This window comes from Passer montanus, unplaced genomic scaffold, assembly GCF_014805655.1.
Source record: "Passer montanus isolate IOZ18808 unplaced genomic scaffold, ASM1480565v1 scaffold58, whole genome shotgun sequence".
Classification (NCBI taxonomy): domain Eukaryota; kingdom Metazoa; phylum Chordata; class Aves; order Passeriformes; family Passeridae; genus Passer; species Passer montanus.
This window is the reverse complement of record NW_024370816.1, coordinates 1,555,374-1,832,682: the sequence shown is the minus strand read 5'-3', so window position 1 is coordinate 1,832,682 and position 277,309 is coordinate 1,555,374. Positions and strand designations below refer to the sequence as shown.

The 277,309-nt window shown below is 39.7% G+C and overlaps 2 protein-coding genes and 1 long non-coding RNA gene across 6 annotated transcripts; 1 reads left to right on the top strand and 2 right to left on the bottom strand.

The window, feature by feature from the left end:
• Positions 1 to 36,453: 36,453 nt before the first annotated feature.
• Positions 36,454 to 112,287, bottom strand: LOC120510481. Its single transcript, XR_005629509.1, has 5 exons — positions 112,137 to 112,287; positions 59,799 to 59,882; positions 43,343 to 43,469; positions 41,830 to 42,139; positions 36,454 to 36,586 (listed from the first exon to the last, which is right to left on the bottom strand). It is a non-coding gene; the product is annotated as an uncharacterized LOC120510481 (long non-coding RNA).
• NR5A2 (nuclear receptor subfamily 5 group A member 2) lies at positions 110,899 to 198,161 on the top strand. 4 transcript variants are annotated; one of them, XM_039726370.1, is made up of 8 exons: positions 110,899 to 111,196; positions 121,099 to 121,236; positions 123,608 to 123,726; positions 124,928 to 125,069; positions 127,777 to 128,423; positions 159,994 to 160,113; positions 171,014 to 171,161; positions 194,960 to 198,161. In XM_039726370.1, exons 1-8 carry the CDS (start codon positions 111,133 to 111,135, stop codon positions 195,205 to 195,207), a joined length of 1,626 nt encoding a protein of 541 aa, XP_039582304.1. In that variant the 5' UTR covers positions 110,899 to 111,132; the 3' UTR covers positions 195,208 to 198,161. The 4 variants fall into 4 exon arrangements, with proteins under 4 accessions (XP_039582304.1, XP_039582307.1, XP_039582305.1 ...); XM_039726371.1 differs by lacking the exon at positions 110,899 to 111,196 and adding an exon at positions 120,124 to 120,412; XM_039726372.1 differs by lacking the exon at positions 110,899 to 111,196 and adding an exon at positions 120,520 to 120,595.
• A 70,058-nt stretch (positions 198,162 to 268,219) lies between these two features.
• On the bottom strand, positions 268,220 to 273,982 carry ZNF281 (zinc finger protein 281). The gene has a single exon (XM_039726387.1). It carries the CDS (start codon positions 273,887 to 273,889, stop codon positions 271,274 to 271,276), a length of 2,616 nt encoding a protein of 871 aa, XP_039582321.1. The 5' UTR covers positions 273,890 to 273,982; the 3' UTR covers positions 268,220 to 271,273.
• Positions 273,983 to 277,309: the final 3,327 nt, after the last annotated feature.

Below are 277,309 nucleotides of genomic sequence, written 5' to 3'. Positions count from 1 at the left end.
GGCTTCTCAACATGCTTTATCTTTTGCTGACAAATTGGTGTCAAGGCCAGAACTTAATGAAGTCTTCAGAGAAAATTTTTCAGCAATTCTGGGGATCTCAAAGGTGTGGACCTGCAGTAAAACCAGAGTAACACAATTTATCTACTTTTGCTTGTCTTTTGAAAGGCTGAAAATTCAGCTTTGCAGAAAATTGTAAAATCACCTTTCTAGCTGCACCCACTTCATTATTTTTCAGGTTTCCTTCCATTCTAAAAAACGAGCCCAGGTCACTTGCTTGGAATAATTTGAAGTTAATCTCCCACTGATGCCTTCAAGCTTGAAAGCTTCATGAGCATCTCTGCTCCACCCCTCAAGAAAATTACCTGAACAAAGCTGTCCAGACATGGATTGTCTGTGATTCAACTTCCCTCTGCACTGTGGAGTGTCACCAGGTAGGTGCCACTCTTTTTCCAGAAGGACAGTAACAAAGTTTGCTCCCCTGTGTGTTGAAGAAACTCAGGAGACAAGATGTCTTCCCAAAGCACTCCATTTCCAGTGCTGGACTCATGTTCCTGTCACCACAGAGGGCTTCCAATGCTTGGGTAGGAACTTTTATGGGATTGGCTCATGTACCACAGAACTGGCTTGCTTCCCTCATTCAGATGTAGCAGGAAAAGCAAATGGGCAGCACCTTACAGGGCTGTTGAAGATTGGGACAATAGTTGTAGAAATGGGGCTTTCTAAGGTAAGTTAGTTTTCCTGACCATTAGCAATTTTGAGGGAAAATATAAACAATGTCTTGACTCTGGAGATATTAATGTAAACTTGCCAAATTTGCTTCTTTCTACTGAAAAATATGTGGGTAGAAACATTTTTCTTAATTGTAGGAGTTAAGGGGTTTTTCTCCATATGAAAACAGATAAGGTTTTCAAAGGAATTGGTAGTACTAATCTCCTGGTAGAAAAACACCCACTTACTAAAATCAGAGGCCCATTGGCCATCTCAGTCCACAGACCAGGAACTGACAACACAACTGAAATCAGCAATGTGCTGTCTGATAGAATTATATACATATGGAAACAGAAGTTCCATATGCTGCTGCTGCTGCTGAGCAGGAGCTGGGGAGCACTGCCTTCCAGCACCCCAGAAATCAGGCTTCTGGCTCTGAAGGACAGACCTCAGCTGGCCACAATCAGCAGGAGGTGCAGATTCACTCGCATAAACACAGGCAGTGATCTTTGAAAACTGCTGCTCTCAACTGCCTCATTTGCACCAGCAGTAAAACAAGGCAATGGAGTTAGTCCTGGCTGGTGAGGAGACAGGTCCTACATGTAAGTCCAGCTCTGCTACTGAAGAAGTGTTACTTGCTCAGATGTGACGGGAGGAGGGCTTAATTCCTGCTCACACCTCTTGTTTAACTTGCATAAATGCACAGTGGGTCTTTGTAAATCACCTTTACTAGGTGTATTTTCTCCCTTAAAATTTCATGTTGTAATGAATAGTAAGAAAGCCAGATGTGCTGTTACAATGAGAGCATTTTAAAGAGGCAGATGTTCTGGTACGCTCTCAGGTCAGGACATTTCTGGTTTTTTGGTATTGTTTCATTACTTAATGTCAAGGAACTTGATTTTCTCAACATCATCAGGAATTTTTTATTAAACAGGCAGTTGGATGCAAGTAAATGCTAATCTGCAGCACCAATTCCTTTCTTCTGATTCCTATTCTGCTTTTATACATAGGACCTGTGCAATTAGACTTTTACATTAAACAGATTCTTTCTTTGAAAGCTTACTTAGCTTTCAAATTTAGATTTTAAGAAAACATAGAAAGAATGAAATTAAATGTTTCTTTTGGATAGCACACTGACAAACAAAAGGAAATCCCTTGCTGCAGGATATTGCAGTCACAGGTCACAAATGTTTAAGCAGGAGTTACTGCCATCCAGAGGAGAAAAGCCATACAAAAAGTCGTATTTCATGATTCTTTAAGCATAGAAAGATGGACCTAAATGGTTGGTTCAGTTTATTTCAGATTAAGGAATCAAAGAATACAAAAATATTATAGATGTGCCCAGAGGTATCTGTGACAGAAAGCACCCAGGACCCCCAGGAGCTGCTAAATCAGGGACTGGGAGATGCTGTGGGCTGAAGGGATTTCTCACAGCTCTTAATAACCGAAGTAGCAAGAACAGTGTGTCCAGCTCCGGAAAAATGGTCCCTCCCTCTTCAACCCTCCTGTCCCCCAGAAACTGACAAAAGCACAGCAGGAAACAAAGAAATAAGTCATTTGGGGAAATAGAAAAGGGGAGAATGGGAAGATCAGCACGTTTTGAAACTGAACAAAAATAGAAGTTCTTAGCTGAAGGAGGAAAAAAAATCTGAGGGGAAAAATATATTTGAATTTAGTGTCTTTTTTGGGCAGCCCGTGGCCAGTCACGAACTGTAGAAAACCCAAGAAGGGCAGTTCATTTTGGGCAAAAATCAATAATGAAAATCTTCCTAGGACAGGTCTTTTTGAATATCTTATAGAAATTGTAGCTCGGGATCCTTCTAAGCTTTATTTCTTCAATACCTTTTCTTCATCGGGAGCTAACGTCCAGGTGCTCGTGTCTCTCCACGCTGGATGAGAGAAGGGGCCGCGGCCGTTCCCCATTCCCTTCCTGAGGGGCCGAGCCGGGGCGCGCGGGCCGGCAGCGCCCCCTGCCGGCCGCAGCGCTCCCAGCCCCGCCTGCGCTCCCGCAGCGGGACGGGAAGGGATGGGAAGGGAAGGGATGGAGCCGGCCCGGCCCGGCCCCGCCCCGCGGGAGCCGCGCTGCGCCGCAGGGACCGGGCCAGCTCGAGCGGCCCGAATGCAGCGGATGGAAGGGGCCGCTGGGCCAGGGCGGGTGTGCTCCCCGTACCTGCGCAGAGCTGGGGAAGCGCGGCTTTGGCCGGAGCCGTGGCGTCACGGCGGAGGCGGGAGATGCTGAATTCCCGATGTAAAGCTGCAGCACCTATGGCTGCTTTGCCGTTGTGCTGCTGAGCACCAGGGTGTGCTGGCCCTCCAAAAGATCATCACAAGGAAGGGGCGCTTTAGGAGGGAAAGTTTCCCCATCGGAGGTAAATTCTCTTGAATGTTACACCGTGTATTAAGACACCTACTTAGCTTTCCCCGTCTAATTTGGCCCACAAAGGTAGCAGACATCTACCCCAGGGAGCAGAGCAGAGCCCAGATCCTCTGTGAATGCAACCATCTATTAGCAGAGGCTTCCTCATGCTTCGTCTGCAAACAGTGCCAAGCCCCGATAAACAAATTAATTCTTTCCTCAAGGGGCTCTGCTTAATGGAGGGACTTTCAGAAGACCCCCAGCAATATGCTCGCCCTGCCCCAGATTTATTTGTTGAGGTAAGAGGGAGGTCAAAAGCACTGAGCCTTCCATTTCAGTAAGTTATGTGCCCAATGACCTGCTGTAGGAAGAACTATTGATCTCTGCTTATAACTCCTGGTAAGAGTCCTGTACATATCGACAGTCCTGGAATGCCCCACGTTTAAATACTAGAAGTGCCAAAGACAACCAAGCAAGTATTTTAGCTTGCTGTCTGCAAACTTTCCTTCTGACAAAATATTTCTGGTTCAATTGTTTCCAATGACATGTAAGAAAGCTGAAGTTTTATTAGTTTTATTAGGTTTTATTAGTTTTTATTAGTAGGCCATGCTACCTACTCCTCCTGTATAATGCTGAAACTTGAGGTGAAGGAGGAGCCTTTCCATTACTAAATAGTTTGTTGTCAATAACATCCATAGTTTATTAAAAAGTCCATCAGAATACCCTGTTGATTTCACTCAAATTCCAGCCCACAGAAATTTAATGAAGTTGGGTGAGACAGGACAAGCCCCATGGTTTTTGCCGCTGTGCCAGTTACCTTCGGTATAGCATCGTGCCATCTCCAGCTCCATCACAAGATGATTTATGTCAATAGCATGTGAGGAGCAATTGCCCTGAGAGGCAACAGATAAACACAGAACAGCAGCATCCAAGAAAAGCAGAGCACAAATCACTAACTATTGTTTCCAATTAGGGAAAAAAATGCATCATGAAGAGCCACATTTTACAGAGCTAAAATGATTTTGCATTTAATGTGGTCTATTTTTTAAACATTATAATCCAAATAAAACAGAATTTAGAAATCTGTTTTAAAAGCTGAAAGAAGCACTGCTGAGATTTAAAGAGGTGTATGGGCAATATTGGATATAATTTTCCACCACGTTCATCGAACCAAATCCATGTAAACTTTGAATAAGTTTGGCAAGAGCCATAGTGGTTTTGGTTTTACTGCCATATAATGGAAGAAGTTCCTTGTGCATTGGCTATCCCTTTGTAATGGGCAATATCACTGTGGTAAAATGTGTTTATGTGTCTTAAGACAATCAGGAATCAAGGGAATTCTTTGAAGACAATTTATGGTAATTTCATGACTGTTTGTTATGCTGCCTGGTCTGCATAGCTGCCTACATGGGGAGGTGCCAATGAAAGCAGGCAGTATTAGGTGCTGCCAAATGAAATCATCACCTGCCTTCGTGCCCCTTCCCAAAGCCTGCTGCTCACAGGCAGCCTTCGGCACATAAACAAACGGATAAATCATCTTGCCAGCTCAGAGGGTGACAGTGAAATTAGAGTCCTTCTCTGCTCAATGCAACAGTTTAGTCATTTGAGACAGGAAATCACTTTGTGTTGGGAAGCGGTACTGGGTAAATCTCAAGCAGTTTCCAGAGCAGTCAAGGGCTCAGGTTGCAGAAGGAACAATGTGATTATGACAGCCAGGAAGCAGAACAGGACGAGTTCCAGCAAAAACTCCACAGAATGTAATAGCAAATGTTGCTCTTGGTGTAGCTCTTTAATTGGTCATTCAAAAAAATATACCAAGAGTCATTCTACAAATACAATAAACTCCTGAAGCTGTTTCTATAGGATTCTATTCAGTGTGGTAGGATTTTCCTATACAAATACTTGTCTGTGCCCTGCATCACCCTGAGCACAGTTCTACAGAAGTTTCTGCACAAATAATTATGTCAAGGAGAAGATACAGAGAAGTTCATTTTCTCTCCCACCATCATCAGCTGCAGTATCTCGCTATCAGTGAAAGCTGGCAGAGGGATCAGTGACAAGCTGCCAAGAGATAAGGAAGACACAGACTGCTCAGGAGAACTTTGAGAAGTATCTCCTGTGAAGGATCTGCTCCAGAGCTGACTTAGATTCCTCTTTGTCAAGGCAGAGGCTAAACTTTGGAGTGGTGTCAAGTCTATTTTTATGATACTAAGATCTCCCTGGTAATTTATGAGACTCTCTCTTTGGATTTAAATTATCTCTTCAGGAAGTGTGGGTTATAGATCAGTCATTTTAAGCCAGCTGACCTCAGTCACCTTCAGTGACAGGTAAACTCAGCTTAAAGTGAAAGGATCCCTAGGGTCAGTGGTTTCTGAAGGGGGTGGGGATGTGCACTATCAGAATACTCAAATAAGAAAACATGATGCAAAGTGAGGGCATTCCCTTGCAGCAGTGCTGCAGACAAAAACCACTAAACTAATGAAAGAACCATTGACATTTCATTCCAGAACCATTAATGCTTCCCAAATGGTCCAGAATTAAGTGGAATTAAATTCAATAGTGAATCCCACTTTATATGATTATACAAGGCATTAATAGAAATTACCTACCTTGTGAAAAAGCAGCTAAGCAGTATCTGAGACATTTGAGTTACTCACAGCAGACTTTTAACAATTGCCTGAAAAGGTGCTGCCTTTTGTACAGGTCATTTGTAGAGTTTCATACATTTTATATCTGTTTTACATGGAAGAATTCCATGTCAAGCTAAAATGCTTGCTTCAAATATTCAGGGTGAGTTCATTAAATTCACAACAGCAGTCAGGGGTGAAAAAGCCACTTGTCAAGCTCAGTCTGCTCATCAATCCACCTGCTGCTCTCCTGTGTGTCTGCTGGGCAAGGAAGTGTTCCAGTGTTTCCTGTGGCTTTGAAGGCTATAGTGAGGCAGCAAAGTGCCAGGAATGCTAGAGAGATTGTGGAAGGCAGTAAACCACACAGTGCATTTCTGGAGTGAGTTTTCTAAGTAGTTTATGGTTTTAAAACTTGAGGCTCCATCCACATTGCAATTTAAGCATTTGTAGCTATTCTGAACAAGGGAGAAATTAGGAGATGCTGGATTCTATTACAGGAGAGTTCTTTGATGCCCTTTTCAAACACTATCCAGATACTCCATCTGAAGCTTTCATTTAGAATAAATACTACAAAGGATTAGCTATTTGAAAGAAATTAAAAGGATGGAACATTTTCTTGGCTGTTAGACATCTGAGAAATCCAGAAGCGGATGATGCCAGACTATCTGTCATATGTGTACTTCCTGTAGCCTTACTCTCCTGAATGAAATGTGGTTACCACAAGAGATATTTGCAATTGAGAAGGAGAGATCAACTAGATTTGGCTTTCCTAAATATGGTCTGTCTCTTAGAAAGTGTTTTACAGTTTCTGTTACAAATTTGAAGGAAAGGTTTTCTCATTAACAATTGTCAGGTTACATTTTCAGCACAGAAGAATTAAGGATATTGGGGTAAGTTTCAAGCCCCCATTTTAGAGTTTTAGGCAAGCACTTTCATCAACTGATTGGAATGACGCCACAGGCACCCAAGATACTTATGGGACCATTTACAAATGTGCTTCTATTTAATCAATCCCTGAAGTAAAAAAAAAAAAAAAAAAAAAAAAAATCAAAGTGCATTTGCATACCCAATTACGAAATATATGTTTAATACATGTTTTAGAAGCTATTATAAATAGTAAATATGTCATTCAAATATTTAAAAATAAGACCAAAATTGCATTTCTTTAAAACTTAATAACAGTATGGGAAACCTTTGTGATTTCTTTAGGTCAATTTTAGATAATTTAGGTTGAAAAAAACTTCTCTGGGTGGTCCGATCCCCTTCTGAACACAGGTGTCATTACTTTAAGTTGCTCATGCTGTGACCAGTCCAGTTGAACCCTCCAAAGATGGAAATTCTGCAAGTTCTGCTTAGTGCTGATTGCTGCAATGTATTGGTAAGAAAGCAATCCAGGCAAAATGTTCTCCACTTTTCTGAACACAATAGGAAATGTTCCACTTTCTATCCAAGGACGTTCTCACTGAACTTTTTGGGTTGCATATAATACCTTTCAGGAGTCAGGCAACACAGCTTGTATCTGGGGGATCTAACAGATGTCTAGAGGTGCCTCCTCCATTTAGGCTTGCATGAGCCCACTGTGGAAGGGATTACTTAAGTAGCTTAGGATTCAAAAGTTAGCACAGTAAGTAAAATCTTTCCATTACTTTGTGATTTATGGCTGGTTTGTTCGCTTGTTTACAAAATTAATTGGGGTTTTTTTTCAGTTAAATCTCTTGTAGGCTTATTGGGGAGGCAACAAAAATCTGAGAATTGTCACTATCACCAGTATTTTAAAATGGTCCCTTAAAAAGTGTGCAGTGATTTGACTCATATGTTTTAATAAATTCTGGAAGCTCTAACATCACTACTAGAATTACTGGTAGACCTTCTGAGTGTGCACATCCTCTGTGAGTTCACAGCCCCTGTGCAGACCTCTGCAGAACTGGGGAGCAGAGCTTTGCCTCCTCCCTCCTGACCTGTCCTGCCTCCTTCAGCTTCCATCACTCTTCCATGCAGAGCTCAGGCCAGGAGAGCCAAGGAAGCACTTGTGAATATTTGTGTGGCAAAATGCTGCTTTCAGAAACATCCATCAGTGACACAGATGATCCTTTCTGTTTTGGTCCCAGTTACTTGCAGAAGAGAGGTCTGGATCCAGACAAGTGCTGGGAGCCTCTTCTTCCACCTTCCTGGGATACCAGGGCAGCACCAGGTCAGATCTCCTGCCAGAAGTGAACATGGGGCGTTTTGTTTAAGCTGGGAAGCTGATAGTGTTGAACCCATCTATTTGAATAAACCAGCTGGCTGTCTTCTTGCCATCTCTGATGTAAATCTATATGGTATTGTGAAACTTTATTTATTTTAAGCTTGCAATATTTACCAAAGCAAACCAAAAGGGTTCTTTCTAACTTCCATAGCATTTTTTCTACTGAGGTATTTTTTTGAAAGATATGTTCATGTATAATTAAATGTGGCTTGCTTAAACCTTTGCAGTTGGTAGCTTAATATATGTTTTGTTGTGCTTTGAGTACAAAGGCTATATTATGCTTTTGTTGGCATCCTTGCTGGTTAGAATGCCAACTGCATAATTTTGTTCTCTGCTCTATGTCAGAATTCAAGTGCCGAGGGCTCAACAGGTGGTGCTGGGATAAAGTTCTGGCAAATCAAATAGGTAATGTGGTTATTTCTTTTGTCAAATTATAATTGAAAACAGAGACAAGTAAAATGAGACTCACATTTTCCTAGTGCAAAAGAGAGACTAGAATTAAACTCAAATCAGTTTCCATGACAAATACACATTACTACTGGAGCTTGGTCTGTAAATAAACATGCAACACCTTAGTTTTGATGTAGAATGATTTTTTTCTATGTAAATTTAAGCCTTAAACATCAGTGTTTAAACAATAACAGAAGACCAGAGTCCTCCATGAATCCTCTGTCTTGCTTATACATATTTAGGAGAAAATAAACCAAAAGCTTCAGAAAAACTTTGAAAATATTTAAGTCTGAAAAGTCAGAGAATTTGAGACAATCTGTAATACATAACTCAAATGTTTAACATCAAGAGTTTCCTGCCATATTGTTTTCTAATCATTGCTATATCCATGCTCCCAGAAGAAAATGATAAATACACTGGAAATTCCAGTGAATGTGCTGAATGAGGTGCTGCTCATTTTATGCTTGACTTGGAAAATGTTTATTAATCCTAAAATCATAAAAACTGGATAAAACCTTCTATAACAAAAATGCAACAAATCATATATGCAAGGCTTGGTTTTCCAAAATTGCACATAAAAAAGGCCAATACACTTCCAGGACTGTCCACTTTGCTATTGTGGCTGATCTTTTTTACACCAAGATGTTTTTGTTTTCCTCTGAGGACCTATCCAAATCTAATATAAGTAATGTACAGTTCCTGTGATTATCATGGTTTTATTTAGTTTTCCATTCCTCCTCATTTGAAGACATTTCTCCTAAACTATACATTTCTCAGCTCAAAGTTTTGTTTTATCAGCTCTGAACCCATAATTCACTGGACCAGCTTCCTGCAGTGGCCTCCAGTTCCTTAGGCTGTCACAAAATTCCTCATGTCCCTTTCAAGCTCTTATTTAACTCTCTTGCATTCTCTTCTTTCAGTAAGTCATTCCATAAGTGGTCAGGAACTAAGCAGCATTGAAAAGGGGTATCCCATCAATGTAGAAACATTGGTATTTTCACCTTTTGCATACCATGGTGATCTGGTTTAGTCCTAGCAGAATGCACACGTTTCTCTCCCAGGCTGTGGCTGTGCCACTGAGTGCCAGAGCTGTGGTCAGGGGATGGGACACACCTCACAGAGCATGGCCTGGGAAACTCCTGTATATGGCATCAGAAATTGCTGGAGGTGACAGATCACAGGGTAAGAAGCTGACAAATGTACACATGGTGCTGTGAGAAACTCCCAGGTGGTTATGGAGGAGTTTTGTGAGAAACAGATGAATTACAGAGAAAGGTAGGGCTCTGTGTTGGGGTTGTTTTGGGATTTGGGATAGTGCAAGGCCAACAGTGCTGGGTATCAGCTTACCCATACACAGCTGAGATCACCTTGAAATGGTATCAACAATACCAAAATTAAAATTCAACACCTACAGAAGTTGAAGATATAAAAGAGAGTCACTAGATTCATAGCAAAATAATAAATCCATTACTTTTATCTGTTCCCTTTTGGCTAGTAATCAATTTGATTTCTTCACACTTTTCAGTATGAAGATACCTGGGAACAAGAAGATCTTTAGAGAATAAAGATCCCAGGTCAATATGACACTCTTCACAATCCCACACTTGGACTGACCCTGTTCCAGCTTGGTTAACCCGGGAAAGCTGCCCCCAGTTGTCTTAGGAGTTAATCTGTAGCTTCGCTGCGAGGGACTGGCTCAGAAGGTAAAAATTATATTACAGCCAAAGTATTATTAAGTTCTTTTCCCCTTTAAAAGTCCTTTTCCTGCACTACTGCATTTCTAGACTGACCTGAGACACACCATGAGCACAGATCCCCAGTGTCTATGATTTTTCATAAACGTTCAATACATCAGAAAAAAGTGTTCTGGCTTTACTATTTTTTTTCTTTTAAATAACCATCTTGAATATTTATCTTATAGATCAGGTAGCTTTTTGGAAAAGAAACAGCTGAGAAGCAGATAATGTGCCCTTTTCATTGACAAGATTTATGTCTTGCCTGGAAGGACTTGATACTTCGAGGGCTCACAGCTGACATAGTCAAACACAAGCAGCATGCAGTCCAGTGTTTATCCAGGGCAACCAAGACTGCTGCTCCCACACTTCTTTTGAGTGAAATTAAATCAGCCACTTTGAAATTGGCAAAGATTTAAAAACATGATAAAAGTTCTATTAAGAGGGGGAGAGAGAGGCTCAGAAGCATTTTGAATCAATGAATACTGTGCAGAAATAAGTTGGGTGTGCATGACCACTTCTGGTGACCTTCTGTAGGAACCATCTGTGTCCTTGCCAGGCACCCTCTCCCCACAGGAGCAGGTGAGGAGTGCAGCCACAGGGCTGGCCACCCTTCCCCCACAGCTGCCACAACCACTGCAGTTTGGCTCTAGCATTTGTATCACTGAATTCTGTGCTGAGCCACAAGGAGAAGGGAAAGAGAACGAAAGGAGTTCTTAGGTGCCTCTTTGCCATGGACTGTGTGTAGCTCGGGGTCACTCACTGCTCAGAGAAAAGGGAATTCAACACAACTTTTTAGTCAATGTATTTAAAAAAACCAAAATAAACCACTAGGGTTTTGGTTTGGTTTTTTTTCTTTATGCAGGGGTTGATAAAGGTAGACTAAAATAGTAAAATTCTGCTTTTCCCAGGAGATCCTTAATTTTCTCCAAGGATAATATGACAGTTTCCATCAGCTTTGCCACAGCTCAAATGAAGCAGAAGGAATAAATGGCTTTTAGTGTGTGGTGCTTGTACTCAGATGAGCTTCCACGGGAGGCCAGAAGAAGGGCAAGGGATTGGGTGTACCTCCATTTCCTGAAGTGAGCAGGTAAACCTGTGGGTTTTCCCCCCTGCCCCTCATCCTCCTGCCAGTCCAGACAGATCAACCCATGGAAGTGCTACCGATGGCAGCATAAATTGAGTATTGTAAAGCACAGGCAGAATTTGCCCCAGAGGGAATTAACCATGAACTGGCTTTAAAAAACACCTCCTATCTAATATAAATAATGCTAATATCTTCAGAAGTATTACTGTTATCCTGCAACTGAGAAAAGAAAAAAATTGAATAGTCAGGAAATTCATTTTCTTGTGTGCTGGAAAGCCTAGAGGTTAATGCACATGAGATGGCCACAGACCGGGGGGCCATTTCTTCTTTAGACAGTATTCTGCACTGCACCAGGAAGTCACCATGTTTCTTTTTCAATAATTTCATCCATAAAATGAGAAGGAACCTGCATGACTCTCATTCCAGTGAGAATGGTAGAGGTCATCTGACTTGGTTATGAAATGAGACTGCTCAGATAGAAACAAGCTCCTGAAATTCAAATTATTCATATTACTTCATGCTGTTTCATTACAGAAAAATGGCAGATTCTTCTGTGGTACTTAGGAACATAGAAACAGCCATTTTTTCTGGTTTTTCTTTTACATTGTTACAAATCTGAATAGGATCTACATTTTGCCCTTTCACATACAGCATTTGATTAATTGTTATGTAATATCTGTTGTATATTGATCTCTTAGAAAGAGTCTATATTATGTTTAATTTTTTTTAAAGAACAAAAAAGGTTTCTTTCTGTGTAGCGGTTTGCTGTTGTTTTCTGTGAGAGCAGCACATCTGTGCTGAGAGAAACATATTTGGAGAAATATGGGAGCAGGGGCATAGTATGTGTATGTGTGTGTGAAGTGTTTAAACCTGCAACCAGATTTCAACTTTTTCTTGAGTTTGCATACAAAAAAAAAAAAAGTAAATATTTAAACTGAAAATAACATCTGTCTTATTAAAAAATAGGAGGGCAAAAATAAAGTCCTCCAGAACAGGAGTATAGTAGGCATTATTTCTCCTCTCTCCCAGCACTGTTACCAGAAGCCCAGAAATACTTAGAGTTATATTTTCATCTCAGTTCAATGTAACAGATTTTAGCGACTCAAATCCCTTTTTCCATTAGTGTGAGTTAAGCTGCTCAGGCTTTGTTCATGGATGTTGCCCTACTTTTGTCACTGTCTCTATGAACCTTCAGTTCAGTTCCCCTTCTCTGGACTGCCAGGTAGCTGAACCTCACAGGGCTCTGGCTGGCTGGAGCATCACTCCCAGGCTAAAGCAACACCTGCTGTGCCTCTCCAACCTGTGGCACATTTAACACTTCCTTTTCCCCTCCAGGTCAGGACAACTTCTGGGATCACAGCCCTGACCAGGGCTGCTGAGTGCAGCCAGCCCAGGCCAGCAGTGCCCTGTTGCTGGAGCACATCTGCCCCTGTTACTCAGATCCAGAGATTAGCAGGGGAAGAGGCTGGGAACCACTCTGGGCTCGGAGCTGTGTGCATTCTGCCAGCCCAGCCCGGCACAGAGATTCACCTTTTCTTCTTGTTGTTCTTGAGTACAAGGCATTATGTTTTTTGAATACCTGTTCACTTGTCCCTCTGAACCATCCTCTCTATTGTCCTTTCAGTTATTTCATCTTAGTTTCCTTTTACTACAAGTAGTCTAAGGAGAGAGGACTTGATCCTTATCTTATCATTATGCAACCTAAAATGGCAATGCTTACCCTGAAGTGTCTGGTTTCCAGTGACAGTCACAGGGAGAGGCATTGCCTTGTACCACATGCCTAAATTTCAAAACGTCGCAAGAGAAGGGCATGATACCTTGCTGAAATCTATTTCAGCCTTTTTATGCTTTTATTGTGATTAATGGATGAAACACAACCATTTGTAGTGCGTTTATTATCACAAACAATATTGAAAGTAATTTGACCCCTACAGTACTTTCTTTTTTTAATAATACTCTACAGTGGCAAAAAGGCTATGAAATCCTGTGCAGAGATCTTTATCTTAGTTGAACTGGTTGAAATACAGACAATGGAAATTCTCTGGGTTGACACTGGTATAATAGGAAGCAGCATATGACCTGCTTTTCTGAGCAATGTGCTGTCACCACAAACTACATCCCCATACATACCCAAGATATAAAAAGTTTATTTGTCAGCCTGCTCCTGTGAGCTCTTTATTTATGGCTACTTTATCATCTGAAATAAGCCATGTTTTTCATTATTAGAAACATAACACTGTGGCAAAATCTGAAGTTGTATAGGAGAATGGGAATGCTTTTATTATGAAGTCATTTTGCTGTAAGCACTGAAGAAATCAGATAATGCCACACTGTGTTACTCAAGTAGCAGGTCAGGTGTGATAGAAAAGCATGGAGTTCAGAAAACCCTCTCCTGGCATAGTGTGGTTCACCAAAGGACTAAATTACTGTTTCTCCCAGGACTTGAAAAGTGGGGAACTAAGGTAATATTTTTGTCTGCAGCTTCTTCAGCCAGAGACTGTGCCCTTGTGCACAGCCCTTCCATGGCCCTGGGCTGTTCCTTGGAGGGTTCTCTCACAGCTGCCAGAGAAGAGGATGGCATTGTGTGCCACTTACTACAGTGTGTACCAACCATTTATCTCTGCAGAGGTGCTCTAAGAGCTCCCCTGAGGAGTCAGAGCTGAGGTAAGGCACTGACCTACCTGAATGCCAGGGCCTCTTACTGGTCCTGTACGTTCAGCAGAGCTAAGTTGCCAACTGTCTAAGTGTAAGGAAAAGAAGTATGTCCTGACATTGTCATTCTCCAATTCAAATCCTCACAGGTGGTTTAAAGTAAAAAAATACCAGGCTTGGCAGAAATTTACCTTAAAATTACAAAGTTAAGTAAAAAAAAGCCCCACAGCTAGCACAATCCATGTGGAGTCTGCTTAAAGGCACAATAAAGGTCCAGTTTAAATGTATACCATTAAATATTCTCTTCAAATATCAAATATAGTTACCATGTCTAAAGAGCAGAGAACACAGTTATCAGGAGAAAAAAGTCATCCTTCAAAAAGTAAGTCCTATTCTATGGAGAAAAGTAGATATGAGAGTTGACTTGGAGAAGTTAACTGAAACCACTGTAAATAGGCCCACAGCAGTGTGAAGAGTGACGGGCTAAACATACAAACCTAATAACTGCATTCACTTACTTCAGCCTAGAAGGTAATTGGTAAGCTGACGGTGCCAACACATGACAGAGGTGCAACAGGAGCCATTTCTCTGGAAGAGAAAGCCATTGCAGGAAACCCAAATATGCCATTTGCGTCAATAATCAGTAAGGGAGGACACTGAGGTTCCTATATGAGACCAAAAGTATCTGCAGGACTGCATCAGATCAAAGTGTCAAAAAAATGTTCACTTGGAACAGACAGGATTCCCTCAAATATGAAATAACCAGTAATAGCTCAGTATAATCAATTATTTGCACTGACCTCACTACCAGAGGCAAGGAAAAAGATGAAAATATGTGAGGAAGGCTCAGAGGTGACACTGCGACCTTGGGACCAGTAAACCAGAAGTGCTGCAGCAAACAAACTGGTAGAAGTTATAGAAAGAATCAAGTTAATGTGGGGAAAAATATGTTCCTCAGAGGGGTTGACCTGACTGTTGTAGAAGAAATCATGCCCCCATACCTGCTAGAGCCCCATGGAGGGATTAGCATGTTCATTTTTATGAGGAAACCCCAGCAGCCCAGTTCACTTTGCACCGTCCAAGGCACAACTGTGTCCTGCCTGCCTTAGACAGGTGTTAGAGCCATCAAAATCTACTGCACCTATAACTAATATTACAGAACTTTGCTTTTCTTGTTGGATGGTACAAAATTCTCTGCACTTCTGATTCTTTTGAAGGCTGCAAGCCAAACCTCATATGTATCAATTAGACTGTGAAAATGTACTGCTGGAGTTGCCTATGGATTCTAATGTAATGAAAAATTGCTTTCATGCTGTAGAGAGACATAACAGAATGTTACTGCCGTTGTTCATCCTTTGGAATTTGGTCTGAGAGTCTGAGCTTGTTAATCAGCAGTTCGTCCTGCTTGTACTTGCGAGTGCTCAGTGCCAAGAGTGAACTTCCTCTCTGTGCTTTTGCACTGGAAGCTTTGCCAAAGGTCTTTTGTTCCCGATGTCAGTCAGCTGTGCTCTGGCCTTAATTGTGCCAGTAACTCATGTCTGGAGATTATTCATTCTGCTCTGGTGCAACAAGCAGCATGTCAGCCTGAGCTGATGGAGACACGGTCTTGTGTACACCCAGTTCAGGTCTGGGGACACCAAATGTGATTCTGGACCTTTTTCCAAGTGCCCAGCAGCCCTGAACTAGGGGATTTTAAAGGTGTGCTAAGACCGTAAAAATGCTAATTTCTGTCTACAAAGTATCAAGTATGCAACCACTTATGTTGTCTGAGTGCTCCTGTTGTGCAAGATTTGATCTCATGAGATTTGTACAGAGGTTTGAGATCATTACCAAGAAACTATAAAATTACTGTCAGGGAAATTATTCTGAATAATATCTACTACAAAACAGTAGTTCTGGCAAAACTAATGGCAACTTCTAACACAAGTATTATATCTTGATGTGTCTGGGGGTGTTAGATTATAGTTGTACATAACATTTCATATCATGGGCTAATTCTTTTAAAGAAAATATCAGCTGAAAGTTATCAGATATTCTTGGCCAGATTGACTATCTTGTTTTAACCCCTTTCTCAGGAAAATAATAGAAAAAGCATGAAAGAAAACTCAGATAAGGCAAAATTCCCAGAATTTAAGAGAAAAGAAATTAAACCATAAAATCACAGAACGGTCTGGGTTGGAAAGTAGCCTGAAGGGACATCTTCAGTTGTATCAGGCTGCTCAGAGTCCTGTCCATCCTGGCCTGGAATGGATCCAGATCTCCAGGTACGTGTTTGAAATACTGCTCACCCTTCCTATGTTCGCCTAGCTCACCACAAAGTCCTGCAAATAAAAAAATAAGTAGAGATCCCCAAAAAGATAGACACAGGCTGATGCCTTCATCTCCTAAAGGATTTTGATGTCCTGTCCCAATATAGGTTTAAAGCAAAGATAAGGTTGTTTTCATTAGCTGTTGAAAGTTTGGATGAAAACATTGTGGTACTTCATTTTTCTTGAGGTTTTGTTTTGTTTTGTTTCCCACAAAGCTACTTCTGAAATAGTCTTTTGTTGGCATGCATGCAGTTCCAACTTTTGTCTTTGATAAAAACTACAATATCTAAGGGGCAAACCTTACAAAGTAGCTCATGAGTAAATGGAATTTAATGGGGTCAATTATCCCCACATGCTTGTGTGCAGGTTTCATTAATATTAATAAGTCGTAGCCATGCTATTGAGCTGAAGAATAGGCTGTCACTGGCCTCTACATGCTGTTTTGGGTGTGCTGATTTAGGATTATTCAAGAGAACATATTCATTTCCAAATATCTAACATGTCAGTGGCAGAAAACCCCACATTTTCCCATTATACCTGCAAGATACAGAAAGATTGGAAAAAATAGGTTAAATGACTGAAACAGCACAGATTCCGTTTGTGCTTTTTCCATAATGCAGAATCACATTACATGCATGTCTCACCATAAATATTTAATGAAGTGGAAATGAATATGTAGCAGGCTGGGTTCTTCCCTCTAAGGGTTAAGTTCCATTTCTGCAAATTGGTTTGTGCCCTATTTCTGTTCCTGTGTCTCTGTGCATCTAGACATTTTCTTGGCATCTCTAACTCTTCTGAGGTTTCAGGAGATCTTTGGAGATTTGCTAGTAATTGACCTGTTTGGATTGCCCATGACTGGCATTTGCTAAGAGATAATACAGTCCTGCATTTTGTTGTTAAGTGCTGGTTGTGTTATTAACTTGTGGCCAAACCAGAAGAAAGGCTCAGGAGACATCATTTCCCTCAGACAACTTCATTTGGTTCTTACCGTAATCTCCATTAAAATGAAGCACTTTGGTCTCAGCTGAGGGGCGTCACATATTCCTTAACTTGTCAGCTGTGTTTGGCCAGTAATGAATACACCCACTTTGCTTTGGTTTTTTTAAGATATTACTGTACACTAAGGATAAACAATCAACATCACATCAAAGTCAGATGATTTAACCTTCTGCCACTTCTTTAACCACTAAAGAGTTCCTGCCAGGGCTAGCTGGGTATTGGAACACGTGCAGATGTTTTCTGAGAAAACAGAATTATCAAGTGGAGGAAACCTGATGTTTTCTCCTTAGAAAAAAGGAATAATTAATAAGATTAGATCTACCATATCCCAAAGGAGTCTGAATGAACCCTCTTTGTTTTATTTTTTTTATATAACAGGAACAAATCTTGCCACCAGTTACAATAACATAGTTCTGGAGGAACCTTCAAGTTTAGTTCTGCGTAATTTAAACTGGTACTGTCTCAGTGTAATACATCTGCTTTCAGCAAAGTTCCTCATCTCTAGCACCATCTTTAACAGCCAAGAAGAAAATGAAGAATAGAGTCTGGAAACAATGAATTAACACTAGCCAGATAAGCATAGGGAATCTACTTTGTGTAACACAAGAATTAAATACTTGCTGATCTTTGCAAGTAGCAATGACAACTCAAATATAATGCCATGGGGCCTGCAATAACCTGGAGGCTAATTAACTGCAGAAAGGGCTTTTTATATTACACTTTGTATTAAATAAATTCAGCACAAATCCATAGAGACCAATAAGCGTTTTTAGGCAGTCTAGCTAAATTTTACCCCAAAAGTGATCATGCTACATAGAATTCTGGCTTGTGCCTTGTCTGATTAATGTATTGTCCTCCAATAATTCAGGTGCTTAAGATGAAAAGAGATGGAGATAGAGGAAGTCTTCTGTCGGTATGATGTTCATGCTTTTTTTTATATCTTTAAACATAGTTCTAAATAGAAATATATATAAAATTACTTTATTTATTTATTTACTGCAGGGTTTTTAAACACTGCCCTAAAATGTGTCATTTTAAAACCAGAAGCTGATGTGATCAAGTGGGTAAAAAAGGAAAAGAGAGGAGGCGCAGCTTAATTTCAAGGCTCATCCAAGTTCCCACTCTCTCAGTGTCTCCCAGTTACCCCTGGAGAAAGACTCCAGCAGGGTACAAGCACAGTGCTGCAAGGCCCAGCAGGGATATCAGCAGGTTACCTCTGGGGGAAAATAAAGTCCCGCTTTTTTCATAAAACATCTGATCACAGTCATCAACCGGGATGCCTCCAGATTTGTGTGCAGTAAATAGGGCATCAACTAAGCCACTTAAAAGATACACACTAGGAGTAAATGATTTCTGTTTGGGTCTCAAGGAAATATTCCCCTTCTCTTTGTAGATGTCTTTGTCTTGTTCTCATCCTCTCCCCCCACACATTCAAGACTAGAGGCAGAAACAAGGCAGAAACCATATCTAATTTCCATAATTGGCTTAAAAATAAGACATTGCTCATTTTTTATTTCCAAGCTAGCAGGTATGTGAATCAGACCTGGTGAACTAAGTTTTAAATTATTATAGGTGAACTAGGTATCCTTTTTGAACATTTCGCATGCAGTTGTAATACACTGAACACAGCAAGAAGTGGAAACAAGTAGAATGTGGCTTGAATCTTTTTATAACCTTCAGGTTAAAGAAGTTTCCCAGTACTTCTCTCCATTGAAACAGTAAAATTCCTTAAAAAGAAAATCTGTCTCCTTCCAGAGGAGGTGTCAGGTATGTCCAGCACTATATGGTGCAGTCTCTGTCTTGAGAGATCTGAAATATCAATAGGAGTACCTCAAGCACACCAGCATAATCTTTGCAAGACAAAACAGGATAAAGCAAAAAGAAAACCATATTATCTGATGTCCTTATCCCAAATTTGAAAGAAAAGGAGTAGACACTGGTGGAGTTCACAAAATTATAAAATTAAGTAAGCCTGTCCCTCATATAGAATCTTCCACAGAAACACTGGAACTCCTTTTTGGAAAAATGAAACTTAGCCACCAATACAAGTTTGCATTTAGGACCTTCACAGAATAACTGCAGAAATTTATGCTGGGAGTAGTAGAGAATGCTTATCTCTCCTCAAGTTACAGCCCCACTAATAAACAACTTGTCAACCTGCATCAGGAGGGCTTCACCCACGAATTAACACATGAGCTGTTTGCCATCAGCCAGCCTCAGCTGCTCACAAGTGGAGGCAGGCTGCTTTCACCCTTCATTCTCCTAGGATTTCTGAGATAATTATGGCTGAGGCAAAGTTGTCATGTTTTAATTGCCATACAGTACCAGAAAAGTGACAAGGATTTATACTTGGCTCCCCTTTTCAACCATTGGTACTTGAGGGTTTTTTTAAGATTTGTAGAAGTTTCTCAGAGTCAGGGTTAAGATAAATGCACTGGTCCCTGAATTCCTGTGTTGAGCACTGTTTGCACTGTTGCTCTGTCTTGGCAGAGAGGTCATCATGGCATCTCCCTGCTGACAGCATCCTGCATGTCACCTCTGGCAAGGTTTTGGCTGAGGCTGCTGGACACAAACCAACTGATAAAACCATGATTTCAAAGTTTGGTTGGTTTTAGTTTTTCTTTTTTAAAGAAGATCTGAATCTCATTAATAAATTTATGGCTTTCAAAAAAAATTTAAAAATAAAAAAATTAAAAATGAGGAGAGTTTCTCCTGTAGTCAAGAACCTTCCTTAATGAGATCCAGACAGATTTACATTTTCTAAAAGCACAAGACTTGGGGTTTTTTCCATTTAAATCGTCAAGTCCTGCATAAATTACATTTGTAAGACCCATTGGCTCAAATTAAAGGGTATTTAAGAGTCTGTCTGGCTGAGTTATGAAAGGAATAGGTAAGAGGAAGTGGAAAAAAGGGCAAGCTATAGGATATCCATTAGTAAGATGACTAATATTAAAACAAACCTGATTTCCCTTTTCTTTGGTCTCTTTCATGGAGATTTAAAGATAATTGTAGCAAGCATTCAGGAAGAAAAACTAAAAGAGAGACAAATCCTGCAAAGAGAAGTCATATTTACAAATACTCAATATTTTTTCTGGCTTGTTGTAAATGATTTATGAGGTGCTTTTCATTATTAAAGTTCTTCATTAGTTCATTGGACACATGGTCAAGATTAGTAATGAACTAATTGTCATAGAAAAGAATTTATGGCTTACAGTCTCCAAAAAATCAGTAGTTTGGCTTCTGTGGGTAAAAATGAGGTAATGTAACAAAGTCCTCCTATGAGGAAATAGTTTTTTAAATCGCAGACAAATAAGATTAATGCTACATCCCATGCTGTGCTGAAAGGGATATCTTGCATGGTTAAAAATATATATTTAAAAACCATCTAATTTCCTTGGGTTTTCCTATGTTTTACCTTTTCTTTTTTTACATAAATGTTTCCTGTTCCAATAATATAACTTTTTCCTTGTCACATAGCTTGCATTTTCCTCAGCTTCAGTAATGAAAATAAATTAATTAAATTCTCTTTTCTAAAAGCCAACGCTCATTCAGATTTCCACTCAGCTAGCAGTAACACTAAACTCAGGGCTGGAAATCAGGACATTCAGGACAATATTGTATAAGTTTTTTTCTTCTAATTGATGGAAATATTTCTAGTGCTTTTTTGTTTCTCGAAATCTTGCTAAATTTCATCCTTGAATTGATCTGGCAGATTGGTTCAAAATGAACTTGTAGGAAAACAGGAGCTCTTTCAAGGCAGTGTTTCATTTCAATACATTTTCACATCGTTTTGCTGGTTTGGACAAATAATCATAATTTAAGGCAGTTAATAACAGATCTGTAGTCAAGGCAGATGGATCTTTGTAAAGCAAGAACTCCCCTCACTGGTTGCTGTACCTTTCCTTCAGCTTTTGAAAAGCTTTTACAGCAATTTTCAGCCCAAAATCCAGATCCAAAGCAAATACCAAAAGGCTTAATTAATCACTTTGGTTTGTTTTGTATGTGTGTTCTGTTTTAAGCTGGTTGTTTTCCATCTGGTCACAAGCACCAGGGCCTTTTTCAAGTAGTGAACACTGGGAAATCTGCAGAAAGTAAAACTGTATATCCAGTTTGAATTTTTCATATTGTTTTATCTGTAATTCCAGACCCAGAAGGTTTAAATAACCTCACAAAAGCACGAGTGCCCCAGCTTTTTTCTGTGGTTCACCCATCCTGGACATCAGAGAGCACCTAAGTCAAGAGGTTCAGACAGAAAATACTAATGGATGAGTTGTTATAAATGAGACTGCACAGTGACATATTGGAGAATCATATGTTGTAAACTGGAAAGAGTAGGAGGGAATTCAGCACATGGCAGAAAAATGCATACTTATGTGAAGAGAAACTCCAAAGCTTTTCAAGTTAGTTTTGCTTTATCTGTACATGCCAAGAAACACCAGGCCAGGCAATCTACACTTACTAATTATCACCCTATTAAAGAAAAGAGAAGGAAAGGAAAAAAGGCCCTACAGTTTTCTCTGGCAGCCTATAGCACTGTAGGAAACATTTTTATACAGATGTAAGATGCTGTTCATGAATAACTATTTCAATTTTAACAGGAGGAGCTCCTTTGGTAACCTCCTGCTAGAGCTTTCCTGTTTCCTCTCAGACACGAAGCAGTGGTGCTGTGCCACAGCTGGGCTGCACCCAGGGTGACACTGGCTCTCAAACACTCCTCGTCTGCTCCTGCTTGCTTCCAGAGCAGTTCAGCCTAATGGCACCAGTTTTTGTAATCAGAGACATCTTTTTTGGTTACTTAAAGGAGAATTTCATCCCCAAAGCCCCGCCCCGATGTCGTCTGTACCTCCACAGCTGTCATGCCACCAGCTCCACTTCAGGGCAGTGACTGCTGATGCAACAAGCAGGCAATTCCTACAGCCCCACAGAGTGACCAGGAAAGACCTCTTGACTATTTTACCTTGTGGCAAATTCAGAGACTCTAACCCTCTCTCATGTTCACAAGACCTAACTACTTCCCCATAAATGTCACAACCTCTTTAGCATTTGGAGAAAATTAAACTAAATGTAACATGCCAACATCAAATACTCAAAAGACAACTTTTATTTTAATTACTGTATGCATAGAAAAAGGAGTTCTTTAAGGAAGTCTGTCAACTAAGAGCTATATATAATTCTTGAGGAATTCCTTAGTGATTTTCCTAAACAGATTTCCTTTAAAATACACTTGTTTGCTGCACAGGGTAGAACTATTGTAAAATCGAAGGGTTATTTTTCAAAAGTCTGATCTGACATGTGGTGATAACAGAGCAGATAGTAAATACACATCCCTTAGTTTGTCATATTGATCTGAGAAACATGACTGGGCATTGCAGAGCCAATTTTTGTTCTACTGAGAAAAGGGCCAGGATGAAGTGTTAACTGCTGGAGTTAAAGCTCTTTCAATGATTTCAGTAAGCATTTTTCCAGATCCAAAGCCTTTCTATTAAGTTCAGTGCTCTTTCAGTCAGGGCTGTGATATCCATTGAAGCCAAAGAACAGCAAAGCTTGTCTGATCTTTTTGAGCCTCTGGTTTCAGTTAAATAACCCAGTGGACCCTTCTCTGAATTAGCATTGCAGAATATGTGCCAGCAGAGAGGGAACTACTCAGCTGAGAGTTATCTGAGAGTGCTCCAGATCAAGGAACCCAACAGACCATGCAAGCTGCATGCAGCCTTACGTTTGAGCTATTACAAAGTAAAGCAACTTTCCAATCTTTCATTTCTTTCCAGACTTGGATCAAATTATTTCTTCTTAGATTTAAATACCCATTATTTCTGAGTTTCTATATTAAAATGAACAAAACGTTACCTCATTTAATGCCTAATTTTTTTAAGACTGGCATTACTTTTATTGAATGACAACTCCAATCTGCACTTTTGTGAGCATTAGCAGAGGATCTGGGAAGAGACATTCAGAGGGATGAATTCAGAGGTGATAGTGTAACATAAACTGAGGAAAAGGTCCCACACAAACTCTGTGTTAAGATAAAAAGAAGGAGCAGAAAAGTAGTTAAGTGAATGGTATGTAACACCTAATCTAAAGTACATTTATCTTTCCTTCAGCACACACAAAACTTTTGCTAGTTCCTTTTACAGTTACTGAATACCCACATTATCTGAAGTTAAAATTTACTGTGCAGGGCTTTAAAACCTTACTAAGATGTTAAAAATATGCTTCATAATAAAAATATTTAATAATTTGCAACCTACACCAACTCTTACTCCTACTACATTCATCACATTTTCTACCATGAAGAATATCATGAATGTATGTCAGCCACAGAAATACATTTGATGTACTTATACCAGAATAACAGTGCTTAACTACCTTCTTACTGCTTTGGCTCTGTTTCCCATACATGGGTATGTTTGCTCAGCAAGTCAGCTTCTGAAACACAAATAAATTCACTCATTTCTACAGCTGTGAAAAGATTTCTGAAATATGGAAAATTTCAAAAGCTCCTTCATTCAATCACTTACTTAAAAAAAAATCTCAGGATTAAAGAAATCCAGGGAAAAAGAAAAGATTAACCTAGAAAAGGCAAACAGGCAAGTAAATAAATCTGAGCTTCACTATCACTTCCCACTTCAAGAGAGGATTCCTACAAGGGCCTGGCCACGGTGCTTGAGCTCTCACAGGTAGGACAGGGGTCGGCAGGGGTCCCTGGCATGCACAGCAGCCCCTGTGACATTAGTCAGGGCCACGGTGCAGTGCTTCCAGGGAGGAGGGATACAGAAGCGCATTTTTCTCCCCGCTTTCCTGCAGTTACCACACGGAGCGCAGGAGTCAGGGCTGCCATGGCCCCGTAATGGAAACAAACGAGTCGGCAGAGCCGGCAGCGGGAGGTGGGAGCGGGCAGCATCCTCATCCCAGCCCCAGCGGCCGCGTAAATCTGTCCCTGTCAGGGGGCTCCGGGAGGTGCTCGGCACCCGCCGCTCCCCGGGAGTCAGTGAGAGTTCAGGTGCTCACTGTGTCATCAGGCCTGACCTTCAGATGCGACATGGCCAGCACGTTTGTTTTCCCACAGCAGTGATTGCTTCAGTCAATTATTATTGCCCATCCTGGAGTGCAAACACATAAGGACTTGATTTACAGTGCAAAATATACATCCTGAATTTACTTCCTCTTTTGTTTTTGGTCTGCCATAGCATCTCTAGTTTAAAGGGATGACAGCAAATTACTTCATAGGTAAATATATCTACATATGGGGAAGGATAAATATCACTCATTCAGGGCATCCTGAGATGAACCATTATAGCATTGGATGTGCTGTGTCAGATGTGGCAATATATTTAAAGGGTTTTGCATTTTGTTTTAAAAGTGTTCTTTTTTTCTGCTCCTACCTGAAAAAAAATCATTAGCAAATTTGTTGATTTGGCAATCTAACCATTAAATCCAGTTTAGCCCAGATTTAAGATTGTACATTCAGTTCTTTAAGCAATGTTTAGGTATTACCAATATACTGAAAGATAGATGAGACAGCCTCATGGTAATACAGCTTTTAACCTTTCCTCTCCTCTACCATGACGGGGGAGAATTACAGTAAATGATGGTTACCTTGTCTGCAGTATGGACAATTGATTTGACCTCACTGCATCTGATGCTCTAATGGACTTCGTGGCTGAATCCCTGGAGATATAAAATATGTCCAAGTGAATTGGGGCAGGTTAAAGAACGGACCTGCTTTTCATGGCTGGCTCAAGCTGTAATAGATCTCCTGGTTGTTCTGAGAAGAAGATTAAAAATGATCAATATCCAAATCATTAAAAGAAAAGTGGTGGCTTCTGTAAATCTACCTTAGCTATATTTTTTTTCCCTGCTGAATGCTGTGGGGGGAGTCTTTGTTGGTGACATGCATTTCTATAACAAATGTTTGCTTCTGTTCACTTTCTTGTAGCATGGTCCCTGTTATATTAAGAATCAGACACTCAGGTGGCTTGAATCGGCATTGCTTTCCTGAAGTCATGCTTGTTTACACCATGAGGAATCTGGTTTTATGTTTAGTTAATATAGATAAAATGCCAATACTATTATATTTCTAGGTCCAAAAAATAAAGCCAAGGACAGATTTCAGAGAATGATGGCAACTATGATAAGTGAATATCCTTACAGCTCTGCTAGCCACAAATAAAAAGCCAAAAATAAAGATCTTGTTTAGGGAGAGGAAAACAAACAGTATAATTCAACATCTTGTTTATCCCTGCCTACCATCTCCCTTAACAAGTATGTTTGTGCTCTTTTCCCAGCAGCCTTACAAGAGTTTGTAACATCCCCCAGCTCAGAGACCTTCCTCTCTGCTCACAATGTGCCAGGTAACTTCAGTGGGATTATATACACCCGCATTTCCTTCACTTCCTGGAAAAGCCAAGCCTTAGGAAGACAGCAGTACCACAGTTCAATACCAGGCACACATACATTAGATAATTATTTACCACACTTGGAATCCAAGAGAGCCCCAGTCTTTAACCAGCAAAGTCTGACACTGTTGGGATCTGATATTTCTATTTTTTAATGACAGGTAATCCCTAGGTCTGTATTTGAAGATGCAGTCTATTTTCCTATTTTTGAGAAATTTAAGGGTACAAGAATTGGACTGACCTAGCTAGCTCCCTTCCATTAAATTGAGTGAATGTGAAAAATATTCTATTATGAAGAAATAGGTTTCAAAAAATTGAAAAAAAGTTTCATTTTTTAATCTAGTTGTTTAACATGTTAAATGTTTACCTTTCGTTTTTCACACATTGTGTTTAAAACTAAGGATGTGTAGCGCCAGCATCTGTAAGGAGTGTTTGTTTATCTACATGTATTGTCCTGCATGAAGAAAAGCAAAGACACTTTACAAGCTCTTTGCTTCTTTCTGGGCTTGTCAGTGTGCTGGGCTGAGCTGAATGCTTCACATCCACGAGGAGAAGAGGGAACAACTGCTGACCCTTGGATCCAGCTATTCTTGTAGCTGGAAACATTGTCAGCGGCTGCAAGCATCAAGCTGTCTGAAAGGCCAAAGTTGAGCACTACATTATTGGAGTAGATGACATTTTATTCTTATTCTGCAACAATTCTAACAACTTCGAGTCCCTGCTGTCCCTTTATGAACACAGGTGTCATTTTGATGGGGGGATAGCCAAAATGACAAGAAGGTGACCTGCCAGTGAACTCTGGAGCAGGTGAGGCCTGTCAGCTTCTAATTTGAAACTGGTGTCAGTCCTGAGGAATGGCTGGTATAATCACATTTGTAACTGATCCCCTATAAACTCTGCAAACATTCACAGTGTGCCTGTTATGAGTAATATGAAATTAACAATTCATGTTTATGACACCAGACACCAAGAGAATCAAGGAGATTTCAGTAACAGGATCGGCTCCATCGTTCTTCCAGAGCACAACACCAAACTGCCCCACTCACAGCCAGATGACTCTGTACTTATGTTACAATAGGCATTGTATTTCTTTTGAAGACAAACTTTTGTAACTAGGTGTAAAGTGAGGACCTAAGAACTAACTTGTAGTTGAAATTATTCCTCTTAAAATTTCTCTCATTCAAGTCCAGCCCTAAAGATATTTATGATTTTTATGTTGAAGTGTGGGACCTGACAAATCACATACATACTTGAATCTCAAATTTTCTGTATAACTGAAGGGAACGCTCTGTGTAAATCTTATCTGTCAGACACATAAATTACCAGCTGCATGAATACTGCCATTAAGACATGCAGACAAGTGTAAGGGGTGGGGACAGGCAGGATGCCCGAAAGAGGTGGAGTCACAGAGAAAATAAGACATTTGTTCACTGTGTAATTTAGCTATGCAAGAATGAACACCACAAGTTAGGCTGTCAGGCTCCCTCACTTCTCTGGCATCAGGAAACTTTTTTCTCTGCAAACTAGACCTTTTCTTCCTGTTTTTTTGTTACATTATCTGTAATTTTTTTTATTAGAAAAAGTAAAAATTGCAGAATGCAAGGTTAGATTTGAATTAAAATCAAATTCAAGTACAAACTTGAACCCCAACCAAATTAACAAAAGAGGTACATCTGCAAGTAGTCCTTCTGGGGACAATGACAACCCCAAACCCAAGAGGAAGACTAGGGTGGAAACTCACATTAATTTTGAGTGTATGAGAAAACATAGGAGCACTTTGTATTGCTGTTACCTGAAGCTCAAGAGCTCGTCCTGTGCAGCTTCAAAATGCACTAGAAATGGCTGATAACAATTCTGAATCTTGAAACCTTACCAGCCATTCTCTGCCACCCAAAAACACACTCCAGAGCTTCAGCCTTGAATCCTGAGGCAGGGACTACAAGCTGTGCACGCTGCCATTGATGCAGTCACTTCTGGACACGTAATAAAACAGCTCACTTTAAATCTGATGTACAACACAATTTTTTGGGTATCTGGATAGGGCACAGAAAACCTTGATAAAAATGCCATCCATTCAAAGCTTTCCTAGAACTCAGTGAAATATGTTTTTGTTTTCCTCCTACTTAAGTGGTTATAATTCAACATGTGGTTTAAATAGAGGAAATGAGGACAGTTTGGGCTCTTTGGTGTTTAGGAGTTTTTTTTAAACCAGTCAGAATTTCTGTACACTAACTTCAGAGAGTTTTCCACAGTGATCAGAAAACCAAGTGGGGAGAAGGAAAAGAAAAAACCAAACAAACTAGGTTCCCTTCTGAAAGGAAAGGTAGAAAGTAGAAGAACAGGACAAAAACCTTTGCTGAGCTGTTCAGAGTAGACCCTGATCTTGAGCCCATTCCCCACACACAGAAAGGAGCTGCAGAGCACATCTGTTTTCATGACGTAGCTGATGGTATTTTGAGCACTCAGGTCCTGCACTTTCCCCTGACCTCACAGCACTACTTTCTGTTAACACAATTACTTTCAGGCCATCCTTGGTTCCCACCAGCTTCAGTTTTGAAATTAAACAAAATTAGTCCGTTCAATGCACAGGAAAGCACAGGAACATTTAAAAGCAGGCGATACAGAGGTAGGGAAAAATGAGATTATAAATAGATATCCCCATTTTTAAGTCTATTCATCTGTGTTACATTGGGGTAGAAAAAAACAAGGAAGGCTGCATCAAAAAAAAAAAAAAAGAGTTGAGGCCTTTGAGTTTGCCTCTATGTCATGCTGAACAAAGAGTAGCATCACCCTTTGGCTCATTGCATGGGAGATATCTGTGCACAGGTCATTCCTGTGTCTGGCTTGGATGTGTGACTGGTCTTATCTCACCCAGCTGTTCTAAATGCTGGCCTAGGAGGTTTTCTCCTTGACCCATTGATTGGCAGAGTACACTGACACCACAACCCAAAGACAGAAACTACTCTGCAAAGTAGGGCCAAACTGTTGCCCTGCTTGATTCCCTCTCAGGCTCAGTGACTATTTTCACAACTCACTGCACTTTGCTGGCTACAGGGCACCCACACACAAATGCCCCAGTCATGGAAAAATCCCTTTTTTGCTATATACAGAAATACCACCCCATCTGGTAAACTTTCCCCTCAAAATCAATCCATTTAAATTGTAAGTTTAAGTTTTTGTGACTCAGTGTTTTCTTTAAAAAAAGAAAAAGCATCTTTCAGTCAAAAACCTGTAATCAACTCGACCTGAAATAGCAAGGTTTCCCTTCCCTTTGGCTGCGTGGCAACGTGTGTGCAGCCCCAGGGAACGCATCAGCACCAATGCAGTGACCCAGTGAAAATCCTGGAAGCAGGCAGACAGTATGAAAGTCATGCATTAAGAAATGTTTGTGTACACTGCTGAGGCAAATTACAGAACTCCCCAGAAGTATTTGCAATGTGATGGCCTAGGAAAGCCATGTGGGAATTGTACCTTGGACAGGGGGTACTATGCCAGTAACAGAACTATTGACTTTTTCTGTATCTCACCCCCTGGAGCTCTTCTTAAATCACCCCCTTCTCTTCTTAAATCCCCAAGAGCCAGAGTTGCTGAGCCAGATGCCCTTGGCACCCAGCCTTTCCTGTTTCCTCTCAGTGGCAAGAGTCTGCAGAATGATGACACAGATTTGCTCGAAGGAGGCAGTGTGGAAGCAGCTCTGGACACATGTAACAGAGCTGGAGGCATCTCACTGTAATTAATCAGTAGTGAAACAAGTAGTTATCTATGTTGCACATCTAATGAACAAGAATTAGTCATGGTCCTGATTCTTGGGCAACCATTTGTGCAGCTTATCTAATATTTGAAAGGAAACGACACAATGTTTTCTAATTCAAAGAGGCTGGGTGAAACAAGAACTGACTTCTACCTTTGACTAAACATTAGAAAACTAGTTTCCATGTATTTTTCCATATTCTTTCTTTGAGTTTTCCTGACTTTAGTCAGGAGGTGAAATGCCAGAAATACCCAGAGACACCCTACCAAATCAGACAGCTCCCCTGCAGGCATTGCAGCCCGATGGGTGTTTTTCCAAACCAGCCCTGAACTCTGAACCTTCAAATCACTTACAGATCCCTTCCAAGTAGAAATAAAACCACATCCCTGCCTGACTTTTGCAAGCAGAAGTGTGGTGGAGAGCCTGGATCAGCAGAGCTCCTCTGCACAGTCCAGCTGCTTTGCAAATGCAGCTCAAGTGACTCAAGGCTGCTGCGGTTTCAGTTGCCTTCTGGAGCTGGGAACGGAGGAGTTGTCAGACTCTGTTTGTGCTGGGTGCTGTTAATGACTGTGGAGCTAAGCATAAGCTGGGCACCCATTAGTTCTGCAATTGCCCAAAGGAAACCTTCTCCTTGTTTACTCAGGGTACAGCCTGACCGAAGCTTAACTAGCCAAAGAACTAGGAGACACTAAATTCCCAATTACAAGCACTGTCTGGTTTGATGGCATTTTTAAAAGAAACTAAAGCTGCCTGTCCGTGGCGATAAGCTGGTTTTTAGTATGAAATATAACAGTTGTATTGTACGTGACTGCTCTGTACAGCACAATTTACAGAGCTGCTCTGGTGACTGCTGTCCCTGACAGGGTGCCCTTTATAACGGGACTTTGTAGCACATCAACATTTTCATGATTCTAAGAGAGTGGAGAAAGAAATACTTCCATAGCAGAAAATTCCTGTTAGGTAACTATTGTTGAAGTGTGTATGAGATTGGATGTCAAAACATTTTTATTGTTAGCTGGTAGGAATTACACTGACTGACAGCAGCAGTTTAACAACTGAGATGCAGCAGATGTAGTTTGCTATTTTACTTGTTTTTCTATTAACATTTCGAAGCAATAAAGCCTGTTCTTAGAAATGCACGCAGGGTTCCCTGCCTCACACTTTTAGTACCTTTCTGAGGTCGGGATGAGAGCAACGAGTGACAAAAGAGATTAAGAAATAATGCTTTACCTTAGTCTTACCTGATTTGGTGTCAAAGTATCCTGGTCTATTAAAGCATGCCCAACGTGCCCACATTGTTAAAATGAAGTTAACAGGGGATTCAACTCGCCGTTGGCACGAAGAGGAGCCGCAGTTCGGGGCGCTCTCCGTGACTCGGGCCCCGCTGTGGTTCTGTGGTCGCGGTCGATGGCTGCGGCCGCCGGCCGCAGTTCCGGCGCTGGCCGCGAGGTGGCGGCCGAGGCGGCGCCATGGCCCGTGCCCGCGGGCCGCGCTGCGGGGAGTGATCCATCCCTGCTGCCCGGAGTGATCCATCCCTGCTGCCGCCCCGCCGTGTGCTGCTGCTGCTGCTGAGCGCCTTCCAGAGCTGCCAACAGCCCTACCGACCCTGCAGCCTCTGCTCTAGGGCAGGGGAAAACCATTCCCTCAGAATTTACCGCGAGTTCCTTATCCTCACTTGGAAACATTACCTGCTGTCACACACCTGCGCCCGCTCAAGTCTCTCATATGCCCTACTCAAGGGGGAGGCTGCGACACCCCCTGCCTTGGGCTGTGATGGCATCCCCAGCCACATTTAGGTTTTCCACATTTATTTTTCCTCTGTTCTTTGTTTAAATCCCGCTAAATTATTTCTTCATTGTTTTTGCAGCTTGCTTCAGCATAGAGACTGCAGCTCTAAACCAGAGTGTTGGAAAGGTACAGAAGCATTTAGGACAGGAACCTTCCCCTGAGCTGGATGTGTTTGTCAGACTGTCAGTGTGCACAGGGCTTTGCCAAGGAAGTGATGGGAACTACACTGTTGACACGGCATTAATGTGTCTTGCTTCCTGTCTGTTCACATTATTAAGCCACATAGCTGTGTAACACATGTGTGCAAAAGTCACAAAAAGAGGCTTAAAGGGCTGTCAGAGGTGCTGAGGTGGTCGAGGCCATCTCAATTTGTGTTTCCACAGAAGCCTGCTGTCGTGGGACTCCCACTTTTCAGAACAGAAGCATGCTTTTTACCCCAGCTCCAACATCCAACATGTTCTTAATGGTCTTACAGATCAGGTCTCAGTTGTCATACTAAAATAACAGTCTAAATTTGGACCTGTTTGGGTCAAAATGGTTTAAGGATAACATTGTGCAGGTTACAGGCTTCTGCCTGTGGCTCTGGCACCACAAAAAGCAGTGACAGTGCTTAGTGTCAAGATGCACTGGCAATGAGAGCAGCTCAGAACTGAAGTAAACCCTGAATTCAGAATATCAAAGCATTGAACAGCATTATAAAATACTAGCAGAGAAAGTGGGCAGATGAAAAGGAAAGGAAATATAAAAAATAAGAGGAGAAGATATGGAGAAACAAAAATAGTTGAGAATTTATAGGGGAGTTAAAAGGTACTGATCTGTATTTTTGGAGCCTATTCATGTGTGTGTACAAGGGCATGCATGTGCATGTTACCCCAGCACATGCCCATAGGAACTGCTGCTGGACAACAAATAAGAAAAGGAAATGTGGGAGGAGATGAGGAATAGAAGAGGAAAGTGGTTTATAATAAGGAAGCCTGGTATTTTTTGTCTTTGAAGACTGGACTTGCATGAAATCTTACACATGGAAGAATTGATTGTTTTGAAAATAAATGCAAAGATTCACTCCTGGGTAGAACTATTTCAAAGCAGTAAAACAGCGGGTTCTAAAAATGCTTTTGAACAGTTACAGTGAAAAACTCTTAATGGCAGCACAAATAAGGTAGTGTTAATGAATTCAGTCCTTGCTGGTAAAATACTGCCGTGCTTTTTAAGTCAAAATTTCAAACTGTTCTTGTTTGTTTGCTAGGAGTTCATCTCCCTTTTTTACTTGCTTTTAATCGAATGGGATTTTGGTTCTGCCTGTCATTTTGAAGAAGCCTGGAAAAGAGGGAAGAGCCCCTGTGAGAAATTAATTTAACAACCAAATGCTGTCCCTGAGAAACCAGAGCAGTTCCTCTGTGCCAGGGGGGACCAGAACAGAATGAAGGGAGTGAGAAGGGAGTGAGAAGGGAGGGTCTGTATGCTCAGCTCTTGCCCAGCTCCCTTTTGGTCTTTATAGGTCATTGGCAAAACTTTTGTAAAATGTTCTGAAATTTTAGAGATTTGAAAGAGGCTTGTCCACAAGTGTCATGAGGAGCTCAGGGTAGTGGAAGCTTTTAGCTGTCCCTTATTTCACTTACGTGCCTAAGGAAAAGCTGTCACTTTGTAAAAATCTGGCATCAGTGCCAAGCAGTCAGGTTCTGGTTTATCTCCTATGTTCCATCCAGGTTTCCCCTTAGAAAAATGGAAACAAAATCCTATACTTGGAGTATTGTTCCCACACATGAAGTTTCAGTTTGAAGTGAATTAAAATCACCAGTGGATCTGTTCAACACTAGTAAGGCTCTGCCTCAGTTGCCAGAAGCCTTTTTTTATGCTGGGGGAAAATTTGTGATACCTTTTATTGGTTTCTCTAGTAAAAAGATTTTCTCCTAAACCCAGTCTCCAGGAGTACAAAAGTCACCCTGTCTGCTCCCAAGGATGAACCCTACAGAAAAAGGCCACTCATTCAGACATCTGTTTAATCCACATCCAGCAGATTGTTTCCTTACCAGGAGATACCAGTTTTGGAAGAATTTGATTTCAGGATTCAAAGCAGTTCTGAAGACCACTTGGGCTTGACCTTCAAATGCCTTAGATAGATACAAGCCTTGAAAATGACCCTCTGTGCCCTGGGAACTTTGGTAGGGAAAAAAAATAACCACCCGGGGGGTACAGTCTTAAATACGCTGCTGAGTCAATGAATTGCAGTGCTCTAAATCAGCTGAAGATTCAGTTAACCATGAATAAGTTTCCTTAAGGTAGGAAAATATAATAGTACTAAGGCTTATAGTTAGTGAAGCTGATGTTAAATATATGCACGTGCCTGTACAATGGGAAAGGAAAAGAGAAGGAAGACATTATTTGTAATCCAGTGTCTGCCGCATGGGAGTAGCAAGGAGCTGAGGAGACACATTCAGGAGCAGAACATGGATTCTGCAGCATTGCTCAGAATCCCAGCACCACCATGCACCCAGTGCCACATGAACATGCCAGTGCACCCCATGAGGCTGCCAGGAACCTGATGGGGAAAACAGCTGGAGCAGCTAGAAAGCTCATCCAGCTCTCATTGGCAGCATTTTCAGCATTGCAAACGATTGTAACCTGAACTTGCACCATTGATGCTTCAATGGAAAATGTCCAGAAACATAGAGAGACTTTGCAAGACCTTCCCGGCAGCACTGGGGTAGAATATGTATCTAGAATATAGATAAGTGTGATTTTTGTCCCACCTACAGCTGATCCCAACATCATGCAGGCAAACATCCTTAATGAGAGATAAGGACAATAAATTTTGTGCCTTTGTGTAGGCAGTGGCATTTTGGTATTGGGGGCAAAATGCTTCACAGAAGTCAAGACGCTCTTTTATCTTTTCATACGTCTTCACAATTTCATTTCAAAATATGGAATTTTTGTGAGCTGTCTGTGTTTCCCACTGCAAACCTGAACAGTTACTGTGGCTCATGTATCATGTATATGCTTGCAGATCACACCGTGTTCTGAGATCTGCTTTCACAGCATTCAGAATGTGCAGCTGCAAATGGAAATGTAGGAGGGGTCAGCACTGAGGGGTTTGCATTTAGCATCAACTACTGGGATCCCAAAACTAGAAATGAGCCAGAGGAAACCAGCAGTGCTCTGCTTTGCATATGCTTATGGCCCAGGAGCAATTCCAAGGACCCAGGTCTGATTTCCCAATTCTGCACACACACTCCTGCAATTTTTTTCAATATTGGCACCAAGAAATATGTAGGCATCTGAGGGCTGGGTTCAGATCTGAAATTAATATTTACTTCTGTCAATTAGGAGTAGACAAGTGCTCTGTGATCATCACCTTAAAAAAAACCCAGAGCTTTATCTGTAGCGTCGAAAAATTGTGTTTGAACAGAACAGTCACGAGATCTGCAAGTATATTCAAGTTTCTCCAAATCTCACTGTTTTCAGTACAGGCACATACCTTGAAGCAAAATATGTAAATCTCATCCCTGTTGTTTTATGTCAGTGACAGAATTTTACTCCTGCTAAGATTACTTCTACTGTGACATGAAACTGTGTGACAAAGTAAATTAATATAGCAAGAAAGTCAAAAGTGTCCATGCAAAATGTGTTGACATACCTGCTCTGTCTTCTTAGCCTTTTCTTTCTGTCTTTGCTTATTTGTTGTGTTTCTTCCTGTGACCTGTTTTGGTCACTCTCAAATAAAAAACTGCATTTACAATAGGGTTTTTTTTTTCAAATTTATGCCAACTAATAATTTCAGGCAGAAATTGAACCTTGTCAGGACTGGCTGATTCTTGCAGCTTGTTGGACTTGAGTTCCAGACACAAATACAAGGAAAATATTTAACAGTACTTAGAAAATTGTTTTAGTAGTAGGTACATGAATTGGAGACTAACACAGTGAAGTTATGTAAAGCCCACAGTAACTTCATGATCATGAGTATTTACACAAGCTGACTAATCCAGAGAGCTTTCACCAGCCAGCCACAGAAACACACAGCTGCTGTGGCTGGTTCCTGCAGGGTTTGTCTTGTGAACTTGGAATCTTTGCCACACTCTTGTAATCACTCCAGCAGTAATTTCAGACAAACTGCTCATGAGGTGACAGCTTCAAAGCACAAAAGAAGCTTCAATCCTTGAGTCAAAAAAGCATTTTCTTTCTTTTCTCTAAGGGCTAAGTACTCTGCAAGTTCTTGACTATGAATAGCTCACCATGCCTTCTAACCCAGGCTCTGCAGTGCCTGTGGGCTGGCCCCATGAAACCATCCCCACACTGTTCTGCCACTCACTCACTGACCCTACTGCTATTCTCAGTGGGGTGCTGTTAGCCCAGGCCTGGTCATATATTGGACAAATCCCTCTTATTTTTGTGTATGTGTGAATGTATTCACAAATATATTCTCTGTTATTTAGTTAAAGAACAGCAGAATATGTTTATGTGAATATAACTGTCTGTGTGATATCTGAATATCTCAGTGCTCTTTGAGATCATACTTAGGCCAGTTTGTCAAAATTTGGGGGAAATCTCTCCCTTTGCATCATTTCAGCAATTAAATGCTTCATCCTTGTATTTGTTTTCTTTTGGGAGTGTAACATAAACTTGGGTGCAATTGAGCCTCTGTGAGGTCCTGCTTTACACATGGAAACCAAATTAAATGGATCTATGAGCCAGCATTTATCCACTTGGGACAGATTAGACTACAGGGTAACTGCTGTGTACAGCCCATATAATGTGTTCATCTGCACAGAAGTCTCCCAAATTGTTTAAAGCTCCTACACCAGCTGTATTTTGAGATCCAGCTGAGAAGCCTCAATTTAGTGTCTATCAGGAACTGAATCCAAACTTGCATTTCATATCAAAGCATGTCACCCTATAACACTTCTGTCATTCATTCAAGTCTTGCAAATTTCTGTTTCCCCAGATAAAAATAAATATAATATTCTTGTATTTGTAAAACTACACAAATAAAAAATAAAAAAGAAGCAAACCAAAAAACCAACCAATTAAACAAACAAAATAGCCTAAACTCCTACTTTACCTTGATTGGAAAAAGTGATCTTAAGACTGGGCTTGTAAATGTTCTTGATATTTTTGTAGGGTTGCATGGTAGCATATGGGGCTTAGAATTCCAGTCTCAGGATCCATCAGTGCTTAACATTTAACAAGAAGCTGACATTTGTCAGTCACATCTATTGTAAGTTTACACAGTGTATTACCCCCAGCTATCTATGTGAAGAGGATGGACACTGTATTAACAGCTCTCCATGTCTCCAGGTACTTTGAATCCCTTTCCTCCCACTCCATTCTCCTATCAGGCAATGAGCTCAGGTCAGACTCACCTCAGTGTTCCAGTCTGGCAGTCTGCGTTTAGAGGCAGAAAATCTGAATCTTCTCACTGCTGACCTTATTGTTTCACAGACTATTGATTGCAAGTCATCAGGTTTCAGCAGTTCAAAGGGATCAGCCTCTGGAAAAGAAAAGCAGAAAGAAGGAATGAACCCATACACAGGACCAGAGCTCAATTGGAACTGAACTGACAAACATGTGACTGATGTAATGTAATGTGGAGATATAGAAGTGAAAAGAGTCTCTCTTATCTCTCATGTGCAGCCAGAAGTTTGCAGCACACCAGTGAGCCCACGTGGCCTGCAGGGAAGGGAATGCTGGCAAGGACCACAGCAAAGGCTGAGCAGGACAGGTGTCCACCTCCAAGGGCTCCAAACGGAGCACAAGTTCTGTGCTTCTCCCTGTGGACCCATGTTCACCTTATGCTTTGGTGCAGAGAGAACAAGAGGCACCCCCTGAAGCAGAGCCAGGGAGGAGAATGCTGTGAGTGTGTGTGAACACATCCTCCACATCCTCAGCCAGAGCCATCCCTTTTCTCATCTCACAATCAGGTAAGTCCCTGCAGACATCCAGCAAAGAACTCACTTCACCTCACCAGCACCCTTCAGCTCTCCCTAGAAAACTTTTCATATCCACAAAAGGGTAAATGAAGCTAAATTTCTAAATTTATGTATAACTTATGAAGGTTTAGACTAACATTCATAGTTTTGAGAAGTATACCTTGCTGGATTTATTAACAACTGCTTTTCTTCTACTAATCTTAATAATTTGTGATATTGATGCAGTAAGAAGAACTTGGAGACATCAGTGATGGTACTTGGATTCAAATCTAATATCATTTGATATTAGACTCACCAGGGCTTTAGAACTCGAGTTAGGCTGTGAATTTCAAGTGTATTTTTTGATAAACTATTTGCAAAAGAGTTGTATTCCAAATGTTTGCTCATTTAATTAGAACATAAAAGATTTTTCTCTCTGACTGGAGCTTGCATCTGACCCTTCTTGCCTGTGTGTGGTTGGTATTGTTCTTGGCTAATGAGATAAAGGATATGTACTAAACATTTACACATTAAAGGCATCCTTCATTCAGCATGAAGGTGTTGATACATCAAGGATACCTCAAACATGCTGAGATTCCAACAACTTGTCAGACAAATTAGCACCTTACCAATTGGGGGTAAAATTGAGTTTCACATTTCTCCCTGGTGGGAAGAAAAAAATCAAAAATCACTGTAGTTTAATACTTTCTTTGCAAATAGGAACACAAAAGACTTTATCACCTCTGTAGTGTAAATTATAGCCCTCACCAACTATCTGATTTTTAATTCATTGGTTTTAAATGATCCCAGGCAGCTCAGAGCAAATCCATTGTGTTATTCCTCTCTTAGAGCAGACATCTTCCCTCTTTTAAGTCCATATCTTTCACAATTATTTAAAATTTACACTTCTATATTACAATGGAAGAAATTAAGGTCTCAAATCTGTATGTTTCACTAGCATATAGCTGCCAGTGGGGGGTTAACCCAAATTCTAAGGAGTGTGTGGAATTATGGGACTATGTACAGCAGTGAAACTAAAAAGGTCAAATTTTTAATTTCTTTTTTTCACCTTACTAGTGCTTACAATTAGTGCTCGGAGCTTCAGATTGCTGGCACTCTGCATGAGACATTCAGCCCCAGAAAAACCCACTGTCAGATGATCCAGCCTAAGCAGGTATCCCAAAGGAATAAGTGGGCTGGGAGTAGGTGCTGTAGACATTACAACAGGATCCAATTACTATTCTTTATCTCTAAGCTGCAACTCATTTATATCCAGGGAAGATCGTGGCATAAATTCCTGCCTGCACAAGATTTGGGAAGAGGGGCTTACTGCCATAAACCTCTAAAACAGGAATTATTTAAGCATTACAAGGGCTTGCTTTAACTTACATACCTGACCATGACCCAATCACAAACATGTATTTTCTAAGATTATGAGGTCAGCCAAACAAAATAGAATCAAAGCAAGACAGAGCCTAAAGTTTTATAGAGATAGTTACAAAACAAAGTTTCCCTTCAGCAATGTCTTCATTCTCAAAAATCTCAAATTTAACAGATTTTTTTCTATATATACACAGGATAGACATTTGAGGAGGATTTGCCTGGTTAAAGCTGCTTTTAACTCCATTCAGAAGGAAGCTGCATGACAAGAATTTTATTATCAGCCCTTCTAATTTGTCATTAAACCCTAATACCTAAACAAGACACACATACATCTCTGCCCACACCTGGTTATCTGCTCCATGGGACTCTTATCCTGTGGCCACAGTTTCTCCTTTATTGGGTCAGGACACGTTAACTGGTGTTCTGTGTGCAATCATCATTGTTCAAAGATTCAGAATCATATTAAACTCATTATGGAATAACTGCCTGGGAAAAGACTGTTACCAGAAGCAAGTGTTTAATTCTGAGCTGCCCCTTCCTTCTCTGCAGGTATGTTTTTCAGAGTTCACAGCACAAAAAGCAAGTAGAGCTGTTAGTGCTCAGCGTCCATAACCCGGCAGACAAGAGCTGCTGAAGCACAGAAATGGGATTGAATGCTGACAGTTTGGGCATTGCACAGGTATGTCGGATTTGTAAACCAGATTCTTATACAAAGAACTTCCTATAAATATCTGGAGAAAACCAGAGTTCATGTTCGTGTGGAACATAGAGCAGTGCCCCTGCTCAATAACACATATCAATACACAAATAACTCATATCAGATACATTAAAAAACTTGCACAGTTTTTTGTCTTGAGGTGAAAAAGTTTCCCAAACAAAAAGATGCAGAATCTTCAAATCCTTAAAAGTGACATTTTTCCCATACATATAGTGACATGATTTATAAATATGTAATTAAAAGGATCATAAATCTGTAGATAAGTGTTGGTATTTGACTGAAACACTAATGGCAAGCATTAACTGCATGTGGTCTGTTGTGTGGCTACTGGAATCAAGTAGTGAAGAGGATCACAGTTCCTTATTAGTTAGGACCACCTAGAGTGATGGAAAGCTTGAATGATCAAAGAGAAGACAGTTTTATGCTGCAAATGCTGATATACTCCTGGCTTTCTAACTAATTTTAAGGTCCAGTGTGAACATTTGACATGTTAACTACTGAGCAGGGAAATGAGTTTAATAGTAGATTACAAAAGTTTTGTTTGCTTCAAAGATAAGTGAATAATATTGTGTTATATTCCTGTCCCTATTGGATCACAAAATAGTTTTGTATTACTACCAGAGTTCAACAGCTTATTTTTGCCTACCTTAAGCAAGACTAAATTAGCCTTTCTTGCTAATAACAGCACATGAAAGAATCTATCCTGCTTTGTCTGAATATTCACAGTGATCACTGCTTAATTAGAGTAAAAAAATTTCATTACTTAATTTATTTGTAGAAACCAGACGAATCCAGAGTGATTGTTCACTTTTCATAACTTAGTCATGCAGTCCCAAGGAACTGTTTCTGTCTTGTTTGAATGGCTGAAATGTTTCAGAGAGAAGGAATGTGTCTTTGCAGTATTGTTGGTCATGAAAACCTGCACCTCATGAAGGTATAGTTCTTCCTTGAAACACATTTGTGAACAAAAGCCTTTTCCCATGAGTGTAAATGCTAACAAAAAAACATGACTGAAACAAGCTCTGCTTTGGAACTAATGCAACACTGAAGAGTGAGAATTGTCTTGCAGAATTCAAGTGGCTCTAAATTCTGTAAGCACAGCTTCAATTTATTCACATATATCAGAAATTATGTTGTTTGTTGCTGTTTAGACTCCAGCCCTGAGGCTGTTCAGATTATGGCTTTTGATTCTGGGATTCATCAAATAAAATCTCCTCTGGATATAGAAAAGCCTTCTCATTCAAGCGACAGGTGCTGGAAAGTAGTGTCTGTTAAGAAACCTGAACACTGATTTTAAATTCTATCTCAGAAAAAAACCCTTAACTTCTGATTGAATAAGAGTAGTGATCTCCTATGAGAGAGTTTTCACTTACCATAACTGAAGGATACAAGCAGGAGACACATGCAGTAAAATAACAACCTGATGCTTGCTCTGAGGATGAGTTTTAAGAAAAAGTTTTACCCTCCTCATATATCAAAGCTCTTCATAACTCTTGACCAGATAACCTTTAAATTCTCTAAAATCACCAGAGTTTTAAGGTGTCAAGCACCTTGGTATAGCAGGTACAATTGTTTTAATATTTAATACGTTTATGTTTGTTATTTATACAACATATAAATACTTACTATTAATTAACCATGGAATATATTTAATGTTTTCTCACTAAATAAACAACATACACCAGCTGGAAAAAATATTCCCAGATATTATATTTGCTTTCTTTGAGGCCTGCAACCAAGTAGATAGTTCTCAAAATAAAATGGACAAGTGCCTAATCAGAAAAGTTGCCCCTCCCTCCTTGCCAGTATCTAAAATCTATTTTCTCACTCCGAAAATGTCAGGACGGCTCCGTTGCAACATCTTGACAGAAGTTGCAGAGACCAGAGCTGTCTGCATGGTCATGTGCTCCTCTACAAAGTCAGTATCACTTCACAAAATCCTTGAGCTTGGTGTAAAGATGCCCCAATCTCACTGGAGTTTGCTTTTTCAGACCACTTAATCCAGTACAAAACTACTAGAGAATCAGGAACAACACCCAAATTCTGCACTTTTGAAGGCACAGTGATCGGTTTGAAATTGTTGAATTTCAATGAAAAGAATGAAAAGAAAATACGAGAATCAGGAACAACACCCAAATTCTGCACTTTTGAAGGCACAGTGATCGGTTTGAAATTCAACTAGAAAAGAAAATATCCATGTTCAGATTTGAGGAATTAATTTAACCTTTTTGAAGAAATAGGAGGCTGGGGCTGTCAACTTTGAACCATCCCCATGTTTAAGGTTCAGACCTCATTAGTTTTGGCTAGGAATACTCTCTAATTACTAAGAGAGTTTCCTCAAGTTGCACTTTAGAAATTCATCTTTTTTGTAAGCTGTAAAGTATTCATAAAAAGCTAAAAACTGTGGGAAAATTAGCATTGATGGATGTTTTCTTACCCTCCATCAGGAAATGATGTACTTGAAACTCATTACAGATCTTCACAGCAACTCTGCTGAATGTGCCTTGGGCTTTGTGCTGATCAGCACACAGAATTTGCTGCATAATTCATCTCTCTTGTGTCACATTTAATGTATAACATGTATTTCCTGTTAATTATGAAAATAAGAAGGCGTCCTTTCTTTTGGAAACATAATCATGAAATTACTACAGAAATTAAGAAACGTGGAGTTCTATATTACCTCCTGCACAGAAATAGGAGGAAAGCACTGCATTGAGAACTCACCAGATATTATTTTCTTCTTGATGCACCAGGCACAGCCTCTCCCTGTGGCCACACAAGGAGAGATGCATGGATGGAATCCCTGTTGTCCTGCCAGGGTCACCATTCTCACTGGAGCTGTGGTTTTGCATGTGGTCCCCTTAACTTTCGTCCACTGAGAGAGGTTTGGATGTTTTCATATCTCTTTTCATGGATGTCAATGAAACATTAGGCATCCTGTATCTCATTTTCCTCATTCAAGGTTGAAGATTATTCAGTAATATTCTACTTCACTTCACCCATCCATCTCTACGTGTCTGTTCAGCTTCCCTTACTAAAAGAATGAAGAAACAAAAATCCCATCTCAGCATCATATCCACACCAATACATCTTATAGATTATGTATCATCTGCCATCAGGGTAGGAGAGGGAAAGAGTGAAGTGATGGAGCAGGAGAAGGAAAGGAGCAACACCATAAATCTGAAAACATACCATTATTATTTGGAATAAGAAGGGGGCTCATCTGTACTCAATGGTACATTTGGCCTACACATTTTCATTGACACATTGATTATTTCCCTTTGGAGAAACAATCTGGTGCTGGGATTATTTGCTCAGGAAAGTTTGATGGGGCCCTTGGAGACCACATATTATCTCTCACTTATGGGGCAGTCCCATAATGCTCCATTTTCAGAAACTTTCAGATGATATTCCCTTTTGTCTCCTGCCCACATGAAAATCTTCATTCATAATTGTTAGGATCAGTAGAGCTGACAAGCTGCCTAGAGCAATATAAAGTTGTGGTATCAGTAATAGTGCTGGTGATCTCTAGAGAGACAAATGAGTCTGGATAAAAAGACATATTATCAGTATTAGCTTTCAGGAACCAGGATAAATTTCCATTTCCCCACCTGAAGAGATACTTGGGGCAGAACCCCACTAAAACAACCCTGCAGGACAAGAGTACAGCTTTGGTAGCTTCTTCTCCAGAAAATCTTAACTTCACTGCTCTTTATACAGGTATGAATAATTTTACTGCCAGAGTTGGTGGTTAAAGTGATCTGGCTGTTAAAAAAAAAATGGCCTGAGGGGAGATTTCATTCTGACACAGCTGATCTCTCTAAGAAACAAAAACAGCCTTGGCAGGAAGAATTTAGGTGTTTTCAACCTTCTCCTTCAGGGTGGCATTTAAAATCATGTGAGAAAACAGTACGCTTAGCACTAGTTATTGCAGTATCTGAATTTCTCATGGCATACTTAAACATCAATTCCTAGAGTCACATGGCTGTAAAATCAGCCAGTGCTAATTTTTTTTAAATACTCTATTCATGACTGTGGGAAAAATTTAGGAAATTACTTCTAAAACAACAAAGCCAAGAAGACTAGACATACCAAATTTACTCACCAAACTAGAAAATCATGGCTTTGAAGTCAATCTCATGATTTCTAGACACTTAAAACATATTTTATTGAAGTTTGGGATTGCAGTGCTGCAATTTTTGGGACATAACTTTTACTACTTCAAACCCAAACATACCTCTTACAAATCAGTGGTATAAGCAGTCACTTCTGCCTTCCCAGAGGGCTGGACAATGCCTCTTCAGCCAATTTAGAAGGTGAAGATGCAAAATGTTTCAGAATAATGTAGGCAAACATGAAACAACCTGTAAAGAGAAAATATAATGAAATATTCTTTTATAAAATGCAGGGGTATAATATCATCATCTTACAATAGAAGCTGTTCCCATCACCTTAGCATTTCACCTCAGGGCAAGTTCATAGATTTCTCTTTTTTTCAAGGTATTGATTCTTTTGTGTATCCGAATTGAGATTTAATTTTTTTTTTTTTTCACTTTTACCTCTCAGGTTAGGAGCCTTACTTCAGAACAGCACATTTTATCATTACATACTGAATTATTTTACATTTTTTGGATTCTTAACAATATTTGGCCATGAAAGTTTATTTTGTAAATTTTATCTATTGAAAGTTGGTTTAAAACATTAGAAAAAAAACCCTATAGAGTTATTAAGACACATGCCATGCTATAGGTCCATATGCTCAAAATGTTCACAGTTTTTCCTTCCAAACCCACATATTTCACTAAGCCTTGTCTTGTTCTATTTCTCACCCTTGGGTTTCTTTCACTCTTCACTGGCATAAACAGAGAGACTGATATTCTTTGAAAATATATCTGTGCAGATCATTTGTTCTTGAGGTACAATATCTTATTTACAAGAACATTTTATATAAGAACTGAATTATTGATAGACAGCCTTAACATAACATCTAGGGCAAAATATTGTTGCTATGTTAAACTGTATTGTATTACTTTCAGGTCAAGTGATGGAATAGTTTGATCTTTGTAGCTTTGATCACAGATTCAGAAAATGCGACAAATCAAATTGAATCTGTCAGATCAAAATGTGCATCTTCTTAGTTTTGCTGAAGAAAGACTCCACCAAGTTCTAAACTTAAGAGGGGAAAAAAAGAGTCTGTTCTCTCTGTAGAAATAAGGCAGCTCTTTATGCCCCAGTCTTTTAAAGCTGGGAACTCCTGGCCAATAGAATTATATTGCTCTAAAAGCACATAACAAAGTTCCTACATAATGAATGCAGAAGGGAATTTTAAATACCATTTGTATGAAGGCTTCTCAAAAATAAAATTTTTTTAACATTCTCCAAAATTTCTGACAGTACACTTAACAGCCTTATTGCAGACAGACACACTCAGAAGGTACACAACCTCAAAGAATACCAAACAGCATTTCCCAGATGTGTTATCCCAGGTCTCCTAAGCCCCCATGCTCCCTCCTGGCTCTAATTTAAAATTTCCATTGATAATCGCTATTGAGAAGAATTAAGCCCATGGCCTGATTCTGAAGCCATGCAAGGTTTAAGTCTGGCCTTTTATCTGGAACAAATATCCATAAGTTTAATGGTGCTGGGTCAGACCACAGAGCCATGTCCTGGATCCAACAGTAACAGTTCAACACCATGGAAATACCTATGGAAAGGACCTTTCTTATGTCAGCTGAGGATGAGTCAAAACTATCCCTAGCACCCAGTGCTGTAATTTGCCTTAGCCACTCATAAAGCATTGCTAAGATTATTCACACAATTTTCTCCTCAAATTATTTGTCAGGCTATTAAAAACAATAAACCACTATAAAGAATTGAATTTTGCCAGATTTTCTCAACTCATCAAAGGGCACTTCTCCTGAATGTACAACTAGGCTTTATATGATGGAGTTTTGGCACAATTGTTTCATAGAACTTATAGTAAAGCAAATCTTCCACATCCTCAACATCTCACCTTGACTCTAGAGACTCCTCAAACCAAAGCTCCTCCTAAGTTAATTTAGTTGTTTTCACTCCATATCACACTTCATTGCCTTTATGCTTCTCTAAAGAATGACAAAATGATGTGGAGGAAGCCAATTGCTGATACCTGAAAAGGCTGCCTCAGTAGGGGTGGGATTTATTTCCATAACAAACAGAGAACCACTGAGCAACTATTTCAGCATCCTTTACTCAAAGGAGGAATACTACCAGAGGGTTGGATAAGAGGGAATCCCAATTTCAGTATCAAAATATTTAACCATAAATTAATGTCTCCTGTGCCAGACTTGTCCTTTCTCTCAGAACTGCACATCACTGTGCATCATGGAAATGAAACAGCAGATGTTTCCAAATATAGAGGCAGAGCCATTGTGCTTTCAGCTGTCTTCCTGGACTGCAGACATACATTATAACTGTAGGCAGAAAACCTTCTAAAATATCTGACAAAATTGGGGAGGAGGTCTAAAATGTTAAATAATGAGCATATTCAAAATATTTATAGCTGATATGTGAAAGATGCGAAGCAGGGAAGGTGGAACTGTTAGTAACATCATTCCTGCAGCACGCCCTTTTAGATAAATGCCTGTAGAGAGTCCAGCTGGACGTCTGCAGAGGAATTTGACACTGACATCCCTGGTAGTCATTCAGTGGGTGCTGGCTGATGAAAGATACTGAGTGCTTAGAGTAAGAATCCTGTTGAAAACCCATGGCAGCTTTAAAAACAAAACCAGGTAGTGGTTTCCAAAAAGGAACCAAATATATTGTGAACTTGATACTCCTCTCAATTTATAGTCCATCTTTAATCTGTGAACCCACCCACAAAACAATTGCTAGTTGATTTTCATTCTATGTCTTGCTGAAAGAGAAAAGGCAATTGGTGATATGATGCACTTTTACTGTTAGAAATATCTGTGCCATTTGGAAGTGATGGAGGGATGGTATGAGCTGGTTGTTTAGAACTGTCACTCTTCAACATACACCATATTAAGATTAATTTTTAGTTAGAAGAATTTGTTATAAAAGATACATTATGTTTACCCATTTTGTTTGGAATGTACATGACAAAGAATAAGTTCTCTAAGATCCATGATGACAGTAACTAAAAAGAAAAGTATTAGAATTGAAAATGCACCCAACCTCAGAATTTGCATGGATACAAAACTCAACATCCCCAGGATTTCTAAAACATCTCTGGATGTCTCTGGAGTTCCCTGAGCTGTTATTTTCACCAAGTTTTGAAGTCAGATGACAATCTCATTATTCCAATCCAATTAGTGTAATCTCCTCACTTTCCAGTAGGACAACAGCCACTAGGAGATACCTTTTACTGTATCCCAGAGCATATTGAGAAACAGTGAATATTAAATAAACTCCAGGATGGTCTTGTGTAGGGACTGAAAAGACAAGTTCAGAGTAATTGTAACTGCAAAATGTCAATATCTTATTGATGTTAGATAATTATGCAGACATGGTATACGGAAAAAAAAATCTGTGGAATGCTCAGGATTGTTGTTTCACTTAAGCGAGAAGACAATACCACCATGGTGTGGAGGATCATAATCTCTTGCCATTTATGCATACATCTGCTTATTTATCAAAATTAGATATATTTCCTCTCATTTATAATTTGTTTATCTTATTTGGAATTTCAGAAACAGGAAAGCCTTTTGCTCTTCTTGGGTTTGTTGTGCTCATTTCACAATGAAGATTTAGTTTTTATTTAAACTGGATGGCCCAATATATTCAGTTCAGCTGCTAGATTGACTGTCACTGAGTTGTCAAATGCCTGTTATGAATAGTATACAGAAGGAGAGCAAGTTGACCTTGAACTTGCTAAATGCTTTATGAATACTACCCATTTCCAGAAAAATGTGAATCTGTTTTCCAGATTTGCTCTTTTTGCTTTCCTTAAGGCTGTTCTCAGTAACAAATGCCTTTCATCTTAGTGAGCTGCTTGTAACATGGAAGGTTTGGGAAGGGGAAAACAACATTCTAATGATGAATTTAATACTTGGGGATTGTAGAGGATTGATTATATTTCAAAATGAATTCCTGGACTTAGCCAAAGGCTATTAAGAATATTGTGGCTATAATGCCAGCCTTGCTTCCTAAAACCTGTCAAATTTTGGGTTATAGTTTTTCATTGCTAGCCTGATTTGGTCTTGGTGACTTTTAATTGCTATTTTCATTGCTAAGCAAAGTCAGAGTGGATTTTGCTATTTGAATACAATAAATAAAAACAATCATGTTTTGATCTGTCCACAAGCCCATGCCTTGTTTCCAAAGCTAAGAACGGGACCTTAGCGCCTCCAGCTGGCGTTGGAAACACGGAATCCTTGTGTATACACCAAAGAACACAACAGGAAAGGGGGGCACTTGGTGCTGTGGGATCCAGGTTGTAACCAGCAGAGAAGCACTCTAAATAGAATTAATTTAAGACACTATGTTCAGTACTGGATTTTGATCAAATACTTCAAAAGTAAAAAAATAGCAGCTAATTTACTCTGCCATGAAATACATTGGTTCCTTTTCAAAAGCTACTTTCAGCTCTTTCAGAATTTGTGGGCAAAGTGGTTTCTAGCTAATACATAGTTTTAAATGCTGTTTTGAAAGCCTCTTGCATGATAGAGTTCATAGCAACAGCTTCTGCTACTGCTTTAAGAGCACAATAAGGTTTAATAAGAAGGATGCACTTCAGTTCATAGATTGCTTGTTTTCTGCTTTACTTTAGTCATCATAATCTTTACCCACGCTTAGTTAAAAAAAAAAAGAAATCTGAAATAAAAAAGGCAGCTACCAGTATTGATCTTCTCTACTCCACAGCAGGTTCCCTTGATCTGGATCGAACCTGTCTCTGTCAGTAACAGCTTTTTCAGGAGACAGTTCTATTTAAAATGTTTCACAGGGCATCTAGTTATTTGTTCATTTGTTAGGAATGGTGGAAGAGACTATAATAGACAAGCAGCCTCAGCTGGCTGCTGGATGTAAGACTAGATCCGGTCATACCACAAAGACAGAATAAGTATATATTTTCTGTGCTCTGTGGAAAATAGATTTATGATACATCTTGACCTAAAACTTATTAAAAAACCCATTATCAATATTAATTGAAATGTAAAATTTCCTTAGGAATTTCATTGCAAACATTTTTCCTCTAATATTGTTTTTGATGTTAAGAATGAGAGGTGAGTGGCATGGGCTGCAGTATGGTACACATGGCAGCTATCAATTCCGTGCTGCAAGATCTGCTTTCCAGCTGAATGTAAACGGAAATGCTTTCCTGCAGAGCATGTGCCCCATCACCTGTACCACCCACCCATGCAAAGCTGGGAAAAGGACAGTCTCTTCTGATAATCTTGTTTATCAAATGAAAACTATCTTGATCTTCGTGGTTTTCAAAGAGCTTCATCTGAAGGAGAGCTCCAATGAACACTGGAATACACAATATGCATTCAGTGTCACTGAATGTGAGGTACAAGTGTAGTCCAGACCATCCAGTGTCATTTGCAATATCAAAGACCACTGATGTCACTTAGAGAGGCAGTTGGAGTGCCCATCCTACATTAGACATGGTGAGAAGAAACCTGAGACCTGTTCCTTTTCTTCTGACACACTTACAAGACAAACACATGCTCCATTAAAAATAACACAACTCAGCTCTGATATGTTTCCCTCCCATGTGTCTGACTTAAAAATATGCCTCAGTTCAGAGTGTTATGCTTATTAAGATATAATATTACTGCTCTGCAATGAGCCACTTCAGAGAACACAGCAGGGAAGCTGGCTCCCATTGTGCTAAAGAGGGCAGCCCCTTCAAACTCAGCGCTGGAGCAAAACATTCTCTGCTTGCAACCCTCTCTCTTCTTGCATCCAGAGTTTATTTTTGTTTATTTTTTTCTTTTCTTCTTATTTTCTTGAGTCATGTGGTTCCATCTCTGAAAAGCTGTAGTGACATAATTGACACTAGAGCAGCTGAGGCTGAGAGCACTAGGAAGCAGCATATTACATTTTCTTTGCACAGGTCACTGAGCATCCAGTATGATTTTAGCACATCTTGTTGTGGAGAGCTTTTAATGCTAATTTGTTGCTATTATTTAAGAATAGTCTGCTGACGGGGACACTACCAGCATGCTGTCTAAACATTAGATATTATTTTGACCTTGCTTTATTCCTGCAGTAAAACCTGATCGCAGGTGGGAAATGCAGGCTGTTATTCATACATTAACCAACAATAGGGGCAGCCCAGATCATAACTGAACATGGAGGGTGAGCATATGGAAATGATGGAGGGTTTTTTCCTTCTTTTTTTTTGGTCTGTGTAAAGGAACTTAGGTAGCACTAATTTTTTGTATTAAAAATGATACATCAAATATTAGGTATAAATAATGCAGAATGTTACTGCACCTATGAAGTACATACAATGCTTCCAGATGAAACAATGAAAATATTGAAGCAATTAGCAAGATGTTCCCAAAAGAATTAATTTATAAAATTATTCAGCTCTGCATTTAGCAGTAAAGACACTTTAGCTGGATTTGTGGCACAGATTTTTGAATGAACAAGTATATCCTGCTTTAGGAGTGGTGGGTCACCAGTTTTCCCCCATTCAGCAGGTTCACTGTCCCAGAGATTCCTCACACTGGAATTACCAGTGAGCAGCCTGACCCCAGGGACAGGATCACTGTCATGTGGCAGTGGCCGGGAATTTTCCACATGTTTAGATGCATACAGCAGCTCTGCTTAATTGTTTTTCCTTCAGAATTTCTGCAGAAGAGCAATTCAATGAGGCTGGGTAAAGTGTTACAAGTTTTAGGGGTTCTTTGGGGTTTTATAAAGACTGTGTGCTTCTCCAAATTTAAGTATCAGTATAAACTTTTTTTTTTTCAGAGCAGAAAGTTTGTCACAAATTGATTCTCTTTATAAACTTCCTCCTTTAATATAGTTTGATCAACACAATAATTTTTGCTCACAGCCTCAATTACTTTTGCCATCAAGAGCTTCTGTTTGGGCTAATGATCATTTATGAATGATCTCCCATTATGGGAATGAGCTTCCATTATGAATTAGAGCAGCTGAAGATTTGTCATGGGTATTTATTCACTTCTTCCCAAATACAATTCCCCATCTCAGCTGAGCAGAGGCTTCAGTTTCAGCCTCTGCTTGAGCCACATTTTTGAGCTGGAGCTTTTTCAAAAAATGCTGTCCATGTTACCACTGGTAACATGATGCACATCTCACACATCTGTTTCTCTCAAAAAAACTGCAGTCCTCTAGCCTCACACCAATATATTGATGCTTCATATCAGATATTGCAAAACTTACCGCAAATTTACATCTAGTCTCCATCTAGTCCTTTAGTCTTAGACATACAAATACAGGGTTCTTTGGGCTGCTGCTGTAAGAATCCACACAAGGAGTCTTCACATGAACTCATACTGGGGCAAAGTACTTCATACCTGGCCTGATTCACCGCATGTATATCAAAAGACCTCATTCTCAGAATAAAAATAACAATTAGCTGAAGAGATGTTGACAATTGTTCAACTCTGCTAACACAACATTGAGTCTGGAGACTAGACCAAAGTAAACAAGCAAAAAGGGAAGTCTTTCCCCAGGATCAGAAGGGAGTCTGAAACAAGAGACATCCTTCATCCACACACAGCTGAGACCTACAGAACTACCTCATAGCACTGCTCTGGGCTCTGCCAGCATGTCACTGATCTACCAAATAAACTGGTGGTCTTTGCTAGTCTACCTGACAGAACATCCCAAAATATTGCCTGGTAAGCCAAGAGGGAAAGGAAAGTTTTTGGGCAAGATTTAAGAACACAAACTACAAGGAGAAAGTGTCTTCTTGGAATACCAAGAGAAGAGGCTGTGACATGGACAGCACAGACTGTGCAAGCAGATGGGAGATCTGGAAAATTGTGATGAAAGTGAAAAGGTGTTTCAGTGCATTAAAAAAACCCAAAAGGTTGAAATACTTATTTTAAATACATTAAAAGAGAGGAGATGCAGAATAATAATGTGAGACTGAGAAAATAGGAAACCTCTGCAGGCTGATGTAAAATACTTAAATTTAGGAAGTCCAAAGGGGTGTGATTTTGTCTGCCATGAAAGGAAGTAGTAAGAACATGACTGGAAACTTGAAGAAAGACAAGAGTTAAGCATAAGCAAAAATCCCAGTGGTACCTGGGAGATACTCATGTGCAGGTGTTTGACAAACCCATTTTAGATCATCTGTATGAAGCTCACAATGGCTAAGTGAGATAAGCAGCATCTAAATATTGTCGCTTTTTTCACAAGGACCACAATGCTTTAGAACCACTTTAAAATTTAGTTTTTCAAATTAATTTACTAACATAAAGGTTAAATCATTGATAGTGAATATTTGTACAACCAGGCAACCTTTTTCTCTGAAAAGGCTGAAAGTGCTACGCAAGGCCTTAATTTTTTTTTCTCCTGTAAATCATCTTAGATATTTAGTCAGAAGGCTTGATCTGTAATGAACTTTTCCAAAGCTCTCAAAATCCTGGCAGAGTCTTTGTTTTAAGCTCTATTTCCTTTTGCATAGAAATGAACGTGGAACACTGGTCCAGAATAAAATAATTATTTATATCATAAATAGATATCTGATTTTTATCTTGAAATTGAAATAATCAGTTTTTGAAAATCTGTTTTAATAAAGAATAAAAATGTCCCTAAGATTCATTAGCATATGCTCATTTATTTATTTTATTTCAGGGTGAAAAAGTAGCTATATACCAGATACCCATTATATGAGTGTGCACAGACCTGAGAGTGTGGAACTGCTCTTCCTGTGTAAAAGAATAATTCCAAGAGTTTGTAATTGTACTTCATTTGCCTGTGCCTAGAGAAGCTGAAAATTAGAAACTGTAAAAGATGGAACAAAGTCTAGAGAATTGGAGGGATAAGGCAGGGCAGAGGGTGGGGGGAAAAAAAAGTTATTTTCTATTTCTCAGTTGTAAAAGTCCTGATAAGGTGGATGTTTGTTTACATTCCTCAGACATGCCCTCTGTCTAACATTGTGAGTCTTCAGAAAACACAAGCACGGATATGACAAGCATCCATTCAGCTTTCTAATTATGGAAGTACAAATACCCGCCATTTGGATTTTGGCAATTTCAAATAGTAAAAATTAATATGATAAAGGGAATAGGTGAATTTTTATGCTGCAATTCTCTCAGGAGACAGGGAAGGAGAATTAAGCAGAAGTGTTTGTGATCTTCAAGGCAAATTGGATGACATTTTTAAAGATATCTATAAAACAAAGATAGTGATTGGTAGAGATGGCAGTAAATTTTTTGTCAGAGTAATTAAGTCTTCAGGTTTTTTTGGTTTTTTCTCTCATTTGTTTACCTATCATTCAAATCTTTGAATCTTATTTTATTTCTTCAATAAGAAAAACTTCATATGAAAGATTTTGCTTTCATATCACTGAAAGGAGTGATATGAAAGATTTTGCTTTCCTATCACTGAAAGGAGGGCCCGAGACAGCTTCTAGATCAGATTCATCAGCACAAAAAGAGAATTTTCCAGTCAAAACTAAAGCAAAAGAAAATCAGCATCATAGTGTGTCCTCTTCCCCGTCATGCTGATGGTTACTTGGCACACTGATATATGTTTACCCACGGCCGCCTATCCCAGTTTGCCCACAATGGCTGCCTTGACACGAAGATTCACTTGGCAGATGTTTACTTGCATCACCTTCAGGACCCCAGTGAGTTACCTTGACTGAAAGTCAAGCCAAAAAGATTCAGTGTTTGCCCCTTTCGGGTCCCATTCTGTCTCCTCAGCAGCAAACTACTCCATTCAAAAATCAATTTAGTCGCAAGGTCATATGGAAATAGCTCACAGTATGAAAAGCTTGACTCTGTCTTAGCAAAGGCCTTTGGATTAAGCAGGCAATTGACCACCTAAAAGCTTTGGCCATACTTCACATGCAGAGAACTTTGTGTCCATCTCCTGCACAGCCAGAGCATAAAACTTCGAAAACTCCACGTCACAATCAATCAAGCTCAGAGGACACAGCCACAGCTCTTGGCACTCCAGCTGGTTGTGCTCCCACTGCATTTGCTGCATACTGGCAAAGTATGACAACTCACGTGAGAAAAATGCTGACTATAAAGCTATCTTTGCATATACACAGAACAGTTTCTATGATGCTATGAGTAAGGGAAAAGACAGTTTAGGTTTTTGGAGGTTTCTTCATTTGCATTTCTTACATTGGTTGGAAGCTTGGTTTGGAGGTCAGGTGCTGTCCCTTAAATTGGCCAGTTGTTTTACTTTGTGTTTATTCCATGTATTTCCCAAATAACTTATGAATAATTGTGAAGCTGATCTAAAGTGATGATTTGTCAAAACATAATCACATAACACAACACAGGCCAGGATTTAATTGTGCTTTAACTGGAGCCCTTGCAGCCTTAAAAAAATAAAGCAGAGATTTTTTCACTTGCAACCACGAGCTACAGACATAAGTGGCCCTGTGATGATCTATCAGTGAAGGCCCACCAGATGGGAGGAACAGAGCAGAAATTTTGTTTATTTCTGCAATCAAGCCAAAGTGAGCTGAAAATCCTGAATGAAAAACTTTCCACAGAATTTTTACACAAAGATCAGAGACTTTTTCTTGGGATGTACCACTTGGGAATTTGTGATCCTTGTTCCTACCTCAGTTGTATAATTTTAACATCCCACAGAGCTGACAGACTTTGACACTAACAACTGTGCAGGGAGTAAAACAGATTTACAAGTGGCAGTGACCTTTTCATCAAGGGAAGTAAAGTAGACTCAAATCCACCGTACCCCCGACTCACAGTCCTGACAACATCATTCAACATACAGTAGGAAAAGCACTTCAGCAAAAGTTTATGAAAGTGACATTGACACAGCACAGGACATTAAATTGATCCCACCAACATGCTGGGAGTTTTAAGTAGCACCTCTTTCTTTTTTTTTTATTGAGATTTGATGTATTTTCTGCTTTAATAGTTTAGTGTTACTCAGCCAATTAAAATATACTAGCACCTTTTTAATGACGAACATATACATGTTTTGAACATCCTTATAGTAAAAAGACTGGTAAATAAAAATTAAACTAATCCATAATTGAACGTTCCTACCAGCATTTCTTTGCATTCATCTCAGACACCCATAACACCATGCTGCCTGGACAGGACTTATTCACTGTCTTGGATCTTGTTACCCTAGCAACTAATAGCCAAGCTAGCTTCAAAAAATGTAATAGAGGTGGCCTCTCTGATTTTTAAAGGAAATTGGCTACTTTAAACCCAGTGAATGCATGTTTTAATTGTGCTCTTCATGGCTGAGAATCTCTCCCTCAGCGTTTCTTCACAGTTAATAGCAGTTTTATTCATCTATGTGGTTCAATGTGTAGATACAGTAAAGCAAAACTCCCCCTGACAGACATTTAAAGCATAGTTGATTCATTTTTAGGCACCTAAAAACCAAAACTTCTATCTGCATTTGTTTATGCAGAATCTCTGCAATTTCATTATGATTTAAAATAAGGCTATTATTTTAAATTTATCTGAAAGTAAAAATAGTTTACTAAGGAACATTACACAAGCCCAGTTAAGAAAGGTACTCCATCTTCAGAAGAAAGGAAATTGTTGGACAAATTTATGGTAAAACAAATTTTTCCTATCGATCAAGCCCTCAAGGGGCATTAACAACACTTAAGGGACCAAAGTGCAGAAGATGGCAGAGCTGACACAGAGAGAGAAGTCGGCAAGAGAGCTGAGAAGGGTGGAAGGAAATGGAACACTTTAACATTACATCCTGGTCATACCAAGGTCCATTGACCCTCTACGCATTCCAGATAATTAATTTACAACACATTAAACCTGTGTGTGAAGAAGGATGTTATGCATCAATTGCATAGGAGTAAGAAGTGTTATTGATTTAAGATTTCTATTGTATCATGCACTGACAGAAAGAAACAATCTAGTGGTATTTTAAAGACAAAAAAAACCTTTTCTGAAGGACAAGTTTGCTAAATAAGTGCACTTTACACTACATTTAACTGAAGTATTGTTGACACCCGAAAATAAATGCTGTTAGGAAAGAAACCCTCAGCATAATTAGGAGAATATGGCGTCACTGGATAATATTGGCATTCACTCTTGGAAACAAATACTTTGAGGTGATAATGCTCTCTTTTACAGTAAGAGTTTAAAATAGAAAAACACATTGACAAATATTATTTAATGAATAAAATATGAGTGAACCAGTTCCATTAATACAGGATGATGTCTAATGAGATTCAAGCTCATTTTCCTCATAGAATTATTTTGCACTTCACATGTAAAAGAAGGAGACTTGCAAAATAGCAAAGTTAGATTCATGAACATCAGAACAAGTTTCATTTACAGGGGTTTTATTTACTTTAAGTTACAATTTTCAGATGACTGCTCAGAAAATTCAGAAGTTCTGATGAAAGTTCTGTACTGCTTAGCATTTCTTACTGCAGTTTAACTTCCCAGGAACACAGGATGGAAAGAAAATCTGCCCTGTGTCACTCACATCTTTCAGCAACTATTTGATTTTCATTTAAGACTTGCAGTGGTTAGAAGGAGATATAAATCAGGCTACATGTAAAATACTCCCATGCAAAGAAAAAAAGAAAACCCAAGAAACTCAATTTCAAGCAAGCAATAGAAAAGGAGAGAGAAATCACAGAGAAGCCTTTAACTGATCTGAACTGCAATAAACCTCACAATATGAAGGGAAGGGTTAGCTTCCTGGTAGAAAGCTGGATGGTTCTTTGGATTTGGTATAAAACACTCAGAGTGTATCAAAACACTTGGAAAGAGCGCATCAAAGATCTAAAATAAAGCCTGGGATTTTGCAAGCAAGCAAACTACTCCAGCCAAATTGAAAACAATATGGGAGCATCCCAAACATAGCAGAGAAGTCAAAGCATCACAGGACTCAAATAGAAAAGTGTGAAGAATCTGAGCTACAAAAGCAGGAGAGTGCCCAAATAACTGCAGATGAACTTGGGCACAGTGGCCAATAGTATGTAATATGAAAATTTGTGTTTATGTTTAAGAATAACAGTTTACATTTCTCTGCAAGAGCTTCTGGACAGCTGCAAGTATACACAGTAGTGGCAAAGTGGATGGCAGTGGCAATATTAGATCCAGAACCCCTTTGTAAACCAAGCCACACAGCCCCAAGACACAAAGAAATGATAGCTTGAAAGCCAGCCATGAACACAAATATGACGGCAGCAACACAGAGATGATGCAAGAAAGGCTGCAGTTGTCAGGAGGTAACGAACTGAGCAAAGAATTAATTCATTGAAAAGAAAGATAAACTTTTATTCAGCATTAAACTTGTCTATTTAGGTACTTCTGCAAGAAATATGCAGTAGTTTCTCTCAATACTACTGTCAAAACTGAAGTCAAGTGCATTATTCATCACGGGTACTAATAAAAAATTTAATGTCAGTGCTCTTAAAGAGTGAAGAAAACCTTTGGCCTTAGTCTACATGTAAAAAGTTATGTATCTGATTTATGGAAAGTTTATGTTAACTGAAACTAGCTATAAAATACTTACTGACATTCCCAAAAGGAATCTGATAAGCACCATTATCTCAAACTCTCTTGAAACTGCACAGATTATTTCTCAAATACAAATAATTTATTTTAAAAATCTAAATAAAATTTGCTGCTTCAGATGCATATAATGGATCCTGTGATGGAAGCCCAGTAGAGCAGTGTCCCTTATCCCTTAAATTACACTTGTATCCATCCATCTATTCCTTCTTCAACCATTTCTAGTCACAGACAAGGGTCTCAAATATCAGACTAAAATCAATGTATGACCTTAGGTTGCTGTGCTCCTCACTTTCTTGAGGTGCCCCACATGAGCACCCTTCAGCTGGCCTGCAGGCACCTGCTGGTGCCTTTTCATTGGTGCCAGTGACCAGCTCTGCAACACTTCACATGTGACTGCTGGCCAGAGACTTTCCACAACACACTGTGCTCTTCTCCAGGCTTAGCATTTAGAACAACAGCAACCACAAGACAGCCTTGGCAACTCCCTGATGAAAAGAATTATTTCCTAATACCCGTGCCAAGGTCAGCTGTATACATACTAATAGAATGCAAACTGTCAATTACAGGAATAAAGGAAATATTACAGGCTCAACTTCTCTCTGATCTACCTGAATTTTCTTAAATTATAATATGTTTCCGGGAGTGGCACACACTAAAGGGGAGAAAGCTCCATTTTTGCACCTCCAATAGGTCCAGTCTCAACTCTAAGCAATACAGTCCCAAATGACTTGCTGATCCATCATAGAAATTTCTCAAGTAGGTGCATCACATTTTCCTTTCTGCACACATTGAGACATCACCAGGATTTATATGATATAACAACCAAACTATTATTCGTCCAGAGTAACTAAACATTCACAGTGCAGAAGATAAAAATTTATTTTAAAAATTAATTATTTTAGCTAGATATTTTATAGAAATTTTACTGAAATCACTTACTTTTCATTTAAAATAAATTCTTTGACATTAGAAGTTGAAACATAACAATCAGTTATAATTATTATTACTAGAAAAGTAATTCAAATGAAATTTAAAATATCTCATGTCTATCCTTAAAAAATGAAATGAAGGCCAGGTCTACTGCTGTTGTAGAATCAGAAGGGAAAAAAGTCTCATACCATCTAAGAACTCATCAGACCTTATAAATATGCTACAATATTACGAACTTCAGTATCTAAAGTGATATTTCACTATTTTCCTGGAGCAAATAATAACATAATTTTTTATTGGGGAATGGGGGGAGGAAGGAGAGAGAGCATAACCAAAATAAAGCACAAAACAAAACACCAACACTCTTCCTTTTCATTTTACAGTGAAAAAATATTAAAAAGAAAAGCACATTCAGCTTGAGCACAAACCTTAACTGTCTGCAGCTCAAATGGACAAATGATGAAGGACTGTAAGGAAAAGCAAAATAAACTGATTTCCTAGGGGTATGTGATGCACCCTCTGATGGGTAACAGCAAGAGAAGACATTTCCTCATAATTTACATGTTCAATGACATTGTTTCCCCAATCTGTATCAGAGCTATTATGTTACTTAGTAGCCTATTCAATGATGAGATGGCCTTAATAAATAACCTGGGTGTATTCACCCATCACTAAATTATAATCAACAGTTGATTCCAATTTTTCATTTGTTTTTCTCTGCCTGTATGGCAACAATGAAGACCTCACATTTCACAGTGAGGTCCATTATCCATCCACACTTGTATGGATAATCACACTACTGTTAACTCCTATTGTCACAATCAGGGAAATGTTCTCTTTTTCTCCTTGCCACAACCAGGGAAATGTTCTTTTTCTCCTTGACCTACAAGGCATGACCCAGTCTCATGAAACATTCTTGCACTATTTAATTTAATTTTTTTTTAAATAACGCTGGTTCTGTCAGTCTGATGAGGATTTTGAGATTTCCCTTGGCAAACATGACAGTGTGTCAAGGAAGGCTGCTACACCAAGGCACAGGCTGCCTACCCACTTCTCGTGCTCCTTTGCCCACCGTGTGCACAGCCCACAATAAACACTTGCACCACAGGTACATGGCTCCATGTGCCTCGTAGGAAACACACATCAGCCAAGGAACCCACCCAGAGCAGCAAACAGAATGAGAGGCCCAAGCTCTTAATCAGGTGAAACAAGGCAACCATGGGAAAATATGACATTTAATGATGGCCAAATACACTCTGAAAAAAAGTTGTAAGCTCTGTTAAATATATTTTTGCTTATTTCATGAATTAATATTTTTTCACTCAGAAGAAAAAAACCTATACTACAATATTAGCATTTTTATGGGATTGAATTTCAGCTTTCCTGTCCTTTACTGAGTGTTTCATGCCATGCAAATTGCCATAGATCCTGAGCACCTGACTGATCAGACTCGCACCCTGCATGTCAGTGGTGTACAGCTGATGCACAGATGGTCACATTTGTTATAATGGACTCAAATGAACACCCACTTGTGAATCCATCATATACTACTCACTGACTCCTTGAAACCTAGCTGGTGGCAAAATTCCATTTAAAGTGTGGCGGCACAGTGTTTATCCTGGAATTGCTGAGATAGCTCAGAGGTTTGGGCTGGTTTTTGGTTCCAGTGATTATTATGAGCAAATGATTTACTGCACAACAGAGGGTTTCTCTACTCAGATTTTATTAAATAATTGCAAAGTGATTATTTGCAATTGCAAAGAGATGAGCCAGATCCCCATTAGGTGTACATTGTTAGAGTTCTATGATGTTTATTTATCCTATAAATATATATTTTATATGTGAACTGTGTACATTGGAAAGACTAGCTGTCTGCTGTATCAATCAGGGCATCACACACATACATCTAAGTGTGGGGTTATTTTTAAATGCTGTTAATTTCATGGAAATACATATCTTGCAGTCCCTTCTAAAAATGCCTTCCTAATGGAGTATTATGTTTTGTAATAACTGCAGCATCAGGCTCAAATAGTAACTCAGACTTTCAAACTAGATGAAAGAATGCAAAGTGCAGGCAGATAATAGGGTTTTTTTAAAATATTCACACATACTTACTGTGTGCCTCTTCAGAGTTCATGGGTCATTATTCTTTGTAGCTCTTTTTTCTTCAGAGTAAGACTGGGGAATGAAGTCCACATTCTGAAATTACATACAAATATGTTAGAAAAATGGGGTGTTTGAAATCAATTCTAATGTTACATGCAAAGGACATTCTGGGCTCATTAAGTAAAAATATCTCATTTAATGAGCAGGAAAGCACTGGAGCACACTGAACCCTGACACAAAGCAAATTATTTAAGTGATAAATTATATTTTATGGGGAATGTAAAAGTTAATAATACTCAGGGGTAGGGTAATAAATGCAGAGGTGTAACTAACTTCATTGACTGCTTTACTTACAAACATGCCATATGTACCTGGTTACTTGAAATAGTAATAAAAGGAATTGGCAGAAACTCCAGGAACCAAAGATTCACACAGAGACCTTTGTAGCATTCTTTTCCACAAACCAGCCTATGTTTTATTCCTTTCAAACTCATTATTCTCCTCCCTCTTTCACTTTAGAATATATACGTCCGGTCTTTGCTTTTCACTTTTTGTCAAATATTTGATCTTGCAGTCATTAAAACTGAAACCTCCTTATCTACCAGAGAGACTAATAAACACAGTGCTCATTTACCTGCAATGATGCCCCAGAAGTGACCTAAAACTTTACTTGAAAAGACTCAATATATGCTGAAGGAAAACAGTGGATCAGCTTTTAATCCACTGCCCTTTTAGTGCGTGCAAGTGGCACTGAAGCTCCTGATATTTTTTTGTCCTCAGAGATCCATGCAACAGACCAGGCCACAAGGATACAGCTCCCAAGTACACCTCTGCACATTAACATAGGGGTTGTTACCATGAATTTACCTGTCTGCATTACAACCCTTTTTTTACATTTCAGTGGTGTAAAGGAAACAATTCACACATTTCTAATAGAAATCAGCAGAGGAGGAGTCTGCTCAACCACAACTATTTCCAGTGACTATTTCCTTAATCTGAAAATGGAATGTGCATTACCAATATGGTCCTTTTTTTTTTCCCAATTTTCTTTTCCCTTTATGTTTACAGGTCAGCAGATAGTGCTTTATTCCCACTGGATGTTATCCTGAATTGGTACAGTTTGCACATGAATGAGACATTCACACAGCATGAGTATCACATTTGTCAGAGTCCTCAGCAGAGTTGTTGTACAGAAACAACCAAATGAATTATGAAATAATATAAAGTTTATTCACTGCATTGAAAATTACCCACTTATGTACAATTGTTTTTTAGGAACAAGTGTTTACATTCAATTCTAAGTTAAATCAACCTAACTTTGGCCTGCTTTTCAGTTTGCAGTCCTGCGATGGCGATCATTGATCTAACAACACCATATAAGTGAGCTCAAGCCACCACTTTGAATCTAGAAAGTAAAAAACAACAACAAAAAACTACAAAAAATACCGGGGGCGGGGGGGCACAAAAAAAATCAGAAAAAGCAAAGTGTTCCTTCAAAAAAACCCACTATGCTCAGCCAAATTCTTCATTTATGGTTGAACTCAATGATCTAAAAGGTCTTTTCCAATCCAAATAATTCTATGATTCTAGTAAGTAACAATAAAGATGACATATATTTTCCAGCAGAAGAAGCACACCTTTCACAGGTAGCATTACTAGAAATATAGGCTGTGAGGACCTACATTAACTATATTGCATGATTTGTGAAATTGTATGTCTGGTATGTCTGTAAGCCTGCAAAAGAAAATAGAAGTCTCATTCAGATGCATTATAAACTTTCAAATAACTGTTTATCCAAATTATTCTCTCCTTCTAAATATACAGATAACTTACTATTGTTATGTTTCAGCTTTTTGAGTCAGTCATGAAAGGTCCAGACTTACCAGGTAGTTTTGAGGTTCCAGAAAGTCTGTATTTCAAACAGAAGCTGAAATTTTGAATTAATCCAATGACCTCAGGAACAGGGATTTTCAGGAAAAACTTTGATAATTGTACTCAGTGTGAGTTGCAAAAACAAAGAATTTCAGCAGACTTTTGTATGTCTGCATGTGGGTGCATATATGTACGTGTATGTATATTCTGTATACATCAGAGAAAAAAAATTACGGATTTGAGAACAGTAATAAAAGAAATATGCTAAACCACTTCTAAAATAATTTTCACTTTAATTTAGTGGTTAGGTTTTCTTTAGGTGAGAGTTGAAGTTTTAGGTAGCTAAGACATTAAAAATCCTCACACCAATTTGTATCTATCCAGAAGACAGAATCAGAATTCTGATTCACAACTGAGTCCCTAATATCTTGCATGAGCAGCAAGTACTTTTATAAAGAGATAAAGAGCAATTCCCCTTTTCAAAGCATGACTGTGCTGCCTAAAGAAGTATTTTCGTAGGGTTCCTAGCCTAGATTCTCTTGGGAGACAGATGAATATTTAGTTTTCCTTACAAAGTAAATAATACTATTTTCTCTGAAATATCTTTTTTAAAAAGAAAAAAGCATTGCACTTCCTTTTGCAGAACCTCAGAATGGTGCTGGGTGTAAGAGATATATAAAGTTGGAAAGCTGAGGGACAGAAGGGCTCAGCGTGTTCTCCACTGAACTTCCCCATGAACTTGCAGCACACTTGATAACCAAAAACATGTCATCTGCATCTCCTGAACCAGCAGATGCTGCTATCTCTACTTCTCCAAATACTGAATTTATGTTTTCAGTTACATGTAGAATAACTAATGCACTGGTGCCAGTCAGATACTTTATATCACCAAACCCCCACAAGCAAATTTGTTTTACACAGCAGTTGAATGAAAAACATTCTGTAGAGAGTGCAAACGCAAGGGAATGAGAACAGAAAACAGCACTAGCAACATGATTTCAATTAAGTGAACATTAATACCTCCAAGACATTGCATTATTGCTTCTCACACTTAGTGGGAAAAGCCGTAATTTACATGTATAATGTTTTTAACATCATCTAGTAATAAGATGTGTATAGTTACTCTGTTCAATTGATACTGGAAAGAAAAGACTTATTTGAGAACATATGCTGCAATAATTAAAATGCTATTATGCTGACTGTGCCTTTCTTTGAGGAACTCGTAATGTCTGTATTGGCTGTGATAAGCATTGATTATCTGGAGCAATATAAATATTTGGGGAGCTAATAACAATCAGGTAGGATTTCAGTGCATGCTATAGGCAGCCCAGATAAATCACAGGAAGCCTAGATCAAAGCTGGTTTGTGAATAAGTTTGTTTTTGTATTTAACGACTCTACATAAAGCACACACACAGAAAACTCTTCAGAGATTTAAAGCACACGGAAATGCCATGAAGAAACATCCCATCCTGTGCAGCATTTCTGTACATCTGTAGAATCTCCCTATGCAGCAAGAAGGATGTCAGCACACAAAGAGGAGAATGAATTCAATCCATCGAGTATTTACCATGCACATTCACTAACAGTAGACATTTCTTTGAATTATTAAAACTTTTTTTAAAGCAGGAAAAAAACCAAAACCACAACAACATGGAACTTTGATTCCTTCCCCTTGAGGAGGGTAATTTAGTGGTGCCATAGGGTCAACTGCAATATAGTTCTCATTCAGGCTGGGTCAGCTGCCTCTTGGTTCCACCTCAGGTATTTAGTTATTCTGAATTACTTTCATTAAATTGCTGTAGACTGTAATAAGGGTTTACATCACCTGCTCTGGTCCTTTCTAGGTGCATTTTTCTCTTCCCCACTCTGATGTCCCACTATATAAACCTCTGCTTTCTTGGTCCTGGCCTTAACATCCCAAAGGCTCTCTGGATTTCCAGAAGTGATGCAGGCTTCAAAAAGTCCTGATGAGATTCAAGACAACCTCAACTTCAATGAGGTTGAAAGCGCATGACTGAAAGCAGGATCTGCTCTGTATATTCAGAGGACTTGAATGAATCAGGACTTTATTGCTAACATTTCCTCCTTTGCACATAAGACAGAAGCTCATTCCTGTCAGTGAAGGGGAGCCCCAGAAGCAGCTCAGGAAGGTGCAGAGCCCCGGCTGAGATCCAGCCACAGGTCCTGGCTGCAGCACTCTGCTGCTCCTGCAGCAACCGGCGCTGGCAATGCAGCTGGAGCCTGCTGCGGTAGAGGCATCTTGGCCCCACTGATAAAATGGGAGCTTTCTGCTGACAATTATGCAGCCAAGTTTGTACCCCGAGTGACTGAATCCCAACATTTGTCTGATTTCAAGTGAGTGAGAAGCCCTATTGCCTACCCATCCCCACAGGACTTCTCACATACCTGTGATCAGGAGAGAAGCTCAGTTTATGTAAACCTTTGCCCATGAGTCAGGGTTGAGTAAACAAAGACTTTTCCATATTTTCTGCAAGCATTCCACTGTTAATACACAGCATGCAACATTTGTTCCTTATTAAGCTGTATTTTCATTTCTTTGCTTTAGTAATTTAGCTCTTTCTAACACTCTTTGTTCCCTTTTTTAAGCATTGCATTAACTTGCCTTCCTGTAACCTCTGTACAGCTTTCTCTGTGATTGTTGTAACAATTTGTCCTATTCCAAAGCACAGGGATTAATTGTGTCTCTAGTTATTATCTTGTCCTTGTTTCTTTCAGACTAGTGGCCTCTGAATTATATTTTTTTTCAAAACAGATGGAAGACTAAAAAGACATAATCTTCACAGTAGCATAAAGTAATGTTCTGTAGACACAACAATGGCTGTTTATTGCACCTTGCATAAACTGCTTTCATTACCTTCAGATTACTGGTGTTATTCAAAAACATTCATTTACAGCAAAGACTGTCCATGGACAGTTACTGAAACTTTTATACACAACATTTTGTCCTAGATTGCAGGAAAATGTATTCTACTCTTTGTCTATTCAAAAATTGATTTATTCAAAAGAAGCTTCAGTTATTTATACAGTTTTGATTATCCTAATACTATGATGGCTTTTGTTAATCTAAATTAAATAAACTTAAAGCAATGTACGTGAAATGAATCTTGCAACTTACTAGTGCAATAGCAGTGTCACCACAAACATATTGCCACATCTAAGTGTGCATTTTTGCTCAAAATACATGAAAATTCACACTCTGTTGGCCACACAGTGTAGTTTGCACGAAAGCCAAGAGGATCCATGTAATTTTCCACAGGAAAAATGACTGCAGTAGGGCCATGGCAGCACGATAGTAACATTACATGGGAGGATAGGTAGCCTAGAAGAATATTTTAAATGTCTGGTTTCTGTTGGTTTGGGGGTTTATTTTCCCCTCTATTTTTCTCAAATGCTTCTGCAACAATAACGTTGCTGGACTTGCAGAGGGCCCAAGACAAAGTAAAGAGATGAATATTGGCTATTTGTTGCAGTGTTACACAGAGATACAGCTGAGCTGGGGCCTCACTGGAGGTGATGCTGGGAGGGGGAAAGGCTCCCAGTGAGTGCTGTCTGGCCACTTAAAAAACACCAGCTGAGAAAGCAGAACACAGAGGTAAAATGTAGAAATCCAGTATGTCCTGATTTTTGTATACTTCACAACAGAGCTATGAAATATATTTCTAGAATGATACTAGTGCCACTATTGACTGTTAGTTTCTAAACTAGTTTCTCTGCACATTGTATTTTTCAGGAAATTTTCATTTATTTTTCCATTAGCATAAATAGTGTAAGATTGGTTAATTCTGCATATCAATTCTGATAATCATATTTTAAATACATAGGTGCTGCTACATCTCATGCAGCTTCCCATTACAAGACAAGAAAGGTTCCCTCTTCAGATTCTCCATCCACGTAATGAATTTTCTCAACAGTGTGGAAAGTAATTCCATTTGCATGTTATAGGCGCATGGAAATTCACATTTGGGTAGATACCTCTAATTTCCATCTTGTACAGTTACAAGGTGCACTGAAGTATTCCCAGGTTTGTTTTTTTTTTCCATATGCTGGATAACTCCTATGTGTTCCTGGTATGTTAATGATTGCTATAATTTGAGACTGCTTTTCTAAGTACCAAAGATGTCTGAATGCATTTGTTTCCAAACAAGAGAGAGTCTGTGACAAACACATACTGAATAGCAAAAGGAGGCAGAGAGGCTAGGGGATTGGAAACTAAAAAAGGGGGAAAAAAGAAAAATAAACAAAACACAGAGAACAGCCTATGTGAATGACCTTGATACATAATCTGCTATTTAACTATATACAGGGCTTCAGCTATTCATTCTATTTTACTTCTTTTGGATGATGCCACCTCTGCAAAAGAAAGAAAGAAAGAAATTTGGGTGGAAATAATTAGATTTTGTCTGAAAGAAAAAAGTGACTTAACAGTGGCAGTATAAAATCTCATGTGTCTCCTGTGCTAAAGAAAGGATTTGTATACAACCATAAATTTTTTATGTTTCTATCTAACATTGATAATAAAGGTTTTAATATTTATAGTTACCCTTGGCCAAACTGAGAGTTCCCTCTCCAGCAGGGTACACTCACAGAGGTACACATTGCCTTTGGGTACCACTGATTGGGACAGTAAGTACATGGTGGATTTCCCTTTGGAATATAGCACTGATATCCAGCTCTTCTTAATCTTCTTAATATTCAGTTTTACGCATTCCTCTGTAATCAGCTCTATCCTGAATTCTAATCAGTTCTGGTTTTACACTGGGAGCTGTGTCTTTTAACAATCAATGTTATTAAAATGACCCTTGATAGCACATGATTCCACAGTGGGGATTTTCAAAGCTATGTACAAAAATACATTTCATTACCACTTTAATACAGAAGTTTAAAATCAGAACTTCTCTCTGCCTTGTTCAAAGCAATTTCTCTAGCTTTGAACAGCTGCTTGGCACACCACAGCGACTACAGCAAGATTTCAGCTCTCCTTCCATGGTGGCCCAGGATCTCAGAGCAAAAGAGGAAATGCAGTGCTGGAGATTGGATAGCTGATAGATTTATGGTGGCTGGTCTGAACGCAGCCCAGGAAAAGACTGATTAAAGGGCTCCATGATGCAAGGTGCTCTGTGTTGGTTAGATTTTTTATTGCATTGTTATAACTTCATGGGAGTTATTTAATGATCTTTTAACTAGTTTTATTGCTTACTGTATATAAGAACTACCAAACTGCTGGCATAGATAAAATATGTAAGGAAATGAGTTTCATCTCACTTGCCTTTTTATTGAACAAGTGAATCTCTCTCAAGTTTCTATCACACAGCAAATATACCCAATACAAAGCAGGAGATTACACATCCCCTTGTCACAAGCATCTGAACTGAGTACTGGTTTCTAGATGGAGCCTTGCTGGGACTCTGGGCAGGCTCCAGTTTGCAGGGCCAGCAGTGCTGTGTCCCACCGAACAAAACTGCAACATGCAGGTCTCTGATCCAGCAGCTCTTACTAAGGAAGGGAAAACACACTGCTTAACTTTTCATAAAGCTGAAATCAAGCTACTAAAAACTGTGCTTTGAGATAGGCAGAGAGGATAAATAAAAATTAAACAGGCATAAGGGAAGTTTTCATTTGTCTGCCAAGGCACATAGCAGAAGAAATCTGCTATTTTTGGGGGGGTTTTGTTGTTTGGTTGGTTTGCTTTAAACATAGTAGTAGAGACAATTGGCAGCTGCTGTGCAGATAAGTATGAGTTTAGAAGCCTGCTACCAATAAAAAGACTGTTTAGAATGAGCAGAAAGGGTACTTCACAGTATAAAATGGAGTAGGGTAAATATAGACCCCTGAAAATCAAATAAGGAAACCTTGAAACTCCTTCCCCGCCCTGTGGTTTCAGCTCTAATTTGTTCCGTCACAAAGCAGAGTTCAAATATTTAAAAAAGTCTAATGTAAAACAGAAATCCCAAGCATCCCGTGTTCAACAGCAGTTTCCTTTTCTCCTAAACGTCATGAAAGGAAAACCAAAGAAATCAAAAGATTGTTTCAAAAACAAAGGAAAAGAATGCTCATTCCAGAAGAACATGGTGCCTGCTCAGTGTGAAAAGCATTTCCCCTTTGACTTATTTCCATTATTAAGAGCAAATAACCAAACTAATCCCAACGGTAGATTTAAAGTAAGCAAGGCAAAAACAGCAACACTTCACTTGAAAAGATTTACTAAACAGAACTAAACAAATCCTAAGTGGAATTTTTGAGCTTGCAGTATTATTTAGGTAGAAACATGTTTATCTGGATGACAACAGGAGATCCTTAACATGGAATTGTATCACAAAGGCACACTGATAAAAGAATGAAGCCTACAAATAAAACTTGCAGCACAAAGTATCAAGAGAACTTTGTCCACGCAATTTTATTACTGTTGTCCTTTTGTGCTTATGTCATTTTACTCTACCCCACCTCTTAAGCAGGCTGCCACTCTGTAAGGAGCCAACTCTTACCCAAAGACACAGGTTGGATTGGCATGGGCCCCACCTTTGCCCATGCCCATGTTTCTGCAAGCTCCAGGGCCTGGGCTGAAAAGAGCCACAATGTGCACTCCCAGGTGTGGGCTGAAAGTGCTCTGGACACAAACTGAGAGCTGGGGCACCCAGAGCCAGCCTAGGACAGCTACAGCCCCAAGCTTCTCAACTTCCCCCAGCTCCTGTGGTGTGGACTCAAAAGTTGGAGGAATTTTTAGGACACCCTCTTTCAGACAGAAATGCAGACATTCAGCACACCACAGAACAGAACCTCTTGGTCTCATCCTTTAATAGGCTAAAAGATAGCTTTGAGTTCATGTCCTGAATAAGGAGGAAGGCCTGTAAGCCATTTGAAACTTAAATTCACCTGGGGGGCTTAGCAATCTGTAAAACAAGTCTGGAGAACACTGATGCTTTCCCCCTAACACTCAAATCTGTGTAAATTTGTGGCCTTAAACCTACTTTATACCAGTGTTACAAACATGAACAGAACTCTGTGTCCTTGCCTGAACTAAAGTGGCATTTCTCAATCACTCTGCCCTTCACCCAAGAATATCTGTAGTTTAAGTACTCCCCAGCAAGTTTCTCTCTCATTATAAATACACCTAAACATGTGTGATGAGTTTTCCTTTAGATATGTGTTTTAGAAAGAAATATGACAAGCTAAAATGTCATTATTAAGGAAAACCTTATATTAGTGATTGTTTGGAACTCTCTGTAGAGAAAGAGCATTACACATTCTTGAAGACAGTATTCTGTAGGTTCATCCATAACAAACTCTCTCCTTTCCCTTGGCAATTCCTTTCTAAAATGGAAAAAATTACTGGCAAATATCTTAAATACTATGATGCTCATCAGTCCAGCACTCTATTACTGAAATTCAAGCTTCAATATATCCTCTTGACATTAACTTCCTAGTTGAAGTAATAGATATAATTTTTATGTTCAGGAAATTATAAAGAGGTGGTATTTACTACCACTTCAGGTGACTGCAGAATGGTTGATTTACAGCCAGTATAAAAACTGAAAAACATCTGTCATTGCCTCATTGATAAGTATTGAAATCCATGGAAACAAGAAAGAGTGTGGATATCAGCACTTAATATCCTATAATATCAAGTACTTCATCTTTCTAAATGTCTGTAAAATAATTATGGTTAGTCCTTTTGTTTATTCTTAGGGAACAAATCAGGCCATGGGAGATTTTGCTACAGTAGTGGCAACTTCAGAAATATATTCAATAATCTGTAATAACTTGCGAAGTGAAAAATCCCTGAGTAAACTTCACATCTGTAAAGCTGTAAAAAGAAACTAGTCATATACATTAAATGTCCTTTTACAAAGCCTAACCTGTTTTATTCAGTTTATTCTAGGAGAAAAAGGGGAACAATTTTTTTAATGAAAAATCTATGATCTTGGAAGTCTGGATGCAAAATCACTGAATTAAACAGTTAATAGTGTTGATGAGATTATTTATTTGGTATAAAGGCTGACAAAGATCATGAAAAAAATGCTAAATTTAATCTCTGATTCCTTAAAGGTTTACTTGAGGCTGTATTGTATTTCTTGTTTTCCTGATTAACAAATCATCACTGGTCAAAGCAACACAGGTGGTCAGTCCCCTTGGACTCACATCAAAGGGGCCACCACGAAGCTTTAGATGTTATTCAAAAGCAGTCTGAAACTTGTCTCTCACTGTTTGTCCCATCTATTGTACTCCACAGGGTCATCTTTAAAGGACTGTCAAGTTTGCAGAAAAGAAACCAACAAAAAACCCCACCTTGTAAATGATGTTTCTAAAATCTGTTTCATAACTGTTGACTGGTTCACAAATGTTTTATTTTCAGAATACTTGCATCATCAATTATGTAATTTTAAAACTCTGGTTTTACATGCAGCACTGTTTGCCAGCCTTAGACAGAGGAAGATATTGGGCTTTGCTAAGGGATAATTATATGACCGTGTATATAGCAATACATATATATATATAACCATTTCTATAACTCATGGCAGCCATTGTGTATACAGGAGATTTAGGGGGGAAAAAAAGGCAGAGGAAAAGACAAACGTATTTTTAAAATTTTTGGATTTCAGAATAGCTCATCCTTCTCTTAGCTCTTGCAACAAATTCCTGACCATATTCTTATAAAATAGCAGAAAGAAATCAAATCAGTTTGTGTGTTCATTGGATCCAAATATGTTAGAGGGTTCAGATATATTCTTAGAAACACGGCACATGAAATAACATTTCAGTGTATACCCCACAGTCATGGAGGTTTTTTTTTCCCTGTATGAGGGGTTATTAGTTTTTGGTTTTTTATGTTAACACTTTGAAGAGTACTGACATTGTACCTTATATGCGAACTACTTGAAAAGATCAAAGTCTTATTAAGTCCCCAGCTCTTCCATCAATACCAACAGGATGTTTATAAACCATGATTCATGTTGGCTATACCAAGAAGAAAACACAGACTCACAGTTCTCTGTAATAAACAAAGCCAACAACATTTTTCAGCTATGGAAAACTGATTAAAGAGTTATGGGCAAGCTGTCAAAGGAAGGAAAACCCAACAGGGCTTCCCACTTTTAATAGACATGCAGGAAGCTGACTGCAGAACACTTTCTGGGTTTCTAACTTTACCTATGCACTCTAAAATGATCTGATATACTCTCTAGAGAGAATTCACTTAAATCCATAATTATTCACACGGAGTTGAGGGATTTTTCAGCAAATAAAGCATTCATCAAATGTGGTTTTTGGCAAAGACCTATTCAGTTATTGCCAAAGTTAGTTTCACCTCAAAATAACCAAGGACTAAAATTTAAAAAAAAAAAAATTTAAAAGCACAAGCAGTCTCTCTCTGTGGCCAGCAGGACCCCAGAGGTGAGAGCACTTCCCCCCAGAAAACAGTGTTTGAATTCCTCTTCTGCTCAAGGGCCCTTGATCCACATCCCCTCTCTGCTCAGAACATGTCCAAAACAGTAAGCTGAAGGACAGTCTCACTGGCTCCTGAGACACACAAAACACTGAACTATTTGCTGAAACAAAGGGTTCAGTGGTCCTACAGTTCACATTATCTCTTGGGAAGTAAACTCCAGCTGAGCTAGGACGTTTTAGATAAGGGGAGAATTTCACTACTGGTTTTATTTCCTGATGACATGCTAACATTATAAACTGGAGACCTTAAGACCAATGGTTAAAAGCCAGTGCAAGGCAGCCCAACAAACATCCTTTCATTTTTAGGCCACTTAAACTTGCTGGGATTTTTTCTTTTGTGGGCTTTGCTGGGTATTTGCTAGGAAAATGTTCACTGATGGAAAATGTAAAATTAAATAAATAAAATAAAACTATTTCATTAGGAAATACCAAAATGAAATTTCCCAGTTTCCAAACTTTTTACTTGAGAACAAGGGGTGGAAGGTCTGCAGCTCTGGAAGCACTGCAACACCCATCCAAAGTCTACAATGAAGTCATCAATTTCTCATGGAAGTCTGCACCTTGTAAGCATAAACAGCTTAAATATCTTTTTCACGTAGTTTTAAAAATGCATATGTCTAAGTTACATGGTGAAGGCAGCACATTCCTGCAGAAATGTCTTACATAAAAATGTGAAGGGCAGCTCTGACTCTGGGAAAAATATTGCATCACTCCTACACTGCAAAATACTATAAATATATAAGTACTGTTGTGGAGACATATGCAAATTATATTAATGAGCTTTTGGTTTGTACTCAAAAATTATATTCTAATGCACATTGTAGGATTTCATCATTTCAATATTTAAATGTCTTATTTAATCATAAAATTTCATTTTGATAAATCTGTCTGCTTCCCTTGAAATAAAGATTTTTCTTTTTATAATGCTGTTAGGGAAGTGACCATCTCTAAACAGAAAATTACTAATTTAAGAATCATATTAGAATCAAGGATAGGTATTCATAAAAATGGGTAGTGAAACAATAGCCTGAAACAATTTTACTTAACCAAGAGTCTGTGTGTGGTCAATGCTTATAAACCAAACAGCAGAGAAGTGTGTTCTTACATTTACTGTAGTGCCTGGAGCAGTTAAATTGACCTCTTAGGAGGGTAAACATTGTGTCTATCCAGTTGACTGTGCTGTCAATACCAACAGGAGCAAAGGGGGCTTTTTCCAAACTAGGAAAGCAACTCCTCAGTGAGACTAATTAATTTCTCTGGAAATATCCAGGTTATTGATTTGAGATTTGAAAACATTGCTGATGTACAGTAGTCAGCTACACATGAATGAGAGTGATCTTTGATGGAACTTTAAAGAAGTGGAGCAAACAGTATTTTACAGTCTGGCTTCTGCTGTTACATAGCAGACAGCTCAACTAAACAGTTGAGAAACTGAAATTTTTTACAAACAACTTCAACTTAATTATTGCTCAGAAAGCCCCATGATTTTCTGCAATCTTAATCAGCCTGGTTATTGAGACATGCACTGAAGAATTTACGATATATTAGAAAACATAAAAGTATCTGAATGATCTTGTTTCCTACCCTGACAAGGCCAGCTTGTTCTGCACAGTGATCAGTGCAGAACCAAGGTTTGTCTGATATGCAGGAGGTGTGATGCCCCTACAATGACTGTGCTTAAAGCACAAAGGTGTGGTAGTTTCAACAGCCAAGGTTTACTTTGCTAACAAACTATCTGAACACTCCTGAGTTGTATTCTGCCTTAGACACACATACTACAAGCATCTGTTTAAATCATTAGCAATAAAACATTTCTTGCTGTATCAAAATATATTGGTCTTAAGACACAAAATTCAGCTTTTTGCAGAGGATGTGATTATTCATATTCAAAATGCTCGAGGAGGGGATTGCAGAGATGCCCCTTCCACACCAGTGCAGTTGCTGAGTTTAGTGCAGGGTTTAAGATGGGCTCAGCCCCTGCACCCCTGCAATGGGGACACTAGGCTGGGCCAGCCCAGCACCCCTTTGGGATTCTGTGCATCACCTTCTGCTCCCTGACCTGGGGCAGAACTAGGTCCTCATCCACAGACACTGCAGCTGCCCTAGAAGCTTTCATCAGAATCTCAGTCCAGACAATACAGGATCTTTGCATATAGAATCTGTCCCATGCCCTGGACAGTGCCAAGGTTCTTTGGGAGAATTTTGAAGACAAAAAATCACACAGCCCAACAAAGGTTAATAACACAGAGAAGTCAAACATGGCACAAGAATTGGAAGCAGGACAGGAGGTATGGACTTCCTTGTACAGCAGGGGGTAGACAGTGGGGGTCAGCCAGGAAAGGGGGATAAAGAGCTCTGGTTTGGCAGCTGCTGACAGTGGGGGCACTTTGCAGAAGGTACGAGACTGTATGTACCTCTAAGAACATGACTTACTTCTTTTCAAGCTATAAAACATCTTAATAGAATTAATTTTGAGAATCTAGTTTGAGCAGCCCTTTTATCAAATGCAGCCTGAATGTATTTTTATGTGTGTTGGAGTTTCCTGTTAAATTATAGGGGTTTTTAATGGAAATGCTGACAGGACCTTAACCATTGCAGTGTGAACAAATGAATAACAATATACATATTCTTCTTGCTAATAAAGTTTTATAGCCTTGAAATTCAGCGTAGAATTAGTCCATCGATTCTAGAGAGAATTTTTGAAAGAAAGGCTTCATGGTACTTTCCTCCTTCCATGATGCGAAAAACAAATCATTCCAGTGTTTTAATTTATTATCAGGCTTTCACAGATACCTTTAGGTTTTTCCCCTACTGTTTTTTTTTTTTTTGTGGTCTGTTTATGACAGTATTAAAGACATAAGCACCATTTCAAAAGGATGTAATGTCTTTTTCTGACTTGAGGAACAAAATATCCAATCTTTTATTCATTTAACTAGAATCATTGCTTACATCTCAAGTTCATATTTTTCTTTGATTTTAGACTACATTTCCCAAAAGGTTTCCCCATTAATATTAACATATTTATGAATCTCATTATTCTGATTTATGTATTTTCAATATATTTAAGGCTATGTCAATATTAAGCTATTTGTCCCTTGTGAGCACCTTCTACAGAGTTAGGATTAGAAATATTTTAAACTTAACATACTGAGAAGCACCACTCTGGGCTCAGAGGTAATATTCTTATATAACCAAACTGTTTCTCAATTTGTTTAGTTTAGTTACTGAGTCTACTTTAAAAAAGAAATAACTCCAGTGATGGGACAAATCACTTTTAATCAAAGCTAGAAATCAAAGCATGTATATTTAACTAAAACAATTATATTCAATGACATCCATGATGCTGTAAAGGTATCATACCATGGGATATACCATGTACATTACCCTCTCCAAGAGTCTGAAGCTCCCTTACAGCTCAGTGGCCCTGCCTGGACCCTGGCACTGTGCTGATGAGCTTGACTCCACCTGCCCACACTACTGCCAGCTGAATTCCCAGTCCTGAAGTGACAGTAACTGCATGGGATGGAGGATGCAGCCCCACCACTGCCAGGAGCAGGCTAGCAGCAGGAGCCTGCAAAGGCACTTGCTGGAACACCTTACATGTGAAATCTAAACCTGAGAATACCATTTCTTTATTTTTTTTTAAAAGGGGGCTCATTCTCAGCATGAACTTCAGATGCAGATTCCAGTAGAAAAAGCTAGAACTTGGCCTATCCCTATCAATGGCTTGCTTATATATAACAAATGTTTATTGATATATTATTGATTTCATATAGGCAGATTGTAAACACAGTATGAATTCCCAGACTTTCTTAAATGGGTCCTAATGACCAGGCTACATGAAGAAATAAGACAGCAAAAAGCAAAGAATCCATGATGTGTGAACAGAACAGTCTTTTTCTTTGCAGAAAATCTGCATAGCACTGGAATTGATTGCTTTGTTAATTACTGTGCTTGCCTCTCTTCTGTTACTGTGTCAATAACAAAGAGCTAGTGTTGAAATTTTGCTGTAACTGTCATTTTTGTTAAAATCTGGTTTATAATATTCCTCTTGCAAACCCTTCTATGTGCATACTGAATATAATCAGAAAATATGTTGAAAGTAACTCCAATGTACAATGGCAATCAATGCTTGGGAAAGAACATGCCTCCATGGACACACACTAGTGAAGCTACCAGAAAGTGATTAATGCAAATTGCTTATTAGAGAAACACATGGACATAATTTCATCTCTTGTTAAATGAGTTGCAGTTTTGCACTTCTGCTTTCCACTCTGACCTCCCGCTGACTAGCCTCTAATTCTCAGGGATTAGCCCTGTTGACTTTTTAAAACAAATAAACAAAAATCACACTGAAGACAGTTTCTTCCAGGAGTTCCTGTTTGTTACTGGATGATGAAACAAAGACAATACAAAGATTTGGCCCAGTGGAGATTTTTCCTAACATTTTTCTTCAAATTTTAGTCATACGAAATATGAATTTATCTGTTTCTCTGACTCCATCATTATATTGCTACTAGGCAGAGATAGAAAAGACCTCACCATTCTAAGAGTGGCAGAATGTATTTTAAAGGGACTAAACCTACCTCTTACTACAATTAAAAAAACCCATGCCAACAGTCAGGAAAAGCGCCTCCTAAATTTAAAGTTCAAATAGGAACAAATTACATCAGGTTCCTAGGGAAGATTGCAAGCAAACTTTTTAACTCCATGAAACCTGGACTTCCATTGCTTTAAAAGAACTGAAGATCTGTTAGTCTATGCTGATTTTTCTGTGCCTTTCTAGGTTGCATGTTTCTAAGACAGACATCAACAGGGCACAGAGTTCCATTTTAAAAAGAAGTTTACCAAGTCATAATCCAATATTGGTATTCTCTATATCTTCTAATTAGCAATAATGTCTTGTGGATATATTTTTCTAATACATTACTTTAAACAGTGGTACACATTTCAATGCACATGGATAAAATAAGCAACACCAATCACATCACACCTGCCACTGCTCTGTGTTTGGCACATGCTGAACGTGGGGCCTAAGCTTTCAAATGTCCCTGTGTGCACAGATCCTGGGACATCAGAGATGTTTGGCTGTGGAGGTACTAATCAGAATGAAGGAATAAAGTATACCCTTGCCTTTTTTTTCTTCTTAAATTTCATTGGCTATAATCCAAATTCCAGTTCACATGCAGTCTCATTAAGAGACACCATCTGTCTAGAGGGATCCTTCCATCATTTCTCAGAGCAAAACCCATCTTACCCTTAGCTGTGAAAGTTCCTACTGGGTAGAACTCCCTCAATCCTCCTGAATTTAACTCCTCTCCTTCTCATGATATTAGAAAATGGCTCACATTACTTAAAAAGATGATCACTGACAGCCTCTCCACAGCCATCCTCCTTCATTGCTTATCCTTTGAATGCACAGCTTCCAAAACGTTAAAGCTAGAGCAAAGCATGAACACCCAAGGCTGCCCTTCCACACAGAGTCTCTTCAGATAACATCCAACAACTCCCACACCTTGCTGAACTACAGCACTCATTCTCCTCCTGCATTCATGTTAAAGGTTTTCTGAATATCCAACAGGGAAAAATATCTGTGTATTAATTTTTTTTATTAATAATGTCAGTTTGAAACTGGCACTTTCTAAATAAACATACTATTTATTATCTACTGCTATTTCTGTAGCAAGTTGAAATCCATCTAGTTTGTCTCAGAATGAGGACAACTATAACCTGGTAGCTAGAATCAGTTGTGTGGCTCCTGACAGCAGAGTGGGAGCCTCTAAACCAAGACCTTGGTGCAGAGTAGAGGGGGAGCAGCAAAAGTGGGAATCCTCAACTTTACAGCACATTGGCTGCCACCACAGAGTAAGGAAGTAGCAGTGGGGGGTTGAGCTTCCTGAAGGAAAAGCTGCTCCCAAGACATCCTCTGGCAGTGCCCAGGGTTTGTTGCACTCTGCAGGGCAAGAAAGAGCGAGCAGAGGAGCCCAGCCCCAATAAATGCTGTACTCCAAAGTGCTGTATCTCTTGGAATGCTTTGAATTCAATCGCTCTGCTTCATGCTCCTCGTGCCAGCCAAGAAGGTTCCAAGGAGAGAAGCAACACAGAGGCAGCCCTCACAAGCTGCAGAAATCTGCCTGTCCCTGCCAAAGCCTGTCCTGGGCTGTGGGAGGGAAGGTGAAAGCCAAGAACCACGGCCAGAGGGCTGAGAGAGGCACTGGCAGTGAGGACAGCAGGAGCCCAGCAACCCCAGAAGCACAAGCCTTGCTCTGCACCTCCAGCTCCTGGAAGAGGGTCAAGGGAGTCAAAACCAGAATGATTGATGGATAGCTCTGGGAAAAATAAAAAAAAGTCAATAACCATGCAGGAAGCACAGATTTCCAAATTCCACTTGATCTGTAGAAAACTAATGATGTCTAATAAAAGAACTTGTCAGATTCCTCTAGAAAGGTAATGGTGGCTAAAATTCTGCTTTCAGACAATGTGAAAAATTGTTCTACACTGTTTAAAACAGTGCTCTGGATAATCATCTCGCTCTGCCTTGAATAATCTCTCACCAAAAGCTTTATTTCAACTGCAATTTGGACAGATTCAGGTACTGAAACTCAGCTGGTCTTAACTCAGTCCTTATCTGAGCATGGACACTGCTATTGGCAGCAAGAGGATTTTTAGACATTTCTGCTCCAGAAACGTAAGACTGGATTTTGTGCAGCACAGGCTGAGCTCAGGCTACAAAAAACCCCAGATATTTAGTTATATATATTACCCCTGAAGAACAATTATAAAAAGCCAAACTGGCAGACTGGTTACTCATATTTATAATTTTAACACTGATCAAATTATTTGTACCAGGAATGATGGCACGGGATACTAACAAATGGAAATTATTCTTGAGAAACAGAAAAATATTCTGTAATTATACAAAAACAGACTGCTAACATCCAGATTCACTTCAGCGATTTGCGAATCAGACATTTCAAGCTATCAGCCAAATTCTTTTGCCTGTTGCTAAAAAGAATCCTGTGTCTCAATGATTCATCCCACCTATCTTGGTGAATGACCGAATTACTGTAATTCATTTACTGAAGGTGCCTCTTTCTCCATTGACTAGAGGGAGTGTGGGTGCCAAGGACACACCACATGCTCGACTTTAGACTACTCAAGTCACAAAAAAGAAATCTGTGTCCTTTAACCTACTGAATTATCTATGGAGCAAGCAAGAAAATGTTTTCCAGGTCTTACATTCCCTGCTGTGAAGAAAGCCAAAATATTATCAAAATGGGAATTAAGTTCATCTACAAAGTATTGTAAGTAATTGCACTTAGCCTGATGAGCAGTAAAAAGCAGCATAGATGCTTCAGAACATGCAAAACTTAGTGTTGGCAGTGAATACTAAACAAGTACTTCATAACATTGCAATTCCAACCATAGTGGAATTGCAATGTCCAGTAACAAAAAATGAAGTTTGTCTCATTGTCAGCCAGAGAAAACCATGCTACTAATTCTGTCACATCTTCTCCCTTGCTGTGCCGGAGATTAATATTTTCCTTTCCACCAGTCCAGCAGAAAAAATAAAAAGAAAAAGAAAAAGTTTGTTTTCAACTTTCTGGTATCAGTAGGGAAACAAAGCCACGATAAAAAGGACAAACAGGAACTCCACACCTGACAACAATGAAGAATCTTGCTTTCAAACATCACACAATTGGCTGACACTATTTTTTTTATGGGCTAGCAGCTGCGTGACTCATTTATGTATGTTTTGCCTGCCTTAGCACTAAGTGGACTGATGTAAATAGGAAGTGATGAGGAAAATCAATTCAGGGCAAACACATTTTTTTTCAAGGCTGTAACAGGAAGAGATAGGAAGCCCAGGAAGATACTTGATAGATATTCAACTCTGTAGAAAAGAGGAAGCAGCATGTTGAAGCACTAAGCTGGTTATTTTGAGTCGTTGAACGGAAACGGGATACAGTGCAGAAAGGATGCAGATAGGATGCATTTTGTTGCATAGCAACCCAGGGAACAGAAGCTCCTGCATATAACTGGAGACCATCTGCTAGTATGAGAGGGAGAGAAAAAACACGTGTTTGAAAAGGGGAAAAAAAGTGCAATACCAAAGAAGGAAGTTTAACTACACTACGTGAAACCTGGCCAAACCACCCCTGGTAAAAGTTTAAGGGATAGAACTTAAGCAGAAGTCATTGTTTGCAGCTTCCTACTACAGTATATTTGTGTTGAGATTGTTCTTATAGAACCAGACTAGGCTTTGGTGTAAAACTGACAAACTGCCAATGAAGATGCTGCCAGTTAATTCACTTCCACCAAAAGCAGATTGCAGCTTCTTTTATTTTCTCAATAATGTTTACAGTAAAACTGCACCAGCTTTTAACACCAGTATTTTCCACAGTGTTGTAGAATACTGCCTATCCCCGGAGCACCACTCAGTCATCAGGCTGCATGGGAATATTATTCAGGATAACAACTCCAGCTCTCGGCACACCACAAATATGGTTTTCCTCACGTTATTAAATGTGATCTATAAATAAAATATTTATATATTCAAATTAAAAATATTCTTAACTGATTTCATAAGATTCCTGGGTCAAAACTGATCCCTATGTGACTTTATAGAGCACCCTGGCATGTAGCTCTCTGATACTTCAGGAGAAGGCAAAATACAAATATTCTCCTTATTTTTCTCATTTTGATTTTCCCCTTTTAAAAAATATTTTATTATAAAGACATGTCAGATGAGGCCACTATCATTTTCAGAGTCATTCAGTGTGTAATTGTTGAGGAGAAAACTGTTATAACCTTCATATGAAATTTATGGCCATGTACTGTGCTGCACTGAATAGCTTCTGGTAACATTATGGTGTTCCCTGGACTGTGTTTTTCCTTATCTAGCAATCATTCACATGGGACTCACAGTGATCTTTCATTAAACGTAGGTTCTCGTCTGCTTCTCATACACACCACCCTGAAACTTTAATATGTTCTCTGACCTGCTGGAAGTTTCTAATTCTTCAGCTAAGGCAGATTTCTCTGTGCTACAGGAAAACCTCCCCTTTTTTCTGCCAGGTGACTGTAACGTGCAAGAGATCTAGGCCAGCACCCAGCCCAGCACAAGGAGGCAGCAGAAGACCTAAGTGGCACTGAACTGGTGTCAGGCAGCCCGTGCTGCTCTTTGCTGCATTAGAAATTCAAAGCATTTGACTCTATTTCCCACCTCACTCTTGGCCTAACTTTCTGATTCTCCCAAGCAGGGGTGATTTCCCATCAAGTTTCAGCCATGCTTTGTATGTCTCTCCATGCCTATGATGCCTCAGATCTACTTTTATCAAGGATAGGAGATTATGTATCAGCACACGTCCTGGTTGAAGCACTTCTGCTTATGCCACCAGCTGAGTTCATCCCTGAGGTTGCACAAGCTGATTATTGTATGCAGGTGGCAGCATAAGCATCTACTTTTGAACACATCAGCACATATAAATAAAAACCAAAATTATCAGGTAATAGCAATTAGAAGAGGTTGGAATGAAAGCAAGTATTTAAATTTAACACCAAAGCTTACATTGATTTTCCTTTTAAAATTCTCTTTTCAATACATATGCCTCAGAATACACATAATGGTGTAAAACGGGTTTAGTGATTTATTTCAGGAAAAAAAATTGTCAGTGTCCTATAGGTGCTTGAAAGGAAGGACATACAAGCTTTCACTAGTTTACTGGATTCCCCTTCAGACTGTAACTTGAGTTGTTTTACCTCACAAAGGCTTTACCAATACAGATAAGACAGCAGAAGTCATATGGTGCTTACAGAGGCAGGACAATTTTTCATCTCCTACCATCCTCTGAAATGCCACGTGCCTCCCGAGTAAACTCAACCAAGGCTGCAGTCAGGCTCCCCACAGCTGTACAGCCTGCATGTGTGCAAGCTGATCCCCAAACATGTAGCTGCCAGCAGAGAAAAGTACAAAAGCTGTGACGTGTTTCTATACCAACCTCACATTTGAATTCATATTTCCAGGAAAAAAGCTTTCCCAAGCTCATTCTTTCACTCATTTTTTATTATTGCTTTTGCATTATTGGTCAATTTATAAAATACCTGCACACTGCACAGCTTGGCTGCTAAGCACAGCCACATGGGTGTGAAGCTGAGCTAGCAAACAAAAAGTTATAGGAAAATCCTTGCACTGAATAAACCAGAGTAAGAGATAAATTTATGAGCCTTTCCAAAGACATGCAGAAAAGAGCTGGCAATACTTTAAGTTTTAAAATAACTGGGACTTGTCCACCTACAAGTGGTTTTGTCCAGCAGTGTTACACAAGAGCACTTACAAAAACCTGCTGGCAGGTCCTCAAGAAACATCTACACCCAGCAAGCCTGAGCACTGTTTCACCATGTGCCTTCCCCTCTCCTCTCCCCCACCAAAAAGTATTGTATAACTTTAGAAAATCATGATAATCCTGATGATGCTCCCAGAATTCTTATTCAGTTGAAAAAATATTGCTACAGCTCAGTAATGACTCTGCAATGCTCAGCTGCCCTGGGGCAGTAAAATAATTCCTAGCTTCTTCTTCTGTACATTAATTCTGTAATATCAGTATATATTTTTCATCTCTAGCACACCAGAGTGCAGATTATTCTGATGTGACTGATGGTAGCAGTCACCCTCTTGGCCAGGAGCATATGCAAATCTCCAGTAGCCCTCAGGAAAATCTTTACCTTAAGGAGTAGAAACCAGGAACTAGCCAAGGTAGAGTCGTGCACTCCTTTGGGGAGCAGCAGGTATTGACCACAGCCTGAGAGAGAGGCACTGGCCCAGACTGAAGGCTGATCCAACAGCTCCTATATCAGCTACTCATTCTCATGGAGAGGGAAAACCACAAGCCACCAGCAACACTGAAGGAAAGCGTGCTCCTGTGCTTGGCATTTCAAAAATGTGGGAGGTAGAGCAGAGACATGACCAAGGCATGACAGACACAGCCTGTGATGGGCAGTCTCCCCTGACACCTGATGAGAGGGGTGGTAAGGAAGCTGATCTGAAACAGCAGTAAAGAAAGCCATCAGTCCTTTGGCAACTTACTGGCCCTACAGGAAAAATAAAGTCTGTCTTGCAAGGAAAATGTTTTTTTCTCCTTCAGAGCTCACATGGGATACACAGAACAGGCACTCAAGATTTTTCAGTATGCACCATGGTAGTATGGTAGTCCCCATACTACCAACACCTGTGTATTTTTACTCACCAGTGGAGGCATTCAGCTCTTTCGTGGAGGACTGGAAAACCCTGATCCAAGAACTGTCAGACAAAATTAATCTTATAAGTCATGCCAACAATAGTGCCAAAGCATTACACTGGCACAATGTTTTGATTGATTTTAATTGTTTTGAATTTAAAACATGGGCTCCCTATACTTAGGACTCCTTGTGACTTTTAAGGTTCAGCACAAACTTAGGTATTTTACTGTATCAGTCATTACAGAGACATGGATAAAGGTAACTTTCCCTATTAGAAACCATGTCACATGACTAAAGCAGCCACAGGAAAAAGTGTGACCTAAAGCTACACTTCCTTGCTAGATAAGTATTACCCCAAACTTGTGCCAGGACCATCCAAATAGGACACATTTCTAAACAGAAGAGATGGTGTTTCAGGGATGAACTGAAAAAAAATTCCCCAAGAACTGCATTAAAATGAGACGTAGCATACTCATGTAGACAGTATGTAAGCACATTTTGAAGGGCTGTCAGAGTTTAAGGCTGAATTCTCATCTTCAGTAATCTCAAGGCACATCAGGGAAACCATGTGTAATTGCTTTTGTAGTATAAACACACTAAATATGTATGTTTCCACAATGGGAATGGACTTGGAAATTTTGTGATCATTAACAAACTCTTCTACAGTACCAGCAAAACAGAACCTTAGCAGAACCCAAGTTCTAAGTTCTGCCATCAGCTTTTGTCTCTCTTGTGTCAGGTCTGATTAAATACTAATAATTTCTGAAACTGATAGAGACAGTTCAATTTTGTAAGAGTGTCCATAGTTCATTTTGCTCCTAATGGGCAATGATTTGACATTTAACCTGATTAGGGCAAGTGTCCTAATCCTCCAAAACATTTATCTACCTAAAGAACATGCCTTTGTATGCCACAGGTGTGCGTTACGCTTTCCAAAACATGGGAGAATATTTCATATGTTGAGGGAATACAGCTGCAAAATTATTGCTACTTCTGGCTTAATGAGCAAATGCATTAAACTCTATTATCTGCCTAAAGTGCAGTTGCATGGAAAAATCTAAGAAGAGAAGTAGCATTCACAAAAGAAACAGGGTCTATTGAATGACTGATGTTCCACAGATGATATTACTTTTCCGTGTGTGCAGAATACATAGGAAAAAATGTAACCAGCAATATGATAGTTTGAAATATTTTCTTGCAAGTATAAATCAATCTTAACTGCACTCAAAGTATTTGAATTTCCAGTCAGTTTTTGTTAAAAGTTCTCTTGTAAGGAATTGCTGTGAAGAGTTGGATCCGTTACTCCATGAAGGAGCACCGAGTCACATCACAGAGAATAAAGTTCATAGTACAAGTTTAGGTTGTTTTCGACTGAAAACTGAAGTTCTGCTAATGAAAAAGAACTTATTGCATCACAGGATAGGAACTTTGGCATCCTGTTCTGTGCTTCTCTAAGGCAAAGTCTGAGCTAATTGTCATGTACATCCATTTGATATTTGAGAACCACACTGGTGGATGCCAGTGGGAATGTTCCAGGATTATTTTTTTCTTTAGTTTCATATATTTCCATAATATTACACTTCATCTGAAAAGGAAAAATCTACATTGCACATTTCTCCAACATAATTAAAAATGTAACAGGGGAGAACACTTAAAATGTATGAATATTAATCAAAAATGCAAAAAAAGCCCCAAAAAATATTCTCTTACATTTTCTTATGTATTTACTGGATTAAAACAAATTGGTTCTGTGTTCCATGTCAAACTGCAGTTTTCTGGTACTGTTTTCTGTTGTCAGGTATGTGTTCTCCTACTTCTTGCAAAAATCTCTACCTAAAATTGAATTATTTCATTTAGTTATTGCATGGATCCTTTGTTTCCAAACCTCTTTTGTCTCAAAAAATAACTACCAAGAGCAAGCAGCTATAGCATTTTTACATTGTTGTACATATTTGCATATCCATACACATGTTTACATATATCAGTACTAAACTTTATATATATTAAATTCATTTTCATATCTATACAAACATATACAGAGCAATTACTGTTATGCATTTGGATTTAGTGTATATATTTAACACAAAATTTGGTTAATAAAATTCTCTTTCCAAAGTTCCGTGGCTATAAGACAATTGGCAAAAGTGAAACAAGTAAACAGCTTAATAAGTAAAAACAAATTCCTGAGTTAAGACTTGACCTAAAGCACATTTCCAAGACTTACTGAATGAGTTATAGAGGGATTAGGAACAGGTCCTAAGCTTCTTTATAAATGGCTTTGTATAGCTACAGTTACTGTATATTTATACACCACAGAAAACCTTATTAAAATATATGGGAAGAAATATGTTTCTCTCAGTTTGGGGAGATAAATCACATACCTTCATTTTATTAGAACTTATCAAATGACTAAGAACAAGCTCAGGTTGCTTCATTAAAACTGCCAGCAGTGCCGATATCCCTTTAAGACAACAGGTGGCAGAGAGTTTGTTGGCTGCAATCATTTCTCTTATGTAAGTTTACTTGCATGGCTGGGTTTTGGATTTGCTCTTGAAAATAAGTTTGTGTGAATGGTTCTCTTTGGGATTGTCCAGCTTCCTTCCACTTCCTTCTCAATGGCCCCTCCTGCAGCAGGACATCCTGCATTTTAGGAATTTCAGTTTCTTATCTCAACAGCTTTAAAAGCATTGTCTGAGTCAGGAGTTTTCTTTATGTCTTAAGTGTCTGGTATGCAGCTGGCATCTAACCTCATACATGTGTACTCTTAGATCTGTCTTTTTCAAGTTGGTCTTCAACACGGAAGGAGTATGCATGGGAAGTCAAACAGGACAGTGCTTCATGACAACCAGAATGTCTAGGACACTCTGACTTATTCTTTTTCCTTCCTTCTCAAAATTCCCTAATTCTCATACTGCTAAAAAGACCCCACAAAGAACCATCACCAACCCTCACAAAAGTGTTATTAATGCACAAATATTCTGTGCATTAATACAGACAAATATATATGAATAAATATATTTACACAGATTAATTTCACACTTTTCTTCTTCTTTGATAGTTTGTTACCCAGAGTTATCTTGGTAAGCCAACACCACAGGCTTCATTGCCTCGAGATGGTCAGTTATAAGTGCTGGAGATCTATCTGAAATGTCTTAAAGGCCAGTTCCAGATCTGTGGCAGAGCTCAGGCACCACACCAGGGTCAGTCAATCCCATACTATTCGATGCAGTTTGGTCCAGAAGTTTGTACCACAGGCTGTGTGCTGGGGGATCACATCTCTTTTGCTTCAGTCAGCATTCCCTCTAGTTGCTCTGGATACCGAACACTGTTCCTCTCTGAAAACTTTTCCACAAATACCCAAAGTGCTATCAGTGTAGGCTAACAGCTTTGTACCAAAATGAACTTGGAACTGAGGCTAAAAATGGATATAAGAGAGACACTGCCTGGCAATGACACTTTTTTGTCCTTATATATGTTGTCAAAACTCTGTACATCTCCCATGTTTAATAAAGGCATTTTATTTCCTTATTGAGACTACAGAAATGTTTCTAGGATAGGTCACAGGACCAGGAGCCAGTACTTGAGGGGGGTTTTGGTTGTGTCATAGGGTCACTTCACCATCTTAAACAAGTCATTGGAGCACTTCACACCCTGTTGCACTAGAGTTTGTGACATGACAGTAACATGTGGGCTCTCTATAATAACTGTTCCTGTTCTATGTGGCTTAGCAGAACCAACAATGAAGCAAAGTTATTTTTCTAACTTATTTCAGCCATTAGAAATATTTCCTCCCCTTTTTGAATGAATGTTAATTCCTAACAGTGTAAGGTTTACAAGTTACAATCTTCAGCTACTCATTCATGAGTCTTAAACCTGCATTAAATCTTGCCTTATATATGATTTGACATGAAAATTTTAATTTCCTAAGGCTGCAAGTGGCAGGGGGACAGGGTTTTATTGACAAAATTTATTTTAGCCTTCATAGTCCCAATTAGAGTAGCCAGCAAGCATTCAAGTGTAATGTGGTCTTCACAGATGCTAAAAGAGTTGAATATATTTCCTCAAAAAAGCATTATAGTAAATGCTTTAACTTAACACCTCTTTCATATTACTTATTGTCCATCACTGTTTGCCTCTACAACAATCAGAGAGAGTTCTTATAGAAAGAAGAAATGCCTAGTTCACTATTAAATGCCTGCTTAGAGTTAATTAATAATTTTTTATTTATACAAATCCAGGCTTCTCTTTTATGCATTTACTTTGGTTATAACTCACCACATAAAACCCCAGTAAAGAGTTCAATGAATCAAGAATTTTGTGTTACAAACTACAGCTCCTAAAGATGCTCAACATCACATCACTCCAATAATTAAAACTTTTTAGCACTAAAGTGTCACCAAAAAAAAAAAAAAAAGAGACTAACAGAACATTCAGCAGCATTTGTACCCCACTTCAATGGTTTGAGATAAACTCAATGTTATCACGTTAATGCCAGTGTCATGGCACCAGCAACAATGACATTGGAAGTTTGGTAGTAAGGTTTAATATCCTTTCCCCTGAGGAATACTTGTTCCTTATATGGAATGGCATTAAGATGAAAATTATTTTAGGTAGGTTATTTAGTTAATAGTTCATTAAAATGAGTTAGCCATGAAAAAGTTTATTCCGATCTACTGAAAATGTTTTCTGCAAAGTAGAATAGCAGTACAGCAAACTATCTGTGGTGGAAACTTGTCTTCTTTTTGTTCATAAAGCTCTAGGATGGCTTAAGAACAAATAAAGCTTCAATTTCTGTACTCAAACATACATTACATTGCATATCTGTCAACCAACCACCCGTGAATAGCTACTGCTGTCTAAGTTGATATCTGACTGCTCACAAACCTTTCTGTTAAAACAAAACCCTAAAAAAATGTTATAGGGATGCTATATACATACACACCTCAATAAACAGGGAGATTATTTAAACACAAAAATCATACTTGATAGTGGACCACATAAAGTGGATTTGACTAATAATTTGCCAGGTCCTTTGCCATTATATGGCTCTAGTACTATTGTACTAACCAAGCCATAAAGGCAGGGTGAAAAAAAAACCTGACTCAGAGTTCACAGTAATAACTACACAAAAAGCGTATTTTCAAAAACATATTGTCACAAGAAAATCCTGTTAATGCTGTTTTTGAAAGCTGTCAGCCCCCTTGGCCTTAGTGAGCACCTTATGTGTTGAGATACATTTTCTGTTAATTTGGTTTGCCCCATGCCATCATGGTCACCTGTACATGCTCTGCAACATGGTCCAAAATTGATGTGCAGCTAAAAACCAGCAGATTATCATTAAGCCACTTTTGCTTATGTCCTCTCAAACCAGAGGTGCTACAAAGTGTGACAGCAAAAGTAATCCATAAACTACAGATTTCCATTGAAGGAAACTAAACCCCATTAAGTAGCAGCTTAAGAGATGCAGGAAGGAACAGTGATTTGATTGTTGAAAGCCAAGCCTTCAGCAAGAATGTCACGTGCTAGGAAACAAGGTTGGAAACATATCTGTTCTTGAAAAACTGATCCCTAAGCTAGATACTTGAGGTTTGCCACACTATTCTGGTTAAAATTTGGCTGCCATCCTGAATAGGCACATCTCATCATACCAATGACCCATACAGCAAATCTCTCCACACCCTTCTGGTGATCGCTGTAGCTGTGTCACATCCAAGTGCAGAGCTCCCAAACTCCAGATAACAGAGGTAGTATTGCCAGCATTGTTCCTTGCTGTCCTTTATTTTGGAGTAATTATTGCATTTATCTACATAGCCCCAAAATAAGACTCCTCTAGTTACTTTCTGCCTGACCTTCCATTCATGTAACATAACAAACGAGGGGAAAATGGAAAATTAGAAAATGCAATTTTACAACACAGAGCAACCTTATATAAAAAGCTCTATCCCAATACAGCTCTTGTACTGTGGGGTCCTAAGCCCAGGGATACCGAGTCTGAGACAGCAGGAGGAAATACTAGCTCATGTGTTAAAGTGCAAATGTTTTGAAGAGGAAGCATGTGGCATTTCTGATAGAGTCAGCTTTGGGGAATGAGGATGCTGTTCCTCTCCCCTACCCTGACTGGCCACACTCTGCTGCAAATGTATTTGATCAGAGCCAAGCACTGTAAAACTGCAATCTGTTTATTTTGTTAAGAAAGACTGAATATTATCAGTCTTTCTTAACAAAATATCAGAAATATGTTATCTTCTAATAAGAATGTCTTGGTTAGGAAGGATGCTTTGGAGCTGAATCAAGCTGAGCACATGGGGATCAGAGTGACCATAATGAACAACAGAAGGGCATCAGAATAGTTTTGTCCACTGGTAGATTAAAGACAAAACACTAGTTTACAAACAGGGAGATAAGATTTGTTCATTGTGATGCCTCCTCTGCATAGCATTGAGGAACATGTAGTTCTCATCTTTTTACAATGTAATTTCCCTCAAGGATACAGTTAAACCAGCATTTCTTTTTGACTGTAAGCTACAACCTAAGTCTCCGCTGCTTCACTTGTAATGTCTTAGCTTTATCTTATCAGTGTAGGCAAGTCTCAGACTGATTTAAAGAGAACTTGATCACATCTCCCTGATGCCCAAATACATTTCTTCCCTAACCACCTACCCTAGAGATTTTGACAGCTTTCACCTCAATTGCCTCACTGGTGACTGAGTGTTCTACACTGCCATCACACGGCAGAGTTCTTGCTCTGTGCAGACTTCAATGAGTTCACATGAATCACTAAAACCTTCCAGATAAATGAAGGTGGAGATAAGAACAGATTCCCAAGGGTGCAGCCTCCCTACCCATTCACCTCTGGAAAGACAGCCCACTTAGGCTCCCAACCCTTTTGCATGCATCTGACAAGTCCTCTGGAGGACCCAGATCCCCTGGGCCACTCCAAAAGTTCCCGTACCTAATCCTCTGAAATAAAAACACTAAATCATTCCAACTGGAAGGAATCTCAGAGCATCTCTGTCCAACCTCCCACTCAGACCTCCACTTCAGCTTCAGCACTGAATCCAGAGCAGGTTTCTCAGGGCTTTTCCAATGCCAGAAAATCTCCAGGACTGATTGCACTTGTTCCATTGCTTCATTAAGCTCCTAGTGACTTCTTTTTCCCCACACCAAACATCCAGCCTCAATTTCTGACCAGTCTTTTGATTTCTTGCCATGAGGTTCAGTGGGTCCATATTCTGCTGTTGGGTTTCTTCCTGCTTCCATCCTGCCCAGGCTGAGCACGTCTTGCGTATTCAGCCTTTCCTCATAGGGCCACTGCTCCAGCACCCAGGAAGCTTGATGGCCTCCACTGAACTCAGCCCAGTTCAATCCCTTCTTTCCTGTACTGGGCAGGACACAAAACTAGATGAAATAATGAGGTGCTCATAAACATAGTCATAGCTGCTATTTCTTTGCACTGAGTTATAGTAAAGATTTTAAACACTTCAGAATCAATGAAACAGGTCGAAGTGTTTTAGCTGAATATTTTGTGATGCTTAATGGACAGTGGCTCAAGACTCCATTGTGCTTATGTTTCTGCAGAGCTTTAGATCAACAAAAGGGGAGTACAGGCTGCCTGTTAAGGGCTGGCATTTTGACTTAGTTGTATTTTCACATCCTCCTGTTGTAAATGACTCTACAAGGTGATGGTCAATAGCAATTCAGGCCGAGCATCACTATTGCTTTAGAAGCATCTTCTGTTCATCGCACTTGATGGCATCCAGTCTGAATGCTCTCAAAATATGTACAAATTTAATCAAAGCCTTGATCGACAGCTTTAAAAGAAATATTGGCTTTGTGTTTGTGGCTTGGTTGTGAAAACATTACTCAGTGACAAATATTCTAAAAGTCCCATAAAAAACAATCCTCTAGTATAAATCAAAGAGGGTAAACCTTGCAAAGCAATATCACTGATGTCTATTACCCAGATATGATTGATTAGCTGCTTGCCCCAGCCTCATCTAAGTGCCAATCTATGGTACCCAATATAATCACATTTGTTCCTAAAATTAGCAAGAAAATTTGCCCAGATAAAACCTGCCATCTTTGTCCTAGTAACACTTCACATCTGAGTCAGGAGTTCTTAAAAAAATAATAGGATAAAAAGAACACTAACAACAGCTATGACTCCCGTCAGGAACAATAAAAAAGATGCAAGGAAAATGCATTGCAATTTAGAATTTGCTTAATAAATAGGAGCAAAACAACAATGGGGGTGTTCCAGACACCATTCGATAGTTTCTGTACTACCAGGACATTAAGAAATCAGAACACTTAACACATTCTCATTTTATCTGCTGACATAAAAGCAGACTTCTGACTGGAAGTTTCACAGATAATTAATACTATCAACATCGATATATTGGAAAGGAAGGATTATCCACACATTTGATAATAATCTAGAGTCCCTATAGTTCTGGACCTGGATTGTACACCAAAGTTATGCATACTCCCATTCACTCTTGTCCTATCACTACATGACCTTGTAAATATAGGCTTAATGGAAGGAAAAACCCAAACCAGAATATATAATATAGTAAATAAACATAATGGTAAAGGCTTTTCTGGAAGTCTGACCTTAGTCAATAATATATATATATATATATATGCACACATATACATAAATAACAAAAAACATGTCTGAGCACAGATTCACAAAATTTTATATGAAATTTTCAAGCCAAATTTAAATAAAGTATATCTGATCTATACTGGTGACAGAACTTTCTCATTCTTTTAAAAGTAAAAGTATGGGGGAGAAAAAAAATCAAACTATCAGTATAAAAATCACTTTCAACATTCTCAGGAAAGAGTGAGATGAAAATATTGCTATCTCATGATAAGTTTAGGGAACCTTTTTTCCAGAGTTGCTCTGTTGACTCCTCAAAAGAGTCAACAGAACTCTTGAAAAAGAGCCTAATCTTTTTAGAGCATGAAAACCTCAGTTATCAAGTGGTGAGACTTCAGCTAAGTGCCTCTAGTCCAGCCTCATCCTCCAGAGTGGTAAAATCTGACAGGGCACTTTGGTACAGAATTACAGCAGAGTTTAGCACTGCCATGTAGTCAACAGTGCATCAATCAACAGAATTTCTATTTAAAAAATAATTATGCTAAAGTAATCTCCTTAATAAAAGTGGTATTATCAAAGTGTATTTAAAAAGTTCATATTTTAAATTCCTATTTTACCTTCTACATGATTTTTTTATCTTAATGCCTTCATAATGCCTGTAAAGTGTACAGTACTTTACCAGCTTTGATACACTAAAGTGCCCTCATAAATTGTATTAAAATGGGTTTGTTAAGCATTCCTAGTACCATATAATGCTGGTAATGCCAAATGATAAGTGATAGCCGGAATCATAAATGCTTTTCTAAACACGTTAGAATTGGTTTTTAGCATTGGATGTTCTGGTCTGATAAGACACTCCTACACTAAGGCAATCAGTGGAAATTAGCAATTGGCATGAAAATTACTGTACAAGAAATTGCATTGGGTTTTTCTCCCTGCACTCTCATTATGCCTTTGTGAACTCTATAAAAACAGATTAAAGTGAAAATTCACAACTAGGACTGATGAAACAGTAGGAAAATATTTTCCGGTATTAACCAGAAGGATTTTAATTTTTGAGATAGGTTTGATACCTAAGAATAATAACATGAAAAGAATTCTTGTCAATCTTGTATTTCCAAACATTTTCAGCTGTTATTCCATGCAAGTCACATGAACTCATTGAACATACCCTTTGCAATGGATTCAATCTCTACCAACCTCACTCATGGCTCTCAACCTGCCTTTTTTTATTAATAAGACACATGCAAATCTATTTCCATATGGGATAAGGCAGAATAAGTGAGGGTGAGCTAAGAATGAAAGTTTGGGGATTGTTTCTTTTTTTTTAACCAAAACCACTTTGGTCCTGTTACTTGCAAACAATGAAACCACATACCCCAAAAGTGAGTTCCGAGACACTTAGTACTGCTAACGCCACTCTGAATTTATATTATTTATTGTTTCAAACTCCCTGGGAGGTAAGTTTCACACATATGTTCTGTATCACTACAAGACATACAGGCTGCTGAAGGCATCTCTACTAAGATACAGTTGTGAATTGAACTATTGATGCCAAATCTAAAAGGTATTTAATTTTTAATGGCCAAAATAAACTCTTTCTCCCTTGTTTTCTTTCTTAGAACAGATGCACAGTGAACTTACTCTGCATGCTGACAGGTTTTTGGCTGCTTGTAAATCCTGAAAATATTGATCAGTTAAAAATATTCGGACGCTTGCATCCCTCAATTCTGCTTACCACAGCCTTTCTTCCTGGTCAGCTAGGAGAGCACCAGCAATTTTGTTATAATGATAAATGACCCTCATAGACAGGTCACTCTTTTTTACCTAAAGCCACAATTTTCTCCTTCCTTTAGGTCACAACCTGATTTTTCAGGGTGACAGATTTATTACTTTCTTTGTGTGCTAAAAAACAAATCACCAACAATTGCTCAAAATACAGTCCTGTCACAATAACTTTGAGCACTTCCCAGCCAGAATGATGCAACACGAGGTTTTTTCCTGTTTTCAAAGCAGCAAAATCCACTTGTGCATTTACCACAGCTATTGTGAAGACCCATTTGGCTCATTTCATAATATGCAACATGTCCAGGCTGCTTGCCAAAAAATAAAGTATTAAAAGCATTATTAAAAGCACCAGTAAGCCTTTCATAATAAGAGATGGCACTTTTTTTTTTAAGTGAGGATCATGAAAGAGTAGCTGGCCTGACTTTTGGGTGCAAGTAGTGAAACAATATTTGCCACAAAACAAGTGAGCTTAAAGGATATTTCTATCACACCCCAAATATCTGGACCACAGGGGCAACTCAGGATTATTATCCAGTAAAACTTGTCTTTCTAGTTTTCCTGTGTTTCCAGGAAGACTTTTTTCCAATGGGTTTGGATAACACAAGGGTCTTGGGATGCCAGTCCCGTGCAACGTCAAAGATACCAAGACCTCTTTTGGATATAAGAAAAAAACCAAATCCTCAGTCCCCCAAACCTTGGCCCAGCTGCAGTTACCCAAACAGCAAACTCAATCTGACTGGAATAAGGAAAGAACAGAGCACTGCAGCAGAACTGCACGAGGTTTGGGGCTCACTTCCCACACTACATGCTGAGGAACACGACACTGGAAGATACCACAGCTGGCAACTCATGGACAGCCACAAGCAGCCCCGGACCAGAGAGTCTGACCAGAGCCTATGAACAAATTTTTATTTGCCAATAAATGAGAGACATTCAGGATGCACACTACTCTAATGCAGAATCCATCAATGTCCTCTGTGCACAGTGTAGCCATCACACTGACAGCATTTAATTTCTTATCTTTACTCTCAAAATATTAATTCTTGCAATGTGAATATTATGGGGTATATACTTTATAGGAATACAGGAATGGCCAGGAAGCAAGCCAGTATTTGGCCAAAACTAGGTTTGTGTCATATATACCTGGTACCAGGTATACTAGCTGTGACAAAAAACGATGTTCGTGACAAAATTTAATGTTGTCTAGCAAGAATCTTATTTAAAAGGCAAAAAAATACCTCAGCTACAAAGCAGTGTGCCCTTTGTTATGAAGATGAAAACATAGGACCATAATCAAAAAAACTATCAGCTTCCCATCTCATATGGTCTTGGTAAATTACTTAATCACTTTGTACCTAGACCTATCCAAAACCAGCAATACAGCCCTTGCTTTTACCTTTGTGTCCTAGGATCACAAAAACCTCAGAGAAAATACTAATATTCCCCTTACATACTAATAGCTATCAGAACAGGGAGAGAATGGCTTGTGTGACCAAAGTTCTGTGTGACCAAAACCAACAGAGGACACCAGAGGCAGACATACATCTCTATTTCCTGATGCAGCTTGCAAATAAATGCATTCTTTTCTTATGAACATCCTCTTATGTATCTGATATAAAGAACAGTTTAGTTGTATTTCTCAGAGGTTTGTAACATTCAGACATATAAGTGTCATCATCTGTTCCAGCACCCCTTTATTGTGATGGTGGTAGAGGGGCTTGCTTCAAAAAGGACCAAAATATTCTTCAAACATCAACAGTTATAAAAATGTTTAAATCATTCCAGAATACATAATTTGGCACAGGTAAAATTCCATAGTGCTGCCCCTGAGCCCCAGCCCTACCATCCTCACACTGGTAAAGCTCCTGCAGAGCTCAGGTGCTTCCTCTCCTAGAGACGGGGGAAACAATCTGCACTGAGTACTTTTATAGTCTGTAAACTCCCAGAACTGGTCTATCCAAACTCCTCATTTCACATAGGGTTTCAAACCCTGATTAGTTCTGGTTTTCACCTCATAACAATATGCTTTTTACTAAGCTGCTGTCCTTATACTGTGCAGTATTTGTAGTAACATGCCATTAAATATGCACAGTGTAAACATATAGTGCTGGTTAATGCATAATTTAATAGAACAACTTTTGATAACCCGTGTGTAGTACTGTAGAGTTCATAAGGTAACAGATATGAGCACAAGGAAAGAAAATAAAGCAGAATTATTTCATTTAGAAACCAGTACATCCTTTGGAATATCTCCAAATAAGGTCACTGGAATTAATAGCATAGCCGAAACGTATGTAAAAAGATACTCTGACAGAGCAAGTGATAAAATGAGGAAAGCAAGCACTGAGAAGTCCAGAGTGAAAGCAATTAAGTGAGACTAAGAAAGAAAATATTCTTGGGCTAAAAGACCTGCTTCTGTGTGTCAATTCAAATATCATTAGAAGTGCAAATAGCTAGAGAAAACACAATTTTTGCTGGATAATTAACATTATACCTCAGTCTCTGGGGCACAAATTGAGACGTTGTGGTCCTGTATGGCTTTTTTCTATTTAAATGTGCTTATGCACATGAGGATCCCAAGGTGTCTCATGAGAGCTCAATATAATGCTTACTTTGTCCTGCTACTTACTTTTAATGAAGATGTTTGCAAACATGATTCTTTTTTGCCATTCCACAATGTCTTCCCTGCTCCTGAACTTTACTTTACACTATTTGCAATAAATGCAAGCACCATCTAGTTGCTTTTTAAGGAATTTTGATTGCACTCCCAGCTGCAATCTTGTACATACATATGGCTGCCTCCAGCTGGCAACTCTCCATTTCAGAAGAGCCACATAATCAAACAAGTTATTTCCATTTCCCCCCGATGGTTCTAATGAGTTAATCTCTGAGATGTCTTCAATTAAAACCCAAAAATATATATAACAATAAATAAAATCACACAGTCCTTAGACATGCACAACTTCCACTGATTTCCAGCCTAAGTTCTGTGTAAGAGTATGGCTTGAGATACAGATTCCCAGGAACAGTAAGCATCAAGCAAGTTACACACACACACCATACCTGTACTCCTTACAGGAAAATACAGCCTGAAAAAGGCTGCTTATCTTTCCTGATATGTAATGAAGACTATTTTCTTTATGAAGCTTTCTGCATTGTCAAAAGAAATTACTACCTTTTCAAGCCTATCCCCTGAAAGAGTTGGTGATCATTAGCCAGCTTTATTCTATTTACTGAGATAAGGTTTATAGCTCTGATACAAGACAAAATTCTCTCAAGCAGCTCACACTAAACTTTTAGCACAGAACTATCAAGACATTAAAAGATCCAGTCTTATTATGACAGCTGCTGTAGGATAGAAGGGCTTACTTACTACAAGGTAGAGAGACTGACTAAATAAGCACAAAGTAACTGAGCTGTGACACTGTTGTGTCAGTTTATTGTCACTGGGTCACAATACTCGTCTTTGCAGACAATTGTTTTGCAAGCTATAGCAAGGCACGAAGTTAAAACTGCTGCTTTCATTTAACTTGTCTTGTCCATATTTGCACAGCTCACATTCTGTGACTAAATTGCTCTTTTTTCCCCTCATACCTGAGAAGTGGCAAAAAACAACCAGTTTATTAAATTAGATTTCTCCCTTCCTTCCCATCAGGGTAACACGTGAAACTATACAAGGTGCTTTAAACTGGTAAGTAAACAAACCTTCCCACCTGGAGTCATCAGGAGAAAAATCTTAAGACCTGCAAGCTAGTTTAAACACACAAAACTGGAGGGGGAGCTTCTCACCAGAGTTGTTCACAAGCATCTCAAAAGCTCATCTGCCAGGCCCTCTCATGATTATGAGCCGGAACGTGCCCATTAGAGCAAAATAAAAATCATACTGTTGTACCAATACAGTGGGAAATGCTAAATTTCCTTGCATGGGTGCCAGCCAGCACAGCTGCTAGAACAAAAGTTAATGTTCAGAACAAAATCACCGTGCTGTGACCTCATTCAGAACGTGGCCCTTTCCACATTGAAGGAATAGACAGACAAAAAAAAAGTCAAGAGTAGCCATAGGGGCCTGCCCTGCTCCCACCTTTGCTCTGGGTGAAGCAAAACTGTGCCTGCTAATCCAGGTTAAAGAAATCAATGCCACTAAACATATGGACAAACTTGAAAACAGATTTTCCTCAGCTAAACTTATTCCTATAGAATTTCAATAATAACTATTGCAAGAAGAAATAATCCTCAAACCGCATATACACTGGCTTTTACCAGTTTAACTTACTTATAGAGAAACATGGGGAATACCAGCATGAGAGAAAAGTGCAACTACAGAAACTTAGGGGCAAGAACAATTCTGTTGGCAGGGTTGTATTTTTATTCGCTCACAGTAAGTTTTCCCCAATATTTCTGGGTTTTCCCTTTGACTCTAATTGAGATCACTTCCTTGTAAGAGTGACTTGGTGCCCCTTTGTCTTCAGGAATCAAAAAAAGACAAGGAAGTCCCTGGATAGAGAAGTCTGGCAGTTAAAATCATGGGCTTCCTTCCCCAGCTTGTCTTATACATCACTTAATGTTTGACAGTCTTTTTCACTGCTTCCCTTCCTATTACGAAGTTTTCAGTGATTTAATTAAGTGTTCACCAAGCTGTTTACAATGTTCACATCAAGGCCCAAAGATGTCAGTTAACAACTCTTAATGGTCAGGGTTGACAAGGATTTGTTTCATCTTGCCTCTTTCAATAAAAAACTAAATCAGTGACAAGACAGGTACATTTCCACTCACCTTGCTTCCACTATATTGAAATAAGGATCATATGCATAAATACCATTTATGCATATGATCCTTATTTATGATCTGATATGTATATGAAACATTTCCAGAGCATGTTTCTAACTGCAGATTTTAGTGAATCTTAGGTAAAACAAGCAAATTCTGCATTTCTGCAAAAGCCTCAAATCAGTGTGAGGGATTTTCACTCAGATTCTGTTCTGACTGTATGCACAGGGTTGTCTAATGCTTGTTCCACGCTCTAACAACAGCTCAGGTGCAATGAGCCACAGACATTTGCACCTATGAATATCAGCTGCTACTTTTAGCCAGAGCACACATTTCTGCCACAGTCAATCACCCGGACCCAGCAGGAACACACTTGGATTGCACAAGACACCTGCACATGCCCTGTGGAGCCAGAATGGTGAAATCCCAGCAGACAGAGATAACCACCGAATGGAAACAGTAGCACATTTAAAGCCCTGCCTGCGTACGATGAGGCAGTTTTATCAGGGAAAACTGAGCTTTTGCCAGGACATCCCAGAACACAGCACTTCCCACCCCCTCATTCCCCAGTTTAACTTCTGCATGCCTACCCTTTAAGGATCTCAGTCAAAGATCACTGATGCCAATAAATTAGAAACAGAGAATTACTTTTCCATGAAGGATCAAATCACATCACATATTGAACCACCACAGGTTTGCTGTTGGCTTTGTGCACACATGAGTCGCTTACCATAGATCAGCTGTTATAGTTTGCTTGTTCCTGGGGTTATGGAGTCATACATGTCAGAAATCAGAGTTTTGGCTTTCATTTAATAGTCTAAAACACAAATTCTGCACAGTGAACTTAAGCTCCTGAGATGCAGTCCGCATAAATCAAGCAAAATAGCTCAGCTCTTTCCATACCTAAAGCATTATTCTGACACTGGCTCCTTCCACTTGGACTCTTTCTAGCTTTCACTGTCTCCTCACATGTTACTCAAGAGCCAGTTTTCCTTTTCCCAGACAGCACAAGCAGGCAATGTTTACCCCTCATCAGTGTAACTTGCTCAGTGTGTAGAGACTAGGAAATACAGCAAGCAAACCTCATCGGAATAACCACACAGATAACTCACAAGTTATTTAACAAACAAAACATCTAAGGAAAGCTTGTCCATACCTTTAATGGCACTAGTCATTCAGACCATTACATGATATTAGCCTTTATTCCTGGGCCTTTGAACTCCTTCCCACCCTGTATATTGGATCAGTAAGCACTAAAAACCATCATATTGGGTAGCCCTTTTTTTTAATTTTTACCTCCTTAAATCTTCAGTTCTCATCTCTTGGTAAAATCCATTTAAACAGAGCCCACGAGTTAATGGTTAAACTTGTTGTTTGTAGTACCATTAATATAGGTCAAGCAGCACAATAGTTACAACTGCTGAGGGGGAAGGTACATAAAGACACAGTAAGCAGTTCAGGACCTTATTACAACATGTCTATCAAATGCACAGTTACAAACAATGTGCCTGATTCATCAAAAAGATAACTTCTGCTGACAGTACACACTGTTCCCTGGAGTCTCTTACACATGGCTCAAAAATTAAAATTGGAAATGTAAACTACACAGACACATTCTTGCAAATGTGAGTATGTTTCAGCACAGTGAGGGCTTCTATGCAAAATAACAGATACAGGCAGTGGAATGAATTCAGCCCTCATTTGCATCACCGAGTACTGGAGAAATCAGCAGCAGCTATGACTTTACTCTGCATTTTCTTTCAGGTAACCAAGGGAAGAATTTGTCCCACCAGATCCAAGGACACACATTTTTCACCGTGGGATGCACATGCATAATGCCTACAAGAGGCATTACCTTATGCTTTATTCAAGAATATTCAAAAGGACAGACCTCTATGTCCCAAAAAGTTAGTATTTCAGCAGTACTGACATTAAGTACTGTTTCAAAACTAATGGCACTTTAAAGTTTCACAACATAGATTACTTAAGCTCAACATCAGCCATTCAATCTCTGCCAGTTTAAACAGACATCATTCCTGATTTGGGTCCCAAGACCCCTGGCCAAAGTTCCCAAATTAAATTCCCAGGTACTTCGCTGGGGCAGAAGCAGACAGAATATCCAAGCTTCAAGACTAGCAGAACTCACCATGGGTGGCACTGAGACACCTCCCTCTTCTCAATGATTAGTGTCATGAGAGCATGTAAAGGGATCAATCCAATTTACAACATGAGGTTATTTTCCCCCAGGAAAACCAAACACGAAAAAACCAGCTTTTCTGACCAGGCATTTGGAAAGTACAAACAGCATTTCAAAGAGTTTCTCACTTTTCAACTGAAATACTTCTAATGATTAGACTGAGGCAAAAGGATTTTAAAAACCTGTATTTAAGCCCCAAATCTAATAACTGTAATTCCAAGAGGACAATTTTTTCTATTGTTAATATAGAAACCAGATTAAATTTAAACAGGATAATTTACTGTGTATAACAAATTACAGAACTGATACCAGACAAACAGAAGTCATTGCAAATTGATGATGTACATTGTATTTTCTTTCAGACTACTGTGTTTCACGTTGGTAAAAATTGAAGACAATTTTCTTCCATTTATCTCACTGATAGAATACTTTGCATTTTTTGTAATACCTGCTACCCCTTATTTCAATGTACTTTATGAACCTTGGACTAGATCGTCAGCAAGTGTGAATCACCATAGCCCAATACTGAATTTCATGAAAGTGTTTTAAGTCATGCTACCTATAGAGTGATTAAGTGATGTTGCACCATCCTGTAGACAGAAAAGGGACATAGCATGACATTAGAGCAGCAGATCTCAGGCATGAGGTTACGAATAGTTTATAAACACATCCTGTTGAATTGCAATTTGAAAGCTTAAAACTTTAAAAGTTTTAACATTTTAAACTTAAATCTTTTAGAACTTTAAAACTGATTAAAGTTCACCAGACCCATTTAACAATTTTGTGGATTTTAGAGACTACATGTCTCATCTGGGGTGTTTTCCATTAAACAAAATCATGTCACAGTTAAAAATCCACTTTTGGCACTTTTCAGATTAACTCCACTGCATTTTATAGATACACTACATAATAAATACAGACCAACAAACTACTCTGCCTTCTCATTGTGTTCATGCTGGTAGGGCAGCCCAGGTTATAAAATTGTTTGCTTTAATACAAATTCCAGCACAATAAAGGGATTTTTCATCTGGCCATCTTTTCTATTCCATATTATAGGTTCTCTCTAATAGCTTCATATGTTGCACTTCCCTCAGTGGGAAGAGATGTGCTCCACTTTAGCACAGATGTACAGGAAGCCTGCTGCAGAATAGTTCCTATTAACAGAGCTGAATCCTTTTTGTATAGAAATTGTTTATATTAATGAAAACACCACTGCCTCACACTATTGTCTTTCCTGAACATCAGTAAAGACTTGATTGAATTCATTTGCTAATTTTAAAAAAAGGAGAAATAAAGTAATGTAAGGTAAAAAGAAAGTTCCCACAAAGTTAAGAATAAGAAATGTAAGAGTCCAGAGAATGCAATGTAACTGCCTGTAAAAACACACAACACTGTAGGAATATGACTGCTTCCTTAGGTACTCAAGGGATCTCTGCCCAGTCAGCCAGGAAGCACAAGGCAGTTGTGCCCTGCTGCTGTTCAGATTTCTAAGGGAAGAAGGAAGGGGCTTTATCTTCTCCCACACACCACCACAACTTCACCCTAAGCAGATATCTGCTGAATTTCAGCTAACATTTTATTCCATTTAAAATGGGGAAATAAGGCACTCATAAATCCCGCAGAAACAAAGTTAGATAGACCCATTCTATTAGCCTCTTAAAACATTGTTCTGATCATAAAGATCTGTGTTATATATTTCAGTGAATTTCCCCTTCTGTTGTAGTAACTGTCCTGTTTTATTGCAACCTTAGGATGGATACAACTTAAGCTGATGATGTTGCTGAATCATTTGGTAAAAGTTGACAAACCAGTACAATTCCACAATAAGACTTCCAATTCGGTTAGCTGGGAGGACAACAATTCACTACAGCCCTAATTTAACACCACACTTCTGTGAAACTGGTGTTAAACTCTGAAGACCATTAAACCTGAATAACACCATTAAACAAAACCTAGTTTCTTATTAATGAATACATGTACCCACTTCTGAAGCAGGCAGCCAGCCCTGGAAATGAGCCACTTGGCTGTGAGGAAATGCAGCGTGTACTGGTGCTGCCTTACCCAAAGGCACATGCACATTGTGTGGAGAGGGTCCTGAGGAGGCTGCACCTTGAAGTCACAGAGTTTAGTAAGGATTGTCCTCTTGGCTAGCATGCTTGAAATGTGAGAAACCATTCCAAAACTGTGAGTAGCAAGCTCTCCTTTACAACACTTCAGTAACATGGTAGGACAATAGGGCCTTTGTGGTTCAGAGTGACTCTAGGGCTGAATCATATCATCACAGTGGTTCAAAATTCTCTAAATGGCTTCTCAGAACAATTAAATGGCTTCTAAGAACAATGGCATAACACCATTTGAGGCTTAAGGAGAAGCACAAAGTACCACACTCTGCAGATGACTTTCAACATTGTGAGCAATGAAATCAAATAAGATAAAGTGAGGATCACCTCTTCACTAGCCAGCCACCTGGGTCTGTCTGCTTTAAGGATGGCTCTTTTCACCTTCCACAAGCAGAAAGCTGCAGGCTTTCAGGTCCAACCTGTGAAACTCTGCCAGGTCTCAGAGCTGCCCTGTATATTCAGAGGTCTTGCATGGGAGAATGCGTTTTCTTGAAGGTTTCATTGTAACATGTGTAACTTGTATTTTCTAATTAGCTCATCTCAAAGATGATTTGGCAGACTCAAAAAACAGCTGTGGTATCTCTAGGGTGCTTAGATTTTGCACAGGTTGCTCAATAAAGGCCATTAGATGTATTGACATGGTTGTCTGAGTTGAAGACTTTCTCAACAACCTTTTGCTAAAGGATCGGGATTAGTTTCAAATCCCATAACAATCTATTGTAAAATCCCCAGAGCTAAAGCTTTCTAGTATTGCTGTGGAGTTTGAGGTTTTTACCAACCAAAAAAATTATTGGTTATCTGCTTAAATAGCCCAGACCAGGAATGGGGTCCCAATACCCTCAGCATCCAGAGTAGTCATGGGGACTTGAAAACCAAAACATTGTGGATTTCATCTTTCTAGTGGAACCTGCAGAACCAAATGTCATACTGCAACAAAGGCAATCACAGGAGGTAACGGAATAGACTATAAATGCAAAGGTTAAAAACTATCCTCATTTTTCCAGACTACAGTGCAAGAGCTCAGACTTAGACTGCTAGTACTGCCTATTGTAGTATTGCATATATAGATTATTTACTGTACCTTTTTTTATATAATCATTTCTAGTAACTGCAGCAGTGCTATTACTGCAAGCAGCAAAAATTCTAACACAGAAAATCCTCAACATCTGTAGAGCAGAAGGTTTTCTGTGCAGGTACCAAGATTTCAGACATATGGGAAGCAGCAGCCAGAGCAAAGCTGTCCACAAGCAGAGATAGTGACAAGCCAGGCAAAGAGAGAAAAATAACATCTACAGCCAAAAGGGAGGGGGAACAAAATCAAACAGCAACAGAATAAAAACGCAAAGGATTAAAATGTTTGTGTTTGAAGTAACAACCTGTGCCTTTTATTCATGCTGTGGAAACATTGTTAGCTAAAACGATTTCATTTGAATTCTGCTAGTTTCTTAAGTTTGCTGATACTACAGGAGAAATTATATAAGCATTCCTCTTAACTTGCTGCCAAAATCCTAGGATCCATTGCAAAACTACAAAAATTTTGCAAACTTTTGAAATTTCAAAACAATATCTCATCTCTTCTCAACATTTTATACAATCATACTGCCAGTGACTTGACTAAAACAGATCTTACCAGGATAAGTTAGGAATGGATTCTAGGTCAATATTTCTTCTAATAAAGAAAACCAGAGAGCTTGTTGAACTCTCCACCAAATGAAGCCAGTGTCTCTCTGTACTTGCCTAAACACTGATCTCAAATCAGAAAGAGCTTCCACTCTATTCCATCCCTCTTCTGTTATTCGTTGTTTACCATTTCCCTCAGTGTGCTTTGGTTAAATAATTGATAAACATTTATTATTTTAAGCTTAACAGATGCTTGCTCCAAGACAAAAACCAGCAGAAACATACATATAGTCTGATGCCTTAAGGAGAGAATCCTATACAAGGAAAGGGTCCAGGGAAGGCAAGGAGACTCCTCTTACAGGCAAACAGGAATGTCTACACTAGCATCCTACCCTCACTATCAGCCTCAGAGCTCGCCATGCCGTTAATATGAAATGAAAAATCAATAGCTATTGTTCAGCCACTATCTCCCATCAACTGATGCCCGAGTGTCAGACATGGCAGTGGGTTAATGGTAAAACAAGGCATACAGGTTGCTTTTCAGAAGTATGATTGAGCTGCACATTACAAATGTCCTGGCCCTAGTTTCTCACCTATCAAGTGTTCTGTCCCCTCTTGGGACACTAGTGAGCAGCTAGGACGGGCTATGTATCCACACAGCAGCCACCTGGCTTGGAGCTACTACAGGCTTTTCATAGGCAAGATCTTGTGAGGGTCAGTAATAGTCCTGCCCAGGCTTCTTAACTGCCTCTCATTGTGAGCTATTAGAGCAAAAACTCCCCCCCCTTAGAAAAGGGAAACAATGAATTAAAGAGAAAAAACCCCACATAACTATATATCTATAGGAAGAAGCCTAAGACAATCCAGCTGCTCTGAAAAGCCTCCACATTCTAACTGAAAAGCACTTCAAGGCCCCAACAAATCTCTGTGCTTCCTTATAGAAGTACTTATTGCCATTTTGTAGGAAGAGATGACGAGAGCACCTACAAAAAGTTTCAGGGGAAAGCAGGAGGCAGTTACACCCTAAGAGGAGGCAAACTTAGAGCTAAAGGCAGCAAGAACATAGACTGGGTAGGGAACTCACCAGTGGAGCAGTCCCACAGCAGGAGAGCCAGACAAGCAGAGCAGCACCAAGTCCTGTTGGTGCTCCCGTGGTCACTGTGCAGAAGCAGTAAAAGCAGCCAAGGTCTGAAGTCACACCAGAAAATCCACAAAACAATTTTGAGACCCTGGCCCCAGCGAGCACAGCTCAGGGAAAGGGCAATGCTCCCAGCTAGAGCTTAAATGAGCAGGTGGCCCAGTGGGCAGGAGCTGTGAGGGGGACCCAGGTGAATGTGATCAAGGTCATTAAGGCTCATTAGTGACCTGGGACCCTGACAAAATCTTCTCTTTTTTTTTGTTACCCTACTGTTACTTTAGTAAAGATCTCTCAAGTGCATTCACATCTTGTAGAACAGTATTTTCCAGAGGTCTTGAACTGTTCTCCCTCTTAGCTGTACACGTTGTTGTCTGGGCCACTGAAAAGCATTTCAGTGTCATTGGACTGTTGGCAGAGGTGACCAGAGTAACAATTTTAGGATGAGAATAGTGTAAGTAATTGTAAAGTAATTTTTTTTAGTAAGAATAACTGAACATCTCTTCACTTTTCTTTCTGAGGTAGAAGTACTCAGAAGCCCCACTCTGAGACACAGAACTTAGTGTAGGCACTGTACAAACAAGATTTGCATGCCATTGCAAGTGCATTAACAGTCTAATTTAAAGCTGGTTTCTGAAAGTCAGGACTTCCTCAGAAGTCCCAGGTGCTACTGCTTTCCCCAGGATTATATGTACTCCAATTCCAGGACCATCTGCATTTTTTTACTGTGATCTAAGCACATGAAATAAGTATACTGTCTAACAAACTGTAGGCACATTGTAAAAAAGATACAAAAATATTAATTAATGTTATACTAATATATTATTCATATAACTGCACTAGGGAGACAGTGTTTGTGAAGGAATTAGTATTTATCAGATCTTGGGTCCACTTGGTCTGTTTTTCAAGAAGTGCAATATTTACCAAGAGTGGTGCCTCAATGACTTGGAAGACAATGAAAAAAAATGTGTTATTTCAGTGCTATATATGCTCCTGAAATATATCCAATGGACAGAATATATACAGCCTTCTGTTATGAAGTTTACATGTAAAGTAGTTTTTGTTCAGATTTCAACACATGCCTCCAGAAACCACCCACCTCAAGTTTCAAATTTCCAAGAGACAGACTAGTGTTCTGTTTAATTATTAGTGCCATAAACCAGAACAATATTTACCTGCCTATAACAGAGCTTAGGAAAATCCACTTATCTCTCCTGCCAGTTGCTACATTTCTCACAGTTATTAATAAAATGATCAGAAATCCTTATTTCTGAATAACCTTTACCCTACTTTTCTCTCCTGCCCAGTGTCCTTCCTGATGAAAATCAGCTTGGAAATTGGAACAAATTCTGCATGTGCTCACTGGGAAGAGAGAAAGTGGGAGTGCTCCTGTACACCAGATCTGAGCAGCCACTCAAGCCTTCATTTCTCCTCCCTCAGGCTGGAATGTGGCCTGTCAAGTGTGTTACATGTGGTTCTGCAGTTCATCAGCCTCCTGACATCCTTCTGTTCCTGGTGCAATAAATGAGTTCAGTAAGGAGAACCCCTCTGCTTAGACATGAAATGCCACTGAACTGCTCTCTTCTGCCAGTCTTTCACCTTTCAGTAGCATTCAGCTTGCACTTACTTCATGGTCTCAAGCAAAGCCAGTCTGTGTGGTGTGGCACACATGCAGCTTCCTTCAGGAGCAGAAATTAATCAGAAACTCATCAGAGCACTCAGGGTCTTTCATAAATTAGTTTCCTGATGTAACACTTAGTATTTCCAGCCTGCCTCCAATTAAGATTTGGGAAGGTTTTTGAGGTGGGATATAGTTATCCCTATATCCTATGTATGTAACTTAAAAAAAAAAAAATCTAGATACCAAGTTTAGAAGGTTTCAAGTTCCACTTCAGATTCACTTTAAGACTCCCTATCACCTCCTTCTCCTCTCCTCCTTTCAAAGTAATAAATTCCTGATATTTTAGTAATAATGTTCTAAGAAGAAACTGTTGTCTGTTCCTGAGTGCTGTGTGAGATGATGGATGAGTTCACAACACCTGTTCCTGCTACATACGTGCAAGTCATTTCCCCCTGCCTGTTTCACTGAAATCTGTTCTTTTCTCACAAACACTCTGCTCCCATTACCACTAAATATCTCCTAGATAAGCTTTGTAAAGGTCCATAACTCTTTCATAACTTTCTCTTTGTACACCAATAAGATAGATTAGTGGAAAAAGAAAAAAGAAGGTGTACAAGAAATTTAAATTGAAGTTACTTACACAGACAGACAGACAGACCAGCAGATGAAACTCGTCATGCCATGAAAAAGTTTTATCTTTCAGTGCAGAGAGTTTGCACTAAATGTGGGTCCAAACAAAGCTCATGCTATTCCTATAATTAGGGCTAAAAGAGAAATTTTGTGATCTACAACTGTATGCTTCCATCTGCACAGAATTGAGTTTTCCTTTTAAGCAATCCTAGAGGTTACCTGATTGCTCAATTAACCTAAAAAAAAGTGTTTACAAATGTCTGTACTTACCTCCTCCTCTAGACATTAATTTATCATCAGAAATATTGACTGAAATAATTGTTGTAATTAGTAAGGAAAAATCACAGGAAGCAATTTTATAATTCCTACATTTCATTATTCATCTCCAAATATGGTTTATATTAAATTGTATTCATTTAAACAAAGAACAGAAACATGAGAGACTAATATATTCTGATAAATGTAATCAAGGAAAGAAGTTCATATTTGGACACCCATAAAGAAGGCACCATGCAGCAGCTTCTGCTCTCCACAGTTCCTTTCCAATAAGCTGAAAATCCTGAGTAAAGGAGTAGCAGACACTGAAATGTATTTAATGCAATTGCATTCTACTGAGCTGATAAACATAATGTGTAAAATACATACAAGTACAAAACAAAACTAACAAGAAATTTTAATAGTGCACTTGTACCGTAAGACCATACAGGAATTAAGGATCAACTGCTGGAAATTCCTTAAAAAATTAAACCTTCTATTTCAGTACTGTCATCACTGAAAAATCCAAAGGGTAAAGATCATCAGATATATCAGATTCTCCCAATTTCTTTTACAGAACTACTAAGGAAAAGGCATAAAACTGTATTTTAATGACTTGGTTTTGCATATATGAAATAAAATTCACGAAGGTGGAGAAAATACCCTGAAGCATCCAAAAGAATTTTATATGTCTGTGATAGATCAGGAGGAACATTGGAATGACTGAAATAGAGAAAACTTTTAAAAGAGTGATTTCTAGATCAAAGAACAGAGCTTGCAAATCTCTTCCCACCTATGCAAAGCTCCAGCTGAAACCAACTGGACTACACTCAGGACCAGAGCGCTCATGCCTGGGGGCACCATGCCAACATCAGTGCCACGTTTGCCCTGAGCTTTCAGTAGAATGAGAATCATGTCCCTCGTTTGATGTGTGCTGTGCTGAGCACATATCTTTTCTGAGTTGTATGGATAATAAAAACAATAATACATCGAGATGGCATAGGAAAATGAAAAGGAACATGCTGAATTCAGATAAGCAATATCCAAAATGTTACAGGAAAATTACGAAACCATGACTGAGCTCACTAAATTTACACCAAGATATACAACTCAGGGTTTAAAGCTCTTTGAAAAGGTAATTTTTAATGTCAGTCAGTCCATTTTTGAGGCTTATTTCTTAATAGTTTTATGTGCCCAAATGAAATGCCACCTATGGAAATGCCCTCAAGAGGAGAAACTCCTTTTGACTCCATTTTTGTGGTAAATGGTTGCAAAATAATTTGATGTGCAAGAGTCAAAGAAGGGATTGTTGCCAAGCTTTTGAAATCAGGAACACTTTCTTTGAGGGACATTTGTCAGAGGGACAAACAAGGGACAATTTCATCACACAAGAATTGGTTAAACAAAAAAGAAACTAAAAGTTTATCAGTTCATCATATTCCTGAAAGATCTAAGACAGAAAAGCATGTTTGAAAAAACAAAATTAACTCATCTCACCTTCTCAGGATGTAGACAAGGGAAGGAAAGAAAGGCAGAGGGAGTACTGAAAAACAGAGAAATACAAGGTGAGTCTGTGATGCTCCAACCACAGCTAGGAAAAGCTGTTCTGGGTGAGCTTGGTGGCTGCCTCAGCAGGGACTTACTCGTGAAAAGTTACAGTTCCAAATTCCTGATCAAGCAAAGTAATGAGCCGTGAACTCAGGTACTTCAGTGGCACAACTCGTAAGCCTCATTATGGATTCGTTTCACTTGGACTCCAAATGGATCACTGCTAAACACATCGAGCTGCTGGATCACAGGCTGATATAGGCTGTCCTGGAGTTTCCCTAGGACTTTATTTTCCCCTACTGGACTAGCTATAAAGAAAGGCAAAGAAAGTCTGTCTGGTTATGCACCTGGCATACATTCCTCTGTCCGTGGAGACAAAGTATCAGAAAGGGAAAAATAGAACATTTTTCAGTGACCCTGACATTTGATACTGATGCAAAAAAGGAAAGGAATTACAGTGTTTGAAGCCAAAAGCATGAAGTTTCTCTATATTTCCTATGATTTAATATCTCTCTCCCCCACATACGGCGGATTCCTTTATAGAAGCTCTTGAAGATGGGCCAACAGTGCTCCAGCAATGTGTCTGATGATACAATGGAAAGTTTCTAACCACAGTATCATGTGCAGCAATTCTCATTTATTTTATCCCCAGTCCCCAAAGACATGCCTTTTCTGATGGAATAAATGTTTCTTTCCACTTTTTATGAATACAATTGAAAATCTATTTGATAACCAAATGAATTAAAAGAGACAGAGTCCAGTTATTTTAGGTTTATATGGAATCAGTTTTGAAAGCTGGCTTCCAGCTTTCACTCAGTCTAAACAGATAAAAAATATCAGTGACCCTTAAAAAATACAGTACCAGTTTAAGCAGATTTGTAAATTCATTTTTTTCCAGTGGCAAATGTGAAGATAAGAATTTGGGAAATCAGACCTTCCCTATACAGCCTGTCCTCCTTACTAACAGGGTCTCTACAGGAGGACAGTACTGCACAGGCCAAGTGATAATTCAGGGTTCCTGGCTGTAAGGCCCAGTCACTGCTTGGTTTGCCACACCAGCCCTGTTTTCAGACCAGCTCTCAAGTTCTCATCCTAGCCAAGAGAAGCAGTTCAGTTTGTGCATGAGCTAATCTGTTTGCCACTGTGTCACCAAAATTTAACCACCATGACAAAGTATATAAAAAGGCACATGCTGCTTTACAGCCCTCCGCAAGTTTAAAGAGAAAAAAACTCTCACTGACTTCAAGAGGCTTCAGATCTAGCCCACAGTGGAACAGCTTCACTCTATTTTTCAAGAGAAATTAAATATAAAATATCATCTGATTATTCAGGCTTGAGTCTGATCTCACAAAGTGTATGCAGACTTGATCTATTGGGCTGGAGCTGCAGAGGCTGTCGGTGGCACTGCAGAGCAAGGCACACTGTGCTCAGGCTGGGAGTTGACATGCCCCTGCCCTTCCCCTGCACAGGCGGAAAGCAGAACCTGACCCTCTCCCAGCTGAGCTGAAACATCACCCAGTCATCTGCACAGCTGCCCACTTTCATGAAAATTGTTTAAAGCCAAACACTTGACAGCCATTGGACATGCTGTGGGTAGGGTTTGTGCCTCACAGCCTTAGAGGTGAACGCAATACTCTACACATCATAATCCGGGGATATCAATGTTTAACCATGCTGTAAAGCTCTTTAGTGAGAAAGTAGTACATGCTTTCAACTAAATGGCTTCAACCTGGAGCTACTCTCCAGCCTGAGGACTGGGGCAATAAAATGGTTTTGTGTGACAAACTATCAGGAGAGATTTGCTGGTGCTGTTAGTCTGAGTGTAGAATCCCCAGTGCATTCAGAAGCCTCCCTTAAGGAATTAATGCTCGATTGTTTTGCCATCCAAAGAGTGTTTACAGAAGCCAAAACAACCATGCTTGCTGTCCACTGTGCAAAGAGGTGATGACATCAAGAAGACAGGTCACAAGTCTGAGTTTATAGACATTACACTCATGTTGGTATGGCTTTTCATCCACTCAGTATGATCTTATGACCCCACAACTTTACAACCTTCCCCTCTCTGGGCTTCATAGCACCTCTCCACTCCAGGTTAATCATTTCTCTGCCATTATCTGCCAACAGTTCTTATCTCTTTGGCTGTCACTTTATAACAGGGTCTCTTATCAAGCTGTACTAAATCACGTGATGGTACCAAACCTATCACAAGTTGCAATTCTTCTGATTAGAGACTATCATGAAATGGGATACATGGTTTACAGCAGGTCACTAATGCTGGAAAAAGTACAGAGTCCACTCAAAGACATGCTTGTTACTTTCTGAATTCTTGGATATTTTTTTTTTGTTGTTGTTCATCACGCCGACTTTCACTGAAGGCTATCATAGCCTGGGTCTCAAGGCCAGAAAAGTTTACAGGCTGCACCTCTCCTGTACTCAATGCTGTACCCCTTGTACCCAAGGGTACGGTATATTTACACCTAACAATGTCTTCTGGTTCTCACGCAGCCATCATACAGGAATCTATAAAACATGGACTTACATCAGCTGGTAAGTAACAGTTTTCTAACTGTTTTGAAGATTCTGTGTAAATATATTAATTTCTGGGTATCCAAACTGAAAAAATCACTACAATTGAGTGAGCCTATGATTAATTTGCACATATACTTAAGCAAGAGAGAATTTTACAATACCATGTAAAAATATAAGAAAACAGATGATGATCCATAGAGTAACAATTTTCTCTAGAAATAATACAATTATCAAATATATATCACTGGATTATTAACAGTATTTTAATTTATTATAATTGATAATAACTGTGAAATTGTGTGTGTGCGTGTAGAAACATTTGCAAAAAATTACATTTCAATTGTTTCTGGCCTGATAATTTATATTGAAGAAAACCACAGGAATGGTTTTGTCTTTTCAGTAATACTGTGGTTTCTGTCAAATGCAAATTCTTTCTTACAACTGAAAATTAAGATGTGTCATTCAGTGGGAGTGGGCTGGATAATAGAAGTCAGTTAGGCCTTCAGAGCAGCAAAGTGAATACTTTCAGTAGCATATGGAAACAGTACCCACTCCCTGTCATCAGGCACAGAAAGCCATCAGGCACAGGTTGCTCTGGCTTGCAGGCACAAGGGGCATTGCACAGCCAGATGTCCCAGGCTGTGGTGGCTGTGGCCAAGCCCCAGTGGGTGCACAGAAAGCCATCAGGCACAGGTTGCTCTGGCTTGCAGGCACAAGGGGCATTGCACAGCCAGATGTCCCAGGCTGTCTCAGGCTGTGGTGGCTGTGGCCGAGCCCCAGTGGGTGCACGTTCCCACCACCTCCCTGCCCTTCTCCACACATTTCCTGTCTCAGGCCATTCTGTCTCTCACCACACACCTGGAGTGAGGTGTCTTTCCTTCGCCAGGGCGAACACTCCCTGTCCCACCAGGCTGTGCCCATGCTGAAACTGGGGCACAGAAGGCTGCAGAAGGCTTACCGGGGAAAACTCTCCTTCGTGGAGCAGAAGGCACTTCACAAGCCAGCCTAGCAGTGCTGCAGGTTCCACAGCCCAGGGTTTTGCAAGGTTGTGCCTCAGCACAGCATTTCCTGGCAGGGATGAAAGAAGGGATCTTTGGCCCCAAGCGGAATCAGGGCACACTTTCCTCCTCTTGCCCCAAAGTGCGTCATCACATGGCAGGTGAGGAGTTCACCCTGATGCTGGGTGTGATGTGGGCACCTTGCCATCAAGGGAAGCTTTGGGAACGTGGGGATGGAGGGCACAGCAACAGCTGCAGGAAATAGCCTCAAACGTAACTGATCTTTATCTTCTGGGTAGAGCTGCTGCTTCTCCCAGAGAAGGGCTCCCACCTTGGACCCAACTGTGTTTCAGCCAGATGTCCCCTCAGAGTCCCTGTGCTTCCCTACAGGTGTGGGCTACTCCTCTGCACAGCTCTGTCCCCAGAAACACATGGAAAAGGTGGCAAGTCCAGCTTCCCCTCCAGGCCTTTCTCTAACTGTTCCTCTTTCTGGATACCATGAAGGGACCCTCTGGTTCTCTTTCCTGAGAAATAGTAAAATAATTATACATCTCATTTATCTAAAGAGTGGTCATTCAGATAAGGTTTCTTAAGGTGAAAGGATAAAACCCTAGAAGGGAAAATAACACACTCACCTGTGATACTTAGACCAATTAAATGCTATTTTCAAGGTTTCCAGAAGACTGGAAGGTCTCAGTTCCCAAAATCAAGTGGATATGAGAAAACAGATTGCTACAGGGAGTAGCAGAGACTCTTGTCACCATACCACCTATACATGTGCTGTGTCACCAATATACCAGGACAGATTCACAAAGCATGGCCCAGAAATAAGCAGGCCTAAATCTTGTCAAAGTTTCCAGAATCCTGTGTACTCTGAGTCAGGGGAAGGATTTTGTCCTTCCATGACACTGCTGAGCCAGAAACCATGGTAGCATCCCTGGAAAGCTCACCTAACTCAGCCTTGTGAACTGATCACCATGTACCTGTAAGAGTTAAATTGAACCCACACCGACCTGAGAGCCTCTGCTTGGAGCTGGGGGAACCAAATAGAAAGTAGCCAGATTCTGTTCTTATTTGCACTGGAGAGTAATTCTTTAGGAGAAAAAGCTGTCCTCCCAGGTTAGAAGTACAATCAGCAGCAGGGTTATATACTCGTAAGAGTAAATCCTATCCCTGAGTAATTCTTTAGGAGAAAAAGCTGTCCTCCCAGGTTAGAAGTACAATCAGCAGCATATACTCGTAAGAGTAAATCCTATCCCGAGACTTTTGCTTTCGTCCCGTCCCTCCGGAATTCTCCTTCACCTTTTCCTTTCTCACCAAGGCAGAGTGGGTGGGTTTGTGAGAGGCTGTCACAGCCTCTGCACCCCTGTCCCACCAGCCCCTCAGGGCAGGGACACTTGCTGCTTCCCATCACAGAGGCTGAGTTGCCCTTGTCAGGGAGCATTTTGTGCATTCCCCCATCTGGTGATAAGTTAGTTTTTGTTATAAACCACTGACATGTCACAGCTTCCTCCCAGCATGGAGAGCATCTTCCAGCTCCCATGAATGGAAATCAGACTCCATGATATAAATAGCAGTGGACCTCTCCCTTGGAGAGCAAACACAACCAGCCTGGAGCTGGAGTGTGAGTGGGCACTGTTGGTTGTTGACACCTGCTTTTAGGTTTATAGTCATACGATCAAAGAGGCAACCAGAATTCACAAAATCTTAATAGTACATCCTATCTTCCAGATGACAAACACCATATGGACTTATAAATGTTTTTATGGAAGTGCCATGATTTTTTTCTTCTACCAGATTCTGAAGCAGTACAAAGATACTTGACTAGTTTTATTTTTCCTCTAATCAGCCTCTTGTCTTAGTGTCATCAGGGCCACTATGCAATTTTTATAAGCATTAGCTATGATTCTTTAACAGAAATAACTGTTTCATTTACTTTTTAAAAAATGGTTATATAAGAGGAAAACTAATCTCCTTGTAGTTTCCAACTGTGATATTTTTCAGCTTGTAGAATACTTCTGCCATCTTCATTTTAATGTATGTCCTTAGGCAATTAATACTATTAAAATTAGGGCTCATGAGTTTGGCAAGTTAGTTTTTATGTTTAGCAGTGATAGGAATAGTATCATTGTCATATGATTAACAAAGACAGCATATACTATCTTTAAAAGTTTGGAACAGGATTTTGGCCAGCATTTATGCAGGCAAAACTTTCACAGAAGTGAACAGTCTGAACTGTGTGAGGACTGTAAGATATGCTGTAGGTTATTTTCTTATATCATTGGATTTTGCTGTTACTCTTTTATCAGTTTTCTTCCCATTTTTCCTGTCCTCATTTGCTTATACTGCAGATGAGCTATCTACAAAAGGGGCAGTATTTACATTTACATCTGATTTTTTTGTTAGTCTGATTTTAAATACCACAACACCTGAGGCAAAGATGATGCCTGTGGTCTTCTGAGGGATCTCCAGTACTGACAAAATGCCTCAAGCTACTTGTCTGTGAGGGTAATTTAAAGGTCAGCTCTCAAACTTGTCTTATATATATGGTGAAAATGAAGAAGGGTCCGCAGGAGGATTTGTGTGCATCTGTCTTGTGGGGAATCCGTTAAAACTTCTCATGACAGATCATTATTAATGCTTAGAGTTTACTCACATATTACATGAGTATATATATATATTACATAGATATGTAACCTTATATATTAATATATATTAATACATTCTTATGTGCAATGAACAGACATGGAAATGTACACAATCCTTATCAAGATTTCTCAATGTAAACTATGCCTAGTTTATCTTCATAGTTATTATTTTACATCATGTGTGGGTAAATCTTGAGACAGATAGCTATGTATGAGCTCAAACTTTTTTCATTATAAAGATCAAGTGTAAAAATTATTTTTAAATAAAGTTTTCCAAGATTTGAAACATGGAGGGAGGGGGACAGAAGAAGCAGACTTAAACCATCTCTTTTTTCCACCAGCAGATCAAGGTCAATTGCCTCAGCAAGAGAAATTTCATTTTTAAGCCTGTCTGTGCAGGATAGAAATCAATTATCTCTTATGGTACAGAGACCGGCGCTCAGCCCTGACGGGAGCCTTGCGGTATATACAAATATATGTGGAGTGCTATTCCCAGACTAAGCTCTAGCTTTTTAACTAGAGGTTCCACACTCGGCTCCAAAAGGGCAGCACAGACAGAACCAAAATCGCCTCATCAGAATAGTAACGATCAGTGCTGGGAAAGGGCGATGGGATGGCGGCGGAGGGGAGCGTCGGGATGGTCGGGGCAGTCCCTCGGCCGCCGCGGGGCAGCGGCTCCGCTCCTGGGTGCGGAAAGGAGCCCCGCTGATGGATTCCCTCCCCGCCTCCGGCTGCGGGGAATCCGCCCCCGCGGCACACAGCAGCGATCGGCGAGCGCGTTTCCCCGTCGCACCATTAGCAGCAACAGGTCCAGGCAGTGCGGAACTAGAAGGCGTTTTCCATACAGAATTCATGCAATTTGGGGGCGGGAAGGGGAGGAGGGAATTTCTATTAGAGTCCCTGCTTGCAAAACTGGATCTTTAAGAGTTGAGTGAAAGAGACCTGATGATGGGATCGATGCAGGGATGCCGTGCCGCCAGCCCCGGGCACGGCTCACCCCGTCCCCGAGGGCGCCCGAGCATGCCTTAGCCCTTCCACGCCTTCCAGTTAGCGCAGCAGAATGTCGGTCGGGAAGCTGCAACAAGTGCCCGGTCCCTGTCCCCGGCGTGCGGGCCGCCCCGGGAGGGAGCGCGCCCCGGGCGGGCGATGCTCACGGGGCACGGCGGGACGCCGGCGGGACGCGGGGAAGTGTTACGACACCTCACTGATGACTCACTTACCAATAAAAGAAAGGCAATCAGAGCGATGCTTTACCACCCTCTTGGCCCCTCTCACTCCTCTCCGAAGTCTCCTGTCATTCTGCATCACGCTGCTGCCAGGTGCTCATAAGAGCAGTGCATTCCGGCGGGCAGCAGGAGCTTGGCCGAGCTTGAAAAATAGCTTTTCGGTCAATAATTGACCGTTTGGAAATGGCTCTTTGTGCCGGACCAGAGAGGAACGACGTCTCCGTAAAGCAAAAATGAATGATTAGTTGTAGGGGAAAAAAAAAAAAAGGCAACAGGGCACAGACGTGATTCTCTGTGGTGTGCGTTTTACTACAAAAGTGTTTCAGTCTGAGGCATCCACTCTGTTTTGCTGAGAGTGGATCAAAACCAAACCAAACCAAAATAACCAAAAAATATTTTTAAAAATAAGAAAAAGAAAAAAATATGGGAAGTGGGAAGAGTGGTTTTGTGTTTGGAGTGGGTTGATTTTGTAAGTTAGGGATTTTTGTTCTGGGTTATTTGTTGGGTTTTTTTCTAGAAGGGACAGTTTCTTTCCCAAAGCCTGAGTTGGAGGCTCTAGCAATCTCCATTTAATGAATCACTAGGAAATGAATGCAATATCGCCTCGGCAAAATGATGAAAGGAGACCGTTGGCTATGGGGTTTGGAAGGTTTCGAGGTAGTCTGCTCTATCTACTGTAGGGATGATCTGCTTAAGGAGAGGAGAGGAGAGGAGAGGAGAGGAGAGGAGAGGAGAGGGACTATACCGGCCATGCCTTTCCTGGTGAAATAGTCTCGTAAAGTTGGGCGTGACAGGTGTGTGAGGTCAAGCAGCAAAATCGCGTTCTGAACTTTCCCAGCTGCACAGGGATCCCGTGCCGGCCGCGCTGCCGCACGCTGCCTTGGCCGGGCACTTCTCGAGGCAGCGCCACTGCGTGCCCGTGGCAGTGACAGCCTGTGCCCGAGGCTGCGTCCCTGTGCCGAGCACAGGATGCGTGATCCCTCCCCGAGCCTGGCTGAAATCACTGTTTTCACTGAGTGATGGCTCAGAGCGGCTCTGCGCTGGTGGCAAACGGGAATGTACAGCGGGAGAGAAAGGGAGACAGGATGAGGATTTCCCTCCTTAAATACTTCCCTTTAAGTCTTTTTGATCGGTTTTGGATTTAGACTTTCCAGCGGAAGAGTTTTAGTCCTCCGCTTATTTATTTATTTCATTTGTTTCCTGAAAGTTTTTCTTGAACATCTATCCCCCCCACCTTCCCCGCTCATCCCACTCACAAATGCTCTCTTTCGCCACTTTGCTGGGAAGGTAAATTAAACCTTCTCTGGGACATGTCCCGACACAAAGCTCGAAGAGAGCAGGCTACTTGCTTCTCATCGAGAAGACCACTCCAAGTTGGAAATGTCTCTGCTTAGGGGAAAAGACTTTGAAATTTGCTCAGGTTTTGTGCCCCCTTAGAAGCTGTAAGCAATCGTAGCTTGCCTTGAAATATCATCACACAGAAGCCTCTACCTTGGAAACAAAGAGGTGGAAAAGCTTCAGATTATTTAACATTAGAGAGTGGGTTGTTTGTTTTTTTTTTTTAATGTAAATGTACATACATTTAAATAGGGAAGTATAAAGTATTCCAGGTCTTGCTCCTTGTACTAATCAAGGCTGCTGGAAGCTCCCCGAGCCATCATCTTTTATAATTATAATTACACGCGTCAATCAAGACCTTCAGGCAAAGTCAGAACAAGGCAGGCAAACTCAGGAGAGAAATCGCATTAAAAAAAAAAGTTTGGAGAACTTGGTAAGGAATGGAGAAGAGATTAGAAGAAAGGGTAATTAAGGTTGCTCAAGGCAATCGTGAGAGCTAGAACTCCATGTCAAATTAAATGTAGCCACAAGGGACCAGGTATCATTTATAATATGTACTGCCCTAAACTGTTACTTCGGAGAAATGTGGATGTGTAATAACCACTCCAAAGTACTTTCATCCATAGTGATAGCTCGCAGAGTCACTTTGCCATGTACAGTTGGAACTCCCTCCAAACAATTCCCTGGCAGAATGACATGAAGCCCCTGAGTAGGAGGGAAGAGCCCGGGGACCGGTGCTAGGGCCGAGCCCGCGGGGGAGTGCTGTCCGGGGAGTGCTGTCCGGGGAGTGCTGTCTGGGCAGTGCTGTCCGGGGAGTGCTGTCCGGGGAGTGCTGTCCGGGGAGTGCTGTCCGGGCAGTGCTGTCTGGGCAGTGCTGTCCGGGGAGTGCTGTCCGGGCGGTGCTGTCCGGGCAGTGCTGTCCAGGCAGTGCTGTCCGGGCCACCCGCCCGCTGGGGCGCTCAGCCGCGGTGCCCGCGGGGGCCGCAGCCCGCCCGACCCCGGCAGCACTCGGGCTGGTTTCGCCTGCCCTGTCCGGATGCGGCGTTTCCTTTCCCGGCTTTTCCCTAAAATGCAGCCGCCTTCCCGGAGCAGCAGTAACGAGAGCGGCAGCACGGAGCGCCCCGTCGGGAAATCGTCAGGCGGCGTGACCCGGCCGGCGGCAGGCGAGAGCGAGGGGACTGGCTGTCCCCGATGGAGCCCGGCGGGCTGCAGGACCCGGGTCCGCAGGTGTTCCGATGGCCTGCTGTAAACGCGCTTGGAGCTGTGCCCTGAGGACTCTCCTGCGGGGAAGGGCTGCGAGGAGGTGCCGCTCCCCTGTGAGCCGCCCCCGGAGAGCTCTGGCCGCCCGTCGGGCCCAGGCGGCCCGGCCGCAGGCTCGGAAGGCCCGAGGGCCGCGGCCCCGCCGCCAAGCCGAGACCCCGACCCGCAGCCCTCTCGGCGGGAGCCCGAGGGAGGGAGCGGAATCGGCGCTGCGCTGCTGTCGCCGCCAGTGCTGAGCCGGCCGGGGTCGGCGCAAGGCGATGCTACACGGTGGCGCCTGACAGAGGGAATGTTTGTAACTAATGCACCTAGGAGTAACTTCCCAAGGGCCGAGACAGGGTCTCAACCCGAGCTACTTCTGCCTAGAAACTTGGTCATTCTCTCTAGATTGTTTTCAGCCAACCCGTCTTAGCCATCGCACTGCTCGGTACCGCATCTCGCCATATTGCTGTCCTAAAACTTATTCGCAGACGACCTGTTTAATTGTGAAATTATAACCTGAGAAATAACGTGTTGGTATCATTCGCCCGCTTGCATCCCACCCGAAGGAGAATGGCGAAAGGTGAGAGTGGAAGGAGACAGAGAGGGCCTCTCTGAGCGTTGGATCCATCCCCCAAATATCAAACGCTGCACAGAGAAGGGAAAAAAGGCTTCTTCTACTCCGGTGGTGCTGGTGTTGGGTTGCCTAGGAATCTGCGTTGAGTTAGCAAAGGTGTCCCAGCTGCTGGTTGCAAAAAGAGCACAGCCGAGTCCGCTCTCTGTACGTGGAGCGCTTGTCCCAGCGCGGGTTCACCCAGCGATCAGCACTACTGAACAAGTTACAACCGCAGGTTTCACTATCGCTCTCCCAGCCGATGGGAAATGCCATACTCCGCGATGGAGACACTTCCGCGCCTCACTTTCCATCGGAAGCAGTTTTCACCGCCAAACATTTTCAGCTCCTCCAACACTTTATACAGATTAAAGAGTCAGAGGAGAACGGGCAACCGAGCGCTCGGATGAGGGGCTCGGATGCTTTCCAAGGTGCAAATATCGCTCATCCTACACCATCAAACCTATGCGGCGCAGTAGGAACGGCGAGGAACCCCCCGGGCCCTCCCGGAGAGAGGGGCGGAAAGGCCAACGAGGGCAGGCAGACCTCCGGCCCGGCGAGCCGGGCGGTCGGCACCCAGTTGCCCCCGGAGCCCCCGCAACGCCGCGCCGCGGGACCGCTCGGCTCTCGCCGCTGAGGCTCACACTTGCGAGAAACGAGTTCTTTAGGACAACTTGGAAAATAGTGCCGTTTGCTGCACTGTGAGCCGGGGAAGAGGGGGCTCAAGTGATGGCTCTGCCAGGGTTTTGGCTTCTGTGCAAAGGACGAGACTGGCACTGACCGATTTCGCAAGACGCTTAGGGAAGGGAGACACAAAAAGCCTGAATAGGTACAGCGAGCTCCAACGCGGTTCCCGCTTGCTTGTTTCAGACTCCAGGGCTGCGCGGCGGCAACGTGTCCGCAAGGGCAGCGGTTTCCGCTGTCCACCCCCGCCCGCCCAGAGGAAAGGTGAGCGCCGGGGTCTTCGCAGCCGGCGCTGGCCGGGCGGAGGCATTGCCCCACCGAACCCAAGAGAGATTGAGCGTGGCTGCCCACTGGCAATGAGGCACGGCGCTGAAGGCAGTGCAGGCGCAGCCCGGGTTAGCGTGGCTGGTGGCCCGTCGGGCTCCGCTGGGACTGGGAGGAGTGGCAACAGCCCAGACCCTCGCACCGCAGCCCCGTTTAAGAACCGGGTAGGGGTGACTGCACTGGGCCACAGTGTGTGCTCTGTGCGTGTGTGTGCGCTGGGGGTGTTGCTCATCCCGCCTCTGCCTTATTGGCTGCAGCGGCGGTGTCGGGGCCCCCCTCCGCCGGAGTCCTCGCTCCCCGCAGCCCCCGGGCTCCCGGAGCGCCTCCCCGCGGGCCCGGGGCTAGAGGTCCCGACTCGGCACCTCCGCACTTGTACCGGGGGGAAAAGGGGGAGGAGGAGGGGGAGGGGAAGGAGGAGGAGGAGGGAGGGAGGAAGGGAGGGGGACGGGGGTGGGAACCCTGTCCAGCAGCACCAGCGGCGGCAGAGTGCTCCTGTGCACTGTGCCGCTCCGCATGGATCGGGGCGCCGGGCTGCCGCCGTGCTGAGCCCCGGGCGGAGCTGCTGCGGGCTCCCGGGGTTCCTCCTTCCTCCCCAGCACCCCCGGTCTTCCTCCTCCTCCTCCTTCTCTCTCCTCCGCCCCCCGCCGCCTGCAGCTCGACTACCACTCCGCGGCTCCTCTAGCCGCGGGCACCCGGCGGCTCCTCCCGGCGGCCGGGGCCGCTCGGTGCTCCCGCTGCAACTGGGCAAGGGCTGGCGTGGAGCAGAGGGAGGGAAAAACAGGAAGAGGGGGAAGAGGCAGCAGCCGCCGAGCGCCCCTTGCTCCAGCTAAATCTGTGCTGCCGTGTCCAGGTGCTGGTGTCGCGGACGGACACGGAGCCCCCAGCCCGGCCCGCAGCCGCCTTGTCATGCTACCCAAAGTGGAAACGGAGGCCCTGGGACTCGCCCGGTCGAATGGGGAACAGGGGCAGATGCCGGAAAACATGCAAGGTAAGGGGGGAGACGCAGGGCGCTCCCCCTCCGCGCACGCTCGGGTTTCCCTCGGCAAAGCGCCCCTTCGTCCTGCCAAAAAAGTTTGCGGCAGTTGCTTGAGAGCTGCCCCGTCACCGCCCGCTCCGAGCCCCTGCCTTCGCGGGCCAGCTTTCAGGGTGGCTCGAGCGAGTACCGGGGACCGGGGTGCCAGGGCCGAGGCGACGACAAATCCCTGCTCAGAAGGTGCAAACGGGGCCGAGAAACTGCTCAGCATCTAGCCGGCGGGAGCCTACCCTAGGGTGCAGGCGTCCCGTCGGACGCTGCCCGGCCCCGCTGCAGATCCAGGGGATCTCGGTCTAATCCCCGTTCCGCGCAAAACTGCCTCGAAGTTTATGGCAGGTGGAGGTACGCGTGGAAGTTCTGGCGAGCACCCCGTGTGTCACACACCGTCCCGAAACGGGACACGGGGGCTCTGTCTCGCGGGTGCGGCGCCCACAGGTACCGTGCAGGTGGCAGCGGCGGTGTCGCGAAACTTCGCAGGAGAGAGCTCCGTGGCGGATTTGCGGGGTACCCAGGAAGACAGAGGGATGCCCGAGCTGGGATGGCGCTGTAAATGTCTATGTCGGGTGGCGGGACCAGGCTGTTCCCGGGGCTGTACTCGGGGCCGGAGCGGTGCGCGGAGGGAGGCGGCGCAGACCCCGCCGAGGGTCGGCTCCCTGCCTTGGAACCGGCAGCCCGGTATGGCCGCCCCGCCCCGCGCGACTCTGCCGGGGCAGAAACTCCCGTCCCGGCTGCTCTTTAGTAACTGTCCCCTCTCTTCTTGGGAGCCTGCTGGGAAGTAGAGGCAGAGTGAGCCGAGGGTTTCGGAGGTGCTGGGAGCGACCCGACCGCCCCTTTTCTCTCCTGTGGAGGATGCTCCGTGCAAGGGCGCGGCGCTCGGAAAACCCCTGCTTTCCCACTTTTTCCTACGGGGACGGCAACTTTGTCCCAGAGCCGGACCCTGGAGCCGCGACCGCGGGAGCAGAGGGGAGGGCCGGGCCCTCCTCCTCCTCCGCCTGCGGCCGCCCTGTGTCCGCCCCACGCCGCTGACAGGCGGCGATCCCCGGCCGTGCCGAGGTGGCTCAGGAAACGTTTTGCCGGCAGTGTGGCGGCGGGATAATGCTGCCGCTCTCCCCGGGAGCTCCCTCGAGCGCCGGGTGCAGCCCCCTTGCTTTGGCAAGCCGGGCGGCCGGGCCGGGGGCTTCGGGCGGAGTCTGACCGCCCCGCTGCCCCCGAACTGTGGCAGCCGCAGAGTTAAAGACAAAGAGGCGACATCCTAAGCAGTCCAGCGGCGATGCCCAGCGCCTTTCGCCGTGTTCAGGAGTCCTCCGCTGCCACGGTGCTTGCCGAACAGGTCGGAGGTTTAGAGGCAGGGAAGGGGAAGGAAACCGGCCCTGCGCTGAGCAGCAGGGTTTCTTCTTAGAAGTAACCGGAGCGGCTGACTGGGCTCCCTTGTGAGGGTAGCCCAGCTCGAGTGGGCACGCTCCGGGCTTTCATTCCGCATATTTTAGCTCCCCGTTCCCTCCTGACCGCCGGCTTCTCCCCTCCTTCTCCCGGAGCGGCAGAAACTTCAGGCGGCGCCGGCGTGCAGGTTCCACGCCAGCCCCCGGTAGCGGGGGACGCCCGGTCCGCCGGCCGGGCAGACCCCGAGCGCATCCCCCGAGCACGGCGGTCCCGGCTCGTGTCTCTCTGCCCACACGTGAACAGCTAAAAAGCGTCTCCCCCGTGGCCGCGGACCCGCTGGGTGCGACAGCCGGGGGGGCCGGCTCGCAGCGCTTGCCCTGGCCCGCAGGGGTGGCGGTCACCCCGAGACCACGGGCTTGGGAGGCGCGGGGGACGTCGTTTTAAACTGGTTTTGCGAGTAACTAACTTGGATTTCACACGGTGCAAAAGTGCTGGGTCTGTGAGATACAGCTTTAGTCTAGCTAAAAATTTGCGGGCTGATGTTGAAAGAAAACTTTAACGGAAAATAATTACTTTCAATATACAAGTGACCATCTTTTCGTTCTGCTTTTTTAAAGCTTGCCCCTGATCATTTGCGGATTTAAATGAATTCTTTCAGTTTGTGTTTCCATAAAATAAGGACTAGGCTAAAGGCACTCTAAATATTTAGAATATAAAACTTAGAAGCTGATGCATTTTATTACACTTGCTAAGTACCATGCAGATTTGCTGATGATGGGAAGTTGCATGTCTCCGTGCAATTTGTTTTCTAAAATAAAACTTTTTTCTCCCTATTTTCAGTGGTGTGCTCCTTTAAGTAAGCTTTATCTCCAGATAAGAAAGTTGCAGAATATTTGATTTAGTAATGTAAATTCTAATTGAATATGCTATTTCTCCTTTCCCCCAGTGTCTCAGTTTAAAATGGTGAATTACTCTTATGATGAAGACCTGGAAGAGCTGTGTCCAGTCTGTGGAGACAAAGTGTCTGGGTACCATTATGGACTTCTCACCTGTGAAAGCTGCAAGGTTCTGTACTAATCAGTCCATAAAAACACAAGTATAGCAAAAATGTTTCAAATACAAGCAGAAAAAAAGGATAATCAATAAAACAGATGTATAATATTTTGGGTTATTTTTATATGTTTCTTAATATATTCACATAAAATAATTAACCACCAAAAAGCTTTAGGATGTAAAAGTCTCTTTGAGAGAGACATCTGCACAAATGCAAACAACTTGGACTGTTTTGCATTGTAGTTTTGTCACTGTTTTTTAGTGTTTTGCTGTCGTGATGTAGTTCTAGAACAATTTTCATTGCTAACTGTGCTAAATACTGGTTTTAGTTGATTTATATTTCTTTTTCTGGAGGATAAAGTAGGAAGATTATCTTTCATGCAGATCAGCTTTGCAAAATCTAATGCACCTTTCTTAAGATTTTTATTTTCATTCCTCAATATTGCAATGTAGATCTCTGCGATTATAATGACCATGCACTTTTTCATGCAAACTCTGTCACTTTGACACACAAAGTCAAGTAACCAATTAATATATAGAAAGATGAATATACCTGTGTTGGTCTATTGTGCTATAAGGTTTAAATAATTGTGAAGTTATGTCAGATTTTTCATGTAAAATTTTTTCAAGGGTTTTTACAGTTATTTAAGTGAAACTCCTTTGCCAGAACAATGCAATTGAAAACACTTAGTTGCATGGAAAAATTAACTAAGCCCACTATATTTTCACCAAAAAAAAAAAAATCAATGAAAAGTGAATGACAAGCACTTACTATGTCTCCTCCAGCATGTCCCACTAGGATGTAAAATAGCCAGAGGTACTCCGTACTGCTCTTATCTTTGCAACTACTTATTTCATGTAAAACTACTTGAAAAGGAAGACTTTAATAATTCTGCAATGATATAAGAATACAAAAGGAAGCGGTCAGTGTCACTATTTCTGCCACCTGTGTTAGAAGCACAGAAGGCTACAGCCTCCTTAATGTCAAAGCTTGGTGAGAATTTAAGTCTATAAAACATAGCACTAGCACAAGAAAACCTCCTCTGGAATCCACTGGCTATCTCCTGGGTTCTGCTGGCTAATTTAAAATAAACTATGTAACTTTGTAAGTGCTTGAACGGCATCTGAAAATTATCTTACAATGATTTCCATAAAATGCTGAATGAAACACACGTTCAAGCAAAACAGGCTAATTTTTGTGTCTATCATACAGGGGTTCTTTAAGCGAACAGTCCAGAATAACAAAAGGTACACATGTATAGAAAATCAGAATTGCCAGATTGACAAAACACAGCGAAAACGATGTCCTTACTGTCGATTTCAAAAATGTCTAAGTGTTGGAATGAAATTGGAAGGTAAGAGCTATAGTCTTGGTGATATTTTCAACTATACTATAAAATTGTAGGATAAGATGTTAATGCATTGTATTTTATATTAAAAAGTTATATAGTTATGGCTTTGAAGTGTTAATAAAAGGTTACTTTGTATGGTCAGTGAAATTGTTGCTTTATTTTAAAAAAATCTAATAAGTAAATGGTAGATCACTACCATTTAGGAAGCAGTGAAAACCATAATCCATTTTGTCATATAAGTGTATAGTTTGATATTTCAGGCTTTTAAAGTTTCTGAATTCATGAATGTAGATGGAATAGTTTTGCAGCTTTTAAAAAAGACTTAATTTAGATTAAATATAAAACAACTGTCCAGATTAGAAAAAAAAAAATTATTCATTTGCTATGGAGAGTGATCTGATTTTATTTGTATTTTATCTGCGGTTGGGTGGTTTTGGTTTTTTTACATATGTTCTTCTGACAACAAGGCAGAACACAAAGAAACAGATAAAATAAGGGTTTTTTCTCACACTGACATGCCTTTGAGATTAAGGAACCAAATAATCTCTAAAGTTGTGTCCTATATTTTTGTGATGCTACACCTGCAAGGCTATTGTGATTAAAAGAGGATAAGGCATTTTGAAGTACACTTTTTGACTTCATTTTGCTTTCTCATCTACAGAGAACAATGAAAAGTGTACCCTTTGAGATAACCGAATGCAAAAATATAATCAACTTCAATTTGTGAACCATGCATGGCTCATTCTAACTTTGATATATAAAATGTTAAAATTCAGATTTCACAGCAGATGACATTTTTCCTTGGCCAAGGACAATCTCTTAAATTCCTTACTGCTACAAGTGTATGTAATGACATTCACCCTAGACGATTAACCAGAAAAAAAACAGGCCAAGGAGGAAAACTGTAAGACATGAAGGGAACCAGAAAGGACAAGAGGCATTCACCAGGCTCTGGCAAAGGGAAGCTGTTGATATAACTGAAGATAAACAGAAAAATCACCCTCCTGCAGTCTGATTGATTCAATAGTGTTGTATTTGCCCACAAGACTGAGCTAGCACTGATACACTGCACTAAACATCCTGAATCATTGCATGTGCTTCCAAATTCAAATAGTACAATTACAGCACATGTAGAATCCTTTTGTCATTGCTGACATTAAGAAGAAGGATAAAATACATTTGTCTACTCCTACTTTTAACACCTCTCACTTGCTGACAATGATACAAGACTAAACTTTGTCTTTTGTCATTGCAAAAACTTCACCTTAAATTTAAGTGATATGTATACAAAAACACTTGCTAATCCAATTTGGCTCACAGTTTTTAATTGCAGAGTACCAGTGAGGATACTGTGTATACAGATTTTAAATTAATTACATTTACTAGTGATAATTTAATGTATTTTGTTAAAAGTCAGCATTCAGCAGTAATATTGGCATCATTTTTCCCACAAATTCAAGCAAAACATCTGTAGTTTTAAAGATACTACAGAAAATGTACTTTAGCTTTCTTATCTACACATCCATACAACTTCTTTTCCGCTGTTTAGAAAATTAGAATAACATGTGTTCTCTTAATTGTAAATACTTGTGACATTTATATGTGTATTTCCTTGATAGTGATATATATAGCCTTAAAAGTCGAGTTCATAAATTACCATGGACCAAAAAAATCATTAAACGTTAAAGTCCTTACGTGATAAGGTACAGTATTATGCGTATCTAGCATTCATAATAAATTTTTAATGTCCTACTAATCCCTAAGATAAAAAGCTCAAGAACTTAACCTCCAGCAATCTCAGCAGTCTCAACATGTCACCAGGCTGTCAAAGGTTCCTCTTTCAATCTAATTGCCGTTGGGCAAGGTGGGCTTGGTGAAAGCTCCTCACTAGTCCATCACATATATCCCATGGTGACAGACGCTGCCGTGACAGAGACCACCAGTATGACTCCCAAGGCAGCTGTTGAGTAGGATTTGTTTTAATTATTTCTAATTCCAGAGATATTATAAGCCAGAACAGTGTCAATAGTTTCTGTTTCACTTCTGTCTTCCACGTAGAAGGCAGCAAGCTGACAGCTTTCTCTCTGCACATTCCAACTGCAGCTAAACATTTTCATAGAGCTCAGCTAACTAGAAATCTCAAAGTTTTACACCAACTTGGACAGAACCATCAAAAGGAAATGTTTCCTTTTTGCCAAGAGAAATGTATTCCTCTTTGTGACTACTGAACATTTCACAATTTACATTTCAGATGTTTTGCTGCGGTGGAAGGCAGTAATGGAATGATTATAATGAGACAATGTGGTCTGCTGGATACGTCTCAGACAAATTCTGGACTTCAGCCCTTGTTTCTTAATGACATAGTAGCTTGATAGAAACCCAAATGTACATTGAGATTTCCACATGATCCCATAGCAGGTGTGAAATTCCTGTAGCCATCCATTGTGTTTGTCCCTGTGTCCTAATCAATGTACAGAGGAATCCTTTGTTAGTAATAAATGCATGTGACATTTAAATCACTAGAAAAAAGTGACATTTGTTAAGTCAAAAGAAATCCTTTTCCTTAGGAATAAAAGTGCAAAACTGAATTTGGAAAAATAAAAAAAAAATAGTCAAATTTTTACATTTCTGCTCCTTCCTAATATATGTTTGATTACAAATGTCGACTCCAAGTGTTAGTAATGATTTACTTCCTCCTTTCCCCTGGCAGCTGTGCGAGCTGACCGAATGCGTGGTGGTCGAAACAAGTTTGGACCAATGTACAAGAGAGACAGGGCATTGAAGCAGCAGAAGAAAGCTCTTATCCGAGCAAATGGACTGAAACTGGAAGCCATGACTCAGGTGATCCAAGCAATGCCAACCGACCTGACAATATCCTCTGCAATCCAGAACATCCATTCAGCTTCTAAAGGCCTACCTCTGAACCATACTGCCTTGCCTCCTACAGACTATGACAGGAGTCCCTTTGTGACCTCTCCGATCAGCATGACAATGCCACCCCATGGCAGTTTGCAAGGCTACCAAACCTATGGCCATTTTCCAAGCCGTGCTATCAAGTCCGAGTACCCTGACCCTTACACTAGCTCACCAGAGTCAATAATGGGCTACTCATACATGGATAGTTATCAAACAAGCTCACCAGCAAGTATCCCACATCTGATATTGGAACTCCTGAAATGTGAGCCTGATGAGCCACAAGTCCAAGCTAAAATCATGGCATATCTGCAGCAAGAGCAAGCCAACAGAAGCAAACATGAGAAGCTCAACACTTTCGGGCTTATGTGTAAAATGGCTGACCAAACCCTCTTCTCCATTGTTGAGTGGGCGAGGAGTAGCATCTTCTTTAGAGAACTTAAGGTAGGTAATAAGTTTACATTATATTATCATTCAGTCAAGAAAAAAATACTATTTCTTACAATCTTGTACTTCAAGCAGGAAAGAATGGGTTTTGTTTTCTCCCCCCCCCAAGCATCTCATTCTTTATTTATTTGGCTTGAAGTAGGCAGACTATTAGAATGGGAAACTTGCTGCTGACTTCCACCTGAGCCTGTAATTAGCTGTAGCAAAGAGATTCAATATTCAGTTCAGCTTTTCTGTACTTCAGTATTTATCACAACTATTGTTAACATCCATAGGGCCTCACATAAGATTACTCCTTCCCTGTCAGCATCACTCACCGTCTGGCTTGTTCTCAGGGTTGTAAGCACACCTGTTCCACCATTCCACATTCATTTATGTAATTATTTCATTGCCTTATTTAACATATGGGGGAATGCCATTTCTGTCCACCTCTATTCGCACTTTATATAAGTTCATATTTGGAATATTCAGTTTCTCAATGGGATATTATTTTATGCATTCCCATGTGTCTAATTAACCATGCAGGCTGAAACCTAAGCAGGATATACACGGAACAGAAAGCAATGAGGAAATAGATACCTCAAGGACTCCTTTTGGTTCTCATCACCACTGATACATGGGGGATTCCCTTAGTCTAGGCTGCTAAAATGCTCTTATTTTTGCTGGAGCTCCCACGAAATCCTCATGCACAGCTTTCTTGTGGACAGAAATTCACCCATTTACGTTTTTCAGACTTATTGTTAAAGCAGCTTTGTTATGAGCAGGTCTGAAATTTCAAGTCTGAAATTTTCAGCCAGAAATTTGAGATCAGACAATAGGTATGAACTACAGTTTTTAACCACTGTCTTGATACAAAAATCAGCTCTGGAAAGAATAACCTTCAGTCTCAATAAAACCCTCAAGATGGTGAACTCAACTCGCATCTGAGTTTCCCTGTTACATTGCTAATTACTCTGTCTGTAGAAGGCATTGCTTTCACCTTAGTGTTTGCACCCTTTGTATCTTGGAAGCTTCGAGGTTAGATAATTTCATACCTTCTGCCATATCCAGATTATTTTTTTTTAGCTGGACAAGATCAACAAAATTGCACAGCATTCCAGAACAATAACAACTCATTAAGAAATCCATCCACATCCAAAATTTAGGGACCAAACTATAAACAATGCTAAGAACTTTTAAGCTTTTCAATTTCAGAAGGATGTTTAGATCAGACCCTACTTTTTTAACAGCACCAGGTAACAATATCTCTCTTTTCAGTCGAGAGGAAAAGAACAATATTAAACAAAATATTTCCAAACCTTTCTTGAATGCAGTTCTCTTCTATCCATCCACGATTTCAGGTTCTTCTGATCAAGGTAGCAAAAGCAGCTATTTCAGATTGCTCCACAGGACATGAATACCTGTGGGAGAGGGTAAAGAATAAAAAAGCCACCTAAGACTATGACATATTTTAAATGCAGAACGGGAGGCAATTTTGATAAAGATGCAATTAGATTTTCAGAACAGCTAACTCGGTTCCCTATCTATTCACAGCTGTGAAGTATGTATTTGCTCAAAAAGATATTTTACTTTTATTCCTACCTGTCTAAACAACTGAATATTGAGATGTCTTTCAGATAACACAGGTGCATTAGCCAATTTCTGGGACTAAAAATTTAAATTACTCAAATAATTAAAGTGCACAACATTTAAATGTGGTTTGTATGCAATTCATCTTGGCTTTGTCATGATGAGCAATGCCTCACACAACTGGCTGTTAGTTACTAGGAGCATGTCTACAATTATTTACTGCATCTTTCCATTATAAATTTTGTCTTACACCCTCATCTCATCAATTAATATAAAGGAGCAATCAGTTTCCTTTCTGCTAAATGTAGTGATTTGTGGTTAGCAGAATTCAGGGGGAGGATAGGATAAAAAATGCTATCCCAAGTCCATTTGTGGTTTAGGCCACATTCACCCTAGAGATAATAACGAAGACCCACCACTGAGCTACAGCTTAAGTTTCCCTTATTTCTTTTCTTTTGACTGCAGATTTGGTTTTTTTCAAAGAAACCCAAATGAAAAAAAAAATCTGTTTTAAAACTTTATTTTCTGAAGCTTTCACCAGTTTAAGCTTATCACAATGTTCTCACTTGCTGATCTACAGATTTTCATTGCCTCTTTTGGAATATGTTGCAATTTCAGGATGTAAAAGGGAAAAATATGGACTGCATAGAACTACCCACAGCATGCACTACATTTGAATATCAGCTGTGTATGGATTTGAGTATGTAATTTAAGGGTAATTTTCACACTTGCTGAGGAGCAGATACTCTCATCTTCACGTAGGATATCAGAAACTAAGGGAAAAATTAAAGAAGCCAACTAGTCAGGATTAATAATAATATCAGAGTAAGATCCAAAGCAGCCAATTGCAATCCAGTAAATTTGAATTTAACACCTGCTAAAATCTCAAACATCCCTACATGTTTTGTGAAGTCAGAATACTTTGTAAGGAATAATTAAGCTATAAATTCTGGGGGCTGATGTTACATACTACTTTTTTATTCATAACGAGATATATTTCTGTTTGGTTCTTTATACACAGATTAAATAATAGAGGTTACATCCTAAGAAACTTGGGATAATAGTAATAGTAATAGTAATAGTAATAGTAATAGTAATAGTAATAGTAATAGTAATAGTAATAGTAATGAAGCCCTTTGTTTGCTATTCTGGAGCTGTTGAAAGCTCAGTAAATATAAAAGTAAGATATATCCATCTTATCCTCAGCTAAGAAAACTCAGGAATGCCCTGGGGATGCTAGATTTGTCGCCAGCTGTCTTAGTCAGGTGAAAGGTCTTTGTACAAAGCTAAAAAGAAAATATTGCAAGAGTTTCTAGAGTCCAAAGGCTGCCTGGCCCCAAGGAATGATGCAGAGAGCTTCTCTGGACTGGTCTTTCCTCATCAGCCCACATCAGGGAAAATTCAAAGACTGCTTCCAGAGCTAACTATTACTGAACCCATAAAAGAAAGCAGTCTCTGCCTGGAGCAGGAGAAACACAGGACCTGCATTGAAAAACAGTCCTCAGGATACTTTCTTCTGGCTGAAGATCAAAAAAACCAACTGAATGTTAATAGTTACAAAAGGCACTAAAAGAATGGTGACTCACAAAAAACCCTACCTTTCCTTATTTGGCTATTTTAGTGAGGATGTCATAGGTCAAAGTATCATGTGAGCACAAGCCTTGTAGTGAATGATTGCAGGAAGAACCAGTGCACTTCATGGTAAAGAAGCTCATCCTACAATTATTCACTGAGTTTGCAAATTTAGACCATTCACTGATGTCGGACTGTATCAGTCCCAAGCCAGATTTCTTGCTGTAAGTGTAAATTTGCTCATGCTGACATTAGCTGTAGCCTTAAACAAACAGTGGTTTATCCATACATCTCCAAAGAACCCTGGGTATAGAACTTGCACTGTACATGGCATCACAGATATTTTGGCAGCTCATAAACTAACAAAAGCCTAGCTTTGTGTTACATATTCCCCAGAAGTGAAGCTATATTGTCAGAGTTTCAACTTATTTCTGTAAGTGCAAACTTAATGTGAACAGGATTAACAGAACTCCTGGAGGCTCTTAATTTCTTCTGTGAAATCAATTTAGATAGATGTAATAATGTAATACTTATATAGCAGCTTTAATTTCAAATTTCAGTCCATATATAGTTGAGTATCAAGGAATGCATAGAAAGCAAGGAATTATACAACAGAAATCCAATAATTAAATGGAATTACCACAGAATAGCAAAAAAAAGTTTTGGGTTCTGCCGGGGTTTTGTTTTTTGAGAAAAAGATCAGCACTGAAATACCGTAAACATTTTCAGGATGATGAAAGGTTGATATATTATTAAGACTTGAGTAATCAAGTGCAATTTGATAACTTGAAGTGCTTTTGGACTTTGTAGTGTGTGTTTATCAGGACAGGAAATGCAACTCACATAGCTGATGAAATAAAATTTCTGCAGTGCTCTTTCAGTCACGGAAGTTGCCAGAAACTGAGGTGCAGGAATACACTTGATACCAGTAATCAGATTAGTTAATAAGTTGTCATTTGTAACTGCTGATTTTTAGTCTGGCTTCAGTATATCTGTATCTAAGAAAAACATTCCTCAAACACTTAAAAATGTAGAGGAACACATTGTTAGAAGAAACTTCATGATGATCTATCTCTTCTCTGGAAAAAGGCAAATTAAACACTGTATTTCAGCATGAGGCCACGTGATTTTGCAGCCTTTCTAAACAGTTTGTTCAGTGCTGGCACACTTTTTAGGCATAAAGAGAAAGATTACATTCTCTTATGCCCTTCCATGTCAGAGCTGGTACTTTATTTCACTCTGGTGTAGGATGTTATCACCCCTGATAGCAGGAGACTGAGTTTAGTCTCTCTGGATTCAGTAATTTTCTATCTAATACCCAGTTAAGCATCGTGCTGTGACTAAAAACCATGTCCCATGTAGGTGTTTTTGGAAGCACTGCCACTTCTGCACCGGAGTGCACCTGCCCCCAGCAAAGTTACCGTGAACAGCCGTGATGCAGTAACAAAGTTTTGTTACTTCCAGAGAAAATTTGAGCAAGTAACCATTCAAAAGCTGCCAGCCCCTAAGTAGAGATGTAATAGCCTGACATATGGACACAACAAATTACATAGCTACAGCCACTCCTGAAGCAAATCCTGAAGCAGACACTGAGTTAATCTGAGTTTGAGGTATTGGTTACACAAAACAGAAGTTTAATATTACAGTTTAATTGTTTTCCTTCAAAATGTAAGCTTCCAATTTAAGTTTGACAATTGCCAGCAGGGACATAGAAAGATTACTTGGGTGTGTTAGCAAATGTATATCACATTGCTGTAGGGCAAGATGAAAAACCAGTGCTCTTTAGATCTTGCATGCTGAGTAGTCCAAAGGGATGCTAAAGTTAACTCCAACAATAACTCCTGTGCTAAGAAACTGAACACGGAATGCTCAGCCATGTTGACAGTCTGTTGTATTTTCAGACCATTTTTAGCTGTTACTTTCTGCTGTGAAGGCCTGATCATTTTGCCAAATGATGGAGAGCTTTACACATTGAAAATTAAACAATTCCAATCTCTTGGAAAAATCAGATATATTGCCTGATTTCACTTAGTAAGGTCACATTTTTATTGTCAGAATGACAGAGCTTCACTTGCAAATATTTTGCAAGTTTTTGTCCAGAAAAGAAATCCCAAAAGAGATGGTTTTTCATCTGTAAATTAGGATATTTTACATAACCAGGCTGTAGATTTTACAGCAGGAAGAGAACTTGTTCCATTCCAAGCCAGAGTTTTTGTATGGTATCTGTATCGTTCAGAACCAGCATTTGTATACAATACAGAACCAGCACTTGTATACAATACCTGTATCATATTTCTGATCTGTGAGATGGGTCCCAGTTACAGTGGAAGTTTGCCTCTATAAATTTATCAAAGCTGGTCAGATTTAAGGATGTTTTGTCAACCTGTAGCCTTTAGGATCCTCTGCAGTAAGGATGAAATCCCAGCCATACTGAAGTCACTTCCAGACTTCCTATCAAGCCCTGCTGAAGCTGCATCATATAAAGGGATGCTCTTCCACAGCCATATAAAAGCCTTGTCGCAAGTACAACATCTGAACAAAACATACCTAGGAGAGCGAGAAACTGTGCAGCTGCTCACCATGAATGTTATTGGTGCTGCCTCCAGTAGCAGCACAAATATGTTTTCCACAGCACTCAGTCATCAGACTCGTTACTGGAGAGAAGGTGTAAAGCTGAGAGCTTGTAAACTGTGCTGCAAAATCATAGGATCACTCAGAACAAGCTGGACACCTTATTCAGCTGTATAAGCACAGGAACATACTAAAGGACTTAAGTATTTTCCATTCCAGCACAGTTTTATTCAGAACTAATGGCTAAATCATAACACATCATCTTAGCCCATTACAAAATGGGTTTGAAATGTTTGCTCTCCATGCGCCACAGAAAGCGCTGGCAGCACCATCACCTCAGCCTCACTGAGGGGCAGAGGCTGCCATCCCCCACAGGACTATCCCACCCCACCTCCCTCACAGAGAGCCTTGGGAGCACCAAGGACATGGCAGGATTGGAAGGGACGAGACAAGGACACGTACCGGCAGTGAGGGAGCCCAGGGCCTTGGCTGGAGCGTGAACGGCGCCGTGGGTGGGGCCCAGGTGGGCCATGAGGGGTGTTGGGGCTGGCAGGTGAGGGCAGGGCTGTGCCCAGCGCAGGCATCGGCAAACAACATGGGAGAAAAGCGGAAAAAAGCGGCTAACTCGAGCCACGGCTCTGCTCCTCTGAGGCTGCCTCTGGACCGAGTGAAGGGGTCGGGGCTGGCAGCCCGAGGTGCCGCCCGCAGCCCCGCGCTCCAGCGCCGCTGCAGCGCCGGGTGTGCGGCGGCTCCGTGCCCAGCCCCGGGCTCAGCCTGGCGGGGCTGAGGGGCTCCAGCGGCCCTCCCAGGGAAGGGGCCGCTCACTTCCCTGCGTCCCCCCTGGAGCGGCTGCGGCGGGCACCGTGCCCTCGGCCAGCCCGGCCAGGTGTGCCGCGGGGACGGGAGCGGGGGGAGCCGCGGGCGCCAGGTGCTCTCCTCAGCTCGGCTGTCCGCGCCCGAGTGCGCGGCCGCATCCAGCGACGGGAAAGCCTTTCTGCTGAAAGGTGAACCACCAGACGGTTTTGCTGTAACGTTTCCCCAAATCCAACTGCTGTCAAGAAAGTTGAAAGGCACGCATCAGATTTTCCCCTCAAATGTTCCTTATTTGCTGTTTTGAAATAGGGACTGAAAGTTGTTGCTACTGGCATCACTATAGGCACATCTTCAGTGCAATCGCAGAAGAAACAAAAGGGCAGATTTAAGAAGGAATGAAGAAAAACTAAGAAAGTGATGAAATACGGTGCAGATGGGAAAGTGAAGATGTAATTTTCTGTAGATATTCTCAGTGTCTTTTTTCCACTTCTGTAACCTGTGGAATTTCAGTTATAGGTGGTTAGGAAAACATCAGGGTAGTCTGGGAAAAAAAAAATTAACACTGTGTCTTAGAAGCACCCCACTCATTAAAGCAACCATTACTGACAAAAAAAATGAAAAATTAGTAAAATAAAATATCAAGCAACCATACTGCAGTGAAAAAAGAAATTCCATTTTGTCTGATTCTGTCTGATTCTGAGTTTTCTGTCATACTCATCACTTGGAGAGGGAAAGAAACTAAAATCTGTGTTCGGAAATTCAGAAATAGAAAAATGCTTTTTACATCTAAATACAGCTCTTGCATTTGTTGAAAGAAAAGTTACTTTGATTTTTGTTGCTAAATAAAATCTTGGATCAAGTAAAATTAATTTTAAAAAATTAGTTAAGGCAACAATAAACACAGGAAATATACATGAATAAAGTGTTCTAAAAGTCAGGCAACTCTTTTAAGACTATAAATATCACCTAAGCAAGGCCACTATAATTAGCAAAGGGTGAACAAAAGAAGACATCCAGAAATAGATGGGGAGGAGGGAGGCTGGGAGGGTGAAATGTCTTGGTTAACCTTATTTGAGTGTTCTTTCCATAGCATAGGAAATGGTTCCAGCTAGCTCATGAGTTCTATTGGTATTAACTGATTTTAAAAGGACATTTCCATGTTGTCTCTATGCCAAGGAAATTCTTTTACTGGCGTGTTTGCTGAGTACAGGAAACATCACCCTGACTAAGTGACACTGAATGTGAGGAAGAATTGTATCTTTATTCTGGTATTACAGTCAACACCGTCTCTTTGTTTCATCTGGATACCTTTTGGTATTTATTGGGGAATGCTTACTGCAATCTCCCAGCCTGTCCTGAGTAATGAGCACACTGGTGGTGCTGAGTCATAATCCCTCACCACTCAAGAAGCAGCTTTCTGCATCTCTTAGGCAACTAATTAGCCTGAGGGATGATCCAGCACTTCAGGGGAGGCAGATAGGGCTGTCTGGTCACAAGCTCATCTGCTTCATCCCTCTTCAAGGTATGGGCAGAAAGGACTAACAGTGATGGGAACCTTCCTCATCCTATGGCCAGAATTCGCTGTGCAAGGCAATAAATATGTACCTATAACTGCTTGCTCTCCTAAACAGAGAGCTGAACAAATCAGCCTTGTAGATAGAATTTTTCAGTGTAAGTCAGGCTGTGCTTATGGACCCAGTCTTTACTGCATATCAGAAAAAGCTTTACTGCAACCAATGAGAATTTTGTCCAAGTAAGAAGTGCAAGTTAAGATCCTGAACACTGTATTCCCATTTTCACTCACAGCATTTGCCAGTTTTCTGTTTTCTTCTGTAAAGCTGCCTCTGTCAAGCATTTAAGTTTCATTTGCCACGTTATTTCTAAATTCCTTGTTTGTTATCTACTTTATCTTCTTTTCCTTTCTCTTTCTTGGGAATTGTGCTAGAGCCATGGCCACTACATAGGCAGCAGTAACTGCAATTATGTGTGGCTTTGGGCTCCACTGATCTTTTGCTTCAGTCAGTCAGTGGTTTCAGTGACAAGCCCTCAAAATCTTTGTGCACCGTTTCTGGAAAAGAGAAATATTTGAGAAAAAGTGTCATGGTATGTGGATCATAAAGGCCAGCATTCATCATACTGATATTTCTAGAGCTCAGTAAAAATCACAATAAACCTACAAAGTTATTTAATTCTAAGCATTAACTTTCCTTCATGTAACAGACAAAATGTGAAAGAATAACAGGTGCCAATTGCCCAGAGTTTCTGTTTCTGCTCCTGTTTTTCTGTGCAATGGTTTTAAGGCAAAAACAACCCTGTCCTTAGAAGTGTGGGAGATGGGAGGGATGTATTAGACTGGCTGCTAGGAGACATGAGACTAAATTAAATGGTGCAAATAATCTGCTGTGCAAGTGGAAGCTCATACCCAGGCCACTATAGCATATAATAGTTTCAGTTTCTTTTTTGACAACCTCACAGTCATTGATATACCTTTTATCTACACATGGAGAGAAGAGCAGGACATAGAAAGCCAGCTTCTCACAAACAAAATCTCCAATTCTACAAAAATGTATTGCTTGGGTTAGTACATATCATACTCATGAAAAACAAGAACAGGCAATTTTCAGCATCTGAGGCCAAGATGTGGGTTGTCCTAACACTATTTGGAATATTTGCCATATTGCTAAGATTTTACCTAGAATTTCAAGTCTTTGAGAAATCCAAAATTGCTGCAAGGAAGTAGCACTGCCTTTCTGATGGCAGGACTTGGAAAATAATGATTCTTGCTTATAGAACAGTGAATAAACAACAAGAATATTAACAACAGCAACAACTTTAGGTAGAAAGAAAATTGCTTTACTTTGTCCATGGCTTGGACCCATAATTTACAAGATAGGTTCTTATTTGGCAAGTGTGGTCAAGGACAATGCTGTCTCCTGACTAGGAATGAACTTGCAGGGGGAGTGTTCCCAGTAGGAAGGGTTAGACCTCAAAGTGTGTATTTACATGAGTAGCTCATTTGGTAAAGTTGAACCACATTCATTTTTAATTTGCATGCCTCTCCTTTAAGTCATACCCTTCTCCTCTTGACTTCAGTGGGAGCTCCACATGTTTTTCCTTTGATTCTGCTGCATGCTGGCAACTCTAATTAGTGTTAACAGGAGTTCAGTGGAATTTCTTGCTCTCCTTTCTCTGTAAAAGAGTTTACAGATCAGGAGCTGGAGCTTTATCAAACTGGTATATGGTGCCTATCAAGAACGTATCTTCTTTTCTTCTTTTTCCCAGCCAAAGTGGAACTTAACCTTTTTCTAACAATGGTGGTGTAACTATGAGAAAAATGACATTGATCATTCTAACAAGCTCCCTTTAGTTTTGAAAAAAATTGGTTAGTATTGGCTTTGATTTTTTTAACAGGTGTAATTTCAGCTAGTTAACAGAGCCTTATTGTTTCAATTGCTATGGTAGTAAATTGGTGCAGTAAATACGAGTTAGAACAGCTCAATTCTCTGGGGCTAGAGCCTGCAATTCAAAACAAACCTCAGTCTGCTCTGCCCTATAGAAACTGCTTTGAACTCCAGAGGTATTTTGTATAGGGACACTAAGCTACCTATTGAGCAAGACTTGGAGAATCCAGTCCTTTTTTGCAATGCTGCTGGTTTTATTAATAAACACCCCCCACCAAACCCTCGCCATCAAACATCACATTTTGAAAACAGAAATACTGAATGTCTGAGATTAAAATCTCAAAATTCCATTTTGAGATTTTAATCTCAGACATTCACACCCACGTGTATGGACAGACACAATGAACAGGAGCTGCTTTTCTCCTTCTTCCTAAGAACTGCATGTGACTTTCTGTGCTCACATAATCCTCCTTCCAATATTTCAAAAGACACAGACCTTCCCAGCATGATGATAAAGTTTTCCTGTGTTCCAATAATAAAAGTTGAATGTACCAGTAATTTCCAGTTCCTCTGTGGTTGGGCAGCCTGTGAAGACTAAATCAGAAGTAGCCAACCTGCAATATCAGTGTGGGAGTCGGAAACAGATGTTCAGCGGACAATACAATTTGTTGTCACTGTCGATACTATATGGCACTTTTCCCAACAGAAATTGTCTGTAGCTGGAAAGGAATGTAAGGAATGATTCATGCCCCAAATTATTATTATTTGTTATATTACTGTTAATGTTAAATAAATACTCCTTGCTTCATTTTGTTTCAAATGCCTGAATCAGAGAGGCGTATCCACTCAAAAATACAATTACCTGGGCTTGTAGCATGTGTGTGCTATGTAAACCAATTATTTTAAGGCTTTTTTCCTCAAGATATTCTGTTATATTATAACCTCTTCTCCTTTAGAATCAGCATAATTTAACCTTCAGTTTTATAAAATAGCTCAGCAGCTATTTACACAAAAAGCACATGGCAGGAGGTAAATGAGACAAATTATTTCATGTGAATCTGTGTATCTATAAAAATTAAAATTTATGATATCCATATAATAGTATTTTTATACATATAATAACATTTACAGTAGTTTAGGTCTTGGAAATTCTAATAGGCCATTTGGGCATTCAAAACAGATCAAACACTCAAATGAGCAAAACCCTCTATTAGCATATGATGGTAGCATATGATGCCTAGCCTTGATTTCCAGATTTCATGAATATTACAAAAGCAGATGCACTAGATCATACTTACTGTAAAAGGAAATAGATTGGGTTAGGTGCTTTTGAAATTAAATATTAATTTTTCCAGGGATACATCAAATATATAGTAAAAAATGCAGAAAGCCTAAGTAAAACCAAATCTAAATAAAAATTAATATATTCAGTAGAAGTGTAAAAGAGCTAAAGATCTGACTACCAGAAAATTTGGTTATAACACCTATATTTTACACAAAAAGTAAAACTAGGTATTTTCAAAAACTAAGACATCTGGAATTTGACTTGGAGTTCAGTGAAACTGGTGACAAAAGTGACCTGTAATTGCTGACTGTTGTGTCTCTGACAGACTTTCTTTAGAGATATTAAAAAGAAGAAAATGTGTGTTTAATCATATGGCCTGTACAAGAGCAAAAGATTGTAGCACTATAAAATCAAACAGCTGTCTTATTTTTACAAATGCATGTGGCAACACTTCACAGTAATCTTTTTGTAATACTAATTTTGCATTTGTGTTTACTGTTGCAGCATTCTGCAACAGAGTGGTTTACTGCTGTACATCAGGTTTTAGTCAACGGGAAACATGAAATTATTTTCAGCTGTGTGTTTCTTTGTAAGTGCTGCACGATTTAGCCTCAGAACCTATCCATTGTCCAACTTTTTTATGCTTTTAGAGGTAGTGAATTTAGATATATTTCCACAGTAGAACACCAGGTGATTTTGAGAAAGAGCTTGAACACTGAAAAATTTCCCAAGTCGGCATGAGATGAAGCAGGATGAAATAGCTGATAAGGTAACACTTAGCACACTTGTAATCAATGTGCTGAAATTCTCTGTATGTCTGTATATTTTTATATACATTCATGGGTTAAATGGAGTTTTTCATCAAGTAGATGTTGGCAAGTGCCAAAGTGATTTAGGATTAGAATGGGATTTAGGCTGATTTAGCTACAGTTGTATTTCTCATTTCATCATCATGCCAGGGATACTGTGACAGTTGTGGGTTTTCTTTAATTTATGAAATAGACAAAATTAAATGTCCATACCAAACATACCATTAGGTTATGGGGAGTGAAAGAGAAACACTGCACTGGGCCTTACTCTTTTGTCTGCACCCAGCAGAGAGTCCTGAATGTACAAAACAGCTGGGAAACTTCCTATGTAGCACACAGCTTGAAAAATGAATTCAAGATTTTTTAAAAAATTAATCTGATTTGGTTTATTTCAAGTGACTGTTATTCTGATTCTGTAGTATATCTCTTTGTAAAATATTAATAGGTACAGAAGTGTGCCATCTGGGTCTATCACATCATTTTTAATATTAACTCTACTCTCATTTTTACCGCCATGAGAGATGAATCCCAATAAATGTTTGAACTTTGAACACTTTTTATTGCAATACTAGACATATCATTGCTCATACAAAGTTTTAGTACTACTTAAAATTTCAAAAATTACTTGATTAAAATAGACCTGTTTACAAAAGTGACTAATCCACCCTTTTAAATCATGATGCAATTTTTTTTGTTGATTTTTATCTGCTGAATGACACTTTGCTGTCTCTCCTTGCCAATTTAATTATCATTTTTGAAAAAGAGGGGCTTCAGAAGGAGACAAATGTTGATGTTCAGGTTACAGGAAAGATTTCCAAAGAGATGAGAGAAAAAGAGATTACTGAAATTAGCAGCAGTGTGTCTCGCCCGCTATTGAGTGGAACGAGCAGCACTGGGAGGAGAGAAAACCTTTGGCCACCGCAGAGCGTGGCTGTGTACACCAGAGTTACTTAGAGTGCTCTGAATCTCATCTTTTGATCTCGGGCGATATTTTTCTCTGTTATGTCACAGAGGTCACCTGGCTCATGTGTGACAAACTGCCTGCATAAGTCACAGTGCCACTGGCAGAGATTTGTAACCATGTCCCTGGTCCATTGCCTTTGAATTATTTCGCAGGCCCTCTGCTTTACATTTACACTCTGTCGGAAGATGAACAGGGGAAGGGAGTAAAATCAAGGGCAGGGTCTCATCCTGAAGGACAAGGGGAAACAGGTGGAAGGTTAATGGCCCTGGAGCGTATCCACAAGCCTCTCAGGCTTGATATATGGGCCTCAGGCCTAAAACGGGCATTGGCTTTCAAAGATATATTATTTCATTTGAGGAGAGACATTCTGGAGTTCCTGCATTTGTCTGCTGATAGATGATCCTCTGTCCACAACTGGTTATGGCGTGTGAGTTTTCCTTGGGCCTGCTCCCGTACATAAAAATTCTGCTGAGCTCTCCAACCTTTTGCATGCCTGTGAGAATGGGACGTGTGCGGGCCTTTTGGCAGGCAGCTGGATTTTTGTGGCTGCTATTTTTGTAATTCCTTTTGAAGCGCCAGGCAAGTGGGGGATGAAAGGCACTTCTGTTCATTCATACACGGCCAGGCAGGGGCAGCCTCGTGGGGACAGACATGGGGCAGAAGAAGACGTCAGGGACCCATTATGCACTCGTGTGTCTGCAGCCCATGCAGAAGTCACTCCTGCTGACCCCGTATTTTATATTGGCACACGCCTGCACAAAAATGAAAATGGGGAAATAATCTGCATAATTTTTGGGCCCTCCCTTGGTTTCTTGTATTAAAGTTCTGCTAGGGTTTTTGCATGTGCTTCAGCTTATGGGAAAAAACTAAGATAGAAACTTCATATCTTGAAATTTTTGTGTCCTTCTCCAGAATGTTTATCTCAGGCACCTCACGAAAATGAGATGCTACTGTGTACGTCTCAGCAAAGCACCAGAGGCCCCACAGGTGATTCTGCTTAGTGTGACAGGACTGTGCTGTGGGCAGGGCATGGTGCTGGTGGGACCTGGCCCTGCCCCGTCTCTTGTGGCCAGCTCAGAGGGGCACCTTGGCATGCACAGAGGAGCCTGCTGGCAAAGGCCGGGTCCAGAGAGGGAGCGAGTCCCAGGTTCACTGCCACGATGGCACTCCCATGGCATCTTCTGTTATTGCATGGCTGTCATAAATTGTGGAAAATCTGTTTAAAAACTGAAGTGCTTAACAAAAACTCCCAAAATCTTAACATATATTTTTGTTTAACATAGCCTACATAACACCTTGTTAAAGTCTCCTAATTTTTACCTGATTGTAGTTACTCTTAGAGGATTGTGTATCTAAGGCCTATTACTCCATGACAGCATGATTTTAACGAAACTGGGATATATATTTTTACTATATAAAAGATATTCATCTATATTTGTTTTAATAACAAATAACTGTTCTGTTTCAGTAGATAGAATTTGCTTGAAAGAATTTGCATTAATTATACTTAAATATCTCCTAGTTCTAGCTTTTTTTATTTTTCCTATACTACTAAAAAAGCAAAGTAAATGCAGGATATATGACGTAAGTTTGTTTGCTTTGTGTTTGCAACAGTAAAGCTTGTACTTACATAAATTGTAAAAGCATTATATTGGTACCATGTTGTTTGAGTAATCAGGTTCTTCTTTTGCTGTCACTGAACTCAGTTGCTAAATTCTCAGCGCTCCAGTGTACGCAAGATAAAGCTCATTCTGCATTTTAGTCAGTTTCTGTAGAAAACGTGCTGGTGCAGTGCAATTATTCTTTCTTCCTTCAGTGTTCTGCAGAGTTTAAGTTAGACAAGTGAGCTAGAAACTTGAGAGATATTTAGTGTCTCCTGCAGCCGTAGGAAGGAAATCTGAGGACTTGTTAAAAGGAAAGATTTAGAAGCAGAAATTCTATAGAGAGAACAGAACAGAGTGTTAGCAGGCAGGAGGATCTGCTTTTCCACTTGTTGCTTTGATAACGGATAAAAGGCTGTCATGAACTGCAGGCTACCAGCTGGGAGCAGATAGAGTAATCCCAGCAGAGGGTTGGCCCCAAACTACACAGGCATTCTTTTAAATCTTCAAGACCATAGGAAAGTTGTTTTTCCCCTACCATTGTCATCATTATTCATGATGATATTTTTTCACCCTAGTTTAAAATGTTGGTCTAGTAAATCTACCTTACAATACTTTTATGTTGGAAATATAAGCAAATATAAGGAAAAACCATGTAGTCAGAGATATTTCAGCTATTTCATTCAACTGCCTGAAGATTCCCAGAATAAATTCCAGAGAACTGGATCTGGATGTGCTGTAAGAAATCTCTGTCATTTGATTGTAAAGGTATATTGTGCCCACTGTGCAGATAATCATAGGAACAGTATGTCTTCCTCGTAATCAACACCTGTGATAAATTAAATCCAGAGCCTGTGTTACTTGTAAGAGAATAGCAACAGAATGTCATTTGTTAGAAAAGGAGCCCAAGTGACCCCTGCCCAGTCCAAACACAGGTGAACACAGTGACAGACAGAGCCTGGCAGACCCATGCACACGTAGCCGTGGTGATGTGCATTGTGCCACCAAGGTCATGTTACCAACATGCTTAGACACATGCTTGGCTAGGCCAGGGACATTTGTTAGCATGTTACATATGCTTGACAAGATGGGGTGTTTCAACCTGCATTATTGCAGAGAAAAAACAAAAATATTTAAGCCCCGGTTGTCCTTCTATATTGTTCATTTTAATGATATATGTAGGGGTCTAGCTTACTTTGTATTCTTATGTGTAATTACCCATATAAAAAAACACCACTCATTAGTGTTCTGTTCCACTGACTTAATTATACTCCTTAATTAAATCTTGACTAACTGGGGGTCACTGCAGTGTCAGTGGGATTTGTCACTGTTTGTCAGCAGGTGTCTGGTCACATCTATTTCTGGTTTCCCTGTTGCTGTATGCTGTTTAAGAGCATGGTCTTTTTTAAATGCAAAGGACAATTATGCATTACTTTGTTGTGGTTTGTGCCTTAAAGAAACGTAAGTGAATCCGTTCTGTAATACCAGCGCTCTCCCGGTCTTTATGTACAGGAGGTGGGGAACATAGCAAGTATAAACCTTTTCAAAACACAATTCATTACCTCACTGGTGCTCATTTTCAAAGGCTTGTTCTTCCTGCAATCAAAAGACATGGTGTTACTAATTTATCAGATAATCTTGTGTTCAACAGGCATAAAAATATATTGCAAATATCAATCCAGAGATACTACTCCTTTTCCCTATCTCCCAAACATGAAATGAATTTGAAACATGACCAGCAAGAACGAGCTAAATCAATATTACATGCATAACAAACACTACATGGCATGTGCTGCTATTGCTGTGCTGCTCAGAGTCAGAAGATCGAGGCTCCCGATTCACTGTTCCCTGAATAATTCAGTGGGCGTTCTGCATGTGCAATAAGGGCATAATACTGCCATTTCTGTCTGTTTCAAATTTACATGTTTTGGGTTTGTTATTTTAGAAAGTTACTTAGGGGAAATATAATTCCCATGTTTACGCATATAATAGGCACCTAATGTTCATCTGAATAATTGATTAGTCAAGTCAGGCTTTCATAATTAGCTATTGGCTTTCCAGTATAAGCCCACAAAGCACTTGTCAATCTACAGACATTTTTAATTTATTAATATATATGTTATCAAAAGAGCTGCAGTACTTACCTAGAAAGCATTATTTATTCTATCGAGGCTGAGGAAGCATTTAGATTCTAGACATGTATTTTGAATCTATTGTAACTTTCCCAGAAGATTATTTTTCTATTCTATTGAAAGTTCAGAAATGTTCTCTGCCTATAAGCTCTTGCTAACAGTAGAAATTGGAGAACTTAGTGACATGTCTTACTGAATATAAAATAATGTGGATTACTTATTTGCACTCAGATACATAACATGTATGTAAATAGAGGCCACCAGCAGATATCCCTAATGCAGCCACAGATTCTGTGACCAGACAGATGCATCTGTTGACAGCACATGTGTGACAGTGATATTGCAATTACGAGTTGTGAGGCTGTATGGTAAATTGCAGAATATTAAGATACATTGTATTTCTCATAAACTTCATGACCTTGTTGGAACTCTACCACTATTCCAGTTTTGCTTCCTTGTATTTCTGACCAGTTTTCAAGTGGTTGTTTTTAAAGGGAAAAGACATGTGCCGTACTCAAGAAGTATATTGTAAGCCCACTGGTATGAAAGTCATAAACCAAAACATTTGACTGTGAAATCCAGAATGAAAATTGTTGTTTTCTTACTAGAGGTAGGTTAAAACAATTGGACTAGAAATTCTATGGTTGTTTTATTAGGAAACAAACTTTATGTTTCCATTGGGAGGCAGCATTTACTTCTAGCACTTGTTGAGTGTGAGGCACTGAATCTTAAAAGACAGTGTTGTTATTATTTCTGGAAAAGGTGTTTTGGTTCTGTATATGCTATAAGCTTACTTGCCCTTGGCCCTGTTCAGGAGAATCACCCTCATTTTAGTGAAAATATTTAATCACCAGCTTCCCATCAGTGAGATAAGGACAAGAGCTCTCCCAAATCAAAGTCCTTGTGAGACCTGTACTGTTGGATGTGTATTAGGTTCCTTGCTTTATAAGTGGAAAGATACAAATATAATATCAGGATTTTAAACCCCTTCTAGATCTAAAACACTTCTGTTACAGAACAGCTTTTTAGTTTGTTTGGAAAAGACATGATGTAAAAACCACAATTTAGTGGTAGGAAAAAGTATGCCCATTTTGGTGGTGAGATTTATGTAACTGTGGCTCACCACTATGAATTACGTGGTTTCACAGAATTCAGACAAGTTCTTGAGCAATACTGCAGCATCTTGTGCACCACACATGTTCTGCATACTCAGTTTCTATTGGAAGGTAGGAAAAGTACCAAAATCATTCTCTTGAAGTTTGGTAACATATTTACAATTGAAAAAATGCAAATATATTTCTAAGGGTGTCATTATAAAGTCCCTCCTCTCCAGTATATCCTGTACTAATATAACCTTCTGTTATCTATTTTTATATCCATTCTAAAATAATAAAAAATTAATTGCTAGGCTGCAAAGATCACATATTTAGTTTCTCTGTAGGATTCAGAACCAAGTTTGCAACTGCGGTTCAGTTTTCTACATGATATTTGTACAGCGTTCACATTTCAATCAGTGTTACACCAATATAAGGATTTTCTACTGGGATATCTCTAAGCATAGTAGTTTCTACCTGAAAAGTGTTTATAATTTAGGCTGGTGTGCTAATTAAGGTTTGAGCTATGCGAGCATTGAAATGTTCACATTCTCACTATTAATGTGCAGAGTTCTCACTGGTTTCCCTATCTGTTACCCTGAGTTCAGAAACATTTCCCAGTGGTATTGCATTGCTTGGTTCTTCCATTTAGACTTTGAAAGAGCATTGTTTTCAGTAAGTGTTTTACAAGTGGAAATAGATGTGTCTGCTAAAGAGATTCCTATTTGCATCATTAGACAGGTGTTCTGATCACAAGGCGGAAGAGAGATCATATACATAAACAATGAATTAAAATCCTGAATAGGATTGCTAGGGCTGTTTCTCTAGGCTGCACTAAATGAGGGCCATTATGTGGGCTTTCAGATAAACTCACAAAGCTCTTATCTGTATAAACCTGATAGATCTGCCATTATTCTCAGTGACTAACAGAAGTTATATCATTTAGTTTCATTAAAAATGCATTATTCCTTTTTTAGTAACCTTTTCCTAATTCATTGATTCAATTATACAATGAACAATAAAAATGTTTGGTATAATAAAAATACAATACTAAAAGTGTGTTATATACATAAATGTTTCATTGCAATGAAATTATTCAGAGTTTAAAAATATTAACAATACTAATATCATAGTCTGAGACAAAAAAGTGTACTTTTTTTTCAGCATCTCTGAAATTATACATGAGAAGAATGAGTCTTTAAAATGAGATGCCAAAATGGTTGCTTATAGTATTATACGTGGTCACTTCATGTACAGACTTCCTGCCGAGTTGGTGATGTTTACCAGCACAGGTTGATTGAGGGAGAGCAGAGCATTATAGAATGTATGCACATATTGCTCATAAATTCTGTGAACCAGGCTCCTCTGATCAGATCAATTCTCCCCAAAGTCACTGGCCTCTGGCCTAACTGAAAGCAGACTGACTCCCAGGGCTGGAACTTGAGTTAATGCAAGTATGGGGAACATTTTACTTGGTGAAGGAACACTCAGTGCATGGCAGCACTCTGAGCAACTTCCACAGCAGTGGCAGCTCCTGCCATCCCACTTACACCAGCTAAATAATTCAGACCACCAGGACTCCAGTCCAGCTCTCAGTCTGGCAGTTCAGCCAAGACTTTAAGTGATTTTGACAGAGCTAGTACTTGTTATCATTTTGCATTTGGTTCCTGGAGAGCACGCTCTCTCTCAGTGGCTGCACTAACTGCTCTCCCAAACGCCGATAGCCCAGCGCGGCTGAGCAGGTCCTGTGCGACGCAGCCGATGCTGCCGGCTGCTGTGAAAAGCTGGCGTGATTTCTGCAAGCATACCAAGACGAGAGGAGCAGAAAGCACTTCATATTTTCATTAGTCATCCCTTTACAGATTTACTTTTAATTCTTTCAGCAAAGCAGATTATTAAAAGCAATGACCTGAGGTCTTCATTCAGATCTCAGACTTGCAATCCTGTATAATGTGCGCCGCAGGGCAGAGGTCACACTGACGAGTCTGTTAATGTAGTCACTCTGGGATAAGATCAATCTCCATACTTCACCATATTGATCTAATAGCTCATTGGCACTTCCCTCTTTGAATTGATTAGCTCATGTGTGAAAAGAGATTGATGGGTTTGTGACCCTGAGGAGTCTGTCAGGGGCACACCCATGGCAAGGGAAGTGCATGTTTTCACTGCTTCATTTGGGTGGCTCATTATCTGGGTGCCTCACGGGGAATAAGGGTCGTAACGTTGTTTTATGAATTATTTACAACAAAATATCACGTTTTTCCTTTGGTGCTCTGCCTGTACTGAATTCATTCCAAGCAGAACTGGAAAAAATACACACATATGACCACAGGTACCAAATATTTGTGTAAGGGGAACCATGACATAAAAGTGACCTTAACAAGTAATTTTACTAATATAAAATAATCATAATAGATATGAGAGTAGGAATAGACTTCATGGGTCACCTAGTCCATTCCCCTTATGCAATGACAGAATATTGATGATATCTAGAAATTTGTTATTTTAATTGCATATTCTGGATAAGTACTTACAGTGACTCTAGTTCAGACATCTCAGAGAACTTCATACGCACACTGCACTGTAGAAAGAGGCAATTTGAATGCAACATGTGAGTTACAAAGTACACTATGAACATTCTTCATTTGCTAAAAGTGTCCAAAAAAACCCTCACATTCAACTCCATTTATCAAATAGTCATATATTTGCAAAATGCATAAATTTGATACGGTATATTGGAATTTGGTGTAGTGTGTGCTCATGCAAGAGGAAATACAAAAGGAGCTGTCTTATGAAGCTGAATGTAGAAGTTGGCTTATGTTAGGGTGTAGTTTAAAAAAGTGTTTATTATCAAAGGCTTTACAGATACAAAGCAATAAAAGTAAGGACTGGCTCCTTGAAGCCTTTTGTTGAAACCCAGGCATTTTTGTACTTCTGTCTGCATATGAGTCGTAGAATCAGTCTTGAAGACATTCATAATGTAAGAATGTCTTGTGCACCATCGAAGCTCAGGATTCTGTATAATGCCACAACTACTGGTATTTCATGGTTCCATAGGATGTCAGGTTATATGATTATGCTGCAGTGCAAAAATTACTGAGCAAAATATAGTCGTGGTGTTGTTAAGATGATGGTCATATTTATGTAAGGAGACAGTGAGTTTCACTAATAATATCTTGTTGTATTATTTAACTGGACACTCTGTGTTTGTTTTGCAGGCTGGCAGTTTAGAATGAAAGACTGATCATTTTATTTAGAGAAGTGTCCATGTATGCTCCATGCAGTCAGGCAACCCTTTTCTGCTATTTGATTTATGGTAACATAGACAGATACTGCCCAAAGACAGTAATAGTCAGTCTGTCCCTAAAGACCTTATACTCTAAAAGAAACAGACCCTCAGGCACATTAGCCAAAGACAGAATTCAGTCCACTACCTGTCAGTGACACAATGCTGAATATTTGTATAATCTTGCATTCATTTACACTTGTAAATCATTCAAGCTAGTCTATGTACCAGGAAAATTGCCTTGATACAGATTTAAGTAGCCATATTTTAAAAAGTTCTAATACAGCTCAGAAAAACTTATTAGAGATAGAGTCATCATGCACACTACTTTGGTAAAACCAGGATAAACCTGGGATTAAACAACAAAACTTCTTACATTTGGGTGTTATGGTAATCTTTTAGTCGTGTCAAACCTTCAGTAATAAAATTCATATTAAAGCTAATTACAAATCAAAGTAATTCTTTGTTTTTTGAAAATCTAGGTTCTAATACCTAGATTAATAGTAGATTTCCAGATACTTGCACATAAGCAATACAAAAAATGATTTTTTGAAGAAAATGTTTCCATTTTATTGCAAGCCGTTGCCCATTGGCCAAGCCTCTCCCAGTCTGAAACTTAGCTGCTGCAGTTGAGGTGTCTGGTGCTCTCATGGGTGAACAGGAAGTAATTAGAGCAGCCTGATTTTGTTGTTCATCATCCCTGCTGTCATTCAGAAACAAGCTAAGAAAAACCCAATAAGTTATATGTACATATTCTTTCCATTTTTCCTAAATACACAGCTAATCTATTGCATGCAGACATGTAAGAATCCAATTTAGAGACTCACAGTTTGGATACCTGTGCCCAGCTGTGACAGCAGAGAAAGTCAGAGGCTGACTGATTTGTGTCACAGTCTATTGTCATTTTTGCCTATAAGCTTCCTACTCATTCTGTGTTCTGTACTGAAAAAGTTTCTCTCATCAACATACCAAACAACCCAAATAAGCCAGTATCTTCAAAGACATTTTTTAAAATTAATATTAATCCTAATTGCAGAGCTAACGACAATATGGGACCCAAGCAGAGCTGTGACAATCGTATTTTAATGATACTTCAGAGATTTCCAAATTAGACTACAGGAAACAGGAAGTAGGAATAAATGAAACAAAGCCAAATGAAAGGATGAATGGGAAAAAAAAAAACATTTTAATACACACTTGCCTGTTCCTTAAACATTCATTCAATCAGGACTTCCTGTGATTTTTAATAACATGGCTCTGTCTGCTCTTTCACACTTGGCTCTGTTGGGAAAGGAGGTAATATTTTGAAGATGATGTTCCTAGTTGAAAGGATTTAGCTAGATAGTAGTAGCTGCTTGCTGAGAGCCTCCTGCAATGCTTTTCAGATAAAAACAGAAGTAGCAAGTGTTTCAGTATATTCCTGAAATACTGTGTACCTTGTCGGATCATGCATCACTACACCTCCACAACCTTCTCGTATGACTTCAGCTTCCTTTGGTGGTGTTTTTAAGCAATTTTTTCTATCAAGTCAGATGGATACTGGTTTAATACATGACAACACCCATTCATAAGGCTGATTTTTCTTTCATTTTCTCTGTTAGCATTGGGTCTTCTTTCTCATTTAATCTCTGCCCCAGTGACTTACTGTTACTGCTGCAGCCCTCAGGATGTAAGACAACATTTCTGTATTTTTTCTTCATCAGTATACCATCTCCTTTCACATCTTGACTGAAGATACAGTTTCTCATGATTTCTTACTGCTTTTGCTGTGGCTTTTTCTGGCTGTTCTACTACAAATCAGAGGAAAACACAGTGGAATACATTTGTATGGCAAGTGCAGTGTTCCACAGTAAGACCAGCCTCCACTGCCAAAGTATATTACAGGTGCCTCTGTGTCCAGCCCTCAGTCTGGAGACTCTGCATCCTTGTTTCCCTGATTCAAGTATGGGCAGAAGGAAATACTTGCCTTTCCATAGCTGGATGTCTGTCAAAAGTTTTAAGAGGACTATGGAACGTGAAACATAAACTAACATATTTTAATTCCTGAAAAATACTGCAGTGCCATGCAATCAAAAGATAAAGAAAATTTAAAATAAAAAACTACTGATTTGCTGGTAACTACAAATGGCACGAAACATTAAATGTATTGGATTCTTTGTGTGGTTTGTCAGTGTCCAACCCTGACTGTCACTAATACTCACCTAGAAAATTGTTCTTCTCTCATTTACAAGTGCTCTAATGTTAAAGTAACTTCTTTTTAGTCATGACTTCAGAAGATTATTTGCATAGTCCCATTGGTGCAATCGTGAATACAGCCCCACACTGTGTACACAAGCAACATTTGTAGGTGTCACCTCTTAAAAGAGAGTAAGATTATTCTTCACTTATGACTTGCCTTTTTCCCATACTCCACACCCACTTAACAGCTGTACTGGAAATAAACACTAACCCTGTTAAACAGAAGAGTAACCACACAGTGTAATTTAAATGAGAGCTGATTTAAGTAACTCTTGTTAAAAACTCATGCAAAAAACAGTGTTCTGGGGCATGCAGCACTTGAAAGAATGAGACCCTAAGTGTTTTAAGAAATTACTCTGGTTGTGTGTTACCGTATGTCTTGGTTTGACCTGGAAGTGAGTTTTTGGAAGGGTTGTGGTCAAAGATTGCTTTCTGAAATTAGCACGTGTTTCGTCACAAGTTAAAAATATTTTCTATATTATGCCTACTTGACTGAGCTTTAAGGGTATTTATTTTGTCAAAAATAACTTTAGTTCTTACTAGAACTTTGTCTTTTTGTATTAATAAAGTACTCCATATGTTGTATTGATATCTGTTGAGATTTGATGTCTAAGAAATTTTACAAATGAGAGCTAAGGTTTGAGTTTACCTGTAGACTCATGGAATAAGTTTCAGTTGGAGCAATACACTAATTGTAAGAAAAATTTAAACATAACTTAGCCAATTAATCACAAAACAGGAAAGGAACATTATACAGAAATTAGATATGGAACATTATATAGATATTAGAAATCCTCTCAGATAATAGTAAAATGTATATGACTGGGAGAAGATCACAAAGACTTTAATCACAGGCTGCTCTACAATAGAGTGAAATTGCTGATTGAATATATTAAGAATAAATTCACCAGCAGTGCCATAAAGTTTACGGGACTCAATTTTGTCTTCTGATTCCCTGAGGGACATCATTGTGCAGCCTAAAAAGCAGATCAGACCCGCAAGGCTAACAATTCATCAGGTGGGACTAATTCAGATTTTATTGCAAGTCAAGGAACTGATATTCACACAAGAGTTAAGAATATGGTTCAACACAATTTTGTAGTTAGTTTGTTGACATCAGAAAAAAACAGGTATATTTTCAGATAAATTCAAGGGATCAACACAGCTCTAGTACCAAAATTGCCACATAAACTACATGGCTTTATCTAATTCTTTTAAAATTCTAGACCAAACTATGCATAAGCTTAGGCTGTACTAACCTCTGTAGAAATACTCACAGGAGTAGGATTTTGAAGATAAATTCTATCAGTCCAGTGCTAAAGAAGGTACCTCTACTCTGTGAAACAGATGGCAAAAATAATTAATTTTCCCTTTTCCTTATCTTTCTATTCACTTTGAGAGGCAAGAAACACTGCATTGTAAGCAAAATTTTTAGTTGGGACTAAAAAGACATACTTCTCTTATTTTCAGTTAAATAAAATAAAAAACACAAACCCACAACCACCCAAAAAAGAACCTAAGAAAAACACATTCATAATTCATCAGAAATAATGCTGACTGTGAAACACCAAGTCATTTTTATGCAGTTTGCACAGAGATAAATGTGAGGAAAAGGAGAAGAAATAGGAGTGCTATGTGTCGCATTTGATGCCCTATATAATAGATTTATATACGCAGAAAACTTATTGTAACGGCCCTTTCACCTGATGCTTGTAGACATGAGATTGGTCTTTTACCTTCTCCTTAATAAGATGGGAATCCTTTTTAAATGGAGTGCAAAGATCCATAAGAGAGATCTTATTCCTTAGCAGGATGACCATCTGCTGTCCGCCCCTACTTCTTTAGCAATCTGAGGCCCCCAGACTCCGGCACCTTGTGTTCTATTCCTGCAAGAAAACAGGATGAGTGTGAGCTGATGCTCAAGGCTGCTTTGTTAAAGTATTTTGACTCTGGAAGATCAGCAATGAAACTGGGAAATGTCTGGGCAGTGCTGCTTTGGTCCCCTCTTTCCCAGTGATCTCACAAGGAGCTGTCCAGGCCCATGTGAGTGGAGAAGCTGTGGCAAAGCCATTGCTCTCCCTGCTCCCATCTCCTCCCTAAGCAGGAAACACCACACACCTTTCAGAGCATGGGCACCACATGTGCACCCCTCCACAGCTTGGAAGGGTAAAAAAGCGTGGGGCTTTTCAAATGTTGCTTTGTGCCATAAATTCCTTGTCTATGTCCTTTAAAAAATTCCAAAGTAGTTTGATATTCCAAATACTAACAGTTCCATAAGCAAGGAGTTGATGAAGCATTTTAGTCCTTCTCTCTTCCTCTTTCTCACTTCCCTGCTGTTGAATAAAGGATGAGTACATTAACCTTTCTTTCAGCATGGCATTCAGCAGTTACTTTCCTCTGTGTGGACACTGACTCAAACAAAGCATATAGAAACTTGGTGTCTGGATAGAAAACCTTCCTGTTGAAATATTCTGGCTTTGACTGGTGGATTCAGAAGTTACTAGAGAAAGAGTACACACAGAGGCACATTCCAAGTACAACTGCACTTGTCTAACAGCCTCTGTACAGGCTGCAAAGAAGCAGGAAAAGGCACACACTGAAGTATTTCTGTATTTCTGTATTTCATTTTTGAATCAAGACAAATGTAAAGCATTACCAAACTTGAATAGATTTATACTCCCTTCATGCTACAGCTAGATGGAAACAGGACAGTCATTTAACCAAACATAGAGTTGTAAAGATCACTCCCTGCCTTCACCTAGAAATTTTTATAACCCACAGGTTTCTAGTAAAGAGCTGGAACAATCATAGTTAATATTAAATCATTTCTTCTTGAACTTTGTAGCGTTTTATTACTGAGGTTATAGGTAGTAATCACATTTTATTAGGGCATTCACTGATTCTGAAAGTTATGTGCATTCACTTCTAAAATCACATTGGCTGTTATGTGCTGCTTTTTGACAGCAACCTTGCACAGGAGGTTTCCCACTGTTAGCAGCAAGCCATCTGGAGAGTCCAAATCCTTCCCTACCTACATAATGATTTGGAAACCATGCATGCATTCAGGAGTAAAAAATAGTCTCTGGAGCGCACTTGTCTTATAAAACTTTGATTTGGGGTGATTTGCACCACTATAGCATAAGAAAATGGAGTAACAACTCAAACTATATGTCTGCAATGACTTGTGAGTGATCTCCTAACTGCATTTGAAAGAAAGTTCAACCGTTCCTTGAACCGATGTGCTTCAGGCTGAACAGTTCAGACAGATGTTTAATCACTTTATATTCACTAGGAAATGGCTATTCAATGGCCGTAGAATTTAAAAGTGGCACTATGAGATGAATGCTTCATGTTATTCCATATTTGCATTCCCTCTTAAAATTATAAGTAAAAATAATTCAGCTGAATCCAGCACAGTTTTATCACATAAATTTCAATTATTGTGGTTTTTTAAAAATCATTAGATACCCTTTTAAATTTTTAGTAGCAGAAAAGCCCAAAGCTACTGTGGCAAGTTGATGTAAATGAACAGAGATGAAAAAGGATTCTCCAGCTCCTGAGAAAAGCAGGTGTAAACTGGGTAAAAGGTGAGCACACTGTTTAACTGAACCTGCAGCAATAATTATAAGGAAAATATTTAACTTAGAACAACACAAAAAACCCATGACCCTGAAATTTTTAACAGGTAATTCATCAAGTTTCAGGCTGAAAATACCTCTTCAGAAGAAAAATTGCAATAAATCTGCAGTTGTTGGTTACAGTGCGAAATATTGTGAAACACTTTCCTAAAAGAAAGACATAGTGTGGTTTTGATAAGATTAAGGTGAATTTCAGCAAAGCATACACATTATTCTTCATTTTACTGTTTGGCAATTTCAGTGTTGTTCTTCAGAAAAAACAAAAGTTTATAATGATTAACATTCTGTGCTGTGGGAAGCATACACTCTACAACAATACTACTCTTGTGTCACACTAGCCTTCCTCATCTATAACATCAGCACAAATAGTTTTTCAGATGAGTAACCAGCATTTCTGAGATAAGTTCTCCCTTTAACTATAATTGATAAGGTGTGATTGTGTATTTCAGTGTCAATAGAGGCCTCAGCGAGACTTACAAACTTCCACTGAATTCCATACCAAAAGCTCAGGGCCCAGCTGAGCGGAGGCTAGGGTTTAGCAGGCAGATGTGACACTCCCATTCCTATCTTCTTCTCCTGCCAATAGATAGTGTTGTCACCATAGTGCTCAGGGTTAGACCTTTCCTCTTCAAATTGAGAATCCATTTCCTCCACTCCTGGAAACACTCTATGTGGATCACATTATATTGGCAAGATAAACTATACAAACTAATAGATACATCTAAATGTATTCTCATGCATACCTGTTTTCCAATCCTTGTTAGTGGAAAATTCATTAAAAAATTCTTTAAAGTCACTTTATAATCGCAGCTGGCAGTGTAGAACTCTGACATGCCACCAGAGAATTCTGTGTTCAAACCTGTATTCAGACACTTGACAGAATCAAGTTCACTGTGGAGATGAACAATACCACACCTGTACTGCTGTCAACCACCATTCTCAGCTTAGTACCTGCTCCTTCTCTGCCCCAGCAGCATCACTTGCAGTCACACAAATCCTTTAATCTGCATCTCGTCCTCCTCACCTTTGAGGTTTTACCCAATATCCAGCTCCCCTTTGTCTTCTCCCACCACCTTCTCTCTTCCTTTAAAGCAGCCTCCTAAGCACTCCCTTTGCTTCCCTTGTCACTTTAGAGCAATTTTACATGTCTGATATTTTACTCATTTCACACTTGTAACATTATTCCTCTTTAATGCCACTCTACCTGAGTGCTGGAAATTATCTCCTACTTCTTTTGAGTCACACACCTTTCATTACCTTCTTCCACATCTTTCTTTAAAAGCCATTTCTTCAGCAGCAGTTCCCAGTTATGCTGTCCCCACTGGTGTGTCTTCATCTGGGTGCCACTGGCCAGAGAGGGGAACCATCTGGGCACAGTATTCACTCCCACTTTTGCTTGAGGCTTGATAGCTGCCAAATGGGCACCTCATCTGACAACTTGCTTAGGTAAGACCCAGGTTACATTATCTTCATGTCAGCGTTCTGTTATGACAGGAGCAGCTGCAGATATGGGGAATGTTCTTGCAGCAGGGAGGTGTTGGCCACATGATGCTTAACTTTTACTTACAAGCATTCCTAGTAGTTAAGACAACAGGACGTGTTTCTTGTTTTTGTTAAAACATTGATAATACTCTTGAAGATCTCCACAAACTGAAAAAACCCTCAAAATTTAGCCAGTAGTAAAATCTTGTGAGCTTGTTTTAATTAATTGTATACCACAATTGAAAATGTTGTTGATTATGTCTAGTCCCAAAGTGGACTTAAGTATCTTAGTGACAGAATCTTACCTTTCTCCTGCTTACACTGCTAATGGCAGAGCAGCCTTCTCCAGCTTTGGAGTTAGAAGACTGAAGTCCACAAGAGGATTTTCCTGCAGAGGACCTTCCTCTTCAGAAGCAAACTTGTGTCTCTTTGCCTTCAGGATCAGTTTCAGGCACATTCCATTTAAGGCACATAATTGTTTTGGTCAAAGGCTGATTTTCTTATTTTAACATGATAACATGCTTCTGCAACACATTTATCAACATGCCACGGAAACACAGTAGTGTTTGTGTTCTTCTGTACTTACACACATTGTAAACTTTACCAGCTTGTTCTAACATAAGAAGTGGTGTATTACTGGTTTTGTTCAATGTGATCAAATGCTTTTCCTCATCTACATGAGTTTCAGAAGTAGGCTGGAACTGGTCATTTGTGTTACCTTTTAGTAATACACAATCCTCATTAAAGTCATGTTTCTCTCTTCCTAGTGCAAACTGGAGGCATCTGCTGCCCCACCTTCTTTCTTAAAATGGCAAAAGCAGCTGGATCTAATAATCTGCAGGCAACATGGTGTTTGGGATGTGTATAGAGCTGGTTATGCTATCCATTTTATGGGCTTTCCCAGGTTAAATTACAGCAAGTACAAAGGAGCAGATTTTGTGAACCACTAGCAGATGTTTGCTGTGCTAGTTTTGTGAGGCTTGTAAAACAGCAGGAAGAGACCATGTGCAGAACAATTTTTTGTGATTTTGCCATCTCTCACTGTTCGCACAGCACTGGCTCAGTAATGATAAGATAAAGCTTGGGAGGTAAGCTTTGATTGTGGAGTAGCTGCTGTTGGAATCTTCAGAAAGCCAGACCTGTAAAGTGTGGTTTGTTTTCAAAAGCCTGTGGCTGAGACAGCTGGCTTACCCTGGAAATATATAATAATTTATAGTACAGTCAAGTGCTTGACCTCTTATTCAGGTATTAGGTGTTATGACATGGATGCTGAAGGTTTAAACTCTCTCAAAATTTGTTTTCTTTGGCTGTAAGCTGTGATAGCTTTGTGAAGCAGTAATTTGGGTTAAATTATCCTGTTAGCATGATGTCTCTGATTTTTGTGATTTTTTTCAGCCCCTTTTTGCTCAGACAAGAAAATGATCGAAGAATAGTTTCACGTAAAAACAAGAGTAACAGAATCTGTACATTTCAAGCATATTTTTCAAATAATTAATTTAAACCTGGCCCAAGTATATCAATGTGGTGATTTACTGTCCTCTCTTGAGACAACAAATCATTTGGTTGAAATAGTTTTGTAAGCAAATATATATTGTGGGCAGAGGAAGAGATTTTTAATACCAAATCAGCCTTGATCTGTATCTGTGTAGGAAAACATGAATGGCAGCACACAGCCTCTTGTGCCTTTGAAAGGTGAAGGGAAGTAAAGACAAATGGAAGAAGCAAAGATTTCAATGTTTCAGATGTTAAAGATTGAGCTATGTAGCAAGTGACTGGAAAGAGGGAGACAATAGTTGGCAACTTTCACAGGTTACATTACAAAAATCAATTAGTAAAAAATGTTACTTCCTTCTCTACTACACAACTAGAAAACAATCCTGAAAGAATAAAGTTCTAAAATTAACTAGGTCATATTTGATAAAACTTGAAAACGTCTACTACATTATCTAATTCAGCTTATGCAGGATTGCTCCTTGTCGTGCGGTTTCCTGTGTATGACAACATCTAGTTCTAAAGCAATTGAAATTAGATCTACAGCATTTATAACATTTTTAATGTGTTCAGCAATTGCTACCTATGCAGGCTCTTAGAGTCCATTCAACTACATAGGTGCTATTACCACTCTGAATCATAGCAAGGCTCATGCACGCACCTCTCAACTCTTTCAGGGCACCCATTTGAAGTCAAACACTTTAAATCAAAGGTTTCAAAGTCAAGATTTCGATTTTAAAAAGAAATCAGGAAGCTCAGTAAGAATAGGTTCAGAGGATACTGAACCATGACTTAATTTAAGTCTACCTTACACTAATTTGTGATTTTTTTCCTCCCATTTCCATGCAAATCCTAAATTGTTTTCAGTCTTTAAGTGAAGAAGACTGAATGCAATCTAGTTGCATTAAGAGTCAGTTTAGGGATAATTTTTTTCATCCTCTGAGACAAAGATCACAAATAACTTGAGAAAATCTTAATGTAGGTTCCTTGTGCTGTGTGCCCAGAATGTTCCTTCTGTTCCCAACTCCACTCACTGATGTCTTGCTGCTCGCCACTGACTGTGCATTGTCCTTTCTTGCCCTACCAGTGACACCCAAAGCTGCTCAGCTTCTGCTCATTAAGTGTTCTCTTTTCATAGCACCACAGCCATTTTTAGAGAGTTTTTAACCTCTCTTCACTTTTTAATTTGCAAGGGACCTGTCTCTGACTTGGGCCTGTTGAAGCAATAATGCTTGTGAATCTGCAGATTCCTTATTCTTTCCAAAAGCTAAGGTTTAAGATGGGGAACAGGAGAAAGTTCACATCAGCATTATTTCCTGCTCTTCTTATTTTGGGTAAAAATAAAATCCCATTGCCATAAATATACATTTATTACTAACAATGCAAAGTTCTGTTTTCCTAGAATCTAATCAGGAGTAAATATTCTATACATTCAACAGATAAAGGCTACAGCAGTGTTCTGTTTATTCAACTGCAAACAGCAATTTTGGGCATGAATAGTTCTAGACAGCATCTCTGTTCTCCTGATGTCAGCCACATGTGTGAAGGAGGGCTGTCTCCCTAGTGTGATGCCAGTCTTTCTCCCAGAGTGATGTCACCAAAGTTTGCGTTTCCTTTACAGGTTGATGACCAAATGAAGTTGCTTCAGAACTGCTGGAGCGAACTCTTAATTCTGGATCACATTTACCGGCAAGTGGTACATGGGAAAGAAGGCTCCATCCTTCTGGTTACTGGGCAACAAGTGAGTATGTGGTCTGAGAGAAATACTCATGTCTTGTTTTCATAATGATTTTCAGAATACCAGGAGTATCACTAGGTCAGAAGCACTCCTGTGTTCTCAGAGATCTTTTATAAGTAGTGTAGGTAAAATCACTTGTGCACTCTGTTTCTAGTCTGCTGATTACAGATAAACCTAAAAAAGCAGATATAATCATAAGCACTTTGCTTTTCAAATACTTCAGTAATTGAAAAGCAGCAGATGAGAAGTGTTTCTCAGGAAGTAGTATTTCCTTGGGGCTAAATGGTTTCTAACAACAACAACACTCCCAAACCTAATGCTTTGGGTTTAAGCATGTATAGTTTTCTTCCCTTCAGAATTGTGATTTACTGAAAAGAAGCAGTGGCTGTGTCAGAAACCTGAAGAATCTTCTGCTTACTACCTCAGAAATACCTTGCTTTTAGAGACATATGCACATGTGTGAGAAACTGGGCAGCTGAGACATCTAACCACAGGAAAATTATTCTGTCCATAGGCTATAAAGGCAGATAGTGTCTCAGAAACTGTCTCAGGGTATGCAGGGTGCAGTTTCTGCACAGCTATCCAGGGGTAATTTTCTTCACGTGTCAGATACAAGGATCTCCCAGAATGCAAGAGCTATAATGTAGTAAATATCAGGAAAACTGTGAGAAAACACAAAGGAAATAAAAAGTTTTGTCTCCACTATGCTTTCCAAAGCACAATGATCTTGACAGTAAAACAAGAACCTTATTCCTAAGACTGTTATTCTGCTTTTAAAAGAAAGAAAGAAAGAAAAAAAGAGAGAATATCAAAAGAAAAGCAAAGTGTGCCTGTACATTATGCTCCTGTCTTGAAGTGAAAACAAATGATGGCTCTTTGGTATTTAAGTAGCTGCAAACTGAACTGCCTCATTTATACACACATGGGAAAGAGCTCCTTTTCCTGTGCTATGCCATTTGTGTCTGCATGTTGTGGAATCTGCTTACAGCTTTAGCTATAATTTTAAAGATGCTGCCATTTCTTAACACTAAGAAGAAATGTTTGTAAGAATCAGAAGGATTTTGATTCTTCTGTTTGAATTTATGGTTAAGAAGTCTAGAGTAGAAGGGAGAAATTATTGACTTGTTCAAGAAAGGAATTGGGAAAACTCAAATTCCATCTATGGAACTGAATCCTGCACTTCATGGGAAGTCACTAACCTATATCAGATACCACTGTACTCCCAAATTGCATTAGCAAAAGTTAGTTTAGTTGCATTACTTTTGGTAATTTATACTAAGATTTATATTGGTGCAATTGAGAAAATGACTGATTCCCTTTCCATTTTATGCTCTGCAAGATAGACAATTTTACTGGAAATTACTTCATTTACCACACAGGATGCTTGTTTATAAAGCTATAAGTACATTGACAGGTTTCTGTTCCTGAGAGAACTGCTAAATTAGTGTCTCCTTTGTTACGTGATTAGCACTGTTTTAAAGGTACTGAGTGCCTAAGTCCCACTGAAATCATTAGAGGTCTCTAACTACCCTTAAATTCTAGCCATTGTCCCCATTTTCCCACAGTAGTAATTTTTACCTCATTAGCCACTTTTATCTTTCCTTGAAAATAAAAACCCCAGCTGTAGATGATCTCAAGGCAAAGCACAGTGTTTCTTCACTGCTGGACAACAGGTAGCAGGATGCTTGTTAAATGTACTGCTTGCAAATCAGCAGCTGGACTGGGAAGCTGTGCATTTCCAGGCAGTCTCCAACTAGGTTAAAACCTGGCTATGTTGGAACGACTGCATTCATGTTTGCCCTTCTTTGTGAACTAGTTTTAATACATCCTTCTTTAAATCAAATTTCCCTTTACTATGTCAAAATTTGTCATTTTGAAGTTGGTGCAAGCACCCCCAGAATCTCCCACCACCTTCTTTACTTTCCTCTTTGCACTTAGGCTAAGAGCAGGAGCAGTATCACTACAACAGCAACAAGAATTCTACAGTCAGTCCTTTTTCCCATTTCACAATTCCTAACAGCCACAGAGCATACTCCCATGGATGTATCACAGATTCTCTTTGACAAACAGGGAGACACCAGACCTGAATTACAGCATCTCTGGCTGCTGTTTCTGAAACCTCCCTGTAATGCCCCTGTTTTGTCCCAGTTTCACTCAGCTCTGGCCCCACTGGATCCTCAGTGAAAAGCCAGATTGCTTCCAGGAGCAGGCGCCTGTCTCCCTGGGCTGTGCACGGCACATGTTCCACACAAAGCTGCTGCTGGTCCAGGAGCTGCAGCAGCTGTGCCAGTGCTGTGCCACTACATGACTTCTAGGCAATTTCTGCATCAAAAGCATTTATTTTGAAGCAGCATCTTTTCAAATTATTTTCATAGGTAAAAATCATTCCTTGAAGAAACTCTTTTATTTAGATGGAGAAGGCTGGGTGAGCTAAGCAGAAGTTATAAAATATCTAGAATTGCCAGAGCTACAAATCTTAAAATCACAGGATAATCCAGACTGGAAGGAATTTTAAGGAGTCACCAGTCCAAACCTCTGCTCAAACCAGGTTTCTCAGGACTTTGTCCAGCATCCAAGAATGGAAACTGCAAAACTTCATGTGCCGCCAGTACCACTGCCTGACAATCTTCATGGGAGAAAGTTTTTCTTTAGTTCTCCTATGAAGTCTTTTTTTTTTCCCCAACTTACACCCAGTGCTCATAACTGTCCTCCTCCCTGAGCCCTGATGCAATGCACAGAGCCCAGGAGATCTTGTTAGGACAGACTGAGGCAAAGGTGGCACTGAGAACCTCAGCCTGGTCTGTGCTCGCTGCCACAAAATCACCAGCTGCAGTCCAGCTGCTGAATCCAGCTACAGTTCCACATTTTCCTGGTTTATCCCAGACTAGCAATTCAACATCCCTTACAAGTTTCAACTACAGCTGAACCCTTTTTTAACATTATCACTCCATGGCAGTTGACATGGACATGGACATGGATCTACATCACCCATGCCTTTTTTAACATTATCACTCCATGGCAGTTGACATGGACATGGATGGTATTTCTACATCACCCATCCTGAGTCATTCCTGGCTTCAGCTGCTGTGCACTGCTTTTGCACATCCCTGTTCAGTAGTGAGTTACTTTTTTAGACAAGTGGATCCAATACAACTGTCTCTTTTCCTAACTGTCAAGGTGATCCATCTTGGAAGCATTGACTCAGACTCTTGCACTCTTAGACACAACATCTGTTCAAATGTATTAATGAAAGGACAATTAAACTGTGTCTGTATCCTCTGCAAAAACTGTAAAATAATTCTGGGAAGCCACACTTCTAGACCCGGGCATTATGAGACTTTGCTAGTGCACCATTCTTGAATACTTTCTGATTACTGTCCTGATCCTTTCAGTTCCCACAGAAAAGACGGGGAAAAACCATACTACCATTTCATAAAAATTAGTTGATTAAGGTGTGGAAAGCACTCTGACACTTCTGATGAAAAGTGCTATAGATGTTTTTATTTCTGCTATCAACAAAGCACTATGAGCAAAATTACAGTCAATCACCTGGCTTTCAAAGATAATAACTTTAAACTGAGGACCTGAGCTAGATTGCCAGCTTTATTACCTGAGAGATCAAGCTTATTGTCACAAGTTAGCAAATTTAAGACCAGAGAAGCCTCACTCCTTGCTTTCCTTAATATATCCCTCCATAAAAGCTACTCATAAACACTGTCCTTTTTACAAATCACCATCAAGGTAGAAGCTGTAAGGGGGGAACTTACCATCACTTAATTGGAACATACCTGCTCTCTCCACTTAGACTGCACAGCCTCTGCTCCTCAGACAAAAAAGCCAAATCTTACCCAGGTCCCCAGGGCAGTACCACTGCCAGTGCTGTACTAGGTATCTAAAAGGGGCTAGTAGTTAGAAGAACACTTGATAATTTTCACTGGCTCAAAACCCATTACTTTAGGGCACTCCTATCACATTTTCATATATCTGCATTTCCCTCAAGCCACTGAGTTATGAGTTTTACTCAGTGTCAATCCACTATTCCCACTTTGATGGGGAAAAAGTGCAGTCAGCAACAAACTAGTAAGCCCTGGCCCTTGTATAAAAAGAGACTGTGTTTTATTTTATTTTGTTATTTATTTGGGGTTTCATAAATGAAGCTCTTTTGTGTGTATGTGTTTCAAGAAAGCACTTTTTTCAGATCATTACAATTCCTCAGCAGTTCCTCAGAAACAAGTTCCTCCCTGTGCTGCACACTTCATTTTCTGCACTAAGTACTGCCCCTCAGCAGTAGCAATTACCATTTCAAAAGGAAATAAAGTAGCACAAATGCATTTTACAACTCTCAAAATTTCATAATAGAAAACAGCCAAGGAGTGATTTGCAGTGTGGTGGTTAATTGTAAATCATTGCCAATATGCTCTCCACATGCTGAGTTTTGTAGGCTTGCCATGTGGCATGTAATTTTAACAGACCATTTCTAATTATAGAATTTTAATTCCTCCAACTTCAGCACTTTCCTCTTGTACTTTCTACAAGAGCAATACACTGCCAGCTTCCAAGACCCAGCACATATAAGGTAGATGCTAAAGCTCTGCACAGAATATTGTTGCCCGTGCATTTTCTTGCAACAGTCAATGCACAACATGTGAATTGTAGCCTCATCTTCTCCTTTTGCTCATACCTACACTCTACTGCCAAATATTCCCTCTGCTGAGCTTGGCCAAAGCCTTTCCAATTAAAAAGGCCATCCAAAAACATGTCTAAATCTCAGATTCTTTTGAGATCATTGAAACTACTGATTTATTTGAATCATCTCACAAATGCATCTTTACACCTGGATTTCTATTCTAAAGCACCAGAGAAAGAGCATGAAATCTTGATGGTGCTATCAAGCAAGATCATCCATGCAGAAGTATCACTGGAGTACAAAAGCACAAGAGTGTTAGAGGGAGTGGCTACAAAGGATATCCACAAGTCATAGGTATAGAAAGCTCATGGATATCTAGTGGAAACCTATGACTTCTTATGTTTTTGGAAATTAGTATCTTTTTCCTATTTGATTTGTGTTGTAGTCAGTGAGGCTTCATAGTTGTGGCAGGCACAAAAGCAGTGTTGGTATTTGAGGGCCAAATCTAGAAGTCCTTACATCAGCAAATAAACACAGGATTTGAATCAAGGAGGATACAAATGAGATCAAGCAATCATTATTTCACTATTCAGTATAGTATTACCTTTTTTGCACAGTTCCTTACTCTAGTGGTTTCTGCCAAAAGGAAAGTAAGGTTGTGGTAGTTGTTAAAAGATGAAGATATGAAGATATACTGGCTGCTTCATGGGGATGAACTAGATGTGCTCAGTTAAACTGGGTAAAACACATCAAAATTCAGTTATAACCATGAAGTGCCCTGAATTCAGGTTTTTCCAAATATTTGTTACATATTTTGAGCCTTTCATGTAGCTCTGGACATACCTACAAACAACCTGGTTCTAATTCACTTGTGCTTTGCTGTGTTGCCATGAAACCATCATAGGACTACATTTTTAAGTCTAAAATCCCTGTTCCAGTAAAAGTTCATGGAGAGAGCACCTGACATGAATCCTTGAACACCAGAACTCTTCCATTTTCCACATCCTAACTCTGTTGTCATCATGGGAAACACATTTCTTTTATATTTCATACACATGGCTCCTATGTGTAAGAAAGAAAACAAAAGTTATTTGCCTGGAGTCTGGCAGCATTTCTTCAAGCCTGTTAGTCCTCCAAAGCAGTCCCATGCTAGTGAACTAATCTGTCAACACAAACTCATGTAAAATCCCACAGGTGATTTTAAGCTTGCCCAGCATGAAAGACAAAGTTGTTCAGAAATTCAGTTTGAAGAAAGCACCACATGAGTCTGTCCCAACTGCTCTTGGAGTAGTGACAGTGATGGGATCCAAGGTACATGCAGTCTTGACTACCTGTTGTGGGAAAGGATTTAAAACAGTGGAGCAGAAATTTGGGTAAAATAACAGGGTCTTAAGGGGGAATGAACTTACATGGTTCAAAGCTCCTGAAGAAGCAGTTTGAGTTAACACAGCCTTGTGAGATGTTACCCAGACATTTACAAAATTTCTTCCAGTGGCTCTCTGACTTCTGATCAGCTTTACTGAATATCAAACACAGCACTGATTTTGTATCATCTCAATATCAAAAAAACACAAAAGTACATTATAACACTTTGGTAAAGAAATGGATTCTCTTGTACTCTGCAGTACTTTGGAGTGTTACTATTTGCATATTATAGTTAATTATCAAGCACCATATCATCCTAAGGGAAAGGGCCACTGGCAACTTAATTCATTATCTTCTATTATTGTGTCTCACATTAAAATGACAAGCATCTTATGCTGCATAAGTCAACAAAATTTTAATTAATATATCCAAACCTGATAACCAGCAGATACAAGCATATCTGTGGGTTTTTTCCATTCTGAAACCTCCTCAATTTTTGTATGTAGGCACCTCTTCAAAGCGTTTTCCATGTTTATTTGCTTAGAAATGTAACAGAAGCACTGTTTTTAATTAAAGAATTACATTAAAAGCTCAAAATTAGTTTAATAACCACTGCAGTTTCTAGTGAAACCCATAACTCAGGAAACAGTGGAAAGGCTGCAATAGTAAATGAGCTTGTTTGCCAAATACTGAATGCATGCTTCTGAGATGAGACTCATCCACCCACTGAGCATCCACTCGAGCAGGGCCGGGGCTCAGAGACCCAGGGCAGGTCAGTGGGGGCCAGCCCAGGCTTTCAGTGCTGTTTGTGGCCAAGGAGGGGGTGCTGGGGGAGCAGCCCCAGCAGCCAGAGGTGCTGGCCAGGGTTGCACCCTGTAAAACAGGAGGAGCAGGACGCTCCCTTTGCTGCACCTGGGCACCCACTGCCCCTGCCTTCGGACCCCAGGCTCACAGCAGTCTAATTTACTAAATCCAATAGGAAATCAATCTTTTATTAACTTGGACTGCCTTGATCTGCTAGGTTATACTGAAGAGAGCTACAGTAGGACTTTATTCCTTACTTGTCCAGTTCCTGTCTGGCTGAAAGGAATGGCATTCAGGGACAATCAGCACCTGGCAATGCCATCAACAAGTAAAATCACTCTAATCATATTCTGGAGACAATTTCAAGCTTGCTGAAGCATTGAAATGGATGGTGCAGTTCCACACAATATTTACTCATGATAACACAGTCACATTCTAGACATCAAACACTCCTTAATTTTAGAAGAAAAAGGGAACTTAATTCCACCATCAAGTGTTAGACTGTTTCGTGAGTATAGAGCAGAGGTGATACCAGAAGGCACCACCTGATTCCACCAGAAAAATTATTATCTGACCCCAGTAATTTGTCTTCAAAAATCTTTAATTACCATGAAACACCATTTGTAAATCAAAAAAACACAGATGCTCCCTTTATTTTTGGCTTTCCACCACAGCATGTATTTAGCCCAGGGTACAGGAGGAATTCACACTTCTGTTTGTGCAGCCATAACTTCAGCCCGTTGTTTACTTCCAAATTAGGTTATGTGGAAGCTCTGACAAAGCTGCTGTTTTCAAAAATGCCAGACAACATTCTCAACATCAAGATCAATGTGAAATGTAGTAGTATTAATTGGGATGCAAGAATATTTTAGTCATGCATTTGATTTTACTAAATTAAATCAATATACAATATGAAGTAAAATGTAAAATATAAAGTAAATGCTAAGATTTCATTATGCAATTAAGCATTGTGCACAAAATCCAAGCTGGTTTAATCTTTGTCTTTTAAATGTGCTTTTAATCATGTTGGAAGGTAAAAGAATTAATACACATTTTAGTATCAATTTCTGCATAAAGGACCAAGCAAGCAGAACAGTGTAGTCTTTAATGTGACCACTTTTTCAGAATAGACATTAACTGAGGCTTTTTCATGCACAGTTGCTTTTGTATAAACTGATTGACACCTTTGGGGGTCGTCTTTCCACTGACTCATAATTTTGCTCACTCTTGAAAAAAGCCTTCTGCACACCTACTATTCTCTAGTTAAAGCTGAAAATTCAACTCATCATATTTACACAATTAAAAAAAAAATCCATTCTGCGTTGTTTTTAATTGCAAATCCTACTCAAGGGACCAATTCTCCTGCTTAGGAGGCAGCCCCGTGCCTTCTACTAGAGAACCAACTGCAGTCAATTATGGTAATGAAATGTCAATAAATATAAAAATTTAATACAGCCTGTTCCTGGTGAGTGGCAGATGAGGACTTGCCTCCCAGACAAATTTGCTGGTGCTGCAAATATTAAATGCACCTGAAAGAGGAGCAGGTTGCCTGAGAGCTCTCCAGTAGAGGGATGCTGGGAGATCCAGGCATCTACTGGGTTTTTCCATTATGGCATAATCGCTGCACTAAGGCCACTGATATTCTTGACATTCAGACATCTTAACTTCTTCTTATGAAGTGAGCAGCATATTTTCACCACAAATTGGAAGCTCAGTAAGGGATTTGGAGCTTCACCCCCCCGCCCTTAACAATTTCAAAAGAGATATTAAGTTATGAAATTTCATATTTATATGTGTCCAATTTCTCAATACAAAGTAGTTGAACCATGTCAATACATTAAACTGATCTTTAATTTAAAATTATTTTAGGTATGTTACTTTATTTTTTCTTATTATTTATATATATACACATTAAAAATATGCATAAATACATCTCTAGAAAGAGTGATGAATAAGAGATGAACTAGCAAGTAGTTTTTGAAAGATGGATAGGCTGATCAGATCATAGTTTTGACAGATTTCTTTTGCCCAGAGTAAACAATTTAATGTCACTACTTCAAGTTTCCCCAGGTGTAAAAGACAGCAATAACCTACCTCACAGGATTCTTCAGCATAATCCATTGATTTAATTGAAGCATGAACTCAACTCTAACTGCTCCAATACTGCAAAGTGTTGTTATTCTTAACCTCCATTCAAAAAGTGTAACCTCATTTTCTTCTGCAGTTACCTCCAATCAGTTTATAGGGTGCAATAAGAGTACATATAAATGAAATCTCTTATTAGAAGTCAGTAACTTATTGATTACATTAAGGTCATTACCAGGAAAAGTTAATTTTATTTTCTTTTAGTCATCTTTCTATCTTTCCTTGCTGCAATTCTGTCAGGTTAGAAGTATTGCAAATTTTACTGCTGTTTATACTTGAGTAAAATCAATTCAGTAGTTTTAAATAAAATAATTTTTAAAAAATCAAAATACATGTTACTTAAAATGTTTTTTTAAAAAAAAACAGATTTTAAGGGATCAGAGCCTGGAAAAACAAAAATTTGCAGTATTGGTTTGTTTGTTGTGGTGATACGTCTCAATTCTTTATTAACTACTTTATTATAGGAAATCTTAGAGGTGGGCTGAGAGCACTGATTCCATCAAGCAAATGACTGACCCAAAGCAAACACTTACCATTGTGCTTAGTCGTAATTTACAGCCAGACTTCACTCAGATGAAGTATGATTAGCAATTTCCCTGTAGTTCTGGAGGCTCCTACAAGAGAAAGGTGATGGTAATACTAGGGCATTTTGAAAATGTGCCACTGACCCATGGAGGTCTCAGCCAGCTGGCCAGGAGGGGTTCTGTGGGGAGCAAGCAGCACAGCAGGCCATGGCATGGGACAGGGGCACTGGCAGGGGATGTGGAGCACTCTGATGAGAAGTGGGCTGAGCACTGAAGCTGAAACTGCTGCTCAGGTCACCCCAGTTCTGATGCAGCAGTTACACCCTGCTCCACACCGAACCATTGCCCTGTCCTGGAGCCATCCCAGCCCGTCCCTTCACCTTCCCATCACAGCATTCCCACAGGCTGTGCCCTTCCCCACTGGTCACCATCCCGTGACAAAGCAGGCTCACCTTCAGAGTGGCAGGGGCTGGGGCAGCCTCCTGCATGGGAACATCCCTGCAATGGGACTGGCACCAGCCAGAACAGTGTCAGCATGCTGGGCTTGGGGAGGCTGCCCAAGGTTCAAGGATCACCCAAGGATGAGCCAGCAATGACAGGCCTTGAGTATCGTGTGCTTGTGAATTTTCTATTTCTGAGTAAGTGTATTAACTCCAGCTTTCTGTTGGATCTCTGCATACAAGGAAATCTCCCAGGCAGGTCAGCCTACCCCGAGAACAAGGGACACAGCAGCAGAGGCCAGAGCAGCACCACTTGTGTCCCCAGCCCAGGGGAAGGAGCTCTGTGTCACTGCTGGGCTGTCACTCACCTGCCACCCCTCCTTCCCCTGCAGGGCAGCACTTGCCAGAACAAGTGAGCTCCAATCAACTCCAACAAATACAGGGATTCTGTGTAGCTGAGGAGAACAGCAACCACCCACACAATACCTCTGTTTCCTGTGGGAATACACCGACATTGCTGGGCCTGAATAGATGTTTCTGGCCAAGTTCTGGATGGACACAGGACTGTTTCCCATGAATGTCACTGTGTCCCTCTGGAGCAATACAGCCAGGGTAGGCACAAAGCTCACTCCAGCTGTTGCTCTCTGCAGGGTCTCACTATTACAATGTGTACATTTGGAGATACCAAATGAACAAAACTGAGATGTGAACAGCTACCAGTGTCATAGGCAGCTATTTACAGCTTCTAAAAAAAGCTAATACAGACAAAGTAGCACTCACAGTGATGTCACGTACCATTAGGATATATGGCTTAATGTTGTTTTCAATATATACCATTGGGTTAAAATTGGTTTATATATAAAATAATCTTGACTTGGTAACATAATTAAATTAAGAGTGATTTCTATATCCAGGAGTATCCTGGTTGTATATGATTGCTTGAAACATCCTAAAGTATGGGCATGACAACCCAACAGGAACACAATTGTCTTTTACAGGTGGATTATTCTGTAATAGCATCCCAAGCTGGAGCCACCCTCAACAATCTTATGAGCCATGCACAAGAACTGGTAGCAAAGCTTCGCTCGCTGCAGTTTGACCTACGAGAATTTGTCTGTCTCAAATTCCTGGTGCTGTTTAGTTTAGGTAGGTACACTCTAATCTTCATACTTATTGTCTTTTTCTAAAAAAACAGTGAAAATATTTTGCTTTTCTTCAATTTTTTGTGAAACACATGATTTTGAAGTACGTTTAATGAGGTTCACAATAATCTGAGGATAATTTTTAAATTATCAGTTGCAGAGAAATTATGTATGAGGATTAAAAGTGTGTTTCCATGGAAATTACTCCTAAAACCTATGGAATTTTGTGGAGTATTATAAAGCTTCTCTGTTTTGGTATGCAAATACTGAATTTTCCAAACAAGGATAAAATTCTATTAGACATCCTAGAGAACAGTGGAAAATACAGATTGCCATGTTCTTCTATGATATTGAATACAGTTATGTAAAGCGCATGGAGTGGGGATATGGTTGAATTTTCCCTCTCATTCAAGGGCGTCTGTGGTAAGTATAAACAATCTTCTTTGCATATGATGGCTGTCACACTGTAACCCATCAATCAGGAATGTATCTCACAGTTTTTTAGAAGTGAAAGGAACTCCTAAAGTGCAAATTAATGATAATAGCTTTAGGACAGATCTGGCTAGGAAATAACCTTTAAAGAGAAGATTGTTTTGTACTGGTGCAGAGGACAGAATGGGAAAGATACCTATGCAAGACAAATTAGTTAAACCAGTGCCCTCCAATAAATCAGTTGAGAAAAATCACTGGTGCCAAGAATAAAAGAGATCTTAGGGAGATGGATTCCTATTGACTTCATGGGAAGACATTTTTCTGCCTGTCCTCTGCCTCAGGTTTGCACTTTGTTGTAAAGCTGGTCTAAATGAACTTTGCCCAAGCAAGTGGCTTTTTTCTGGCAGAGAGTTGAAAGGAGAAACTTAAAAACATAAATAAGGTCAGGCCCAGCCATGCCTCCATAGCAAAACCTCCTGTTTTACTGAAAAGGTGTTTTTGTCTACAAAGAGAGTACCTGAGCCAAGGACACAATGAAAGATAACAGCAGTGGTGACATTTAGTAATGCTTTCCTTTTGTTTTCAGTTTTTAAAAAAATCTTTAAATTAATCAAATTCTTAAAATAATTTTTTGTGATACAATTGCAAGTAGACTAAAAGAGACACTTTTCATCACACTGTAGATCTCAATTATAGTCTTAAATATGTCCCTCTTAGGTGTTACAGAATTTGAACCTGCTTGAGAAAATTTTAGATGAAGTTCCCTTTAAATGTAGGGAAGATAAAAGACCAATACTTCAGAGGTACAGGGGACAGAACATGCAGAAGATAGAAAAGATTTTACAAATTATAATGAAATTAAAATGATGCTAAGAGAGTGGATCATTCTGAGGTATGTCCATTTTGAATCCTAGGAAGATATGATGGATTTCCTTGGTAACTATTAATATTTTGTATTCAGGGCTTCATTGCTTGAATATCTTAGATTCAGAGAAGTGAAAGCAAACCATCTGTTGCAGAAATTATGTTTTATGAATTAATCTGATGGATAACAAGAATTCATATTTCCTAATTCCTCGCAAGTAGGTTTTTCAGTCATTATACAGCGGCACAAATAAAGCCTGTAGCTTTCTTCTTATAAAATATTTAGAGAATTCATGTCAGTTCAGAAACATTTTAAATTAGCTGAATAAATGAAGTGCATTTGGAAAATTCTCACATTTAGGAGGGTTTTTATTTAATGATTTTCATCAGCTGTTCTGGTACTTTTCACTGATTTAGGAATCATTCTCATACCTCTAGCTCTTCTATTTCTGCCAGGTACTGTGCTCAACTTCTGAAGCACTTGGGCAGGAATAACCTGTAAACTCATACCGAGCCAGGTTAGCCAATTTTTCTCTCATTTATGCTACTATAAAACAAGCTGATTTTTCTATAAATAGGAACCTTCACATCACTTGCATGTAAAAGTGATGTAGCTAAGACAGGTCTGACACCTTTGAAATTGATTAGTTCATTATTTAGCATACTGCAGAATTCCATTTGCTAATAGTCACAGCTAGATGTTATTCTGCAAAGAGTAAATGTAAAGATGTTGCCACTTGACCCACAAGAGAGAGGCAAATACTTAACTAGAATGATGACAAGATTGAAATTAAAAACACAGATACCCTTTCCAGCTTAGCACCTAAGTTTCAAATGAATAATGTAGCTGAAATTAAAAAGACACCTCACAGCCTAATAGCAAGTCAGGTTCAGAAGACATTGAAGTGTCTAACAATGCTGGTAGGCATTCAGCAGGGCTGTCAGAAGTAGCTAAGCATCAAATTCTACATAAATAACTGGGAGCAGTCATTGTACCTAAATATCTAGGTGCATTTAGTGCATATCTACATCTCTTAGGCATCTCTACAGAAAACTGGCCCTAATGCCAATAATGTATCACTTAATAAAAAAAAAAATTCAAAAATCTCAGCTGTTGACAATCTGGCCCTGTAATGTTTAACAGAATAAAAAGTGCTTCAAGACAGCCTTTTACATTTCTGAGAATATTCATGTGAGTGTTAACCAAGACAATGAAGCCTTTTACTATTGTTCTTTAGTTCAATCAGTGCTTGATTGAAAAATAAATGTTTACTATAAGGCCTCTCAAAGGCAATATGAAGTCACAGAATTAATTTATTGAGAAGAAGTCATTTGGTTTTTTATAAGTGTATAGATATGAGACTGCCTTATAAAGCTGTTTGTTATTCATGGCTGTACCGTCCTGTCTGTCTATCCAAAAGACAGCTATCTCCTTTAGGGCAAAGAATTTGGTCTCTGCCCTTTTTCTTAACTTTTCAGAAGTGATTATCTTAGTAAACTAACAGTAAAGCCATGTTCAAAACCCTAAGTATTTAGAATAATTTTTCAAAATAGAATTAAACTATATCAGTTTTGCTTGCAAGATTTTAAATTAAAGAGGTTTGTTATCTACTCGTAAGGATTTGCAAAGGGTTTTGATTTTTGGCAGCATGAAGGAAGATGCTGCTGAGGCTTAGCCAGATGCATATTAAGTGTAGCTGTCGTGGCTGGCAGCACACAGCTCCTCCTGCAGTCACACTGCACGGCCCCACCTCGCTGAGTGCAGCCCCAGGCACAGGAGCTCCCGTCCTTTCTCCAGGGCCACCTGCTCTGGCTGGGACCCTCTCACCAATACAGCCAACTACAGAATGGTCCAGCTGACTCAGCAATTAGTCAATAAGCCAGAATAGTTTGGTAAATTGTCTCTTAAGTGTGATGTCTCCAGTTCAGTGCTATAGAATAGTTCAATATGTAGAACTACATAATTTTTAAATTCCCTGTCTCAGTTGTAAAAAGCAAATGTCTTTACAGGTAGCTAGTTCTTACCTCTCTGTACATAGAAGTCTTTCATTGCAGTTCCCCTTGCCAACCCTTCTTCAAGTGATGTTTACATTGTATTTGCAAACCCCAAAGAAAGTCTGTTTTCTGGGGCATTCTTTCTGTGATTTCACATATACAGATATTCTCCCCTTAATTCCACCTTAGGGAGTGAAGTAATCAATATGTCAAACCACAATTTAACTCAGGTATGTCCGCCAATTTTTTCTGCAATCTAAAGACAGGTGGATAACAAAAAAACAAAACAAAACAAAACAAAAAATTAAAAAAAAAAAAAAAAAAAAAACCAACCCAGGAGCTCAAGAGATATGCAAGTATGGATTTCTCAACTTCTTAGTTGCATTTGACATGTTTCCTCAAATGAAGAAGAACCAACATGGCAACATGGATACGATAATACAGCAACTGTAGTCACACCATAGATGGGAAGTTAGAGGCCAGGCACAAATAGCAAAAATCAGAAAAAAATTAAGAAATCTTTGACTGATTTGACCTACTTTGATGAGCTCATGTCCAACACATGGAATGTGAATATCTGAGAAGGATGCTGATCACACAGTTCTGTAACTGTTTATCAGATTTACCACCAAATACAATAAACATTTCTAGCTTTCTAAAAGTTGGCTAAACTGAGGATAATGTGAATTCTTTGCCCTAATCCCAGAGTAAAAACACACCTAATTTTTATATAGGTGAAATTTCTATGACTACTACAGCCCACTGTACACATTATCAAAAAGTAGACCAAAAACTAAATACAAATTATTTGTCTTTAACAACTGCTGGCTTGAATCAGGAAACATTATGGATAGAAAAAGCAAATGTGTCAGTTAATCAAGCTCTTTGAATTTTCATTACCAATTTGACATTAGTTGGGAAACTCCTTTCTTTCCTTGTCATAAATCAGAATTAGAAAGAAAACAAATAAACAAAAGCAAACAAATCACCCCAGATGTGCTGTTGAATTGTTTAATTCTGGGGCTGAAATAGATTCATATGCTCTACTGGGAGATGTAATTTTGACCCTGCTAAAGCCAAGAGAATTTCACTCTTTTTATTGGAGTCAAAATTTGCTTCCCTATCACAAAACAAAATTCAAAATAAATTTTTATCAATTAAATTTGAAAAATTACTAAATTTAAATGATGCTTGAAGACCCAAATGAGTGCCTTAAATGGTATCTTTTCTGTCATTTTCATTTTATCATCCAGTATCTTTACAGGCTGGTCATTTAACCTGAAATCAGTCATTGTTTTCTCTTTATAAAAGCTTCCTATTTGTCCTGCTAGTTTTTATTACGTGAACGCAGCAAGAATGATTTTTCAAACTCCCATCAGAGCAGTCTGTAAAGTGAAATGCCAGTAAGAAAAAGTTGGACATAGTTTGACCCATGTCCAGGCACTTGTTGGCTGTGGAGCTAAATGCTGGGCTAGGCAGCACCTGACTGCTCCCTTATCACTGTCAGGACACAGACAAATGTACTTCATTTGAGAAATGAATGCTTTATCAATGAAGAAATAATTGCAGAACCACTATTGATCTCACATCCCACTTAACATGAGACAAGAGGGTCCAGTAAAAATAATAAACATTTTATTGTGGTGGACATCAAACAATGGGTTTTGCTCAAGCAACAGAAAAAAATACCTAGCAAAAAAGAACTCAGTTTTTAAATAAACCACAGTCTTATCAAGGCAGAAAATTCAGAAAGTTCATCTAGATCTGCAACATTCCATTCTGTTTAAATGAGAGGAATTAGCAAGTTAAGAGGAAAATTAGAAAAGGAATCTTTCCTTGCTTTTAGTCTCTGTAAAGTGTCAGAGCTGAGATGGAAGGTGGTATTTGAAGTCCTAGGCCCCACCATTTGCACATATGGAAAATAAATGTGCCTGTTAAGATCCTAATGCAGATGAAAAAGGATGAAATGAAACATATTCAAGGCAGACTCTACCCCCAGCACTCACAAGACTAGAAGGTGTTCCCTTCAAACACACACTCGGGGAGCAGCAGCACAAAGCCTGCCTGAGCTCCATTCCACCTGGTGCAGTAACTCACATCAATGCAGTTACACAACACTCTGCAACTGAAAAAAATAGCTATTGCACTTTTTAATGTCCTTTATGTAACATCATTTTTCTAGTCATTGTTCTATTAGATTTACAGACCAGCGGAATCTCTGCCTCAGGGAGCTTGCAGTCTAAATACACAGAAAAGATTAAAAAAATACAGCAGCAAACTATGATGAAACATGAGGTTGTCAATACTTTCACTTCTGTAACTTTTGCTGAGGATTTAATATCACAGTTATGCAGACAGGAAAATAAGAGTATAAGCACCAGCTGGAGATAATATAACAGGGAATGTTGACTTAATTTTTGTAATAATTATGATAGTTAAGAGCATTCAAACAAATATAATAGGAGAATGAAATGAAGGAATTGGTGAGGCAGGGGTTTTATCAAACCAAAAGGAAAACAGGAAAGAAGACCAGAAAATTAGACAAGAATCAATTCATGCAGAATTATAGATAACTAAGTGTGCTACAGATATAAAGATGTAAACTGGAAAATTTTGCATGTAAATCTTGATTGCAGATAAAGATGAAGTAGGTGCTGTGAATTTGAAGTGAGAAGCATTACATGACAGTCTTCCTTGGCAAGCCAGTGCAAGTCACTAATGGAGAGCTTATCCAGGCATGGACTTGTCATTACAGATGACTTCTCACCCACGGGGACAAACAGCACTTAGGGTTTAATGACTTCTTCAAGTGGTCACTCTTGCTGTTTTTACTTTTGGGAGTTTGTAAATATACAACTATTTTTAGTTAAGTAGTTAGATCTTGTTAGACCTCAATAGGTCTTGTTATATATGTGTTGTTTATAAAACACGTGTTTAGTTGAGCTGTCACAATAAGGTGGTTTTATTTTAACCACTGGAAGTTTTCTTAGATTCAACCATTGGAAGTTTTCTTAGATTTTCTTAGATTTCAGGCTACCCAAGGATGCCTGTACAATTGCACCTGGCAAACAGCAGTAAACCAGCAGTCGAGGCGTTCTGGAGAGCACTCTGGCACAGCTTTCAGCCTTCCCCACATTACATCTGAATTTAGAAAAATACTTACTGCATACCTGTCTGATTCAGGCTGTCTCAACCCTCATGTCCACCACGTACCGGAGGCTAATACTGGCAAAGAAACACTTCCTAAACTTTATGTAATCATTTGGAATTCAGGAAGGACCGATTAGTATTCAAGAGTTGCAACTGCTCAATATTTATACCAGAGAGACTTGGCAGAAGCAAATAAAGGTACATAAAGCTGATGCTTGTCTTAATTAAGTGCAGCATAATAGGTGTTGGGGATATTTTTCTTAGTGAAGAGAGCAGTTTAGCAATGACCAGATATAACTCATTCTGAAGTCCAGAGTTTAAAACTAATCAATATGTATTTACAACAAGGGAAGAACTAAACATAATTTATTATTAGCTGACAACTAACTAATAGATAAAATCAAGATTTATTTAAGTACCTTTTTCCACATACCAATTTCTGACAAAAAAAATTACTCCCTTGGATTCTGATTTTTTGCATAATTTCAAATAGAATTTTAAAAATTGAATAGGAATTAAAAATTAATAGGAAGGGTACCTTGGCTGCACTGTTTGCCACTGCCAAAGGATGAAATGCTGGGGCACGGAGATGTGATCTGCTAAAGCAATGTGTGTTTGTTACAAATTTAATCAACTAAACAGTGTCCCCTGTGCACATCCCATGGAAGTCAGTGAGAATATGTTTGTAGGATTAGCTCTGTAATATCAGTTTGGGATAAATTGCATTAGAATACACAAATTTCAAGGTGAGGATCACTGTCTTTTGGAAGATATTAACTCTGGATATAATGAAAGCTTTGCTTCTTTAAATCTGAAGTCAAGATGGTGCTTCTCTAAATCATTATGACAGACCTCAGTTAAAAGTTACAGACTTGATGCTCAACCATTGGATGGAAACTTATGGCTTGCAGTGAGCAGAAGACTGAAAGAGTTAACAGTGATGATTATAGGGGTCCTTTCTTGTCCCTAAATAGTCAAACAGTTGAAATTTATCATGCCTTCTAATTTCAGGTTTTACAAATATTTCTGCATTTGAAAAATTCAAATTTGGTAGCTTTTAATATAAACAGTTAGCAGCAATCTTACACAGTCCCCCATTGCTGCGTGTTCCACACTGCCTTGGAAACCAGGGATCCATTTCTTACCAGAGATGATGAGGGCCAGCAGAACAGTTAAACAGCCAGTCTGCTCCTGGAACATTTAACTCTTCTCTGGATCTCAGGCAAAGCAGCCAGGCTACTCCACTCTGCCACGAAAAGAGCTATTCTACTTTTCTACTTTAACCCTCTGGGAAAGTAAAGCAAATGAATATGGACAAAACCTCATTTCAGAGTAATCTCATGAGGGACGTTCTCCTTTCATGGATACAGCATTGCTCAACAGAGAAATCAACCCTTTTGTCTCTAATTCTGCTTCTCACTCCATTACTTTGAAGTCCCTCAAATAATATCTCAACTATGCAATCTGGTAAACAAAAGCAATAGTTATCTATCTTTGTAAACAGTAGTGAAATCCAGAGTATTAAAGATACTTTTTAGAGTAGAGGCAGATTGGAACAACGCAGTTTGAAATCTCTACAGGTTTTACAACAAACAACATTTTAAAATTAATCTGATCTAAAATATCTTGATTAAATTTTGAGAAAATTGGATCCTTTCCTTTATAAATCACTTAGCATGAAAGTAGCTCCTTGCTGCATTTACAGGGTCTAAAACTTTGACAATTCATCTTTTGAGGGACTATTTTAGAAGTGTATTTAGCACATGCAGGAAAAAGGTTTGGGTTTTTTTTGCCCTGGCTTTTATTTCTTTATGGAAAAACAAAAACAAAGACATATTCATTTCTCTTACCTGTCAAAACCCATAGCAAGGCCAAACAATTAAAAATTGGTCCTTAAATTTCTTTATGTTAAATGATATATAGAGTGATGCCTTTGACAAACAATGTTTTGCTCCTAAGAATATTATTTCAGTGAGCTGACAGGTTTTAGTCCGTCCTCCTATGCAGGTGGCACACAAGTGCAGGCAGTATGAAAGAAAGTAGGACAGTGTCTATCTTCCAGGTATCTGTCTTAATGAAATCTACAGTCAATGGTTTTGGTAAAAAAAAAGCATGTAATGTAAAAGGCATAAAATACACATTCTGGGGTTATGAGGAACAATTCAGAATTAAACCAATATTTTTTTAATAAATAAAATTTTAATCATTCATCTCAGCCATGCATGTAGGAGTAGTGAATGATAAAATTCTTCCAGGAATCCCAGAGAAAGCCTTCTGTTTCATGGCTGATTGAGTTTTTTGAATAAACTACACTAAATTATAGAGGGAAGTTAATAATTGCTGTTGATTTGTTCCTGATTTTATTCCATTAAATGCAATGAATGCTGCAAATTCATACCTCATGTAACTGTTGAGTACAATGGCATTATTTGAGGCATGAATTTTATTCAATCTGTTCATTACTTGGTTATGTTGCCTGCTTGTCTGACAGCTGCAAGCCATGGAAAAAAGATTAACCATCTTCCGCAAGTACTTTTCCTTTTCATGTCCTTTTTTTCTAAAATGCATATTTAACAAGGTTTTGAAATAACAATAGGATTAGACGCTTGAGAGAAAATTAGGTCATATATTTGTTAGATACAAATCTTGCAAGTAATTAGAAACATGGGTATCAAGCAATATTTGTATTCTGTACTGTTGGCTTTGTGTGGAGACAGTGGGGATTTCAGAATAGGCCAATCAGTGTGCTCTGCACTTTTCCCCTATTGTGATTATAGAATACTAGTAAGGATGGCTTTTAAACACCTCCTGTAAGGGGGAAAAATTACCTGCATGTAACCCACATTTATAGGTGTCTCTACTTTTGGAATACTTTTACAATTTCTTATTATTTTTAGATGTGTAAGTTGCAAGTTTAGATGTATTATATAGGTAACAAAGGAAGTACAGTATTACATAGAATCTTTTCAGCTGCTGTTGGCAGAAATCTTTAACATCAGTGACTACTTTTGTTACTCAAGTACTTACCATTACATAGGAATAAATGGTTATATATTAAAATACAAATAAGTGAATGAATATCCTAAATCTCGGAGCCAGTAATACTACCCTATAGTCTTCATTTGAACATATTCTTAAATGCTTCACTGAATTAGATTAACTTTGCATTAGTAACAGACAACTTATTAAATACTTTTAAAATGAGAATACATAGACTGAAAACTGCCTCGTGTATTTCTAGTTTAAAAAATATATTGCAGAGGCTCTTACCTGAGTTTATACAGGGGTAATGTTGGCCATTTACTGGAGATGCACTGAAGTCTATGGCAAATTTCTCTCTTTCTCCTACCCCTTTGCTGTTTGTGCAAGATTGAGCACTGAATGAGAAAAAAAAAAAAAAGCAAAGTCCATCTCTGAGGGAATTAAAATAGAGAGGTGAAATACTCTAAAAGGAACAAGGGAATTAAAATAGAGAGGGGAAATGCTGTAAAGGAAGGAACAATGAAAAGAAATTACAGGTGAAAAAATGGTTCTGCAACAGGGATGGGAGAAGAGTGGAAGAGAAGAGGATATCTGGGCAGATCAGGAACCAGGAGTGATTGATGAAAACAAGGGACAGCAGTGGTGTGGACCAGAGGAACAGGGAGAGACTGGAGGGCTTGAGACAGGAGTCATGAAAATAGGAGGAAAAGGCCAGGAAGGAAAGAGAAACCATGGGACTGTGATCAAAGCCAAGCCAGAGGTGGAAAGGGAGGAAACAGAAGCAAACAGGAATAAAACAATGAAGGAAAATTCAGAAACAAACTTTATGGCCCAGCCTTGAACACAGCTGGAATCTTGAATTGGGAGAGAGAAGGGGACTGTACAGAAACACTCTTTCCCAAGCTCATGGCTTGGAGTGTGTCCCAAATTATTTCTGCTGACAGGAAAGGGGTGGAAAATGAAATTGCAATTCCTTAGGTTCTGGCAATGCTACTACGAAGACTGGATGAACCTTTCACAGCAGGAGTTCCTAGTATTGCCCTGGTCCTGTGCAGAAACAGTCCATGTGGCTTGAAAAAATTTAATTTACACATCATCCTAAGAGCAGTTTAAGGGTCTTCTTTATAAGGTTATTCAAAAATTATTAAGGAAAAATGCTACATTTAATATCATCTTCAGTACTGGGAGGGTTTGATGAGTATTATAAACATTTTACACAAAATCTCATCTCAGCAAAGAGAAAGATTTCAACAACAGAGTGGGGAAGGAGACTACAACAGCATCTTTCCTCCCCAGCACCAAAAATTGTAACAGAGATCAGCAAACTGCTTGGGACAAGACAGACAACACTATCCAGTCTTTCACCAGGGGAAAACTTACAGCCTAAGCAGGACAAGTGTCCTTCAAGCCTGGTTGAGGCAGGTTGGATGGGTGGTAGCTTGAAAAAGTCCTTTCCTCTTGTCTAGGACCACCCTATTTTGGGACACATTTGTCTTTAGAGAATGGAGTCACCAGCAAAGGTGAAAAGGGCAGGTATCAAACTCACATGTCCTAAAAAATAGTGCTGGAAGACAATGCTGCACAATGAAAATATCTTCCAGAGAGGAACATTGTGAGAGGTGACTGTGGGAGCAGTGTCATCCAGACTGCACACTGTGCTCCAGCTGGCCACCTCTTACCAGCAGTCTTCCTCACTCTCTGTTTTGAGACAGGAAAAAAAGACCCTCACAATTAATTAAAACCATAAATGAAGCTACAGAGATGAGCCAGGGAGTAAAGAGGGAACAAAGCAATTAAGAACTTTCCTGTTAAAAATTCACTAGGCATACTGCAAAATTCAGAGATTGTTATGCCCCTCAAAAGTGCAGCAGAGAGAAGCAGACACTTAAAAAAGCTTTCATTACTTACGTGCCTTTGGCTCCCTTTCAGGATACTGTGGAACTGGAAACAGCTACAGTAAATGTATTTTCTCTGCATTTGCCTTTCTTGACAAAACACCTCCAATATTTTGATCTCAAGAACAATCAGCTCTTTTGCATTTCCTTTTCAACTAACTGCAGACTTTTGCAAGTTAAAAATTAATGACAACTTCTCTTCCTCTTTTATTTTTTAAACAAAATCCTTCTGTGCTCTTTTCTGAAAAAAAATGTCTTTTTCATACAACCTGTAACTGTTAGTCTAAATGGCATTCCCACCACTCTTTCTCCCTCCTCTGTGGTAACACACAAAACGAATTCCACCACAACAACCTGGTTTGGGGAAACCATTATTCTGGAAATGAAACATTGTGTTGTGTCCTTTCCCACAATTATGGGCAGTCAGTCTGTTAGAACATATTGGACGATTACAGGTTAGTCTTTTCAGAGAAAGCCATGGGTTTCAAGTTAGCAGTAACCATCTATCAATTCTTGAGATTATGCCATGATTTACTGTCACAGCATCATGTATTCTCTGATTTTCTGCCTCCTGTGAAACATTGTGCTTTCCTTTTCTATTGATGTATCAACTATAATAGTTACAAGCAGCTACAGAAAAATCAATAGTGAACTTTCATTACTGTGCACATAAAGAGTACCATGCTGTGAGAGCACCTACTTCTTAAATAGTCACCAGCAGTAAGGTACGCTATGGATGTCTCTTATTTTGGTCTAAATGAAGAATGTCTGAATTGAAAACAACAAATATCTAAGATTTTTCTCACCACTGGATTCTATGTCAAGTTTTCCAGTATATGATTTTTTTCCCCCAAAGTGTCAGACTTGATTTGTACTTTCTGTACTCTTATCTGTATATTTTTTTAATATAACGCTGACAGAGGAAATTAATACCAAAATTAATTGCTGGGCTGTGCATGACTTGGTTGGACAGAAGCAGTAAGAATTGTGTTAATCTTTGTTGAACTAGTCTATCTTAGTCAAAGCGAGCTGACTGGTGAACAGACCAATAATCTGTGTTAAACACAACTAGGATAGGGCTGAAAGAGGCAGCACGGTGCTACCACACACTCAGAGGTGCTCCTAGGACTGTGCACTAGGAAAAGCACTGAGTTGCCTTTCAATGCAAGGTTTGGAAACAAATAGTGTCATTTTTGGTTTTAAAATACTTGCCTGCCTCTGGGAACAAATTAACTTCCAATTAGCAAATGGAATGAAGAAAGGCAAGAACAGTAAGCATGTGAGTGCACTGCCTTGAAGAAGCCCAGGCCATTCAGCGTTTCAGGTTATTTCCCCAGCAATTGGGCAGGAGTCCCTGTAGGGCAGGTGGGCAGCTCTGCTGCAGGAGTTAGTGGTAACTGTGGCATTTTGAGACTATGGTGATTTACAGCTGTAAATGCAGTGGTTGATGCTCAGTACGATAGATTTGAAAGCCTGTGGATTTCCATGAAACTAAAGCATGAGGATGCACATTAATTGTATCCTGCCAAATGCTTATCCCACTGTCTGCCATGGCTCCAAGGCTACAGGAAAGCACAATTTCTTGGCTAGTGAGGATCTGGAGCCCCATAATTCATGCTCCTCCTGTTAAGCCTGTGACTGTGTTGTCTATGGAAACATCTCATCCATATTTGGCCAAAATATTTCAGTCTGAGCTGAGCAGTGAGCACAAATCTGCAGTTTTCCTGCTGCTGTTTCTTACTGAGCAATTGAAATGTTAAAAAAGTGCTGAGGCAGTACCTTACTGAGAGTGTCCAGTCCTTTCTGACCAGGACTTCCTGTGAAGAAATCAGAGACAGCTGAAAAGTAAAACTCTCTCCTAAGAGCTGCATGTTTGAAATTCAGGTATAAGAGTACTTGCTCTATTCCTCACTTCCCTACCCTGTTTGATGAGTAACCATGCTGCCAGAGGGACTTTCAGGTGGGCTTTTCTTTACCTTTCATATCCGTATGTTTAAGAGTTTAAGGAATAAGGATGAAGAACACATCCAAATCTTTGTAAAAATAGTGCAAAGGCTCTTTTGACATACACTGGGTGCCTCTCCAGTGTTTCCTACAGGCAGCACTGACACTTGCAGTGTAGTTGCAGGTGTCCCTATCAGGGCTTCTGTCGTCCCATTTGCCAAACCATTTCCACAACTAAGCTCAGACATCTGGGACTGTAAAAAGGGAAATTTGCAACTCCCACGCAGATTAAATGTCAGAAACAATATATTCTCAAATACTGCAGCAGAACATTATCTCTGTTAGTTGTGCTCATTGTCCATAAAGGCAATACTGGCAGCACTCCTTTGCACATTTAAGTGAATTCATGGGCTGCTGCAGTCAGGTGTGACAGTGATCTGGTGGGTGATACACTCCTGTATATGACATTACCAAACTTGTTGGCTCTTTTCATCCAAGCCAGTGTGGTTTTTTGTCAGTGCTAATTTGATAGGGGATTGGAACAGCACCAGCTTCAGTGTACCATCAATGTCTTGCGAGCCATCTGCAGCTACAGTTACATAGAAAATAACTGTAACTGCCTAAAGTAGGGTCCACCTCTTAATAATAGTAGAATTCAAGTGTTTGGATAACAGGCATCATAGTTTCTACTGTAGTGCTTTCAGTATAGAGCAAATAAATGAAAGCATTTAATTTTATGTTATCTCAGCACAATTATAAAAGATAATAGTTCTGTGACTGATTTCCACTTCTTGTATCTTACACAGGCACAGGTGATTGTCTTTTTCATGTTCTTTCTAAACTAGAATCGGCTTCCACCGATGCAACTTGGTTCAGTGAAAAAAACCTCAAACTGTTAGTGCAAATACTGGCACATAGAACTAGTAAAACCATGTCTTGAAAAGTCTCAGAAAAGGGTAAAAAGAGGTTTTTGAAATCAATGATTAAAAGACAATTAGTTCTCACGCTAAGCCTTGTCTGAAAATAGTGCAAGAGGCTTAAAACTCTGAATTATTTGTCAATTATGCTGACAGAAAATCATAGCAGAGTGCTGTACCTCTTAGATCGGCATGTCACTAAAACACCTTTGCTTAATTCTTCTTCTCTCAATGAGAATATATTATAATAATTTTTGCTCCTGTGGGAATTTGGATTTAACAAAAGAATAAAGCCAAACAATATTCACCCAGTAATAAAAATCTGGTATGAAGTTCAACCATTATGTGGAAAGCACTATAATGATATAATCCAAACTGGCTGGTCTAATATTTTTAACCAAGTTGAAAAAGTTTGAAATATAATAATTAAATGCAAATACAGTTCTGATCCCAAAGACCAGAAGAATGCCTTTAAGCTAGTATTTATAACAAGAGCTATTCGACCGAGCTCTCTTGTAAATTTTATCATACCTGAGGCAGTTTTCCTCAGTCGATTAGCTGGAAAGCTGAATATATCCTGAGGCAAACCAGACATCTAGTACAGGCTAAATTCAACTACTGGAGCTTAAATTTGGCTTAATATATCCCCACTTGGATCTGCCTGTTTAATTCTCTTTCATATGATAACGTTGGTTTATTCATAGTCTGGACTTGCCACCTGAACAAACTGTACCTCATATCTTATTCTAATGGAATAGGAAAACTTTGCAAAAACCACAAAAGTTCCTGACTAAAAATCAAATGCAAATTTGGGATTAAAAACTGTTTTGTGAAGTGACTACAAGATTAGTACAGAGAGATTTTTCCCCTAAGGAGTACTGCTTTTTATGATCATGCATTTTTTATAATCTGCAGAGACAGATGGGCTTTATAAAAGGATAGAGCCTAATACTCAAAAGGGTTTTAAGTGGCAGCTGCATTTCTGTGTTTTAACCTCAGTAGAAACTCATATCCTATATTTTTCCAGAAAATATTTATATTTCTTCTTTTTTGGACTAGATTACCCCTTGGTCAACTTCCAGTGGCAGCAGAAGAAATACCTGTGAAATTAATCTGTTCCATTATTCCTACTTTAAATGGTACTTGAGTAGCAAGAGAGGGACAGAAAGAGAAAGGATAGATAATGTGCAAGCTTCTCATGAGACCAATAAAGGCAATCATTCAGAAAAGTTACAAATGTCTAGGCAAAAGCAGGGCAAAATTTTTCTAGGTAAAAGCATATCTCTCAAAAATTTTCATTCCTTATTTTTTAAATATTCAGCTTCTTCTCACCTAAATAATACATTGGTTTTTGCTCCTCTTAAAACTATACCACACTATTGCAATTTGCATATAACCCCCTTTCTGCCTCAGTTCCTAACTTCAAGGACTTTGTGTGATGTCCTATCACCATTCCCAGGAACTTCATAAATATTTATGACATCTTAAACTATTCACACCCTACAAATTGCAGGCATTGACAGATAATTCCCTTAAAACACCAACAACTCTGTGTGCTATTGAAGATTAAAATGATGTTGCAGAAATTAACTGGGGAAACTCTTTGGTTCAATAAATTTCCTACTTAGTCTCATTTTTTAACTTATCAGAAGCCTAATTTCTGCCTTTATGAAATTTGATACTGTGATACTACTGCTCTGGCAGATTTGCCTGCATGTAAACACATATATATATATATTTATATGTAAAAAGCTTGATGATAGGAAGATAATTAGCACAGTAGTTTTGCTCCCAATGCTCATTCTAACTAAACATTCAAAGAGAAACATTTATTGCCCAAACATGTAGTATGGCCCAAACATATAGGTGAGGAGTTCAGGAAAAAAAAGAGTTTTGACTCACTTTCTTTCTTGGTTTACCTGTGAGACCTTCACTAAATCATTTCTGCCCTGGTTTACCAATGTGTGCTCACATACAAATATGACCATGCCTCCACAAGACAGTGGTTACAGATTTTTTTCCTAGAAAAGAGAGATTTAGATTGAGACATTTTTTCTAGAATTGATCTGTCATTTACCTTAAGTGGTCACTAGATCAAACACACCAACAAGCCTAGAAGCAGGAACCAGAAAGCTACACCAGCCCAGACAAGTTCACTTTCCACCAGCCTACAAAGGCAGGCAATAAATTTGGGCTTAATCACATTGGGTTAATTTTTCCAATGCACCTGCAGAGCCTGAAGACTGAAGCACACTTTCACTGAGACCAGCCTGTAGCAAGCAATAGCAGAGGCCACCCATTGGCATGGTGAGAGACTCCAGTTGTTCAGGGAATTTCCTTGAAGACACAACACAGCAAATTCCTGTTCTCCAAGTTCCTGTTCCTCTGTCATGTCTTCAAAGAAAGCAGCAGCTACTCTTTTATATGGAACATAATCCTGTCAGTGAATGCTTAAGCATGGACCAAAATACCCACAGAATAAAACTTTGGGCCATGGATGGGCTGCCCTCAGTCCCAGAGGAGCAAGAGACAAGAAATGTTTCACTGCTGACCCACCGGGCAGGAGCCAGGCTGGGACTTCAGCAGGGGCAGAACTGCAGGCAGGGAGGGAGCTTTAGAAAATGAAAGAAAGTGAGGTGGTAGTGGAGCTTAAGCATGGCAAAGCTGAAATGCCAGCAGTGGAACCACCACATGGGGCTGTGGTCTGTCCCCACATCTTCTGGGCTGGGGCATAGTTTAACCCCAATGGCTCCTCATACCCTTGCTGTGTGGCATACCCTGGCTTTGTAGCTGTACCTGGATATATTTTTCCCTCCCAGGCTGCAGTGAGAAATGCTGGACTTTGTCTTTAAGGGTGTAGCTGGCTGTGGAATTTGGGACAGGATCTGTGAGCAACTCTTCCATAGAGGCCTGGCAGGATCTTGTTTTATTGTGTTTCAATGACCACATATCACGTATGCTTCATGTGCAAGTCATAAGGATGTTGGTTCCTGGGGTGTCAGGACAAGAAGTGAGTGGAGATTTTGTTTGTTTAACTTCCAAGAGAGTAAATGCAGCCTGAACTGCTGAAAGTCAAGCTGTTTTATTTTCCTGAGTGATGACTCAGTAATTACACCAGTCATAAAGATTCAAGAAATCAAATTAAGCTTGCCCTTTGTCTTTACTGGTACTGTAAGAAAAGAAAAAACTGAAATGTAGTAACCTACTTCCACTGTTGCACAAGGAGAGGAATGCACCTTCTTTCCCCATGTCTCTCTTCCCACTGCAGAGCTAACAATGGCAAAAGCAATTATAAAATTACTCACAAAATCAATAAGCATAATTTTTAACAGACATCAGGAGCTTCTCAGGAAGAATCCATCATTCTACAATCTTTTTAGAACAGAAGAATAGCCTTCCATATTTTAAATAGCATTAGAACGAAGCATACCACTATAAAGCAATATGAAATGTTTTAGTTGAGTCTGAGTTCTGAAAGAAACCAGAAGTCCATCAAGATTGAAAACTGAGGGAGTGAAATAAGATCCAGACTAGGAATTGCAGCTTGTTCTCCTAAGTATCTTGTTCTCACTTTAAAAATATATACAGTCTTGCCCAACACTTGGGCATGAATGAAACATTCGGCTATAGAAGAATTTAATTAAGATTTTCAGAACAATGTGCCCTTTATCAGATGTTACGTTCAACTGAAAATGAAAATTACTTTATGACCCTAATAAATAGTCAGAGATCGACTGTTGCACTGTTACAGACAGCATAGCCACTGCCAAAAAAAAGTCCTAAAGACAGGAAAAGTTTTTTACACATTCAGTTTGGACTTGGGAGTCTTAAGAAAAGTGCTTTTTGTTCTTACAGTTTGGAGGTTTTTCAAGGTTTGGAAAGTGCTAAATATATGCAGCTTATCACTGATTAAAAAACATCTATGAAGAATTGTTTCCCATGACTTCTAAGTGAATAATATTCAGCACAGTCCTGCTCTAATAAAATTGAAAGGAATTTTGCAGTAAGGAGCTTATCTTTACCATAAATCTTCCTTCATTATAGCATTTTGTCTGTCAAGAAGGCTTAGCTATAGAATGGCATGCATCTGCCTTCATGACAGATGTGCTATATGGAACTACTGCTGTTGCCCTTAGTTTCAGTGAAGGAGAATTGTGGGTAATTTTCAGAGATTGGCACTTTATCAACCATTAGTACACTTGCCTTCAAAAAAATTTTTACCACATGTCAAAAATCTATCTGTGTTTTAAGTCCTATAATGCACAGATTTTGCAGAGCTAGCAGATAGTAGCAAAAGTAGTACAAAACTGTTCAAATTGAGGGAGGTTTGGTAACATCACCTCAGTCCTGGTTAATTCCCCCTCTTTGAACTATTTTGGAGTAAAAATCTTCATCAGAACTAACATATTCCATGCTCAAGCTCAAATGGGAATTGGCCTCACACTAATGCCCCCGATGAGAACCCCAGCCATGTGAGGAGGCACTTTGACCCTTTCCCTGATAAATCAGAATGTTTCTAGGCAGAGGCAATGCTGCTTCTTAAGCCACACAGCATGGCTGGAAAGCACCAGGCAAACCTCTCAGAGGGCAAGCCTGAAGGCCATCCTGGCCAAGCCAGCCTCAGCCGAGTTTGGAAGATGTAACAGTTTGAGCTGATCAGTCCAAAGAGCTGCTAAGTGTTTGTTAGAGGCATTGGGTTTCAATAAAGTCCTTAAATGATGGGGCTCACCAGCCCCCTCGGGTGAGGAAGCTCAGGCCAGAGCTGGTAACAAGTCCCGGTGCCTGGAGTATCCATGGGACTGGAAGCAGCTTTGTGAAAGGGAGAAATCCTCTTTCCCATGGAGAGGACCAAAATCTTATTTTGTCCTTGTAATGGTGCAAAATGCAAAGAGGCAACTGAGCTGTGTTCACACCTCTTCATTGCTTCATGTAGAAATAGCATCGAATAAAAGACATGAGCAGTAAAATTTAACCAGCTTTCTCTGGGAAATATTTAGTGCTCCCAAGGAGTTACTATTTTTCAAAGTTAAATCTCTCATTCTGTTTCATTTTTCTTTTCAAAATTCCCAGACCAAACGAAACTCTCTATAGATTAGTACACCCCCAAATTTTCAGTATTTCATGTTTGGAATATGAGAGGGAGAAAATCTCTCTGAAACCTAAATATTTTTCCCCTCTAAAGACCAGACCCATTTTGGGGGAAAATATGCAAAAGTGTTCTCCTTGGGCTGAATGTGGTATGCAGTTTCAGCTTAATGCACAGTTTTATGGCAGATGTGGAAAATAATCAAAATGGGGGGCTATCTGGGAATACTGGCAGATCTTTACTGTGACTGCAGAGCAGATCCTGACACACTATAATACTGTTTTTGTCTTAATCGTCAAAAGTAAGCTATAGAGAACAAAAATTCTTTGTTTGACAGAAAAGCAATTGCTATTTCTTGTAAAACATATAATATATTCCAGAAGACCTAAGGGTTTACTTTTCAATAAGGATAGAAAAAGATGCGCGCCCCACTGTGAGCTCACAGTAAGGCTGTTTCATGTAAAAAGTTGGTAATTAGTCCCTGAGTGAATAAAGTAGAAGAGCTAAGAGACTGATACTTACTGTAGCAACACAAAACACTTTTTTCTAGCTGCTAGGATTTAAAGGGTGTGTGGGTGGGAGGGGGGGACCTACTCCTACTCATTTAATTTACAAGCATCTAAACTTCAGAAAATGATTCCTTGCATTAACTTAAACATGTGTACTTTAAATTGTTACTAACCGATGTAAAGATCGATAAGAGACATTCCAGTTTTTTTAAAAAATAACAGCAATGAGGAATTATGTGAAAGCATAAGGGATGTCGTGCTGCACACATCAGTAGCAGATTTCACGCTCATTGTACACGACTGCCTTCAGCAGCTACACCAGCATTGCTTGGTGTCTCACCAAGTTAACTCCTTAGCAATCAAAGGAAATACTTGTAAAAATAAATCTTTTTAGCCAGAGTTACATAATAAATACCAAGCACAAAAGCAAACTCAAACCACAGGAAAACCATCTACTTAAACCCCAAAGTTATTATTTATCCTCATTTGTATCACTACCAACCAACACTAAGTACCACCAGTGAAAATTGTACCATTTCTTGTACTACCTGCATATCTTGAAGTAACTGGAAACAATCTAATATTCACATGTTTTCCTTTGTTATTACTCATCTTAACCAGAGGTACAGTTTATGATTCTCTCTCAAAAAAAGCCACAATTTTTATTGCAATTATGGGTTCAGCAAACCTATTTTTGACAATATATATCACAGGAGAGCTTGCGAGTTTTACACAGTGCTCTCAGCACATATCCTTCAACTTCTTTCTGTTCAGATTGTCTCATTTGCTTTACTGCAACATTCACTGTTAATGTATATGAGATAAGAACACATATCAAAAGTCATATGCAGAGATCTTGGTCACTTCACAGAGACTCACCCCAAATCAGGTTGCCTCCACATCCCTACTATTGTAATTGCAGTCCTGAAGAGATCTACCAAATGAATGTTGTAAATAATGTCCTAATCTGTGATTACTGGACTGTCCCTGATTCGGTATAGAAAGTCAGGAAAATCTACATATTTTCACTGGTTAGCTAATAACATCTTGTTTACAAGCACAGATCCTCACCACAAATAGCAAGAATTTGTTTAGAAAACAGACATTAAAAGTATTCCCCAGGCTGAATGTGGCATAGGAGCCCAGAACTACTTTCTGTTTACTGTTAATATCAATTGGACTTGTTTCTACACCTCGGCTGCAGTGCTTATGTTGTCACATGGGAGCATTGAAGGAACTGTCCCCCAAGATGAGGAAAGAAAACAGCACAGACCTTCCCCTGCAGTTCTGCAATGCCCATGGGACTCCCTGAGGCCAGAGAGCTGACAGGGTCCAGGAGCACCTCACACTGCACCCGTGCACTCACTGCCAAAAGCCACTGAGCCTGTGTTTGGGGGTAATACATAATACATAAAATACTATCCTCCTCTTGACTTGGAGAATGGCAGCTAAAAACAGAAGAATATGTGTCTCAAATTCACATATTAAATTTGCTGCTTTTGTAGAAAAACGTTAAAAAGTTTGTAATTCTCAGATTTTGTTTCTCCCTTATCTCTGTAAAAATTTATCTTGTGATTTTTCAATAAATATATAGCCCACACAATAACATTTAAACAGGGGGTAAAAATAATAATGAACCTGGTTTTCCAAGAAGCCAGCACAATCTCATACACAGTATGGCACAAAATAGACAGAGAGCAACAGAAAGATGCCCTATGAATTTAAAGGGGGTTGAATCAGATAACAGTTTGTAAAACATCCTGACTTTAAAATTATTTTTACAGAGGGAAAAAAGTTCCAAATACTGATTCTGAAATGATCACACATGTTACCTTGCTGTTTAATGGTTTAATCTCCAGCATAGCCCCTGTTTTCTGTGGGAATTTTTGTTCTAGCAATTCATTCATGACTATATTTTGCATCTGAAACAACCTATTTAAGTTAATTGTGATAGGTGATACTGTTTCTTTTTTAACTTTATAAAAATATGCTTAGAACACCCTATTTTTTAAATCAGGTTACACTAGCTACAAAATACCTTGGGAGTTTTCTGTAGGTACATAAAATAATAAACAGCTGTATTTTGTATGAGAAAATGTCCAGTTTAGTACAGGAAAACATGATTATGCAAAGATCTCCAGAGACACTGGCAAAAAGACTTTGGATAAATGAGTTTGAATAGCTAAGGGACCAGGCATAGCAGCTTTGAAGTTTCCAGTCCTCTTCACTTGGGATAATGTAAAGTTCAGATAATTCTTGTTGGACAGCCATCACAATTTCAGTATTACTGGCAAGTTCTTTAAGTCAACTAGCAAAATTCTGGTGGATGTTACGTCCCCAGTTCCCAAACAAGCAGCACAAATCCAGGAGTCACTCGCTTCATTTCCACAGTGAAACTGGGACAGGAAAGAGGCAGGCAATAACAACCCCAGCAGGAAACCCTGGCCCCGGTTCATGCAAGAGGGAATCCAATGTGCAGCTGGCAGCCAGCACATTCCAGAGGGGCTCCTGCTCAAAGCCTGGAACTCGGGCTCTGGAGGCTGTGTGTGCTGCCACCAGGACCCTTGGCATCCTTCCTATTCTCTTGTTCTAAAGACAATGTTTGCCTCCTCCAACCATTTCCCTCATGTTCCAGCACAAGTTATGTGCAGAAACCAGTATTTGCTCTGTTTAAAGCACTTCTAGGAAAAGCTGCAGTGAGACCCAATTTTACACAGTCTCCCAGGCTCCTGATGGAGTGGGTGACCAACATGTGTTCCTGTTTTGCAAAGGAAAACACTCATTTCCCCACAATCAGAGGCTGGCACTTACAATGAACCAAATTCTGCAAAATTCTCCATCTCCTGGGCTCCAAAAATATCCACACGTGAACAGATTTGTCTTTATACAAAGTGAATAAGCAGCATAGTTTTGCCCAGTAGCACCATGCTTTAGCCTTACGAGAAAGTGCTACAGTACTCTGCTGATGGTAAAAATGATCAAACACAACCAAAACAAGCTCTCCCAGCAAGTGCTCTCTAATCAGCTCCCTCTTCCTGCATTAGAGCAGCACTCTAATTTGCAAGCTTTAGAATAACTTCTGCATTCACCAGACATGTTAAAAGACAATTTCATCCGAGTGGTTTTTACACAGGGGAGCAAACAATGAGGAGATAATATACTGGCATTTATCTCTGACCAGCATTTCCAGAGCTTGAACTTGCTGTATAGGAACAGAAGATAATCAAACAGAGGCAGAGTGAACAAACTGTACCTGCCGTGCTGATGTAAATGCCCCGTTGTCCAATACCAGAAAAAAAAACAAAAATCAGTGCTGGATTTCAGAAACCATATGCAGGTTAAAGGGCACCATTCTTATCTAGTATTCCACCCAAAGGACAATGATTTCATTTTATAAAGATCATTAGTCAGTGAAATATATATTTTAGAGAGTTTCTAGTAGGGAATATTATTCTGGCAGTCACTGGAGTGTACCAGATGGTTCATTAACATAGGCTAGACAAGTCAAAGGCTTTCAGAATCATTTTGAAAATGTCAAACAGAAACAAGAGCACTGTCACTTTTTATTAGAATTAACTACATCATACCCTGGACACAGATTTCACCTTGGGTCAGAAAAATTAATACAGAATTATATGAATTGTGTAACATAGTAGGTTAAAGATAGGGCTTCCTCTTGGGACTCATTTGCTAGCAATATATTATGGTCTTCTACTTTAGGAATCCTCAACCTTTCTTTTTGTTAGCTATGAAAAGAGCTGACCTTGCTCAGACTCCATTGGTGTCTAATTGATTTGAGGTATATGCAGAATTTCAACAAGACACTCCACTAAAGCTCTTTTGTGATCATTTTCCCAGGAAAGTTGGCAAAAGGGTTCACTGAATATTCAGCAGCTTGTAAAGTATGCTTTTGTCAGGAGGCAAAAAAATGCATCCATTTAGTGAAACACTGACTTCATAAACAGGAATTAAAATGCAACTGAATTGTTACCTGTTTTGTTTTTGTTTTTTTTTTTAATATCATTCAGATGTCAAAAATCTCGAGAACTTCCAGCTTGTGGAAGGTGTTCAGGAACAAGTGAATGCTGCTCTGCTGGACTACACCATGTGTAATTACCCACAGCAAACAGACAAATTTGGGCAGCTTCTCCTGCGACTACCAGAAATCCGGGCCATCAGTATGCAGGCTGAAGAATACCTCTACTACAAACACCTGAATGGGGATGTGCCGTGTAATAACCTTCTCATTGAGATGCTGCATGCAAAGAGAGCATAAATTATACCCATTAGAGCTTCTGCTTTCAAGGAAAAGAAATTATTCTGAACTGCTCCAAGCAACACTAATTAAAACGTGGTTTTAAGACTTTGCAAAATGGTATAATAATCAAATACTAATAGTAAATAAGTGATGTATCAGGGTATTTGTATTGCAAACTGTGAATCATATGCTACACATCCCCAAAGGAATCTATATAGAACTTTATACTGGAGTGAACTTACCAAGTGGATACCATCACCAGTGTCATGAAAAAAAAGGACAGAATGATCGTTGTATATTTAACTCTGCTGATTGCCAACATGAAGAAACCTAGGTGAAAAAAAACCTGATCTGTATTATTGAGCTAAGATGGTGGGGAATTTGAGTGCACTAAATTCCTTCACTGCATAGAAGGACTCGTAAAACAGTTACAACAGATGCAAAACTGCATCTACAGCATCTTCTGTCATCCTTACAGGGACCCAACACTTACTTCTTCTGTGCTAAATGATGTGGCATCCATTGAACAAGCTGTAAGAGAGAGCTGGCCTCGGCCACATGCTGGTGCTGCAGCCACCAAACCCTCGGAGCCAGGCCTGCCGGTGGGGCCTGCGAACCGCTCCCAGGAAGAGTCTGGGATCCAGTTAGCTTGGCACTCTTAACTGTGTTCTGAAGTTTGTTTTGTCACGTGTTCATGTTGTTCTACCAGGCAGTATCCCTCTTCTACTGTTCTTATCAGACAGCTGTTAAGCAGCTAAGGAAATATTCCAAGTTAAATTAGCCAGTTCAACTGCATATTCAACCAGCTGCTAAAAGATGGCTCCACTATACATTCATGGCTGTTTCCAAATAAAGGAAATAGAGATATTTCAGCCATCCCAAACAACACTTTCTTTGACAAGAAAACAGAAATTAGAACACCTAATACTGGTGTTAAAAAACTAAAAATAAATTTTTAAAACAATTTGTGATAAAAGAAGTGACAAGGGAATTGTGCAACTGGATGATGCCACAGAGCTTATTAAGAAATGATCTTTAAAATTGCCATTAATTTGGAAACTAAATTTCAACTCAAACATCCAATACCTAATGAAACTTCCTGTTTTCAAAGTTAGGTAATATACCTATTTTACGCAAAGAAAGAAGAGTGATACTGCTGTGTCTATGTAGGCCAAAGTCTGCTGCAGAACAAATATTAGAAAAGAACAAACACTTCTCTCTCTGTCCAAATGAAGATATCAGTATTAACATGTAGTGCCACATTTATAAGTCTTGCCTTATTTCATTATCCTTAAAGGTTACTGCGCAGGTGTAGATCAACATACATTTCAAAATAAAGTATTAATCTCTAGCATTAACAAAAACATAGTGTTTACATTCTTTAGGTCCTGTGGGGAAAAACTGTGATAAAATTGCAGAGCAGTGATTTCCTTATTATTTCTTTTAAATTGGTAATTATTTTACCAGTACTTAATTACTGTATGTCGTGAGACACTAAAATCAATAGGGGTATTTCATTTTTACTTTAATTTTTGAGATTATTGGCTGCACAATCACTTGTAGAAACTGTATAAAATCCTAATACTTTAATTTTTTTTTCATGAAGATTGCTGGCTTTTGAATAGTTTATTTATATTGTATATGATAGTTTTCACTGTAGACAATTATGATGCTAATTTATTGTTCTTTGGTTTCATCTTTATATAAGATATAGCCAGAATGAAGAAGCCAAATATATGTGTTTACTGTAGCATGTCTTCAAGTTAGTGGAACATAGTTCAGGGACACAGAAGGGTCTTTACAAATTAAAATCATTCACTTGATTAAATGTCTGTAAATCTTCATAATCCTAAATGTAGTTTATTTAAATCTATTGTAAATTATGTGAGTTGTAACTTTTTCTGTTTCATGTGAACTTGAAAAGGTGCATTTCTCTCACTTTTGTCCAACCATTCATACATTGTATACCAAAGACATCAGTTATTACATCGGCATTAGTACGAAGCACACGATTTTAATTGCCTGTATTAATCAGCTCTAATATTCTGTCCATGCATTGGGTACCAACACAGCAAAGCCAAGTGTCTGCAACTCCTACATGCCTGTCTGTTACTGTCCTACAGACCTTGAGAAACCGAGCACAGCTCCTCAGCATCCCCCAGGGCAGATGGAAGCATTATTTAAATACCAGTGCTCTCCCTCAAACAAACGAACTTAACACTAAAGTGCAGGTGCCGATTGACGGTGGCTGTGAAATACACGAACAAGATAAGTGTGGTCATTCTTTCCTTTCAGAAAGAAAAGCGAAGCATTAATTCAAGTGTTTGCATTCTGTATTTTCTCTTTTTTTTTCCTGTTGAAATGCTACAGTGAACTTCACTGAATATTAAGGAAAAAGCTGAAAAAATATTGCTAAATATTCATAGCACCATTATCCATCTACAGGACAGAAGAATTAAAATAAGAATGTAGAAGAAAGGAACAATTTAGGTTCATGAAAATGGTTTCAGATAATCAAACATATATTTGCCCACATGAGGGGTTCCAAGAATCCCATCGTATTGCCCGAAGTACATGAACAAAACAAAACAAACCAAACCACAAAAAGAACCCGTTCATGTTAATTGTTAACTACTTTGCAACCAAGCATTTTCTTCTGACTGCCTTATTGATTACAGGATATATTAGTAAAAGCAGACTAAAATTCAAAAAGTTTAGCTTTGGCTGGTTTATTATAGTTGTTCTGTGTTTGTAAACAGACAATCTGTAAAGTCTGATTATTTGTATTACAGATGTTCTGCAGCTGCCTTGGATTTAAATCCATGCAACTCTTAGAATGTGCAGTGAGTTACTTGTTGAAGTTGAAGTTCTCTTACTGTATCAGTGAAATACATATTGTCATGTCAGTTCTTGCCAAGAGTTTCTCATCACCAATGGAATTATTTTTTTCAGTATTTCAATAAATATTGATATGCCCATGCTGATTACTTTATAATTGTCTTTATAATACCATCATTCCATTGAAATGAAGCATCAGTCAAAAATCAGTTACTCAGAAGGGGAGGTAAAATGCAGGAGAAATATGAGCACCAAAGAGAATTTGATACAACTCGAAGACTCAAGAAGAGCACCTTGGAAAGCTCATACAGCAATGGTGACATTGCCTAGGCTGAAGACAAGTAAATACAGCTAAAACAGTTTAGAAAAGGTGAATCTCTAACCAGAAAGAAATTTACTGCTTAATACTTTTAAATTAATACCTTTGATCTCATGCTGCACACATAATTTTCGCTTTACATGGACCCATAAAGAGTTAAGCAGCCAAAGCATCAGGGAGGGAAAATGACAAAACAAAAGAAAATCAGGTAACAGGATCCAGCAGAGCTCAGGATAACCTCTCAGCAATGTAAATACATGGCAGGGCCAGGGGCAAACCCACAGCTTCCAACACAACTGCCAGTGCAGGCTGCCAAGGAGACAGATGTTAGTGCTACTAGAGGAAAATATTTTCCTAAAGTTGCCCTCTGGCTCCTTTGAGCGCTGTTCTGAGAGCAGGAGGTGAAGTGGTCCAAGAGAGCTCGTCAGCTGTACCCTACTGCTTTGAGACCGAGTCCATTGCTTCCCCTGAACTGTCTGGTACTTGAAACAGAGCTGTTCTCTCAGGTGCAAATGTTAATGCTTCAAGGGAAAAAACAGGGCTATAATTAGTTATTTACAAATCCTGCACTTGAATGAAACAAAGCTGGTTTAGTGTTGCAATAAAAGCAGAGTAAAACACAGAGGATTTGATGGCTTATAAATGAGGAAGGATTATTTTAACTTTTAGGAATCATAACAGAAATCCATGGTTTTGCAGAGACCCAGGGGAGATTTCAGGGTTGATATATTTTAGATAGTTTTCCTTACAAGAGATATATTTTGGTGCGATATATTTAGTATACACACTACATGTTTAAAGTATGAGGGGATTTATTTTTAACTGAGTTTGACACTGCTTCTGGAACAATCTGCTGTATGTTTTTATTGGAAACATGGAAAGAGTGAGTTCAATGTAACACAGGTCAAGTCAGTACAATACTTGGTGATCTTGACAATTTCCTGGAATGCTGAATAACACTCTATTAACCCCTACATTGAAACCCATAGTCTAAATACATCACAAGAGTTCTAACAATATTTTTACCTTCTCTGACAAAGTTGCTGTTTTTTTCCAGAGAAATTCCATACAGTTGCATCTGTCAGAATTTGCAATGGCAAACAGCATGAAACTAACTAGCAAACCAAGAAAGTTGCAGATAAACTTTTAGGGGCAGATCCTAGAGCTGTATTACACTATGATATTGGCATGAGCCCAAATACTTCTGCGACAGTCAAGAAAATTCAGTTGCACTTGAGTAGAAAAAAGATTCATTTTCTAAGGGCAACTTGTCAACAAAAAAACTTATCCTTAATGAGAAAGGTAAAAGGGGACCTGACCCTCAGATGGAGTACACAGCTGATGCCTACTCTGATGCCAGTGGATCTCAGCAAAAGGCAGCAGCACTAGAAGATACTTGACAGATACAGTCTGGGCTGGCACACACTGGTGGGACAAGATGTAGATTCTCTGCATCAAACACTCTTTGCAAACCTTTGGGTTTGCTCCAATACATAACAAAATGCTCTCTATTTTGCTGACAGTTCTGAAGTCTGGCAGCAAGCTTGGATTTGCAATACTAGGTGAGTTTTCACCATTGCCCCAGGAAGGTCCTGACCCATTTCCCTTTTACTGTAACTTCTCTAAGCTGTAACTTCAACTGCTGTGAAGCTGTGAACATCCTGTGCGTGCCCCAGGGGATAATTCAGACTTGAGGTAAAGCAAGGTGGTGGAGCACAAGCTCCTGATGCTGTCTGCATTCATGGAGGCCTAGATCCCGGCTGCCCTGCCTCACCAAGGACTGCAGGGTTTACCATTAGCTGCTAATAAAACAGAGGCCAAAACAAACAGCAGTGGAGCCAAAATTGTGTCCACTGACATCTTGCCCTCCCTGTGTTCAGGATCAGGGTGTAAATGGGTGAAATGCCTCTCAGGCTGAGTTGCAGCATGTCAGAATGCTTCCAGTAACACTGATTGCTTATCACGCTGCTGCAGACCAGAACCTCAACAGAGCATGAGCCTCCCTCTGCGATGTTGATGTCAATCACTCTGCCACAGATGCTGCTGAACATTTGCTGGATACCACCAATCCAGGCTGTCAGTTGCAATTATTGAGTAAAAGAGGGACTCTGCAGCAGAGGGAATAAAGCATGTTTGTGGGAAGGACCCCAAACAAGCTCCTGTTTGTACAACAGAAAATGCTGACGGCCATTCAGTAGCTGCTGGCATGCCTACAGATGTGTGCACACACCCCACATGCCACCTCGGGGAATTCCTAAAGCATGCTCAAACATCCAGTACTTCTGTTCCTGTATGAAATATTTTATGAGGCACAGCTCCCTGAGGGACATCGAGTTTCAGTCACACGCACAGCTCGATTCCTGTTTCACAGCGGTGTCCTCCCACTCATACAAGCAGAAGAGTGTTGGTGCAGAATAGCAGAGAAGTGAGGCAGGCATTTCAAATCAATACCCTGGTGTTTATACCTTGCACTACATCATGACAGCTGTCCTGCTCTTTACAACTTGATTTTGATCAACATGTATCAAAGAAGGGAAGTTCTGCTAGGAGCTCTGCTTCCTATACCAAGGCAGACCACTACAACTGTACATTAAGAGAAGGTCTGTAGGACTGCCTGTGTTTGAACTCAACAGTAAAAAATACAGTGTTGTAAATGTCTATTATGATCAGTCCATAAACTATAGTAGGGAGCAAAAGAGATAACAGGGGAGGAACAGCTCCAAAAGTAAAATAAAAAAGGAAGCACATGAACATGGAGGAGACATGAGGATATTTATGTCTCATAAATATTTAATCTTGATTCACTTTTAATCTAAAAGAAAAAATTAAATAAAATATGCTGGATTATTATAATTGCTTTGAAGTATTAACAAGGCCTGAATAAATTATCATGTATGTATTTTAGGGACCTGCCACAGTAAGCCATATTGGTTTTCATTTTCATTTAATAAACTTTGTTTTATTTTTCATTGTATATAAATTTCAGATAAAAAACATGACATGGAATAAGTGATTGAATTTATTTAATCAATTCATTCAACTCATGCTGTGAAACCAGAAGCTTATAATTGGAGTATGCTTTTATTTAGCATCAAACACTACAGCTGCCTAACAAACTGTGTCAAATTGTTTTTTTCAATTCACAAATGCAATTGAAGTATTCCACAGCAATGTTCTACGCTTGCTAAGACCACTTTCCTAGGAGTCCCACAATACCTGGATTTGCAGTGGCAGCCTCCTCCCAAGTCCTGCATGCTTTTGCATACAGTACCTCAGATACTGAAGCTCAGTGATGCTGAACCTGAGAAGGTGGAGCTGGGACACATCTCACAATTTTTGTTTCTTTCCTTGTGTCAGTGTCCCTCCTCTGCTCACTTGTGTTATTGAACACCCAGCTGATGTTCTCCACACCCTCCCAGTGAGAGCCCTCGTTTTTCAGGAGACCCTTCTGTTGTGTTCCCATTCCTTTTGCACCACTCAGGTTCCCTCTGGCACATTTCTACTTTAATTTTCTTTTTCTTTGTATCTAAACTTTACCAACACATCAGGATTTTCAGGAGAGTTTTTTATATGTCAAGGAGTGGGAAAAGTCAAGGACATAATATTGTCTACATGTCTGAAGCAGCAAAGTGACCACCAATGTCAAAACAGGAAAGCGACTGCTGGGCCTGGTCACACCAAGCTGAAGAAGCTCCAGCCAAAAGCAAGACAAGGTCACCAATCAGCCCTCTGTGTCTTGGCTTACAATGACCAGTTCCACAGACCTAAACAACCTACAGTCCTTACCAAACATTGTTTCCAGAGAGGAAAGAGGAAACATCCCAGAATTTTAGTTAAAAAACTGCACAGAAATATTAATAGACGAATCTAAACAGAGCAGTGGCATCTGGGCTGGGATTAAACTATTTGAAGACAACCCTTTTTTCATTAACAACATGCTTAGCAATACTCAACATAACGAAGAAAATAGCCATTGACAAAAACAGGAAAGGGAACAAAATGTTGCTTTTTTGTTGTGTTTTTTTGGTTTTGTTTGGTTTTTTTTGTTTTGGGGGGTTTTTAATTATTATTTATCAAACTTTGACCAACTTTGCCCCTTGGGCATCTGGCAGAGGAAAAAAAAATTAAAAGAAAACCCACTGTACCTTCTGTAGTGAAACATTTGAGACACCTTTCCTTGTGGTCAGAAAAGCTGGCTGGTACCTCACCTGGTGTGCCAGAGTCCTGAGAACATCCTGCAGAGCAGCACCAATGGTGTCTCAGTAATGTTTAGTTCAGCATGGAGCAGCTCCTCCAAGGAGACAACAGGGGCACTCACTGGAAGCAAAAACACTGCACAGCCCAACTGCTCCCCTTGCGTTAGCACAGCACATCAGTGTCAGCAGCTGCCAGCCTGGAAACACAGACAGGAGGGAGATTTAGGGAGATTATCTGCAGCTCTAGAACTATGTTTCCCCATTGATATACTTGGAAGTAATTAATAATGCAGAATCACTCATGTATTGCCTGTGGGAGCTGTGAAGAAAATAACAGAATCTTAGTAGCAGGTATTTTCAGGTATTTAGACGATATTTGATTTATTAAAGGACCATTTTACTGATGCTGTTAGCTTCACTCCTCAGCAAATTTTCGTAATTTACATTTTGGCTCTGTTAGGACACTGATTTCATGTGACCAACTACACACACAAATAATATACACAAAACAAGAAAAAAGCTCCAGAAAGGAAGCGATCACTTCAGGGTGATAAAATCGAGGCCAAGAACACAAGAAAAACCCTGTTTTCTTCCTGGTAGTTACTTTATAGTTGTTCTGCTTTGTTTTAATGCCTTCTCATGAAAGCTGTAAGTAATACAATACCAACCAACGTAGCCAGGAAGAAAATGTTTGTAGTTTAAAGAACTATTTAAAAAAAAAGTGTATATACAGACATAATTGACATGTTCCAGAAGACGGAAAAAAGAGAAAAAATTCTCTCTCTTTTAAAATTATTATTCTTATTTTTATTAGCATTATTATGATTTTATATATATAATTGTGTATATATATAAAATTCTGCTCTGTTTCAATAGGTCTGTCAATCATGAGGTATTTGAAGCATAGGTCTGTAGTTCAGCTTGTATGAGAGTTGTCTTCTGGAGACCCAGAGCACACAACCCAGGAATTCAAAATGTTCTTCAGCCACAAACTTGCCTGTAATCTCTGAAAATGCCCAGGGTGCATTGCTTTGATCCTCCCACCTGTAGGACACAGCCAAGGCTGACCTACACCCTGTGCTGTTCCAGAAACACGACTGTCTCAGTAACATTTCAAAACCACAAGAAACACAAAAACAGTTGCTAAGTGATGTCAGGATGTGACACCTCTGGTATATCCACCCTGGAGGGATGCTGGCTGGCTTCAGAGCACCCAGGCTGCCCTGGAAGAGCGGCCTTGGGAAGCTGGATTTACCCAGTAGTTTTTGCATGCATCTCCCTGCACACAAAGGGTGGCTTTGGAGATGTTATTTTATTGACAGACTCCCCCTGTCCCAAGGTATTCAGAAAGGAAAGAGAAAGAACCAAAAAATGAGGCAAGCTCTCCTGGGAGAAAACACAAATAAGGAGAAATTCCCTCTTTCCGTTCAAAGGAATTTTCTTCAAGTTATTTGATATCATTTCTGTGAAATGCAAGCAGAGATTTCAACATATTTCTTCTGAGAGTATTAGTCTCTCTGACAACTCTCTCACTCTCTGTCTCCCCTCAGATTTCCCCAAACACACGATGTGCAGTCGTCGGTGTGTTAAAGTTAAGTGTTTCTCCCTTAGGTCATTATTTCCACTCTTTAATTGTTCTTTTAACCTTCTGTAGTATCATTGTTATCCAGACTGTGTTGGTGCTGCTTTCCAAACACAGATGAGTAACAGTTCCTGCCCTTAAGAGAGTATATTCTCAAAATAAACCTTTCCAATTCTCCACCCAAGACAAAACACACCAATTACAGCTGTAACAGTCTTCAAAGGTTTTTCAAAGTCTGTGAATTCCTGTTTCTGACATGAAGCCAAATACACATCTTTTATTAACGTAAAACTAAGCAGGGCCTTTTCCAAGAAACTGAGCTTGTGCTAAAAAACTGATCTTAAGGATGGGAACTTCCCCAGAAATAAACCACTTGAGTTTCAGACCTTTGCCATGCCTCATTCCCCAGGCACCATCTACCTCTGGAACTCCGAAAGGATCTCAGTGCCCCAGCCCAGGCTGTTCACAAGCAGCACTTACATGGCATGTGTAGAATGGGTACAACCACCAGACACTGCTGATGGAAACTTTCTCCTTTTCCAGCCAGGATGCTAAAAGGTAGTTAGCATACCTGTTGCACAGATCAGTAAGAGTGGAAAAGATAAAAGGCAATGCTTAATGAGAAGCCATGCAAAATCACAACAGAAGTGCAAACAATGTAATTAATTAAAGCAAACCAATTAGAGCAAATAAAGTAGCTGAGGATGACTCAGGGCAGTCAATTCACTTTCTTATACTGAAGTTTATTTCCACAGCCCATTCATATAAGAGAGTTTATTTGGTTTCTGTTCCCTGACACACTGCAAATTGGAACCCCCCCCAAGCTAATCCACACAAAAGTGCACTTTTCTGCAAGGCAGAGCCAGGAGGGAAAATTGCATGGGATTGTTTAAAAAAAAGAAAAGAAAAAAAAACAAAGAAAAAGAAAAAATTGGGTTAGGAATGGGTCTCATTCTGTATTTGCTGTTGAAATTCTGACCACAGACATGTCTTTGGTGATATCAACACACTGTAAAACCTCTATCAACCAAACTGATCTTTGATCATTACTTGTAGGTTGATGGCTACTTATTCTCCTGATTTGTTTTGCTAGTGTGTAATTTCTCCTAAACCACACTAAAAAATGCCTATTCAAGCCATGGCAGAACATTTTCACAGCACTTGATGTGCAAAAATTTTACTGCTGAGCTTTCAGAGGCACTTAGTTCACCATGCAGCTACTCACTCAGCTGGGTTGCTGAACTGTAATAAAAGACATCATTAAGTGAGACAGTTGATGAGGGGACTCGGCTCATTCGGCCAGTGGTCACAGTTACAAGGAACTTCTTGTGAAGCTAACAGATAGAAAATCTATTTTGATTTCCAAAACCAGCTTCTCTTGTCAGAGATAAACATGGCAGCTTCTAGTAATGCAATTTTCAGGAAGATCACATTTGCAGACACAGCCATCACTGACATCGATAAATTATGCTACAACACTTGCTGGGATCCCACATTGTACTAAGAGTTCTGAGATTTCCACTCATTGTTGAGAATTTACTCTCCAAATCCACTGCAACCTTGCAGTGCAGTCAGACAAATGCACTGAAACATTGCAATCCATTTCCAAAAGCAAGACAACATCCCTTAAAAGTTTGTGCTTCATTACTAAGGTACATCTCCAAGGCAGTAGTCACAGAGGCCATCAGATTCTCCTCCCTGCTCCACCTCCTCTGCTTTGAAATGTCCCCTCAGGACAGCCTGGCTGTCCCTTGCCAGAGCTGGTCAGGACAGCAAGCAGAGCAGGACTGTGCCCAGCTGTCCTTCACCATGAGAGGAAGTTACCACACACCAAACATTTTAGAAGCATGAAGCCTATAAAAACAGAGTGAAAAGTAATGGATTCTTTTACAATATTAAAGCAAATGTGTCAACAATGTAGTAACTAAATTAATCTGTAGAATAGGAGACAGATTCCTGGAAGACAAATTCCAAGTTTCCTTGAAGAAAGCAGACAAATCTGGAAATACATCCCTCAGAAAATTCTGCTTTGGACCTCCTAGTTCAACAACAGGTAAGAGTAAGTCTCCTTTCTTCTTTGACTCTGCCAAGGGTTCAAACTACACAAGTCCTGGGGTGGCTTCCCACGTGCTTCATGTTCACAGGTTCCTCAGAGAGGAACTGTTCCAGAAGGACACAGCATTTCAAACACACCATAAGGACTGTTGACACCATCAACCATAGGACCATGTGACTGGTGGCATATGATTTGTAAAAGGTAAAGCCACAGAGCACAGCTATTACAGCTCTTCCAAAGAGTGCATTTCAAACACTGAGAAGTGTGTCCACACTCCAGCTCTGGCTGATGCAACACACAGGAAGTACATTAAGAATGAGAGAGTTTTCTATCGCTTTGCCTTAGTGGTGAGTGCTTTTGTGTTCAGAGAAGTTGAAATCCAGCATGTCTACAACTGAAAGGTTCTGCTCTCTAATAACATCACTGATACTACCTGTATGATAGTGTAAAAAAACCCCAACCCTAATTAAAGAAAACAAAACCCTAATTTCATCCATTGCACAGGAAGATCACTAGCATGACAAAGCCCTGACCTGGGCCTGAGTCCCTAGCTACTACCACAACAGGCATTTGAAAAGGTTTTATGCTTAATAAAGGAATAGCAGGCAAGAGACAGCCCTGCTTTCACACTTCTCCCCACTACCACCCCTATGAAACAGTTCATGACTCAGGCTCTACTACTTTCATTATTTTGCCACCTCCTGTCTTAATTTTAATTACCAAAAACTAGATAATAATCACAGAACAAAAGGCACAGTTTTCTAGGAATCCATTTACCCATCTGCTCCAAGTCTGGTGACATGTCACTAAACTGTCATTAGAATAATTGCTTCTAATACTAGGTTGTACATGAGTCCCCAGTCAAAGACTACAGCAACTTGTATAAAATACACTGCTGTGTTGTAGGAACAAAACATTGCTTCTCAAACAATTCCTTTACAACAACAACAAAACAAAAAACAAACCCAACCAACCAACCCCAGCCAAGACAAAATGCAGCAAAATGCAGTCTGCTAATCACTGTGAATGCACTGTAACACAGTAGATGGCAAGTTCATGCACGCTGCCTTCCACAGGATATGTCTGGGGCTGCTGCAGGTGCAATCTCAGCTCTGCACAGGCAGTGCAAAATCACCCAGCAGCAGGAATCTGCTAAGTAGGTTGGGTCATTTATGCACTGACTGGGCAGCAATCAGTGAAGGGTACCTGAAAATGCAGCACTTGGTATGGTCCTAATTCTGGGAACTTGAGGATTTTCTTGTCTGATCTGGCTTCATGAATGGCAGGAAGAAAGACAGGGGCTATTGAAGGGAAGAGGTTTGAGTATCCTCCATTTTCTCCCCACTTACACTAACAAAGCCAATGCCATCTAGTGTTCAAGATACTGTGATGTAAAAAGTGGGCAAAGTTGTACAAATATTGTGTGCTGTGAAACCTGAAAAATGAAACTTTTTCACTGGATAATTTATGCCTCTCATCATAAAGAGCAAAAGAGCAATTTATACTGGAAAGGTTGATTTTCAGTACCTGGAAATGTTCCCACACTTTCCTCTCTATAGATTCAGCAAAAAGTGGTATTTTGCATCTGCCTCTGTATCCTTCTCTTTCTAAGCATGGCAGAGGGGGGAAAAAGTCAGTAATGGGCAAATCTTGCACCAAGCTCTATGAATGGCAAAAAAAAAAAAAAATCCCCAAGAGATTAATTAGATTAAACAGCAATATTCAAATTTAGCAAATGTGTACCATTGCAAGACCAGAGCAATTGTGAGCTGGATTTTCAACAAAACCAGGCAATAGACTCTATTCAAGGACATATGTGCAGTCAATAACATCCGTAACATGACAATACAGGACATTTTAAAAAGGCGAGACATAGAAAGTTTGTAAGTATAAACACACACAACACAAGGTCTTTTTTTTGGGGAACAAGGAGGTGAGTATCATCATCAGTATTTAATGTGCTTTATAAATGCCTTTTGTTAAAGTTTGATATCACTTTCAGAGTGAGGGGGATTTATCAGCTTGCTTCTCCAAAGCTTGTCCAAAGCTCGCTATGTCTGGAAATGTGGTAAAAACCAGCTTTGTTAAAAGACTGCTTATCAGAACTTATCTTACTTTCTTCTCTGAAACTAGAAATAGATGACATATAGAACAAAAAAAAATTTAATAATAACAGCTACAACAGAAGTGTTTATATCTGCATAAAACCATTTCAACCTAATTTTCTCATAAAATATGATAGCAAATTGAAAAAAATACCCTGAAAAAAACTTGTCAAGACATTTTTGAAAAATGCTGAACTTGTTCATGTAATACAACACATATCACTGTAATCTTTGAAAGGGAATGAAAATTTGTCATTGTTTCAGTAAAGGCAATTTCTTCTTCCACCCCCCGCCCTATGATTTCTGTACATTCAGAGATTTTGCAAGCATACAGCTGCAGCCTCAGTTTTGGTCCTACCCAGCTCAACCCCTCTCTTCAGAAGCTCCTGACTTTCAGGTCTTCCTAACTTTTCTTCCACATGAACTTTTAGGTAGAGAAACACTACTTCATACACACACATGCCTGCATGCTAACCCACCCAGCTGGTCATGTTTGGAGTAATGCATCATAAGAGCTATGGCACTTTAACGATGTATTCCATTAATACATCATCAAAGTTATGACACTCTTATGATATATTAGTCTAATACATCATAGCAGTGCTGTATCTTGGACAATGGATTACTCCAAAACATAGCAACAGCTAGAAAGTTCTCAATAGAAGTTTTGTGGGGTTTTCAACTTATTTACATTGTATGAGTCTGGGTGAGGTTTTTTGTTGTTGGGGGGTGGAGGGGGATTGTTTCTCTCTTTCTTTTTAACTTCTCAGAAATAAGCCTTCACTAGGGACAGAAGGTCATAACATAAATATTGATATAGCTAAGAAGCTATTTCACAGTCCACTACCTAACCGGCACAACATCCTAACCCACAGTGTGGATCATTGTGCCAGGGTCACACAGCTGGGGAGGAGGGGAGTGCTGCTCGAGCCTCCATTCTGCCCTGAGCCCCTGCACACATAGCTGGGGCATCACCCCTCTGCAGCCACACCCAAATACTGCAAACAGCCAGCATTTAAAGCCACCAGCAATGGCTCTGTAAAATGAAGGGTTTCTTTCCTCAGTCCCACACTCCTTTTCTGGCACCAGAAAAGTTAGCTTAGACACCAGCATTCAAAGCACTGCCCATTTCCTCAGGGCACAGCTCTTCCCATACAGGAAACATGCATACATTTCATTTTAAAGCACTTGGCTGAAGTTCCCATGAGCATCCCCACAGCTGAGGCAAGGCCCATCCTCAGGGAGCTTCCCCCACTGCCCAACACCGTGCCATGTCCAAGGCAGCACATTTGTCCCACTGGAGAAGACAAGGCCTATTCCTACACCCCCACTGCATTCCAGAAACTCCAGGCTCCCCATGCTCCTGCTGTGAGAGGTGGCTGCATTTGGCACACAGATCACTGCTGTTGACAGCTCTCTAGGGTTACTCCCACAGCCTGTGGTGTGTGCTGATGTGTGGGGATCTCTTGCAGCCCCTCTGAGAGTCCTTTGTCCCTGCTTAGGGCACTGGAGGTTACATGTGGCCACAAAGGCACTATGAGAATGGCCAGAGCCTGACACTGACAGTGTTGTCCTCAGCTTAGTGGCTCCTGGAGTGCCTCCACCTTCAGACAGCCTCGTGGAAGTCAGCACCACGTGCTGGTATTAGTGCCCACCTCCCTGGGCAGCTGAGCCGACCTGAGACAATGCAAGGGGAGCAGGAACTGCCAAGGAGGGAGCTGGAAAACAAGAGGAACATGGCACACAGGGCAGAGAAGACAAAAAAGAGACAAGAAGAAAATTCAGAGGCCTCTGACAGAAGTCCATGTTTAAAGTGTCCTGAGTGCCTGGAGTTAACTACAGCTCTGGTATCATCTGTACGTAAATTAGCCAGTTTTATGAATATCAGCTTGTTTTTTCCTGGATTTATCACGAAGATTGCCTACATTACTGTTTTCAAATAGTCAAATACAAACTGTAAGAAACACTGTTTTCCCTGCCTAGCACACCACATTTCTTACTATTCACATGCAGGATAAAGTACAGCATTACTAAGCTACTGTTAAGTTACTTTCTATTAAATTATACTTGTGCTCATTCTAATAATTTACAGGCAAATGTGAGTCTGGATTCATTTTTTATTTTCCTTCATTTGAATCCATTAATATTTTTTTATTTCTTTTCTAGACAGCATTCTATATTTTCCCACAGTGCTGATCCTTCAGAAACATGAAATATAAGTAGTCAAAACATTACTGGAAAGGAGGGGGATAAATGCCATTCACATGTATTTGAAAAGTCACAAGTCTTTGCAGAGAAGGAAAAAATAATACACATTCACAGAGTAAGAGATTCATTAGAAAATATAACCAAGACAACAGCAAAAAGGTGCTTATGTTCAAAGGGTAGGAAAGGATTCATAAAAACAACTTTTCTCACGTCTAAAGTCAATGTCCACATAAAAGGAAAAAAAAAAAACCAGCAAACAAACAGTTTCATTTAAATACAGTCTCTTTTCCCAGTAGGTCAAAAAATATTTCACCTGGATGAATCCCCTCTACAAGAAAGGTAGGGGGGACACAAAACACACACAAAACTTATCCAACTTGAGTGACTTTCAGGAACATTTCAGAGTAATTTGGGCATTGCAGAACAGGAATGGAAAATAAACAGCCTCTGTATCCTACCTTGTCCAGCATTCCGCATAAATCACAAGCCTAGGTGGTCCATAGGACCCTGCCCTTCCAGCTACACCTGAGAGCAGAGCTGGAGCAAGGGCAGGTGGCTGCAGTTGAGACCTGTGCCATCCACCCACCAGTGGGCAACCAAGTCCTGTCCTCCACACCTTTTTCCTGGGTCCATCCGCAGATCAGAAGATTTTTTTCCCTTGGTGAGCCACCTTGGCTAAAAGATCACTTTTCAAACATGCTAACCGTCTGCAGGTCCCAATCTTGCTATAAATACTTTCTATCAGAATAAATGCTAACGGCAACATAACTCAAGACCTATTTGTGTGAAGGAAACGTGGAACAGATCAGATGCTGAGCTACTAACAAATTACTGTGTCTTAGGAGCAACAGACACTGTGCAAAGATCTTGAGCCTGACATATACACTGGATAAACTAAAATTATATGAAAACATATTTTAATTATAAGATACTAACCATAAAATATAAACACCTAAGTCATTTGCTGGACTGCCTTTCTGAAGGCACTGGCAGGAAAGGTTATAGAGAAAATAACCAATTCACTTGAACAACTATAATTCAAAAAAGAATATCCCCCTCCCTTAAACATATTGTACAGTACACAGAACGCACAAATTTAATAGATGAACAGAAGGATTTCTATTTAGTTTTCAGAATAAAAGATGACCTATAAAGAAAACCTAAACATTAACCCAAGCACAGAAATAAGTTCTGCACATCAAGGGTGAGTGCAGAAATAACCTCTGGAAAAGAGGGAATTTATAGCTTGTGCAGAATTCTCCCCCCAGTTTTGGGTTCGTACTTGACACTTTGAGTGCATCACACTGGAACACGGCCGTTGCACTGAGGCAGTGCATAAAGCAAAGAGGAAATTGCCTGTTTTTTCATCTGCAGGACACCAATGAAGATGATAATAGAAGGAACCTTTAAAAACTGTGTGCCGTACCAGAAAATGCACAATTGTTACTAGTGACCCTCTGGGACATTCCAGTACATTAAGGAATATTCAGGTGTCTTTGGTGTCAATAGCAAACACTGAACTAGCTAGAGGACTTTATTGGAGCTATAAAAAAAATGTCTTCCAGAGGGTTTTGGATTCATGCACTGAATTCTCCCCTCTTATGCTGGCCAGCTAGCAAGGGAACACAAGGCTCACTTTTCAGTGTGTTAGATCCATATGAAAAATGGCATTCTTGGTTATCTTAGAAGGATACTTGCACCATGCCACAAAACCTGTGGCCAAAACTTACTAATATTCTTAACAAACTTTATTTAATGAATTTGAATGAAAATTCTACACCTTTTCATGAAGCCATCTATATGGCACATATGACACTAAACATCAGCTAGTGATAAGAAGAATTTTACCATACCCTGTGAGATATCATCTGATAATGCTGACCTGAGGAGTATGTTAAACATAGTGCCTTGCCTGTAATAAATTCTATTCTTAGGGCATTTGGGAGGAACACAGCACACATTAGAGGTCCTCAGAACCCACAACTACACCTCTGTGCCAAGGTACAGGAGGTGCTTCCTGCAAAGAAGCTCATCCTAAAGGATTCCCTCTTTAGTGGGAATGGTCACTGTATATACAATAAACATCCTGTTCCTCTGCAGTCTGCACGCTCAAGGAACAAAGTTAAGCCATAAAAAGGTTTTGCTGCTCATGAAAGATTCATGTCCTGAGGGATGACACACCAGGCTGACGTGGCCAGTGATCAGATCACGACTCTGGCCTGTGGCCACAAGCTCAGCAGCAGCAATGGCCATGCAAGGCTTCCCCACTGCAGTCACAGGCCCAGACCAGCACAGAGAAGGGGATGGGGCCTGGGGGCAGCCTCCAAGCTCCTGGAGAAGCTACTGAGGTTTTCTGCATGGGTGTTTTCTGCACTGTAAGCCCAAATGGTATCTATAACTGATGTACCACTGGCTCTGTGTTTTGCCCAGGCAATTTTCAAACACGACCTAACTCATACAGCAACCAGCTCAGGGAACTTATCAGACAATTCTGCCCAGACTTGATTAAAAATTGCAGCACGACTGGGACCTCCTCCAATTTGAATGGATTCATGCAGTGTTAGTCAACTATTTCAGTGGGCTCACATGTAAATCTGAGGTTTTCTTTCAGGGAAGCAATTAAAGTATTTTTCCAAGATCCATTTCCTGCTAAAGCAGTCATGAGCAAATCATTTGTAAAAAATACAAAACATAAACAAGGAGAGCCATACAATGTTATAAAGCTCTTAATCTGAACACAATATTCAAAATGATTAACCAAAATGTTTCAAGTCCTTGTTATCCTCCAGGTAATTCAATACATATTTATGCACGTATTTATCCTCTATATAATTCAAAGTGTATCTGATGCCAGCTCTCCCCACTGTCTTGTTCAGATCACCACAGGAATTTATAACAAATTTTGCAATGCTTTTGACCTGTATCAGCTTATTAAACTTTTATGAAAAATCAATGGAGTTCAATCATGTTATGAACTGTTCTTCACACACGTCAGTGGCAAATGGAGAAGTCTATTTATCCCAAAGTCTAGAGAAAGGATGCTGAATTCAATACAAGTCTCCATTCATGTAAACTTACAAATGAAAACGTAAAAGAATAAAAGATAGGCAACACTGGAGAAAAACAGGAGACTGAGAATTTAGAATCCGTGTTTTGGAAGGGGAGGTGTTACAAGTTACAGAAATGAAACTAATTGCATTAGAAGAGGTTTCAAATAGCCATCCTAACGAGGTTTCAAATAGCCATCCTAATCAAAACGTGTATTTTGATTCAAGGGGAAATAGGCAATTTGATCACATCACCACATCCCTGGAAAAAAGGGAAAAGAAGATGGAAGCATACTTTCCCCTTTTCTTTCTCCCTAAGGTAATCCTCAACTGCACAAGCAGGGGACATGTTTGTGCCCATGTCTGGGCTGGTTCAAAGGACAGTGCTCTCCTGGCACACACTGCAGTTCTGCTTCGGAAAAGGAGTCCAGGCACCTCAGGAAAGACTTGACAAGAGTGAGACACCTCACACGTTGAGGGTAGAAGGGACACACATGTCCAGAGAGCCTGGCATCACCTGTATCTGCCTGGGGAGCCCCATGAACACCAGCACCTGCAGGGCTATGACAAAAATAAACCAATAAACAGAATGCCTCTCCAAAAACTATCATCCCTTAACCTGGGCTCTGGACTGCAAGGCTACCATTGCTGACTTACTGCTTTTTCTCCCTGGAGTTTGGGCACACAGACAGACTAGTAATGCAACTCCATGTTTCAGCTGCAGACGCCGAAATAAATAACTAAGAGTCAAGTTCTGCAAAAACTCTCTTGCAGAAGTTTCAATACTTTAAGGTCCAGTATATGGAATATCCAGTGCACAACACATTAAGCTTTAACAGAAAAGATAGTGTCTCTTGTTTGTTCTATTTCTTTATTTTTCTTACCTATTGTTTTGTTTTTAATTTCCGTGAGTAAGCAGTATTGGTATCCTGCTGGCTTCCTGCTTAGCCACAGGAGAAGGAAGGGGAATTTTTGCAATAATTTAAAAATACACTGAAAGTATGAAAAGGTTAAGAATTCTGAAGAAAAAAAATAAACTAAACAAAAGCAAAGCAACCTGGAAGAATTAGCTTTTATCAAATGATCAGAGCAGATGAGAATTTTACAAAGAAGAGGCTGTCAAAACTGTGTCCTTAGTAAAAATATACTTATGATAGTTTAAAACAAAGCTGTGAATATACCTTGTTTTGTTTTCCTTAGTTATAGTTGCTTGTTTTTTGAAATAAAATTGAGTGGTCTCCAGCAAGTCATCCCGAGGCGCATAGAAGTGAGATTACTATTCATGATTCTCATAATGCAATATTCTACTGCAAATGGAAGAGAAATCTTTGTGTTTATCACCTTGCCAAATCCACAGGCTGTTTGCTTTTATGCCAGTCAATTTTTTTTTCTGGAAGGAGACAGTCAACATGCTTTTTGTATGCAAAAATTAATTTTGTTATAAGTAAAAAAAATAGTGCAAAACAAAAGAGAAAAACAAATACCATGTTTTAAAACCATTTTCAAAGATTCAAGTATTTCCCAAAATTGCATTCACCTCCAAAATAAAGGAAAGCATTAGGCTCAGATTTATATTAATTCAATTAACTAAACCATCTGGAAAGCCTATTTGCATGCCTTCTGTATTTAATCAGAGCCCAGGACCTTTCCTGCTGCAAACATACCTTAGCAAAGACCTGCAGGTTAACTCAGCTAGAGTGGACAGGGGTCAATAGGCCAGCTTTGACCAGCAGCAGTCTGAAACTCAGGAGCTTCATGCAGAGCAGCACGTTTTTGTTACATTACTCTGCAGTCCTGTATTTTTTACCTTGGCTGCCTTTACTGTAGGAAACTAACAGTACAACATATTGCAAAAGGAACTGGTAGCAGAGCTTAGCCTTTAACAAAGGTTGAGTTCACGCTGTTGCTGCATCCTCTGAAGAGAACGCTGTTTTGCTGTCTTCAGCCTTGATTACTGTGGGGAAAAGCCCTAAATGGGATATTCTTTTGGCTTGATAGACAAAACATGTGTGTTGATGCATCTCACAATGTGAACATGGTCACCAAGGGAATTGCTGCCTAACTCTTCTAAAGTTAACTTGGGTACTGCAGGGTGTTTTCATGATCTTACAGGTACTTAGAAGATAATTCAGGAAAAGCATTTAAATGCTGTTTTCTGTAATTTACATCAGGTATATCTATAATGTAAGAAGCAAACAATAAATGATTATAAAAATAGAAAAATATAGACAATACTGACATTACTCAAGATATAAATATTCTCATCAGATGTTATTTAAGAAAATTTATCAAGACAACAGGGAATGTCTGGAAAGCGCCTCTTACCACACTTTTGACTTCAAACAACATAGGAAACAAACCTGATTGCATTTAGTGATTAATTTAACATCTATTAAAATCAAATTTCCAAACCTCAGCTCTACTCTGTCATTAAATATAATCAAGCTTTGGGAGAAAAGGAATTCATTCAGTTGTGCACATGAAAGATTTTTTTGTGTAATGACTTTTCCAAAGCTAGCTTGTGGATTGGGATGGTATGTGTGGGGTTTTTTGTTTGCCTTGGGTTTCCTTTTTGTGGGGAGAGGGGGAGTTTTGAATGGGCACAAAGTTCAGAACGAAGATGTCAGGTGTGATTCTTTGGTACTTAAGTTTCTAGGAGGAGAGGCTGAGCCCACCTCAGAGCAGGGAGTTGAAACACCAAGGAATTAAGATGTCTCAAAGAGTCTTACACTAAGTTACACAAATCAATGAATTGAGTTGCTTAGTTTCAGTCTCCTAAAATGGGAACAATGAGATTTTTGTGCCTCATAGTGGTATCATGAATTAAATTAAAACCCATTAATCCTTGGGAAGCACTTTGATGCCATACCAAAAGGAACCATATTAATGGCAGGTATCCCTACCAAGTTTAATGGAGTTATGCACAAACTAGGAAAAAATGATCAAAGGAAGAAATTCTTCATTTTCATTACAGCTGCTATTTTTGCCAGTCTTTATCAGTAGGTTATATTATTTGATAGTGTAAAGGCCAAAAGGACCATTAACTTTGAAATGAGGCCAATTGACTCCAGCTGAAGATCATGTACAATTCTGCTCCTACTGAGTAGAATGAAAATATGGCTCCTCCTAATTCTGTCAAATTTCTAGAAAAGCTGCAAAATGCTCTCTTTTTCCTTGCAATTATGCTGATTCAACATACTATGACTTTTTATTACACATTCACTCTGCTCATACCATATATTAATTATTTTATGGCAAAGTTCACTGTTAAACTAATAAAATCCCTTCGAACTTCAATATGGTCTATCAATCAGTGTAGCATGTGTTAAAGATCTAATTTCTAGCTACAGTAAAGCAACAAGAGAGATGGAGGGAGGAATATGTAGTTCATTGTCAGTCATTTTATCACATTTGCTTGGAAGTAAGGCCTAATTAGCAATCTCCTTCCTCAGTAACTACCCTTCTTTAGCTTTTAAACCAAGCATACAGGCCATTAACAAAAGCTCTTTGGTACCTATTAAGAAACCCATTAAATTAGTAAAACTTTACCTTTAAAGAAAAGCATAACTTAGCCCTATGCAGAACAATTCTGACAGTCCTAACCTTGATATAATCAAATTTTTTTCTCATTGTGCTCCAATTTAATGGGAAAGGACAAAGCACCATGAACTGTCAGATCTCTTTGGTTTCAGTCCACTTTATTGGATGGGGAATTAAAAAAAAACTCAAACACTACTACTTAGTACCACTGAACAATAAAAAATTCTTACAATCTGTCAATGGAGGAGCTTTGTAAACATACCAAGCAAACTGCTCTTCTAAGAATGTCCCTTTATGCTGAAACATGTTTAATCTTATGACAGATGGAAAAATGGAAATGTGTAATATACAAAAAGCTTATTTTTAAATTACTAGACCAGGTTTCAATTGCTGATAACCTCAGGTCAGATATACAATAGGCCAGTCCTCTGTGAAGCAGTAAACTTGGCATCAGTTCTCTACATTCAGACATAGGCTGATCAGATTTTGTTTTGCAAAGGTCATTTAATTAGCAATATCAGTAACTCTTACTACCTTAACATTATCTTCCTTTAGCTAATGATACTGTCTTGCATGTGTTAAATAAAACAGGAATTAACAAAATTCCAATGGCTTACTTAAATGATAAATAACAAACCATTTTAAGGAAGAAATCTCCTAGGGAGTGCGGAAAAACCTGCAGCTGAAGGCAAGCGAGTCAGGATGTGTAACTCTGCACAGGCATAAACAGGAAACGGAGCAGCTTGCGCTTGGATTGACAATCTGGCTCCAAAAGGCTCATCTACACCGGGCACAAAGCTTGACCCCTGTCAAACATGAAAACCATGGCTTTGGAAGAGTTTTCTGTCCTAATACTTCTCATGGTTCCCTTATATAAAGTCAAATATTTCTTTCTCTATCATTCTGCACAGTCAGGAAAGGTCTTGCTTAGAGAAATACTGAAGATTAATGATGTCATCTTTATTGTAAAACATTTCCTTATGCATCCACTTCCTACAGTTTTGGCAATAAACTCCCTGGGATGGAAACACCAGAGATTAATCATTTTGTAATGCAGAATAATATTCAGTTCGTTTATGGTCATGTTCCAGTATAACCTAGGAACTAGCTTTACTTTCCAGAAAAAAAACCTCAAACACTATGCCTTCACTTCCACCAGGACTTAACTCTACTTCTTCTATATATTCCACAGTTCTGAAGCACTGACCCCATAAGAATTGAACACTGTGCAACATCATTATGCAAAACCTTTACCCTGGTGTTTCCAGAGTGTGTCCTGCACACAGACTCACGGTAATGACAGGAGCTGATCTCTGTGCAGGCAGTGCTGTTTACCTACCAGGACAGGAAAATGACCAAAACCACTCAGGACAATAAGGTGAATCACAGACCTTTCCTGACAGAGACATGGATCAGGTCCCTTCCATTAGATTCCAGATAATGATGTCTGTAAGGAGTCACTTCATCTCTGAAAACAACAAGAGCATTGTGGAACTTAGAGGAAATTCAGTAACAGCAGTAACTTTATACCTAAGGATGTTAGCCAAGACAAGGGTTTGGACTTTGCACAACAGAGTATGGAAAGGACATCTAGCTATGCAACAAAAAAAATAATGAGAGGAACATGAAAAAAAGTGGATGGAAAGGCCATCTAAATATGAAAAAAAAAAAAAAAAAAATGAGAGGAACATGAAAAAAGTGGAATTTGTTCTGGTTGTCTGAAACACTTTGAGGAGTGTAAGCGAAAATCCTACAAACAAGATTTTCAAATAAACAGCCTAAAGTTAAATATTTAATAAAGCTCAGAATGAAATGGAACTAACTTTAAAAGTTTTGCAAATCAAATTTGAATCTGTGAATCTCACATTCAAAGCTTCTGAGAGCAGGAATTAGTCTTGTATCAGCTAGAACACACCAGGAAAATTCACTATTTGCCACATCCCCTTTGCAGCTAATAGTGAAAACAGATAGTAAAATTTAGTATTTTTTACTTACATTATGGTCACATGCTGTTGTCAGAAAGGAAAATAGTTCTGTAACACGTTACATTGTATTAGAAGTAGCTCTTTTGTCAGATTTTAAAAACAGCAAGCAAGATTCAGATACTTTCAACCGTTCATTCATACATTTACATCTTCAAAGATCTTCAAACTCTAAACATCGTAGAAAGAATATTGCTAGCATACCCCATACAGACCTTCAGAACATGCCTTGTTATGCTGCTGTAGACCTCTGTTTATTTAAAAACCAGAAAGTGTGATGGGATTTCTCTCTTAGAAGAAATAAGTATGTTTTTGTCCATGTTGTGAAACTTAGTTCTACAGCTAACATGCAGGTGGAATGACATATGCTGGGATAAACAGCACAGATATTACAAAAAGGTAGTGAATGCCGATATTAGATTCTTGTGGTCTAAAAATGTTTTTCAGGTTCCTTTTTTCTATTTTATTATTTTTAGCATGGTGATCAGTAACAGTTAGATGAACAGGGTGAAAAACAAAGAAAAAGTTCTTACCTGTAAAAGGACAGGGATTGAATTTGTTCTTCTCTAATGCCTTAATATGGTACTTGTGGGGAGAAGGGAAGACTAGTCAGATTTCATTTTAAAATTAATTGAAAAAACAGTTGGTTTTTATTTTGCAAACAAATACTCCACAGAAGGACAACATCTTGCATGTGATCTTTCACTCATATATTTGAAAAAATATTGTATCTCTCAATTCTTTAAATCACTGCAATTAAGGGATATTTTTAGTGCTTTAAGCACTTTTTGGTCCTTTTTTTCAGGAACGGTATATGATTAATCAGAAATCACACTTGCAAAACAGCACTGTTTTGGAATGATTTCCTCATTCAAGTACCCTAAGAATTTTATTGCAACCTCACGAAAAACAATAGTCTGATCTAAGCTTGTGTCCCACCAATTAATTAATTTCAGCAAGCAGAAGGCAGGGATGTGTACTTCCAGCAAAGCGGACACCAGGAACAAGGGTCAGAGGAAGGAGGTGTAAAATGTCCGTTTGTCACCTCCACGTGCTGATCACTAACAGGACAGCAGGAGATGCCTCCGAGTGTTTCAGGGATGAAAGCAAACCACAGCACGCACCAGCACCTCCATCAGCTGGCCAGGGAGCAGCGGGGGCACCCTGTGCTGCGGCAGTGACACAGCCAGCCTGGCAGCCACCAGCTGTGTGCCCGACAGGCACAGCACGGCCGGGACATGCATGTGCAGGAGGGAGGCGCTGGAAGGAGGATACCGGGGGGAGAAAAGCAAGGGGAAATTAGATGGGACAATCAATTACAATATTTGAAAGCATGCAATTAGCATACAATGACCAATTTCCTATTTAAAAGGGGGAAAAAAGTTCAGTGGCATGTATTTAAGGCATATTCAGAATGTTATTTTAACACATAAGCAACAATAGTTTAGAAATCCCTGCCCCAAACTGAGGATGGAGCTAAGCACCCCAGTAGTGACACAATATAAACTTCAGCACATGAAATACTGGAAGTTGATGTAAACAGCTTTTAATAGCAGTGAACATTTGTTGGCTTTGTTTAGACCATCTGGATGTTCCATTGTGTTCAGTGCAGCACCGACTGCCGTCGGTGACAGTTGATATATGTTAAGTACAAGCAAAGTGCCTCAGCCACTCCAGGGACCCCGAGGAACTTTGCAGGGTTTGTGGAATACGCTGTCAGCCCGCAGCGCAGTCGCCTGCATCCTTAATGGCTCGGGGCCAAAGTCCTCTGGCTTTTTTTGCCTTTTTTTTTCTTTTTTAATCAAAGCAGGGTTTTGCTTTTAGTGTTTGAAAGGTTAGGAAAACTATGCCAAAGTTCTTCCAGGCAGCTTGGAGAGCACCAGCTGACAGGAACGATTTTCAATACGGAGCAAAGAATAAAGAGAACCACAAATCCTGAGAGATTCCAGATTTCACTCATTTTACGTGCAATGTGGCTAACAGCCATGGGAATGCCACAAAAGAAAAAAGTTACTTATAAATGCACTGATGTAATTGTTCTGAAGAAAAGATAGGAAATCAACAGTTAGAAGCATGGAGATTTTCTCATGCCTATCCAATAACATACATTTTATACTGCTTACATTTTGGATAGTTGGCAACTAAAGCTGTATTTCAGGTACTCTGGCCATTTCACATTTAATCACTGACTGTGATGAAATTGTGATTGTGAAATGCTTTGACTCCTGAAATAAAAAGTAGAAATTATTTTTATTACTATTGTTGTTGTTGTTGTTATTATTATTATTACTACTACTGTTCTGCATCTTTACATAAACACCCCTTCAGTTCATTTTATACAACTATTACTTTTGGAAAGCAGAAAAGGAAGGAATCTGAAAGATTATTTGGAGGCATTCATATACCAAAAAGAAAAATATTTTCAAATCTTGAGTAAAAAACTGCAATTGTTGCACTCAGCCTTTTCTTATGGTGCTGATCATATAGTGCAGAACCGGTTTTCCACCCGTGGAAGTATTACTATTTACTAAATCACATGAGACATTTGGAACACGAGTTAAAATATTATTTGCTTTTTAAAGCTCAAATTAATAGGCACAAATGTATTGAAAAACATGGGGGGAAAACCCACCCTAAATGGTCTTAGGATATGATCTTCTCTTCTTTCTCTTTCACTTATATTGTTACATTATGTCACCTTTTTTTGGCACTGGCTTTTTCCTGCAAAGTTTAGCTGTTCCACTTGTTTGACTCTTACAAGCTGCTGCAGTAGCCTATTTATCCACCAGAAAGGTAGCACACAAGCAGCAACACTCCGAGGTTTCCACGTTATACCTCAGCTCTGACAGGGGCTGAGAGCACAGATTAGTTTCCATTCTGCTTTAACAGCCTCCCGAAGGCTATTCCAAAGGGTACCAAGCAACAGGGGCTGTTAGAGGTATCCATGTTAAACCATCCTGCAAGGATGAATCTTCACTTTGAAGCTACCAAGCAAACACTGTGTGCATGGCAATTTCTGTTGCTCTGCAAATAACATCCCTTTCTTTCAGCCTAGCCCAAAAGAAATCCTAGGAATAGGAATAGAAATACTTTATTCTACAAAAATTACTGAGAAACCCTCCAAATTATATTTGAAATCTACAGAAAATTGTCCTGCAAATTATATGCATAATGTCATCTTTTTCAAATGTAGCAAAAAGAAGCAATTTTTGTGAGTGAAGTCAGCAAGTGATAGATTCATTATTTAAAGAATGCTCTACAGAACTTCAAAAATATCCACATCTTTCAGAATCAGGTCAAAAATATACATGATCAACACATTCTGCATTCAAGCTCAGAAACATTATCAAATTACAACATTCAAATATAGACCACTACTGCAAAGGAGTCACTACAGCTGGAGTTAATAATATCCAGCTCATTTATAGTGCTCACCTAAATCAATGGGACAACTCAACTCATCCAGCTGGATTTCTGCTACGAGACAACAATACACCCACCCTTCCAATGTGTAGGTAACTTCCGAACCTTCCCTTCCATTGTTGCAATGTGCTAGCTTTTTATAATTCTGCAACAAGAACAGTTAACACACAATTGCCTGTTTTCAACATTATTTCCATTTTGGACAGATTTTCAAAAGCATAATGCACAGCTAATTAATCATTAAGAAATTCCTATCTCTTTGTGATTTGAATTTACAATTATGCTAAGACTTCAAATAACTTTATTAACATTAAATAAGTGCTGCAAAACTAAGAACTGCAACTGCAAACACTAATTTTTATCTAATTTCCAGAAAGATAGGCACAGAGAAGGCAACTAAGTCAAAGAGCATATATGATGTCTACCTGGCTCCCTTCCAGAGAACACCTATCCCAGACACTGCTTGTGCACTACCTTTTCCCAAGTATTATCTCAAGTACTTATTTTCTTTCATGTCCCCCCTTTTTTCAGTCTAAAGCCTCTAAGGCTCAAACTGACAGTTCAGTAAGACCTGGCCTGAGCTACAAACACATCACAGAAGCTTCCAGTCAGTGACAACTGCAACTCACCTGTGATGTTAATGGTATCTATTTATTTACAAGCCAAGAGGTTTATGTTCATATATTCTGCCCATTTCCCTCTGCTGTTCCAAACAATATCCCGTCCTTAATTATATTTCATCCTTTTCTTAGTTTTTTCACTTCTATTTTTTCCCTTACACTGCCTAGTTGACAGAACAGCCCTGTACAGGCTTCATAACCATAGGCCATCCTTGTACTGTACAACACTAGAACACACTGTGATTTTCTTAGCATAATATTAAGGTTAAAAAACATTATGAACCAACTACTATTATATCAGACAAGAAATCTATGGTAAATTAATAAATCATGAAATAATTTGCTCTTTGAAAACCAATATAATCAATAGTTCTCATGCTATTTTATATAATCATGTAGTTAAGCAAGAGAAAAATGCAGACATTATTAAAATGTCTTATCTCAGAATATGCCAAAGTTTCCTGCTTTGTTTTTGGAAGAATGCAGTGGGTATGGCAAGTTTATCAGCATTCACACACAAAATATTTGAGGATTGAATTTTTTGTATTTTTGTAGCAATGTAGTATTACAAAAGAAATTTAATTTTATCAGATTCAGAAGAAGTTATTCAATAAATGATAAATGGATGTACTATAAAATGTAATGTCACCTAGTTAAAAAAGAAAAGAGAGAGAAGATGCTAATTCTGCTGATGAAGATATTGTTTTTCCCCTCTTGTGCCCTATTCATTATGCAAGGCTGCAGAATATGAAGTACAGTGTGTGATCCGGGCAATCTAATGATCTCCCACACCTGCTCATCTGGTACAATTTTAATTAACACTCCAAGGAGGTTTGTCAAGAGTAATCAAAAACATTGTCGCTTATAAAGCTGTGGCAAGAAATCAATAGTTTTCATCAGAAAAGGTAAGGTCTGGCATAACTGAACCATTTAATTGCTTCATTCCAATAAACAAAAACTGCACATTTTAATGACTTGATTTTGGAGATCAATATCTAACCACATATTGCATTGAACAGCAACATGTGGTGGGATATTCACAGCCATTTTAATTCAGAATGAAGCATTCCTCTCTTTTTATTTCATCTGGAATGGCAATAGGTTGCTGAGCCTATGCAGTGCTATGATTTATATCAAATGAGTGACCTCTAGGGCCGTAAGACTAGAACGGGTGACTAGTTCTCAATGGTAAGCTACTGGCACTTGACAAAGTGCATGAAGCAGAATGAATTTACTTCTCTTTTCCTCAATCATCAACAGGCTCTGCCCTGACCCCCATACTGACTCCTATAACAAGATCTCCTGTCTCTGACTGAAAAATTTACTGTCATGTCTACTTTTCATTGAGCTCAAGTGAGTACTTCTGTCACCTTCAGTGAACTGAGTCCGTAAAAGATTTAACTAAACACCAGTCACACTTTAAAAACTAAGCAAGAACAACTCATATAAAAAATAACACTTTTAAGCACTTCTGTTTCTTAAAAGTGCAGGAGCTGTGCCTTTTTATTGTGGTTCTGCTTCTTCAAGTGTCTGTCATTAACCTGTTAAAAGCTACTGCTCCACAAAGAAATGAATTAAAGACCCATGGTATAATGCAAGTACCATAACATTAGTAAAATCTATCAGGACTGGAACACTCCTCCTGGACACAAAGGCAGCCAAAGTTTAAATGCTTGTGAACTATGAAAGATTCAACATGGAATTTTATACATGGAGATAACACCTATAAAGCACACCATCATTTAAATTAATTATCATATTTTTATACAGTGTGCAGTATCAACATGCTCAAAATATGTTTATGTATAGTAATGATATTAACAGAATTGTTTTATTTAATTGTAAAGCAATATTTGCAAAACATTTCTTCCACATACTTTCAATAATAACAGCATGGAATACTCAATGCCTAGCTACATATAAAAGCAAGAATAGTATATCATAATAATTTTAACCAGTATTTTAACTTGATAAACTAATAAAACCCAACATTGCAAAAATCCTGTCAACAATAAGGCAATTAAAAGAATGACACTTGATGGTTTATTCCAACATCTCACTAAAGCCTTACACAAAATTTCCACTCCCTCTTTAATTTTCAATTCTTCTACCCTCCCTGCTTCACAGCTTCTGGCTATTGGCTTTTACAATCTGTCCCTAGGGAGCCAGGAGTTATTACCCCTGTCGATGGAAGAGAAAGGGATGTTATTCCCCTGTCACCCTCTCCAGCTCCAGCAGATTCCTAGCTCTGATCTATAGCCTTCATTGGAGAAAAGCGTCTGACATGCTGTTAGTTTTCAGCCCTGTCAGATCCGTCTACCCATGCTACTGGCATTACTTACTGGAGTCAGAGTCACAGGAGTCAGACCAAAAATTTGAGAAGAAAACACTATATCCACTTCTATTTGAGTAAATATAAGAGAAAAATGTCTACTGCAAAGCATGCAGGCTTTCAGGAGGCACTATGTGCCATGTACACTTTGAATCTGAGCTTAGAAACAGCTAAAGCAGTATCTGAAATTATTTATGACTGCAATAGAAATATTGTTTAAACTAGGTGGGACCAGATAGATCCTAAGGATACAGAACAGTCAGTGAGATGGACTTAAGTAAGTTTAACACTTCCTTCAATGCTGTTTTAACAAACTACTGCTTCATTTTTTACTGCTCCCTTTTAATCCACATTCACATGACTCCTACATAAAATGGGCAGGGGAGAGGCAGCATGAGATGGCTGTGGCTCACTGCGTGTGCTGCCTGTCATCCCACAACACAAACCATACACCACCATTTTGCATCATCTTACAGGACTCCAAGAGTAAATTAACTTTTAATTGTAAACTATCTATAAGATGACTGTATAGATGGCTGCCTTAGTTCCTCTTACACTTCACATGCTCAGCAATAAAAACTGATCTCTTGCCTCAACAGCTGCCCAGCAGTGGAGGGCTTGGCTCTGATCTGCACTACCTCCCCTGGTCACTTCTCTCATTAGGCTACAGCCAAAAACACCATGCTTGGCGTGACTGTCAAGCACGAGGTGGTGTTTGATCCCAACACACACAGCTATTGCTCACACCATCAGCATTAGTGACACAGGAAGTGGAAGTCCTGCTACAGGAGCACTCAACACCTCTTTGGGCAGATAGGAGCCATCATGCCCTTCTCCTCACCAAGCTCCTCTGGGAAGAGCTTCTCAAGTACCTGTTTGCTGTCTCCCTGCCCTTTTTTTCTGCCCTCTTTTCCTTTCTTTTTTCCACAAGGTCACAGAAAGAACAGATTTGCTTCCCTTTCACATTTTGTAGAGCACAAGCTCCTACCTTCCATATTTCACCATAAGCAAGGAGGGAAGGTGCTGCTGTTTTCACTTCCCTTCTCTCCCTTGTACTCCATGAGAAGTAGGAGCAAGTGAGTTATCACTAGAACAGATAAGGGATTGGAGTCAAGGCAGTGACTGCAGTGACTGTAGCTGGCTTGGGATGAGAGCTACTGGACATTGTCCAGGTGGCCATGAAGACCAACAATATCCTGGCCCGTATCAGCAATAGCATGGCCAGCAGGACCAGCGCAGTGATTGCCCCTCTGTGCTCAGCACTGGTGAGGCCACACCTCAAATCCTGCTTTGGGCTGCTCACAACAAAAAAGACATTGAGGGGCTGGAGCGTGTCCAGAGAATGGCAACATAGCTGAGGAAGTTAACAATGACTGGGACTGAGCTGGAGGCAACCAAACAAGGAAAGAAAAGGCAAGAGAAATATGAAAACATTTCCAAGGAAATTTAGATGTCATCAACATGAAAATACAATCCAAACCTTCAAATGCAAAAGGCAGCCACAGAGAAAGCACAGGAAGAAAGGGTGAGAATTTGGAAGAATTATTGCAAAGAAGACTGAACAGGAACAAGTAACCATGAAAATTAAGGAAAATGTGCAAAGGACAATATAAAAACATTGACTGCAACCTGGAAGCCCAAGGGTGAAAGTTCAAAAAGACAGGGAATACTGTTTGTACTTTTAAAAAAAGAGCGCCAAAAAAACCCCACCTGAACATACCAAGCAGATTTTGCCTTGAGGAACCTGTTATTGACTTTATTCAAGAAAAAAATATGATGGTGGTGAAGAGAGAATCTGACTACTCACCATGCAAAACTTACCACGAGTAGAAGCAACATCAAGTGCAAAAGAGGCTTGTTTATGTTTGAAAGGTGTAGGAAGGAAATAGGAAAATATCTGAAAGCATTCATGAGGTCAAGAGATTTAATTCTTTTGGAAAACACCAAGTATACTTGAAAGAGCATGGAAATTCCCTTCCATGAATTTTATTCTCCTTGTAAATCCCCTCCTATATTACTTTAGCTTAACACTGGAAATAACAAAATCTTAGAAAACAGCAAAATTCCCCTGTGAACACTGAGTATTCAGCCACTTCATGGCAGGACACAAGGCAAACTCAAACTACACTTTTGAAAAAGGTTGTAGAGGTCTCTATTTCTCCTATCTAGACAGTTTTCTTCCATTTGAGCTTAATTATAACCACCTCTGGGGCTTCTCTCCTCATTTTAGTTCTTAACGATGAACTAAAACATCTTTTGTACATTCAACATTAGTTGAATGTACAAAAGATGTACATCTCAAAGTTATATCTCAGGTCTAATTGACTGATTTCAGCTACTCTAAACACCTAACAAATTGCATCCTCTCTGTTCTGCAGTGACGTGGTGGAGTCTCCTGGAGAAGATGATCCTGACCAAGCCCAGCTGTGCCCAGCTGCCATTAACATTACAGCTCCAGCACACCCACATCTATAAAGAATGGGCAATTTAAAGCTCCCTTTTAAGAGAATATCAGGGTAATAAAATTCAAATCCCATACTCTAAATCCATTTCTCATCAGCCGTTGTAAGTCACCCAAAAAAAGTAGGTGATTACAGTTGGAATTAAAATTGGGCTTCTTCTTTAATCCAGCAATAACCACCATATGCTGCATTATTCTAGAAGGAACAAAGAATGGATGCATCTCAAGCTCAGCAACACATCATATTAACCCAAGAGTTTGGTTTCCCTTTTTTTAATCTAAAAAAATACCAAAAAATATAATTAATATATGGCAAATGTATTTTTTTATGTATGCTTGTTGGGAACCTTACTTGTACCTTAGGGAGCACCAAATAAAACTTTCTATTCTTTCCACACGCAGCAGAGCACAAAGGATGGTAACAAAAACTCTCTGTTTATCCTGTAAACATCACAAGAGACAGTGGTTTCAAATACATCCTCCTTGTTCAAGACCACAGGAAGAGTTTCACCTTAATGCAGAACCCCACAGCACTGCAGAACCAGCTGAAGTAATTGTAACTGTGGTGGGTGGATGGCAGAGAGAAGTGAGACACATCAAAGGGGTCAGAAGGCAGAAAATGTGGCTTAATATGTTATTTGATATTAAACAGTGTGTGCAGTGAAACTCAGGACACTTGACTGAGAAATGGAGAGAAAGAAAACAAACCCTTTTTGGGGAAAGCAATCTGCCCAACACCAACAGGGCTGGCACATCTCAAAATGCAGCATGGCAGGCAGTGCAAGAAATGCCCGGGACCTGCCCCTCCTGTCACAACCACCAACGTGCTTCTGCTGAAGGTAAATTGTACTGGGCTGTGAACCATCCCTGCATCCTCTGTGCCCTCACACAACTCCATCCAGGAGCGCTGTTCTGCAATTCCTAGGCAAAAAAAATAATTACTGGTTTCACTGTTTCAGCTCTTCAATAGCTCCCAAAACAGGCTGGGAGATTTCACATGAAACATGCATCCCTTTAAAAGGAATGGGTCCTTTTTTCCCCTTCAGAAATGTTGTTACCCTCAGATTACAAGGTCTCTGCAATATTACTCCATGAAAGCATAAAGTCTGTGTGATAGCTACACTAATTACCTTAAACCTCTGCCTAATGCTGCAACTTCTCTAGACAAAATTACTTTGGAAATAGTCTTTATATTTGATGTTTTGGTGGACAGATGGAAGAAGTCAATCTATTCCTTACAGTATCATTATTTTGAACAAATTATACAATGGCCTATCATTTTTTATTACTCTTTGATCAAGCAAGTAATATTTAAAGCTTTACTTATGCTTTTCCAGTAAGAAAAATATTAGTATAGGGTGAAGGTTAAATTCAGCTTGTATACCCCTGTGAGGAGATATTACTGTTGTCTCATAAAGAAGATACATAATTAAGCCTGTGAACTGCATGATCAGTTCCATCGTTGCAGAAGGGATTTCTGAAATCTATATTGATTTTTGCCTGTGAATCTGCATTAGCCTAATCCTCATATACAAGCACTATGAATCCACAAGGGATTGATTTTTTTTCCTCTGGTCCACAAAAATCTTACAGCTGATTTTTTTTCCTGAAAATTGATGACAGACCAAGGTGTTTTCCAAACACTGTATGTAAAAAGTAGAAGTTATAGAGGAGCTTTCTGCTGCAGATCCTGATTTGAATGTGTGATCATTGCTTCCACAGTGCTTTGCACAGGCAAATCTTTCTTTGTTTATGCTACTTTAAAAGAGATTCAAAATCAGTTCCTCAGAAATTAGATCAACTTTGGAAAATGCTGGCAACCCCAAAATGACAGTGAAGAGTCTCTGACTAAAACAGGGACCATAAAGAATAATAATGCTGACTTCCTAACAGTAGCCTTCATAGCACACTCAAGAATTTGAAATTAGTTTTCTAGAAGTCAGCATTTTTTACCTGAAAACAATTGCTTTGGATCCAAAGTTTTCAATTCTGCATCTAAATACTTATCTTGGTATATGTACACTCCTTTTCTGTCTCCCCACACCATTGTTTTTTTGGTTTTTTTTTTATTTTGGTTTGTTTTGATTTAGTTTTTAATACACAGAAGCTGACCTGTAACTGCAGGGAACCCAACACATCTGTGAGAAGGCTGACAAAGAAGGGAAGTCAGATGCTGTGATAGAAATTCATTTTACAGTTCCTTTAGGAATCTAACTCCAAGAGGCAGTATGTGTTATTAAAAACAAACTACTTGCGGTAAAAATCTATTTCTGGGGATTGTTTACTGAAATGAAATGTTTATTTACTAGGGCAGTATTTAAAGCTCCACTGATAAGTGCAAACTGTTCCTGAAAAGATACAAAGGTGTAATAAAAAGCAAAAGGGAAGTGGTGGCAATATTAGCTTTGCACCAATTCATTTCCAGTAATTTCAGATTTCATTTATGTAAATTAAAGGAAATTTCCAGCAACAGGGAAAGGATGCTTGATGTGTTTGCTGTGGTGTAATTTTCAGCACTTTCAACTTACTTCCTCACAGAGGTTCAAGATTATTTTCAGGACTATTTTATAACTGAGACTAAATAGACCAAATCATGACATTGAAAAATAGACTTAATTATTCCTACCAAAAAAATTCTTGACATAGGTCCACTTTGTATGAGCTTAAAATACCCTGTGCAGTTCTATTGGCAGGATCATATGTTTACAAGCACTGGATTACAGGAGTAACCACACCTCCAGGCTAATTTAAAACAATTTCTGCTAAATGGAAACAGTAGGCCTCGGGTTCTTTAATTTGGAAGGGTAGGAGGGGAGGAAAACAGCACAGGATACAAGAGGATATGTTCCTATTATAACTCCCAGTTCATCAGAATATCACACAATAAAGGGCAAAAGATCCATTTTAATCTGAGGTGATGCAACAAGACTTAATTCGAGTAACAAAGCTTTTTTTAGGTTGACAAAGTGCATAAAAATAGACTATGGTTTGTTAGGGAAAATCACCTCAGCACATATCCTCCTCCCAAAGTATTCCCAGCAACCCCTGCAAGTTATTAATTTGTCACAGGATATTTTCTCTCCCTAACTAGGTATACTCCAGCAGTACTGTCAGAAAGTCTGCAAGTCCTGTTCCAGAATAAATATGTACTTACGTAACTTAATAGTTTATGTCTCAGTTTTAATTTCTTATTTGAAATACTCATTTGGATGCATTTATACAGTACAGCAGTAAGGAGGAAAAAATCTAAAAAGTCAAGAATAATTCACGGGTTTTATTCTCTCAAAATAAACATGGCCCAGGCAAACCTTCATCAGCATCCCATTTTGAATCTGGATTCTCATCACTTAGCCTGTAGACACACAGGTTTTCAAACCAACCTAAACATCAGAAGCAGCACAGCACTATACCTGAGTCCCAGCAGGCTGAGGTGCTGAAACACTGCTGCTGTCTAGGACAGTGGGACTGCTCTCAACACTCAAATTACTCCAAACGTCTCCCTACCACTACCAAGGACACTAGAGCATGAAAAGTAGAAATTCCCAGTGTAATCACCTCTAGTAGCTGAGGTGGCTATTACTCCTTCCCTGTTTTACCTTGAATTACAGGACACTCTACCACAGGCAAGTATATAGATAGTAAGCCTTCACAGCCATATTCTGATTAGAAGACACAAATTTCAAAATGCTGACTAGTTATTCCTACAGTGAAAGCCTACAATAAAGATTTCCCTTTGTCTAGCAGCCTTCTTCCCTTCTCTCTCCAGCCCTGATTTTTGGTTGTTTTTTTTCTTCTCCTTTTTAATAACCCCTATTGACCACCTCACTACTGACTAAATCTTCTGCATCAGAAGGAAAAATGCTGAGGATGTTTGTCAGCCATACTGTCATGAAAGTCAAAAGCAGATATGTAAGAGAAGAAAGATTATCACATTAGACATAGAAATAGAAAGATTAACCTATGAGAACTGTAGAAGCAGAAAGATGAGCAAAAAGTGGGGGACTCAATGGCTCCAGGGGATTGGTAATGGGTTAGACTGCCTTTCCCCTCTAGATCACTGGCTTGCATCCAGCCCACATCAGTAGTGACTGAGTGTCATTACCACCTGATGGATTTTTGGTGACCTCTGCAGAAATGAATTGATGGTTTCAGTCCAGCTGGATAAATGTTCCCATCACAGCAGGTACACCACTGTCTCAGCAGAAGGAAAGGAGCAAACCTGAAGAAGAAAACCTACCTCTATTCCTACAAACCAGTTTAATACACAAGAAAGTCCACTTAAAAGAAATAGCAGAGACATTTATTTAATACTTTCACAGCTAGAAGATTGTGCATTGTTTTTGCAGCCTTAGTGCTCACCTTCCCTCAGTGTTCTCCATGCATTTGTCCTGGATTCTCACAGGCAGAAGGCTGCCCACAACCAAGTCAGTGCAGTACAACTGAAAGTCTCTTAAGGAACAATCAGAAGTTGAAATTATATTACGTGTTATGGAACTGTTGCTTAAGTTCCTCCCATATGAAAGCCTACTAAGACAATATGCTTTATACATGCCTCTGAAGGAGTTCTGTTTAAAGGCTGTGAAATATTATCTTGCCTGAGCTAAGAATTAAAATCACGTTTTCTCTGCAATTGCAAAAGATAATCCAAGTGAACACTCTCTCCAGTTTAAGATGCATACATAGTGCCAGAGCATTAGATGTGCATGCAGAATTAAGAGATATTTAGATAACGTGGTTGGAATGTTTAGGAAAACACCTAAAACTGCCTGGTCCCTTCAAGCAAGAGTTCAGCATGTTCCTTCTCTCAAGCAAGAAGAAGCCCACATGGCTCCTGGCAGGGTATTTGGAATGCTGTGAGCTGCTCCATGCTTCTTCCTTCAGGGGAGCTCCCACAGTCCAGGGAGAAAGCTCAGTCCTTGAGGAACCCAAGCACAAGCTCTAAATGGCACCTTCTCCCCAGTGCTAACAGGTGGCCTCAAGACTGGACTGGGGGATGCAGGTGCACCGTGAGCATTGTCACACCTGTCTGGATCCAAAGAGCAAGGGACGCAGGGAACTCCAGCTGCCACCTCTGCCAGTACCTCAGCTGCTGCGGCTCAGGGGACCTCGCCCCTCCCAGGGGCACTGCATTTTCTCATAGGTGACCTGTTTACAGTGTGTAGGTATCACAAGTATGACACCATATTCCAATCTCTCCAAATGATCTAACACTTGCAAAATTATCTAACTTGGGGGGGAAAAAAGAAATTATATAAAATTAAACAAATACTAATCAAAAGAGGTTGTTGTCCAGCTTGCTAAAGCTACAGGAAAAGACTGGAGGAAACTCAGTGATAAAGGACAGCTGATATGGAAAGCAGAATGTCAAATAAAGCATTTTTTCAGAAACAGGCCTACATACACCTTGCTGTAGCACTACTTTAGACATCTCCTTAAAAAAATAAACTAAGGGATTCTATTGTAACAGGTATTACAATAGAACAAGGGACAATGTTACTTTTGTATTTTACATTTTTTCTTTCACAATGGAAAAACCATTTGAAGTTGACTTATTCTACAAAATAAGTACGTGGAATTTGTGGGGGACAGGAGGACTTTTTATTGTGATAGCACAATATTTCCAGATTCATGTCCTTTCTTTCATGAGTGGCTTTCACTGAGACAGTCTATAATGTGACCATGCCACCAAAAAAAATGAGAATTTTTACCAAAACTGCATTTCACTGAAATGAAAACAGAAAAATTACAGAAATTCCCTCCCATCCTCAAAAAACCAACGAACCAACCAAAAAGCCAAACAAAACAAACAACCAAAAAAAACCCCAAACAGAACCAGAAAAGATCAGGTTCTTTTAAGTAGAACTCAGCATCCTTAGTTACATATCATTAGGTGTCTCTGTCCTGAGCACCCAACAGCAAGATCCCAAAGTTCAACATGTTCTCTCACTAGCCCCCTACTCTTTCATCAACCAAATTCACAAGGAAGAGGTGAGAATAAGGATTTCTGATCTACTAAAAAAGAAAAGCCTCCATCACTTATCATGAGACTAAAAGGCTTGACACTTCATTTTCTTTGTCATTTATTCAAATGTTAATAGGAATTCCTGCAGCCTCAGTGACCCTGTTCCTTGAACTTATTCTGGTTTTACCCAAGGTAAATAAGCCGCTGTATTTTTCTACCTCATTACTTCTTCAGAGGCAGAAGCTTCTTCTTAGAGGTGAAGGAAAAAAGTGTGTAAGCTGGGAGAAGAAAGCAAAACTGTTGTGAAAGAATTAATTTTTGTTTGCATCGGGGTTGTGAGGTTTTTTTGGGGGGTGGGGGCACTGTTTGGAGGGGTTTTTTGTATTTACACTATTACCTGATATTGTCAGGAAAGATGTAGAGGAAGGAGTGACTGGGTTTCCACTGAGCTGAATAAATTGACCAGCTATAGCCGAGAGGTGTGATAAAGGCATGATAAAGGATTATATCACATGTGCTCAAGTATAGTTACTGCAAAATCTCCATGAAAAGCCTGAAAAGCCTTAACTTCACTATTTCTTCAAAAGCAAGTATTTCATTCTAAGCTTCTATCAACATTTTTTTTTGTTTAAATCTTTACTTGGTTCTTCCCATTCCTTTTTCCTAAGAGCAGAAGCAGTTTTAAGTGTCAGAACTTTTCCGACATCGATGTTGTGCTTCTTTAAAGGAGAAGGAAGAAATACACCCATGTTTTAACAAGTCTAGACAAATATTCTCATACAATGAAAAAATGCTGTCTTAAGATTTTTCCTTTAATACCTCAGAACCAAACAGAAAATATCAACATGGAAAAACCTTAAACTGTATACTTCTGTGCTGACTCTTTGTTTATATGCAGCAAAGAGAAAATCACTAGCACATGTCTTAGCTGTTGCAAATTAAAGCTCAACTTTGTCACCCTTACTAAACCAAAGAGCAATTATTCCTGCAAATTAGTACAATGGTACTATTCATTCAAGTAAATACTGTTCCACATAAGGATTGCAGAATCAGGACCTGCAAGAAAGCAACACATTTTAAATTGCCTAGCTGATCTACATTTTCAAAGAGAAAATGAAGATCAGTCACTCAACCCGAGGGATGAAGTCATTATCTGAAACCTGAATACATATAGAAAGATTATTGCAACTGCATATTTTAAAATAGCTTCCCACCAGAAAAAGAAATACATATAGCATTATATAGAAATAGATATTATGTAAAATTGTAACTTTTATATACCTAGATAAAACATATAAAACAATATATTTGAACCTTCTTATTTAAAGCATAAGCACCTGATAAATTTGTATGTGATATACCTTCAGACACAGCAGAATAAGCAGTTCTCTTGGGGTCTATAAGCAGCTAAGTAGCTTGGCTCAATTGTCTTGTCATACCTTACAGTCTCCTCCAACTCCTTTGTTCTGGTATCCACAAAGCTTTATTAAAGTTGAGTTGAGTCATTTGCTCACTGCAATTCCAACAAACTGAGCCAAATGAACCATGCTCAGCCATCTGGAACCCCTTCCTCCAGAGTTTGCTCCCTTTGGGCTGCAGAATCAGTCTATTACCCCTGCATGACACGATCCAGAAACCTGCTACTACTACAGGACCTCAATTACAATTCCCAGCCCGGGTATTGCTGTCAGGGATTCTGCAATGCAACAGACACTGCATTTGTACCTCACGTTACTGCAAAGCTATTAAAGCCTTTGCTCTTGGGATTCATGGACAACATTACAGGGGCTATGGACCAGAGGAGGAGTCTGCACTGCCTCAACGGGACTTCAAGGTGGCCAGGAGCACAGAGGAGGATGCACAGCTCAACCACAGGATAGCAAACAGGCACTCCTACCTTCCCAGCTTCCTTATAGCCACTTGCTGGCACAGGGGGACACAGCACTCGACTGGTCAAGGCAATCCATCATGGCAGCACTGACAAAAGGACAGATCAGTTAGACTATGAAAAAAAAGAAAAAAAAGAACTCACGCTGGCAACTTGTCCCCTGCAACACACAAGGGATTTCTAATGCTGGCAAGTCAATACCTCTTAACCATGTCAGAGACTTGATTCAGAGAAGGAGCAAGGCCCTCATGGCTCTCCTGCTTGTCAGGAGCACACTGCAGTAAGCTGGACCAGGGAGGAAGGATGGCCCCAGACGGAGAGAAGCTGCTGTCCCAGGAAGAGGCGAGGCTGCACTGCTCTGTCCTCTGTCTCCAGAGTCACTTCTGTGTCAGCATGCACCTCAGGGAACAAAAGGAGGGTACAGTACTGTGGCCAGCCAGCATGACCACAGCATACATGAACGAAAAGGAGGCAACCTAAATATTGAACACACTCTCCTGTTACAATGGAAAATACTTACTAACATCACTGCAAGCAGAAACAGACGGCATTATCCTGGCAAAATCTTTTCAGATGGAGATAAAAGAGAGGTCCTTTCAAACATGGCCACTAAGATGTCAAAGCAATTTTCCTCTCCCCCGTCAATATCAGCATCCCTAGGATAAAGCTAATGGCATGTATGTGTGCTGTTAATGCTTTATTGTAAAAATAAAGTTTTTTCCTTCCACTGAAGCTAGCTAGTCACGTTGTCTGTGTGCAAGGAGAGGCCTGTTTATCCCCATCACTTCAAAGCTATCCCTGCACTGAAGCTCTGTCCTCACCAAACACTTCAAAGCTTCTTCTAGCAAAACATATAAAATACATGACATGGTCAGCAGCAGTTCTTACATGAAACCCAAACCCAAATTCCCAAAATCTATACCCATTCCTGCCTCCAGGGGCTTCCTCTCTTCTCACTCAGGTTTTAGGGCAGCTGCCTTGCTTTTCTTTCTCTTAAAAACTTCTTCCTTTCTACATTAAACAGACATTAAATAGTTGCATATTTTTTTTCTGTAATGTCTTTTCATAGCATTTATAGCAATACAGAATATAATTATGTCATTCACCTACAATTTCAAGCACTGCCTTAAGTATTTCTATAGGTATGAGAGCTTTCCCACACTGGTAACACACTTAATATGAATACTCTGAAGAACAAGACATGTTACTTCTTAAACCATTCAACACATCGATTCAATATATAAATATTACAGGCCTACACATCACTGGAAATTTGTATTCTACCAAAAACCTTATTTCACATACAATACATAAGTTTACTTCAAATAAAATACTTCTGATAAAGTATTCATACATGTATCCACTGGCCCAATCTTTCTCTACCAAGTCAAATATTACACCAGTTTGAAATCCTTAGCATTTCCTTCTGCCAGGAAAAAGCAAGCATTAATTAAAGGCTATTTTGTATTCAGTTTTCTGCAGAATAGAGAGAGTTGTGGGTTTAATTCTGTGTGGGCAGGGACACCGCCACAGTGAGACTGAAAACAATTCAGATAGAAGACAATTCAATTAGCTGGAAAATATCAGCTAAATCTTATTTAGGATCACATAGTGTACTTGCTTTCTACAGCAGACTACAGAGTATTACTGCAAGCTGCAGAATATTTCATGTTTCATTTTAACATCAGGCTCATGGAGAGACAAGATTACGGAAGATTCCTATTTAAAAATAAAGTACGTGTTTGAAAACTCTAAATGTACCATGAAGGTTCTAAACCCTGACAGAGAGTCCAAAGAAGCTGAATATTATTTTATGGCTTAAAAATAAAATTGTTTTATTTCTGAGACAATTCCATAATTATTTTTGTTGGATTTTTGGACTAAATACCAAGGGCTATTTCAATATTAGATTCGCTCAGTACAGGATGAGGAACAGACCTTGTATATTTATAAATTTAGTTCCAGTGGTATTACATACATATTATTACAGATTTTCCATTATATATTAAACATTATATATATATATATATATAATAAATTCTTGTTCAGCAGAGAAACAGAGGTTTAGAAGGAAATGCGTGTGGCTCTGCCCTACTCCAAAGCAGGTGACGGTCAGTGTATCCAGAGCATTAGCAAAGAGAGGCAGAGCCTCTGCAGAGAAGACCTCGGCCTTGCTTTGGGGACATGAGCACAGCAGCAGTTTGTATGAACCCTGCTGAACAGGCCAGCACACAAAGACACATAGCGGCTTTCCAAAATATCCTCACACTGGATGTGATGCCCCTCAGAAGCGATTAAGACAGTCTGCAATTTAACCAAATCATCACCTCCTACCAAAGTGCCACGTAATTCAGGATTGCAGATACAGCATGATCCTCTGGGAAAGAAGAGTGTCATTACCACACATGAAAGGACAGTTTCTTCAGAGATTCCTCTTCACCTGAAAGTGAAGTCTCCTGAAAACTTGCAACACAAGGACTACAGCAATACAGCATTGGCAGCACCACACAGTCTTGGCACAAATCATTACCACATCTCCAACCTCACCACATACCCCCACAATGGGGCTACCCTCAAACAGGAAGGACAAGCAGGAATTACAGTTGCACTGACATAGTTTGTCCCTCATAACCCACACCCCTTCACTCCCTGGTGCAGGGACTAGCAGGTCTCGGGTCTGAAGGGAATCAGGATACTCAGCAGCCTCTTACTTCAGCTGTACTGCAAAGAAGCTGTCCTTTTCCAATGCTGTGAAGAAAACTTTATGCAGAAAAGTAAATATATTTCAATAATTATACTAGGTAAATACATTTCAATAATGACCTTCAACATTTCAATGTTGCCCTTAGCTACATTTTGGAAGATACTGTCCTTGTCATCCCCATTCTGCAGGTGCTGAGGCCCAGAAGGGCTTCTGGCTTATAGAAGTCATCTGTGGTAAAACCAAGTATGAAACCAATGTCCAAAATCTTAGAGCATTGCTTTCACCTCAAGGACTATTATTTCCTTCTGCAGATTAAGTTTTCATTGCACCTTAACCCATGAAATAAACAGAAAAATTGGATTCTACAAGTCCCTTAAAGTGTTCCATACTACCTTGTGATAATCTCATTTACCTCAGACCCAGCCTAGAAGAATCAAGAAACTTGAGTGATAAAATTCTAAGTTCAACAACAGAAATGCACAAGGAAGAGTTTTAGAGCAAAACCTCTGCAAGCTAAATTAAGGAAAGCAAAACATCCACTAAAGGTTGCAGACGAGCTTTATTTACCTAAAGACAACAGAATTTGATCCACAGTGATCACTAAATGGCAAAATATTCAGCCACATGGTATTTGAGACACTGAAGTGGGTATTGGCTTTCTCTCAGCACAACACAAGGCAGTGGTCTCAATGACAGAATGAGGTCATTGCTTACTGTGACCTGCTACCAGCAACATCCATCCAACAAACACCATCCCCAGACCCATTCCCAAGGAAGGTCAGCCAGTACCCCATGGCAGCTACAGAAAGCTGGCAGTGCAGAACAGCTCCCACTCATCTCACCTCATCTCTAAAACCTTTTAACTACGAGTAGGAACAAATGAATGGCTGATACATATTTTACCACACACCCCAAAAGAAGTCAAGGATATGCCACTTGCAGCAGCACAGTGCCTATGGCAGGAAGTTTGCCTGAGAGTCCAAAATAAATCTGAGCAACAAAATATTTGAAGCTGAACTAATGCTACCATGATACAGTGTTAATTTTCAGTGAAAAAAAATATAACACAGAATTTTGTGTCAGACACTACAAAAAAGGCATTTACAACTTTCACAGATAGAAAAAGACAAGGGAGAATGCTGCATCCAGCTGCCCTGCACAGAAATAGCTGAAACAAGTCACTAAGCAACACTTAGCTGCATTTCTTCTGAATACAGAGGATTAATAGCACACTGGTCAAGTCTTATCTTCTTATGAAAGCACTATACTAAAATATCACAAAGGAGTATTTGAAGGGTGTTACAGCTCCATATAAAAACATGCTCACATGAAAAACACTCTTTGTTATGTGCACAGACTGCTGTGCACATGATCTTGTCTGCATGTTATTGAGTCAAATTGCAAATATCCAGAGCTTTCTGCAACACTCAAGATGCACATTTGGGGTTTCTCTTTTTTTGGTTTTGCTTTCAGATTTAGTCCTCTACCTCTATATATTAGAGAAGTAAGATGGTTTACAGACATAGATCTTCCAGTCAGAAACTCCAGGGTCAACAATCCTATGTGAAGTCCCCAAAGACCCTGTACTTTAGGTGCCATTCTATAGTATTCCCTACCTCCACAAAGGCCTGTAGATAAGCCTATACATGATTGATAGTGCTCACATATTATGGGGTTGCTATATGAGGCAGAAAGAAAAATAACATATTCAATGAGAGGATTACAACATGTTTCTCAGGGTTGGTTTTTTTCAGCAGCTGAGATAACGCAGAAAGGACACATAGAGTCATAATTATTTTTAGTCATATTCAAAACACAAACAAGAAAAAAACATTGCTGGCATACATCATAAGGCTTCATAATATTGACCCCAATCTTGGCCCTTTTTTTAAAATTCATCCAATTGAAGTCTCTTTCAGAATTAAGGAGATACGAGTTCCAGGCAAACAGATGTAGCAAGGAAACCACCATTATTCATGCTGCATTTGTATCTTACTCAGCTCCCCTAGCTAACTGGTGGCATGAAAGAGCAGCTCCACAGGAGGCTTGACCATCGTGGCAGTGACAAAGCCATGCAATATCCCAGCTCTTTAATCACTCGAATATCCACCCCACTCCTTTTTGATTTCTTTGCAGGATGCCACCATTTCTGGGTTACATTCCTCTTGGCAAGCACCACCAGATCCATAAAATAACTTCGCAGAGTAGTGAATTGCTGTTGCTGTTTCTAGGTTAACATTGGCAGAAACTAACAGAGTCTTCAAAAACATCATAAACTTTGTTTTAGAGCTGACACACAATTGCTACACACTGCACTGCAGGAACACAGAGCTGTACAGGCAGATCCAGCACTGGCCAGATAGATGGGGTTTGTCATCATCCAAACTCTACCTCCAACAGAAGGGGGTGGGGAGAAGAGGAGGAAGGAAGAGTGTGAGGAGATGAAATGGCAGAAAAAGAACTACTAGGAACACCTTAGACTACAGTATTTCTTGTACAGATCTGACCTGTGTTATGTAGTGTAACCTTGGAGGGGAAAAAATCAGTAAATAACTTAGAGTACTTCATAAGTGAACAACACTGTCATCTGGGACACTCAGCTTCATTCATCATTATGGTCTTCCATCCCTCTCCCCAAGTCGATTGGGACTCAAACTGCACTGGAGAACAGCTCATTCATCCACAGGGAAAGCAGCATGCTTCCCACTGCTAAGGAGTTTCCTGTGATTCTCAATGCCCGAGTCTTTTACCATTTTCTTGTGTCTGAGAAAACAGGAGGCATTTTATAAGCCCCTTTAACATTTGTTCATATTAGGAACACAATGCAAGAGCAATACAGACTGCTAACAGACCTCCAGCAGCTCCAGCATGTGTCTCCATTTGCAAGCTTAACTCCAAAACAAACTCTGGAGCCTGACAGAACAGAATTACACACACAATGAGGTGCATTTCACCTATCACAGATTACCAACAGAAAGGTGAAAACCTGTTGATGAAGGGAATAACATCAAGTCCTCTTCCTCCAAAAGCACCACGCAGGCAATGTCAAGAAAGAGTGAATGGAAAAGCATTTGGCAGAAGCAGAAAGAAGGAAAAAATGTATAGCTTTTAAGCAGTACCATTGACTTTAACTCAATATGGCAATCAAAAAAAAAAAATATATATATATCCTCAAAGAGATGAAAACCTCAGTACAACACAAATAAGCTGTATTTCAGATGATTTCACTGTGATCATAAAAGTGACATGCAGCAGTAATAACTGCTATAAAGGCTGCTCTCCAAAACAAACTGTCCTGGTCAAAATGCAGAACATTTCTTTAGCACGTCCTACTCATAAAAATAATTACAAGAATAACTGAAGACAAACCACCATTGCAAATCCTTTCAGTTTTCATCCCTTGGAAGTCATTAATCTAAGCCTTCAGTGAACAGCAGACGGCCAGCAAAGGATTGTGCCGATCCTGCTGCGGGCCAGGCTGACGGGAGCAGCAGCTCCCAGAGGCAGAGTGTGCCAGGGCCTCCCGCAGCTGACTGAGACTTGTTATCAGCTGCCACTCCCCGCACTGGGGAAGAGAATATTTGGGTTTACACAAACAGACTCAGTCACTGAAATTTCACACACAGAGCCTGCATGGGACACTCAAAATCATTAGCACGGCTTTCTGTCTCTGTCAGCAGAGAGCAGGCAGCAAAGCACAGCTCCAATAATACATTTTTCTGCTAACAAAGTGCTTTACGCTGACACGAGGCAGGCTCCCTTGTAGCAGGTTTGTCCCCAGCTGTCCCCCCGCGCACGGACAGCGCAGGTGGCGCTGCCACCTCTCGGCCACTCGGAGCAGTGCGGGAGCCGAGCCACGGGCGCGCCGTGCCCGGCGGAACCGCAGCCCCGAAACCCCGAGCGCGGCTCCTGGCTGGGACCGCCGTGACCATGGCTATTAACGAACGAAAAAATAATTACAAAATTCCTCTGTTTGCACTGCTTCCCGAATTAGTCCTGTTTGTGCAATTTAAATCTTTTGCGGAATTTTGGAAAAAGGTTATAAAGAACTGAGTTGTAAGTTCAAGAACAAGTAGTAAATTCAACTATTATGCATTTTGTAAAAAAGGATGAGAATAATCACAAATGGGGTGGGAAGGGAAAGAAAAGAACAGCTGATCAATTGCTAAAAGAAAGTCTGTACTGTATAGTAAAATTGGGAGAGTTTCCAAAGAAATATACTGACTGGTGAATAATTTATATATATTTTACACTACGTATCTGTATGCATTTTATTCTGTGTTCACCATTTCTCTGCACTCTTCTGTATGTCTGCTCAATAAGGCAAGTCTAAGCTAAATTCCTAGTGCCAGTGTGCAGTGAGCTTGAACTTTTAGAAAGGCTTTTGCACAATGCCAGTCAAAGCACGCTTGAGCCAAGCAATCCACGTCAGAGCCCACCATATGATCTGTGGGATATTTATTTTTCAAGTGCTGATTTACAGCAACTTAGCATTCTTAAAAGGCAAGGTTTCTTTTCAGAAAGGATACAATGGGCTAATTGACAGCTTCCCTGTAATAGGGTTAATAGGTTCATACTCAAAAATTTCCCTCTACCCATACTTTATTCAGGTTTTACTCAGGTTCTCTTCCAAGACCAACCAAAACTGTGACAGACAGCTGCCTTCCACAAGTCTGTCTGGACTATACTGGGACTTATTTCAGAACCACTCAGAACTGTTCAAGGAAGATGCAGCATTATGAGTGACCTAGACCTGTGAGACAGGGTGTGTGACACCATTGTCTCTTGGGCCACACCATTCCTCCTTTCTTGATCCTTCCCAGTCCCCACCTCTACCTCTGTAGCTGCCTTTGATTTAACATCAAGTTTTAGATGTTACTTTTTACACCTTCATTTTTAAGCCATTTATTCACTTCAATTATGGAGAATCTGGAGCCTCTGCTTAAATCTTTATGATTTTTGATGCAAAACAATTAAATTAAAAGATATATGGTTACACAGCTGTTTAAACAAGTCACAGGTTTTAAGAAACACATACCATGTCAAATAGGCATAAGATCCCAAATTTCCTGTTGAAAGGTAAGAAAACCTGCTTGATTGTTTCAATGTTCTCAGTCTCTATTTAATCCACTGAGGTAAAGGTTTCCAAAAATCTGAGTTTAAAATAAAAGATTTCTGATCATCTTTGTTGCAACAGACCTCAGCACTGACAAATACTGATTTAGGATTAATTCATTTGTAATTCCATATGGTTCATCTCAGGGAGTTACCAATGTAATAACTAAAAAACTGTCTGGCATAGATAGACAACGAGTGTAAATCCAAAGAACTGCTGGAAAATCATGGGCAGCTAGACACCGCTTTCTCTTGCCCATTTTCTGAGCAATTCTATCTATCACTGTAATTTGGGCAAGGAATGGTAGGGTAGGATAAAGAAGACACATTGTGAAGTGAAACAGCAAATGAACAGCTACAGACAAAACCATGTGCTTCATCACTGTGCTGTTCATTGCCTTACAGTTCACCTCCAACACAGCAGGCTTCTGCAAAAAGATAGCAGGAAAAACAGCATTATAAACTATATTTTAAAATATGCACATAAGTCTGAAAGGAAAAAAATAAGTAATCCTGCCACAAGAAACACTAGTGATGCAAAATCTGGGGAAGCAGGGAAGCAATTTCCTTTAGCTTAAGTGAATCCACAACAAAGCCTTGTCCTAGTGCTGTTCACAACCCCAGCCAGGCACACGTGGAAACCTGTGCCAGGAAGAGCTTACCCTCTCCAGGAGCTTCTCACCACTGAGAAAGGGGCACACGGCAGTTCCAGCAGGAGACTCCTCCTCAGTGTCTGCCCGTGACCGATACTCCACGCTTTCCACCCCTGCCCCACTTCCTGGCCATTGGCACTGAAATGCTGAGAACTCAACACAGCAAAGATGCTGCTCCTGGGGCCACAGCTCCTGGCTTACAGCCACAGAAACCAGAAGCAATAGGGATTAACCTCATTCAAAGAGAGAGAGCAGTTTCCACCAAAGATCTCAGCAACAGAGCACCTCAACCATCTGTGGGGCCAGAGGATCCAATTACATTGCCTTCACATCATCTGAAAGGGCAAAACCACAAAGTCATATCAGAGTCAAATGCATTTGTCCTTTACTACAGTCCAATTCAGAGCAGGCAGATTTTCCTGCAAGCTCTTCTCCTCTTCATTTCAAACAACTTGAGGCACAGATTGAGGATGAGCAGCATTCCTTGGTTATGGGTTCACATTGTTCTACTAAACCTTGGAGTTATATCATGCTCCAACAAGATAAGGCTCTGCTAAAAGCACATCACTGCAGTCCTCTTAGAGGCGCTGGGTGAGACAGAAATTCTGTATGAATTTTCTGCCTGATTTTACATTAATATTTTTGTTTATGGGTTACCATTCCTCAGAGAATGCCCTAATTTGCCAAAACTGGTGTCTTTGCAGAAATACTGTGACTTCATTCAGGAAAGGTATTTTACTCCTTTGGCTTAAAAAAAAAAATGTTTGCCATGGGAAAAAAAATCCACTGTATTAACTTACAAGTATTTTTTAAAAAGACTAACAACTGAGCACTTAGAGGAATAGAAGAGATAAATGAGAATAACCAAATTGAAAGGCATTTTCAAAAAAGGTAGTATTAAAAAAATAAACAAAGAGAAACAGCTAATGATGTTAACCCTAGATTGAGAAGTTCAAATTAATTTGATTTCTATTTTTGATGCACAGAAATGAAGACACAGAGACTATGGTCACTGTTTAATATATCTTCCCTTCCACTCACCAGATAGCTATAGTATAAAGTGGATTTTGGCAACAGGATTTTCATACTCCCTCTTTAAAGGTTTCTTCTTCAGAAAAGACTGAAAGCAAGCTGCCTAAATTCTATTATTCACAGTCACATCATCATTACTCCCCCCAAACTCTTCATTTGATTTGATTAATAACTGCAGCTAAAAGTATTCATTTACTTTCTAATCATACAAAGTTTGCAATAAGCACAGAAGAGACAAGTGGATCATTTTCATTTATACTATTGCTTTAGACCTTAGGTATTTCAAAAAGAGAGGAGAAAATATGGCAAAGCCTGCCTTCTTGTCTGCAGTATTTACATGCTTTACATAGTTTAAAAATATGTGGCTTATTAATGACTTATTTTTCAACCTCTTCAATAAGCTTTTTATTAGCATGACAGTCCTTTACTTGCAAGTGTCAAGCAATTTCATACTGTGCATGTATCCTTTATGATGTTTAATATAAAAGATAGTACAGTATTTATATCCCTCACAATAAGAGAATGGATTGTTTTAAGGTTATACAGCCCCGTTGTGATAAAGAAAGAAGGAACCTTACAAAATGATAAATATTTTCATTAAAAAACTTTAAAACTAAAAGTTCAAAGATATGTTCTCCTCTCTTATATCTTGTCAAAACATGACTTAGGACCCAAAACTAATCTACTTTCAATTTTATTCCATATTTCAGTGCTGTCATAGTACTGAGCAGAGAGTATTGGAATACGATCATTTTTTATTTTGTTGATGTTACCGACAGCTTTATTTCACAAAGCAATCTTATACTATGTCTACCACTGGCAGGTCACAAAGGTCAAATAGTCTATCCTTACAGGTAGAGAGCTTATTAAATGGCACGTCTATTAAACCCAATGGACAACATAAAGAAACATTTCAGCAAAATACTTCTAATATTCTTCAGTAAAGACACAGTCAAAAAGGTATTAAGCAATTTCAACCTAGACCAATAAGAATTTTTTTATAAGCATCTTCAAAATAATGCTTCACACAAAGCACTTGGAACAGACGGTAGGAGAAAGACCTGCAGAGAGATGAATTTTGTGCAAACATTTACTTTGCATTATGCCTTTACAACTACACACTCATAGCACATTTAATGGTAGGTGGCTTATCAAAAATTAGTTTATGCTTCCTAGGATTGTTATTTAATTAAACATTCATTGAATTAAACATTCAATTTTAAATTATAATGAAATTTATATGATACATACTTCAGCAACATTTGTATTTGTGTTTTACATACTATCCTGGATCAGTGTAGGGTATTTCTTCAGAAGCAATACATTTTAGCTATTTATTTTCAAATTATGTAATTAATCACAGAATACTTGGGAAAAATCCAATTACATAAATCAGAAAAAGGCACTCAAATAAAATCTCCATTTAGTGTCTTATAAAATCTACATAATTATTTTTAATCAAGAGGGTGTATGCTTTGCAAAACCAGAGTATTTATAGACACAATTGTGATTTTCTCTCTCTCTCTCTGGCATCCTTTCATTATTTCGCTATTTGCCAGTTATCTATGGTATGCTGGAACTTGCTATCTCAATATTTGTATTTGCATGACTGCATTTACAAAAGAATAGCAAAATAAAGACATATTTGGATTGGGAAACCTATACATCCAGATGTTCATCTTCAGACTTAACCCCTGCGACTCAAAGAAAGCTGTTCCAGTTGCATTTCTAAATTCCACACTCTTATTTCTGCATAACTGAAATACTGAATACAGGTATGCAGAGTCTGTGGACTCTCACACACAGTTTATTAGATACAGTACTTGGTCTCCTGTTATCAGAAGATTCACCTACTCAGATAATTAATAAGATACAGAAGCATAAAACACGAGTTGTTAAAGTTTACAATTACCTTCCCTCACAGCTCCATTCTAAATGCACTGTCCTTGCTTTAACACATAGTAAATCATCTACCTAAATGTATTTGCACCCAATCATTTTTTAAAGTCACAATCTTTGTAGTGTCAACTTGTCAAGGGTCAAAGGGAAGAACAGGCAAGATTCCCAAATCAATCTGCTTGTAGAAACTGTCTCATTTCATTTCAAATTACCTGCTGTGGCTGAAGCAGGCTATGGACAAACTGCCTTCCTCCATAAACCATGACAGCACAGGTCGAACTTATGTGATCATTCATAAGGGGCAAGTCATGCTGGGTCTGTCATTAACTACTTTTAAACTGCTGTGCAGGGTTAAGTGATCTTGCAGGGCAGCAGCAGATATAAATACTATTTGGACAGTTTAATGTCAGGCAACAACTCCTCTGGGATTAAAACCGTGTAACCCAATAGCGGTGCTATCGATGGAAGGATTAAGGTACTTTGGGACTGTTTCTTGCACTCACAACTTTTCATATGTTTTGCACCTAAACGATTTGGTGTTATTAAGATATCAGATGGATAACATAACACTCCTTAAGAGTCTCTCTAGAATATCAGCAGCAAGAGTCACCAGCACCATCTCCTGTGGAGGCATTCCCAGTTGGTTTAGCTTTGCCCATGTCCAGGGGAGGCTGCTGCTAATCTAAGAACGTAAATACATTGCAGCACTAAAAATACACTGGGCTGCATGATTCACACAGTCCAGAACCGAGCCAGATCCTCCAAGCCAGGCTGGGCACACACCATGAAAGCCTGTATTAAGCAAGACACTTTCAAACATGGGAGTGCATCTATTAACTGAACCTGCTACACAGTTGACAGGAATAGAAAAGAGATCACTGCATGTCTTATGTAATTACTGCATAACAATGTAATACGTGCTTCGGTCAGTTTTTCTCTGGTCATCACTACACTGATACACGTGAGAAAGACAGTATTTCATAATGAAAAACAGCCATCATCTTTTTCAAAGTCTGTGGACAAGAAAAGCCAGAGGAGATCTGTTAGACTAGTGAATTAAGCTGGTCTCAGCATCAAAAATTAAAAAGAAAAATTCTTGAAGGAGTACCTAATTTTACTGATTCTTTTTTCATCATCACAACCCTATTTAATGATTCTAGACATAGGTCACAGCATCCTTAATGCATTTGTCTTCAGTCATTAAGCAAATGGGTATTTTAACAACATGCAGGAAGAGACCAGTACTCCAATTTGCTGAAGCAGACAAACTCTTGCTCATCCTAGGATTCAGAACCCACTGCTTGGATACAGATGCAAAACCATACCGGAAACATCACACAAACACAACGGGGCTGATTTATCCATGTGACATAAAACACAACTGCCAGGGGCACTAAGGAATAAACACGTAAACCTTAATCTAAAAAAATACAAGCTTCAGAGCCAGCACAACTCAGTGCAGGAGCACATAGAGTTTTGAGAAAGAAAGTGCCAATACAGCTTGTTCAGAATGGAGAGTCACTTCCTGAGGCACACAACAGGACGGTGGCTTTTGGAGGCCAGCTTTCCAGGAGGAAAGGTGAGGTGCAATGGCTCTGTGACAGGCTGTCAGACTGCAGGCATCACAGATCATCTCTGCATTTACTCTTAACTAATTATAAATCTATTACATCAAAAGGAAAGGATGAGAAAAAACTTCTTGAGGCAGTGATCTGCGTGTGTGTGAATCACAAATATCTACAGCTAAGGCAGAACACATAACATGTTTGCAGCTATTTTGTCTACCTAACATCTGCTAACCCAAAAGGGAGAAACCACTGTTAAGGATGATTCTGGAATACTAGTCTAAACAATGTTTAATATTAAAAAAAAAATTTATATCAACACTTATTAGGCATAAAGAACGCATTTCAGGACTCCAACTTGGCTTCACACAGAATGTTTCTAGGCAACTTCTATTTTCTGCTCTAGAATCTTTGGAAAATCTCCCAAACATACACATTATACCTCTTCTTCAGTGATGCTCATGACAACAGTCACCATTCTTTTGGCTGTGGAAGTGAAACAGTGCTTGCTTCAAATTATTTTAACCACTGGTTTATTTAGAGAATCATCTGCTCAGAAGCTGCAAAGGATCCACTACCCTCTATTTCCAGTTCTGCTTTCCACAACAGTAGTAGAATACATAATGTGTGTTAAGTACTACAAGGAGCAAAAGGAAGACAGCTCCCTAACTCAGTAATCAAACAAACCAGAAAAAACAGGTAACTCATCACTTTTTCCATCTGTCCAAGATTAAACATCTAGTAATAAAACTTCATAGTAAATATATTATTTAACTTACAGTCTTTTCAAATGAATCCTTTTAGTGCTATTATTTACACCTTTTAAATTAACACTACAACAGTGTCTAAAGCTGAGAGAAACTTGCAAATTCCACCAAATGGAAGAAAAAAAGCCCAAAAAACCCCACCAAAACAAAGGTGTAGCCAATGGCAGTTTTGACTCAAAGGATTCCAGGAGTTTTCATGCATGGGAATGTATATTCAATATTACACACCTCTGCAGGATGCATTCTTTTGAAATGATAATACATTTACTTTAAATTTTACATAGCTAGCTTAGTTGGAATTACAAGCCAATTAATACAGGAATAAAATTACATATATTGTACAGCTCCACCACCATTGTAAATTGTTTAGAACTCCAAAATAATAGATGGCTGGCCCAGATATTCAGGTCAAAAAGAGCAAAGGAAGAAAAACCCAAAATTAAAGAAAAAGTAGAGAAAAGCTCCTTGCTTGAAGATCATACTTCTCAGAGAAAGAAAAGATAAATAATTTTTGAACCATTTGTGACTTATATCTGTAACTACTTGAAACAAGCTCAAATGCCAATATTAAAGTTTAAAAAAATATAAATACAAAACCAAACCCTGGATTACTTCCTACCTATCTTCAACAGCTCATTTGTTGGAAAATTAATGAGCAGCATCATCACATCTCCCTGGCTGCAGTTTCCTAACCTCAGTAGCAGAGGGAGGGAAGGACAATCTGGGCTTATCAGGGTTCTTTACTCAGCAGGCTGGAAATCACACTTAGATGGACCCTGCTAAATGAGCTTCCAATACGTTTTTCTTAATTTTCCTTCACTTTTACATATAGTGGTATCAAGACAATAATTCACCAGGTTCATTGCACTTCTTCAAACACTGCAGTTCCTTTTGCTTCATGACACTGAGGACATTTCTTTCTCCCTTACCTGGGGCTGAAAACAGGAACATCAAGAGTTGTTCAGCTTCTCCCCAGTCACCTTGAGCAGAAATTTTGCATATTCTCAACAAGAAATTTGGGGTTGGAAGCAAATGATGTTTAAGGTCACTTCCAACTCTAACCATTCTATAATTATTAATGTAAAAAAATCAAACGTCATCTGCAAAATTATTTTTAGTTAAGAAATGAGAAAAACAGTTGAGATTACAACTAAGTAATCATTTCTACCAAATACATAATCAAATGGAATTATTGAAATACTAAAACATCTGAGCCACCACAAACTCAATTCTAAAGCAACACCTGAAAGTTATCATTTCTGCAATAAAATTCTCCCCTTGAACTGTAAGCCCTGCAGTGAAAGAATAACATCCAGAATCATCATGATATGGAAAATAAACAACTCTGTTATCACTGGGATACAATGATCAGCTTAACCTACAAATACCCCCACAGCACTGTCTAGCTGGTGGAAAGGATTGAAGTGATCAGACCACAACGAAAAACACCTTCTAAGAACCCTTGATTTGCTAACAGTATGCTCTAAAATTGAGCAAAACTTGCAAAACTCAGAGTTTAAGACAGAACCGTAGGCTATGACCTCACTGAATAACAGACTATTAAAGGAATTTTGACGACCCCTCCATAAATGCCAGCAGCTCCTGAGGGCTCATTCCTCACCAAGCCTTTCCTTTGAGGAGCAGTGATTACAGGACACAACAAGTTCCAAACCTATCCATATGCAGATGTCAGCAAACTATGCACCTTGTTAGTGACTGGCAACGAGTACAGTCACTCTGATAACACGGGATTCAATTACGAGGAATATTTCAATCAAAAACAGACGGTACAAGCTTGATAAAGAAATCATGTTTCTTGGCAGAGAAGTGCAAGACGAGGAATCGCCTAGCATGAATTTTAGGAATAAAAAGTATTCTTTTAAAAAATACTGAAACACAACTTCATGGAAACTCCCAATTCCCTCCAGAGTGGAAGAAAAAAAAACCAAAACAACCCAGCAAAACCAAAACACTAAAATAAACAAAAAAATGGGAAGAAAAAAGAAAAGAGGTGGGGGAAAAAGCAAACAACCATAACCGCTTTCCCATTTGATGGCAGGGAACACACATCTGTTGACTATTTCGTAAATCTGCCTTAAGATGTTCATTCAGCAGAAGGCTGAATCTGATTACTTTCAAGGAATGAGCGAGGCTTTACGCTTGCTCAAAAAAAATCCTTGCAAAGACGACGCAATGGAAATACCGCATTCGGAGCCTCAAAGTCAGCGAAGAGGACGAGAAATAGGAGCGCTGAACCCTTCGGCTTGTGCTCATCCCTCAGCGCTTCCCTGGCAGTGCAAGGGCCCCGCTGCACACGCAGCGGCCCGGCAGGGCCGGCACGGCCCGCAGCGCTGCCCGCGCCTCGCAGGCCGCGCAGCGGGAGCCGGCCGGGGGCCGTGAGGGCAGCGGGAGCACAGCCCGGCCCGGGCTCGGCCCTGCCCGCAGCCTGGCGGGGACACGCAGGGACCGAAGGGTTTCAGACCGCGGGAAGGGCTCTGTCCCCCCGCCATGAGGGCGGCCCTCACGCGCTGCCCCACCTCAGCCCCTCAAGGGCGGTATCGGAGCCCCTCGGGCTAACGCAGTGACGCTGAGGGTTAAACGGGCTTTAGGAAATAAACTCTGTTGTCACAATAGGAAAAGCATGTAAACACTACAAAACTGACAAACAGCCCATTTTCCTCTGCGGAGGATTTTCCAAGAGCCTTGTTTATATTTGGATACTGAAGCTTTGTCTGTTTCACACACTGATGATGTTAACCCAAGGCAGACTCCTGTGGTGGCCTTACCATTTCTGTTTTGATGGGCTTGGCAAAACACTGAGTCACACATATGAATCAAGCAATTATTTTTAATAAAACTGACCTTGAACTTTACAAAGGAGATGGAAACACATAAAAAATTAATTTTGAGGCAACCAAAAGAAGATGCTTCGCTTTCACTGAGCATCTGCATGGAGTATGTTCCTCTAAAAGAGCAGAGGTTAGCCATTCCAAGGAGACAGATCCTAAGAATATTAGATTATTTAAATTAATATGTCAAAGCTACAAGCGACAATACAAAAGAAAATTTCAAATACTGAAGCAATAAGGGGCAAGAAGTTAACCAGAATACATTACTTTAAAGAATCGCTTTAACATGAGAAACTTTTGTCCACCTGTAATTAAAGCCATGAAGATGAAATCCAATCTGTTTTTTTGTCTATTAAAAAAAAAATCTGAACTTCCTCTAATGGAGAGGTTGCATTCATGACACATCTACCAAACATTTATTTCAGTTGTTCAGTGATGTCACACAACCACCACAGATAAAATATTTCTCCCACACATCAATTTCTTTTCACCACACTGCTGCTTTTTGCTTTTACTTTTAGCTTCTACAACACAGCTGACTTGGCTTTAAAGCCAGAGCTACTCTGCTCCGCAGTGCTTCCTTCCACCGTGCGCTGCACTCATCTCCCACAGTGCCAAAGTTAAAGGGTGTGAAATCCCTACAACACAAAGGGAAATAGCAGTGGCAGCACCCTGCAAGCGAGCATTTTCTTCACACGGGAGGTGTATAATTTTGAGAAAAAAGTTACATGCACAGAAGTCTTAATTAAGAATTAAAATACAGAGCTTTTGGTTGGTTGAAGCCAACAAGAGGTAGTTTCTCTGTAAAGACAATCACAGTCCTGTACATAAACCTATAACGCCAGAAAAGAAGAAATTGTCCTTCTCTGTGTGTTAAAGGTCACAGTCATAGATGGGCCAGAAGAGAAACAAAGAACAATTAACAGACAATGATTCAGGGTAAGAAAAAGGTAACTGGAGTGAAGCAGAAAGCAAGAAGGCAAGAAGCTATACAGAAAAAGGCTGGAAAGGAAATTCACATTCTACCTTTGCAAACCTACAAATTTAGTACTACTGTAATAAATCTGAAGGGTGGGAGAAAAAGGGTAGCATTTAAGGCGAACATGAAAACAATTTTAAGGGGTTTTTCTAGATGTAAAAGTACTAAATAATAGCCTAACTAATCATGCTTTTATTCACACTAATAATTAATGCTAATGTTCAATTAATAAATGCTCAATTTTTTAAATTTTTCTAAGTACCATAAGGTTTACTAAATATTTAGGCTCTAATTTGCCCTTTGCAAATCTCCATCTTCTCTGCAAGGAGATCAAAGCCTCGAAAGCCATAGCAAGAAAAATGTCAAACTAAATATTTTGACTGCACCAAGTACTTTATGAGCTATGTCTCCCCCTCTGTGTCCCAGTTTGAGATGATGTTGCTTCTGTGTTACATTGAATTCAGTCCACACTAATTTCAACTATAGGTACTTACTTCAAAGACTTCTTTTTCCCCTTCCTTTTCAGAACAATGGTGAAAGGAAATACCAATTTAAAAAGAAAAATCTTTATGATGAAAGGCCTGTAAAGTTGGATATGTGAATTAACACTAAGTACCCTTTGTATATTCAGAAATACTTTGTGAAATACCAGTTATTCTTTTATTACATTTTCCCCATACTGAAGGAATTATCAAAAATAGTTTTCATGCAGCTGACCTGTAGCTACCTGAGAACTGTAAACTCATCCTGCAGTGCAACCCATCTTTAACTCGTATTTCACTGTTTAATTGAAAGAACAATAAAAAGATCTGATACTTCTAAAAGCACCTCCAGCTAAAAACATGGAAGTCTGTCCTGTGTCGTATCAACTACTCTTATTAGAAGCAAGGAATATAAAAATAAAAATATAAAACAATCTTAAATTTAAGTGCAAACCACCACTGCAATCCCACTTTAAAGAAAACATTTTTCAGGTTGGAAGGATATGGGAGATGCTAGCTCAACCAGAACTTCACCAATTAGTATGCAGAGTATGTGAATATACATTTATCTTCAATTGCAGCTAATACCTTATGCTGTCACATGAAGGTTTATATGTTCAGCATACTGTGCCCAACAATTACCTAATCGTTTTGTCATGTTTCATACAACTGCAGATACTGTGTAAATCTTTCCATTTCAAGGAGGGAAAAGAAAGACTAGAAATATGAAGCAGCTAGGTAAGTGTCATGAAATGTGTTTCCAAAGGGAAAAAAAGCGTTGAGTTTTCTCACTCAGTAGAACCTAATTTTGTGTGCACATGTGAACTGAAGAGGGGTAGAAAGGGAAGCAAGATATTGAGTTACTTTTCTATGGCCACTTGGCATCCTTAAAGATGTTTATTACACAAAACATACACCACACTTGCTTTTACTTTTCAGGATTCAATATTCCATACTTACACTTTATGTTTCCTTATGCTTATCCACCACACAGCTACTTGCCATATCCATGAATGTTTGATTCCTTTGGGCAATCCTGTAAAACCAGTAAGGAATTCCTCTTTTAAACAAATTCTTTTAACGCAGCTGCATCTTTCATGAGTAGCTTTTCTAGTCCACCCTGTAATGCATTGACATAAATGAGCATAGTAACAGTGGATTGACAGGCAGCTTCGAGGAAGTGAGAAGGAGAAAATTTATATACAATATATACATACAATACCAACTGCAGAGTAATAACAGTTTGCCCCTTGGTATCCTCAGCCAGAAAATGCTGCTGGACTGTCATTACCCATCCTTATTATTGCTGACATTATTGTTCACATTACTAAATAACAACTTTACATTTATTATGCACACTACTAAAATACCTATTGTAAGAAGCACAAATTGAAGTACCCAAGTTTATTTCCCAGGAAAACTAATTTTCCATCCATTCTCTTCAGTTTCAAACAATTTACTTGTAAATGCTCAGGACTAAATGAGCCTATGTTTTATTTTTAACACTGACACACAGTATTTCCAGTAGGTAAGATCTTGGTATACTGTGATTATTGAGTATTTCATTTCAGATGCCTTTGTTTCAGACATTTTTTCCATTTCCTTTAAAAAGTAAGCAGTGTGATGGTTTTTGATAAACAGTCACTGAAGTTGCTGCTTGAATTAAACCCAGCAAAATTAATTTAAAGGCAAATGCCATCTATCTTTTATGGTCTATTTTTTGAGATGAGGAAACAATAGAAATAGGAAAAGCCTTTTCCAAACAATAACTCATCTCTTTGAGAGATGCAAGACTAGTCTTACAAAAGGCAGGAACAGCATGAAGCAGACAGAGACCTTGTCCCATGCTCTTTCTATGCTGGTGGCAGATAAAGCTGGACAGTTCTGTGTTAGAAAAATAATTAGAGAATCACCAGGTAGCAGCAGGGCAAGAGCATCCTTGTTTTTACTCCCACATAAATGCTCAATTTTAGAATTGTCTTATGCAGCCACTAAAAAGAAGCAGCCAAAAGAACAGCAGAACAATTGTATATACTTACTCCATGTTTCTGCAAATGTTCTTCCTCTTTGAAACGTAAAAAGCCTTTCAGATATTCAAGGCCTCTTAGTGTTTGTGGAAAAATTTGACACCATAAGCTGGGACAATCCCAGGGCAAAAGAGGCTCTTCTATAATGGGACTGCCACTGCCCAATGGGTTTGGGAACATCATGACACAGTACTGGCAACTCAGACTGAAAGCAGCAACACATCTCGAAGGTGGCACACTGGAAGCAGAAATGGCTATAGCCTGAGCTCATGTTAAATGTAGCTGACTGTAGTTAACACCAGTATATTCCTAGTGGCAATAAAGCTACTGAAGCTTAACCAGCATTGTTAGTTAACAAAATTCCAGAGATTAATCTAACACTACAAATATAATTCCATGGCTTTGTTTCTCGTGAGTTAATTGCCAGACTGCCCTCAAACAGCAAAATTAAGATAAAACTACAGCCTTGTTTCCATTAAGCAACATTAAATACTCCTACTTCCTCCCCTTTTAGTAAAATGCCTCATGCTAATAGATCTCATTGCTGAAAACAAGGGCAGAGCAACTGGCCAAAACAATAACTTGAGAAACATGCACCCTTCTCAGAGATCCCTTACACAGTCCTATACATAGCCCTGATCCCAGCCACCCACTCCAGTTCCTATAAATAACAAAGGAGAATATGTCTATTAATTCTCTGTATAAAGTATCCTTCATTCAATCAGTGATTTTATCAGTGGACAATCCCACAAGTTACAGGAATTTCAAAATTTCCACATGGCACAACTGTTTTACTTGCAAACTCTTTCTTACGCTAAGTACCAAATCCACTTTGCTCAGAATAGTTAAGACCTTGGGTCAAGGAGACAGTGGCATTAGCACTCAACAGAAAATGTGCTTCTCCACACTAAAATAGCCACTTAAGCAAGAATGTGGAAATGATTTATCTTGCAATGTTTGAAGTTGGATCTTCACCTCAGCTATGTCATGACTGCACAATCAGTCAGAGAAGACTGTTACACTTTCATACAAAGAAAAGGATATTCAACTCTTCACTATGAGTATCTAACAAGTAATATTACCTTTCAGAAAATAAGAAAAAGCATAAATATTAGCTACTGGAAGCATTCACATTTATAACACTGGACTCTGAGACCTTCAGTGTTCTAGTCCTCACATATAAATCTGAGTTTAGTAGTAGAAAAGTAATGCAATTTCACTGAAAGCTGTTTGTTTTAAATAAAGCTGCATTTGTAATCCTAAATATTGCAGTGCTATATTAGTGTAAGATGATAAAAAAAAAGGTCAAACTGAAAACTTCAAAAAGCTTATTGATACAGTCTTATAAACAAAATCTCATTTTGAGGTGAAAATACAGCAAGGTGAGTTTGATTTGGGATGCTGTGATACTGTATATGCTGTACTTTAAGAGCTAAAGAACCTACAGGCAATTTTAAAAGTGGAAAATTGCAGAAGGCTTTCCAGCTATGCACAGCCAGTACCAATAATGCTTATGCATTCAACTAACAACTCCCAGCATCAGAGCCCACAGAACAGCCAACTGATCTTCCAGACATATAAGTCCAACCAGAATATAAAATTATGCAGCTGTGAGATTGATTTTTTAATCAATGCATTTTTCAGAGACCCTATTACCTTCAGAGATCCCCCTTCTTAAGAAATCAATTAAACTGTTAAGTAGTTGTCCTAACTATGGACTCGAGTACTCCTACTGGAATTCAGAAAGGTGCCAGTTTGCAGAGAATAATCCAGCTCCACAATATATTTTGACTCTATAACTTCTAGCAATGTATTGTCTAAATAAAACTCAATGACTGAAGAATTAGAAGTTACTGTTTCTCACACTTAAAGATATTCTCTGAGCAAGAAGACCTGATTAATTCAAAGGAGCAATTGAGGAATTAGTGAATTTTAGCCAGAAGTCACTTAATTTTTTCCCCTCTCTTAACCTGTCAAAGCTGTGCATGTCCTTAGAAACAATGAAATTCAGATGGTCTTTGGTTGTCTAATAAGCCAGGATTTCAGTCATTGATCAGAACAGCAGCAGCACAGTAATTAAGCCACCAGGATCCTCACCATATTCCAAACTGTACATGCAGAAGGCTGGGTACCATCATTCTCACTTGAATGGCACATTTCTGAGAACTCACAGTATTCTTTATTTAAATAGTATAAATATGGCAAAAGGTCTATACATTATAAATGAGGACAACACATGATTTCTTCTTGTCAGAAGTGAAAAATCTGTGCATACATCAAGCAGCAATACTCAACTTTCAAAAGGTCAATTGCAAAAGAAGCTCTCTGCCATTTCTCCCCTTTTAGATGAATTTAGCAAAAACACAGTGTAATCAGTTAGAAATAACAGGCATTATAAGTGAAATAATTCTTTCCTAGCATACTGTACACCATTACATATGTTTATATCACTTACAGTGATGTCACATATAAATTCAATTATTCATGTTTATGTTTTGGAGGGAGTATCTCAACCCATAAACAGTGCTTTTAAAGTGAGCAGAGCAGAGAAAGCACTAACAGCACGACACACGGGGAGATGAATGCATGGGCCAGAGGCAACGCTGTTCTGAAGGCACAGGAAAATGCCAGCAGACTTGACCTCCTGACCTGAAGTTCTAGATAGAGCACAACAAAAGAACAGGAACAATCAGCAATTAAACTAATGGAAAAACATGTTGATGATCAATTTAAATTAAGTTTTTCACAGAAAACCACTAGCTCTGTCCTAGTTAGTGGCCCCATGCACACCTGTGCAGGGGTAAGTATTTAAAAATGCAAAGAATGGCATTAAATGTTATCTACATGAAAAATATGCTGCCTTTTTTTGTCTTTTTTTTTTTTTTCTGGAGAGAGCAAGCAGCCAAGGACTGCAGAAGGCAGACTGGTTTCTTTCAGTAACTGTGCCACCTTGGAGCATTTAAAATGCAGCCCCAGAACACAAGACCACCGACTGTGCAAAAGCCTAAATCCTTCACACTGTTACTCCTTTCATCATAAAAAAGGTGAAATAAAAAATACCATTTGCTACCAAGTTTGCTTACAATATTCTTACACTCTGCACTAGTCAACAAGACAGTGCTTATGACTGACTGGAAAGTGTATGTTCCACTGTATGTGATGCACTGCTTTAGCTTATGACAAACTTTTACAATAAAACCATAACATTTTTCCTGAGGTCAATCTGCAATATGTGAAGGTGATTCCATTTAGACAACTATTCTCAAAATAGACAACACTTCAACTTAAGCCAAGTTAATTTGGTTAAACTCAAAATAACTGTGAAAGTTTTATTTAAATTGTTTTTAAAGTACATTTTAAGTGCAATTAATGTCTTTATCAATGCTTGCATCTTCTTTATCAGTGAGAAAAAACTGAACAAGCATTCAATTAATTATCTGGGCAGTTCCAATTACACTTCCCAAAACTATTGCTCAGTATTCCCTGCAGGTTGAGAGTGGTTCATTTAAGCAACCAATTTAACATTAAACCAAAACTAATTTCTGGCTGCAGCTACCACTGGAAGAAGAAGGTGCCTCTCCTAAATATCCTCCATAAAACTCCAATTATATTTTTAAAGGCTGGAATATTTGGTATTAATTTACATAGAGACATTTAGAACAGTTAAATGTTTACTACAATGAAATATCCTTCTAAAATTCTCCACTGCAAATTAAAAAAAAAATTGCTTTGGAAGTGCAACAGAATAAGGAAGTTACATCCTTCTGGGACTTTCATATATGTAACCATACAACTTGTTTATACTGCAGTTCATTCAATTAAACAGCCTTCAAAAGGAGTAGATGTCTGATGGATTATTGCATTACAACTGGATAATTTGCAGCACTAGCTCCTCTACAGGAATAAGGAAACTGCAGTAACAGATAAACTACCTATTTTATCTGGCAACATTGCTTGCCCAAGGCAATGTAATTCCTGATGCTTCAGTTGTGAAAAGTTCTGTCCCTCTCCATTACCTTTAATGTTATTTCAAGCGATCTACTCTAACTAACAGAGTATAAGTTTTGCCTTCTAAAATATTATCCCAAAACCTTTCACAATCTTGTTGTCAAGCTTCTGCTTGCAAAGCTGATCACATTTTCATCAACCACCTTTGACACTGTCAGATGCTTCCTTGTGCACACATGTGCATGAAAATAAATATATACATTAGTCATTCAGAAAGCCCTGCTTATTTCCAAGAAGAATGCTAATGGAAAATACATTGTCTTAACTACCACAAAAAAAAAAAAAAGCGCAATCTGGTACTCCTAAAGATGACTGAGGATATGTATCCATTTGAGGAATGTATCCATTGTGTCATAGGTGTATACTACTGTGTATGGTCAAGAAAATCTAGTGAAATTCATCTACACGATATAAATTCCTGAAAAACTGTAGTTGGCCCTATTCTTCCAGTGGGCTAGGATATGTGCCTCCTGCTCTGCCAGGAGGGATAAAACCAAACTCTTCATGTAAAGGCCAGTTACAACAGCTCTTTATCCCAACAGCAGCAAGACATCCACATGGCAAGTAAATAACAATCCTCTGCATCTCATGCAAAGAAATAAAACCTGTGCACAGACAAAGGAAAATAACACATAGAGAGAAGGAATCTGGAAGAGGAGGGAAGAACAAAATGTGGCAGGATGCAGGAACTGATCAGCCAAGGAATGCAGGAGCAGAACAAGATTAGGACTGAAGAAGGGTACACACAGGATAATGGAAATAGCAAAGCAGGAGCTAAGAGAGAGGCAGAGACTTGAAGAACAGGGAGATCTGAATGAGACAGCTGCTATTTGCTCAGTGAGTTAAGTGCACAAAGAGAAGCAGGACTGGAACAAGGGTCAAGGCCAAGATAACAAGAGTCCATCCTCTTGAGTTACTGCCTCCTAGCCCACTCAAAAGAGCAACATCACCAAGTACACCATTACTGAGGTATCTGCATCTGCCACGAAAACAACTCCAAAGGTGTGTCCTCCCCTGGTCCTGTTCCAGGAGGGTGAAACCAGCTACTGTCATCAGTCACCCTCTAGCTCAAATGGCAATGGTCCTTCTCATCCAAGGGCTTCAGACCCACTTACTGAGCCAGAGGGTGATCCCCAACAGCAAGTCCACCTTGGGGCATTTTCACTGTTTTCTCAGATTGCTATCTTAAAAAAACAAGACCAAAACAAAAAAAGGGAAAATACATACAGAAAAACTGTAGAAGAATATCAAGATTACTTGAAGCCATAAATCTGTCCTCAGGCTACTTGTTTAATATTTTCTGAAAATCCCCCTAAGTTCAGTAATTATAGACTGACATACATGAATAAAGGGCTGCCTTCCCACATTATTAGAGCAAGAAATTTCATAAAAATCAATAATCACAGCGTTCAGCTTTGCATGTCTAAAAGGATAATATCCTCTAACACTTTAGAAAACCACTAGTCCAGTACCTACCCTTTAAAAATAGAACATCTTTCTATTGCAACATCTCAGAGAAATAGGGATTTTCACAGAAATTTTTACTGCATTTACATTATGCATACTTGAGAAATACACACCAGTATACATAGAGTATGTACAAAGAGGGGTTTAAAAGCATGAAAACATCTATCTGTAAACATAAACCAACAAAGATTCACCGTTTATAGAAGCCAGAAAAGTTGAAGATGGAAATATTGAGTTAGTCCAAACAACACCCTCTGATAAAACCCAAGGTCTGTGATGAAATCAAGTCTAACAAACAAAAGAAGTGTAGAGCAGAGAGAAGAAAGGCCTGTTGCAAGTATGTCAGAAAAATGCTGAGCTCTCTTAAAAGCCATTATTTAAAACTAGATCTATAGTAGAGGTGTGAAAATCATGAAACTTCTCATTATAGCTGACCACTGTCACCACATGGAAGCTCAGGATTGACTGCAGCACAATTCAGCATTGCTGCCCTGATGGAGGAACAGCCAGACCAGACCCTCCAAGGACGACCCAAATTATGTCACCATAATATCCAGCTTTGATTAAGCTTTGAAAGACATCTGGAATACAAAACTTGCATTCCTGCTGTCATCCCTTCACTGTATATATTTTAATCCCTATCCTTTTTAATCATTTTTTGCTTTCTGTTTAAAAAAAATAAAATCTGCCTCACCCTTTCAAGACGGTCTTTTGCAACAACTGAGCCCGTGACCAGAACAACAGCTGACAGCAATGCCTGACAGAGCCTAATGCTGTTACAACTTATCAACAGCCTGATAAGATAATGCTCTGTGCCGGCCTTTCTCCAGAAGAAAGATTTCAAGTCAAAAGTCTGAACCAAAACCAGAAGCTGCTTGCTTTGCTCTGCATGAGGTCTGAGCAAGAGCAGCTTCAAGTCAGGCCATTTCAGCTAACTTTGAGGAGAAGAGGGAAATAGCAATTATCATCTCCTGAATCAGGTAAATTAGTGTCAGTTTGATGTTTCCTCTTTGTAACCTTCAACAGTTAACACGAATGAGAGAAGGAAAGTCAGTAAAACAAAGTAACAAAAAAATTACGTCTTTTATATTTTATATATTGCATTGTATTTAATAGAAACAGCAAACATTTTATTTCACAAAGCTTTCACCATCTTTTCTTCTTAATCTTTAAAAAAAAGTCTCAGGAAGAGTGGTCATGGAAAAGGCCTGCAAGTTAATGCAGACTCAAGTGTCCAAGCCAGACACAGAAACATTGAACTACTTACCAGGAGTCCCAGCAACACTGGGAATTCCTGAGCCCATTTTTTCCATCAAACAATGCACTTTCACACACACCACTGCACTACTTCCTAGAGACACTCACTGTCCCTTCAGCATGGAACCTGTTGATGCTATTTGGCACAGACCACCAATCAAACAAAACTAGAGAGAACCACATAATTACTGATGTTGGAAAGGACCTGTTGAGCTCATTTTACCCAAATCCTCCACTCAAGCCAGGTCAGGTAGAGCAGTCTGTCCTGAATCATGTGCAGTTGGGCTTCAAAAATCTCCAGAGGCAGACATTCCATGACATTTCTCACAACTTACTCCTCTGTTTGACAACCTCCCAGTAATTTTCCTGTGGAATTTCATGTGTTTTGTGTCCATTACCTCTTGTCCTGTCAAGGGGTAGTACTGCAAAGAGTCTGGCTCCCTCATCTTCATTCTCTGTCCTTAGGTATTTGTAGGCATTGATGAGATCCTGCTGAGCCTGGTGCTCTCCAGACTGAGCACTTGCAGCTGTCTCAGCCCCTCCTACTATCAAAGAGAATCCAGGTGCTTATTCATCCCTGTGGCACTGCTGCACTCCTTTTTTGCCACAAGGGCACACTGCTGTTCTGGCATCAAATTGGTTATGTTCCAGTTTATTAAGGAAGCTTTATGAGTAAGTCTACTCATTTTTAGAAAACAACAAGTTAAATATTTCTAGCCAATCATTAACATACTGTCCCACATACCTTTTAATTTTCATCTATTGAAGTCACTTCTCTACTGTCCACTAGATCCATTTACAGGGTATCAGTGTATTGTTTTCCTGAAATAGGTTTTAAAAACTTGTAATATTGTATGTTAACTGCAGTTTCACTCTTTCAGTTTACACAGCTCTGATATAACATGTGCATACTCTAAACTTTTATTTTCTTTCTTTTTCTCCTTGTGATGAAGCATATTCTCAGAGAGGGACATTCCCAATAAAAATACCTGTTCCAGGTACTCACCCAGGCTGTGGCCTTATGGGAATATCATTCATCATCACTGAGTAAACAAGCTTCTCTTCAAAAAAAACATGTAGTTTTAGTCCTTGGCTAAAAATAAAGAAAATCATTATCTGATCATAGAGAACCAGCCCTGTAGATATGCCTTCTTACAAAAAGAACAATCTCCATTTGTTACCTTGACTGCACACATTAGGGTTTGCTCTGCTACACAGGCCTCTCCTCTACAAGAGGCAGCACAATTCAGATCAACATTGCTGAAGCCTTGAGAAAGTCCTGAAGTAGCAGGTAGTGCCATTATTTAAGAATGACTGATGATTCTCTGTGGTTAAAGAAAACTGCTGAGCACTGCAATTCACAAGCCCCTGCTGAAGTTGGACAGAGCAATGGCATCTCCCCATAGGAAACAGCCACATTTATGTGCTTCATTTCTTACATGGGCCACCAAGAAATTCAAGCCTTGCTGGATTCCAACACAGTGCATTGCAATGCCTGCACTGTACTGCAAAAGTGAGTGTAAAATGAGTGACAGGAAGATTTGTGATTTTACTAGATACTAAACTGTAAGTAGGCACAAATAATAATTTTGAATGCCTTGCTGCTGTGTATCCCAAAATCAAAACAGGCTATTAGAAAGTACCTTAAGAAACTGGAAGGCCCTTTAGCAGTCATATGGGCAGTCAAGCAGACTTTCCTTCCTTTCCCAATTCCTTGCCACAAATTGTTCCAGCAGCAGTGTCTATATTGAGAAAGAAGTCAGTGTTATTCCTACATTTTGCAAACTGACAAGTTACAACACATTTTCTAGTCTTTTGATTTTGTTCACTGATGGGAGAAGGGGGATCCTCTGTTTTATTTGTGTCCTTTCTGGCGGAGAAATAATAAAAAAAAGAACAGCTCTGAGAAGCTTGTGTCAGCTTCATTGTCAAGACAAAGGTCACTGCATTCCTATTCACAATGACCTACAACTGTACCCATTTAAAGACTTCATTATGCTATATTAGAGGGACTTCTTTCTCAGAGATTTTAATTTAGCTTCATTGTGAGAAGAACAAAACATGTAAGCATCAGAATATGGTGTTAAAAATTGTAAAAACTAATAATTTCACCAGTCTTACTCCCTTTGCCATCCACTCTTAAGACAACGTTTGTGAAGTACGATTTCTACAACCACATAAAACAAAATATGAAAATACTTTTACTCTAAAGTGTCTCCAAAATAAATAATCAAATTCAGTATCTCTGCACAAAAATTGCCATCTCTCCAAAAATCCAAGTTCCAAGAACACAAAAAGTTTGTGTTTAACTCTCATGTCCCCAGACTAATATTAAATGACTGGAAAGCAGTTTTAATTAGGAATACTCCTGAAGTAAATTTTTAAATCACCCACACATTTCATACAGACTTAACTCTACACTAAGATTACCAAGTGTAAATGTTCAGTTGTAAGGCTTGATGGACCAAGTACATGAACCTGATATAATTTGAGCTACTTTTCACAGATTTCTTAAGTTAAACAGGTTAATAGTTTTAGTGTCACATCTCCACTGATCACTGCTGAATAACACCTGGGGTCATTCAACCCTCTGGCCCAGCCTGGGCTAGCAGAGTTTTGGCAGAGTTCTGTGCATTTCAGTGTCACAAAGTGACTCAGTACTTGCACAGAGCAGCCTCCCAGAGCCCCTCAGCGCTGTGAGAAGCGGAGCTGCCCGCGCTGCCTCTCCCACTTCCCAGCCCCTGGCCCCAGCCCAGCTGCACAAGGCAGGCCCCATCCTCTGCCAAGCCCCTGGGAGTGCCTTCTGCCCCTGCAGAGAGCGCGGGGCCAGGAGCTGCCACGAGTAAATGTGTGACCACCAGCCTGACCGAATTCCAAGCAGAGAGCTAACACAATGTGAATGCCCTCTGCAGCTGAAGAAGCTACTCCTTATTAGTCTCATTTTCCAGAATTACCAAGCAGCTTCCCAGAGAATGTATTTTTCATTCTAGAGATCATTTTCTTTAAGAGGTAAGAAGATCCATTGATATATTTCACGCACTAGAATTTAAAGCACCTCAGAAAATCATGCAAGATGTTTTATTACACATCTATATATTTCCTCATTACTGGAAAGCAAATTAAAGTGATTCTAAACCTTGTCACTCATTGAATTGCACATGGATTTCTTTGTAAATTCTACTCTATGCAGGTCTCGGCCCAATCTTATTCCCACTCATCTCATAATACATTACCATCTGGAAACATTCCCACCTGTGAGGTATTGTTCCCCCCTTCAGAAAAAAACATATTCAGAATATTTCAGCAGCCTGATCCATCCTCAATATAATTTCTAGCCAGCACCCACACATCATATCCCAGTCAAGACTCCAGCCTATCCAGTGGGAACAGAGTACATGCACAGAGAGAAGTACACACTTTAAGGAGAAATCTGAGATGAAAAAACAACCAGCCTTTTAACCTTTGAGATAAAAATGAAAATGAAATCTTTTGCCAACAGCACAAAGTAAAGAATCCTTCTGAACAAGACACAGGAATATTCTGAAGGGTAATAACCTAGTTTTAGATTAAGCAGATTTTAGCATCAAAGGTGGCACATGAGCTACTACAGAGTATCTGTAAATTGCAGATATCTGCTTGTTGCAGATCCTGCATAATGACCACTACATGCCTCGTTAGCTTATAGAATGTTTTGCTAACTATAGCACTAAGTAAGAGACTATTTAAGATACATGTCATGTAAGACAGTGTATTAAAATAATAATAAAAAATATTCTTAAATCAGTTCTTAATTCTTTCTTCATTTTAATCTGCCTACACAGTATTTTCGCAAATTTCAGGCCAGGTCACCAAGTACACAGACAGCTTTCTAGTGTGGCAGCATCTCATTGCTAAGGAGAACCTTGGGTTTCAGATTACCAGACCCATTATCCAATTAATATAATCAACACATTGAAAAGGATCAACATGAAAATAAAGCAGTACATTACATATAAAAATTCACATTACTGTAAAGATTATGAAGCATTATAAGTGAAAAAAATGCCAGAGCCGAATCTTCTGTTGATTCCTCAATTCACCCCATCTCGAATGTACAACAGACTGGTGACAAAGAGTTTCTTCCAAGCAACACTGCCTTGCTATTTGTATCCACTTCGAGCAGGATGACACTCAGAGCATGAAGCAGAACTCTGCAGGATAAGGCTGTGCAAGAAAAGTGGTTCAAACAACACAGATTAAAAGTTTATGAGAGTTGTTCATTTGCTAAGCATCCTGTTTCAAATGATGTGCACAATAGTAAACCTTATTTTCCTAGGTGTTTGTACAAACAAAAAAAAGTGCACAAAAATCACCTGAGAAGAACATTAAAAGTGAACACTGCAGTTTATATAAGCAGCAAGAAAAGATTCTAGTCTGACAACACACATTAGAAAAAAGTTTGCCACATGGGCTAACATACCAAATGACTGAAACATCCTGATGCATTGTCCTGGACGGATCATCTTTGGAGATACAGCGACCAAACTTTCACATTTCTGAACATAAAAGCATTTTCCAGAAACTCGTCAGGTTTCACAAGCAGTGATTCAACAAAGGACATCCATCAACACAGTATAAAGTCGTAGCTGGAGGAGGATGATACTGATTTGGTTTTGAGAAGCATGGGATGAAAACACCAGTGGAACATGAAAGTTTTCTTCCTTAATCTAATTTTAGGAAATTTTTGCAGAAGTTTCCCAGAGAAAGATAGTGCATAGAGCATGAGACAGACAGACTGGAAAATTACAGCTCAAATGTTTAAAGCTGGTAGTCAGCAGGGACTGTACACAGGATCTTTGATTTTCAAGTGACCTGATTCTCTTCAACCACTAGAACATCAAGCTGGTAACTTGCACATTCTCACATGTATCTTCCCGGGTGTTACAAACATTTCCACAGCCACAACAGCAGCCTCACATGAACAAGACTGATTTCTGGTTGGTGGGGAAAAAAACCAGCAGCAGCATCATTCAGACAAATACACTGTTATCAAGCATATAATGCTGGGGGTGAGGGGAAGACCAAACAATTGAAACAACAAAAGAAACACTAATAGAATACATTGAATTATTCCAGTAGCTTCTCAAGGTCTCCATGAGGCAAGTTTTCTTCATCAGTAGTCCATACACCTGAAATTACATATCCTTCACACCATTCTGTTTTCACCTTTTTTTCATTCTCCTTTCATTTCAGTTTCTTACTCTAGTATTTCTCCCACAAGTCTGTATGCATTTGAAGTGATTCAGGAACTACAGCAAATTTTAGGTAGCTCTTCTAGATCATATGCAGGCAAGTCAGACATGCACTTTCAGTGGCTTGGGACACAGAGGTGCAATCACAGTCCAAGGTATCATAGTGCACGAGGTTCCAAGGCAATAATGTCATGTGAACTACCCTAAGAGGAAGTGTAACAGTTTATGCACCATTTTCTATCATTACATCTATGAATTATCCTGACAGTCCTGTTATTGGTAGGCAGCAGGTTATCATTGCCCTCCTGTAACTCCTTTAAAAACAACAGACTAAACCTTGAAATAAAGTGGAAAAGAATTCAAGAGCCATTTTGCTTTCCCTTTTCCCTCTCTCAACAACACATCCCTAAATGAAGTTCACATGGGTTAACTATGCAGTTTTCAAATTCAAGTATGTACCAGGTAAAGCCACAGCCTGATTTCCATGCAATTTTAACATACCCCTACCTTCACTGCAATAAAATTTTATCTCCATATTAGAGGAAAAATGTTTCATTCTGCTCTAGTTAGAAACATGTTTGAATGTCTAAGTTGTGCAAAGAGCTCATAAAATCCCATTACGTTTTGCCATACTACTTTTAAATGATTCCTAGCAACATTCTGAATGTTAGACATTGAGCATATTCCATGTTTACGTTTTGTAAGGTCTTTGTGCTTGTTTTTTAACATGCCAAGGATTTTTCTCATCCATGACACTGCCTTGATTCAAACACACATGCAAAGTTGAAGAAAAATACAGGCTAAGTAAATTCACAACCTACCTTCAGATTACTTAAAATGCTTTTAAAGTATTCTGCTATAGTACTACCTTTACATGACTTTCATTATAATGCAGGAATTAACAGGAGGGTGAGGGGGAAATTACAACCAAATAAACCCCCAAAAAGCAGATACAGGAGATTATACAATCTTTACCTTGAAATAAGTTACTATATTATGTATTTGTCATTCTGAACTTTCGGCAATTATAAGAGGTCTTTGCAGTTAACAATATTATATATTTTTTTTTACTAAAATTACAGATTTGAAAAGATGAGGCTGTATAAACATTTTAACTTCAGGAAATTTAAGTTTTGCTAAGCTAAAGGTATGAATTAGACTCCTGATGTCTAAAATAGCACATTTTGATTATTTAACTCAAAAGGAAACTGAAGAAAACAAACCAAAAACCTTCCAGTAAATTCCTTCTCAAAATTTAATCTCCTGTTACCTTACTAAGTCCTCAAAAGCATGATTGGATAATAGAAGTGATGCCTTTATGATTTTGTGAATAATGGGTTTTATTAAGTTAAAGCAAACAGCCAGAACAATACATATGCAACTTCTACTACACACAATATAAAGAATGTAAATTATAACCTCTGTAAAACAAAAGAAAAGGTACTAAAAAAGCCAACACAGTGGTCACTGACTATTCCATCCCTGATAACAGGCTGGGTTCTGTGTTTAGAGAACAGCTGTTGATTATTTAAACTGAAATAGCGTGAAATACAGATTCAAGTATAAATAAAAAGTTAATGGAGTTACACAGATTCTATGAGAACAAACTCTAGGTTAGTGAGGGGAGGGAAAAAAGTTTACTAGCAAAAGAAATCACAAATGGGCTCAGGTTTCTATTCATAGTGGTGAGGGACAACAGGAGAAATTACCCAGGATTTTTGTAACAATTCCTTTAATAATACACCACTTTCATAACAGAAGTGTTTTACACTTGCACAATGTTAATAACTTTATTATACATGGAAGCCTGTAATAGGCTGATTACACAATAAGACTGCAAACAACCACTGGTACCTTCCTGACAACAGAAAAGTACATAAGACTGAAACATCACCAAGAGTACATAAAAAACCATCATCATAAACATCACCAAAATTACATTAAAAAACTAATCAAAAAATTCATTTGCAAAAAGTGGTTTAGAGCAGTGCCACTGCGTTTCAGCAGCTTTGAATGGCCACCAGTATTTCTAGCAGGTTTCCATGGCTCCACAGGCATTCATCAGGATTCACATATAATAAATAATGTACCACAAAATATACATAAAGTAAGGCAATAATTCCAAAGAAAAGTTCTGTTGATATTAACAAGCCACTCAAGTTCTACTTTTGTAGTTGATGCCATCACCAGAATCCTTTGATGGAATTGCAGCCTTAGGCCCTAAAAGCCTGCCATGATGAACTGCTGCAAGGCCCTCTCTCCGTAAAGAGCTCCAGTGACACCACCGGGACACTGCTGGGCACAGGGCTCCGTGGTAGCTGATCCTGATGCAGGACAGGGGCCTCACTATGTACAGTTGGGAGTAGATTATTTCTTATCGTACGTGGAAACCTCGACATAGTTCTAAAACAGGTGGGTGTTCATTGTTCATCACCTGATGTCGTAAGACATCAGAAAGCACATCGTGAGATATGCACTTTCTGGAATGTAAATCTTTTGAAATGCTAGCTATTACGTCGGGATGAGAGAGAGTAGGGGAAAGGGGGGAAAAAAGAGGGGATGGGGAAGGGGAGGTAGGTGGGGGGCAGGCAGACAAGATCAAGTCCAGAGGAACCAGGAACACAATAAAATAGAGGGAACCCTTTACACTAAAAGAATGTGCAAAGGGGAAGAGCAGGGGATGGACTTTTTTGAACCGTGTGTAACAAATAACGTATCCCAAAACCCTCTCTGGATTAGGACTGTAGTTTCAAGTTGGGGTTCTAATGACATGAACCAGCTGCACACATCTTGTTCTCACGGTTTGTGTCAACAGAATCTCTTTACGGAATTACAGTCTTACACAGAAGTTCTGGGGACATTACTGTTCAGATTAAAGCTACCGTGCCGGGCTCATCGTGCAGACCCGAGAATATTTGCTCCACCTGCCTGGAATGAGCGTCACCTGGAAGAACAGGAGTACTTTAAAAACAACAAGATTTAGGTAGCAAAATTCTTTCAGATCAGCTGACGTAAGAGACAGCAATTTGAAATGTCAAAGATCCCTTCCTCAAAAAGCTGAGATATATTTGTCATCATCTGTAAATCGGAAGTTCCAATACACTTGCGGTGCATAGAATTCCCATGCTTCATTACACTTTCCTGAGAGTAAAGCAATTAGAATAAACTTTAGTCCTAGGAACAAAGTTAATTTTTTGCATTTTAAAATCTTGGGCTATTCCCTGACAATCTACATAATGTAAATTTGATTGCTAAACATTGTCACTTGAACAAAAACGCTATTTTAAAACTATTGATTTTTGATTAAAAACCATAATAAACAGAGCTAAAAAAATCACACTAATAAAATAAACTAAATATGAAAAGTTGCATTGAAAGGGCATGTTACATTATTCTTAAAAGGACCGTGTAGAAACATTCCAATGGCAGTGTTGTCAAAGTAAAACAAATTACATTAAGAAGACCCCACAGCCTGGTCACAGTGAGGACCTTACCTGTAACTCTGGCTGGTTGGGGTTTTTACTCGTGTACTACATGGCTCACTTACATCAGACATCATATTTGTATACCCTGAGAAATCTGACACTGAAGTCCTTACTCTATGGTCCACTTCTCCATTAGAGTTAGAGATAAAAGTCATTGGCACCCTGCTGCCCGACTTGAACTGAGAACCAAACGCTTGTGCAAAGTTCTCGATCTGGTAGGTTGCTCTAGGCTCTATGTCCTTCTGAGGATCTATCTGGCTGGTTAACTCCTGAGATGGGATCTGAAAGCTCGTTGAGGATTCTAAGTTTTTCTGTTCCTTCTGGCCAGTCAGTTTCTGAGATGTTGACTGGTAGTTCGATGAAGTCTCTAAGTTTTTCTGCGGATCGATGAGATCATCCAGCTCTTGAGAAGGAGTCAACTGTTGATGCGAAGCCTCCAAAGCAGACAAATAAAAGCCTGGCTGAGAGCCAAGCAACATCCCAAATGGAGGTTTTGGCAACGCAGTTGGCAATACTGAGGTAACGGATTGGCTGAAGCCACACTCAAGTGGAGATGTAGTGTATATCTGCTTGTCTGGAAACAGACTGTGGTTATGGAGAGTTGAAGACAAGCTAACAAACTGGAAACTGGGCCCAAAAGCAAAACCAGTGCTGTTGGTTGTTCTTTCAAAGGCTTGTTGGAGGTATTTTGAGTATTCTTGCAACATGCTTGCCTTATCATTTGAAACTGTTTGAGAGTTGGGGCTCAAGTTTTCTTCCTGAACCATGTCTGAATGTTCTCCTGAGGTGTGCAAGTCCACACGCTGTTCAGTTATACTGAAAGGATCTTCTTTCTGGCCTTCCGATTTGTGAGAGTACTGGTCCAAAAGGCTCTGTAAGACTTCATCAGGAATACCAGACTTGTCGTGGCAAGACTTGATTTCATTATTTAAAGACGCTGAATCGATAAGAGACAGAGGAGCTTCGTTATCCATAACGCTAACACCCGGAGACTGGATGACGGACTGCTGGGAAGTCATGTGTCCGACATTAAGTGAAAAGGCACTGTTACTGCTTGCAGTTTGTAGGTATCTTCTTTTCTTTGAAAACTGCATGGCATCATCATAATTGCTACTTATTTGACCCGGTTTACCACCTGTACTTTGGAGAAGGCCAATAGAGTCTACACTGGTATTGGCTACTAAGCCTAGAGAGCCACTCTGTTTCCCAGACAGTGGTTTTTGCCCCAAAATATCTGGCAGTGGTGATACAAAATTAAGGTAATTTTTGTCTCCTTGTTTTCTGCTCGCTTTTTTCAAGACCAATTTTGGCACCTTTTTCTGAAGTTCATCTACGCCTGTGCCAACTAGACCACCACTGGAAGACACAATAGGAATATCAACTGCATAACTTGGCATGGCCACATTACTTGTAACTTGAGATTCAGCGATTTTGCTGCTACACTTGCTTCCTTTGTTTTCAGTGGACGTATTTTTTGTTTTACTTTTTCTCCTTGAGGAACTTGTATTTCCCTGAGACAACGCAGCCAAGCTACCCATGCTATTTGATGATCCGGGCTCCATTCCAGCCCCTGCTTTACCTATGGCTTCACCACATGTTCTTCTGTGCTTTAACAGTCTATCAGTCCTTGAAAAATACTGCTGACAAGTGTCACATTTGTATGGCTTTTCTCCACTATGCGTCCTCTTGTGTCTTTCCATGTGGTACTTCTGGATGAACTTCATACTACACTGGTCACACCCAAAAGGCTTCTCCCTACTGTGGATCTTCTCGTGTCTCTGCAGCAAGTACTTCTGGATGAAGCCCATGCTGCACTGGCTGCACTGGAAAGGCCTCTCCCCGGTGTGGATGAGCACGTGCCTGCGCAAGTGATAGGAGCTCCTGAAGGCAGCACTGCAGTGCTCGCAGACGTGAGGTTTCTGGCTGGGGGACGCCACGGCACCTTCCCCATCTCCCACCAGGGGGGGTTTGGATGAAGCGCTCGGCTTCCGCTTGGCTTTGATTCCCTGAGTTTCTGGCTTTGGCCTCTTTGCCTTCTTGACCTGGGCGTCGTGCTTTGGCTCACCCGCGCTGCCTGGAGCGCCCTCGCCTCTGCCAGTCAGCAGCAGGTCTCGGTGGGGATGCTGGTGCAGGTGGTGAAGAAGGCTGAGGTCCTGGATCACGCTCTGGCCGCTTCCTTCGCCGCTGCCCAGGCCGGGGGGTCTCTCCTCCGCCGCTCCCCCGAAAAGCCCCCCGTAGTGGTGATGGTGCTGCGACTGCTGCTCCTCCTCCTGCTCGCTGGGCTTCTCCTGCTTGATGCTCACCAGGGACTGCAGGAAGCCCCAGGGGCTCCTCTGCGAGGAGGGCGCGGAGGGGAAAGCCCCCGCCGGCTCCTTCTTGAAAGTCACGTCCTGCGGGGGCGGAGGCGCCGGGGGCTCGCCCGCCGTGGAGGAAGCGGCGGCGGCGGCCGGAGGTAACACGCACTGCGGGGGGTGCTGGGCCGCCGCGGGGGGCGCGGCCGCCCGGGCGAAGCTGGTGACCGGGGGCAGCCGGTGGTTGAACATCACCATGCCGGGGGGGAACGTTGGCTCCATGGCCGCCGCCCTCTTGCCGCCGCCGAGGAAGCCGCTGCCGAGTTTCATCCCCCGGGAAGGCGGGCCGGAGAGGAGGCGCGGCCCAGAGGGGCTGCGGGACCCGCCGCCCGCCCGCCCGCCAGCCAGCCGGACCNNNNCCGCGGGATCCCCGAGCCCGGCACGGCCTCCGCCCCGGCACTGCCCGGATAACGGGACCGGGCAGCGCCGCTCGCCCGCGGCGGGACGGCACCGCCCGGGAGCAGAGCGCAGGTGCTGCTCGGAAGGCGCGGCGGGGCCGGGCCCGGGCAGCGCAGAGCTCCGAGCGCGGGCTGCGGGCCGAGAAGCGGCAGCTGCAGAAAGGCTGAAATTGAGGTTTTTAACAAAGACTCGAGCGTGGTGCTGTTGGATCCCAAAGCAGTGCCACGAGGTGCACGTAACGCCACGGAGATAACGAAGCGGCTGCGCTCCCCGAAACATTCCCGCTGTTCCAGGGGGAGGCACCCACCGGGCGCGTTTGGCTCGCGCTGCTCCCGCGCTCCCTGCCCGCACGCGCTGCCGAGCCGGTGTGCGGTGCCAGCCTTGCCCGGCTGCCAGCGGGGAGCGCTGGGTGGGACAGCAGCGGCAGCTCAGCGGCCGGGAGCCGCGGGCCGCTGGCACAGCTACACCCGTGCTGATGGTGCTCATGGGCTGGGCTGCGTGTGCGGAAACCATTCATCCTTATACTGGAAATGACATAAAGTTATTTTGAAATAGTACCTTACTTGGGTTAATCAGGAGACCTTTTCCACTATCTTTCTAGTCTCTGCCCTCCTTAGAGAATAATAAAATATAAATATAATTCTGCTTAATTTGAGTTTTTACTTCGAAAACGCGTTGTATTTCTGTAAGGTTTTAAAATGCAAACATCAGAGGTACCTTAGCTTGAAAACTTGGAATTAAACATATTAACACTAATTTTTATTATTGATGTAATGGAAGTAACAGAGCAAGGCAGATAAAGCCTAAAAATCATAAGGAATCTATCTGTCAAAGATATTTTCCTTCATGAGAGATGACCCTATAAAAAGCAAGTACTTTTCATAACCCTGACTGGTATAAAGGCTCAAGTCAGATCTTAAAATCTTAAACATATCTGATTGATGCAAAAAAGTGGAATTTTATGCCATTTCTGTACTTCAAAATTTTGTTACGTAAAACTAGTTCCTTTAATAATTTAAATATTTTATAGCATGTAAACCAACAGTTAATTTCAAAAGGTACATTCAATTACAACAGTTTAGGACTGTCAGGTTTAGCTAAGTGTTAAAAGACAGAGCAGGAATTCAAAAAACTTAAAGCAGCAGTAAAATATTAGTCAGTGCCTATGAGAAATGAGTCTGTCCCTTTATTCAGGGTGTCTGTGTTTAATGGTAAGCTGGGATGCATATAAGCCAGTCCAAGCATGAAGGGCAGTAGGACACTCGTATGGAAAGCCAACTTTGTCCCTCAGTTATCAAGATAAGAAACCTGTCATTTCTCTCATTCACTCTGTCAGCCTTGAGATACTCCAAGCAGACTTACCTCTGTGTTGTACACCCCATATATCAGGAAGATGAAGAGACCCTGTAAAATAAAATGGAGGGAAAAAGCTGTTAACTCTAATCATTTCAGCAGTAGAAATACCTGAAATAAACTTTCCTGGGAACAGACAAAAGAAGACACACTTCATCAAGGTCAATTTATTTTTCTATTTTTCAGCATTATAAGCTGTACCTTGAGCATTTATTTGATAACATGGGAGTGCATCAACTATACTGTGATATTCAACTGTTTGAAAATGAAAAACTTAGCACCAAAAGATCCATAACATTAATTAGAAAATTTTATATTTGAATGGTCTTTCAACCAACAAAATAAATTTATTTCAGAAAGTGAAAATAAGAAGATGCAAATGCAAACTGAGTGAACAGTCTCTACTTCTGATACTTCTTTTCGTAAAACTGAAAGTAAGAAAACATATGCTACTAAATTCTACACTAAAAATATACTCCCACATAGGTATCGACAAATACACGCATTTAATTATTTTAGAAACATAAATAGGAAGAAAATAAGAAATGTACGAGGACAGAAAAAAAAATAACCCAAGCAGATAACACACATGAATCACCAAAGTTATTTGAAGAGCTTGCTTCACATTGGCCTCTTATTAGACTAAACAAGCTAAAACCAAACAAAATACTCACTTCAATAAGTTTTCCTGAACATATTTGCTTTTTTGAAGGGTGTGTGTCCAGCATCTGAGTTAATAGTGCAACTTGGTACTGATCCTTGCAATCTGCAGGCAGGATCCTGCAAAACACACTGAAATTACTGGGAAGAATAGAATAACAAATGGAAATACATGCAAAATATATATAGTTTGCTATGAAAATGCTTCTGTAACTCATGTTCACTGTGGGTTTATAACCTATTTTTAAACTTATTTGTAAAATTACCCTACCTTGCAATGTTAGTACTTAAAATGGGCCATTTGAAGGTGTCAGGGAAAAAACTCTTGATTTTCAAACTGAAAATATTTTCTAGTAAGAAACTGCATTTGAATAGCAAATAGATTGCAAGTTCTTAATCCAACATGCAAATTACTCAAAAACATTTGGATTATTTCTGGATTTGCTCATCAGCAAAATCACTATCTCATTAAACAGGGAGGAATAAGAAGTACCATTCATATGTAATAATTTCATGGATTAGCCAATGCCAGCATAACACGCTTGGGAGAGAGAATTTCTGCTTAATTTCATTTGTTTAGTTTTAAAAAGAAACTAAAATCCAACACTTCCTTTCAGTTATTTTTCAGGTTGCATCAATGAACTCAACAATAAGTAAGAATAGATTCAAAAAAGAGCCAGCTGTGGATTTGAGTGTGCTTTCCTACAATATATATCACAATTATGTTGTGATGCTCGTTTACAAACAGAACTGCCACAATCCTGGAGCTTGGCAACTCACAGTGACTTACAGGCAAACTGTTTGTGGAATAAAATCCCAGTTATCTCTCCAAATACAGAGTTAGTGGACAAGTCTGAGTCTCCTGACACAGAATCAGCTGAAATCTACATTAAAAAAGGAGCAGGTACAAAAGTCTATGCCTTTATTTCCTCCTACTTTCATTTCAAGTTCCCAGGATTTTAAGGATTTCCATCCCAGGCAAGAAACTGCTATGGGTAGCTGTCTGAGAGAGGGAGGCAACAAATAATCAGCTGTTAAGATGAAAGAAAAAAAAAATAAAAAAAAAATCTTTCTCAGGCTGAACCCACAACAGAGAGTAGAACCACATGCTGCTTGCTATTCAGTACTTTCATGAGTTAAACTTGCCATACAATACTGGTTGCTCTGATATAAAGAGTAAAAAAAAAATTAAATATACATTCTAGACTCTCAAGACTAGAATGCTTTTTAACCTAGGTATGCAAAAATAATGTGTTTAATTGCTTCTGAGTCTCTTCT

Bases quoted from the DNA above. Each gene is read 5' to 3' on its own strand.
- NR5A2 (XM_039726370.1), top strand. From the start codon at position 111,133: ATGTCTTCTGGTTCTCACGCAGCCATCATACAGGAATCTATAAAACAT. The intron at 121,237-123,607 runs GTAAGGGGGGAG...CCTTTCCCCCAG, and splicing joins GATGCCGGAAAACATGCAAG to TGTCTCAGTTTAAAATGGTG. The intron at 123,727-124,927 runs GTTCTGTACTAA...TCTATCATACAG, and splicing joins TCACCTGTGAAAGCTGCAAG to GGGTTCTTTAAGCGAACAGT.
- ZNF281 (XM_039726387.1), bottom strand. From the start codon at position 273,889: ATGAAACTCGGCAGCGGCTTCCTCGGCGGCGGCAAGAGGGCGGCGGCC.